General features: G+C 43.2%; 2 protein-coding genes across 24 annotated transcripts; one reads left to right on the top strand and one right to left on the bottom strand.

Annotated features, from left to right (window-relative positions):
* The first annotated feature begins 36706 nt into the window (after positions 1 to 36706).
* MAP4 (microtubule associated protein 4) lies at positions 36707 to 232118 on the top strand. 18 transcript variants are annotated; one of them, XM_030306584.2, is made up of 21 exons: positions 36746 to 36780; positions 37603 to 37638; positions 102134 to 102375; positions 124038 to 124106; positions 165217 to 165339; positions 171294 to 171407; positions 174007 to 174141; positions 174935 to 176095; positions 176778 to 176900; positions 178862 to 182233; positions 209709 to 209815; positions 210632 to 210847; positions 214749 to 214932; positions 215486 to 215545; positions 215662 to 215954; positions 217254 to 217367; positions 219322 to 219414; positions 225537 to 225618; positions 227477 to 227589; positions 229484 to 229673; positions 229800 to 232118. In XM_030306584.2, exons 3-21 carry the CDS (start codon positions 102153 to 102155, stop codon positions 229805 to 229807), a joined length of 6780 nt encoding a protein of 2259 aa, XP_030162444.1. In that variant the 5' UTR covers positions 36746 to 36780; positions 37603 to 37638; positions 102134 to 102152; the 3' UTR covers positions 229808 to 232118. The 18 variants fall into 18 exon arrangements, with proteins under 18 accessions (XP_030162373.1, XP_030162397.1, XP_030162423.1 ...); XM_030306522.2 differs by lacking the exon at positions 36746 to 36780 and adding an exon at positions 37169 to 37356; XM_030306513.2 differs by lacking the exon at positions 37603 to 37638 and having other exon boundaries at positions 36707 to 36780.
* DHX30 (DExH-box helicase 30) lies at positions 231273 to 262461 on the bottom strand. Of its 6 annotated transcripts, XM_030306625.1 has the most exons (24): positions 262361 to 262461; positions 260184 to 260278; positions 259410 to 259516; positions 258236 to 258290; positions 253264 to 253359; positions 252120 to 252148; positions 245928 to 246058; positions 245178 to 245288; positions 240679 to 240980; positions 240061 to 240181; positions 239226 to 239375; positions 237127 to 237279; positions 235977 to 236813; positions 235625 to 235700; positions 235434 to 235538; positions 235004 to 235179; positions 234546 to 234752; positions 234371 to 234452; positions 234101 to 234294; positions 233813 to 233972; positions 233526 to 233683; positions 233327 to 233430; positions 233107 to 233246; positions 231273 to 232998 (listed from the first exon to the last, which is right to left on the bottom strand). In XM_030306625.1, exons 3-24 carry the CDS (start codon positions 259432 to 259434, stop codon positions 232745 to 232747), a joined length of 3666 nt encoding a protein of 1221 aa, XP_030162485.1. In that variant the 5' UTR covers positions 259435 to 259516; positions 260184 to 260278; positions 262361 to 262461; the 3' UTR covers positions 231273 to 232744. The 6 variants fall into 6 exon arrangements, with proteins under 6 accessions (XP_030162485.1, XP_030162495.1, XP_030162490.1 ...); XM_030306635.1 differs by lacking the exon at positions 252120 to 252148 and having other exon boundaries at positions 262361 to 262460; XM_030306630.1 differs by lacking the exons at positions 252120 to 252148; positions 259410 to 259516 and having other exon boundaries at positions 262361 to 262460.
* Positions 262462 to 270247: the final 7786 nt, after the last annotated feature.

Below are 270247 nucleotides of genomic sequence, written 5' to 3'. Positions count from 1 at the left end.
CACGTATTACATGAATGTAGATGAGGTAGGGGACAAGCTTGGGAGGGTGGGGATGGTGGAGGGGGGAGGACACCAAAAATCTTGGATGTGAAGCTGATGAGTCTGTAAGTTTCAGGATCTCTGAGAGCAGGACTTTTCAGACTTAGCAAAAGAAAGACCTGGGAACTCATTAAAATGCAGATTCTGGTTCCATAGGCCTGGAATGGGCCTTGAGATCCTGTATTTTCTTTTTTAAGAATTTATGTTTTGGGGCACCCAGGTGGCTCTGTCGGTAGTGTCCAACTCTTGATATTGGCTCAGGTCAAGATCTCATGGTTCGTGGGTTCAGGCCCCGTGTCAGACTCTGTGCTGAGAATGTGGAGCCTGCTTGGGATTCTCTCTCTCCCTCTCTCTGTCGATGCCCCTCCCCTGCTCTCTCTCAAAAAATAAATAAGTTTTAAAAACATATTAAAAAATTATTTTTTAAGTAATCTCTCCACCCAGCATGGGGCTTGAAGTCACAACCTGGAGATCAAGAGTTGCATGCTCTTCCGACTGAGCCAGCCAGGCACCAAGAGACTGCATTTCTATCAAGTTCCTGATGCCACAGATCCTGGACCACACTTTGAGAAGGCAGCCTGTGTGAGGCAGTAGTGGCTGAGGCTGGCTGGTTGGTGAGGAATGACAGGGGCAGAAGCCGTGGGCATGGAAGACAAGGGTGCTGGGCACTAGGACCTGGTGGTGGCTGGATGATAGTAAGGGAGAAGGAGAGACCATGATGGTGTCTTGTCTCCTACCTGAGGAACTGGGTAGGCCACTGGCACTTAGAGCAAGAAATACAGGAGGAAAGGAAATATCTGCATTGGGGAACTTCATAAAGCTGCTGGCCTATATTCTTCATAAATGTCAGTGTCATATAGGACAGAGGGGCTGAGGAACTATTCCAGATTAAAGGAGACTCAAGAGACCTGACAACTAAATGAAGTATGGGATCCTGGACCAAAACAAAAAGAAAGTGCTGTAAAGGACATTTTTGGGACGATTGACAAAACTTCAATATGGACTGTTGATTAGGTTAAAATATTGCCTCAGTGTTGTTTCCTGAATTTGAGAATTATATAAAGATATCCTTATTCTCAGGGAATAACACTACAGTTAAGAAGTATGATGTAGGGGAGTCCCTGGCAGGCTTGACTGGTGGAGCCGACTCTTGATCTCAGGGTTATGAGTTCAAACCCACATTTGGGTGTGGAGCCTACTTAAAAAAAAAAAAAAAAAAGTAAAGGACTGATGTAATTTACTTCCATATGGAATAATAATAAAAATATGCAAACGTGTGTGTGTGTGTGTGTGTGTGTGTGTGTGTAAGAGAGATACAGAGAAGAGAAAGCAAATGGCATAAATGTGAAAAATCAATGACTTTTTTCTTCTTTTTGAGTAAACTCTATGCCCAAGGTGGGGCTTGAACTCACCACCAGGAGATCAAGAGTTGCATGCTCTAACAACTGAGCCAGCCAGATGCCCCCCAAATTAATGACTCTTGATAAAGGATATAAGGGAGTTCTTTGTACCATTTTTGCAACTTTTCTGTAAGTATAAAATTGTTTGAAAACAAAGATTTCAAGAGGCGAGGACTGCGGTGTTCAGCTCCTGTGTGAACAGGGCAGGTGTGGGCAGATGCTTGGGTGGTCAGGGAATGAACATGAGGGAAATGCGCTGGAGAAATATCCAGGCCGGTGACAGCAACATGTCTCAAACACCCTAATGGCACTGGACACTGACTTGAACAGGTGTAGGAGGGGTGGGTGGGTGCAGGTGGGGGTGAGCCTAGGGAAGCAGCCAGAGGTGGGAGGGCAGAAGTCAGCACCCCCGGGGCAGGGACAGGGACAGGGATGGGAACACGGATGGGGAAGGGGAGTGGAGCCATGCGCCGGGCCATAGGAGGGCCTGGGAGATAAGAGAAAGTTCTGCAGGCTGGAGCCAGCACGTGGCCAATGACCTTGGTGAACAAAGGCTGCCCACACTAGGGTGGGGGTGGAGGAGTGACAAGGAGGGAGGAAGAAACGTCAGAGGCGAACAGGGTGATCTCCGACAGTTCTCAGCCTCGATGTGACTGTGACCTGGAGGGAGGATTGGGAGTGGGGGATGACCTTGATGATTCTCAGATGTTAAGACCTTGGTTGGTCGTTCCGACTGCCAAATGGTGATGCCTGGAAGTCGTGTAAAAGTTCAGTCTAGGGCTCGCTGCTGCACACTCCCACGTCAGGGGATCTCGCTCTTTCCAGGAGGTAGCCCCTTGCAGTGATGGCCAGAGCGGGTCAGCTCTTTTTCTGGCAAAGGCAGATGACGCCTCCACCCACAGGCGTCCTTTGTTCTCGCATTTCCCCCAGCTGGGCTTGCAGCTGCGACCGCTGCCACAGGCGGGTACGCCACCAGATGGCGGTAGTGCCCCAGCTTAGCCTCCCGTGGCGGCTTCCAGCTTCTCTTCCCCAGAACCAGTAACTGGGAGGAGCTGGGGTCTCCGCAGGAGCTCCCCACCCCACCCTGGCTTCCAGCTGCATTTAAGGGCATTTCGCCTGCCCTGAGTGCAGGCAAAACTGTGGCTGTTCCTTGTTCAGGCTGCAGTTGCCAATGCCTAGTTCAAGCACAAGAGCACTGAAAGTGGAAACAAGAAGGAGGGGTGGGGCTGGATTATCAGTGTATATTTTTATTCTTTTAATAATTATTTCTTTAAGTAGTCTCCAGGCCCAACGTGAGGATTTAAATCACAACCCTGAGATTAAGAGTCATGGGCTGTACGGACTGAGCCAGCCAGGTGCCCCATCAGTGTATATATATATATATTTTTTTTTTTAATTTTTTTTTCAACGTTTATTTATTTTTGGGACAGAGAGAGACAGAGCATGAGCGGGGGAGGGGCAGAGAGACAGGGAGACACAGAATCGGAAACAGGCTCCAGGCTCTGAGCCATCAGCCCAGAGCCTGACGCGGGGCTCGAACTCACGGACCACAGATCGTGACCGACTGCGCCACCCAGGCGCCCCCAGTGTATATTTTTAATAAATACAGCAAAGTGGTCATTATGGAAGAAACGTCAGATCTTTGTTGGGTTTCTTTCTTTCTTTTTTAAGATTAAAAAAAAATTTTTAATGTTTATTTATCTATTTTGAGAGAGAGAGAGAGAGCCCGCATGAGCAGGGGAGGAGCAGAGAGACAGGGAGAGAAAGAATTCCAAGCAGGCTCCACATTGCCAGCCAGCACAGAGCCTGAAGTGGGTCTCGAACTCACAGACCATGAAATCATGACCTGAGCCAAAATCAAGAGCCGGACGCTTAACCAACTGAGCCACCCAGGCACCCCAAGACTTTATTATTTTTAAGTAATTTCTATACCCAACATGGGGTTTGAGCTCACTACCCTGAGATCAAGAATCCCTCATTCCACTGACTGAGCCAGCCAGGCGTCCTGTGTTTGGTTTCTTTATATTTCATTCATGGTTTATTTTGGATGACAGAGGGTGGGAATCATCTCGATCTTTTCAATGCCTAAACTCCCCCTTGGACGGTGCCAAGCAATTGCTAGGCCCTAATCAAGAAATAAGAAGGCCTACAGTCCAATTTTGGTTTTATTCCCAACTTGCTGTGTGACTCTGAGCAAAACACTTACCTTCTCTGGATTTTACAGGTCTTTTCTATACAGGATGAGCTTGGGCAATACCCCCAACCCTCCAACCCAGGCCTCCTGTGCCATTCCTGCACACATGTCCTCACCTTTGCTGACACTTCTAGGGAACGCCCTTCTTTGTACACAGAACTCATTATTCTTGTAAAAATGAATAATTATTGAAATCTAAAACTCAATTGATGGGTTAAGCTACAGATTAGACCCAACTGAAGAGAATCCACTGGAGAAATATGTTAAGAAATTATTTAGAACACAGCAGTGGGGCGCCTGGGTGGCTCAGTCGGTTAAGCGTCTGACTTCAGCTCAGGTCACGATCTCGCGGTCCGTGGGTTCAAGCCCCGCGTCGGGCTCTGGGCTGATGCCTTGGAGCCTGGAGCCTGCTTCCGATTCTGTGTCTCCCTCTCTCTCTGCCCCTCCCCCATTCATGCTCTGTCTCTCTCTGTCTCAAAAATAAATAAAAGTTAAAAAAAAATTTTTTTTTTTTTTAGAACACAGCAGTAAAGCATAGACTTATAATACATGTCAAGAGAGCCAAAAGAAGTGGAAAGAGAGAAACAGAGCATAATGAGAAGGTCCAACTGCATCAAATTTGAGTCCCAGGAGGAAACAGTAAGGGAATGGAGGGAAGACAAATTTTAAAGAAAGAATGCCTGCTGAAAAACTTGAATCCACAAAATTTGAGAAACTCATAACTCCTAAGCAGAGTAAATGAGAAATCTGCACCTGGGCCCATAACGTGGGCAGAGTAGCAAGGGCACGGGATCTTAAGCACTTGCTGAAGAGAAGGCCAGAGCACTTACACAGGGACAGCGTGGTGGCCGCTCACCAGCAGCAAGTCGGAGACTGAAGCCTTCAGAACACTACGCACAAAGTGCCGAAAGTCTGTCTGAACTAGAAGGATGCAGCCGGCAAAGCCACCTTATAAGAATGAGAGTAAAATAAAGAGAATCACAGATAAATGAGAAGAACGAGTTCTGCACCAAGAGAACTGAACTAGACGAACTTCTAAAGGCTACACTTTGGGGTGCCTGGGTGGCCCAGTCTGTTAAGCATCCAACTTTGGCTCAGGTCATGATATCACAGCTTGTGGGTTCCAGCCCCGCATCGGGCTCTGTGCTGACTGCTCAGAGCCTGGAGCCTGCTTCAGATTCTGTGTCTCCCTCTCTGCCCCTCCCCTGCTTGTGCTCTCTCTCAAAAATGAAAAAACATTAAAAAAAATTAAAAAATAAATGATATGCTTCCAAAGCACGGGGAAGAATCCAGAAAGAAGGTCAGTAATGCAAGAGGGGACAGGGAACAGGCACAGTGGTAAACCTAATACAGATGCAAGCTCAAACAGACCCTCACTTCACTCTGGTGAGAACAGGGTAGTGGGCAACCCTTGCTCACATGTCCCCTCTAGGCCGTGTGCTCCTGGAGACCCGGGACAATGAACGAATAACAGACAAAGTAACTCTGAGGGTGCCCCACAGCATCCTGATACTGCCATTCGAAATCCTTTCAAGCATTTTCCAAACCTATTTGCCCATGGAGAGTCTCATGGGACTTAGGTTCCTGAGAGCTGACTTGAGGGATGCTGGTTTTTCTTCTATGGGTCCATTCTCACTTGAGTCTCACAGAGTGGGATTTACTCCCATTTTCTGGCTGGGAACATTCTAGCTCAGGGAAGCGGGTGAGTTTCTTTTGGTTACTTGGCTAACAAACAGCAGATTCCAAGTCCAAGGACTTTCCTGACTTTCTCTTCATTCAAGCCGCATCCTAAGATGCACACTGCTGAACCCACTTGCAGAGGGTACACTGACTGGTACAGAGTTGGAAGCAAAGGTTTCCAGAGCCACCACCCCCGGAGGTGGGGGGTGAGCTTTGGAGTGAGTGATTGGGACAAAGCTTCGTATTGGATTTTGCAGGCTTCATCCAGGTAACTCCTGCTGCCACCCAAATGGGGAAGTGAGGGCTCAGCCTCCGAGGCCCTCTCACCTCTGCCGCTGGTCCCACACACCTCACTGTCAAGGCTTGGTCTCTGGCCACAGGAAGGTGAATGGGACATACAGGTTAGGTGACAGACTTCCACGAACACCAGGGTGAGAAAGCAGCTGGGGAGCCTGCACCCCGAGTGTGCAGGGGATCGTGAGGAAAGAGGCCCACAGAAGAGGACCTGGAAAAAAGTACCCTAAGGCCTGACTCATTGTCCCCTTCCTGCAAGGTGCTGCCCCCACCCCCCTCCAAGGAGCACAAGGCTCCTGGGATGAGTGGGAGATTGTTTTCAGGGTCCTTTGTAGCATTCTTCACCTATTTTTGTCTTCTTTTTCTGTTAGAGGTCCTTTCACATGGGACACTTCCTTCCTCCTACACAAAGCAACACAGGGTGCTGGGAAGGGCAGGGCTGGTGTTGGCCGGCTCGCTGAGGACGGGACGAGCCACCCCTCTTGGGCCTTCAGTTCTGTGTTGGGGCTTTGGCTTCTTTTTTAAAAATATTTTTTTTAGTATTTGTTTAGTTTTGAGAGAGAGAGAAACAAAGTATGAGCAGGGGAGGGGCAGAGAGAGAGGGAGACACAGAATCCGAAGCAGGCTCCAGGCTCTGAGCTGTCAGCACAGAGCCGGATGTGGGGCTCGAACTCATGGACTGTGAGATCATGACCTGAGCTGAAGTCAGATGCCCAACTGACTGAGCCACCCAGGAGTCCCTGGGCTTCAGCTTCTTGAGCTCAGAAGCCATCTCTGGGCAACAGCAATGTTGCTGAATTCCCATGAGTCTTAATTCCCTAATTTATGCTGGGAAGCTTGCTTTCCCCCTCTTCCCTGGGCTCACGATGGGTCCCGAATGGTTCAGAACAAGGGGAGAAGTTGGGGCACTTGAATCAAGTTTGAAGAACGAGATAAATTGTCCCCTGCACCTGGGTAGAGGACACCCCTCTGGGCTCAGCTTCAAGGATACCATGTCTCTCCCTGGATCCAGCTGGACACGCACAGGCTCTTGTTTTCTTCAGAGTTCCAGTTCTAGATGAGTTAACATCGTGATTCATTCAGCTGCCGTCCAGTCTCAGCAATCCTGAGCCCGGGAGACACCCTGTCTCTCCCCTGCTCCCTGCCCCACGCCTACCTTGAGGGCGAGGGCAGCCAGGCCGGCGGAGAGCTGCGGCTCCTCACCTGCCTGGCATTCGTCAGCACCCAAACAACAGGGGAAGAATGATGGGCCTTGGCAGCTGCCGGGCTATCCAGCAGGGCAGGGAAGGTGGCCAGGTGGGGCTGAAACAGGGCGCGGCAACAGGCCTGGGAGCTCCAAGGCCTGCCCAGACACCTGGCTGGCCCAAGAGGCCTGGGTGTGTTGACAAGTGTGGGCTGACCCAAAGCCAGGCTACTGAGCACCCGGTGAGCACAGTCCTTGGTGGGCAACTGAACAAATAAGGCAACGGGGGATGGAAGCCTCTGATTGGTTATTTACAAGATGCAGATAACAGCAGGGTGGTTTGGGAATGAAATGACTTGATACATAAAAGGAACTTAGAAGAGTTCTAGTAAGTGCTCAAAAATGCCAGCTATGAGTCTTATGGGCCCAACACATAGGGCACAGCAGGTTCAGTGTCGGTTCATCTCTTATCCTCCACATAACTAAAAAACAACAGATGAGATCAAGATAGCCACAAAAATCACTGCACACTGAGTCCTCACGAAACCCTATGAGGTAAATGTCATCATTGAGCCCACTTAGTCGATGGGTAAACAGTCATGGAGGGGCTGTGACTCACCACGAATCACCAGCTGAAGCTGACATATAGCAAGGAGGTATGGAGTGGCCGCCCAGTGGAGGACCTGGTCCAGCCCGGCTCAGGCAGGGCTGGTGTCTTTCCTTCCTCCGCCCTCTCCCGACACCCACTACCTAAGAAAAGCCTGCTGAGGCAGGTATGAGAATCTGCCTTTCACAGATGGGGAAACATGGCACCGAGAGGTGAGAAGCTGACATTCTTTCCTCAGGTGGCCTCCACCAGACTCTGTCCTCACTCCTGAGCCCATGCCCCACTCGCCCCAGGTCACTTAGGCCTCTCTCACTCCAGGAAACCTTCCCTCCCTGACTCACCTGACTGGGAAGGAACACTCTCACCCTGGGCGCCATTACAGAAGTGCATGGAGCCCCTTCCTTTCTGCGTGACTTTGGTGAACCAGAGAGACTGGGAGTTACTTCCGGAGGGTGTTGGCCAAAGCTAGGAGACTACCAAAAGAATTACTTACAGAAAACTTCATCCAACAGCTATTACTAAGCATCTGCCAAGCATCAGACACATGGGCCCCACCACGGAGAAGCCTCCGTCTGGGGGTTCCTTAACAGGTGGCTTGTTTCAGGTGTTGAGTGTTATGATTTCGGGTGGTGCTATGGTGGCCCAAAGAGGGGACCCAGGTTTTAGATCTTAAGATCAAAAGAGAGAAATTTTTTTTTCTTTTTAACGTTTATTTTATTTTTTTTAAAACTTGTTTTTAATGTTTATTTATTATTGAGAGACAGAGAGACACAGAGCATGAGCAGGGGAGGGGTAGAGAGAGGAGAAGGTGCAGAATCTGAAGTAGGCTCCAGGCTCTGAGCTGTCAGCACAGAGCCCGACGTGGGGTTCGAACTCACACACTGTGAGATCATGACCTGAGCTGAAGTTGGTCACCTAACCAACTGAGCCATCCAGGTGCCCCACGTTTATTTATTTTTGAGAGAGAGAGAGAGAGAGAGAGAGAGAGAGCACGCGCGCACGCGCATGCGGGAGGGGCAGAGAGAGAGGAGACAGAGGATCTGAAGCAGGCTCTGCACTGACAGCAGAGAGTCTGATGCAGGGTTCAAACCGACGAAACTCAAGATCACGACCTGAGCCAAAGTCAGATGCTTAACTGACTCAGCCACCCACACCCAGACACCCTGAGAGAATTCTTTAATAAACTCCAACTTGCTTCCTTCCATGTGAGAGGGTCTTCCCCTCAAGGGGGTGCTATGTCTCTGCCAAGGTCCCTTCAGTCCTGCTCTCTGCTCACGCAGGGCTACTAGTGTAGAAGAACCACGGCTGTGTCGTGTCTCCATCTGTAAAATGTGCACGCAGTGTGATGGAGAGAAAATGCTTATGAAGCCCCTGGGCACAGAGTTGGCACTCCAAACACAGCTTTATTTCTCAGCACAAATGTTAATTTCCTTTTCAAATGCAAACTGCTCAACCTCCCAAGCAGTTTGGTCTCTGTCTGAAGGTCACAGCCAGGTCCGGTTTTGCCCTGCTGGCCTTTCCAGCCTGTTTCCTGCCTCCCATGCAGCCAACTTGTCGGGCGTTCCTCTCAGCAATTTGCTCAAAGCTTTTTGTCCCTGAATATGCTGTTCCCTTGTGTGAAATGCCTTCCCTCTCCTGCTTTGCACAGCACACTCCTGCCGATCCTTTTCACTTGGTTCAGTTCTCCTCCTCCACAGCTTTCTCAGACTCCCCTGGGCAGCATCAATCACCTCTCCCTCTGCTCTCTCGCGATGGCTTGTCCATGCGATGATTTTGCTTATCCTAACTGCCATTTCTCTGATTCTTTTCCTATTTCTCTGGTTCCCCCTAGTCTTAATAGCTCACCTGAGAGAAACTGAGGTGGATAGAAGACTTGTGTACTTTTTAGGGTATCAGAGCGTGGGGATCAGGATGACCTTCTTGAACCCACAGCTCAGGCAGGGCCCTGTTTGTTGGAATGCTCAAGGTCAGACTTGATGACTCCTCCCAAAACTGGTGCCCCTGGAAGGGCCATATCCTGCCTCTAAGTATCGAGGCTCCCACTGCACTGGGGGTGACCAAGTCCCAGTGAATCCTGCCCATGCACTTGGACAAGGCAAGGCTGGAGGCTTGTGTCTCTATGCCTGGTGCAAAGTGAGGCCTCCTTGGCCAGAAATCCACCTGAATGCCTTTGGCCATCCGAAGTCTTGGATCCTGGCTTTGAGCCCCCATAGGGGCTCTGAGTCTTGGCTAGAAGGATTCTTAGCTCTTTAATTAGGGCTAAACATATATACAGGTCTCTCTACCCACCCAGATTCAGGGCAGGACACGGAACATCTGGCATCCTCTTTGGCTTCCAGAATCATTGAATACTCTCCTGCTCTGAATCCCACTCCTTCAGATAGAAGCTAGACCTTCACTTCCTCAGTCTCTTTATAGCTAGAGCACCGCAATGACCTGGGCTCTGCTCCATTATTGGCAACTAAGAATCCAGATGGACACAGGCATTGTCCAGATGCAATACCTTGTTCTGGGAAGGCTCCTAGAGTATGGAGATGAGTCAGAACAGACAATTCTAATAGGGCATCCAGGAAAAGACTACAATGAGGGGAGGCGTCCAGGGCTATGAGAGCATCAGTTTTGGAGACTTGCAGGGAGAGGTCCCGTCTTACTCACTTATTAATTGCCCTGTCCTTCTGGCAGTGAGGTGTCCTGTAAAATAAACTGGATTTACTATCTGAAGACTTGAGTTTAAGTCTGTTGTGGCACACTTTAGTTGGTATCTTGGGCAAACTGCCACATCCTCAGAACCTCTGTTTTCTTATCCTCACCTTGAAGGATGTGGGAAGGTTAAACAAGGCAATGTGTGCAAAAGAGCTTTGAAAGTGGTCCAGCACTGCATAAATTGTCACTTTTTCTTTTTTTATAGTGCATTTCATAGGTTCTGGCACACTGTTGGCACCTGAAAGTTTTTACTGAATGGACAAGTGAACAAACAAATAGATGATCAGATGGATAGCAGGCACGCAGGAAATGCTTAAAAATAAAACATAGGGCACCTGGGTGGCTCAGTCGGTTGAGTGTCCAACTTTGGATTTCAGCTCAGGCCATGATCTCATGGTTTGTGTGATTGAGCCCCACATCAGGCTCTGTGCTGACAACATAGAGCCTGCTTGGAGTCTCTCCCCTCCCCCCTCCACCACTCTCCCCTGCTCTCTCTCTCTTAAAATAAATAAACTTTAAAAATAAAAATAAAAGTAAAACGTGAACAAGAAAAGTGTCACTTTTGGCACACGTATTATCAGTTAAGGAGCCATGAACTTCACATACACTCTTTCACTTTTCATGGTAACCTTGGGAGATGATTATTACCAATTGATCGATGAGGAAACTGAGGCCCAGAGATGTTAAGTAACTTGCCTAAGGTCACACAGTGAGTAGATGGCAGAGCTGGGATTCATAGTCTAAGAACGTCCACTTGCTATAATCTTTTCCACACTACAGCAAATGCCCAGGCATTTCCCAACAGTTTAGCCTAAGTCCCCCAAACTTTCATTACTACATAAAAATGTAACTTTAGACCATCGCTTTGATGCACCTCTTTAACTCCTGGTGTGAGGCCACTGTTTGACTTGGCAGATCTGGGGAGCCAGTCAAAGATAGCAGTTCCTGAGAAGCTGTTTCCCTGAAAGGGTCCTTGTTTCCACCTTCACTGGGGCCAGGAGCAAAGTCTTTCCAGTTCTCTGAATCCCTCTGACCAGGGAGGGGTCCTTAGCACCAATGATTTTCACAGCAGGTACCCCCCCCCCCATGTCTTCCTATTATCCCTAGAGACTGGCAGAATGCAAAGCATCACCCCCACTGTAGGTAAAGGGCCTGAAGTCACAAGCCTACACAGGAGCACAAACCCAGATCTTTGGGCTCTGAGTTTAGAACCCTCTCTACCAAATGATTTGGCCTAAGATTTTTTTTTAATGTTTGTTTATTTATTTTTGTGGGGGGGGGAGGGGCAGACAGAGAGGGAGGGAGAGAGAATCACAAGCAGGCTCCACACTGTCAGCACAGAGCCCTGCACAGGGCTCGATTGCACGAATCATGAGATTATGACCTGAGCTGAAATCAAGACTCAGATGCTTCACCGACTGAGCCACCCAGGTGCCTATTGGCCTAAGATTTGAATCCAGAAGCTGGCTGGACACAGGAGAGGTTTACTGGAACTGGAGAGGGGAACTGGCTCGGGACAAAGGGCCCTCAACAGCCTTTGCTCTATCGATTCCTCTAGGGCCCTTGCAAGGGACAGTGTATGTGTGCAGGTTAACAGCTTTGGCGCCATGTGGTAGATGGAAGAGCTTGGAAGTGAAGCAGGAAGAATACTTTCCTGCACAGCAGCCGGGATGTCTCTGAGATATAAGGAACGGAGCCTAGGTGCTTTAGACGCGAAGACTTCCAAGCCAGGGGAGCTGACTGGCAGCAAAGAATCAGGGGGCTTTGGGGTAGAAAACCAGCGTCTGGGTCCTCAGTTTGTTCTAACTGCTGTGCACACCGAGGATGCTACTTTGGGACCAGACAGTGCGTCATCCACAGGGACACTGCAGGCCCAGTGATGCACAGGAGGGATGAGAAGCCCCAGGACTTTCAAGAGATCTGGGTCAATCCTGTTTTCATTCTCTTCCCAGCTGGCTGCTTTGAGCAATTTAATTTAACTGAAAGGCAAAAGCCTTTATTCCCCAACCCTCAATCCAGGCATAACTTTTGGGGTAACGAGGGGGAGGGCGATGACAGTGGGTAAGGTGAGGCCACAGGGTGGAGGGGCCCGGGGAGGGCTCTGAGTTTGGTCTCAACTGGTTAGCTTCTGGTAGGAGAGGCTGGGTTCTCCTGTTAGCCCTTTGGAATCAATCCCTTGCCTCATACCTCTAGTGGCATTGGCTACAGACACCCGGAGGAGTGGGGAAGAGTCTTGGTGAATTAGGGTTTATCTTTAAAAACAGCATTTGAAAACACATGTCCACACAAGGGCTTGCACATGAATGTTCACAGCAGCATTGTTCACAATACCAAAAACAACTTTAGCACTCATCACGGATGAGTGGATAAACCACCGTGATACACCCATAGGATGGAACACTACTCGTCAGTGAAGAGGGATGATTTCCTGACACGTGCTACAAACACGGATGAACCTCAAAACCATTATGCTGACTGAAAGAAGCCAAACACAAAAGACCACATACTGCATGAGTCCATGTGAATGACCTTTCTAGAAGAGGCAAAACTTAGATACAGAAAGCAGACCAGTGGTTGCCTGGAGCTTGGAGTGGGTTTGGGGCCTGACCACAGATGGGCCCCAGGGAACTTTCTGGGGTGGTGAGAATGTTCTAAAACTGTATTATGGAGATGGTTGCACAATTCTGTAAAGTTACTAAAACTCATCAAGCATTTAAAATGGGTGAATTAAAAAAAAAATGGGTGAATTTTGTGGCAGGTCAAGTATGCGTCAACAAATACCTGAAGTCTTTTGCTTCTGAAAAGTCTGTCCCAGAGCTTCCCTATGTGCCAGGCTGGGAGTAGAGGGCACAACCCCACCCCCTCCTCCTCACAAAGGAAATGAGGGCTGTGGAAACTTTGTCTCACACAGCGGTTCTCAAAGTGTGGCCTCTGGGCCGCCCGCAGCAGCAGCCCCTAAAGGCTTGTTAGAAATGCACATCTCAGGACCTGGCTCAGAACTGCTGAATCAGAGGCTCTGGTGATGAAGTCCAGCGACTGGGGCTTGAACAACCCTCCAGGGGAGTGAGGATCATGGTCTGATGGAAGGGGAATGGACAGCAGGAAGGTCATCTATGTTGAGCACTCACCGCGGGCAGCCAGCCGACCGACAAGCCCTGAGTCACACCATCCTCACAGCAACTGTGTGATGTCAGTGTTATTATCAACCATGTTCTATTTTGTGGATGAAGAAACCAAGCTTCAGACAGGCTGAGAGACTCGTCCGTTAATAAGGGGGCGGGGCTGGGATCTAACACTCAACTTTCTGACTTGAAACACGCCTGCTCCATCACCCCATAGACCTTGTGAATGTGAGCAAGATTCACGGTGTCTGAAAGCCCAGAGACGGGACAGGAGACTTACAATAAATACAGCCCCCTCAGGTTCTATCTTGGAACAAAGCGTGGGTACAAAGAAATAAACAAGAAGCGTAGCACTCAACATGCCGGGTATTTTTTCCTCAAGGCTGAGGCAGCCGGCTTTGTTTAAGGTTATATTGTTTACTCCCAGGGGACAAGAGGGTGGGGGAGTTTAGAATTAGCTGCTTGGACAGAAGCCCAGGAGGTCCTAGCTCAGTTCCTTGGGAGCCTGGAATGTAAAGGGCTGGGGATGCAGAGGGAGGGGAACCTAGGGATCTTGCTCAGAAAGTAGGAGAGCCACGGGGGACCCAGGAGGGTGGGTCTGTGGTTTCCAGATGCACGGATGACATAACGTCTGCCTGCCCTGCGTACACCAGTCCTGCTCAGAGTGGCCTTCCAACTGCATCGGGAACAGAGGCCCTTCCCCAGCTTTAGCCTGCTTCTTAGGGGTTAGGCTGTGTCCTGGAGCTGCTCAGGAAACTGAGACTGACCCATCTGGCCTCCCTGCTTAAACCCAGCACTGCCAGAAGCTAGGCTCGATGCCATATGTGTCGGGGAGGGGGTGGTGTCACTTTGTCACTTCTTTTGGTCATTCAGCACTGGCTGCTGCTGTCTGGTTGCCTTGCCTGGCCTTCCCACACAAGATTCACACTCACTGCTTTGCCCACCACGGTCACCATTGACCGTCAGCCTTGATCAAACAGAGAAGCTCTTCTAGCCCAACTGAGGGAAGGGACTTACCCTAAATAAAGGCAGAGCCAATACCGGAGTGCAGAACTCCTGGCTGTGGAGCTATTTCATACTAATAATCCCTATCATTCATGTAATTTCATCATATACCAAGTACTTTCATGTGGTATCTTCCTTGACTCTCTCACTAACCCTGTGAGATGGAGGGTTTATGACTGCTTGATTTATACATGAGCAGCTTAGGGTTTACAGAGTTTAACTGACTTGCTCCAGATCACCAACTGGTAAGTGACAAAGCCAGTGCTCATGCCAGATGCTTGGGCCCCAAGTTATTTGCTTAGCTCTTCATTCTTGATGATATGAGCAAGACTCCCCAGTGCCTAGGGCTCAGGGAGGAGCCAGAGGAATCATGTTAACCACAGGCCCATCAGGATCTATCTTGGAATGAAGTGTGGGTATTTGTCTTGCCTGTCGGCCGAACAGGATTCTCTAAATTAAGCAGCTGTGTGTGTGTGTGTGTGTGTGTGTGTGTGTGTGTGTGTGGTGGCGGGGAGGGGGGTAGTGCTGGCTAATTCAGTTGGTAGAGCATGCAACTCTTGATCTTGGGGTTGGGAGTTCAAGCCCCATGTTGGGCATAGAGCTTCCTTAAAAAAGTAAAATAAAATAAAATAAAATAAAATAAAATAAAATAAAATAAAACAAAAAGAGCAGGTATGTCCCCAGCTTGAGCAAGTGACCTGGGCAAGAGCTGCTTCTGATGGTTGAAAATAGGGCTAGTGACTGACCTGCCTCATAGGTCCATGGGCAGCCTGGAAACAGCTTTCTGCTCCTGCCCACTGTGTTCTTGCCATCAGTCTTTTCTGCATTTTGCATGTTGTGGATGACAGAACACACAAGCTGTCATGGTCAACCTACTCTCCCCTCCAATTGAGCTCAAATATGATGATGATGATGAGGATGATGATGATGATGATGATATGGCCCTTGATTCCATTTGCTAAGGGCGTACAAGGTTCTGCTACCTTTTATACATCTAGAGGCCTCACAGTTGAAGGAGGCACGACTAGAGCCCAAATACAGGGTGACTTTGGAGTGCAAAACATTATACTTCTCTCCCATGCTTTTAAGGAAGGATGTGGAGCACACCCGTGGGTCTCAGGTCTGGGACAGGAGGGTACAGAACCTGGTTGCTGCTTAATGCCTTGTGGGATCTCAGCCAAGTTCTGTGGGGCAGGGTCTTCCTTCCATACACAGGTTGTTAACTGTTCTCACCTGGATGCTCTGGAGAGCCAAACCAGGCTGCCATGTCCCTTTCTGCAGGCTAGATCCTGGACACGAGTGCCAATTGTCTGGGATTCCCCACTGACATCAGTGCCGATCTCTGGCTGCGTTCTGGGGTGATGTGCGCCAGGAGAAATGCCTGGAGGTGGCTTTCACCCAACCGGCTTGAGCAGGGAGGGGAGTGGCTAGTCATGATGAAAGAGTCAGATGTGTGTTTTGAGCTTGGTGTCAGACTTCCTCAGTTCATCTCCTCTGACTTAACTGCCCCTTATTTTAAATTAAATTAATTTCAATTAATTAGTTTATTTATTTGAGTAAATTTGATGTGTAACATTGTGTAAGTTGAAGGTGTGCAATGTGTTAGTTTGATACATTTATACATTGATACATTGATACATTTATATGTCATAATACAGGCCCATTGTAGAACAAGGCAAAAGGACCCACAGGGACCACCCAGCTGAATGCACACAGGCTCATTAAGGGACCTACCTCGAAATAGCCATAGACCCTAACTGACCAATTACAACCAGGCACAGTTCCTAAGATTACCAAAAAAACCGGAACCTTCCTCAGGTCCTCATACTTCCTCACTCTGCCCTATAACTGCGGCCCCTCATCACTGCCTCCTTGCAGACAGTCTCTCCTTTGCTGTCCTGCCCATCACTCCATTATGGTGTATTCAGTATACTTCTATCTCTTCTCTTCTGCCTTGGGTGAATTCTTTCACTGCCTGCACCACCGGCCTGGAGCATCCCACGTTTGGTAGCCCCCCACCATCCAATTCGGGACACCCTATATCCATGTCATGATATTTATCATATTACATAATTAAAGTACAATGTCATTGTCTATATCCATTGTACTGTGCTTACCTGCCCCTTGCAATGGACTTTCCAGGCCAAGAAAGGGTGCTGACCTAAAGCTATATCCCTTCTCTGTCTAGAGAACACACAATCCACCCATTCCTGCCCAACGGACAGATGGAGTCTGGGTCCAAGGCTTCAAAAAGGCAAAAGCTATGTCATAGCCATGTGGAAGACCCATGTGAGCCCTTTCATTTGTAGAGAGAAACTGAGCCACTGACAGAAGAAGGATTCAGAATGTGAATGTTGAAGCATTAAGAAAAGCTCCAGTTAGGGGCGCCTGGGTGGCTCAGTCGGTTAAGCGACCAACTTCAGCTCAGGTCACAATCTCGCGGTCTGTGAGTTCGAGCCCCGTGTCAGGCTCTGGGCTGATGGCTCAGAGCCTGGAGCCTGCTTCCAATTCTGTGTCTCCCTCTATCTCTGCCCCTCCCCTGTTCATGCTCTGTCTCTCTCTGTCTCAAAAATAAATAAAAACGTTAAAAAAATTAAAAAAAAAAAGAAAAGCTCCAGTTATGCTCAAGGCAAGAATGCTCATAAAATGTTTATTTTTATAAAAAGTGTTAAATACATTCTGATGTAATTGAATGGGGGTCAGGGGTTGGGGGTGGGGATTAGGCATTAAAGAATAAAAAAAAAAGAAAGTGTGAAATGGGGTATTACTCAGCCTTAAGAAGAAATGCAAGTCTGCAAGAAGACATGCTACAACATGGTTGAACCTTGAAGACATTAAGCTAAGTGAAATAAGCCAGTCACAAAAGGACAGAATGGACAAATTCACAGAGACAGAAAGAACACTGGTTACCAAGAGCTTGGGGACAGGGAGGAATGGGGAGCTAATGTTCAATGGGATGAGTTTGGGATGATGAAAAGTTCTAGAGATGGCTAGTGGTGTTGGTTGCACAAAAATGGGAATGTACTTAATGTCATTGAACTGTACACTTAACAAAAAAGATTAAAATGATAAATTTTATGTTATGTATATTTCACCACAACTTAAAGTGTTAAGAGAGCTTAATGCTTGAATCCAAACTCTACTACCAAGGATCCTTGGGAAAATAAACTGTTACTTCATCAGGTAAGTTTGTTAAGTAAAATGCTGCTCAGTACTTGTGTGAAATCCTACCTCTCATGAGACTTGGCACTGTAATATTGTGATTTATAATAAATATATGTTTGGTCTTCATCCCTGTTCCTGGCACAGAGCTCTTAAAACCCTTGGAATTTCCTAGGAGATAAGAATGTAAAGGTGACTTAGTATTCAAAATCTATAAAGAAGTTATCAAACTCAACACCCGAAAAACAAATAATCCAGTGAAGAAATGGGCAGAAGACATGAATACATACTTTTCCGAGGAAGACATCCAGATGGCTAACAGACACATGAAAAGATGCTCAACATCACTCATCATCAGGGAAATACAAATCAAAACCACAATGAGATACCACCTCACACCTGTCAGAATGGCTAAAATTGACAACTCAGGCAATGACAGATGTTGACAAGGACGAGGAGAAAGGAGAACCCTCTTCCACTATTGGTGGGAATGCAAACTGGTGTAGCTACTCTGGAAAACAGCATGGAGGTTCCTCACGAAACTAAAAATAGAACTACCCTACGACCCCAGAAATTGCACTACTAGGTATTTGCCCAAAGGATGCAGGAGTGCTGTTTTGAAGGGGCACATAGACCCCAATGTTTATAGCAGCATTATCAACAATAGCCAAAGTATGGAAAGAGCTCAAATGTCCACCAACATATGAATGGATAAAGAAGATATGGTATATATGTATATACACACAATGGAGTATTACTTGGTGATCAACAGGAATGAAATCTTGCCATTTGCAATAACATGGATGGAACTAGAGTGTATTATGCTTAGTAAAATTAGCCAGAGAAAGACAAATATCATATGACTTCACTCATATGTAGAATTTAAGATACAAAACAGATGAACATAAGGGAAGGGAAGCAAAGTAATATAAAAACAGGGAGGGGGACAAAACAGAAGAGACTCTTAAATACAGAGAACAAAATGAGGGTTGCTGGACAGGTTGTGGGTGGGGAGATGGGCTAAACGGGCAAGGGGCATTAAGGAAGACACTTGTTGGGATGAGCACTGGGTGTTATACATAGGGGATGAAACACTGGAATCTACTCCTGAAATAATTATTGCACTATATGCTAACTAACTTGGATGTAAATTAAAAAAAATAAAAAGAATGGAAAGGTGTCTTGATATTGATAACAAACTACAGTCAACCCTACCTGAGTTTATGTTAACAAAGTGCTTTTGGGGAGCACCTAAGAATGGGGGCTAGTTGCCAGGAAAATCAACCATGTGATTAAGTTGGAACTTTCAGGCCCACCTCCTGACATCTGGAAGGAGGAGAGGGGCTGGAGGTTGAATCAATGGCCAGCTGCCAATGATTTAATCCACAGTGCCTCTCCTCTGTCATGAAGCCTCCATAAAAACCCAAGAAAAGGATGGGGTTTGAAGAGCTTTTAGGCTGGTGAACACGTGGAGGTGGTGGGAAAGTGGTACCCTCAGAGAGAGCCTAGAGGCTCTGAGCCCCTTCCCTTATACCCTGTCTGATACATCCCCTCTGGGTGTTTGTAAGTTATATCCTTTTATGATAAACCAGTCATCTAGGAAGTAAAATGTTTCTTAGAGTTCTGTGAACTGCATTAGCAAAGTAATTACATCTAAGGAAGAGGTAGTTGGAACCTCCAATCTGTAGCTAGTCAGTTAGAAGAGCACGGATCACAATCTGGATGTGCAAATGGTGTCCAAAGAAGGTAAGGTGAATTGTAGGACACCCATCTGGTGTTGGGGAATTGCTTGATGGTATGGGGAGAAAATACATACTGCAACTCGTGTCAGAGTCAGAACACTAAAACAGGATGAGGTCTATTGACAGATATGATTTGACTAATTTACTCAGCATGTATGTATTGTGGGTGTATCCTGTGAGGAACACAGAGCTTGATGAAGGCTGTTTGGGGATGAGGACCCAGAGGGGGTCCCACTGGACCAGCCAAGAGGGTCCTTGGCTTTGCACAAGGTGGATATCAAAGAGCCGAGAGGAAGTTAGAGGAGAGTTTATTGAAGACATAGAGAATCTAGAAACAGAGCATCTGGGAGACTTGGAAAGAAAAGTGAGTCTTGGTTTTGCTTGGGGCCTGAGGGTTTTTTTTTTAATTTATTTTAGTTTTTTAGTAATCTGTACACCTAAGATGGGGCTCAAACTCAGAACCCCGAGATCAAGAATCTCAAGCTCAGGGCTCCTGGCTGGCTCAGCTGTGACTCTTGATCTCAGGGTTATAAATTTGAGCCCCATCTTGGGTGCAGAGATTATTTAAAAATAAAATATTAAAAGAGAAAAGAAAAGAGTCACATGCTCTTTCAGACTGAGCCAGCCAGGTGCCCTGGGCCTGGGGTTTTTATTGAGGATGATGGTCTTCTCAGTAATCCAGGAACAAAGACAAGTGTTTAGGTGTCTTCCATAAATCACTCATGCTCTGGACCAGGGGTCTTGATGAGTCAGTGGTTTTGGAAAATGGTTAGTGACAGGACCATTTCCAGGCACTCCTAAGATGTTATCTATTGTGCTGGAAGACTCCAATGAAATCACTAAATCCTTGACCTTTACAGAGAGGACAAACATTATCTGTTCTATAAGGTATGTGGAAGGTGGAGGTGTAAGTCCTAGTAAGAATGGAAGCAGAAAAAGGAGGGAATAAAGCAATTTTTCATGGGGTCCCTTTAGTTTCTCTGTTTCAGGCTGGGGGTTACTAACATTTTATTGGTTTTGTTTAATTAAGGATAGTTTACATACAGTAAAACACAATATGTATACAGGTCAATTAATTTTACCTACATATACATACAGTTAACCACTACTAAGATCAAAAAAAATTCTTACCACTAACCCAGATCAAGAAAGTTCACCACCCTAGAAAATTCCCTCAAGCATCTCCACCCTAGGCAATGATCTCCCCCAGAGGTGATTATTGTTCCAACTTCTATCACCATAGGTTAGTTCTGCCTGTTCTGAATGCTGTATAAATGGAATCACTTATTATTGTATTTATCAACTCCTCTGTGTCCACTTCTCTCATTCAATGTAATATTTTTGTGATTTACCTATGTTAGTGCACGTCCCAGTAGTGTTTGTTTGTTTGTTTAGAGAGAGTGTGTGTGTGTGTGAGTGGGGGAGGGGGGCAGAATGAGAGAGAGAGAGAGAGAGAGAGAGAGAGAGAGAGAGAGAGAGAATCCTAAGCGGGCTCTATGCTCAGCATGGAACCCAATGCAGGGCTCAATCCCACAACCCTGGGATCACAATCTAAGCTGAAATCAAGAGTTAAGACACTCAACCGACCGAGCCACCCAGGTGTTCTGTAAGTTATTTTTTAAATTGTTGTGCAGTGTTCTGTTTATAACTATATCTCAGTTTGTCTATCCATTCCTTTGTGGATTTTAGGTAAGTTCTAGTTTGGGTTTGTTATGCATGAAGATGCTCTGAACATTTTTTGTAAGTTTTTTTTTTTAGTAATCTCTATACCCAACGTGGGGCTCAAACTCACGACCCAGAGATTAAGAGTCTTGTGCTCTTCCGACTGAACCAGCCAGGCACCCCTCTGAACATTTTTGTACAAGTCTGTTTGGGGCACATGCATCTATTTCTCTGAAGTGTGTGCTTGGGAGAAGAATGGCTGGATCATAGAGGAGTTGTATGGTGGATATTATTAGAATCTAATAGAGTTTAGTTCACAGACACTTCCTGCTTTTTCTCCCAGTTGGTATGCACCTCCCTGCCAGCTCCTAGCATTGCATTTGTTTTTCTCTGCTGGCATTCAGTTTGTCTTTGTTATATTATGGACAAGCCATTCACATGTTCATTTGCATAATGTACATTTCTTGAATGCTAACTATGCACGTGGCACTTGGTACACTGGCTGTGTGAATACAGTCATGAATAAGACATCCATCCCAAGGAGTCTACAGCAGCTAATAGGGGAGGTTATAAAAATAAATAATCATAATACAAAGAAGATGTTAAGTGGCCAAACTAAGGTTGAGATAAAGCATTATAAGAGTTCAGAGATGAGAAACATAATGTCCAGTGGGCACTTAGGATAGCTTCACAGAGGAGACAACATTTGGGTTCAGTGCTGATGGAGAAAAGTCAACTAAAACATGTTCAGGAGGTGCCAGTGTGGCTCTGTCTATTGAGCATCCAACTCTTGGTTTTGTCTCCCGTCATGATCCCAGGGTCATGAGATGGAGCCCCACATCGGGGTCCACTCTGAGCGTGGTGCCTGCTTAAGATTCTCTCTCTCTCTCTCTCTCTCTCTCTCTCTCTCTCCCTGTCTCTCTTTCTCGGGGCGCCTGGGTGGCTTAGTCAGTTAAGCGTCTGACTCTTGATTTCGGCTCAGGTAATAATTGATGGAGTTTCTGGGTGTTGGTGGGGTTCGGAGCTGAAGGCCAAGAAAGAATTCTTGAAGATGTCTTTGGTGCAAAAAGATGATTTTATTAAAGCACAGGGACAGGGCCCGTGGGCAGGAAGAGCAGCACTGGGATTGTACAGTGATTGTTTATATACTGTGGAGTTGGGGGAGGTAAAGTCAAGAGAAGGTTTCTTAAAGGGATTTTCCTGTGCTAAAGAGGGTTTACAGATTACTGGAGGCCTAGCTATTGTCAAGCTAAGGTTGTTTTTCCTTCTAGCAAAGTATTATCAGTAAGATAGCAGGGAGTTCCTGGAGATTAGGCTATTGATAAGATTGCCTTTTTCTTGTAATATTACTAACATATTTGTAAACTGATGGAAACTCTATCAGTTTAACTGTTTGTTTTCTGTCCTTTCCTTTGTTCTTGGGCAGCCAGGAGTGTCTGAGGAATATCACACATGTCCCATCTTGTGTGTGTGTTGGGCGGGGTATGCTAGTTTGTGCCTGGCCCTCTGCTTGCCTTATGGTCCTTCACCAATGATCTCACCGTTCATGAGTTTGAGCCCCACATTGGGCTCTGCGCTGACAGCATGGAGCCTGCTTGGGATTTCTCTCTCTCTGTCTCTTCCCCTCCCTGGCTTGCTCTCTCTCTCTCTCTCTCTCTCTCGCTCTCGCTCTCTCAAAAAAAAATACCTCTCTCTGCCCCTCTCCCCTGCTCTCTCTCTTTCCAAAATTAAAAAACAAAAACGAAAACATAAAACATGTTCAGAATGTAGTATAAGGGGTGGGCAGGGTTGAGCTTTCTGGATAGAGGGCACAATGCAGGCCAAAGCAGGATCTGTCAACGTTTGGAGTGTGTGACCCCTTAAGCTCATGACGACAGAGCCCACGCTGGTCTAGCAGGCTCACTGCCGTATCCCTAGTGTCTGGCCAGGGCTGGCACACAGAAGGTACTCAATCAAAATGTATTTCTTTCAACAGTGAGTGGTTCAACTTGGCTGCAGCAGAGGGAGCTTGGAAAGAGTCAGTGGGGAGAAGGATAATGTCTTAGTTATCCACTGCTGTGCAACAAATTACCTCCAAACTCAGTGGCTTAATTCAACAAGAAATATTTATTATCTCTCACAGTTTCTGTGGATCAGGAATTCGAGAATGGTTTGGCCAGTCAGTTCTGGCCTGGGGTCTCAAGCCCTGCAAGCTTGTGTTGCCGGGGCCACAGTCATCTGTGGGCCTGACTGAGGCTGGGGGACCCCCGTGGGCCATGGCTCACTTGCACGCGTGGCAGGTTGGTGCTGGCTTTGAGAGCAGACCTCACTTCCTCCCTGCAGCGGCTTCTCCACAGCGCTGCTCAAGTGTCCTAAGGGTATGGTCACCAACGTCCCCCAGAGTGAGCCCTTCCAGAGGAAGGAGCCAGGAGGAAGCTGTAACCTTTTTATTGCTTGGCCTCCCAGTCAGAGCATCACTTCTGCCACATTCTATGCATTAGAAGCAAGTCACTAAGTCTGGCCCACATTCAAGGGGAGGGGAATTCGGCTCTACCTTTGAAAGGAAAACATCTCAAAGGAATTTTTGGATATATTGTACATCACCATGGTGATGGTGGGAAGATTTGTCTGCTCAGAACTCATGGGCTCTTAGGGCCGAGTGGGACCCTGAGGGACCCAGCCTCCTTGGGGGATCCAGTAGTCCTGCCCTGCTGTTATCTACCCATGGACCCTGAGCCCTGACAGCAGGTGAGGTAGTAAAATTAAAAAAAATGAACAAGAAGCAAGCACTGCGCACTGTGGAGAACTCAGAAGTGGCTCAGACCAGGGCAGGGAGCACTTAACTCTCTGGGAAGAAGATAACTGGAGGACACAAAAGCTCCTTCCCCAGGAGAGTCAGGGAAGGCCTCCCAGGGGTGGCCTCTGAGCTGTGTTCTTCCAAAGCTTCTACCCAGCTCACAAGTGTGGTGCTGGGTACACCCACGGAAGGTTAAACATGCACAGCCCGCCTGCTTAGAGAGTGTCAGAGGCCTGGAGGGGCCTCCACCGACCATGGCAACAGACACTGTCCCTGCCCCACATATGCCGAGACCTTCTGAGGCCACTCACTGTTGGCATCCAGCCTTTCAGATGGGTACAGATTTTCCCAAGAGAGAACCGTGAGCCCTTCTGGGCAGTAAGTACCCTGGAGGTTGTGTGTGTGCATCCTTTACCCATCTTCCCCTTTCAAAGGTCCTTCACCGTGGGGTGCCTGGGTGGCTCAGTTGGTTCAGCGCCAGACTCTTGATTTTGGCTGAGGTCATGATCTCACGGTTTGTGAGTTCCAGCCTCGAATCGATTGGTTGGGATTCTCTCTCTTTCTGCCCCTCCCCCTACCCATGTTCTCTCTTTCTCTCTCTCTCTAAAATAAATAAGCTTAAAAAAAAAAAAAAGGTCCTTCACTGTGTTGGAGTCCTCTCTCCCTCTCTGTTCCCGCTTCTCTGATGGTGCTTGCCCTGCATGCGCCTCGCCATTTCTTAGCTTCTTGACTCTGCATCTGAGAGAATCTGGAAGGCTCTCCCCGCCTATCTCTTTCTCCCCTCAGCAATTGACCCTCAAGGTAAGTTTCTGGATTTGCTCAGTGAAGGGGTGAGTCTGGGCAACTCCTGTTGTCTCTCAAGAAGCAACAAAGTCACCTCTGGGCCTTTTCCATTTGTTGCCCCAGACTGATGAGCAACCCCCCCCCCCCCCCCCCCCCCCCGCCGCCCCCGCATCTCCCTGTGTGTACTGGCCAGCCAGGACCCCTGGGCAGGCTCCTCAGGGCTGCTAGAGTCTATTTGTGGGGATAATAGTTAGTGCTGGGTGCATAGAACACAGTGAAACTGTTCCTTTTGATACATTGGTTGTAATTTTTTGGAAGTGGCTGTGTGACCTTGGGCAAGTTATTTAGCCTCTCTGAGCCTTAGATTCCTTATCTGTCAAGGAGGGAACATTGTGAGAATTAAAGTTGATGAGTGTAAAATTTCGGGCTATCTCTGAACTCTGTGAAGGTTGAGAAACTGGGGCATTTCTGTCCTGTCCTTCTTGCAGGGCTGGTGTGAGGACTGGAAACAGGGGCTGTGGCTGCTGGACAAAGGAAGGCTGTGACTATTCAGGTAGGTCACTACATGTCCTCTGTGAGCTTTAGGAAATAGAGGGAAGGTGTGGAGGAGAGAAGCTGGGCACCTGTGGTACCCGAGGCTCAGAGACTCCTGATTTGCCAGACTCCTGACTCTTTCAAGCCCAGCCTGGATCAGCCAGGAGCTGGAGCTGGACACTGCAGTGACAGTGACACTCCTGACTGGGAGGAAAGAGACAAGACTATGGGGCTGTGATCAGAAAGACACCTGCAAGTCAAGGGGAAAAGGCACATTTGAAAGCTCTAGAATCCTAGCCACTAGATCACCAGGGGGCTGGAAAATGAATGTTTGAGAGCCTGGAAAGGCTGAGGTCGTGATCTCATGTTCACGTGAGGCTGGTTGCAAGAAGACCAGAATAATGGGGCGACTGGGTGGCTCAGTCTGTTAAGTATCTGACTCTTGGTTTCGTCTCAGGTCATGATCTCTTCGTTTCATGGATTCAAGCCCCGCATCAGTCAGTGGGGAGCTGACTCCACACTGTCAGCATGGAGCCTGCTTAAGATTCTCTCTGTCTCTCTCTTTCTCTTTGCCCTGCCCCCACTCACACTGTCTCTGTCCCTCTCAAATAAATAAATAAACTTTAAAAAAAGAAAAAAAAAAAAAAGACCAGAATAGAGAAGTCTTGAAATTGGGAGGAAGCATGGAGGACAAGCAGGCCAACACAACAAATTTCTAAATGAGGAGTTCCGACTCCCAGTGTGTTCTTGCTGACGGGTGAGCTGCATCTTCTGGACTGTGGCTGAGGGTCAGAGGGCAGGTCAATGGACAGACTACAGCTTCAAAGGGAAAAGGAAGTCTTGAATCCACGAAACTGAGAGATCATGACCTATGTGGGGCTTGATCCCATGACCCTGGAATCATGACCTGAGCTGAAATAAAGAGCTGGATGCTCAACTGACTGAGGCACCCAGGTACCCCTGCCTTTAAAATCTTATCTTTCAGGCTGATTTCCTAAGATTCCTCCTCTAGGAGACTGCCCTTGACCCCTGCTACCATCCATCCCCAGCAGAAACAACTTCTCCATTACACCATTTATCAAAGTCTGACTTGAATTATACAGCCCTGTCTCCTCACTCACAACATTTTATTATGAAACATTTCAAATGTACAGCAAAACTGAAAGAATTTTACAGTTAACACCCATTTCTCTAGCATCTTGTTTCTACTCTTTAACTCTTTATCAAGCTTGTTTTTATTACGTATCTATTCATCTTTCCATGCTGCTATCCATCTATTATTAATCCATGTTTTTTGATACAAGTCAAAATAAATCTAGACATCAGTACACTTCTCTCTAAATAATTCTAGATGTAGGGTGCCTGGGTAGCTCAGTCGGTTAAGCATTCAACTCTTTTTATTTATGTATTTATGTATTTATTTATTTATTATTAAATTTTTAAAAATGTTTATTTCTGAGAGAGAGAGCGAGAGAGCGAGAGAGTGAGCATGAGTGGGGGAGGAGCAGAGAGAGGGAGACACAGAATCCAAAGCAGGCTCCAGGCTCTGAGTGCTCAGCATAGAGCCTGATGCACGGCTTGAACTCACAAACTGCGAGATCGTGACCTGAGCTGAAGTCGGACACTTAACCGACTGAGCCACCCAGGCACCCCTCTTTTTTTTCTTTTAATGTTTATTAAACATGAGAGAGAGACAGAGAGAGAGAGAGAGAGAGAGAGAGAGAGAGAGAGAGAGAGAGAGAATGCTAGTGTGCTAGTGGTGGTGGGGGGATGGGCAGAGAGAGGGAGATAGAGAATCCAAAGTGGGCTCTGTGCTCACAGCAGAGAGCCTGATGTGGACCTTGAACCCACCAGCTGTGAGATCATGACCTCAGCCCTAATCAGACACTTAAACTGTCTGAGCCACCCAGTGACCCCAAACATCCAACTTGTGATCTCAGCTCTGGTCTTGATCTCAAGGTTGTGAATTCAAGCCCCCCACTGAGCTCCATGCTGGGTGTGAAGACAAAAAAAAAAAAAAAAATTAAAAAAATAAATACTTCTAGAGGTATACTATTAATCAGAGCTCTTTTTTACAGTTTTTTTTTTCTATTTTGATGTGAAATCTGTATACAATGAAATACACAAATCTTAAGTGTACATTTGCTGAATTTGGACAAGTGGATACACCTGTGCAATCCACCCCCTATCAACATATGGAACATTATCATCATGCAGAAAGTTTCCCAGCAACCTCCTCCCTGCCTCCACCCTGGGCAACCACTCTTCTGATGGTTTTTCCTGTTTTAGAACTTCATATAAATGAAATCACAGTGTGTACTCTTATGCAAGGCTTCTTCCACTCAGCATATTTTAGACCTGTTACATAAAAGCAGTTGTTTGCTCTTTTTTATTGCTGAGTAGTATTCCATTGTATGGATGTACTATAATTTTTGTTTATCCATTCACCTGTTGATAGATGTTTGGGCTATTTCCTGTTTGGGGCTATTAAGAATGTTGTTGCCATTGTCAACTATAATTAAAAAAAAAGAATATTGTTGCAGTGAACATCCTTTTTTTTTTTTAAATGTATGCTTAGAGAGAGAAAGAGCAGGAGCATGAGTAGGGGAGGGACAGAGCGAGGGAGAGAGAGAGAATCTGAAGCGGGCTCCCAGTTCTCAGTGCAAAACCAATGTGGGGCTCAAACCCACGAACCGTGGGATCATGACCTGAGCCAAAGTTGGATGCTCAACCGACTGAGCCACCCAGATGCCCCTACTGTGAACATTCTTGAACGAAGCTTTGTATAGATGTATGTTTTAATTTTCTTGGCTAAACGTGGAATTAAGTTGGTCTTTTTCTTCCTCTGGATTGTGAACTTTTTGAGGGCTGATTTAGTCTCTAGCCCCAAGCACAATGCCTTGTTACATGGTAGGTTCTCAGTAGACATTTGTTGAAATGAAACATAATTCAAGCACTACATAATTTTCTTATATTCTATATAATATGCACCTCTCATTTACTATGAGCCCAGTAAGATATGAGCATTATTCCAATCTTCCATTGAGCCTCCGAGGTAGGAATTATCCCATATTCCAAGTTAGGAAACAGGCCAGGAGAATCTAGGTGAGGTGTTGGAAGTCACAAAGTAGGTGAGGGGAAGAGACAGGATTTGAAAGTGATACTGTTTGTGTGAAGCATATTCCTCTATGCTGCTTTGCTTCTCTGAAGGTCTCAGCTCCTTTAAGTGGAATCCTTGGAGTGACTGTCCCAGTTCACCCTTTATCTACTCTCAATGACTAGGCAAAGCAGGCTCTTTCCCTTCCCTCTATTCCCATTAGTCACGTGGAACTCCAGATCTCACATACCTTGACAGAGGCCAAAACTGCACCCCTCCGGATGGAAGGCATACAGTTTACCTCAAAATGCTGAGTGTCAACAGGTAAATGTGGACAGAGAAGTGGAATGGAAAGACCACCACTATGCAACCATCACAGTAGAGACTGGTTTAGGCAAGACTCATGAATGGATGTGAAATCTAGGGGATAATTTTGATGAGGAGCAGGATGTAAGCATGTCTTAAAGTGCCTCTCCACAGATTGCTTATTAGTTCCAAGGGGAAAATACAACAACAATACACTGGAAAAATCAGAAAACACCGTAACTTGATGATTGAAATTCATATCACTAGTGAGGGGCAGATGGACACCACATGCCTCCTGATACGATGCCCTGAGGAGGACATGGCATCATTTCTACTGTATTCTAGACTGAATCTAACCATGAGAAAACATCAGACACCCACATGAAGTACATTCTATTTTTTTTAATTTTTTAATGTTTATTTATTTATGAGCGTGAGAGAGACAGAGCATGAGTGGGGGAGGGGCAGAGAGAGAGGGAGACACAGATTCCGAAGCAGGCTCCAGGCTCTCAGCTGTCAGCACAGAGCCCGACGCGGGGCTTGAACTCACAAACTGCAAGATCATGACCTGTGCCCAAGTCAGATGCTCAACCCACTGAGCCACCCAGGTGACCCTAAATGAAGTACGTTCTAAAAGAGAGAGCGAGCAAGAGAGAGCACTATATTCTTCAAAAGTGTTAATTTCATAAAACGCACATACATACACATGCACATACATACAAACACTGTGAAAATGTTCCATATTAATGAAACCTACAGAGACGTAGCAACTGCATGTAATATTTAATCCTAGACTGGATCCTGTTTTGGAGGAGAAAAAAATTAGGGACACTACTGAGTCAAGTGACAAAACTGAAATACGGATGGTAGATTGGATCAAACTCCTGAGTCACTTTTAACTTACTGAGTTGATATCTGTATTGTGGTTATAAGATATATATTTATTATTAGAAATGCACACTGAAGTATTCAGGGGTTAAAAGCCATCATGTATGTGATCTACCCTCAAATGGCTCGAAAAATATGTTTTTGTTGTGTGTGTGTAGTACATAGAGCAAATGGGGAAAACGTTGAAAAGAAGTGAATTTTGGTAAAGGGTATATGAGAGTGCTATATACCATTTTTATCCTTGCAGCTTTTCAATGAGTTTGAAATGGTTTCTAAACAGAAAGTTTGGAAAATGCTCTACTGCAAGGTCCCTGGAATCCTAATTCAGTCAGTGAGGACTGTGCTGACAAGAACTCCATGGACATGAGCATGTCTTTTCTAAATACGTTAGTTTGTTCCAACCTGCCAAATGTGTGATCTCAAGCTAAGTGAAAAAGTGCCAAGGACCTACGGCGGGCATCTTCTAAAAGAATCCCTTCATCTTGGTCCCCTCTCAGAACATCTTTCCCAGAGCAGGCTCTCACTAGAGGCTTGTTAAATCAGCTGGGTTGCTTTCGGCTTGTGAGTGATGGTGGTGAGCTCTTAATGGGTCTGAGGGCTGGGTCCTGCCTCCTTCTCTCCTATTGATCTGCTGCATGATGTCAGTCTCCTTATCCATGGGTGATGGGTTTGGACCAGAGCAGAGGTTGTAAATTGACAACCTGAGAGCCGCCAGTCCACAGACATTTGTCCTACATGGTATTTAGTTTAATTATTATTACTATTATTTTTATTTAAGAGAGCGAGAGAGAGACAGAGAGAAGAAAGAGAATCCACACTTAGCGAGGAGCCCAATGTGGGGCTCGATTCCACGACCCTGGGACTGTGACCTGAGCTGAAATCAAGAGTTGGACATTCAACCAACTGAGGCACTCAGAAGCCCCTTTTTAATTAATCAATTAATTTTTATGTCCTACATGGTACTTGCTGACATTCAACAGCCAGAACACTGCACATAAAAGTTTCCTCCATCTTCTCCAACCACACAGGGCCCACATTTCCAGCAACTGGCAGCAACTGATTGGAGTTGGGGCATGTGCCCTGTGCTCTCCACAGTCTCCAACCCACTCTTTTTTTTTCTTAATTAAAAAAATTTTTTTAATGTTTATTTTATTTTTGAGAGAGAGCATGAGCAGGGGAGGGGTACAGAGACAGAGGGAGACACAGAATCTGAAGCAGGCTCCAGGCTCCGAGCTGGCAGCACAGAGCCCACTGTGGGGCTCGCCTCGAGCCCACAAACCGGGAGATCACGACCTGAGCCAAAATCGGAGGCTTAACCGACGGAGCCACCCACGCGCCACTCCAGACCACTCTTTTATAACTAATCAGCTTTCTCATTTACAGTTTCTGCTTGGTCTTTGGCCTGGAAGCCCTCAAAGGACCTTCCAGTTCCCATCTTCTCTGACCATATCTGATCTCTTTAGGGATTTCACATGATGAACAAGAGGTTGGATGGAGTGAACAGTGAGGTGAAGAAGAATAACAGAACCAAAATGAGAGTTGTGTCAAGTACAGCGGCTTACAAAGGGCCAGACCGTGGTTCCAGACATTGACATAACCACTGGAGTTCCAGATGGGATGGGATGCTTGGAGTCAGAGTTGGGAAGAAATTAGGAGGTTGTATTTAGGACTGAGGGTCAGGACAGAGGATGGAAGAAGAATTGAGGGAAAGCCAGGTTCCTGGGGAGAGTACCAAATACCTGGAACTGAGGGCATCACTGTGTGCAGTCTTGGGGTCACAGCTAAGAGCAGTTATGATTTGTAGCCAGGAAGTGGATCCTAGAGAGAAAAGGGAAAGGGAAGAAAATTTCAAAATCAAGGTACAGTGGCAAGGAATGAAATGACGTGGTGTTTAGTTCCAGATTTGCCACCTACTAATTGCGTGATCTTGGGCATATCACGCCTCATCCCTGAATCTGTTTCCTCAGCTTCAGAATAGGGATGACAATACAAGCCCTGCCTAACTCAGAATTATAGAAGGGCTAACCAGCAGTACCAGAGAGCAAAGCACTTAGTAACTGGGGAAGCACTATCCCAAAGTGAGATAAAATCTAGAAGGTGTAATTGAGCCTTAGAATTCTGGAGCTTGAAGCTATTAGAATTGAAAAGAGTTCAGCAAGGTTACTACATATAAAGTTAACATACAAAAAGGAATAGCATTTCTATATACCAGTAATCATTTACAAAATGTGATAGGAAAAAAATAAAATCATTGTGGTACCTAGGAATTAACCTCACAATAGGGTTGTAAGACTTCTACAGAAAAACATAAAACTTTACAATTTTTATTTTTTTAAATATTTATTTATTTTTGAAAGAGGGGGGGAAAAGAGTGCAAGCGGGGGAGGGGCAGAGAGAGGGAGACACAGAATCTGGAGCTTTCATTGTCTGCAACGCTCTCATTTAACGAACAGTGAATTTGAGGCCCCAAGAGGAGAAATTACATAGCAAGTTTAGGAGAGAGGGGGGCGCTGTGCTCCATTAGTTTTAGAGTAGAACCCCCTTCTGAGCTCCCTCTGGGAATAGGTGAATAAAACTAAGCAAAGGAAGAGGAAAAAGGGAGCTAGTTAGGGGGATTTGTGTAAGGGAATGCCCCCAAACTGTGTGTTTTATCACATTCGCTCGAAAGGGACAGGTCTTTGTAACTAGTCCTGTGGTTACAGGAACAAGGAAACAGTTAGGGAACCTTGAAAGAGGTAGTCTCATTTCGAGGGAAAGGAGGTCCCCCATTGCACATTACGTAGCATGCACAGTGAATGAAATCACAGAAGTGAGAGGTGAGAAGACCATCTTGTTCTACCTCCCGTGATAGACATGAGGAACCTGAGGCCCAGAGATGGGAAATGGCTTGCCCAAGGCCATACAGCTTGCTCCTGGAAGAGCTGGAACCGTAACAGGGTTTCTTAACTTGTAATGCAGGGGTTTTACTCCATGTGCCAGTTTGGATTGCGTATCCGGCAAATAAGAGACTGATGGTGGCTTATACCATTGGAGACTTATTGATGAACGATGGCTTTCAGAGATAGGGGTTACTTTCCTCACTTTACAAGAGGTCCAGAGGGGGACAGTCAGATAGGTGTAGCTGCCAGAGGATGCTAAGGACCTAGTCTTCTCCTATCTTCCCACTCCTCACCTTCAGCCCATGACTTTTGTCCTTACCATCGTAAGATGGCTGTATCACCTCTAGGCATTGTGTCTGTATTCCAGGCAGCTGAGTTTGTCTTTCTATAAAGACTTACCTGAAAGCTCTGCTCCATCCACTGAGGCACATAGCAATCCCAACTGCAAAAGGAGTCAGGATAAGTGTCCAGGCACTAAAGTAGGAGGTGGCAGGGGACTTTTGAGTAGTTAGTATCTAATGTTTGCTGCATCACTATGCTACACCATTTCATCTCTATCTATCTATTAAATATTTTACTTTTATTATCTTTTTGTTTAAAAAAATTTTTTTTGAATGTTTATTGATTTTTGATAGAGAGAGAAAGAGAGAGACAGAGCATGAGAGGGGGAGGGGAAGAGAGAGAGGGAGACACAGACTCCGAAGCAGGCTTCAGGCTCCGAGCTGTCAGCACAGACTTTATTTTATTTTTTTTAAGTAATTTCTACACCCAATGTGGGGCTCAAACTCACAACTCCCAGGATCAACAGTTGCTGACTGAGCCAGCCCGGCACCCCTATGCTACACCATTTTATTTTATTTTAAAATTTTTAATGTTTGTTTATTTTTGAAAGAGAGAGACACAGTGTGAGCAGGGGAAGGGCAGAGAGAGAGAGGGAGACACAGAATCTGAAGCAGGCTCTAGGCTCGGAGTTGTCAGCACAGAGCCTGACGTGGGGCTCGAACTCACAAACCGTGAGATCATGACTTGAGCTGAAGTCGGACGCTTAACTGACTGAGCCAGCCAGGCACCCCTTTGCTACAGCATCTTAAAGATGAAAGAAGGGGTGGGTGCAACAAACTCCTGCCTGAGAATCAGAAAATAGGTTCAAATTTGGATTCTGCCACTTATTTGTGGGTCTTTGACATGTATCAGTTACCTCACCTGAAAATGATTTGGGCTAAATGACCCCAAAAAACCCTTCTGGCTCTTAATTCTATGACTCTATCCTATTCAAATCCTAATCCATGTACTTTTATTTCCCTCTCCCTAGGGAATTCTAACATAAACATTGTAAATTATGATAATTGGTATGTAAATATTGCGTATTTATCTGATAAGTGTTTGTACCAGGAAATTTCAGCCAGAGGTCCCTACCTTGAGAGCATTAAGGTATCTCCATAAATGTATTTTCTTCTAAAAGTTGTAAAGTTTTGGGGCGCCTGAGTGGCTCAGTCGGTTAAGCACCTGACTTTTGATTTCATCTCAGGTCATGATCTCACGGTTGTGAGATTGAGCCCCATGTCAGGCTCCACGCTGAGCACGGGAGCCTGCTTGGGATTCTCTCTTTCTTTCCCTCCACCTCTCTCTCTGCTCCTCTCAAGAGCACATGCATGTGTGCGGGCTCTCTCTCTCTCTCAAAATAAATAAATAAACATTAAAAAAAAAGAAGTTTATGTTAAATCTGGAGGTGGGGAAACAGAATGAACCTGTACTTCGAGAAAAAAATCTACTAGGGCAGATGCATGTTTACACAAAAATTACCACATATGTGGTGAGTGCTGTGATAGGCAGAGAATGGGTGCAGGACGATGTGTATGAACTGGAGAGGGTGGTGCCTAAATTGTGTAACTTGGACTGAAGCAGGTGGGAGGGAGGGCTTGGAAGTAGCTGTGGCAGGAAAGAGAAAAGGGACTGAACCAGAACAGCATCAGTGTTGGTGGAGATGTTTCTGAGGCAGAAGGAGTATCTGGTAGGCCTGAGGTGGGGAGAAGGGAGGGAATAACTGAGAATGACTTTTGAGTGTCTAGCTTGGGATACATAAAACATGGTGACTTTATCACCTTAAAGAAGGAATGGAAGATTCCAACACTTTTGAATTTTCCCAGCCATCTGACTTCTCAACGTTTATTTATTTTTGGGACAGCGAGAGACAGAGCATGAATGGGGGAGGGGCAGAGAGAGAGGGAGACACAGAATCGGAAACAGGCTCCAGGCTCTGAGCCATCAGCCCAGAGCCCGACGCGGGGCTCGAACTCACGGACCGCGAGATCGTGACCTGGCTGAAGTCGGACGCTTAACCGACTGCGCCACCCAGGCGCCCCTACAGCCATCTGACTTCTAAGGAGCTCACAGCTTATTCTATTCTTGAAGCCCCAGGACTTCAGGCATTGGGGCTGGCTACTCCAGGCAGCAGGAAGGATCAGAGTAACTTTTGAAGCTCCCACCTGTGTGTTTTCCTTATAACAGTAAAGTGCATGCTTGGACAAAATCTGTGGGCTTTGGTATGAAATAATGCTAATTTCATCAGGACAGGAAACCTATTTTATTTACCTTTTTATAAATGCCCCTCACTGTGTGGCCTTTTCTGATGTGCAGATCATCATTCAGTATCTGTTGGATGAATGAATTCAGGCTTGCAATGGTAGTTCCCCTGCTTTGGAGTCTGGGTGTGAAAGAGGGGAAAAACTTTGAGTTTGGTCCCAGGACACCTGCCTTATTAATTAGTCATTTCAGTTCTCCGTGATTGGCCTAAAGTTCTTTCCAGGGCTCCAAATTCATAGTTCTATACATTTTCCACTTATCCTTTTATCCTTCATTCCTTCATATTTGTATAGGCTATAAATGCTTCTTTAAAATCATTCTGAGTAGTACTCTGTAAATGCTTGCCAAGTGCTAGGCACCAAGCTAAGTACTTTATTTATATCAACACATTTGATCTGCCTAACAACCCTAATAAGGTAGGTGTGACTATTATTCATTTTACAGTTAAGGAAACTGAGGTACAGAGAGATTAAAAATCTCCCACAAGCTCACATAACTTGTAGGTTGCAGTTCCCAGATTTGCACACAGGGACTCAGGGTCCAGAGTCCAAGTTTACCTCACTATGCTACCTCTAGGTCACCGTAACAGGGGCTATGACAGGCTGGTGACTTGCATTATCTCATTTTTTACTAAGGCAATTAAAGCTTAATTTCCCAAAGTTACACACAAAGTAGCAGGGCTGACCTTGAACCAGGGCTTTCAACCAAGTCCAGTGTTCTTTCTGGTAACCAGCCTGCTCTACAGGTTAAATGACTACATGTCCCAGTGCCTGGTTGCCTGAGTTAAAAGCACCACACTTGATTGCTGGCTTGTGGTCATTAGATAAATTACTAAACTTGTATTTGTTTCTCATCTGTAAAATGAGAATGGGACCATTGATACCAATTAGAAAGCATTGTTTTGGCAACTAAATGAGTTATTGGGTGTCACGTACCTACAAGAGTGCTTGGGACATAATAAGCACTCAAGAGGCGTTAGCTGTCCCTTTTCCTTCTGAACCACTGCTATCCAGCAGAAATATATCGCGAGCCAAATAGGGATTTTAAGTTTAGCGGCCATATTTTAAAAAGCAAACAAACAAACAAACAAAAATTATTTTTAAAAATGCTTATTTGTTTTTGAAAGAGAGGGAGAGAGAGCACAAGCGGGAGAGGGGCAGAGAGAAGGAGACAGAATCCCAAGCTGGCTCGGCGCTCAGCACAGAGCCCCACCTAAGGCTGATCCCCAAATCATTTTCCTGGTATCAAGGCTTGAACAGAAATCAAGAGGAGGCTGAACCGATTGAGCCACTCAGGTGCCCCATGAAATTATTCTAAATGTGTTTTATTTAACCAAATATATCTAAACTGTAACCAATTTTGTAATCAACTATCCAGTTTATAATCAATATAAAATTATGAGATTTTTATATATGTTTTCTACTAAGTCTCGGAAATTCGGTGTGTATTCTACACCTACAGCACATTTCAACTTGAACCAGCAACGTCACTTGTGGCTGGTGGCAACGCAGCCCTGGAGAGGCCCCACACCCGCGTCCCTGTCCCCCTACGGTTCCTTCCCGCGACCAGCTGGCCCGCGCCCTAGGCCCCGCCCCGCGCCCCTCCCAGGTTACATCACAGAGCCCGCAGGCCCCGCGGGCGGGGAGACCTGGGCCCGGCCGCGTGTGCCCGGCTGCTCGCATCCTCCCAGTTCCAGGTACCCAAGTTCTGAAAGAAAGCAACGTCCAGCACAGGACAGCGGCGGCGGTCGCTGTGCCCGCCGGCCGCCCGGGCCCTAGCGGGCGGGAGAGGGGAGTCTGAAGCCCCCATGCGTACCTCGCCCCAACGGCCCTTCGCTCGCGCCGCTACCACTGCGAGGTCGAGGCGGCGGGGCCGGCGCCCATTGGCTTGCCACAGCCCTCCGCCCGCCCCCTCACCGCGCTTATTGGTCGGAGCCGCGGCGCCCGCGGGATAGGCGGTGGCGGCGCCCCGCCCCCGCGCCGGCCCTCAAGAGAGCGACGAGGAAGCGGCCGCCTCCCTGCGCCCCGCCCCACGGGCTTGCTCGGTGGCTCCGGCTCCTCCCGACTTCTCCCGGCTCCTCCCGGCTCCTCCCGGCCCTCTCCCGGCTCCCTCCGGCTTCGGCTCCGACGCGGCGGCGGCGGGTAGGTGCGGCGACAGGCGGGGCCCGATCGGAGGGGCGGCCTCTTCATTCTCCCGGGGGCTGCCCGAGCAGCTCTCTGCGGCTGCCCCGGACCCCGCAAGGCCCGCCCGGGGCGGGGAAGGGCGGTGGCCGCGGGCCTGCGGGACGCGGGGGCGGGAGGGCAGGGGGCCTGAGGGCGTGATCTTTCTAGGCTTCGGGGCGCGATCCCGGGGCCCCTTGGGGCCGAGCGGGCTGAGAGGACCGGCTTCGGGCGTCTGGAGCGTGGGGGCTGAGCGGCACGCCTCGGGCTCGGGATGGGGCTGCGCTCGGGGAGCGAGGGTCGGCTGCGGTCTGGGGCCCTGGGTGGGGCTCGGGGACGTAGGAAAACTCAGAGGTCGTTCCGTGAGGCTTTGTGGGGGTCAGTTGAGGTGGAGCTGATGCGAGCTAGAGAGCGTGCCCAGTCCCGGGTTACGGGCGGGGCTGAGGGGCGGTCTGGAGAACCGGGCCCCAGCCTAGGCTCCCTGCGTGCGTCCTCTCCGGCACTGGGCAGACTAAGCGTTGGGTTGGGGGACTAAGTGTGTGGCTGCGAGACGGCGAAGTAAGTATGGGGATGGGAGGATTGGGACTGGGACCGGGAGGGGGCAGTTGGAAACGTTACCCCGAACCGAGATGGTGGTTTAGCACTTGGACCAGGTTCTCCGCTGGTGTGTTGCCTGAACTCTTTTTGGTGAAATTACCCCGTGGGGGAACGTTGGGGTTTTTGCTTCCACCCAGGAACGTGTAAATTAAATGCATTTACTTCTTTTCGGAGGAGGCAGTGATTACGCCTCGTTTTGTGTTTTAGGACCCAAACCTGGGGTGAAACGTGCTTCTCGGGAAGGTTAGTGTTACCCAGCTTTCTTCTGGAAACCCCCTTTCTCCTTTCCCTCCTCTGGTTCGGTTACAGTATTGCTCCCTAGGGCCTCTCGATTCCCTCTCCCTGGCTGCATAGCATTGCAGTGTTTCGTGTGTGTGTGTGTGTGTGTGTGTGTGTGTGTGTGTGTGTGTGTCTGTGTGTGTGTGTGTCTCCCGCCCGTTTCCCTGCTGCTGAGCTTTTGGCAACTGCCACTGCGCTTTCCCAGGGATGGTTGTGGCATTGCATCAGGGGATATTTGTGCTTGTAATTTGCTCACTCAGCCCAGGAAGAGGGAGAATAGTATGCTGCAGAGATGGGGGGGGGGGTGCCGTCAGCTCGGCTGGGTAGGCAGAGAAATGGGTGTGGTGAGGGAATACAGCTGCTCTAGGCCTATAGGGTAACACTGCCCAGTCATCAGCTCAAAGAGATTCAAAGAGCAGCAGCAACAGCTATTTTTATAAATCAGTCCTGAATCCAAGCTGAGCACATGGATTTAGAGTGAACAGTTGTCATGCTCTAACTATTACCGGCTGGGTGTTTGGTAGACAACATTGGAGTTGCTAAGCGAGAACTGTACAAGGCAGCCGGTACTTGCAACTTTTTAACTTTGCTCTTCTCACACCTCTCTGGGATGGCACATCCCCCCCCCCCCCCCCCCCCCCCCCGTGTCTTTCAAAACTTGAAGTGGTTTGATGGTTCAGGCTACTTTTCAACGTTTATTTATTTTTGGGACAGAGAGAGACAGAGCATGAACGGGGGAGGAGCAGAGAGAGAGGGAGACACAGAATCGGAAACAGGCTCCAGGCTCTGAGCCATCAGCCCAGAGCCCGACGCGGGGCTCGAACTCACAGACTGCGAGATCGTGACCTGGCTGAAGTCGGTCGCTTAACCGACTGCGCCACCCAGGCGCCCCCAGGCTACTTTTCAAATGAAATGTTTCTCTATCACTGGTAGTCTTCCTCTCACATTTGGCTTAAAAATAATAAAGCTGTCACCTTTTGAGTACTTGCTATCTTCCAGGCACTAGTAGGTATTTATTTACAGATGGGGAAATTGAGATTGACAGGAATAAGGAGTCACACAGATAGTTAAGTATCAGAAGTGGCATCCATATCAAGGTCTCTCTGATCCTCTCTGCCCTCCCCTCCCCCCAGTAGTTCAGAAACTTGAAATTTTTGATTCACACTGGGGTGACTCAAGTGCTTGAGAATTTATTCATGCAAAGTAATCTCGCTAGAGACTGATAAACTAGATACCAGTTTATTTACATGGAAAGTATAAAGTGCCATGTACACAATTGGAATTAATTATCCACTGGCACCTCCTTTGTTTCTGGGCAGCCAAATCAGTAATAAAAAGGCAGTTGATTATAGAATGGGAACTAAGGGCCCTGGATGTTTTTAGGCGGATTTTTTTTTTTTTTAATGTTTATTTATTTTTGAGACAGAGACAGAGCATGAATGGGGGAGGGTCAGAGAGAGGGAGACACAGAATCTGAAACAGGCTCCAGGCTCTGAGCTGTCAGCACAGAGCCTGACCCGGGGCTCAAACTCATGGACCTCGAGATCATGACCTGAGCCGTGGTCGGCCGCTTAACCTACTGAGCCATCCAGGTGCCCCTTTAGGCGGATGTTTTAATCAAGTTACTGAAACCTAGTGAGTCTTCCTTCTTCTCCCAATTGTGTGAACACATATATTGATGTTTGACAGTGCTGGGAAGATTCTAAAAACGTTTTCCCACTTTGTCTCAGTTGTGTGTGTGTGTGTGTTTAAGTTATTCTCTTCATATATTTGTCATCTCAGCATATATTTATCTGTGTTAAAATTCTCAAAATTACAAATAACCTTACATTACATGTTAACATCATTTTCCATTGTTTGCTTGACAGTGAAGGAAGCACCTGGATTTTATTATGTCTAGGTGGCTTAGCTCTATCTTTACTTTTTGTTTTTTTGAGGGCATGAAAACTTTTTTAATTACATACTCTGGCTTTCAGGGGAGAGTAGGACAGGTTTCCCAAGCTTGCTTGAAATGGTTTGAGAGCTGGGAAAGATACTGCCTTGTGATATTTATTTCGGTTATGGATTGGGGGTATGTATGGAAGTATGTGTTCCCCTGTGTGAAGGGGGACTTGTGTGGTTTGAACCTCTTTCTTACATCAGGTTAGGTGGGTTAGCTTTAGTCAGAGAGAGTGAGTTCTTTTTGATTTCAGTGTCTTGTTCTTTTTCCCAATTTTGTTTTTGAATTTGGCGATCCGTCTTTTATCTCTTTAAATTTGTGAGGTTGACACTTCAAATTTAGGCATTGCTTTTCTCCATTGTCCTCTTCCTCTTTCTCCTTCTCTTCCTTCTTCTCCTCCTCTTCTTTTTCCCCCCTTTTTTATTATTATTATTTTAAGTAATCTCTGCCCCCAACATGGGGCTCAAACTCATGACCCTGAGATCAAGAGTCATGTATATGCTCCACTGACTGAACCAACCAGGCACCCCCTTCTTCTTTTTTTTTTTCTATTATTTTTTAAAAAATGTTTGTTTATATTTGAGAGAGAGAAAGAGAGAGAGAGAGAGCGAGCCAGTGCTAGCAGGTGAGGGGCAGAGAGAGAGGGAGACACAGAATCTGAAGCAGGCTCCAGGCTCTGAGCTGTCAGCACAGAGCCCAGTGCAGGGATCATGACCTGAGCCAAAGTCAGACATTTAACTGAATGGGCCACCCAGGCACCCCTCCTTCTTTTTTTAAATATTAAGCATGGTTAGTTGATGTGCAGGTTTTATGTTTCCTTAAAATGTAAGAAAATCTTGAGAAGCATTTTGACCCAATGGAAGTCATCTTGGTGGTTCATTTGATTTGGTCCATTTGAGAAGGAAACTGAGGCAGGCCTGGGTGGCTCAGTGGATTAAGTGTTGACTGTTGATTTCAGCTCAGGTCATTTCATGGTTCTTGGGATTAATCCCCACATCAGGCTCTGTGATGACAGCACGGGGGCCTGTTTGGGATTCTCTCTCCCCTTCTCTCTGTTCCTCTGCTGCTCACATAGCATACACACTCTTTCTCTCTAAAAACTTAAACATTTAAAAAAATAAAAAATATTTTATTTTGAGTAACTTTAGGTTTACAGAAGAGTTGTAAAGATAGTACAAAACTGCATCTAGCTTTCCTTAATTTTAACATTTTTTGTAACCATGATACATTTATCAAAATTAAGAAACCAATATTAGTTGGGGTGCCTGGGTGGCTCATTTTTGTTAAGGGTCTGACTCTTGACTTCAGCTCAGGTCATGATCTCATGGTTCATGAGTTTGAGCCCCACCTTGGCCTCTGCACTGACAGCCTGCTTGGGATTTTGTCTCTCTCTCTCTGCCCCTCCCCCAGTTGCTCTCTATTTCTCTTTCAAAATAAATAAAAATAAACTTAAAAAAGAGAAATGAGTATTAGTTCCATATTATGAAGTAAATTATAGGCTTTTCTCTCATTTCCCTAGTTTTTCCAGAGTGATGCTCTTTTTCTATTATAGGATCTGATCCAGGATACCACATTGTATTTAGATGTCTTATTTCCCTAGTTTCTGACAATCTGTGACAGTTTCTTAGCTTCTCCTTGACACCTTTGAAGAGTAGCAGTTATTTGTAGAATGTTCCTGAATTGGGTTTTCAGGTATTTTCGCATGATTAGCCTGAAGTTGTGCATTTTGGGGAAGAATACCAGAGATGGTATGCCCTTCTTGTCACATCATATTGCATATCAGGGGATATCTGATATCAATGTGACTTATTACTGATGTTAACCTGATAATTTGATTAAGGTAGTATCTTCTTGGTTTCACTAAAGTGACTGTTTTTCCATTTCCTTACTTTATTTGTTAGAAGCTAGAAATGAGTCATCAAGTCAAGCCCATTTCTGGGGGAAGGAAATGAAGCTCTACCTCTTGAAGGAATGAGTGTCAAAGAATTTGTGTCTGAGTTCAAATCACCCACAGTGATTCATAACTATTTTGGGGGAGGTTCTGTGAGGCTATACAAAGATCTGAGTTTCATCCACTAATTTTAGCATTCATCAGGGAAATTTGCCTGCAGCAGCAATTAGTGTGTGATTGTAGTGGTGACTTTCTATTTCCCTCATTCCTTCTACATTTATTATTTGGAATTCTTCTGTAAGAAAGATTGTACACTCCCTTCTACCCCTGCCCCTGGTTTATTTAGTTACTCATTTATATCAGTATGGATTCACGAATATTTATTTTTTTCTTTGGGTTGTAATACTGTATGTTGTTGCTCACATTCTTCTGGCTTTGGCCATTTGACACTTAGGTGTTTTTGATATGTTCCTCTTTTCTTTTTTTTTGGAGCACTTTTTACTTCCTGATGCTGCAAGGTGCTCCAGTCTCATCTTGTATTTCCCTGCCCCAGCCCTAGAATCAGCCATGTCTCCAAGGAGCCCTGGTTTCTTTTATTGGAAGAAAATATTTAGAAACGAGGATCTGGTTTCTGAATGAACTAGGTGTACTCACTAATGCTGAGCTGTCACTGCTTCTAGGCCATCCTAGAGGGCAGAGCTAGGAAATACGTGTGTGTGTACTGGCCCAGGTGTACATACATATTTGTGTTTATTTCCATATCTGTCTGGATATGAATGTGAACATGCACTCATACTGGTCTCTCTGACTCTAGTCCAGTACCACAGGTTTATTCTAGCATTCCTCTCCTTGCCTCTTTGTAACTTCTTTCTCTGACAGTGAGAAACTTGGCTCTTGTTATTTATAATAGATTTATTTAACTATTCAGCCTTAGTGTATGTGTAAAGTAGGAAAATGCAGTTTTCGTTATCACATAAAGTAAATTTCCCAAGTATTTTGCAATCGTTAACTAATTCAAATTATACTCCTGTAATATTGGTATTTTAAATTATTGTTTTTTAGCTTAAGTGGAGAGGTGATGTCATTTGCCCTTGGCCAAACAGGAAGTGAGTGACGGCAGCTGGAATTGATGACCTAGTCTCACTCCTAGTGCTATGCTTGATCCCATGCAAAGCAGACTCTTCCTATCAAGTATCTTAACTACAGGTCCTCCTTTATCCCTTCTTGGTGGGATTGCTCCTTTTAATTAAAGAAGTTCCTGGTTTTTAGATTTTTTTTTTTTTAACTTTTGACAATGTTGACAGCAAATATAATTCCTTTTCTGGAATTATTTTGTCTCACTTAAGTTTTTTCCAGACTAAACAGTTTTTTCCCCTAGCCACCTCTTATGAAATGTGCTTTCTAAACCTTTTATTATGTTGGGCATCGACTTGTGGACATGCTACAGATCGTATGGTCTGATCCAGGTATTGTGTTAAGCCCTAGAAATGAAGTGATTAAGGAATTTAGAATGATCCCTTCCCTTGGGGAGCTTACCACTTTTTCATCATTGGTGCCTTAAAATAATTTTTTTCAGGGCATCTGAGTGGCTTAGTTGGTTAAGCATTGGACTTTGATTTTGGCTCAGGTCGTGATCGCACAGTTTGTGGGATTGAGCCCCACGTCACGCTCTGTGCTGACAGCACGGAGCCTGCTTGGGATTCTCTCTCTCTCCCTCTTTCTTTCTGCCCCCTCCCCCACTTGCACTCTCTCTTTCTCAAAATAAGTAAACGTTAAAAAAAAATAAGTAAAATAATTGTTTTCTTTCTTTCAATATCCACTTTTCAGTGTTAGCTTATACTTACCTGTCAGTAAACTCACCTCTAGGTCTTTTTCTCTAGAGCTGTGTTAACCCAAATCTTCATTCTTTTTTTTTTTTTTTAAATTTTTAAAAAATGTTTATTTAAAAAATTTTTTTTTAATGTTTATTTGTTTTTGAGACAGAGAGAGACAGAGCATGAACGGGGGAGGGTCAGAGAGAGAGGGAGACACAGAATCTGAAACAGACTCCAGGCTCTGAGCTGTCAGCACAGAGCCCGACGCAGGGCTTGAACTCATGGACCGCAAGATCATGACCTGAGCCGAAGTTGGACACTTACCAACTGAGCCACCCAGGCGCCCCTAAAAAATGTTTATTTTTGAGAGAGAGACAGAGTGTGAGCGGGGAAGGGGCAGAGAGAGGGAGACAAAGATCTGAAGCAGGCTCCAGGTTCTGAGCTCTCAGCACAGAGCCCGACACAGGGCTCCAACTCACCAGCCACAAAATCATGACCTCAGTTGAAGTGGGATGCTTAACCGACAGGCACCCAGGTGCCCCCCAAATCTTCATTCTTGATTGGTTGGCTTTCTGATTCTGTGTTGGACTTTTTTACACTTATTTTCTTTCTGTAAGTCCAATTTCTGTCTATTGTTCCAAAGGAGACTTTTTGAATCCTGATTCTATTATCCTGTGCCTTTGTTACCCTTCCTATATCTGTAATTTTGATATGTTCTTTCTATATTTTGATTTGAATAAGTTAAGAAAATGTTCACCTAGAGAGTGCCATGATCAGTTCCTAGTAGTATGTAATTAGAGACAAAACTTAACTTTATTTTTTTCTTGCTTCTGACTTTTATTACTTAAGTGTTTTCAAAGGTTTTGGTTCTCAGTTTCTACTCTAGTTTGTGTGCAAAATAATAATTAAAATATTTCACATCTTAAACTCTGAAGTCACAGCTAGTTATTTCTAATGGTAGTTATTGATTATTGATTGAAGTTAGGCTATATGATTGCTTATTATCACAAAGTATAGGTTCTGACTTATGATTCACATGTAAAATAGTTATGCCTTTTATCTCATTATCTCTCCCCTTCCCCCCATACATGTTGAAACTGTTGTGGAAAAACTTAAAGCTCTTAGGGAATATAATTTAAAGAATGAAACATTTAGGGAGATTGGGGATAGTGGTGAGTGGGAGTAGAGGTTAGAGACCCTTAAGAAAAATGTTGCTTCCTAAAGTGACTCCTCTCTCTGAGCTCTGTTTTTGTTAAACTGAAATTCTTATTCAGATGTTCATTTGGTTAACTCATTTTCTCTGTTAGGAATAGAAATACACTGGGACAATTCAAGAACCCTCGTTCATTTTTTTATAGGTAGAACATATTTTCATTGAAATAGTTTGTATTGGGCATATAAATGTTCCTTTGGATGATAGGTAAATGATTTCTGAATTTAAGGAGGAGTGGGAAAGGGAGAGGGTATGGGGTAAGACAGACTTACAGACTTTTTTCCATGGTATCAGCTCAGGTATCAGCTTTAGAAAGCCTTTCTGACCATTTTCTTAGTCTGGTCAAGTATTCCTCTTCGGTGTTTTCACCAATATATATCTTTGGGCATATGTTATTCTAGGTTAAAAAAAAAAGGTATAATTCACATCATAAAATTTACCATGTTAGAGTATACAAGTCACTTTGGTTTTTGGTGTATTCAGTGTTGTGCAGCCATCACCACTATATGATTCTAGAACATTTGCATCATCCCCAGAAGAGATCCCAAACCCATAAGCAGTAATTTCCCATCCTCCTCCCACTTCCATCCCTGGCAGTCACAAGTCTAATTTCTGTTGATGGATTTGCCCATTCTGGATGTAACCTATAAATGGAATCATACAATATATGGCCTTCTGTGTCTGGCTTTTTTCATTAGTGTGTTTTCAAGGTTCATCCTTCATTCATATTGTAGTACATATCAGTACGTCATTCCTTTTTATGGCTGAGTAATACACCATTGTATGGGTGTTTTGTTCTTTCATCAGTGGGTTGTTTCCACTTTTTAGCTGTTATGATAATGCCTCTATGAACATTTATGTACAAGTTTTTGTGTGGACATATGTTTTTATTTCTCTTGGGTATATACCTAGGAGTGGAATTACTGGGTCATATGGTAACTCTATATTTAACCTTTTGAGGAACTGCAGACTGCTTTCTATAGTGGCCATACCATTTTATGTTCCCATTAGCAATATATGAGGGGTCCAGTTTTTCTACATCCTCACAAATACTTGGCTATTATAGGTCTTTAAAAAATTAAAAACTTTTTTTTTTTATTACATACCGTATCCATTAATGTGTCTTTACGCTGAGACAGTTTAACCTATCCAGATTTAATCTGTCGATAGGAAAAAAAAGCCTATTTTAAAATGGCTATGACAGCCAATATCCTTGACTTGGTGCTGGGTAGTGTCTGAATTCTAATAGCTTACGGTTGTTCAAAATATTTCTCAGTTACTCTTTACTGCTTGCACTTGAAATGATTCCTCCAGATTTGTTAGTCACTTTTTGCTCGCTGGCCAGTCTTGTTCATTAGTGTCTCCCCTCTTCCTTCCTTCCTTCCTTCCTTCCTTCCTTCCTTCCTTCCTTCCTTCCTTCCTATCATCATCATCATCATCATCATCATCACCTTTTGACCCCCTTCACCTATTTTTCCCACCTACCACCCCTCTGCCTCTGGCAGCCACCAATTTGTTATATGTTTTTGATTCCATCGTAGTGAGTGTGAAGTGATACCTCATTGTGATTTTGATTTCCCTGATGACTGATGTACTTATTGCCTATTTGTAGATCTCCTTTAAGGAAGTAAGTATTAAGGTCCTTTGCCCATTTCGAGTTAGGGTCTTTGTTTTTATTTTGGAATTATAAGAATTCTTTATATTCTAGACACACGTACCTTATTAAATACATGATTTGCAAATATTTTCTCTATTCTGTGGGTTTTCTTCATTTTTTTATAGTATTCTTTGAAGCATAAAACTTTGTAGTTTTTTTTAATTTTTAGTTTTACTTATTTTTCAGAGAGGGAGAGAAAGAGAAACTTTCTAATTTTGATGAAGTCTATTTTATTTGTTTCTTTCATGGTTGCTTGTGCTTTAGGTGTCACAACTAAGGATCTCTTGCCTACTGTAAGATCACAAAGATTTCTGCCTATTTTTCTTTTATAGTTTTAGTTGATACATTTAGGTTTTTGGTGCATTTTGAGTTATTTTTTATATATGATGTAAGGGAGAGGTCCAAATTCTTAATTTTTTTGCATGTGGATATCCAGTTGTTCTTGTACTGTTTGTTGAAAAGACTTTTCTTTCTCATTGAATTGTCTTGGCACTCATTTTGAAAATCTCCTGACCTTAGATGTGGGGGGTTATTTCTGGACTCTGAATTCTGTTCCATTGACTTACATGTCTTATGCCAGTACCACACTGTCTTGATTACTGTAGACATTATAGTATGTTTTGAAATCAAGAGGTGTGAGTCTTCCAACTGTGTTCTTTTCAAGATTGTTTTGGGTATTCTGGATCCCATGCATTTCTGTATGAATTTTAGGATCGGCTTGTCGATTTCTGCATAAAAGACAGTTGGAATTTTGACAGGGACTGCATTAAATTTATAGATCACCTTAGAGTGAATTGCCATCTTAACAATGTTGTCTTCCAATCCATGGACATGGAATATCTTTCCATTTATTTACGTCTTCTTTAATTTCTCTCAGTAATGTTTTATAGATTTCAGTGGACAAGGCTTGCACTTTGGTTACATTTATTGCTAAGCATTTTATTCTTTTTGATGCTTGGTAAATGGAACTGTTTTCTTAATTTCATTTTTGGATTGCTAATTGCTAGTGCATAGAAATACAACTGATTTTTGTTTATTGATGTGGTGTTTTTCAAACCTTGCTGAATTTATTATCTTTAAGAGTTTTGTGTATGTGTGAATTCTTTGCATTTCCACATTATTTTTTTACTATATATGCTTTTCACTGGATCAAGATCCTCTTGAAGTCAGAGACTGTGACTTGTATTTCATTTTCTTCCCCCATTACCAAATGTATAGTCAGTTAACAACTCTGGGATAAAAATGCCATTGTAGTAGAGTTCATTGTAGCATAATGTCGCAAAATGGCACAGAAGAAAAGTGGGGTATTGTTAAGACTATTTTTACTTATTATAAAATGTTTCCTGAGGTTCAAGAAAGTTAATTCTTCTTACTTCTGTGTCTCCTGTGTACACTTGCCTCTAGTTACTCTTTGTTACTTTGTTAACTCAGAAGTTTTTTTGTTTTTTTTTTTTTAACTTAAATTTTAGCTAGTTAACATACAGTGCAGTATTGGTTTCGGAGTAAAATTCAGTGATTCATCACTTACATACAACACCCAGTGCTCATCATAGGTGCTCTCCTTAGTACCCATCACCCATCCATCCCAACTCCCACTCACTTCCCTCTGTCCACCCGTAGTTTGTTCTCTATCATTAAGAGTCTCTTGTGGTTTTTCCCCCCCTCTTTCCCATATGTTCATCTGTTTTGTTTCTTAAATTCCACATATGAGTGAAATTACACGGTATTTGTTTTCTCTGATGGACTTATCTAACTTACCAAATGCATTCTAGCTCCATCTATCTCATTGCAAATGACAAGATTTCATTCATTTTTTAAAAATTAAAAAAAAATTTTAACGTTTATTCATTTTTGAGAGAGAGCAAGAGAGCGAGTGCACAAGCAGGGCAGGGCCAGAGAGAGAGGGAGACACAGAATGTGAAGCAGGCTCCAGCCTCTGAGCTGTTAGCACAGAGCCTGACATGGGGCTCGAACTCATGAACTGCGAGATCATGACCTGAGCTGAAGTCAGATGCCCAACTGACTGAGCCACCCAGGTGCCCCTTAATTTTTTTAAATGTGTTTTTAAAAATTTTTTTTAATGTTTATTTATTTTTGACAGAGAGAGACCGAGAATGAGTGGGGGAGGGGCGGCAGAGAGAGAGGGAAATACAGAATCTGAAACAGGCTCCAGGCTCTGAGCTGTCAGCACAGAGCCCGACACAGGGCTCGAACTCATGAACTGTGAGATCATGACCTGAGCTGAAGTCGGACGCTCAACCAACTGAGCCACCCAGGCACCCCTTAATTTTTTTAAATGTTTATTTATTCTTGAGAGACAGAGTATGAATGTGGGAGGGGTGGAGAGAGGGAGACACAGATTCCAAAGCAGGCCCCAGGCTCTCTGATCTGTCAGCACATAGCCCAATGCTAGGCTTGAACTCATGAACTGTGAGATCATAACTTGAGCTGAAGTCAGACACTTAACCAACTGAGCCACCCAGGCACCCCAAGATTTCATTCTTTTTTTATTTAAAAAAATTTTTTAAAAAATGTTTTTATTTATTTTTGAGACAGAGAGAGACAGAGCATGAGCAGGGGAGGGGCAGAGAGAGAGGGAGACACAGAATCCAAAGCAGCCTCCAAGCTCTGAGCTGTCAGCACAGAGCCTGACGTGGGGCTCGAACCCACGGAGTGTGAGATCATGACCTGAGCTGAAGTTGGACGCTCAACCGACTGAGCCACACAGGCGCCCCAAGATTTCATTCTTTTTGATAGCTGAGTAATATTCCTGTGTGTGTGTGTGTGTGTGTGTGTGTGTGTGTGTGTGTGTTTATACTACGTCTTCTTTATCCATTCATTAGTTGATGGACTTTTGGGCTCTCCACAGTTTGGCTATTTTTGATAATGCTGCTATAAACATTGGGGTGCATGTACTCCTTTGGATCTGTATTTTTGTATCCTTTGGGTAAACACCTAATAGTGCCATTGCTGGATCATAGGGTAGCTCTATTTTTAGTTTTTTGAGGAACCTCCATACTGGTCTCCAGAGAGGCTGCACCAGTTTGCATTCCCACCAATAATGCAAGAGGATTCCCCTTTCTTTAATGAGGTTCCGCTTTCTCCGCATCCTTGCCAACATCTGTTGTTTCTTGTATTGTTAATTTTAGCCATTCTGACAGGTGTGAGGTGGTATCTCATTGTGGCTTTGATTTGTATATCCCTGATGATGAGTGATGTTGAGCATCTTTTCATGTGTCTGTTAGCCATCTGGATGTCTTCTTCGGAAAAATGTTTGTGTCTTCTGCCCATTTCTTAACTGGGTTACTTGTTTTTTGGGTGTTGAGTTTGATAAGTTCTTTATAGATTTTGGACAGTAACCCTTTACAGATATGTCATTTGCAAATATCTTCTCCCATTCTGTAGGCTGCCTTTTAGTTTTGTTGATTGTTTCCTCTGCTGTGCAGAAGCTTTTTATCTTGATGAAGTCTCAATAGTTCATGTTTGTTTTGTGTCTAGTAAGAAATTGCTCTGGCTGAGGTCAAAGAGGTTGCTGTTTTCTCCTTCAGGATTTTGATGGTTTCTTGTCTCACATTTAAGTCTTTCATTCATTTTGAATTTATTTTTGTTCATGGTGTAAGAAAGTGGTCCAGTTTAATTCTTCTGCATGTCGCTGTCCAGTTTTCCCATCACCGTTTGTTGGAGAGACCGTCTTTTTTTCATTGGCTATTCTTTCCTGCTTTGTTGAAGATTAGTTGGCCATATAGGTTTCAGTCTATTTCTGGGTTCTCCATTCTATTCCATTGATCTCTGTGTCTGTTTTTGTGCCAGTGTCCTACTGTCTTAGTGACTACAGCTTTGTAATATAGCTTGAAATCCAAAATTATGATGCCTCCAGTTTTGTTTTTCTTTTTCAGGATTGCTTTGGCTATTTGGGGTCTTTTGTGGTCACATACAAATTTTAGGATTGTTTGTTCTAGCTCTGTGAAAAATACTGGTGGTATTTCGATAGGGATTGCAGGTTTTTTGTTTTTTTTTTTAAGTTTTGCTAAGTAAAATTAAGTAATCTCTACACTCAGTGTGAGGCTCAAACTCATGATCCCAAGATCAAGAGTTGCATGCTCTTCCAGCTGAGCCAGTTAGGCACCCCCAGAATACTCTATATTATAAACTTCTGTGTGTTGGAATGGGAATCTTAATTTGGTTTTATGTATTCTCTATGGGATACATGTTCTGGAAATGTGTTCTGTCCTCATTCACAGAATTGTTCATTCATGAACCTAGGAGTATTTAAGATAATATGATTGGTTATGTTGGTAATTTTGTGTTTGCATTATTTCTTGGGTAAACTTAAGCTTGCTCATTTTCATTTTCCTTCTTATCACTAAATCACAGAGAGACAAGAAAGACAAAACATTGGTTGTCAAAGGGCAGGATCTGACCTGTTCTATTTTTATTGTTCTGTCTACCTTTCATTAGTAGATATGAAGAAATGCTTTTAAAAAGCATTCTCTTCTTCAAAAAAGGGAAGAGTAGCAAATTTATATTATTAAAGTGATTTCTTGAAGAATTGCAATGGTAGTGGTGAATAATATATGTAAATTATGGGGTTGCTGAGAATTACTGTATTCATTGTTAAAAATTTAGTGCTAAAATAAATTTAGTGCCAACAGCAATCAAGATAACTATGGTGGCTAGGCCAAATTAGAAATTTCTGAAAGTAGCCACAGGCTGCATGGTTATATGGATGAAGAAAGCAAGAGCATGTAATTGTTCCTTCTCTAATCCATTTCTCAGCACTAGTAGTGAAGTAAAGGGATATAGGATATACCTGTATTATTAAGTCTGCCCTATTTAATTAAGATGTGATCTATGGGGCCACCCAGGTGCCCCAAAGATTAAATAGCTTTTTTAAAAATACATTTTTTTAATGTTTGTTTATTTTTGCGAGAGAGAGAGAGAAAGGGAGAGGGAGAGAGGGAGAGACACATAGTGTGAGTGGGGAGGGGCAGAGAGAGACACACACAGAATTGAAGCAGGCACCAGTCTCTGAGCTGTCAGCACAGAGCCTGAGGTGGGGCTCGAACTCAGGAACCGTGAGATCATGACCTGAGCCAGAGTCCGATGCTTTACCGACTGAGACACCCAGGTGACCCAATAGCTTTTAATAAATATGGGTTTTGGCTCAGGTTGTAATCTGTTTCATGGGGTTGAGCCCCATATCAGGCTCTGTGCTGAGTGTGGAGCCTTCTTGGGATTCTCTGTCTCCCTTTCTCTCTGCCCCTTCCACACTCGTGTGCGCTCTCAAAGAAATAAACTTTTAAAAAAAACTTTAATCTTTAATGGTTGCATAATGTTGCATCATATTGACAGGTTCTGATTTACTTATTTTTTCCTTGTTATTGCATAAAGACATGTTTTTCATCTTGGGCTGTTTTATGCATAAGGATCTGTTTATATTTCAGATTTTATTATGATAGATTTTCTTTTTTAGAAACATTTATTGAGATGATTTACACAACACAAAATTTACACGTTCATTGGTTTTAGTATATTTACTAAGTCATTCTATCATCATTGGTATCTAATTTTTGAATATTTCATCACTCCAAAAGAAACTTAGTATGCATTAGCAATCACTTCCCTGCCTTCTCCCCCATAACCCCTGGCTACCACTAGTCTACTTTCTTTACAGATTTGCCTATTCTGGCCATTTCATGTAAATAGAATTATAATAGGTGGCCTTTTGTACCTACATCTTTCAGTTAGCATACTGTTTTCAAGGTCGATTCATCTTGTAGCATGTGTCAGTACTTCATTCCTTTTTATGGGCACATAATTTTCCATCGTCTGGATATCTACATTGTGTTTATCCATAAGTTGATTGATATTTGAATTGTTTCTATTTTTAGCTATGTGAATACTACTATAAACATTCATGTACAAGTTTTTGTGTGGATGTATGTTTTCATATCTCTTGGTTATATACTTAAGAATGGAATTGCTGGGGCGCCTGGGTGGCGCAGTTGGTTAAGCGTCCGACTTCAGCCAGGTCACGATCTCGCGGTCCCTGAGTTCGAGCCCCGCGTCAGGCTCTGGGCTGATGGCTCAGAGCCTGGAGCCTGTTTCCGATTCTGTGTCTCCCTCTCTCTCTGCCCCTCCCCCGTTCATGCTCTGTCTCTCTCTGTCCCAAAAATAAATAAACGTTGAAAAAAAAAAATTAAAAAAAAAAAAAAAAGAATGGAATTGCTGGATTATATGGTAATTAATGCTGTTTCATCTCTTCAGTAACTACCAGACTAAAAGTGTTTTTAAAAGTGGATGCACCAGGGACACCTGGATGGCTCAGTCAGTTGAGCATTCCAACTTCAGTTCAGGTCATGAGCTCATGGTTCATGAGTTCGAGTCCCACATTGACTTGCTGCTGTCAGCCAGCACAGAGCTCACTTTGGATCTTTTGTCCTCTGCTCTTGTTGCCCCTCCCCTGCTCATGCTTTTTCTCAAAAATAAACATTAAAAAATAAAATAAAGTAAGAAGTAAAATAAAATGGGATGCACCATTTGACCTTAACAGCAGTAATGTGTGACGGTCCCAATTAGATTCCAGTAAATCTCCATATTGTGATAGATTCTTAAATATATATTTAATTACTGGGTCAGAAGGTACGTAAGTGTAAAGCTTTTGGTGCATTTTGCAAAATTTCTTTCTGGAAGACTGCACATTCTTACTTAAAGACCATCTCATCAGACCCTTGTTAGCATTGAGAATTATAATTTAAAAAATTGCTCATAAAAAATTGCTATTTTGATGGAAAAAATTCACTTTAAAAATTTTTATTTATATTTATTAAAATTTTTTTCTTTCTTTTTCTTTATTTTTTTAATGTTTATTTTTGAGAGGGAGACAGAGTGTGAGCAGAGTATGGACGGAGAGAGAGGGAGACACAGAATCTGAAGCAGGCTTCAGGCTAGCTGTCAGCACAGAGTCTGACATGGGGCTCAAACCCACAGACTGGGGGCCAAAGTTGGACACCCAATTGATTGAGCTACCCAGGTGCCCCTACTTATTTATTTTTTAATAAATGTTTATTCATTTTTGAGAGTGTGAGTGGGGGAGGGGCAAAGCAACAGGGGACAGAGAATCCGAAGCTGGCTCTGCGCTGACAGCAGTGAGCCCGATGTGGGGCTCAAACTCACAAACCTGAGGTCATGACTTGAGCTGAAGTTGGACGCTCAACCGACTGAGCCACCCAGGCGCCCCAAAATTTCACTTTTAACAACATCTGCTTTTCACAATAATGACATCAGTATTGCATAGTCAGATACCTAATAGTTGAAGACAAGATTGGATCACTAAGAATGAGGTTCTCTGATACAGTCAGTTGCCTGATACTCTATCACTGTCTGTTTAGTGTAATTCTCTTGAGCTGTGTATAAGTTAGAAGTGCATGTCAGTAGGCTACTTAGGCATGTGTTCTTTAGCAAGCTAAAATGGGGGTGACAATAATAGGAACAAAAGAAATGATTGAAAGATATTGTGAACAGTTGTATATACTTAATATGGCTGAGGCTTGCTGAGGTCCCTTATGGGCAAACCAACCAGCTTATTAGTTCATTAGTTCAGGGATGGGGGCCACCTTTGAACAACAAATTGCTCTGGGTCTGAGGTAGACTTGTCACAATTAACAAACTGCAGTTACCGGTGGCAGACAGTTATATTATGGTATTAATGGTACTGGACCAGATGTCAAAGACCAGGATTTGGGTCTTCAGCTATCACATAATAGCTAAGAGGTCTGGGGCAAATCAGTGAATCTGTTTATGTATAAAATCAGAGTGCTCATCATACCTTCCTCACAGGTTGTTGTGAGAATTAAGAGATATGTGACGAGGATAAGTACCTTTTAAAATACTAATAAGGTATTGTCTAATAATCCAAGTCAAAGAATAGTTTTGGTGCATATGGATTTGATGGTATATCGGTGTTTTCAGTGGAAAATGCATTGCCTCTAGGTTTAATTGAATTATATCTATATCTATATCTATATCTATATCTATATCTATCTATCTATATCTATCTATCTATATCTAGATATATATCTATCTATATATCTATATATATATATATATATATACACACACACACACAGTAAATTGGCTATTGAAATTCATGGACTTAAGCAACCACTTTGAGGCCCAGAATAATTTTTTTCTTTTTGAGGTCACATCCCGAATTTGTAGCTGAATCAGGACTTGAACTTTAATCTTGAGTATTGTTTTTACTACATCCAGTTTCATACCACGGTTATTTATATATCTCCTAGGTGTATAGCAGATAAGCGCTGCAGATGATTTTAAAAAGTAAGTTGTAACATAGAAGAGAGGACACACACTGACTGTTTTAATAATGGTGTCATGATTAGACTGTAAATGTTCTACAAATTTGACTAAGTGGATTCATATGGATGCCTTATGTATTTCAGGGGTGCTTTGTTGAATTGACTCATAACCAAAGGTTCAGGTCCTTTCATTAAGTTTTAATTAGTAGAGCTGAATATTTATCATTAACTGTTCTTTAAAGTAGTTCTTCACATGCTTCTTTTTTTTTTTTTTTTTTTTTTTTTTTTTAATGTTTATTTATTTTTGAGAGAGAGAGACAGAGCATGAGCAGGGGAGGAGCAGAGAGAGAGGGAGACACAGAATCCGAAACAGGCTCCAGGCTCTGAGCTGTCAGCACAGAGCGCAACGCGGGGCTCGAACTCACAAACCGTGAGATCATGACCTGAGCCAAAGCCGGACGCTCAACTGACTGAGCCACCCAGGCGCCCCTTCACATGCTTCTTTGTTGACTTTTAAAAAAATACTTATTTAAGGAATCTCTACCCCCAGGGTGTGGCTTGAACTCGCAATCCCGAGATCAAGACTTGTATGCCCCTCTAACTGAGCCAGACATGCACCCCTGTGCCTTTGAGATTATTCAGTCAGGTAGAAGCATGAAGATTATAGATTCTTAGGATTAAAAATATAAGGACCCTTAGAGGGGAACATAATACTTCATACCTTTGGTATTGTGGTTATTTTTCAGAGCCACATTTTCAGAGACCTTGATAATCTAGAGCCTATCCAGAGGAAGACAGTCTGGCTTGTGATAAAAGTAGAAATTAAGTGACTTGAGGCCCTATTTAAGGAATTAAGATGTTTCACTTGGAGAAGAAGTATGTTGGCAGCTTTTTAAAAAATATATCAAGATCTGGCAAGTGGAAGAGGGATTAGTTTTAGTATTTTGTTTTTTTGGCAGAACTAGAACTATCAAGTAGAAGTTAAAGAGAAAAGCGGAATGGAACTTCCTTAGGTGGTAGTTTCCTGTGACTACTCATGTTAAAGCAGAGCCTGAGTGGTATTTTAGGGATACTGAGAAGCTGGTTAGGTTGAGTGATTCTCAAGATTTTGGTAAGTAAGTGGTTCTTAATTTTATTGGGTACAGATCCCTTCAAGAATTTAACCTACAGAGGTGCCTGGCTGGCTCACTGGTAGAGCATGCCCTCTTGATCTTGGGATTGTGAGTTGGAAGTCCCACACTGGGCATAGAAATTTCTTAAAAAACAACAACAAAAAAAAACCAATCTAACCCACAACAAAGACTTTGTCCACAAAAAAGCTTCTAAGTGTGCATATGTGTATTTTGCTGTCATTCTTGAAAAATACTTTTTCTGGGTATAGAATTGTAGGTTTTCTTTTATTTTTTTCCAGCATATTGAATTTATCCTTCCAGTATCTTCTGGCTTACATTGTTGCTATTTTGCAGTTAGCCTTGGTGTACATTTCTGTCAGGTATTCTGTAGCATTACTAGTTGGCGATTATCCCAAACTAGGTTTACAATTTGAGGGTCCTTGGCTTATCCAGATTTATGAGGGTGCCAACGCACATGAGGGGTATTCCATGGCCATAATTTCTTAGGAATTTTTGGTTCTTTTGCCACTAAGGCAGGCTTTTGTATTGTCTCCTGTGGTTGTGGGAAGTTTAGGCTTTGGTTTAGATCTGATTCACCTTCAGAGATATAGTGGGGTATCTCCTTATAGGAAAGACAACCTTGGGAGGGCCCTGATTTCTGTCCTGCCTGCCCTGTGTGGCCCCTGAACTGAAGCTCTAGATTAGGGCTTCTCAGATTTTAGTGTGCATATGAATCTCAGGATCTTGTTCTAATGGAGATTCTGAAGGTTCAGAGGGTGGACCAAGATTTTCCATTTTTGATAATCTATGAGGTGATGCTGGTCCTGCTGGTCTACAGATCACACTTTATATACCAAGTTAGATTGTGTTATAATTAGAAGTGTTAGTGGTATTAGTGAGACTAGTGGTGGTAGTGAGATGGTACAGTAATGTATAATCTATAATAACATGTAAGTAATAATGCAGAATGAAGAGTTTTCCAGTATGTGGAGGTGGTGGTGGTCGTGGGTTGTTTGTTTGCTTGTTTGTTTGTTTTGGTGGGGGGAGTTTTGGGTTTCCAGAAAAATGAGTGGGAAGTGTACAGTGTTTCCATATATACAGCCTCCTGCCTCCTCCTCTGATGACCACCCTCCCAACTCAGTTTCCCCTACTTAATCTTGCATTAGTGTGGTACAGTCATCAAAACTGATGAGCCATAGGGCACCTGACTGGCTTAAGTAGAGGATGCAACTCAAATCAGGGTCTTGAGTTTAAGCCCCATTTTGGGCTTGGAGCCTACCTAAAATAAATAAACAAACAAAATTGATGAGCCAGTATTGATACATTATTAGTTTTTTAAAAAATGTTTATTTATTTATTTTGAGAGAGAGAGAGAGAGAAGCAGAGAGAGAGAAGCAGAGAGAGAGGAGAGGGAGAATCCTAAGCAGGCTCCATGCTGACAGCACGAAGCTAGGGCTCAGTCTCACGAGCTGTGAGATCATGACCTGAGCCAATATTAAGAGTTGGATGCTTAACTGATTGAGGTACCCAGGTGCCTCAACTACTGAGCTTTTTACTGTCTCTGTAGTTTGTTTTGCCTTTTCAAGAATGTCATATAGTTAGAATCCTATAGTTTATAGTCTTTTCAAATTGGCCTCTTTAATTTAGCAATATTCATTTAAGGTTCCTTCACATCTTTTCATGGCTTGAAAGCTCATTTTAAATTTTATTTTATTGTAAGAACACTTAACATTAGAATTACATAACAATTCTTAGAATTAGAATTACAAAATTTTAAGTGTACAATACAGTATTGCTAACTATAGGCAAAGTGTTAAATAGCAAATCTCTGGTAGCTCATTTCTTTTTCTTGCTCAATAATACTCCATTGTCTGGGTGTACTATAGTTTATCCATCTACCTTTTGAAGGACATCTTGGTTGCTTCTAAGTTTTGACAGTTTTGAATAAAGCTGCTATAAACATTCATGTGTAGGTTTTTGCATGAGTGTTAGTTTTCAGCTCATTTAGGTAAATACCAAAGAGTACAATAGCTGGGTTGGATGGTAGTGGTATGTTTAGTTTTGTAAGAAGCTGCCAAACTGTCTTCCAAAGTGTCTGTGCCATTTAGCATTCCCACCAGCACTGAATGAGAACTCCTGGGGCATCACATCCTTGTCTGAGATTGGTGTTGTCAGTGTTCTGGATTTTGGCCTTTTTTTTTTTTTTTTTTTTTGAAGTGGGCTCCGCACCCAATGTGGAGCTCAGTGCAGGACTTGAACTCATGACTCTGAGATCAAGACATGAGCAGATATTGGGGTGCCTGGGTGGCTCAGTTGGTTAAGTGTCCGACTTGAGCTCAGGTCATTATCTTGCAGTTTGTGAGTTTGAGCCCTGCATCGGTCTCTGTGCTGACAGCTTGGAGCCTCAAACCTACTTCGGATTCTGTGTCTCCCTCTCTCTCTGCCCTTCCCCTGTTCGTGGTCTGTCTCTCTCTGTCTCTGTCTCTCTCTCAAAAGTAAATATTAAAAGAAAAAAAGACATGAGCGGATATCAAGAGTCAGATGCTTAACTGACTGAGCCACCCGAGTGCCCCAGGAGCATCTTTTCATACTCTTATTTGCCACTATATATTTTCTTTGGTGAGGTGTTTTTTGTTCACATCTTTTGCTCATTTAAAAAATCTGATTGTTCATTTTATTACTGTTGACTTTATTTAAAAAATTTTTTCTTGGGGCGCCTGGGTGGCTTAGTCAGTTGGGCATCCGACTTCGGCTCAGGTCATGATCTCGCGATCCGTGAGTTCAAGCCCCGCGTCGGGCTCTGTGCTGACAGTTCAGAGCCTGGAGCCTGTTTTAGATTCTGTGTCTCCCTCTCTCTGACCTTCCCCCGTTCATGCTCTGTCTCTCTCTGTCTCAAAAATAAGTAAACGTTAAAAAAAAAATTAAAAAAAATATTTTTTTTCTTAATGTTTGTTTATTTTTGAAAGAGAGAGAGGGGCGCCTGGGTGGCGCAGTCGGTTAAGCGTCCGACTTCAGCCAGGTCACGATCTCGCAGTCCGGGAGTTCGAGCCCCGCGTCAGGCTCTGGGCTGATGGCTCGGAGCCTGGAGCCTGTTTCCGATTCTGTGTCTCCCTCTCTCTCTGCCCCTCCCCTGTTCATGCTCTGTCTCTCTCTGTCCCAAAAATAAATAAACGTTGAAAAAAAAATTAAAAAAAAAAAAAGAAAGAGAGAGAAAGAGTTGGATGTTTAGCTGACTGAGCCACCCAGGTGCCGCTCTTTTTTTTTTTTTTTTTTTTGAGAACGAGAACGCATGTGCATGCACAAATGTTGGGGGGGGGGAGAGAGAGAGAGAGGGAGAGGGAATATCCTAAGTAGGCTCTATGCTGTCAGTACAGAGCCCAATGCAGGGCTTGATCCTTTGAACTGTGAGATCATGATCTTAGCTGAAACTGAGTCAGATGCCCAATTGACTGAACCACCCAAGTGCCCCTAAGTGTCTGACTCTTGATCTCAGGGTCGTGACTTGAAGCCCTGTGTTGGGCTCTGCACTGGGTGTGAAGCCTGCTTCCCATTCAGCCAGACCCAGTTAAAATCGAATACACTGATCAAAGTTAGGCAAGTAGAAGAAGAATTTCAGTCTGGAAAGCATTTGGAAGTGGATGGGTATACATAGTGTTTATGTGTGCTTTTTGGTTCTAAAGAAGCACTGCTTTATGCAGATTTTCACGTTACATACATAGTACTTGTAAGCTATACAAGCTTGCTTGCTTTTTAACAAGCCAGCGATAAATTGGCTGAAATGATGAGGTAATATCTTTCTAGCTCATTATAGTCTAAGAATGAGTCACTGTTCTCTGTGAAAAAACTCCAGGAAACCTCACTTTCTTGAAAGCAACTTTTTTGCACTTGAGTTTTAAGGTGTTCCTTGATTTAAAGCCAGTGAAATGGAACTGCTAGGTTTTTAAGCATCTTATATTTTTGAAGTGCTTATATTTTCAATCCAATTCAGTTAGTATTTGTTGACTGTCTAATATGTTCAAGGTTTTAACTTAGGTACTAAGTACATAAGGATAAGTAACTCATAGTCCTGCCTTTACATAAGGATAAGTAACTCATAGTCCTGCCTTAAGTCTAAATATTTAAAATGTCAGTTTTTAATGTAGTTTTTTTAAAATTTTAAAAAGATTTTATTCTTTTAAATTTATTTATTTTGAGAGAGAGGGAGAGCTCTAGTTGGGCAGGGGCAGAGAGAGAAAGGGAGAGAGAGAGAGAATTCGAAGTAGGCTCTGCCCTGCTGACACAGAGGCTCAAACCCATGAGCCATGAATCATGACCTGAGTCGAAGTCAGACGACTCTACCGACTGAGCCACCCAAGTGGCCTCCTAAAAGATTTTATTTTGAAGTGATCTCTACACCCAACATGGAGCTTGAATTTACAACCCTGAGATCAAGTCACATGCTGTACTGACTGAGCCAGCCAGGTGCTCCTCAATTCTGTTTATTAAATTCTGTGTGTTTTTTGTTTGTTTGTTTGTTTGTGTGTGTATGTTTTGCGTTTTGAGATAATTACAGATTCACATGCATGTATTAAAATTTTTTTTAAATGTTTATTTGTTTTTGAGAGAGAGAGAGAGAAAGGAGAGAGAGAGAGAGAGAGAGAGAGAGAGAGAGAGAGAGAGAAAGGCAGAGTGCAAGCAGGGGAGGAGCAGAAAGAGAGGGAGACACAGAAGCAGAAGCAGGCTCCAGGCTCTGAGCTATCAGCACAGAGCCTGATGTGTGGCTTGAACCCACAAACCATGAGATCATGATCTGAGCCAAAGTCGGGCACTCAACCGACTGAGCCACCCAGGTTCCCCATGTTTGTTTGTTTGTTTTTTACGTTTACTTATTTATTCTGATACAGCATGAGCGGGAGAGGGGCAAAGAGAGAGGGAGAGCAAGAGAATCCCAGGCAGCTCTGCACTGCAAGGTGCGGAGTCTGATGCAGGGCTTGAACTCATGAACCCCGAGATCATGACCTGAGTTCAAGCCAGTAGTCCTATGAACCCCGAGATCATGACCTGAGTTGAAGCCAATAGTCAGATGCTTAACTGACGGAGCCATCCAGGCACCCCCACATGCAGTTGTAAGAAAACGATATAGAGAGATCCTTTGGACCCTTTACCCAGTTTCCCCCTGTGGTAATATTTTGCAAAACAATATTACAACCAGAGTATTGACATTGAAACAGTTAATAGTAAATGGTACAGCCACTCTGGAAAACAGTTTGGCTCTTTGCCTAGGAGTGCAGTTGCTGGGGCATATGGAAGTTGCATGTTTAGTTTTTAAAGAGATGCCATGTATATTGATACAGTATGGTGGAAATCCAGGCTTTTCACTGACAATGCAGTTACCTTATTTTACATGTCTGCAGGGATGAAAGTCCTGGCTCCCTTCCTTGGCCTTCTCTGACTCTGCTCTGGAGGGGTTGTTGAGTGCCTCATTCCAGCATGGAGAGGATGGAAGTCGGCTCCCCACTCAGCCTTTGCCGTATGGGTGGTGTTGGGCCACCGTGTTTTGTATGGTGTTTGGCTGGAACACAGTGGCTGTTGTCTAAAAGTTTTGTCTTGCTTTGCTGGTGCTTTGGTTAAAGAGAGTAGGGTTTTGTTGGGGTTTTTCTTGTCTGCACTCAGGCATTTCTGGGTTGCCAGATTCGTCAGTTCCAATGATGAGATCTATAAGGAAAAAAAACAAACCTAAGGAACTTGTCACTGTATTATTCTTCCGTTCCTGAGGTCCCTAGCCATTCTGCCTTCTTCTCTCCACCTTTCTCCACCTTGTTTTATATGAAATGTTAGGTGTGGGAGGAATAGTGAAAAGTAGATCTCTATCTTCCCCAAAGCAGAAGAATTTTATATAGATGTCTTTTTTAAGATTTTGTTTTATTTAATTTATTTTTTATTTGTGTGTGTGTGTATCAGAGAGAGAGAGAGAGAGAGAGAGAGAGAGAAAGAAAGAGAGAGACATGTGGGGGGAGGGGTAGAGAGAGGGGGACAGAGGATTCAGTCTGCTCTGTGCTGACAGCAGAGAGCCCAGTGTGGGGCTTGAACTCACGAACCGTGAGATCATGACCTGAGCTGAAGTCGGACACTCATCCAAGCTGTCCAGACATCCCAAGATACTATTTTTAAGTAATCTCTACACATTACGTGGGGCTCAAACTCACAGCCCCGAGATCAAGAATTGCATGCTCCACTTAATGAGCCAGTACATATAAAAGTACATATTTAATGGAGAAGATTTAGAAAGTACAAAAAGTGCAGAAGAGAATACTTTTTTCTAGCTATATTCTGTGAATATGTATACATATTTTTCTTGCCAAAATAAGAACTATTTATACTATTTAAGAAATTTCCACTTAACTGTATTATAAGCATCATTTCTTGTCAATAAATACTTATGTATAATGCCTTTTTTTTTTTTTTGTAATACCAATTAAGTTGTAATGTGTACGTTCAGGAGATAATTAGTATCTGTTACTTTCTTAGGTTAAGTGCTTGAGAGTTCCTGCGCAAATAAAGAATATACTGTTTCACATGAGTCTTAGTGTTTAGGCATTGCTTTTTTTTACTGAAGAAGTCTGAAGTAGACCAGATTTAGCCATTAGTTTCAGAAATTCTGGGTGTTGGGTAGGTATTTATTTAAATTTTAAAGTTTAAAAATAAAAGTATCCACATGTCTTTAAAAATGCTATTTTCATAAGAATTCTTGTTCATATTTTCCATAATATCATGAGGGGTTATTACTTTGTAGGAGAAAATCAGAGATAATAATGGCTTTCTTGTTTGTTCTTGGAGGAAATAGGAGATGCTAGCAGTGTTTGTTTCAGTGAACCCTAGCATTAGTTTTCTGCTGGAACTGCAAAACATAAGCCAGGATGACTTAAATCTTTTTCCATAGTACAGCTTATTCTTTTTTTTTTTTTTTAATACTTATTTTGAGAGAGAGAGTGCAAGAGTGGGGGAGGTGCAAAGAGAGAGGGGGAGAGAGAATCCCGAGGAGGCTCTGCACTGTCAGTGTGTGTGTGTGTGGGGGGGGGGGGGGGGGGGAACGTGATCCCACGAACTGTGAGATCATGACCCGAGCTGGAATCAAGAGTTGATGCTTAACTAACTGAGCCACCCAGGTGCGCCCCATAGTACAGCTTACTCTAGTTGTTGTGCAGGAAACTTCCACATATTCAGATTTATTGGGGAGTTCAGATTTCATAGATTGGGATTTTTAGTATTAGTTATCCAGGTTCATGTAACAGGTCTAATAAAAAATTATTACTCTATTTCATTTTTTCTCACTTTGTGTATATTTTTTCTTAGTATGATGTGAATAGCTTCAGTGTAAATCAAATCGAAACCAATATATAAAAATATTATAAAATCACTTTACAAATGAACATAGATCTAAAAGTACGGTATATAATAACTTTTAGTTTGTACTTCTTGAAAGATGAAGGTGCATATGTTATTTGTTTAGATAGCTATCCTTTCAACTTAACGTGGAGCCACTGATTAAACATGAATTATGTTATTGATTATATTTTAAAAACTTACAACTATATTTACTGTTTCCTTTGCAGAAGTGAGAAGTTATGCTGTGAAAAAAATTTTCTTGTGAATATAGCATACTGTATAAACTTGTCAAGTCACTAAGTTGTACACTTGAAACTAATGTAATACTGTAAGTTAACCAAACTCAAAAAAAGTTAAATTTAGAAAAAGAGAGGGGTGCCTGGGTGGCTCAGTCAGTTGAGCATCCAACTCTTTTTCTTTTTTTAAATTTTTTTTTTAATGTTTATTTATTTTTGAGAGACACAGAGAGACAGAGAATGAGCAGGGGAGGGGTAGAGAGAGAGGGAGACACAGAATTTTAAGCAGGCTCCAGGCCCCGAGCTGTCAGCACAGAGCCTGATGCGGGGCTCGAACCCATGAACCGTGAGATTATGACCTGAGCCGAAGTCAGTTGCTTAACCAACTGAGCCACCCAGGCACCCTGAGCATCCAACTCTTCATTTCAGCTCAGGTCATGGTCTCAGGGTCATGAGATTGAGCCCCGGGTCAGTCTCCGTGCTGAGCGTGGAGCCTGCTCGGCATTCTCTCTCTCTTCCTCTGCCCCTCTACCCTACTCATGCTCTCCATCTCTTTCAAATAAATAAAAATGAAAAAAAATAAAAGAAATTTAGAAAAAGAGAAAAACCGAAATTACTAGTTTTCATATTCTTTTACAAGAGTTAACCATCAAAGAGATAACCATTGAAAATAAATAAATAAATAAACATTAAAAAAAAAAAAAAAGAAAAAGAGTTAACCATTGAGAAGTGCTCAGCAAGCCCTCTTTCCTTTTCACCAGTCTCTGCATCTTGTGGTTTGGGATGGTCATTGCTACCTGACATTGGACCCCAAATATCCCAGATCAGCTTCATCGAGATCATCTGGAAGGTCTTTTGTTTTAAAGTAGGCTCCATACTCAATGCAGGCTGACTTCAAGGCCCTGAGATCAAGACCTGAGCTGAGATTTAAGAGTCAGATGTTTAACTGACTGAGCCAGCCAGGCACCCCATCTGGGGGGTGGGTGATATTTAAAAATAATTTTGGCTTTCTAAATAAACTTAGAAATAAAAGGTGGCACCTGGCTGACTCAGTCCACAGAGCATGCAACTCTTGATCTCGGGGTTTGTGAATTTAAGTCCCATGTTGTGTGTAAAAATTACTTAAATAAATAAACTTAAAAAATTTTTTTGACTTTCTGCCTTTGATTCTGATTTATTATATCTGAGGTGGAGTCCAGAATCTGAGTTTTAGAAAAAGATTTATTGAAATATAATTCACATACTGTGGGGCACCTGAGTGGCTCAGTCGGTTAGGCCTCTGACTTTTGGTTTCGGCTCAGGTCATGACCTCATGGTTTGTGAGATTGAGCCCCACATTGGGCTCTGCACTGACAGTTTGGTGCCTGCTTGGGATTCTCTGTCTCCCTCTCTGCCCCTCCCTTGCTCTCTCTCTACCTCTCTCTCAAAATAAATAAATAAACATTAAAAAAAAAAATCATACTCTAACATTTCAACAGCCTAACTCTATAAAAAAAATAATTTACATACTGTACAATTCACCCATTTTAAAGTATACATTTTAGGGGTGCCTGGCTGGGTCAGTTGATAAAGCATGTATCTTTTGCAGGGCCATGAGTTCAAGCCCCACATTGAGGATAGAATTTACTTAAAAGCATTTCCCCCCTAAAAAACAGTATAGGAGCAGCTGGGTGGCTCAGTCAGTTAGGCATCCATCCGATTCTTGTTCTTGGCTTATGTCATGATCTCAAAGTTTGTGAGATCAAGCCCTGCATTGGGCTCTGCACTTACAGCGTGGAGCCTGCTTTGGATTCTCTCTCCCTGTCTCTCTGTCCCTCTTCTGCTAGTGTGTGTACTCTTTTTCTCTCTCAAAATAAATAAACATTAAAAAATGTTTTAAAAAGTATACATTTGGGGCGCCTGGGTGACTCGGTTGAGCGTCCAACTTAGGCTCAGGTCATAATTTAGCAGTTTCTGAGATTGAGCCCCACATCAGGCTCTGTGCTGACAGCTCAGAGCCTGGAGCCTGCTTTGGATTCTGTGTCTCCCTCTCTCTCTGTGCCTCCCCTGCTCGCCTCCTCTCTCTCTCTCTCTCTCTCAAAAATAAACATTAAAAAAAAAAAGTATACGAGGGCGCCTGGGTGGCTCAGTTGGTTAAGTGTCCAGTATCAGCTCAGGTCACGATCTTGCAGTTCATGAATTGGAGCCACCTTGTCAGGCTCTGTGCTGACAGGGTGGAGCCTGGAGCCTGCTTTGAGTTCTGTATCTCCCTCTCTCTTTCTGTCCCCCCCCCCCCAAAATAAGTAAACATTAAAAAAATTTTTTTAGAAGTATACATTTTAGTATTGTTTAGTATTTTCACAGGATTAAGCATCCAGCACCACAATTTTAAAAGCATTTGTCATTAGGCTACCCTCCCCAACCCTGCCGCCTTGGCAGTTCACTATTTCTTTCTTCCCCTTCCTTACCTCTAGGGAATTACTAATCTACCTTCTGTCTCTATAGATTTGCCCATTCTGGACATTTCATATAAATGGAATCATACAATGTGTAGTCTTTGTGACTGACCTTTTTAACTTAGCATGTTTTAAAGTTTCATTTGTGGGGTGCCTGGGTGGCTCAGTCGGTTAAACATCTGACTTCGGCTCAGGTTGTGATCTCGCGGTTCGTCGGTTCAAGCCCTGCATCGGGCTCTGTGCTGACAGCTCAGAGCCTGGAACCTGCTTCAGATTCTGTCTCCATCTCTCTCTGCTCCTTCCCTGCTTGCGCTCTGTCTCTCTCTTGAATATAAATAAAACATTAAAAAGTTAAAAATAAAGTTTCATTTGTGTTGACTACAGTATTTCATTACTTTTTATGGATACATCATCTTACAGATATCATCTTATGGATACCATGTTTTGTTTATCCATTCATAGGTTGATGGACATTTGGGTTGTTTCCACTTTTTTGGCTATTATGAATAATGCTGTTATGAACATTCTAGTATATGTTTTTAGGTGGATATTTGTTTTCATTTTTCTTGAGGGAATTTCTGGATCATATGGTAACTGTGTAAACTTTTGAGGAACTGCCATATTATTTTCCAAAGTGGCTGTACCATTTTCAGTCCCTATAACAGTATTTGAGGGTTTCAGTTTCTCCACATTTTATTGTCAACACTTATTATCTGTCTTTTGATTATATATTCATCCTAGTGGGTATGAAGTGGCAGAATCTGAATTTAGGAAAAAAAAGTTTCTCAAATGATTTTGATGGTCTGTAGTAGTAGTTCTCAGTAGTTCTCAGAGTTCTCAGTGATCTTGCCCTCTGGGGAACATTTGACATTGGAGACATTTTTCATTGTCACAGCAGGGAGAGTGGTATTGTCACCTGGTGTATGGCCAGGGATGCTGCTGAACATCTTATGACGCATAGGACAACACTCTACACAAAGAATTATCTGGTTCAATATGTCAACAGTACAGGGATTGAGAAACTCTGGTCTGGAAGAGAATTAGATTTAACAATTGAAAGATCAAATTTTTAGCCCTCACATTGGCAGTAGGATATTATCTTACATGATAGATTTATAATTTGTATCAAATCTTTGAATTTATTTAGGATATACAGATGAATAGAAAAGGGAACCTTTGGTACCTAAGAGACTTAATCTAGTTTAGTGTAATATAATATATACTCACTGAGAACAGTGGATCGTGGCCCAGAGTCTCATTTGGTACATATTTGTTGAATGAGCAAGATTCGCGGTGATAGTTTGAACTACAATGATTTAGTTATTCATAATTGATGAATGTCTAGATGGGCAGACTCCATCCACATAAGCTGTATTGACTGTTTCCTCCCTAGTCTCTCCACTTTGCCAAAAGCAGTAATCACATAAAAGAATGTACAAGGGAATCTGATTTTATTGTTTATTTCAAATAAGTTGTTTTAATGGAAATCACTTTAAAAGTCTCAGCAGCCCTGTAAGTGAAATTGGAGACTCTCTGTGGTATGACTCACTGACAGAGGATATGTGAATGTATTTGAAATCTTGTGCTTTTCAGAGGTGATAGTATTTAATCAGACCAAATATGGGTCCAAGATCTGTTGGTCTTCCTTCCCCTCATCCCTCCATTCTTTTCTCTATGTTTCTCAATTTTTGTATTATATCATGTATGGTGATGTGAGGGATTAAAGGAAATGCAGAAGTCATCTCTTAAATTTTACAACTTTATTGAGAAAAATCAGACATCTAATTTGTGAATACTATAACAACTTTTTTCTTGTAGGGAAGAGACAGTGATTTATTGAAGTGGATTTTACAGTTAAGCCCACATTTGTGTATGTATATGTGTATGTATGTGAGCTCTGCACCCAGCGTGGGGCTTTAACTCATAACCCTGAGATCAAGAGTCACATGCTCTACTGACTGAGCTAGCCAGGCACCCCCTAAACCCACTTTTAAAGATAGTTACAAAGGTGAAGTTTTCTAAATTTTCTAGAATTTTCTAGAATTTTGACACATGCTGAGTGTTTTTTAAAAAGTTTGTGATAAATTAAGACAAGCGATACTAAGACAGTAAAGCAGGACAGGAATATTAAATGCAAATGGAACCTTTCTAACTGATAAGTGAAAAATAGCATGTCACTATTTGTACTATTTTTTGTAAATGAGAGAGGTCAAATATCTCTTCATAAATTCATTAAACTTTTGAATTCCTTGAAGAGTTTGTGTCCTGGGCTCATTTGTTGGTTAGGTTTCTGTTGGGTTGTTATTTTTCTTATTTGTTATTTGTTTGTGAGAGCTCTTAGTATATTATAAAAATTAGCTCTTTAAGTATTATTTGTATTAAAACTATTTTCCCCTTTTTTGTTGTTTGCCTTTTGACTTTGTTATTTTTATTTATTTATTTATTTATTTATTTATTTATTTATTTATTTATTATCTTTATAGAGAGAGAGAGTAAGAGAGTGAGCAGGGGAGAGGAGGAGGAGGAAGGGGGGGGGGTGGATAGCTCAAGCAGGCTCCATGCTCAGTGCAGAGCCCGACATGGGGCTCAGTCCCATGACTCTGGGATCATGACCTGAGCTGAAATCAGGAGTCAGATACTGAACCGACTGAGCCACCCAGGGGCCCCATTATGTAATTTTTCTTTAATGAAAAAAAATTTTTTAAATTTTTGCCTGGCCAAATTTTTCAATATTTTGATTTTTTGGGCTTAAAAAGAAATGTGTTTATTTATTTAATTAAATTCTACACCCAATGTGGGGCTCAAACTCATGACCCTAAGATCAAGAGCTGCATGCTCTTCTGACTGAGCCAGCCAGGTGCCCCTCATTTGGGGCTCTTAAACTTTGATAAAGTATTTCTCCCATTAACACAAGGATAATATGTTTCTGAGAGCGTTCTTGATAGGAGAGTTTACAATTGAGGATTTAGTAAGACTTTAATGATTATCCTCTTTTTTACATATGAGGAGAATTTGCTCTGGGCCACCATGGTTCCCTCCCCACCCCAAAACAAGAACTGTGACTCTGCTTTGCCCTACCTCGTGGCTTTAGGCTGGATTGTTTGGCAAGGAAAAGGGGTTCAGATTTGATTTTTAGGGCGATGATTCTGGTGACTTTATGGAGAACTGGGTGAGAGACTGTCAGAGAGGTCTGTTTCAGAGGCTGGTGCAGAACCTGGAAAAGGGAGAGGGTTTAAACCAAGGCACATGGGGATCAATAAGGATTATCAAACACTCTATAGTTTATGATGGTGATATAATTAATTATAGAGGTCATCATTTACTGAACACTTGTATGTACTGGAAATAAAAAGTACTCTCTATGGACTCAACTCTTATAACAACTCCATGATTGCAGGCTTTAAATTTTTATTTTACAGATGAGGAAACTGAGTCATACATGGAGAGATTACATAATTTCCCAAGTTTACGTAGTTGCACAGAGAAGAAGCCAGGATGGGCCCGCAGTCGGATTCTGGAATCTGTATTCTTGACTATTATGTCAGTTTGGGGGTTTATTTTTCTAATCACTGGAGCTGTTCAGCAGTGAGAGAGATGCCCTGTGAAGCATCACTTGATGGTCCCCGGTTGTCTACACCAAGGGTCCACATATCCTCTATGGTTACATTAGATTACCTGAAGGAGTTGCTTAAAGTATTGAGATTCTTTGATTTGATATACAGTAGTCCTTGACTTGTGTGGTTGTGATACAAATTTCACTTACCGTGATTTAGTCAAATGACACTCGTTCCCAGATTGCACACTTCAAATTTTACATAGTGTATTAGCTGTAATTGCATAAACTTACAAAATTTACTTTTAGCTCTTTTATCTACAAATTACTACATAATTAACAGGTGTGCATCACCACTAGTGATCTGTCATCTCACTTATTTTTAAAAAATATTTATTTATCTATTTATCTATCTTTCTATTTATTTACTTATTTATTTATTTAGAGTCAGAGACAGCACTAGTGGGGAAGGGGTGGAGAGAGGGGGAGAGAGAATCCCAAACAGGCTCCATGCTGCCAGCACAGAGCCTGACGCAGGGCTCAAACCCACCAAACTGTGAGATCATGACCTGAGCTGAAATCAAGAGTTGGAGGCGCAACCGACTAAGCCACCCAGGAGCCCCAGTATTTTATTTAAAGTAGGCTCCACACCCAACATGGGGCTCAAACTCACGACCCCAAGATCTAGAGTCACCTGCTCTACCAACTGAGCCTGCCAGGCGCCCCTCACTTCTTTCAAAGCCTGTTGGTGACTGGTCACTGCAATTTGTTACTCATTTCATGCACAGACAGCCAAGTCTGCAGTTGTGTTGCCTCCACATCTCTCAGGGATGAACCATATAACACTTCACAAAAATGGATCATTAAAGAGGGGGCTGGCCAACAAAGACGAACGTGCAGAAAAGAACCAAAAAGTAGTAACACTGGAAGTCCAAATTGGTCAGAAATGGAGTTATGGAAAAAACAGTTTACTGTGGGAATGACGTTACTGCCATTCAAAGACTCTGGCTATGCAGCTGGAGGAGGTGAAGGTGAGCTTGTCTGAGTAAATGAGGAAGTGGTTTGGTGAAAAAGATGAAGATGAACCAGAGGAAGTGATGCTGGCATTTCAGATACTTTGTGGCACTAAATTAATGAAGGATAAAATGCTGGAAGCTGATCTAAACTTAGAAAGGAGTAGGACAGCTTGCCAAGGCATAGGAAAGATGCCCATTCCAGATCTTAGTTCTCTGATCAGAAGAAGAAGGCTGGCACTGTTCAAACTCCTCTTGGTAGTAGTAGACTTTTTTCAAAGTGATTATGCACTGTAATTTTCTGTGTGTCTGGTGTTTTACACTGTACTGGTTTTTTTCTTTCTTTGTTTTTTTTCTTTCTTTCTCATTTTCTTATACAGCTATAACTGACAGAATTTTTGATGTTCCAACAAAATTTTTAAAGATTACAGAACAATTATAATTTTACTTATTGATTATTCTGATCATTTTTCATGATTTCAGTCTGCACTTTCATTTTTCTGGTCTTGCACTACTGTGCAAAACGAAAACTGCCTATACTTAACTGTCAAAAGTTTTTTTTCTTCAGCTTCTAGTGGTACGCTCTAGCTTTTCCTTGCAGAAGTTTGTGTATGCATGCATCTGACAACAAAGCACGTTTTTTTTCAGCAGGCTTTGCTTTTGGGGGGAAAATTCTACTTAACATAAAGGAAATAAGATATCTGTCTTCTGATAATAGGAAGAAAGGAAATAGCATGAAGCTAGTATTCAGGATAATCTCATAGGAAGGAAGATGTTAGTTTCATGTGTGTGGTTCTCTCAGCAGTTTTATTGAGAAATTATTCACATTCCATACAGTTCACCCATTTAAAGTGTGGAATTCAATGGTTTTTAATTAATTAATTTTTAAAAGATTTTATTTTTAAAAGTAATCTCTATACCTAGTGTGGGGCTTGAACTTATAACCCCGAGATCAAAAGTTGTATAAGCGTAGAATTCAGTGGTTTTTAGTATATTCATAGATATGTGTAACCATTACCATGGTCAGATTTAGAACATTTTCATTACTCCCAAAAAAGAACTCCTATTCTTTAGCCATTATCCCCTAATTCTTTCACAGCCCCCACTACCCCCCAGCCTTTGTCAACCACTGATCTTTCTATCTCTATAGATTTGCCTATTCTGGGTATTTCATAAAAATGGAATGATAGTGTAAGTGGTGTTTTATGACTTGTCTTTTTCACCTAACATACTTTTAAAGTTCATCCATCTCGTAGTTTGTATTCGTACTTCGTTCCTTTTTATGGATACTTAATATTCTATTGTATGGATTTACCACAGTTTGTATATTTGTTTATCTGTTCAGACATTTGGGTTATTTCCACTTGTTTTTAAAGATTTTTTTTTTCTGAGTAATCTCTATACCCAGTGTGGGGCTGGAACTTAAACCCTGAGATCAAGAGTCACATGCTCTACTGACTGAGTCAGCCAGGCACCTCATGGTTGGTTTCCACTTTTTAGTTATGAATAATGCTGTTATGAACATTTGTGTTCAAGTTTTTGTGTGGACATATGTTTTTATTTCTCTTGGGTTTATATCTAGGAGTGGAATTACTGGGTCATATGGTAACTCTGTATTGAACCTATTGTGGAACTGCCAAAATGGCCACGCAATTTTACATTTCCATTAGCAGTATATGAGGGCTCCAGTTTCTCCACGCCTTTGTTGAAAATTAATTAACTGTAAATGTGAAGATTTATTTTTGAATTTTCCATCCTTTTCTATTGATCTTTATGTCTGTGCTTGCACTAGTACCACATTGTCTTGATTACTGTAGCTTTTAAAAAAAATTTTTTTTTAACGTTTTTTATTTATTTTTGAGACAGGGAGAGACAGAACATGAACAGGGGAGGGTCAGAGAGAGGGAGACATAGAATCTGAAACAGGCCCGACGCGGGGCTCGAACTCACGTTCCGCGAGATCATGACCTGAGCCGAAGTCGGCCGCTTAACCGACTGAGCCACCCAGGTGCCTGATTACTGTAGCTTTGTAGTAGATTTTGAAATCTGGAAGTGTGAGTCCTCCCCATGTATTCTTCTGATTTCTTTTTTTTTTTTTAATTTTTTTTTAACGTTTATTTTTGAGACAGAGAGAGAGCATGAACAGGGGAGGGGCAGAAAGAGAGGGAGACACAGAATCTGAAACAGGCTCCAGGCTCTGAGCTGTCAGCACAGAGCCCGACGCGGGGCTCGAACTCACGGACCGTGAGATCGTGACCTGAGCCGAAGTCGGATGCTTAACCGACCAAGCCACCCAGGCGCCCCTATTCTTCTGATTTCAAGATTGTTTTGGCTACTCTGGGTCCTTTGGATTTCCATACGAATTTTAGAATTTAGCTTGCCAGTTTCTGCAAAGAAGCCAGTGGGGATCCCCTATCAAAATAGGGATTGTGTTGACCCTGTAGATGAGTTTAGGTAATAATTGCCATTTTTAACAATGTTAATTAAGTCTTCTCATCCATAAACTTGAGATGTCTTTCCATTTGTTTAGATCTTTAATTTCTTTCACCAGTGTTTTGTATTTTTCAGAGTAAAAGTTTTACCTGTTTCATGGTAAATTATTTCTAAGTGTTATTTTTGATGCTGTTGTAAGGAGTTATTTTCTTAATTTCGTTTTTGGATTGTTCATTGCCAGTGTTTGGTGCTCTTTTGATATTGACTTTTTTGAATTTAAAATTTTCAGGAATCAAAGGTCTTCTTACTGGCTCGTAATTACAAGAAGTGGAGGCTTGTAGGGTGCTCTTAGAAAGCTTTTATTTTACCATTGGCTTTCAAACAGTTTGTGGTCAGACTTTGAGCTATTACTTGATTGCTTTTGAGTTATAGGCCAATTGTACTTAGGAGTTCCAAACTGATGACTACATATGCCAGTTGTATGGTCAGTGTGACTGTTTTTCAAAAGCCCTTTCAGTTATAAAGCAAATGACTTGGCAACAAAAATGCCTTTCATTCATATCATTCTTTTGTTTTCTTGGTGTGAAGAGCTGTAGTTAAGAGGAACAGTTTTAGATTTTGGTAGTTTACCAAGTTCCATGAGAGGAAGTCTATAAAAGCATTGTTGAGCCTGACAGCTTTCAGATTAAAAACCAATCCATTAGCAAGGCAGGAACCTCTTACTGATACTTCCAATAACCTGTAGCTGAGTGTGGCCATGTTTCTGATAAATACATCAGAACCATTGAGGGTAGTTTGAAATGCAGATTCCTGGGCCTCTATCTAGATTTTCCAAATCAGATTCTGGGATTAGGATGCTGTAATCTAATTAAAGCCATCTTCCCAATGATGTCTCCATTAAAATTTGGAAACTGTTTAAAAAAAATATTTTTTAATGTTTATTTTTGAGAGAAAGAGATAGAGTGTGAGCAGGGGAGGGGCAGAGAAAGAGGGAGACACAGAATCTGAAGCAGGCTCCATGCTCTGAGCTGTCAGCACAGAGCCTGACACGGGGCTCGAACTCACGAACTGGAAGATCATGACCTGAGCTTAACCAGCTAAGCCACTGAGGTGCCCCTGAAAACTACTTTTAATTGTGTATCTCCATTTCTTAAGAGATTGTTTTTTGCTAGAATTGAAATTTTGAGATTGTGGGTCACCGGCAGTTCTTAAAAAAGAAAAAAAAAAAGAACAGAAGACATTGGTGGGGTTTTGGGGTGATAGTGGGGTTTGGAACCAACGACTGGCCAAGAAAGAATTTTTGAAGACGTCTTTGGTGCAAAAAGGTGATTTTATTAAAGCACGGGGACAGGACCCTTGGGCAGAAAGAGCTGCACTGGGGTTGTACAGAGTAACTGCTTATATACTGTGGAGTTGGGGGAGATAAAGTCAAGAGAAAGTTTCTTAAAGGGATTTTCCTGTGCTGAAGAGGGTTTACAGATTACTGGAGGCCTAGGTATTGTTAAGCTAAGGTTGTTTTTACCTCTAGCAAAGCATTATTAAGATAGTAGGGAGTTCCTGGAGATTAGGCTATTGATGAGATACTTGTAAACTGAGGGAGACTATCAGTTTAACCATTTGTTTTCTGTCCTTTCCTTTGTTCTTGGGCAGCCTGGAGTGCCTGAGGAATATCAAACATATCCCACCTGGGAGGGGGGTGGTTTTCAGGGTATCAGCTTGCCTTATGCTCCCTCGTCAGACATCAGTACATTTTATATAGTAAAGATTAGTATTGATTCATGGAACTTCAGTTCCATTTATATGTGTATGTGTGTGAATTTAGGTCATTACATAAGATGAATTTTTTTTTACCTGTGGGTTGTGGTCAAAACAGAAAAATTGAAGACCTCAGAATTAGAAAAATGTACAACCTATTTTATTTTACATTGTTTTGTATCTGCCATGCCCCTGGATTGGGAAAAGTGCTGGTGAGCATGCAGAGATCACTGAAAATCCTTGCTCTTGAGCTCACAGTTTATAAAGAGTAATAGGCCCATAAATAATAGTTTGCCAGTGGTGGACTAGAAGCTCATAACATAAGGAGTGTTCTGGAAATCAGGAGGTTTTCACAGAGATGGAGCTAGTTGAGGTAGGTCTTGAAAAGGTGAAAAAAATTGAAGTTTTAGTTATTAAACAAGAGACAGTTATTTTAGGATTGAAGAGGAAGAATCGATACTAAAAATGACTTGTGATTCGGTGTACTGAGATACTTAACCCACTCTTACTCCTATGTTACCTGCACTAATCCTGGTGTAGCTCCTAAGTGCTCCAGAAATTGAAATGATGTTCTAGAACTCTTGTAACAGCCTTGCCTCTTCCTAAAGTCACTCTTTCCTTTCCTCAGAACTTTGTTTATTGGAGTTTACTTGTTTCCTTTTCAGATTTTTTTTTAAAAAAAGAATGCTCTGAAATTTGTTTGGTCACTGCATTTTTATTTTATTTTATTTTTTTATAAGTAGGTTCCATGCCCAGTTTGGGGCCCAAACTCATAACCCTGAGATCAAGAGTAGTATGCTCTACTGAGTGAGCCCACCAGGTGCCTCTCCTTTTAAGATTTTATTTCATGTTGGTGCTTATATTACTGTCTTCACTGAATATATTTGGAGCCACTAAGCATCCAAGACAGGGTGGGGACATGTACTTGAGGTGGGGGGCCAGGGAAGCTTTATGCAAACTATATCTGCTTTTGTCTTCAGAACACTTTTTTTAAAAAATTTAATTAATTTATTTTTTAAAATTTACATCCAAATTAGTTAGCATATAGTGCAACAATGATTTTAGGAGTAGATTCCTTAGTACCCCTTACCCATTTAGCCCATTCCCCCCCCCCCCCCACAATCCCTCCCATAGCCCTCAGTTTGTTCTCCATATTTATGAGTCTCTTCTGTTTTGTCCCCCTCCCTGTTTTTATATTATTTTTGTTTCCCTTCCCTTATGTTCATGTGTTTTGTCTCTTAAAGTCCTCATATGAGTGAAGTCATATGATTTTTGTCTTTCTCTAATTTCACTCAGCATAATACCCTCCACTTCCATCCACATAGTTGCAAATGGCAAGATTTCATTCTTTTTGATTGCTGAGTAATACTCCATTGTATATATATACCACATCTTCTTTATCCACTCATCCATTGAGGGACATTTGGGCTCTTTTCATGCTTTGGCTATTGTTGATAGTGCTGCTATAAACATGGGGGTGCATGTGTCCCTTTGAAACAGCACACCTGTATCCCGTGGATAAATGCCTAGTAGTGCAATTGCTGGGTCGTAAGATAGTTCTATTTTTAGTTTTTTGAGGAACCTCCATACTGTTTTCCAGAGTGGCTGCACCAGCTTGCATTCCCATCTTCAGAACTCTTCTCAGGCTACAGTTCAGTAATCTAATTTAGTCTATCTCTCTGTAGGACATATAGCCATCTTTTTGTTTCATCATATTGTAAGACATACATTCACCTTTAGATGTCAGAGAGCTGGTACATAAACCAGAAGAGATTACCTTACCTTTTGTTCCTTATCATTGTCTGCTGTAGATTCCTTTGTTTAAATCAATCATCTCTAGTCTTTTGATTCTCTGCATGCTTACTGACACATGGAAATTTAGGAAGATTTCACTCTAAACAGTGCTCTTGATCTATTTTGTGTTTCCTGACTGTTTTATTAAAAAAATTTTTTTTTAATGTTTGTTTATTTTTTGAGAGAGTGAGAGAGACACAGAGCATGAGTTGGGGAGGGGCAGGAAGAGAGAGGGAGACACAGAATCCGAAGCAGGCTCCAGGCTCTGCGCTGTCAGCACAGAGCCTGATGTGGGGCTCTAACTCACAAACCCGCGAGATTATGACCTGAACTGAAGTCGGATGCTTAACCAACTGAGCCACCCAGGCGCCCCGAAAATAAATAAACATTTAAAAAAAGAATTTAAAAAATAGGAATAAAGTTAATCGGCGGTGAATGCTAATGCATAACAATTGTATTTTTTTGGTGGATGTTGAGAGAAATTACATTTTGGGGGTCAGGTCAGTGGTGGTTTTGGTGAGAGGAGCTAACCGGTTACTGGCCTTCAGGATCTATGTTACAGTTTTTAACTTTAGGTACTGAATTTTCAAATGAGACTGACATTGTAGTGATTAGAATGCTCTATTTTCCTGTTGCTTTTCTCCTCCCTCCCAATAAATTGGACTAATCTAAAATAAGCCCAATCTTGGCTTATTTTAGATGGGAAAGATGCTGGGTGAGCATGGATTTAGAGCAAGGGAATGAATATAGTTTGGGCTTTTTCACCTAAACTTGAGGAGAGCTAGACAAAATGTCTGTTTTCACATAGCAGGGAATATTCTAAGTGACTGGATTGCTTATGCTCTCCAGATCCTTCGATACTAGTACAGCAATAGTAAGATTTTGCTTTTCTAAGCACTTCCTTTCCCCCTTATCTTTCCCCGTCTGGTACATCTAATGTCATAGGGCAAGAAGTCCTTATATTTGCCTAAATACTGGCCTGCTCATTTACCCATTCCTACTACTGCTCTCTATACTTCTCAGTTTTGGAGGTGTCTTTTTATCTGTTTTAGGGGCTGGTAGGTGGAGGTGCTGGAGACAGTACTTAAATTGCCTCTGCATTTTCAGAGTGTTTCATGATCTTTTAGCTCTGCCTAGAGCTTACTGTAAAAGTTGCTGGGAGAGGCAGTAGTTAAGAGTAGGGGTCTACCACTTTACTAGCTGAGTAACTTTAGGCAGGTTATATAACCTCTAAGTTCCTTGGTGTCCTCATTTTAAATAGGGATAATAATATACCTATGTACTAGAAGTGTTCACCGTAGTCATTGAATTAATATATATAAAGTAATTAGAATAGTATCTGGAATATAAATGGAGAGGATTTCTTATTTTTTATATAGATTGGACCCAAGGTAGGTTCATTATTTGGACCAGAATATGAAGTTTGCTTTTTAATTGCCACAATAATGACTTTTTTCCTGGCATTAAACAATTCTGAAAGTCTTTCTCTTTGTTCCTCTGTGGTCAGACACCAAAGAAAGGGGAAAATTCTGTAGAATCAGTGATTTTTTAAAATGGTCAGTATGTGAGCTGTTTTTTCCCTGTGATTTTTTTTTTTTTCCTTTTCCTTGCTCAAACAAAAATAGCTCTGGTTTCCTGGGTTATCACAGCTTGTAACAAAAAGCTTTTTGATAAAGTTGGCTGTTGGGTCAGTAGAATGAGATCATTCCTTCCTAAGTAGTTTGCAATGTCTCAAGTATTTGTTGAAACAAAAGCTGGCTGGGTAGGCTAACCACACAATAAGCCTGACTGTGGTTATGTTCAGGGCAGGAGTGTGGATTTTCTTTGTGACAAAATACTACTGACGTGTAGAAGGTTAAAGGTACTTGGCACAGTACCTGCTCACTCTGGCTGGCCACGTGTAGAAAGAGATTACAGTGGTAAAGAGGCTCAGGATACACTTATGATTGGAACCTGAGTTCGGGCCTTTTCTTAAGATGTGATAAATTACTTGAAAACACAGCAGCTCTTTTACGTTTGGTTTAGTGCCTCTCTAATTAAAAATATTAACCAGGGGCACCTGGGTGTCTCAGTTGGTTAAGCGTCCAGCTCTTGATTTCAGTTCAGTCATGATCTCATGGCTCATGGGTTTGGGCTCTGTATAAGGCTCTGTGCTGTGCTGACAGTGCAGAGCCTGCTTGGGATTCTCTATCTCTCTCTGCCTCTCTGCTTCTCCCCTACTCATGCATTCTCTCTCTCTCAAAATAATTAGATAAACTTAAAAAAATATTAAAGACATTTTGAAACTAGACCGAAGTGGATGCCACAGAATTGCACACTTTATTTATTTATTTATTTATTTATTTATTTATTTATTTATTTATTTATTTTTAAGTTTGTTTATTTTGAGAGAGAGAGAGCAAGTGAGCATGAACAGGGGAGGAGTAGTGAGAGAGAGAATCCCAAGCAGGTTCCGTGCTGTTAGCACAGAGTCTGATGTGGGGCTTGAATTCACAAACTGTGAGATTATGACTTGAGCTAAAATCAACAGTCGGACACTTAACCAACTGAGCCACCCAGGCTTCCCTAGAATGGCACACTTTAAAGTGGTTACTTGTGTGTTACGTAAATTTTACCTCAATAAAAAAAGAGAAAGACAAATTATTTAATTTTAAAAAAATGTTTATTTACTTTTGAGAGAAAGAGGGAAGAAGAGACAGAGGCGTGAGCAGGGGAGGGGCAGCGAGAGGGAGACAGAATCCGAAGCAGGCTCCAGGCTCCGAGCTGTCAGCACAGAGCCCAATGTGGGGCTTGAACTCACAGACCACGAGGTCATGACCCGAGCTGGTCGGTCGCCCAACTGACTGAGCCACTCAGGCACCCCAAGAAAGACAATTATTTTTTTTTTAATTTTTTTTTTTTCAACGTTTATTTGTTTTTGGGACAGAGAGAGACAGAGCATGAACGGGGGAGGGGCAGAGAGAGAGGGAGACACAGAATCGGAAACAGGCTCCAGGCTCTGAGCCATCAGCCCAGAGCCCGACGCGGGGCTTGAACTCCCGGACCGCGAGATCGTGACCTGGCTGAAGTCGGACGCTTAACCGACTGCGCCACCCAGGCGCCCCGAGAAAGACAATTATTAATGACAACTGGGAGGAAAGCTAATACAGTTGACCCTGGAACAACACAGGTTTGAATTGTGCTGGTCCAGTTATACGTGATTTTTATTTGATAAATAATAGTACAGTACTGTAAATGTATTTTCTGTTACTTACAATTTTTTTTTCTGTCTTTTTTTAATGTTTACTTATTTATTTTTGAGAGAGTGTGACTGAGGGAGGAGCAGAGAGGAGACAGAATCTGAAGCAGGCTCCATGCTGTTAGCGTAGTGCAGTCCCATGTGGGGCTCCAACTCATGAACCATGAGATCACGCCCTGAGCTGAAGTCGGATGCTTAACTGACTGAGCCACCCAGACGCCCCTACAATTTTTCTTAACGTTTTCTTTTTCTCTAGCTTACTTTATTGTAAGAATTGTATTGTAAGAATATAATGTATTATATAATGTAATATAATGTATATATCATACAAAATATGTGTTAATTGACTGTTTATGGTGTCAGTAAGGCTTCTGGGCAATAGTAGGCTATTAAATTTTGGGGGAGTCGTAAGTTATATACGGAATGTTGTCTGTGTGGGGATCAGCACTGCCAACTATAGTACTAACTTTTAAAATACCATGTAAAATGCCATTACACTAGTGGTCTGTAGCTATACTACATAGGATTTTAAACCATCGAGATTACCATTTTAGGAAATATGACTATGCATTCTTTTTTTTTTTCTTGAGTATGCATTCTTGCTCTTTAAAGCAGACATGTCAGAACACAGCTTTTCATGTCATTGACCACAACTCTTTTTTTTTTTTTTTACATGTTTATTTATTTTTGAAGGAAGGAGAAACAGAGTGTGAGTAGGGGAAAGGCAGAGAGAGAGAGGGAGACACAGAATCTGAAGCAGGTTTCAGGCTTTGAGGTGTCAGCACAGAGCCCAATGCGGGGCTTGAACTCATAAACTGCGAGATCATGATCTGAGCTGAAGTCGGTCGCTTAACCGACTGAGCCACCCAGGCACCCCTTGACTACAACTCTTGAAAGAAGAGTTAGTGATTATTGCTTTCTAGGAAAATAAAACGTTTTAGATGTGTGAATTGAGTTCTGATTGTGCTCATAGTATGGGTTTTTTGTTTTTGTTTTTAATTTTCTTTCCTTCTCCCATCTTTCCTGTCCAGTGACTTTGTGATTTAGTTAAACCCAGCCACTAAAACAGAGCCAAAATCCTACAACCATTAGGGACTGTTTAGAATTGATGATGACTTTAATAGCTCTAGTGCAGGAGTTTCTTACTTAAACTCCTACAGCATCCTGGCAGTTAAAGTGAATGAGTTGAAGCTGGCTTAGAATAAGACTATGCTGCATACACTGAGTGGGTGTCTACAGAAGGCATTTCTTTCTCAGCTCCAGTATATTATTGCTGAGTGGGAAGCAAGTTGGTTGTCTGATTGTATCATTTTTTGAATGTATATTTATTTTTGAGAGAGAGAGAGAGAACACCGGGAGAGAGCATGAGCAGAGAAGGGGCAGAGAGAGGGGGACAGAAGATCCAAAGCAGGCTCTGTGCTGACAGTAGTGAGCCCAGTGCGGGGCTCCCACTCATGAACCATGAGATCATGACCTGAGCCGAAGTCAGACACTCAACCGACTGAGCCCCACAGGCGTCCCACGATTGTATCATTTTTTGAAAGAAGCTATGAATTGGTACTTCATGCAAAAATTCCTGGTTTTTGAGACGTTGGCATAGTTTTCCCAAAGCAGTCAGCAAGCCAATATGTGGAGGGCCTTGTTTGATCTAGCATTGCTACTTTATGAACTCTGAATGAGTGCCTCTCTTGCAGGTTCAGCGAGTATTCACCCTGTAGAGCGAACTTTCGGCTGGGTGGGAGATGGAAGACTTTGGTTCTGATTTTAGCTTTGCCACTTATTAGCCGGATGTCTTCCCAAAGGGGAAACCTCTTTGTTTATTTTTAATTAATTAATTAACTTCAGAGGGAGGGAGAGAGAGTGCGGAGCCTGGAGTGGGGCTCGAGCTCACCTGATGTGGGACTCAAACTCCTGAAGTGAGATCATTACCTGAGCCGAAGTCAGATGCTTAACCAACTGGACCCCTCAGACCCCCCAGAAGAAACTGCTTTGGATCTCATTTGACTAGTTATGAAGTCTGAGAGTAAACTGGATAGTTTAAGTTTCCCTCTTATAAGTGAATAGTAAATTGTAATGTGATGAAAGCTGTATTGAAACATTAGAGCTGATAGTGGAGTATTTTCGTAGTTATGCAGGGCATATCATTTTTATAGTTTGATTTCTTTCCTTGTTTTTATTTTTTATTAAAAAAAATTTTTTAATGTTTATTTTTGAGAGAAAGAGAGAGAGAGAGAAGAGTGTGAGTTGGGGAGGGGCAGAGGGAGAGGGACACAGAATCCGAAGCAGGCTGCAGGCTCCAAACTGTCAGCACAGAGCTCGATGCAGGACTCAAACTCACGAACTGTGAGATCATGACCTGAGCTGAAGTTGGACACTTAACTGATGGAGCCACCCAGTTGCCCCTGTTTCCTTATTTTTAGTTTAAGCTAATCAGTCGATGGCCATTGTGTATGAGAGTAATGATGTGTCTAGTTTCATTGCTTAAAATCAACTGCATAAGATTGCGGGATGACTTATACCATGTACTCTGACAACAAAACTGGAATTTGAAAAACTACAGTTAGGAATTTATTTTTTTTTTTTTTCAACGTTTATTTTTTTGGGACAGAGAGAGACAGAGCATGAACGGGGGAGGGGCAGAGAGAGAGAGAGAGACACAGAATCGGAAACAGGCTCCAGGCTCTGAGCCATCAGCCCAGAGCCTGACGCGGGGCTCGAACTCACGGAGCGCGAGATCGTGACCTGGCTGAAGTCGGACGCTTAACCGACTGCGCCACCCAGGCGCCCCTACAGTTAGGAATTTAGAGAGAAGATGGTTATCTCTTCCTTTGACTTCAGACTGTTTTTTTATCCAGAAGGTGGTTTTGTTTGGAAGATTACGATTCTTCTAGTAAAATATTAAAGGCAAAGGAAATAAATTTTTATACTTGTTTTAATTTTTTAAAAATTCCAATTAGTTAATATACAGTGTGATATTAGTTTCAAGTGTACTGTATAGTAATTCAGCACTTCCATATATCACCCTCATTTTTCATACACTCTTGGGAATACAAGTTAATGATATTCATTTGACATACTTAGGTCTGGTGCAGTGATTTTGTAAAAAGTATGTTGATTTGGTTCTTAGCACTGTCTTTGGAAGAGTGTGTTGTTATAAGGGATTTAGTAAAAAACAGACCTCTATCATGAGGTCTAGTCTAAATTTCTGTTTTGTGTGGATGGGAAAAGTTTTTAGAAAAAATTGTTTGAATGGGATGTAATACGAGCATTCATGATTTAGTCTTTCATGGGAATGGCTATTTACAAGTAATGTAAATACTCTGTGAGCCCAAGGCACTTAATCCTAAATCTTTAAGCAGAAGTCTAAACTGACAGAATGATAGGTAGGATTTATGTTTACACAGCAACTGCAGCAGTTTTGGCCAAAATATTTGAATTAGTATTCTGATCTAATATTTTAATTAACTGAATTTGTGTAGTGTCTTTGTAAATAGCACATAGCTGCAAGTAGTCAGGAAAAGAGGATATGTAAAAAGTTTCTCTCTTCAGGGGCGCCTGAGTGTCCCAGTCGGTTAAGTGTCTGACTCTTGATTTTGGCTCAGGTCGTGATCTCACAGTTCATGGGATTGAGCCATGTGTCAGGCTCTGCACTGACAGTGCGTAGTCTGTTTGAGATTCTCTCTTTTCCTCTCTCTCTCCCCTCCCCTGCTCACACTTGCTGTCTTTCATAATAAATAAATAAAATTAAAAAAAGTTTTTCTCTTCAGATGTATAGATTTTGCTCTTTAGCTCTAATGACAACAGTTCAGGAACCCCTAAATCAGCATACTCATTTTTCTTCTAAAAAAAAAATGTGTATATACATGCCAAAATAATTCAGTACTTTTTTGAATGCGGCAAGTGGCACTTAGGATTAGATCAAGCTATATGAAAACGCGGTTTTTATAGGTAAAGAACAGTAAAATATCAACAATTTTATTTGGTTCTGCCTAATAAATATTTAGTACATTTTATTGACCTGACCAGAGTCCAATCATAGGACGGAAGGCTTACAAAAGGACTTCCTGGAGAATTCTTGTCTTTTTATAGAGCTGATTTGTCAAAGGCTTTATATCTAGTTTATGGCTGAGGTAAAGAGAGGCCAGATGATCTCCCAATGAGGAATTTAAATCTGACTTGAGTTATTGTTAAAAGCTTGGGGTTTTTTTTCCTTCTCTTGTATTAATAAAGGCCTAATCAGAAGCTTTATATTTGACCACAGGCCTAATGCCCAATACTCTTCATAGAAATACTCACAAATAACCAGTTTCACATGGTATACTTAGATAGACCGTTTAATACTTTTCAGATATTCCTTACAAAATGAGGGTGATAGAGTAACAAATTATAGCAAATTTTACGTAATTTATTGCTCTGTTGTTGGATGTAAAGTTTTTAATAATTCCAGCCAAATTTTACTGATATAAGTCAGAATGTGAGAGTTAGTGTCGGTTGTAATATTTGGGATGGATGCCTCTGAGATTTTCATAAGCATTTTTGTAGAAATTTAAGGTTCCTCATCTTTATGTGAGAAACTGTCTATCTTGCTGCCTTTTTGTGGCCTTCTAACAAATATTCAGATAATAATTTAAATTCTAAATTTAGCATGGAAATCTTTTACTAGGTAAAAGTTCCCTATGGAAAGTCAGGAGACATGGTATTCTAGCAACTAGTGTAATTTTTAGAAAGTCACTTTGTTCATCATTTTCTTTTTTTGTAAAATGTGGAGGTTAGATAGTAAGATCCTTGTATTAGGGTAATTAATGCTATCTGCTTTAACATATCTAGCATTTCAGTGGCTTAACACAGTAAAAGTTTATTTCTTGCCTCCTGTGATGTTTGAAGAATTCCATCTCCTTCCATCTGGTGTCTTGGAGTCTTCCAGTGGATCCTTTGTATTCATTTGCAAAGAGCAAATGAGCAAAGAGCAAAGAGCACAACAAGGAGCATCTCATTAATGTTTTGTGTTAAAGCATATTACTTTAGCTGTGAGTCCATTGACTGGAACCCAGTCTTATGGTCTCAACTTGTAACTGTAAGGGTGGTGGGAAATGTTGTGAGTACCTAGGAAGAAGAAACAGGATCTAAGAGCGCTGAGCACATCTCTGCCACACTCCTAGTTAGGTTGTACTTTCTTTAATTTTGTGTTTACCACCAAAATTTTTCTCCTATTGTATGTTACCTTTTGTACCTTTGATTACTCAGAATTTACCTCCCAATTTCTTGGAAGAAATATAGTTTGGAAGCCTTTGCAATTTTGTTTAAGAACTCTTCGGTGCTTGCTGTATTTAGGAGAGGTTTTTTCCCCGTCAGGATGGTTATATCTTGTTATTTTCTTTTGTAATTTCAACTGTGGTTTAAGCTTCTCTTACCTCATTCTGCCTTATTTTTGAAGGATTAAAAATGCATCTATGGCAAAAATCTTCCAGTGCTGTACAAGAAATACAGTAGAATATTGAATATAGCCAACATCAGAGCCACCAAGTCATGGTCCACCCATGTCCAGTCTATCAACCCACTGGTAGAAGGGAGAACAGACAAACCTTATACTGTCTTTTAAAGGTCAGCACATGCAGACTTGCAGACCAATAGAGAAGCACATTCCAGTGAGGAGGCAAAGTTCTTTTTGCCTTCTGCCCACTTCAGGTTAAATTTGGAGAGTCAGCAAAAGCCTTTCAGTTGATTTTGACTGCTGTTTTACAGTAATCTCTGTTCACTCTCCCTCCCTTTTTCTTTCTGTGATACGTAATATACACTCTTTTGTACCTAAGTATAAAACATATCATTCCTCATGGATCCATTCTGTGTTAGTAGATCCTAGCTGTTCCTAGGAATTTTTAAGAAAATAACCACTGTAAATGTTATATAAAAAATATTTTCCAGTTGTTTTTGCTAGTATGTAGAAATACAGTTGGGTTTCAATTTGCCTGGAGTTGAACAACCTTGCTAAATTCATTTACAAAATATAATAGTTTATTTCCTGTCTATATAGTTGTTTCCTACAAATAATGACAATGTTATTATGATTTTTTCCTTCATAATCCTTATGCTCTTAATTTTTTCTTTTCTTGTCTCATTGTACAATATTGATTAGCAGCAGCAATATTAGACGTTCTTATTTCTACCCCATCTCAAGAGAACGATGTTTGTGGCAGGTTTTGTTTTGTTTTTTGTTTGTTTTGTAAATACCTTTTGTCAGATACAGGATCCTCCCGTCCTAATTTATTGTCTTTTTTTCCAGAGGCTTGATTCTATTGAGAGATGAGCTTTTAGTTTCCTTACTTAATCCGTTGATATACTGAATACGTTGATAGATATCTTCTAAGATTTTATTAGCCAACTGAGTTCAAGATATATCTTTTATACATTACTTGCTTTGATTTGCTAATATTTATTTTAGGATTTTTTTCATTTAAGTCGGGTCAGCAAATTATGGCTCACAGATCAAATTCGGCCTACTGCCTGTTTTTGTATAATTTATGAGCTAAGAATGTTTGACACACTCATTCATATGTGTATTGTCTATGGAAGCTTTCACTCTATAATGGCAGTGTTGAGACCAGGAAGTTTTTACTTTGCACAGTAGTTTGGGACTGCAAAAAATGGCCGAGCAGGCTGAAACTGCAAAGCAAAGTTAATAATCAAAGGGGAAAATTATGATTGTGATCTTTAAAAAAATTTTAAAAGCTCTCTTGTCTTATATAAAACTTAGGGAAATGAAAAAATTGGAAAATTAATGTTTAGTACACTGTAATTCAAAACATTAAAAATGTTGAGAATTTAAATGTTTTTTCTTTGTAAAAAACTTACCAAGAATAGTTTGAACAGTGTCGGGGCTTCTTCTTATCATAATTTATGATATGGACCCAGATATCTGTCTCTTCTGTGCCCTACTCCTTTCTAGGTTTAGATCAGCTTCCAGCATTTGTCTTTTGTGCTTTTATTGCCACAGAGTATCTTCAAGAGTTCTTCTACTGTGAGATTTCTTGCCAGCGGCACTTCCTCTAAGGCCTTTTTATTTTTTTCAAGAAGCCATTATCCTCATTTATGGAGATGAGCTTACCTTCACTGAGTTCCTCTGGCAGCACGTCTTTTGAATGGTGGTAGTGTCAGCATTCCCACAGAGAGCTATTTTTTCTAGAACTACATTTACATTTGATGTAAATTTCACTTCCAGCGTTACTACTTTTTGATTCTTTGCTGCACATTTATTTTTGTTGACCAGTTCTCTCTTTTGGTTACTCGTTTTCATAAAATGCCACACGAATTTATCACTGGGAGATGAGGAGGTAGCACCACTGTTTATGCATGAACTGAATAACAGATGCTCAGCAACCAGTCACCAACAGACTTTGAAGAAGTGATGTGATAGGTCACTGATTTCCACGCACACTTGTTATTTACGTAGCAATTTGTATACTGAGGAGCTAGCAGCAAATTTTGTGCTTTATGCAATTATTCACAGTTAATATACCATGGGAGCTGAAACTTGAACCATGCTGTTGGGGGACTGGTGTTGCTTAACTAAACCATGGTCACTGAAATTTGTGTGTATTAGAACTATGCAAAGCCAGGACTGCCTGTATTTGTGATAGAGTATAGGTGCCACAAATTTTAAACAGTTTACTCTCTGGCTCTGTACAGAAAATGTTTGCTGACCCGATCTAAGTTCGTAAGTTTATTTTTGTTTATAATTTCCCATTATTGTATTCTTCTTGTCTGGGTTTGGTAGTAGATGTATATTATCAATAATCATATAATCAATAGCAAATACATAAAACACACACACTATTCCAGGAACTATTTTATATATTAACAGATACAGAAAGTAGATAATACTGTTAAACACCCAGTTTACATTTGGGGAAACTGAAGCAAAAGGGTGAAGAAACTTCCTCAAGGCCACAAAGATACTAAGTGGTAGAACCCAACTTTGAACCTCTGGCAGTCAGGTTGGAATATGGGCCTCTAATCACTACAGATTACTTCTGTTAGCCTCATAAAATGATTTGGTGAGAATTCTTCTTCTTCTTCTTCTTTTGAAGGTTTATTTATTTTTATTTAATTATTTTAACGTTTATTATTTATTTGAGACAGAGACAGAGCATGAACGGGGAGGGGCAGAGAGAGAGGGAGACACAGAATCCGAAGCAGGCTCCAGGCTCTGAGCTGTCAGCACAGAGCCCGACGCAGGGCTTGAACTCAAGGACCGCGAGATCATGACCTGAGCTGAAGTTGGACGCTTAACCGACTGAGCCACCCAGGTGCCCCAAAGGCTTATTTGTTTTTGAGACAGTGCAACAGGGAGGGGCAGAGAGAGGGGGACAGAAGATCCGAAGCGGGGTTCTTCGCTGACAGCAGAGAGCCTGATGCCGAACTCAAACTCACAAACGTGAGATCATGACCTGAGCCGAAGTTGTATGTTCAAATGACTGAGCCACCCAGGCGCCCTGAGAATTCTTCTGTTTTCTAAAGTTTGTGTTCGAGTTATCTTCACCTTGAATACTCAGTAGAACTCCTATAAAATCTTTGGGGTGTGTGTGTGTTGGGGGGAGGGAGACTTAAAAATATTGTTTCAATTTCTTTAATTGATTTGGGACTATTTAGGTTTTTAATTTATTATTGTATTTTGATTCAGTTATTGTATGCTCTTTCAGGAATTGTTTTTTTTTTTTTTTAAGTTTTTTTTTTTTTAGTAATCTCTACACCCAACGTGGGGCTTTGAACTCACGACCCCAACATCAAGAGTCCCATGTTCTTCCAACTGAACGAGCCAGGTGCCCTAGAATGGTCTTTTTCATCTGATTTTCATATTTGTTGGCATAGTTGTTTAAAATCTCTTTTTTCCTCTGCTGCATTTGTAGCGTTACAATTTTTCCTTCCTAAAATTGTTCACTTATGCCTTCTCTGCTGTTTGGGTCAGTCTTACCAAAGGTTTGTTAACTTTGTTACTCCTCAGAGAGAACTTTTGCTTTATTGATCTTCTCTTTTCTTTCTTTGTGCCTTATTCTCATTTAGGATTTTATTTCCTTCCTTTGGTTTTCTTCAAATTTATTTTTACCTAACTCTTTTTTTTTTTTTTTTAAATTTTTTTTTTTTTCAACGTTTATTTATTTTTGGGACAGAGAGAGACAGAGCATGAATGGGGGAGGGGCAGAGAGAGAGGGAGACACAGAATCAGAAACAGGCTCCAGGCTCTGAGCCATCAGCCCAGAGCCTGACACGGGGCTCGAACTCACGGACGGCGAGATCGTGACCTGGCTGAAGTCGGACGCTCAACCGACTGTGCCACCCAGGCGCCCCTATTTTTACCTAACTCTTAAGATGGATTTTAACTAATTTATTTATATCCTTCTTTTCTATTACAAGCACTTAAGGCTGGAGACTTCCTCAGAATCTCTTTTTAAGTATATTCCACAAACTTTGGAATGTAATATTTTTGTTATTATTCATTTCTGAGTATTTTTTCATGTCTATTATGATTTTAACTCATGGATTATTTGTAGTGAGTTTTAAAATTTTCAAATATTTGAAAAATTCAGGTTTTTATTTCTAACTTATTTATGATGTTTCTTAAATGTATATTGTACAATAATGATTTTTTAAAAGCGTTTTATTTAACATACAGTGTAATATTAGTTTCAGGGGTACTATATAGAGATTCAACACTTCCATGCAACACCTGATGCTCATCGTAAGTGCACTCCTTGATCCCCATCACCTGTTTTCACCCATTCCCCCCCCCCTTTGGTAACCATCAGTTTGTTCTCTTACAATAATGATTTTTAAGATTTGAGATTCATTTTACGTCTTAGTATACATTTATTTTCTCTCTCTTTTTTTTTTTTTTTTTTTGAGAGAGAATACATGTGAGTGTGTGTGCGGGAGAGGGGTGGAGAGAGAGGGAGAGAATCTTAAGCTCAATGTGGAGCCCTACTTGGGGATCAGTCTCATGACCCTGAGATCATGACCTGAGCAGAAATCAAGAGTTGGATGCTTAACTGACCAAGTCACCCGGGAGCCCCTAGTACACATTTATTAAAAAAAAATGAACTGTTCCATGTGTGCTAGAAAAGTGTCTTCCCAGTGTACTCTCTAGTCCATTAGCTGAAACTTGTAGGTTGAGTTGTTCAGAGCTTGTATATACTTACTGATTTTTGTCTACATGATGTGTCAGTTCCTGAAAGAAAGAGGTGTATTACAGTATCCCCCTGTGAAGGAGGACTCCTCTCTTTCTCCTCATTAAGGTTATTTTTATTTTTTGTTTTATTTTTATTGAAGTATAGTTGATGCACAATGTCACATTAGTTTTGGCTGTACAACTTAGTTTCATGTCATACTGTGCTCTCAAGTATAGTTACCCTCTGTCACCATACAGTGCTATTACAACATCATTGACTGTATTCCCTATGCTGTGTCTTTTATTCCTGTGACTTGTTCATTTCCTATCTGAAAGCCTGTATCACCCACTCCCATTCACCCATTTTACCTACCTCCATCCCACTTCCCTCTGGCAATCCAGTTTGTTCTCTGTATTTATAGGTTTCTTTTCTGCTTTTTGTTTTGTTTTTTAGATTCCACATATAAGTGAAATCATATGGTATTTGTCTTTGTCTGACTTATTTCACTTAGCATAATACCCTCTAGGTACATCCATGTTGTTGCAAATGGCAAGAGCTCATCCTTTTTTATGGCTGAGTAATATTAAAGTGTGTGTGTGTGTGTGTGTGTGTGTGTGTGTGTGTGTGTGTCTGTGTATCACATCTTTATCCATTTGTCTGTTGATGGACACTTGTGTTGCTTCCCTGTCTTGGCTGTTGCAAATAATGCTACAGTAAACATAGGGTTGCATATACCTTTTTGAATTCGTATTTTTGTTTTCTTTGGGTGAAGTTTTATGTCTTTTATTTTATTTTTAAAATTTTTTAAAATATTTTTGAGACACACACACACACACACACACACACACACACACACAGAGTGTTAATGGGGGAGGGGCAGAGAGAGAGGGAGACACAGAATCCAAAGCAGGCTCCAGGCTCTAAGCTGTCAATGCAAAGCCCAATGTAGGGCTCAAACCCACGAACCATGAGATCATCACCTGAGCTGAAGTTGGGCACTCAACTGACTGAGCCACCCAGGCGCATCTGTTTTTTAAATAGCTATGTTGGTAGGTACATACAAGCTTAATATTTAATATTGGTAAATCTTAGTGAATTAAACTTGTCATTTAATTTCTACTAATGGCCTTTTGCTTAGAGTCTGTCTCTCACACACATACGGCCCAATCCCCAGCTGTTGTGAGTGTTAGCAAGGGCTATACCATATAGGAGCCACCTCCCCCAGAGATGCCTAGGAAGTTATGTCCCTCCTCTTCACATGGTTCTTAGCCAGTGACTGCCTGATGAAGGTTACAAAAACGTGGCTCCCTTACCTCATGGTGGGACTGACTGGTGCGATTGTGTTTCATAGCTTCCCAGTCAGGAGGCATAGGCTAGACTTCAGCTGAAACCAGAATTTTGCTTCCTTTCTCTCCCTTACAGGTTTCTCCTGAAGGCACTCCCTCAATATTAACTTGTATAAGAATCCCTGTCAGACTTTACTTCTAATAAACATAATCTAAAGCACCTACCTTCCCAACAACGGAGAACTTGATCTCTTTCTAGTGTTAAGTTTTACAAATTCTGTCTTTAATGTAGTAAGTGGATTGTTGATTAGTAGCTCTCAATTGTGGGTGCCCTTCAGAATCATCGCTTAAAAACTGAAATTGCCCAGCTGTTTCTGAATGATTCTGATTCAGTGGCATTTTACTTTTAACTCTGATCTTTACTTCCATTTCAGGTAAAATGCTAAAAGTTAATAATAGTTTGAAAGATTCCTTTGACTTTTCACCTTGCTTGTTCAGTTTTCACTTAAAATTGTTTTTACTTCTAGACTTTTTTTTTTTAGTACTCCCCCCCCCCATTTGAAAGCATTTATAAGGCACTTTTATGTTAAAGGCAAGGCATTTACTACCACTAAGGTCTTTCTACAAAATGCCTGCTGAGTATTCCTATAGTTTATGCCTTCTTCTTTCCTGCTCAGAAGAGCTGGGCCAATGCACCCCAATTCTGATTCTGTGCCGAGGACCGACAAGGAAGAGCCAGGAGACTCCCTCCAGCTGGGCAGATGTCAGCCCTGGCAAGAGAAGGCTGTGTCATGATACGGAATAGAGCACATTCAGCAGGATGAATATACATTTGAGATCCTACCAGGTGTCACTTTATTGTACTAGATGCCCAGGATAAAAGGTGAAAAAGATGTTGTCCTTACCATCTAGGAACTCAGAGTCCACCGTGCGTTTTATTTTTTTAAGTTCTGTTAAACCCATTTATTTTCCCTTTTTAAAAAATGAGCCCTCTGCCCAAGGTGGAACTTGAAATCACAACCCTGTGGTTGAGAGTTGTGTGCGCTTCTGACTGAGCCAGCAGGGAACCCTTAGGAACTCAGCCCAGTGAGACACACATTGTGTGGAGGAGACACACATTGTGTGTCTATAATAAATAATTATGGAATTATCAGCACAAATCCCCATCTCCTCTTAGTTCAGCCTTTGATTTTACTTCACTTTCACTGACATCTTAGATAATAAAATTTGGCATATTGTGGCTCTGAACTTAGGAAAGAAACTTCACTTGGCTTGATGGAGAGGTTTTTCTTAAATAGTTCTCAAAAGCTAAGAGCTGATCAAGTGTGAATACTTTTTGCTTTCACCCAATTTCCCCAAAACTAAGTAATCTTGAAATTACATGGTATATTTACTACTACTACACAGAGATGTGTGAGCTGATGCTATGGAGATTTAACTTTTTAAAAATTAGAAAACTTTTAATATTTATACAATGATGTTAACATGATGGTGGTAGCTTATCTCTTCAGCAAAATGCTATTTGTTTCTGACATATTGCATCATGTTGTTGTGCTTTTCTAAAAGCAGAGGGCTATTTTTATTGCCCTGCCTAATAATGATAAGATGACCAGCATAGAGAGCTGGCTCGTATAGTTACTCCTTGTTGGCTTTCTTTCCATGATTGCAGACAACATGATTGCTCTGGCATAAGCTATGCTTGGAAAGTGGAAGAAATTAGGTGAATATTCTTAATTAATGATAAGCCTTCAACCTTGAGTATATTTATTCTTTTTTTCAGTTCTGAAGAGTTTTTGTAGTTTTAACACCTGATTTTTTTTTTTTTTAATTTGAGAGAGAGAGAGAGAGAGAGAGAGAGAGAGAGAGAGAGCGAGCGAGCAGGGAGGGATAGGGAGCGGGGAGAGAGAATCCCAAGCATGCTCTGCACTGACAGCAGAGAGCCCAGTGCGGGGCTTGAACTCATGAACTGTGAGATCATGACCGGGGCCGAAGTCAGAGGCTTAACTGACTGAGCCACCCAGGAGCCCCAACACCTGAGTAATTTCAAATTAGACATGCTTTTTATTAACTTCAATCATACCGTTTTAGGGGCACCTGGGTGGCTCATTCAGTTAAGCGGCTGACTTTTAGTTTTGGCTCAGGTCATGATCTCACAGTTCATGAGTTCAAGCCCAGCGTCAGACTCTGTGCTCACTGTGCAGAGCCTGCTGCAGATCCTGTCTCCTTTCTGGCCCTCTCCCGCTAGTGCTCTTTCTCTCTCTCTCAAAAATTAATAAAAATATTTAAAAATTTTTAAAATATTAACTTAGATCAATCATACCATTTTAGAATTCTGTTTAGCTAGCCCCTTTGTTGTTTTTTGTTGTTTTGGCCCATCTTCTATGTAAAGTAATCTGCTAGGGGAGGGTATATACATTGCTTAGACATGGTCCTTCCTCTTTGGGATCTAGCAATTATAGGAGCCACTAGTATATAAATGAACTGCAGTACAAATCAGACTGTACTGTTACAATAGAAGTACAGATGATGTGTTAGTTCTCAATGGCACTGGGAGAACAGATTTGAAAAAGAAACAGGAAAGGTGATAGTTGATGTGGACCTTGATTTCAAGACTTTGAAGTATGAAGAGCAAGATGAGCAAGGGTATTGGTGATAATGTCAATGATATGCCTATAAAAATGGCAGCTGGTCCCGTGGGACTAAAATATAGGGAGACCCTACATGGAAAACTGCTGTCGGTTGTGGTAGGTCATAGGGCTGGGCCCTGTAGGATTATGTGACCTTGATGTTACACTAAGGAGTTTGGGGGCTTTTTTTTCTTAATAGGGATTGGGGTCCTTTTAAGTCAGCTGAGATTTTTTTTTCCTGATGTTTAGGACTCTTCCTAATTTTGCTTTCATACTTTAAGAAGAAAAGGTACAGCAAAAAAAAAAAAAAGATTTTGAAGGATAGTGATGTCATTGTGTCAGATAAAAGCGGAAACCATAAAATTCCAATATTTTGTCCATTATATCATATGCTTCTTGTGCTTCTGGTGTTTGCTGACTCTCGCCTTAGTCTGATCCTCAGTCCAGCTTCATTTATAAGTGACTTGTTTTTTCTGGTTCTTTTCTTGTCAGTTGTTAAAATGAGGGAATTGGATCCTGGATTATTTGACCTGGTGTTTTTATAAAAGTCCTAAATGTTTAGGAATAATTTTTGGATAGGTGTAGGCAAACTCTGAATAGTTTTTGGTCTTAGACTGAGGAGGAATAAGTGGGATGGAGAGTAACGTTTTAAAAAATACTGTTTTTTTTTCCAAATTTGGAAGGATCAGGTATTGAGAATCATCCTAAGATTCACTTTTTTTTGTTTTTAATTGAGATAAAACTGAAGAGTCACTCTGAAGGATGGTTATAGCAGAAATGTAAGTGCTGTGTCATTGTCGTCTCTTGTTTTGGCGCACATAACCAGACTTCAGCACACATCATGCTGTCTGTATCACATGGCTCACAGTGGGAGGTATCTAGTGTAGATTATTCTTCTTGGGGAAATAGGTTTAAATTCACTTGGACATAAATGTGGCAGACAGGTGCCTGTTTAGAGGTTCAAAATACATTTGGTCAGGACTGAGCACAAGCTGCCTGGATAGTTCCTGTAAGTAAGCAAGCTGGGCTTTCAGCCTTGTGCTGCAAGGTTTTATGTATTTGAATATGTGTGTGCATATGTATGCAGTGTTTTTATATTTAGAGGTTAGGGCTCCCTAAAAAAGCAGTGGGAAAAGGAGCTCTTTGTTTTTTGGGACTGTATGGAAGTAAAATCCATGTGCTCTTTCATATAGGAATGTCACTGGGCAATAGCTTCTGCTATTCTAGTAATCAAGGGCTTTCTCCTGTCGCTAACCCTATGATGAACAGGACAAATGGTGGTTCTGAACAGAACCCTGCGGAGGCTGCAAATACCATCAGTTCATAATAGTACAGCTGTTGTCCTTGAAGTGTTTAGGGAGGTACCTGGGGGTAGAAACTTAATATATTCAACAGGGGGGTTGGAGTTTATTGCTAGGATAGTCAAGTTGTGGCTGAGTTGTGTGTTGCCATTTGCCAGTCTGGATCTGGGGAGGAGCAGGAGAAATTCAGGTTAGCTTTGGGGATCCCATGTGTCTATGAGCTGTGTAAGATGGTAGCTGATTCCCATACAGGTTGTTGGTTTTACTCTGAATGAAATACCATTTTGATTGAAAGTACAAATCAAACTACTTTTCTAGTTAATTACAAGCAGAACACAGACATCAGACAAATAAGGTTCAGCTTGATATGTAATAGGCCTCTGAAAACTTCATTAAAACCAATCTGAGAAGTAAAGTCCCCATGTAGTAACTGAAAGCTTGCTAGACAAACTCAAAAAATCTCATGTTGAATATGAAATCTTTATGGTACACGCTATACCACTAGCCATGTCAGGTTATAAATGGTCTCTGGAACTGGCTGGGACACTGGGTTTCTTCCAAACCTGAGGAACAAGCATTGCATTTTGGTCACAGCACTCTCACTAATGTCCTGGGATAGCAGCTTAGTTTTGGCCTCAGAATTCTCTGTCATTTAAATCAGTCTTGCCAAAAAAATTAAAAAAAGTATAGAAGAAAATATTAGTCCACATGTCTTTTTAGTTGTATGTCTTGTCCATCATTCACCCCTCTACTGCCATTCCCCCCCAAAACTGACAATATCAATCATGGAGAAAATTTAAGTGAGCATTATGAGTGGTCTTCTGCCTTCAAGAGCTATTATTATTATTATTATTATTATTATTATTATTTTTAATTTAATGTTTATTTTTGAGAGAGGGAGAGAGACAGAAACATGAGCAGTGGAGGGGCAGAGAGAGAGGGAGACACAGAATCCAAAGCAGGCTCCAGGCTCTGAGCTGTCAGCACAGAGCCCAACACGGGGCTTGAACTCATGAACTGCAAGATCATGACCTGAGCTGAAGTCAGATGCTTAACTGACTGAGCCACCAAGGCACCCCAAGAATTATTATTAAATGTTCATTTATTAAGTTGGTTATTTGGAACTCAGAAGCATTTCCTTTAGATAAACAATGTTAGGGGCGCCTGGCTGGAGCATATGACTTTTGATTCATTCACTTGGTGGAGCATATGACTTTAATCTCGAGATTGTGAGTTCAAGCCCCAAGTTGGGTGTAGAGATTATTTAAAAAATTTTAAAAGGTAGGGGCGCCTGGGTGGCTTAGTCGGTTAAGCGTCTGACTTCGGCTCAGGCCATGATCTCGCAGTTTGTGCGTTTGAGCCCCACGTCAGGCTCTGTGCTGACAGCTCAGAGCCTGGAGCCTGCTTCGGATTCTGTGTCTCCCCCTCTCTCTGCCCCTCCCCTACTCATGTTCTCTCTCCATCTCTTGATAATAAATAAAAAAACATTAAAAAATGTTTAAAAAAAAGGTAAACAATGTTATAAATGATAATTTTGTTTCCCAACTAGTCCAGGTGACTGAAGAAAGTTTCTTCCTTTCTTCTAAAACTGACAGGAGGTAATATTTTAAAAGATGTCAAGCTTGCCTTTGACATTGTATTACCTCTCTTTCTTTTACCTCCTAGGGCCTTGGGGCCCACATACCCTTTCCCTACTTTGATACCTTATACAGACCTATTTTGTTCCCTGAAATATTCTGTGTTGCTAAATTATTATTCTCCCTTTTCACACTGAAACCAAAAACTCACTTTCCATGGAATTGATCTCTGGGATTAAGAGGAAATTACTTCAGGGGCTCCTGGATGGTTCAGTCAGGTAAGTATCCAACTCTTAGTTTTGACTCAGGTCGTGATCTCACGGTTCGTGAGTTCAAGCCCCATGCGATCTCTGCAGCAAGCAGTGTGGAGCCTCCTTGGGATTCTCTCTCCCTCTCTCTCTGCTCGTCCTCTGCTTGCACTGTCTCTGTCTCTATCAAAATAAATAAGTAAACTTAAAAAAAAAAATAGGAGGGGTGCCTGGGTGGCTCAGTCTAAGCGTCTGACATCGGCTGAGGTCATGATCTCGCCGTTTGTGAGTTCGAGCCCGCGTCAGGCTCAGATGCTGGAGCCTGCTTCAGATTATGTGTCTCCCTCTCTCTCTGCCCTTCCCTTGCCCTCTCTCTCTCTCTCTCTCTCTCTCTCTCTCTCTCTCTCTCTCAAGAATAAATAAACATTAAAAAAATTTAAAAAAAGAGGAAAGCTACTTCATAAGAACCAAATTTACACTATTCACACTAAGGTGGAATTATAGACCTTCTGGGGTGCGTGTTCCCTTACCCTTTTGAAATTGTGAAATAGGATTCTACACTTTTTAAAAAGAGAATGCTGGCTACTGCAAAAGAATCTTGGTACAGATTTGGCTAATGTGACAGAATGAAGTGAAATTATGACAGTGGTTGTGAAAAGTGTTTCAGTATGTTGGTGGGAATTAGGCTTCTGTTCTTTTTCATGAGTTTTCTTCCTCCACTTTACCTCCCAAGCAGCACCTTTGGGAGACAGGGTATGTCTGGAGTGGGGAGGGGGTGGGGGACACAGGAGGACAAAGGCAGTAACAGACCATTTGCAAACTGGATTGCTAATTTCTCATCAGACAGAATGAGCACAGGTCTGGAGTGACTAACTATAGGTAAGACTGACCTGAAATTTTCAAGAGGAATTTTGAGAGCTTAAAAAGTTGGCCATACTTCTGTGTATTTAAGTTAGATACGAACACTAATCTGTATAGACCTATATATTTCAGTTTAGGAGCTAACTCCAGAATTTGTAATCTAAAGTAAACCATACAAGGGGCACCTGGGTGGCTCAGTCAGTTAAGCGTCTGATTCTGGATTTTGGCTCAGGTCATGATCTCATAGTTAATGGGTTCAAGCCCTGTGTCCGTCTCTGTGCTGTGTCAGCACGGAGCCTGCTTGGAATTCTCTCTCTCTGTCTCTCTACCCCTCCCCCAACTTGTACGTGCTCTCTCTCTCTCTCTTTCAAAATAAATAAATTAAAAAAAAAAAACCCATGTAACAGAAGCGGGTGCTTTGTGACCTCATCGTATCTTCTTATATACTTTTTATGAGCACATAGCTATTAATAGTAAGAGTGTAGTCAAGAGACCAAAATTCTTTTCTTTGCTTCATCATCTTGTCATGTCATTTCTTCTTATCTTTGTTCACCTATTTTCAAAACTCTTCTCACTTCAGTTTCACTTCAGGCATGTAGTCAGAATGAAAGATCAGATGTCCAAAGCACTATGCTTGAAAACTGTGTGTTGTCTTGGTGCCTGGTTAAATAATATGGGGCTTATTTTCTGGCAGAGTTGTGTAAGTCTCCTTTGATGTTAGCCAGAACTGGGTGGAGTTTCTTAAGCTCCAGTCAGATTTGCTCAAGCAGGGCCCTGTGCAGTGATGAATTTGTTTTTAGTCTCTTCCTTTGCCAAAAAACTTTTGCCTTTTAATAAACCTGAACCCAGTTATAATTGGGAGTACTTGGTATATAAAAGTCACACATGCACATTGAGGGTCTATATGCAATTTGTTTGTTTATTTCTAACTTAAGTGATGAATCTAAATTATTAGCACCTTGGGGCGCCTAGGTAGCCCAGTCGGTTAAGTGTCCGACTTTGGTTCAGGTCATGATCTTGCAGACTGTGGGTTCGAGCCCCGCATCAGGCTTTGTGCCGACAGCTCAGAGCCTGGAGCCTGCTTTGGATTCTGTGTCTCCTTCTCTCTCCACCCCTCCCCCCACCCATGCTCTGTCTGTCTGTCTGTGTCTCTCTCTCTCTCTCTAAAATAAACATTAAAAAAAAAATAAAAAGATTTTAAATTATTAACAGCTTCTGGAATAATCAACCTCAGGAATCATTTAACATACCACTCTCATTTTACAGATTAGGGAACTCAGCCCTGTAAGGTGACTCACTGAAAGCTATAGATTAAACTAGTGCTTCCGTGAAGCTTAGAAACTTCTGTATCCAGCTTTCTTTTCTTGCCCCCAGTAACAAATCCTTTTAAATTCAAACTTTGAACAAATAGGAAAGGAATAGTATAAATATTCAAGGAGAGATAATTTCTTTTAAGTACATAGTTCTCATTCACAAGAGTACATTTTTGGAACTTCCTGAATATCCATATTTGAGAATAACATTGTGTCATATCCTTTTGTCCATAAATTACATAACTAACCATTTTAAGGCATAACTGAGTATTAAGTGACCTTAAATGATTCTGTAAGTGTGGGATGAAGTTCTTTCGTGAATTCATTAAAATCAATTCTGGAATACTTGTAGAACCAGTTTAGCAAACCTGTAGAACACTTACAGAATTTATTATACTTGTATATTTTTTAGAATAGAATAACGATAAAATTGGGCAGTCTCTTTAATTTAATGAACACTGGGCTTTCTGGATAAAACCAGTACTTTCACTTCCAACACAACACTGGTATTGCCTTTACAGGATCATTTTCCATAAGTAGGGGTGTGTGTGTGTGTGTGTGTGTGTGTGTGTGTGTGTGTGTGTGTTTAAATCACACTTCTATTTATATGTAGTGACAAGAAAGGAATAGCTAAACTGTGTTGAGATACAGATGCTTGGGTGGTTGGCTAGATACACTCAGAGCCAAATGACCTTCCTGCTTTCCAGCTCTCTCATTTTCTGTCAGTTTTACCTTCTTAGGCTGAATTTAAGCTGCTCTTCGTATTCCATGAACCGCATGTCAGCCCAGGTAGTAGTTTGGGAGGTTGAGGGTGGGGGTGAACAGGGGAACATTACAGTGGATAAAGAGCTGCCCTTTGAGAATATGCACTCAGATAAATGACATTTAAAAGATACTGTTGATTTTGTCTCTATTTTTACCTGTGTCCTGAGTTAGGAAGTTTGAGTGGATTATATGAAAAAGGTATCATATGTGTATATTATGGAAACAAATAAAGCTATTGTTAAGGATGGTACAGATGTCCTTTCAAGTGCTGTTTGACCATGAAACTGTTTAATTACAGACATCCTTTATTATTTTTGGTTCATAATAGGTTTCAAATGCTAACTGGTAATAATAGTCATCATAGAAAAGGGAAAAACATTTACTTTTTATGGAATTTATTGACATTAAATTTGTCAGGCTTTTTAAAAGTTCTTTAATGAGTCATTTTTCTGCATTTTTCCTGGTGGCATCTGGAGTGACAATAATACTTTATATGTAAAGTAGCTGGGTGGCATAGAGAGTAGGACTGCCCGTCCATGTTCCTGTGTTGTAAATGGGTTATATGGGCGCTACTCCCTACTGATGACTATGATAGGAACTTGTGTGTAGAACACAAAGATGAAGATAGAATGACTGTACTTTTGGTGGGTATTTCTTTTTCCTTAGTGAATTTAGTTGGAGAGAGGAAGACAGTGGAGGACAGACAGTTTTAAAAGAGAGTCTTTAACAGTGGCTTAAATCGGGGTGCCTGGGTGGCTCAGTCAGTTAAGTGTCCAACTTCGGCTCAGGTCATGATCTCAGGGTTTGTGGGTTCGAGCCCCGCATCAGGCTTTGTCCTGACAGCTCAGCGCCTGGAGCCTGCTTTGGATTCTGTGTCTCCCTCTCTCTCTGCCTCTACCCCGCTCACTATCTGTCTTTCTCTTGTCTCTCAAAAATGAATAAACGGGGAAAAAAAGGTGGCTTAAATCATAGTAAAATTTGGCCTTTTAAAATTTGGGTTGAGGAAAGACTATATATATATATATATATATATATATATATATATATATATTAGTTGAGATTCTTTGGTTGCAAGCGATAGACTGACTAAATTAGATGAAAAAAAAATTGGAAGGTTGCTCACTCAGACTTAAGAAAGAAGACAACCAGGGCAACTGAACAGCTGCCACTTGGTGAATCTTCCATCCAAGATGTAGTCATGAAACATTCCTTTTACAACCATCCTCTGCCTGGTCATGTGCCCAACACCACTAGGGTGACCATTGGTGTATATGGGGGAAGATAAGGAAGAATAGATTTCTGGGCAGACAGAAGCAATAGCTATTATTTCTATTTGATTTACCTTTACCTGGTCACAAAAGCTCATATGTTCATTTATCTTCATGAGTCTCTTGGAGAGTCTGTTAAGTTAGACTTTTTTTTTTAAATGTTTATTTATTTTTGAGAGAGAGAGAAAGAGAAAGAAAGAAAACAGAGTTGGGGGGAGGACAGAGAGAGAAGGAGACATAGAATCCAAAGCAGGCTCCAGGCTCCGATATGTCAGCACAGAGCCTGATGTAGGGCTTGAATTGACCTGGGGCTTGAATTCACAAACCGTGAGATCATGACCTGAGCTGAAGTCCAACACTTAACCAATTGAGCCACCCAGGCACCCCAAAGTTAGGCTTTTTGAAGGACAGATAGTACCCTGCACATTTTTTTTTAATTTCCCACTGTGCTGTGTATGTACTAGGAACTCCATTTATTTTCAGGCCCTTTGGCACTTTTACTACACCATTTGTATTTTTTTAGCTCTTCACCTAACAGTTTTGCCTTTAGTAGGTTATACTTCTTAACGTCAGGTTACGTTTAAAAATTGAGAGCCTGATGTTCTGTAAAGGTGGTGATGTACATGGCCACAAAGAGGGACTGCGCCCCTAACTAATCAGGGAACAGGTCTGTATTTTTATGCCAGCAGGGCTAGGCATGGTTTTGGTGGATGGAGCTAGCCTAGCTACAAGAGATTCATGAAGAAACAGTATTTAACCTCAACAAGATAGGGCCCATACTCACAGTCTTTAGTCAGGAGAGGTGACTTCTTTTGCCTGATAGTAATGTAACTTTTTTCATGGGAATATAATGTAATCTGACCTCCTTTTGTATATTCATTTAAGAATTATTCTGGGACATGATTTGGAAATGAAGATATATAGAATAATTAAAAAGTTTATGAGACTTGAAATCAAAAGACCTGATTTGAACTTTGGATACATTGGTGTTTTTTGTTTGTTTGTTTGTTTTTTTACACTTTATTTTTTCTTATTAATGAAAAGGACAAAATGGCACTTGGCTCTGTTTACCTCCCAGCTATGTGAAAAGAGGGTGTTTACTTTGGGTAAGACTGTTGGTTAACTGAGCTTTAATTTTCTAATCTGTCAAATGAGGGAGTCTCTTTTAGCTCTAACATTTTGGATTTTAATTCTTTTTTTGTTTAGAACAACTGAGAAGAGTTTCTAGGGATGTTTTTTCCTTTGCACAGTGCTCATCTGATGAAACATTTTTCCCTCCTTTACCAGGCAGTTGCAGTGGTGCAGAATGGCTGACCTCAGTCTTGCAGATGCATTAACAGACCCACCTCCAGAAATTGAGGAAGAGATAAAACGGGACTTCATTGCCACACTGGAGGCAGAGGCCTTTGATGATGTTGTGGGAGAAACTGTTGGAAAAACAGACTATATTCCTCTACTGGATGTTGATGAGAAAACCGGCAATTCGGAGTCGAAGAAGAAACCATGCTCAGATACTAGCCAGGTTGAAGGTAAGTAATTAAACCAAGCTGCTCAGAAAGCAGATTAGGGATGACGCTGTAGGTCATAATCTTAGAAACCTTGAGGAAACTGAGCTGACTTTTTTAGTATAGGATAGTCACTTTTCTCCTTATCTAAATTTCTTTCATTAGAAACCAAAGACGTAGGTTCGTTACCTTTTAGTTGAGTGTGTGTTCATGAGACTGTAGATTACTTTTTTTTAATTTAAAAAAAAAAATTTTTTTTAACGTTTATTTTATTTTTGAGACAGGGAGAGACAGCATGAACAGGGGAGGGTCAGAGAGAGAGGGAGACACAGAATCCGAAACAGGCTCCAGGCTCTGAGCTGTCAGCACAGAGCCCGACGCGGGGCTCGACCTCGCAGACCACGAGATCATGACCTGAGCTGAAGTCAGATGCTTAACTGACTGAGCCACCCAGGCGCCCCGACTGTAGATTACTCTTAACCCAAAAGTTTCTTCTGTAAGGTCTCAGCTACTGTATAATCTGCCTACTTTCCTGAATTAAATGGTCTGCTGTGCCTTGACTTTGAAAGTAGCTTTGTAAAAAGTCAGATAAACAAAATTCTGTATTTACATCAAGACTAAATTTAGACTGAGAACAAACTGAGGGTTGATGGGGGGTGGGAGGGAGGGGAGGGTGGGTGATGGGTATTGAGGAGGGCACGTTTTGGGATGAGCACTGGGTGTTATATGGAAACCAATTTGTCAATAAATTTCATATATAAAAAAAAAAAGACTAAATTTAGAATGGAATCAAATACCACTTGTCTTTGGGTGTAATGCCAGGTAAGGATTAAACCATGGATTAAATCTTTTAAAAAGAGGTTTGCTGCTTTTATATATTGCTGGATCAGATTTGCTACTATCTGGTTGAGATTTTTTTTTTTGTTTGTTTGTTTTGTTTTTTGAGAGAGAGAGGCAGGGAGAGGGAGAGGGAGAGGGAGAATCCCAAGCAGGCTTCGTGTTGTTAGCATGGAACCTGACGTGTGGCTTGATCTCATGAACTGAACTGTGAGATCATGACATGAGCCCAAATCAAGGGTCGCACGTTTATTCAACTGAGCCACCCAGGTACCCTTTGGTTGAGGAGTTTTGCATTTTTGTTCATGTGGGATATTGGTCTGTAGTTTTTTTGTGATGCCTTTTTCTGATTTTAGAATTGAGGTCATTCTAGCATCATAAAATGAGTTGGGAAATGTTCCCTCCTGTTTTCTAGAGTTGTTCATGTAGAATTGATGTTTTTGTCTTTAATGTTGGATAGACTTGGTCAGTGAAGCCATCTGGACCTGGAGTTTTCTGGGTCAGGTTTTTGTTTTTGTTTTTTTTAATTAGGAATTCAGTTTCTTTAAGAGATCTAGAACTGTTCAGGTTATCTGTTTCTTCTCAAGCCAGCTTTGGTAGGTTGTATCTTTCAGGGAATTGGTATATTTCCTCTAAGTTGTCAGATTGTTGGAGATAGAATTGTACTATTACCTGATTCTCCTAATTTCGGTAGGATCTGTTGTCATACCCCTTCTTTCATTCATTATATTGGTAATTTGTGTCCTCTCTCTCTCTCTCTTTTTTTTTTTTAATTGAGTCTGGATAGAGGTTTATCAATTACTAATGTTTTTAAAGATGAAGCTTTTGGTGTTGTAGATTTTTTTTTCTATTTTTCTATTTTCAATTTCTGCTCATATCTCTAATATTTCCTTCCTTTTGCTTACTTTGAGTTGATTTGCTCATTTCCTGTTTTTTTTTTAATTTTTTTAAAATGTTTTTATTTATTTTTGAGAGAGAGACAGCAATGAGCAGGGGAGGGTCAGAGAGAGGGAGACACAGAATCTGAAGCAGGCTCCAGGCTCCGAGCTGTTAGCACAGAGCCTGACGTGGGGCTCGAACTCATGGACTGTGAGATCATGACCTGAGCTGAAGTCGGACGGACGCTTAACCGACTGAGCCACCCAGGTGCCCCTCATTTTCTGTTTTTTTAAGGTGGCAGCTTAGATCATTAATTTTAAACATTTCTTTTCATATTGACACAAAATATTATATTTAAGGTGTACAACATAATGATTTACTATTTGTGTATATTGTGAGATAACTACCAGAATACGTCTAATTAACATTCATCACCATACATAATTAACAATTTTTTTTCCTTGTGATGAGAACTTTTAAGATCCACTCTCATAGGAATGTTCAAGTATACAATACAGTATTATTAACTGTAGTTATTACCATGCTGTACATTATGTTCCCAGGACTTTCTTATTTTGTAACTAGAAGTTTGTACCTTTTATCTACCTTCACCCATTTTGCTCACCTCCACCTCCACCTCTGGCAACCACTTAAAATAAGCTTTTGAATGTTACAAATTTCCCTCTAATCATGGTTTTATATGTGCCTCATAGATGTTGGTGTGTTATTTAAGTTTATTTATTTTTGAGAGAGAGAGAGAGAGAGAGCACGTGCGCGCGTAGGACAGGGGCAGGGAGAGAGAGGGAGACACAGAATCCAAAGCAGGCTCCAAGCTCAGAGCTGTCAGTGCAGAGCCCGACACGGGGCTTGAACTCACTTAACCATGAGATCATGACTTGAGTTGAAGTCAGACGCTTAACCAACTGAACCATCCAGGTGCCTCTGGTGTGTTCTGTTTTTAATTTTTATTCATTTCAAAATATTTTCAGGGTACCTGCCTGGCGCAGTCATTTGAGTGTCCAACTCTTGATATCTGCTCAGGTCATGATCCCAGGGTCATGGGATCAAGCCCTGCATCGGACTCTGCTCTGTGCTGAGCATGGAGCCTGGTTGAGGTTCTCTCCCTCTGCTCCTCTTCCCTGTGTTCTCTCTCTCTCTCTCTCTTTCTTTTTTTTTTAAATTTTTTAAATTTATTTTTTAAAAATTTTATTTAAATGTGTTAGTTAACATGCAGTGTAGTATCGGTTTCAGGAGTAGAAACCCTGTGATTCATCACTTAATATATAACACCCAGTGCTCATCCCAACAGGTGCCCTCCTTAATGCCCATCACACATTTAGCCCATCCCCCCACCCACCTCCCCTCCAGCAGCAACCCTCAGTTTGTTCTCTGTATGTAAGCATCTCTCATGGTTTACCAGTCTCTGTTTTTATCTTATTTTTCCTTCCCTTTCCCTATGTTCATCTGTTTTGTTTAATTCCACATATGAGTAAAATCATATATTTGTCTTTCTCTGACTAGTGAATACACTCTAGTTCTATCCACTTTGTTGCAAATGGCAAGATTTCATTCTTTTTGATTACCATATCTATCTATCTATCTATCTATCTATCTATCTATCTATCTATCATCTATCTATCTATCTTTCAATCTATGGATCTCCACTCAGCACTCAGTGGACATTTGGACTTTTTCCATAATTTGGCTATTGTTGATAGCGCTGCAGTAAAATTGGGGTGCATGTGCCTATTCAAATCAGAATTTTTTTAAAGTTTATTTATTTTTGAGTGAGAGCACGAGTGAGGGAGGGGCAGAGAGAGAGGGAGACAGAAAATCCCAAGCGGGCTCCATACTGCCAGCACAGAAGTCGATGAGGGGCTGGAACCCACAAACTGAGATCATGACCTGAGCTTAAATCAAGAGTTAGACGTTTAACCAACTGAGCCACCCAGGTGCCCCCAAATCAAATTTTTGTATCGTTTTGATAAATACCTAGTAGTGCAATTGCTGAGTTGTAGGGTAATTCTGTTTTTTAATTTTTTGAGGAACCTCCCTACTGTTTTCCAGAGTGACTGCACCAGTTTGCATATCCACCAGCAGTGCAGAAGGGTTCCCCTTTCTCCGGATCCTTGCCAACATCTGTTGTTGTCTGAGTTGTTAATTTTAGTCATTCTGACAGGTGTGAGGTGGTATCTCATTGTGGTTTTGATTTGTATTCTCTGATGAGTGATATTGAGCATTTTTTCTTTTCTTTTTTTGTTTTTTTACTATTAAAAAATTTTTTTTTAATGTTCCTTTATTTTATTAAAAAAAATTTTTTTTAATGTTTATTTATGTTTGAGACAGAGAGACAGAGCATGAACGGGGGAGGGTCAGAGAGAGAGGGAGACACAGAATCTGAAACAGGCTTCAGGCTCTGAGCTGTCAGCACAGAGCCCGATGCAGGGCTCGAACTCACGGACCGCGAGATCATGACCTGAGCTGAAGTCGGACGTTTAACCGACTGAGCCACCCAGGTGCCCCAACGTTTATTTATTTTAGAGAGAGACAGAGTGGGAGCAGGGGAGGGGCAGAGAGACAGAGGGAGACACAGAATCCAAAGCAGGCTTCAGGCTCTGAGCTGTCGGTACAGAGCCCAATGTGGGGCTTGAATCCATGAATTGTGAGATCATGAGCTGAGCTGAAGTTGGACGATTAACCGACTGAGCCACCTAGGCGCCCCTCTTGAGCATTTTTTCATGTGTCTGTTATCCTTGTCTTCTTTGGAAAGGTGTCTGTCTATACATGTCTTCTGCCCATTTCTTCACTGGATTATTTGGTTTTTTTGGGTGTTAGGTTTGGTAAATTCTTTATAGATTTTGGATATTAACCCGCTATCCAGTATGTCATTTGCAAGTATCTTCTCCTGTTCTGTTGGTTGCCTTTTAGTTTTGTTGATTATTTCCTTCTCTGTGCAGAAGATTTTTATCTTGATGAGGTTCCAATAGTTGATTTTTCTTTTTATTTCCCTTGCCTCTGGAGACATGTCAAGTAAGAAGTTGCTGTGGCTGAGGTTAAAGAGGTTGCTTGCTTTTTTCTCCTCTAGGATTTTGATGGTTTCCTGTCTCACATTTAGGTCTTTCATCTATTTTGAATTTGTTTTTGTGTATGGTGTAAGAAAGTGGTCCAGTTTCATTCTTAACATTTGTCACTGTCCAGTTTTCCCATCACCATTTACTGAAGAGACTGTCTTTTTTCCATTGGATACTCTTTCCTGGTTTGTCAAAGATTAGTTGGCCATACATTTGTGGGTCCATTTCTGGGTTCTCTATTCTGTTTCAGTGATCTAAGTGTCTGTGTTTGTGCCAGTACCATACTGTCTTGATGATTACAGCTTTGTAATACAGCTTGAAGTCTGGAATTGTGATGCTTCCAGCTTTAGTTTTCTTTTTCAACATTACTTTGGCTATTCGGAGTCTTTTCTGGTTCCATACAAATTTTAGGATTGTTTGTTTTAGCTCTGTGAAGAATGTGGTTATTATTTTGGTAGAGATTGCATTGAGTATGTAGATTGCTTTGGGTAGTATAGACGTTTTAACAGTATTTTTGTTCTTCCAATCCATGAGCATGGAATGTTTTTCCATTTCTTTGTGTCTTCTTTAATTTCTTTCATAAGCTTTGTATAGTTTTCAGCATACAGATCTTTTATCTCTTTGGTTAGATTTATCCTAGGAATCTTAAGGGTTTGGGGGCAATTGTAAATGGGGTCTATTCCTTGATTTCTTTTTCTGCTGCTTCATTATTGATATATAGAAATGCAACTGATTTCTATGTTGATTTTATAACTTCGACTTTGCTGAATTCACATATCATTTTTTTGGTGAAGTCTTTCAGGTTTCCCATGTAGTGCCATGTTATCTGTGAAGAGTGGAAGTTTGACTTCGTTGCCAATTTGGATGCTTTTTATTTCTTTTTGTTGTCTGATTTCTGAGACCAGGACTTGCAATACTATGTTGAAGAGCAGTGGTGAGAGTGGACATCCCTGTCATGTTCTTGACCTTAGGGGAAAAGCTCTCAGTTTTTCCCCATTGAAGATGGTATTAGCTGTGGGCCTTTCCTATATATGGCCTTTAGGATGTTGAGGTATGTTCCTTCTGTCTCTACTTTCTTGAGGGTTTTTATCAAGAAAGGATGCTGTACTTTGTCAAATACTTTTTCTGTATTTATCGAAAGGATCATACAGTTCTAATCCTTTCTTTTATTAACGTGGTATATCACATTGATTTGCAAATAGATAAAATCTCTCTCTCTCTCTCTCTCTTAAAAAAAAAAATTTCTGGGGCTCCTGGGTGGCTCAGTCAGTTAAGTGTCTGACTTCGGCTCAGGTCATGATATCACAGTTTGTGAGTTTGAGCCCTGCGTCGGGCTCTGTGCTGACAGCTCAGAGCCTGGAGTATGCTTTGGATTTTGTGTCTTCCTCTTTCTGTCCCTCCCCCACTGGCACTGTCTCTCAAAAAATGAATAAATGTTAAGAAAATAAAAATAAAAAATTTCTAATTTCCCTTGTGGATTCCATTTGAGCCATGGGTTATTTAGAAATATGTTAATTTCTCAATATTTGGAGATTTTCCTGATATCTCACAATAATTGATTTTTAGTTTAATTCTGTTGTGGTCAGAAGACATCCTTTGAAATTTCAGTTCATTTCAGTTTGTCATGGTTTGTTTTATGGTCCACAATACGACCTGTCATGGTCAGTGTTCTGTGAGCACTTGAAATAATATGATGCTGTTACTGTGTGGAGTACTCTTTTTATGCCAATTAAGTCTAGTTGGTTGATAGGGTTGTTTAGGTTTTCTGTATCTTTACTGACTTTATATCTACTTGTAATGATCTCTGAGAGGGAGAGATGTTGAGGTCTTCACAGAGTTTTATGGATTTGTTTCTTTTTCCCTTCTATTCTGCCAGTTTTTATCTCATGTATTTTGAAGATCTGTTGTCATGTGCACATACAGTGTAGTTGACATACAGGGTTATATTTGTTTCAAATGTACAGTATAGTGATTCAGCACTTCCATATATCCTTTGACTTTCAGAGCATTCTTTAATATTTAATAAAAATGGGTTTCTTGTAGATGGAATATAGATGGATCTTGCTTTTCTAGCTGGTCTGAAGATCTCTGTCTTTTCATTGGTATTTTAGACTATATTTAATGTTATTATTGGTATGGTTGGATTTAAATCTGTCATTTTGATAGTTGCTTTCTATTTCTTCTATCTGTTCTTCTGTTTTTCTATCTGCTTTTGGATTAATTGAATGTTTTTTATGATTGTGATTTTAATTTTTTTTTAATGTTTTTATTTATTTTTGAGACAGAGAGAGACAGCATGAGCAGGGGAGGGGCAGAGAGAGAGGGAGACACAGAATCTGAAGCAGGCTCCAGGCTCTGAGCTGTCAGCACAGAGCCTGACGTGGGGCTCGAACTCACGGACTGTGAGATCATGACCTGAGCTGAAGTCAGACGCTTAACCGACTAAGCCACCCCGGCTCCCCATGATTATGTTTTTAACTTCAATATTGGCTTATTATGTATATTCCTTTTAAAATTTCTTTTATTTTTGACATACTGTTTACAGTGTATATCTTCAACTTCTTCTAATTTGCCTTCCAGTAATATTGAACCATTTCATATATAGAGTAAAATTCCATGCAAAACAGTAAATGTCCAATTCCTCTTTCATTTTTTTCTTTTACTGTCATATACCTAATTTTACATACGTTAATAACGTACTTTGTTACTCTTTTTGCTGTAGATTGTCAGTTATTTTTTAGATTAAAAATATGGGAGGGGTGCCTGGGTGGCTCAGTCGGTTGAGTGTCCAACTTCAGCTCAGGTCACGATCTCACAGTCTGTGAGTTTGAGCCCCGCCTTGGGCTCTGTGCTGACAGCTCAGAGCTTGGATCCAGCTTCAGATTCTGTGTCTCCCTCTTTCTCTGCCCCTCCCCTGCTCATGCTCTGTGTCTCTTTGTCTCAAAAATAAATAAAAACATTAAAAAAATATATGGGAAATAACCTTTTATAGTTACTCTAATTTTTACCATTTGGGGCATTCTTTATTTCTTTGTATAGATCCAGATTTCTATCTAACACCACACTTCCTGAAAGAATTCCATTAACATTTCTTTTTAACACAGGTCTTTTAGCAGTGAATTATTTCAGCCTTGGTTTACGAAAAACCAGCCTTCAATTTTGGAAGATATCTTTCCAAGGTATCATATTCTTTGTGACTTCTTTCTTTTATTTAGGAAAGTTAGTCTTCCCGCTTGGATAGTTTCTGAGAAATCTTTTTTAATCTTGATTTTGTTCCCCTTTTTCCCCTCTGGCTGCCTTCAAGATTTTATCTTTATCTTTGTTTTTTAGCAGTTGGAATATGTTGTATTTAGGTGCTATCTTGGTATTTGTTCTGCTTGGGGTTCTCTGAGCTTGATCTGTGCTTTGATGTGGCTCATGAAGTTTGGAAATTTTTTGAGTATTTATCTTTTAAATTACTTTGCCTCATTCTTTCTCTTTTCTCCTGGGATTCCAATGACATTTTTCTTAGATTTTTGGGTATTGCCTCACAGCTCTTGGATGCTCTTGTTTTTTTTTTTTTTCTCCTTTGTTTTCTCTTTGTGTCTCATTTGAGTACTTTCTTTTGACCTATTTTCAACTTTCCTGATTCCCCCACCCCTCCCACTGGCCCTGGTTGCATTGAATCTCATGATGAGCCCTCAGTGGCATTTTTTTTTTTTTTTAGTTTATTTATTTTTAAGAGGAACAGAGACAGCACAAGCTGAGGAGGGGCAGAGAGAGAGAGAGAGAGAGAGAGAGAGAGAGAGAATGAGAATGAATCTGAATTTAGGAAGCCGTGAGATCATGACCTGAGCCGAAACCAAGAGTCGGACCCTTAACCGACTGAGCCACCCAGGAGCCCAATCAGTGGCATTCTTTAATTTCTTTCTGGTTATAATTTTTAGCATTTCTTTTTGACTCTTTCTTATAGTTTCTATGTCTCTGCTGAAGTTCCCCATATGTTCATGCATATTTCTATCTTTTCCACTGTAGACCTTAACAGTATTCATTATTATTTTAAATCTCTTGTCTGATAGTTGGGGTCATCTGGGTCAACATCTGGGTCATTTCTCAGTCTGATTGTTTTGTCTCTTGACAATGTTTTGTTTTGTTTTGTTTTATTTTATTTTATTTTATTTTTTTGTGTTTTTTATGTGTCTCTTAATTTTTGAGTGAATGCTGGACTTCACATGTAAAACTGTAGTCACTGAGAGAAAACAATCTTTATGCCTGGAAGTGGGCATGTCTCTTCTTTCACTAGGTAATTAATACACAGCACTGAGTCCATTTAGGATAGAGTTGAACTAGGTTTGGGTTTTGTTGTTACTATGATTATCTTCAGTGTATTACTGGCTTGAGATTCCTCCATTCCTTGTGTTTAGAGTGGGGAGTGGGGTGCTGAAAGGTTTTTCTCAGTGTTCTTGTTCCACTCTTAGCTTTTGGTGTCCCTGTGACACCTGCGCCCCGAAAGGCTGGAAGGCTGTTTCTCCATGCGCTTGCCCCTCCCAGAAAAGTCCTAGCCTGGAAGTAGACAGGACTGTTGATATCTCTGGTTTTGGTCCTCGTTCAGGTGTGATCCTGTGTGCATGGTTGAGTCTTTCTCAGTAATACCCTCTTACAGGTGGTAGGGTCTTCTCACGATATCCTGCAGGGTCTTGGGTAGGACTTACTGCTCTCCTAGGGGAAGAAGGTATCTTCTTCTTAACTCTAATTCTTTCCCCAGCTACAGTTTGTCTTAGCCCAGGCCCTGGGACTGACTGGGTTTGACACACTTCTTCCCCCAAGCAGCTCAGCTTTTGTTTGCATGGGGTAGAAGGGCAGGGTAAGATTGGGGGTGATGGTCAGGACTTTACACTAGTTAAGTGGTGGCTTTCTCCCAGGTCTGCAGAAGGAGACTCTCCCACTTCGTCTCCAGTCTTACCAGCATCTGGGCAACATCTGTGCAGATGTTTGAACTTCCCTTGTGTCTGTGGATGCTAGGGACCCTAGACTGTCATACAGCCTTTCACTTAGCCTTTAGCCTATCATTAAACTTTTTAGTTGAATTCTTACCTGCTTGTTAAACCCAGCATCTCTCCCTCATATGCTCCGACATAGGAGAGCCGGTGCTTACCTCCCTGTCTCCTTGAGGGCCATGTCTTCCTTTGGATTTCATTTTTTCTTTTCCTTTGGTTGTGCGTTGTTTCCACCTCCTGGGCCTCAGCTTAGGTGGGTGAACATCGTGATGTGGCAGCAGTAGATTTTCTTGTGCTTCTTCATCTTCGGTGACTTGACCTGTGTTTCATTAACCCTAGAAGAGGAAAGTTTTTTAGAAACTATTTTGCTTATAAAAATTAAATTTCCCCTAATATTTTTAATATATGAATTAAAATTAATTTTATTCATATTTTAGTCTGGAAATTGGTAACAGTGTTTACTCCGGGAAGAAGTAGCTGGCTAGAGTGTAGAGGTGGGAGGGAGCCTTATTTTTACTGTATATCCCTTTGGACCACTTGGGTTTTGTACACATATATTTATCAACCTGTTCAAAAAGAATAATACAAAGTTTATAATTACATTAGAACTAAATTATAAGTTTCTAATTTTATTTTTATACCACCTTGTATGTAGAAGATTTGGCTAAGAATAAGTGGGAAAAGGAGAGGTGGCTGTTGGGAGACCTTGAAGAAGAAAGGAAAAGAATTTCTTTATTTCGTCTTGTAGAAATCTGGGACAGTGAGTGAGTTCTCAGTGAATGGGGGCTTCTTTACTGTGAGTCTAACTTTTATAGATTATTCCTCTCATGGGTTTTGCCCAAATGATAGGTTGGGTTCATGTTTGTGTTTTGCTTGGAGAAAATTCTAAATAACATGTTTTTTTCTTCTGAATACTTCTTCAGAAGTGATGGAAGGGTCCTAGACTTCATTATCTTCATGTTTTACTATATATCCAACTTTAAGTTTGATTTTGTTATTGGGTGAGATTCATGAAGTTATCACTGGCGGTCCAGGTGTGATTACCAGCAGGCTTACTTAGGCCAGTCAGTGGAAAGTTATCAACCAGTTTCCTGCGTCTAGAATAGAAAGGGCAGTTGAATAGGTTACAACATGTAATGGAATTCTTTGGACAGTGGTGTTTTTATTTCTTTTAATTCTCACATGCCTACCCTAATTGCCCACGACTTAAAAATGGGGGGTAAGCAACCAGGCTACCTTTATGACACTTAACACAGAGTAGGAAAAGTTGCCTTTTTTCTCCCGACATACATTTCCTGCCCCAGACCTGGAAACAGTAAGTTCTCAGAGCCTCCCTCCCCTTCACAACGTGGGTGGGTGCTAGGGGTGCTTGTTGCCACTGGATTTTTCATTGGTTTAGGCCTTTTTTGTGGATATACTGTAATCTTTTCTCTTTTCCATTTTACCGCTATTCAGTTTTGTTTCCATGAATATTTTTTTCTTCTTCTTATTACCCCATAAAACATCTAAAGAGCCAAATACCTGGAAATAAAACTGGTGTCATATTACTTCTGAAATGCCTGTCACCTTGCAAAACAGTTCTCAAAATACTTTTTCAGGATTTATGTATTACTTGTTTTTTTCTTCTTCAGAAATGTTATCCACTTAATCATTGCTCATTATCACCTCTGTATGGCTCTATTTTCTAGGCCAGGGAAACAAAAGACAGCTTTCTTTTACACGTGAATAACAAAACAATAATATTTCTGTGACTTTTGTTCATTCACAACATTGTCATAGATGTTTGAAAGAGCATCTAGCACATTGTTGATGCTTAGACACAAATAATTGGCAAATCTGTGCACAAGTCACTTAAGTTTTCTGTACTCTGTGCTTAATTGTACTTGTGAGATTGAGAGAATTCTAGGAGGTTTTGGGGGCTAAGAATTTTTTCTATTAAATGTTCTAACGTAGGACAGTGGTTTTCAAAGTGTGGTCCTTGGACCAGAAGTGATCCCATCATTTGGGAGCTTGTTAAGGTACAATTCTCAGGCCCACCCACCTGGAATCAGAAACTTTGGGTATGGAGCTCAGCAATCTGTGTTTTAACAGGCCCTTGCAGGTAACTTTGATGCACCCAAGATTGAGAAACATTGATCCAGGAGGGAGGGCCTAAGCCAAGTCCTGGAAAGAATGATAACTAGATACTGCAGATTCTTGTTTAGCTGACGGGCCTTCTCTTGCAGAGCCTCGCAACCAGCTTTATTGGCCACCAGAGGGCGATGTTGGAACAGGCCTGACTTTTGCGCTAGAAGGTGCCCTTGTGCCGAGATCATGCAAAATCTCCCCCCCCCCCCCCCCCCCCCCTTTTTGCCCAAAGCCGACTCACCGTGGCTGTCTTCCTCACAGCACACATGCCCTCTCAGGGTCTTGCCACTTCCCTTCTCTGCCTGATTTGCCAGCTGTGGGACTCTAAAATCACTTGTGAGAGAAGAGATTTAAAAACAAACAAGAAAACCCCAAAACACAAAAATAAACCCAGTGAATTTGAATGTCCTTATTTCTCAGGGCGCGTGATTATTTAAAAATTGTGTTGTTTTCAGTGCAATAGGTGTTTAGCTGAGAAAGATTTCATTTCATGAAATGGATGTTCCTCTGAGGGAATTAGTGAAAGAAGGCAGTGTAGCATCTTTTGAATTAGGATTTACCCAGTAATGCACAGTGAACCTCTTTCTTACTCTAAAGCCTACTTATTTATTTATTTTTAAAATATTTATTTATTTTTGAGAGAGAGAGAGAGAGCATGAGCAGGGAAGGGGCAGCGAGAGAGAGGGAGACACAGAATCTGAAGCAGGTTCCAGGCTCGAGCTGTCAGCAAAGAGCCCGACGGGGGGCTTAAACTCACAAACTGCGAGATCACGACCTGAGCCGTACTCAGACGCCCAACTGACTGAGCGACCCAAGTGCCCCAAAGCCTACTTATTTTTATGTTGTAATGTTTTTCTTCCTCCCTCCCTATGTTTCCTTCCTTCCTTCCTTCCTTCCTTCCTTCCTTCCTTCCTTCCTTCCTTCCTCCCTCCCTCCCTCCCTCCCTCCCTCCCTCCCTCCCTCTCTCCTTGGCTTGGATTCTTTTTAGACTGTTAGGTGTTATGTGTATGGTAGAATCTCAGTCTCTCTTTTATTTTCTTCTAACCTCCTTATTTTGCTTTTTTTTTTATTCTGGTAAGTTTCTTATTTCTTAGATGCACAATTATTAGTCTACTAATGTCACTTAAGCTAGATTTTTATATTTTTATGTTCTACCAAGGTTACTTTATAGTTTAGTGATCAGTCTGCAGTTAATCTACAGTTAGTGTACAGATTGATCAACTATAGATGATCATTGTTAATAACAATGGAAATAATAACATTTGTTAACATTTACATAACACTGTATAGTTGGCACAATACTTCCTCCAGTATTAGTAGATTTCGTCTTCTTGATAACCATGGGAGATAGATATTATCACATTTTTCAGGGGAGGCTGCTAAGGCTTAGAAAGCACAAGGGAGTTGGATTTGATCATTTGGTTAATAGTGACAGACCACAGCTGAACTCAGATCTTCTGATTTTCAACCTCATGTTCTTTCTATGAAACCACACCATCTTCACAGATGCATACTCTCTGCTTAATTTAATGTCTTATAGATGCTATTTTTCAAAACTAAACATTTACTTATTTAACTCAAAGACAAAATTATTAGACATATAAATATTATTTTCAGGAACTATAAATGAGTCTTACTTCATTTGTATAAAGAGCTTGAACTTTGAACCTGAGGACTCTGCTACTAATTCATATGAATTTGTAAAGTTTTCCACTTTCTTAGGTGACTGTTTCACATCATCTCCTTTCTGTTCAAACCTCCAGCACCTGCCCTCCTGTTCATATTCTCAGCCAATGACTTTTACAACAAAGGATCAATAGACTCAGTCAGAAGAGAACTTCTGCACAGTCCCCCTGCTGCAGGTCCTCACCTACCTCCCCCCTCTGCCCTTTCCTCTGCTCTTCCTCTTGTTATGGGCGAACTGCTTTCACTTAGGGCACTGCTAGAGCCATTTTCTCTTCTGTTGCCTACATCATCAGTTTCTCTGTTTCAACTGGGTCATTCATCAGCATCAAATAGACCATAATTTTTAACTTCCTTAAAAAAAAATCCTATCTCAGGGGCTCCTGGGTGGCTCACTCAGTTGAGTGTCCAACTTCAGCTCAGGTCATGATCTCACTGTTTATGAGTTAGAACCCTGCATCAGGCTGTGCACTGACAGTGTTGAGCCTGCTAGAGATTCTCTCTCTCTCTCTCTCTCTCTCTCTCTCTCTCTGCTCTTCCCCAGCTCATGCTTTCTCTCTCTCTCAAAATAAATAAATATACTTAAAAAAAAAAAAGTCCTTTCTCAACCCCATGCCCATCTCATTTACTTCTTTTTTTCCCTGTTCCTTTGAAAAAGATGTATCTACTACCTGTCTCCTTCTTTCTTGAACCCCTTCCCATCCTACAGTAGCCCATGCCATGCCACCCAAACCGCTCCTTTTACATTGCCAAGGATGAATCCCGGATAACCCCAAGGGTTTTAGCATGATTGACTAAAAAATGAATTGCCATCATCTGAGATTGGGAAAGCTCTAGAAAGAGTATTTTGAGGGGCACCTGGGTGGCTCAATCAGTTATGTGTCCAGCTCTAGATTTCGGCTCAGGTCATGATCTCATAGTTGTGAGATCAAGCCCAGTGATGGTCTCCTGTCCAGCGTGAAGCCTGCTTAAGAGTCTCTCTCTCTTTTTCCAAAGAAAAAGAAAAAAAAAAGGTAGATTTTTAGAGGAATATAAGAAATTTAAGTCGAGAGTTGCTGAGCGTGAGTTACATGATAGTAGAGAAGATACCCAAATGGAGAAGAGCAATAGACAGCTAGATAAGAGTCTGGAGTTCAGAGGAGAGTTCTGGGCTCGGGATACCAATCTGGAGGTTGTTGATATTTAAAGCTCTGGCTAAAGGAGGTAGTTGTAAAGCATGTCATTTTCAGAATGTTTTACTTTTGCCACATAAAAATAAGTTATGCTGCTCTTTTCAATGCATCCAAATGCTCCTAAATATATAGCATTTTGATTCTCCTCATCATGTATTTTAAAAATGTATGAGCAAGCTGTTCATTATCATTGGAAATGTAAATCCTTCTTTCGATTCCTTGAACTCTTATTTCTAGTCCATGTCTGTCATAGACTTTTATCTTAGAGTAATACATTTTTATACTGATAGGTTTTTCTTGATTGTTATTGTGTTTTTGTAACAAAATATGTATGTAAGCTTAAATTTTAATTTAAAAAGTTCCTGTAACCATAAGGCTTTAAATATTAACTTGATCCAGAAGAAAAGTTATTATCACAGTTACTAGTAGTAGTACACAGTTGATCGCATGTGTCATGATTTTTGGTAAATCGTTACTAACCATAAAAGTTGAATTTGGTTGGAAATGTTTTTGGGGGGTCTAATATTTTTCTCAATTAGGTCATGAATCTTTGGATAATTATTTTTTGCTAGGATGAAAGAGGGTGTAGTAATTTCTATTCCTATTGGTTTTTGTTTTTGTTTTTAGTTAGCTTCATGCCAGTTCAGAGCCCACCGCAGGGCTTGAACTCTTGACCCTGAGATCAGTCAGGTGCGTAACCTACTGAGCCACCCAGGCGCCCCTCTCTTCCTATTTTAATAGATTTTAAAGTGAAAAAACTTTATTCACATGGCTAAGTGTGTGGGAATAGAAGTCTCTACGGAAATGTCCTCAATTCTTTGAGTTATATGTTAAGGATTCTGTAAGTCATTATTATTAGAAATTATTTTCAATGTCGTATCAGAAGGCAACTACATTAAAACTTCTTTAAAGTTTGATGAAAGCAAAGAATTGGAAACTACCTAACCTGGAAGATGATTTGTTACTCAGTCATGAGAGAATTTACTTTTCAGGGGCTTGCTTTTGTTTCATGGATGTGTGATATTTTCTTTATACCTTCTGAGGGAAATGAGGTAGTTTTTAAAAAAAGTCTCCTGTTTGCGGGGCACCTGGGTGGCTCAGTCGGTTAAGCATCCGACTTCAGCTCAGGTCATGATCTCACAGTTTGTGGTTTTGAGCCCCATGTTGGGCTTTGTGCTGACAGCTCAGAGCCTGGAGCCTGCTTCAGATTCTGTGTCTCCTTCTCTCTGCCCCTCCCCAACTTGTGCTCTTATCTCTGTCCCTCAAAAATAAATAAATGTTAAAAAAAAAAAAGTCTCTTATTTGCTGTATCAACATTGCTTCCCTGAGTGATGTTTATTCTCTTTGAATGCGATGATGCCTTATTCTTTTGGTGATAGTTTCCCTCAGGTATGTGGCATTACTGTCTATTTGAGATTCCTCATGACTTTTTTTTTTTTACCACCTGCCTCTGACAGGGATATAGCTGTGCTGCCAGGTGGAGTGTGAGGGCTCCCCATTCGTTCTGGAGGTTGGCACAAGGCTGACTGTTGTTAGGTGAGGGAAGGAAAGTATGGGGGAAATGGGGACTGGCCTGGTAGCTTTTAATGGCGCTCCCATCATGCCTGCTGTCCGAGTGCAGAAGACCTTGCAGTCCTGCTTTCCTGGGCCGCCTTTGGCCTGTGGTTTCTCCTTCAGTGTGATCCCATTTGCTTCAGCTTCTTGGATATTCCTTGTAATTTCTGGTCCACTGAATGGTAACCTTCTTGATTTCTAGGTCTTTTCTTACTTTATTCTTTTGAGCCATCTTTCCTGCCATGTTTAAGTATTTGTGGTAGTATGTTGAGGATGACCTATGAACTTCAGTTGGCTCTCTCTATCCATTCTCTTTTTTAATTTTAAATATGTAATTTTATTTTTTACCAAAATGGGATTGTATTGTACAAAATAATTTTGTGTAGTACAAAATAATTTTATTATTTTGCACATGTAGATTGCTAATTTACAAGTATGTTAATAAATATACTTCTACAACTTCGTTTTTAATGGTTAAATAGTGTTCTATTATAGAATTCTGTAACTATTAGCTACTTAAAATTTTTTATTTTTTAATTTACATGCAAGTTAGTTAGCGTATTGTGCAATAATGATTTCAGGAGTAGAGTCCAGTGATTCATCTCCAGTCTATAACACCCAGTGCTCATCCCAACAAGTGTCTTCCTTAATGCTCCTTGCCCATTTAGCCCATCTCCCCCACCCACAACCCCATCAGCAACCCTCTGTTTGTTCTCCATATTTAAGAGTCTCTTATGTTTTGTCCCCCTCCCTGTTTGCTTCCCTTCCCTTATGTTCATCTGTTTAGTACCTTAAAGTCCTCATATGAGTGAAGTCATATATTTTTCTCTAATTTTGCTTAGCATAATACACTCTAGTTCTGTCTACATTGTTGAAAATGGCAAGATTTCATTCTTTTTGATTGCTGAGTAATAATGCTCCATTGTGTGTATGTATGTATGTGTGTGTGCGTGTGTGTGTGTGTATGTGTGTACACACAAACCACATCTTTATCCATTCATCTGTTGATGGACGTTTGGGCTCTTTTCCATACTTTGGCTATTTTTGATAGCGCTGCTATGGGCATTGGGGTGCATGTGCCCCTTTGAAACAGCACACCTGTGTCCTTTAGTTAATTACCTAGTAGTTAGTAGTGCAATTACTGGGTCATAGAGTAGTTCTGTTTTTAACTTTTTGAGGAATCTCTGTACTGTTTTCCAGAGTGGCTGCACCAGTTTATATTCCCACCAATAGTGCAAAAGAGATCCTCTTTCTCTGCATCCTCACGAACATTTGTTGTTGCCTGAGTTAATTTTAGCCATTCTGACAGGTGTGGGGTGCCATCTCATTGTGGTTTTGATTTGTATTTCCCTGATGATGAGTGATGTTGAGCATTTTTTCCTGTATTGGTTGGCCATCTGGATGTCTTCTTTGGAGAAGTGTCTGTTCATGTCTTTTGCCCATTTCTTCACTGGGTAAGAAATGTTTTTTGGGTGTTGAGTTTGATAAGTTCCTTATGGATTTTTGGATACTAACCCTTTATCTGATGTGTCATTTGCAAATATCTTCTCCCATTGTGTTGGTTTCCTTTTACTTTTGCTGATTGTTTCCTTTGCTGTACAGAAGCTTTTTATCTTGATGAGGTCCCAGTAGTTCATTTTTGCTTTTATTTCCCTTTCGTCTGGAGACATGTTGAGTAAGAAGTTGCTGCAGCTAAGGTCAAAGAGGTTTTTAAAACGTCTGCTTTCTCCTCGAGGATTTTGATGGCTTCCTGTCTTACATTTAGGTCTTTCATCGATTTTGTGTATTTTTGTGTATAGTGTAAGAAAGTGGGTCCAGATTCATTTTTCTACATATTGCTGTCCAGTTTTCCCAGCATCATTTGCTGAAGAGACTGTCTTTATTCTATTGGATATTCTTTCCTGGTTTGTCAAAAATTAGTTGGCCATACATTTGTGGGTCCATTTCTGGGCTCTCTGTTCTGGTCCATTGTCTATCCATTCTTTAAATGTCTATTGATTATTTTTTAAAAAGGTATAGTATTATTATTAGTAGTAGTATTACTATTTTATTAGGTAAACTGTATGCCTAATGTGGGGCTTACTTATGACTTTGAGATCAAGAGTTGCACACTCTACCAAGTGAGCCAGTCAGGCATCCCTACTCTTAAATTCTTTAATGTGCTCTGGGGCGCCAGGGTAGCTCATTCAGTTAAGTGTCCAACTCTTTGATTTTGGCTCAGGTCATGATCTCGTGGTTGGTGGATTCCAGCCCTGCATCAGGCTCCATGCTGGCTGTGCAGAACCTGCTTGGGATTCTTTCTCTCTCCCTCTCTCTCTGCCCCTCTATGCGCCTCTCTCTCTCTCTCTCTCTCTCTCTCTCTCTCAAAGTAAATAAACTTAAAATTTTTTTAAAGTATTATAAAATTCTTTAATGTGCTCAATTAAAACAGGACTTTGTGTCTGTTTAAGTCTTCCTTTTTTTCCTTATCTCTGGTTCCCCATCAGTGGTGTTTGGATATATTCTTTCATAATTTTTCTGATTATTTGTGTGCGCGTGTGTGTTATAATGCTATTATGCCATATTTGCTTTTCTTTTTTTCTTTTAAGTAGGCTTCATGCCCGTGATGATGCCCAATGTGGGGCTTGAACTCATGACTTCGAGTTCAAGACCTAAGCTGAGATCAAGAGTCGGATGCTTAACTGACTGAGCCACCCAGGCAACCCTGGTTTAATTTTTTTCTTAATATGGTCTGGCATTTTCCCATATCAGTACATGAAGAGTTACCTCATTTCTTTTAAAATTGCATATTATTTCATAATTTAGTGAATCTGTCAGTGGGCATTTGTAACTTTTTAAACAATGCCACAGTCAACATCTCATTAACATTCATATTTGTGCACTTTTATGTCTTTCTCTGAACTATGTACCTAAAATGGATTGTTGAGTTAAACAAGTATATCAAAATTTGATAGACTGCCAAGTTGTCTCATAAAAGGTTGTTCCGATTTATATTCGTTGAGTGGTGTATGAGATTACCTGTTTTCTTACACTGTGCCAACACTGGCTATTAAATTGTAAAAAGATTTTATCACTCTCATGACCAGAAGATGGTATTTTTTATAATTTGCATTTTCCTATAATCTGCATTTTATTTTATTTTTTACAATCTGTATTTTAAAATGAGGCAGATTTTTTAAAATATGTGTTCTTTCTTGAGCTAAGAAGAATAAATTTTATAAATGTACTTTGTGAGGGTAAAAGGAAATTTATGCTAAACATGTTCTATCCCATATTTGGCATAAATGTGGGATAGAACATAGTTGGTATCTCTCCGGATAAGTAAAACAGTATATAAAGCCCTAGTATGGTACCTAATGCATGGTGGATATTCAATAAAAGTCTGTTCTCTTTCATTCCTTTATTTTCTCTTTCCTCCAGTTAATTGATAATCTCTTTTTGGTCTGCCTTGTTCTTTAGGTTTTCTGTAGTTGTTCCTCTGTTCCTCTGTTATCTGAGATAACAGAATGAAAGATATTTTCAATGAGTTTATGTGAAAGATTTCTGCCTTGGATCTGTGGGAGTCAGAAGGTTGGACAGTACAGTTTCTTGTCTTTCAGAGTAAAATCTTGCATTTTATATTTTTGTAGCATACATTCCAGATTTTTACTTGTTTTATGAAAAATATCTCTAGGGGCACCTGGGTGGCTCAGTCGGTTGGGCGTCCGGCTTTGGCTCAGGTCACCATCCTGTGGTTCACGAGTTCGAGCCCCGTGTCGGGTTCTGTGCTGACAGCTTGGAGCCTGGAGCCTGCTTCAGGTTCTGTCTCTCTCTCTCTCTCTCTCTCTCTCTGTCTCTGTCTCTCTCTCTTCCTCCCTCTGCTCGCACTCTGTCTCTCTCTCTCTCTCTCCCCAAAATAAATAAAGATTAAAAAAAAAAAGAAAAAAAAAAGACAGATATCTCTGTTAAGTTCTTGAGAGGGACTCATGGGAAGCTCTTGGGTTGGCAAGCTGACCGCAGAGCTAGATGGGTTGCTGAAGTGTTAGATGTGGTCAAAGCCTTTAAGAAAAGGTTGTACATCCTTATATTCGTCTATGTAGTAACGCAATTTCATCCATGATATAGTAGAGCAAAGAAACTAGAATAACCAAAACAATTTTGGAAAAGACCCACTATAGAGGACTCACATGACCTTTTTGAAATACTGTACAGATTCAGTAATCAAGACAGTGTAGTATTGGAAAAATGGATAGACTTATAGGCCGGTGGAATAGAAGAGAGTCCAGAAATAGATCCACACATAGTATATGTAATTTTACTACAAAAATGCAATGGCAGTTCAGGGAATAAGGATAGTCTGTTCAACAAGTTATACAGGAATAATTAGATGTCCATAGGCAAAAAATACAGATCTAGACCTGTAGCTACTCTATATACAAAATTTATCATGTATCATTGGCCTTAATATGGAGCCTAAATTTGAAAACTAGAAGAGTTCTAGAGGAAAACGTAGGAGAAAATCCTGTGGCCTTGAGTTAGATAAAGATTTCTTAGATACCTCACTGAAAATATAAGAAAGTATGAGGGAAAAATGAAAAATTGAATTCATCAAAATTTAAAGCAAAAGACACAGTTAAGACAATGAAAATACGGGTAAGACACAGTTTGCAAAGCAAAAGACACAGTTAAGAGAATGAAAATTCAAGTTATAGACTGGGATAAAATATTTGCAGAATTCATCTGATAAAGGGTTGGTACTTAGAATGTATAAAGAATCCTCAAAACTAATAATAAGAAAACAACCCAAAGAAAAGTGGTCAAAAAATTTGACCATTCAATTCACTAAAGAAAGGGATGGCAAATAAACATGAAAAGATGCTCAATGTCTTTAGTTATTAGGGAATGTGACACAACTATACTCTATCAGAATAAGTAAGATTAAAAAAAAAGTTCTCTGCTTCCAGTAGTGCTACTGGTGACTGTGTAATCCTCACCCTCAGGAGCAACGATGATGCCCTGGACTCTTTGTGTGGGAGTTCCAAATGGCCCTGTGCCCTTGGAGCACTGGATTTGAATCACAGATACAGAATCTGTGGTGCTTAATAGTGGTCCTAATTGAATACAATGGTAATCTTTGACAATTTACAGAACAGAAAGGATTTCAGTTTGCTTATTAGGAAAGGCTCTTCTATAGTGTAGAGTCTGGGTCCCGTAAAAATGAATGACTCCGTTGTGTTCTATATTTCTGGGTTTTCTTTTATTGGATCTTTAAATTTTGGACATATATTTATCTGCTTTAAGCTCATGCTATGAAGAGTGACAAAATTCTACCTAGTTAGGTAGTGTGGAGTGTGTTTTTCATACTGCTGTCTGTCACAGCGGCTAATTATTCTTTGTGGTTGTTGCAGGTACGCCATCCTCTAAAGCAACAGGGCTAGCCAACGGTGATCATGGAATGGAAGGGAATGATACTGCGGGTAAGTGGTTCCCCGGATTCCCCAAATGTGGAGGTGAAACAGTCACAGTAAACACCTTGATGAGCTTCTTTGAGGAAGACTGTTAGGGAGGCATGTGAATTATCTCTAAGGGTTTTGTTGTTCTTGTTGGATGTACTCAAATCCAGGGCATCTGCCACATAACATCTCTAACAACAGAAGAAAGAGTGGTATTGAATATTTGTTGTAGTTGTGCCACACAAGAGCTGGATCAATCTTAAAACTATGATTATAGATGCAAACTAATCATCATCAAAATATGTTATATTGGAGGCCTTTGGCCACTACAGCTCTTTACACAGGCTTTTCCCCACTGCACTTAGCTTGCTTGCCATGACTTAATGTTAGGAAATCTGTGAGCCACAAATTAAAAGTTCTTTCCTTTCTATTTTGCCCTCGGTCTTTTTCTCCCCGCCCACCCCCCCCCCCCAACTGTTACTTTTGAAATCTGTCTCTAACTTTAGCTCCAGCCTATTAATTACTAAGGCTTTGATATTCTGTCAGCTGGCACTGAGTTCCTATGGGTTTCCACCTCATAAGTAGCACCAGCTGTCTGACCCCAGAGCAGAATTCTCGAAGAAGTAGCAGGATCCGTAGGGATGTACTGTGCAAACCTTCTCTTAGGTAGCCATTATGAGAGTCATGTTGTATTTTTATAAATAATTGCACTTTGCAGTTGTAATCAGGCTGACACTGTTGACCCAAATGAATAGACTTCTAATGGTCAAGCAAACTGTTCTTTGCAACAGAGCGTGCCCTTAACTGGGGCATAACATTCGATTCACATTGCTGCATTGGAGGTAAGCACTAGACACATACTGTGTCTGTGTTTCCCTTGTACGCATACCTCAGCCTTGAGAAGACTTTTCTTGAGCCGCCATACGATTTCTGTTTGTAAGGCTTCCAGAAAGCCTCCTCTTAGCAACAGCAATTATTCCAGGATTTATTTTTTATTCTGTGACCTTTCAAAATGTCCTCTCTATCTTTGTACCTCAGATTTATTGATGGCTGGTTTCCATTTGTTGTGAATGTTAGTTTTACCCACTGACATTAACATCCTTATTAGCAGCTCATTAACTTAGAAACTCTTTACTTTAAAAGCTAAAAACAACCAGAAGTGACACCTTATCTTCCAGTTTTGTGAACAGAAATTTTTGTATTTATTTGATAACCTTTGTTGTATTATTGACTGTTTCTGTGCCTGCTTTGAAAGCAGAGTCATCTATGTAGTATAGTTTTAAGGAAACACTTATGGAAATATACCTGTGATTAAAGGAGAAGCTTGAACATGAACTTTTAAAAAAATGTGTAAGTTCAGCTTTCTTTAACAAAGAGGCAGTGCCAGGGGAAGAAAAGGCTTGGAGGGGATTGATTTGATTAGCCAGTTGAAGGAGTGGATGCCATTTTCATCCAGAGAGGAAACAATTATCAAAACTAGAGTAGATTTCTTCCCCAGCAAGATGTCAAGTATGACCAGAAGAGACCCAAACTTTGGGTAGCAATTGCTTCTGATTGCCAACTCTTACTAGCACGGAAAAAATTGAACAGGAAAAACATGCAGCCTGGCCCTTACTGTTTCAAGACTTTTAGTTACCTGGTGGCAGAAAAGAACCCAGGGATTTATGAATTGCCCACTGACATGATGGCAGCCGGTAGAGTATGGTTTGCATACCTGGGAAGATGTGTGTGTTCTGAATTTGACCTTTTGAAAATATGCATGTTACACTGGGGGGTGGGAATGAGTAGGGAGGGGACAAAGAGTGCATGTTTTTGGAGCATGATGTGACCTCATTCTGATTTGGCCATTACTAACTAGAGCACATAGCTCAGTGCCATTTTGAAAAACTCCCATTTCTGTTTTATTCAGGATGTTGTCTCTAGTCCTAAGAGCAGACCAGCTCCGCTGATAGCATATAAAGGGTGTATGAGCATCTTGCTATGTTGAACTTGCTGTTTACTAATGACCTGTGCTTTTCTGCCCTTTCCTTCCCCTTCCTACTTCTTCCTCCCTTTCTATTTTTCTCCTCCTAGAAGCCTAGCGTGTCTCTCCACACTGGGGCTGCTGCAACACCAGACCAGTGATCTTTCCTAAGCACCGTTACACTTCTAAAACCTGCAGCATTTTGCAGAGCTTTGCTTTTCCTTCCTGGACACGATGTAGAAGAAGCAGAGGGTAGTTCTTCGGGGCCTTTTCTGCTGCTGCCTGAGCAAACCACCTGCTTCCTCTTGTGCTCTGCAGGGCTTGATGGAACCTCCTTTCCCTTTGTGAGCACAGAGTACAAGATGAATCCTTGGGCATCTAATGTCTTTTATTTCTTGTTCTTTTTGAAAACTCATTTTATCATTTCATTCAAATCTCACATTTTTCTTTTTTTTTAAACATTTTGAGTTGGCCTTTTCCATGTGTTTTTTTCAGCTCTTCAGAATGAATCAGGATATTGTAACACCAAATGAGAACGTGTGCTTTCATAAAGGGATTGAGTCCACCAGTACTGCAGTGACCCTCCCTTTTCCTCTCCCTCCCCTCTCCCTCTGTGAGCTTGCTTTTAGGGAAGGGCAGTCTTTCAGGCTTACCTCTAATTCTCTCCACCTTACTAAAATCTGAATAACGATAGCTATTTTAATTTAGAGTAGCTCTGACTAAACTTTGAAAAGTACTTCCTCAAATTAAATCATCTTTTGTTATTTGTAAGTTGGGCTGAAATTGTTTTTATTATGAAATGATGGTTTATTTGTCTAGAGGCTTAGATTCTCTTGAAAATCTGACAACCTTTTATTGTGTATGAAATTTTATAACCAAAGTTACTTTCATAACATGATCATGAACTATCAAAATAAGAATTGAGAAGTTTAAGAAAGTGGAATCCTGTATAGACTACTGGGATGTTGATACAGAAACAACTTTTTCTGTAAAAATATGAGAATGAAAGTATATCGCAATTCACTGAACAACTACAACCAACTTATCAGGTTTCTAATGACATGGTTTTCAGATTGGATGCAAACTCTGTTCAGGTAGTGTTTTGAATCCCTTTGGTCTCTGGAGAAGCCTTTTTGCAGCATTCCAGGGGGACTGGTGGATCACGTGGGAAGACCTTTACAAATTAGCGTTTATACTCAGTGCGTTCTGAGGATTGTCCCAATGAGACTTTTTTTTTTCCTTTTTAAGTTTATTTTACTTATTTTGAGAGAGAGGGAGAGGGAGAGAATCCCAAACAGGCTCTGCACTGCCAGCACAGAGCCCAGTGGGACTTTCTTAAACTTGTTCCTCGTTTTCCCACACTAATAGCTAAAAAATCTAGAAGAACTATTTGGGAAAAGTACTGTGGAGCTTTTCAGATAATAACCTTTGATTGGATTTTTAGCAGAGAGGTTTTTAGAGAATATAATACCTGGGCCATGGTTTGAAATCGTAGAGGAGTTCTGGCTTAAGAACCAGAATGTGAAACACTCCAGGTTTCTGTCCTCTAATTGATTATGCAGGTTGTCACAGTCAACCAAATTATTGATTGTTTTGGATTAAGATAAATAATTGGCACTAGATTCTAGGTAGGTTTTGAGATGTACGTTATTTTAGATCCTCTGACACAAAACTACTTTTGAGATGGAAAAACCAGAATATTATGAAAGTTTAAACCGAGTCCCTGCAATGACTTCTGGAATTCAGGAAGCATTCCCTCTTCTGCTCACAAGCAGGAGCTTGCTCCTCTGCCAGGAATTCCTTCTGTGAGTTCTTGGAGAAAAGACACTTAGAGGAAGTACATTTGAGGGAAGTTGCTTATGCTTACCTCTGAAGCAGTTGATAAAATATAAAACTCTTAACTGTAGGAGAGCACCCATCAGATAAAACCTAGCACTTGCCCTTTGGTGTGCATTTAGTTTTCAGTATGTGTTTTGGTTTTCTGTGTTTGTTTTGGTTTTGGTTTTTTGGCTAGGAACTTTGCAAAACTGGCAGTGCTAACTTTTAAGGATCAACTTTGACCTTTTCCTAACTGTTCTAACCAGTCTCTACAGCTTGTGCAAGTGACAGGTGGCTGGAGAAGCCCAGGGCCACCCTACTGTGGCAGTGGTTGAAGGGACACACTCACACTCCATTGCTGACACTGATTTATTCCATTTTGGTTTCCATTTTGCTTTTTTTGTTTGACTCTTTTTCCCCAAATATGTTTTTTTATTTATGGAATTGAAAATTTCCACTAATGACAGCTAAAATTCCATGTACATTGTTAGCTCTGTTTCTCTTGGATGTTTCATGTTGCTTCAGTGTAGCTTTGTACAAAGTAGCCAGTTCTGTAAGGATATGCTGTGTTGTCATCATGGGCGTACCTGAGTGTGAGGTTACCAGACTGGTCAGGTTGTTCTATTGAAATATGTTTCTTATTTGTAATCTTTCTCTCTCTTTCTCTCTCTCTCTCTTTTTTTTCTTCTTTCGCCCAATGTTGAAGATGTAGAACTTTGTTTATAAATAACATTTTATATAACCTCATTCATGCACCTGAGTTTATACTTTTTGTGACTTTAGACTATAACAGTTTGTATTTGGGGACATTTTAATGTGATCATTGTGCTAATAAATAAATTACACTAATAAACATCTTACATTAACACCTTACAGACTGGATTTGGTTGGAGTCTTAATTACTGAAGTATGATGTGACTAAGACATGAGTTTGGCAAATAAAGACTTGAGGAGTGAATTCTCAGTCTAAGCTTCTGATCCCATCCATAATAATTTCATAGTTGTATGGGCATTTTACTCTTTGCCAGACATTTTCATTTTCACTTACGTATCTTTGATTCTCAGAATAACTCCTTTTCATCCAGAATCTGTATTAGGTAAGCCCAAATGACTGATATTTTATGGTATCTGGTGAGAAAAACAGTTGGCAGAGTGGCAACATGCAGTTAATCCAAAAGAGTTACATGGCATATCAATTATTGTTCAATACCTTCTAAGACTACATGTGTGTGCTTAGTTTAGTCCAGTTAAAATTCAGGTTCACAGTCTTCCTAAAATGCCTTCTGAATTATCATTTGAAACTGTTACATTCAATGACATTTTAATTTTGTAACTTTATTATTTGATGATCTCTAGTATGCTGCTTCTGGGAAGAAGTCAACAGAATGCCCAATTCCCTACCCATTTCTGGGTTACTGTTTCTTTACAGTAGGTAGATTTGCAAATGCAATATGTTGACTGAACTAAGACATTGAAAAGATTCTATGCCAAAGGTAATTTGCATGGTATAAAGAACATTTTTCAGCTTGGCACATTGTTTACTAAGAAAGTTCAATTTAATGTCCTTAGGTTTCCCTGTGTGTGTGTGTGTGTGTGTGTGTGTGTGTGTGAGAGAGAGAGAGAGAGAGAGAGAGAGAGAGAGAGAGAGCACCTACATGAGCAAGTGGGGAGGGGGTCAGAGGATCTGAAGTGGGCTTTTTTGCTGACAGCAGATCGCCTGATACAGAATTCAAACTCACGAACCGTGAGATCATGACCTGAGCCAAAGTCGTATGCTTAACTAATTACCCCCCGACCCCGGTTTTTTAAGATTTTATTTTTAAGTGATCTCTACACTTAGCATAGGGTTTGAACTCACAACCCCAAGATCAGGAGCTCCACTGACTGAGCCAGCCAGGCTCCTGCTTAGATTTTCTTTTATTAAGAGGGCTTAACAATCTATTCTTATGTTTAAAGCACAAGAATTTAAACACTATAAATAGTAATTCATAGTCCTGACTAACTTCTTATGAGTATGCTAGGATTAAAGGTTTTGGTGATCAGGACAATTCTTAGATCTTACTAGTGTATTCATTTTGATGAAAGTGAGATGAAATCTGGCTACTGTTGGATTCTTCCCCCTTGTAGACCTGATAATACATTGGAGCTGGAAGCCTAGAGAGGGTTCTGGACAAAGACATAGAACTGGTGGGGCAGGCACAGAATGTCAGCTTCATTTCTAAGTCACATGTAAGAGTGGATTATCCTCAATTTTATATTGATGCTGTTTCTGTTACAGTGAAAGCTTAACAAGACTTAATCACAAATTATTTGTGGAATAAATGTCTGTGCTACCATGGAGGCTAAGCTAGATGCAGTACACTAAGTCCTCCACAAATGGCAGTGTTACTGGTGGTTTCCATTATGAACAGGCTAGGTGGCTTTTTATTGTGAGAACTGTTCTGAATGTGATGTGATATCCGGTCATATCAACAGGGGAAGATGAAACTGCTTTGTTGGAATGTCCTGGCACAAATGATGTCCTAGGGGTTTCATCACTGTCTCCTGTAGCATCAGATAGAATGCAAGGAATTTAGCATTAGAAAAATTCTCAGGAACCATAAAGGTGAAATCTTAGCAGAAAAATAAATCTGTAATGTTAGAATTTCTGAGCAGCTATTGTAACCAACCTCTAAGTTGGCATTATAACTTATAAATGAAGCCCAAACATAAAGCTGCACAATGTGTTCCTAGATATAGACATGGCAAGACCTCCTTTTCTCTGCCTCATCCCCAAATCCTGGAAACAAAAGTTTAATTACTTTCTTTCGTTTTCCAGATACAAATTGCATGTTGGAGACACATCAGTAAAATACAAACACCTAATGTTTCTTAAATTTTTTTTGCTTCATGGTTTTCTGATAAAGATGTAGAACTTCTCAGAAAACTCCACATATACCCATTAATACAACATGTTACATTCACTTTTAGGGTATTGAGGACTCCCTTGAAACCAGCTCATGCACTGAGCATTTCATTGTACAGTGAGCCATTCGATTTCAGTTTCTTTTGCAACTTGGTATTGAATAAGACCAAATAGCTTCTTCCTGAGGTTTTTGTGAATCCATTATTCTGATATGCTTTTTATAAAAAAAAAAATTTTTTTTAAGAAAATTTTACAAACCTTTGTGTCAAGGGCTGACTTTCAGTAGATCGCAGCGAGGGAGCTGCTCTGCTGCGTATACAACCCCGATCCAGAAGTAGGTCGTCTACTCTGACATACTTAAAAAAAAAAAATTTTTTTTTACATTTATTTATTTTTGAGAGACAGACAGAGAGAGAGAGAGAGAGAGAGAGCACAAGCGGGGGATGGGCAGAGAGGGAAGGAGACACAGAATGCAAAGCAGGCTCCAGGCTCTGAGCTGTCAGCACAGAGCCTGATGCGAGGCTCGAACCCACAAACCATGAGATCATGACCTGAACCGAGGTCGGAAGCTCAACTATCTGAGCCACCCAGGTGCCCCTCTGATATACTTTTTAAACCATAACTCTGTTTATATAATTTGCTTCTTTTTGTGGAATGAAACTCTACCTTATGACAACAGGCATATGTAGATATAGAATATTTTTCTTTTATTTGTAATTTCATAAGTAATATACAAGTACATTCTCCTTTCTTATAAAATGAAAGCATTATAGATACAGCCATACTGTATCAGAGACCAGAGGATTTTTGCTCAAAGAACTAATATTCACACACAGCTTCTGTAAATTGATCTTGTATTTTTACCTGAATGTAGACTTGAACAGATTTTTCTGATACATCTCATGAATGATAAGGATAACTGTCCTCTGTATAGCATATTGGAGTTTATTAACTCTTTCGAATGTATAACAGTATATCCATTTTTCATTTGAAGAAGTTGAAGTTAGGTTAATGATAGAACTCAAACTCAAACGTAGGCTGATGAGCCCTATGCTCTTTCTAACACAGCCTGACATATCACAGTGGGCCTTCTAAGTGCTAACAAAGTTCACAAAGGTAGTTGGAAGGAACGGACCTTTAAAGGCCTGTTTTTTTTTTTTTTTTTTTAAGTTTGTGTATGTATGTATGTATGTATGTATTTATTTATTTAGAGATGGTGAGGGAGGGAGGGACAGAGAGAGAGGAAGAGAGAGAAAGAGAAAGAGAAACAGAAATCCCAAGCAGGATCCTTACTGTCAGTGCAGAGCCCGATGTGGGCTCAAACCCACGAATTGTGAGATCATGACCTGAGCCGAAATCAAGAGCCAGGAACTTAACCGACTGAGCCACCCAGACGCCTCTAAAGGCCTGTTTTAAAGGCCTTTTTTAGTCTCTACTTTCTGGGAGAAAATCCAGGCTGAGGCAAGGGCTTTGTGTGTAGGTAGTTTATTTTGAGAAGTGATCCCATGGGAAAAAAAGAGGAGACCAGGAAAAGTGAAATTGGAAAGAGGACAAGCCGATATGAAGAAGTATCACTAACTTAGTCACTTCTGTGGACAAAGGGGCCTTAATCCTGTGCCATCTCTCAGTTAACTGTTGTACTTCTGGTTTGCACTTGTGCAGGGCCAGACTGCAGATGACTCGTCTCTGGCATCAAGATGATGTGAGGCAGAAAACTCTGGTTTGGTTGAAATAAAGTGCAGTCAAATCACACCTACATGCACCTGGATGCTGCAGTTATAGGTAGAGTGAAAGATGGACTTTTAAGGAGGATTGGGTACAAGAGGTGTCCAGTTAACCCAATAGATTAATTCAACAAAAGATTTATCTGCTTATGCCTTATTATAAGGAATAAGGTCCTTGAATTCTATAGAAGGAAATTTGAAGGAATTTCATCTATCATGGAACTAATTTCCCAAGCCTAATTGTTAGAAACTATATAACTAATTATATAAGTTACAAAAATTATTTCAGGAATTTCCAATCTTAGTGTTTTCTTCTTGAATCAGTTTCAGTAATAACTGCCTTTTAAGGAATTTGTCCATTTCATCTGTAGTTTGTTGTTGTGCCATTGTTTCTAATTTTTGCTTATAAACCCTTTTATTTCTGCAAGATTGGTGTTGATATCTCCTCTTTCATTTCCGAGTTTAGTAATTTGAGTCATATCTCTTTTACTGATCAGTCCAGTTACAAAAGTGTCAAATTTTGTTGATCTTTTCAAAGTATCAACTTTTGGTTTTGTTGTGTTTTCTGTGTACTTTCTTCTTTGTTTCATTTATTTCCAGTCTCGTTTGTATTATTTCCTTTCCTCTACTTGCTTTGCATTTAGTTTGCTTTTCTTCTAGCTTCTTAAGGTGTAAAGTTATGTTACTGATTTGTGATTTTTTTTTTTTACCCCTCTTTAATGTAAGTACTTATAGCTATAAATTTCCCTCTGAGCACTGCTTTAGCTGCATCTCCTAAGTTTTGATGTGTTATGTTTTCATTTTCATTGGTCTTATTTTCTAATTTCCTTTATGACTTCTTTGACCTATTGGTAATTTAAGAGTATGTTGTTAATTTCCACATGTCTATGAATTTCCCAAACTGCTTTCTGTTGTCATTTCCTAATTTCATTCCATTGTAGTTGGAGAACATATTTTGTATTATTTCAGTGCTTTTAAATATATTCAGGCTTGTTTTATGGCCTAACATATGGTCTGTCCTAGAAAATGTTCCATGTGTACTTGAGAAGAATGTATATTCTGCTGTTGTTGCATAGAGTGTTCTAAAAAATGTCTGTTAGATCTAGTTGGTTTATAGTGTTGTTCAGGTCCTCTATTCCTATTCTGTCTAGTTCCATTAATTATTGAAAGTGGGGTATAGTTCAATGGTTGAACTATCTTCTCAGTTTGGTTAGTTTTGACTCATATATCATCTATTCATATATATTCATATATGTAAAATATATATTCACATATTTTAGGACTCTTATCCTAATGTTTTAAAGGAGAAGTTTGATAATATAATTAACTCATATGATTTTTACATTGCTCACAGATTAATTCCTTTGAAAAATTCTATAGTGTGGATAAAAGGATGTATACAGATGATTACTACAACCATGAGCCTCTAGGAGCTTCTAAAGCAGCAGTGAAATGTCAGTCACTGGTAGGAAGATTTAAAGTGCTTTTTCAAAAGATGACTTTTTTTTCTTTCAAAATTCAACCACTTTTTTTTTTTTTTGGTAGAAATAGAAAAATCTGACCTAAAATTCATGTGGAATCTCAAAGGACCCTAAATAGCCAAAACAATCTTGAAAAAGATAAAGTTGGACGTTTCATACTTCTTGATTTCAGAACTTAATTGCAGTGTTACAGTAATCTAGGTCCTAGCCTAGACCAAAATAGACATATAGACCAAGGAATACAATAAAGAGCCCAGAAATAAATCCTTGCAAATATGGTCAAATGATTTTAAACAAGAATGCTAAGACCATTCAATGGGAAAAGATAGTCTTTTCAACAAATGGCATTAGGACAACTGGATACCTACACGCAAAAGAGTGACATTGGACTCTTACTTTATACCAAATGCAAAAATTAACTTAAAATGCATGAAAGACCTAAATATAAGAGCTGAAACTATAAAACTCTTAGAAGAAAACATGGGGCAGAAACTTGATGACATTGGATTTGGCAATGATTTCTTGGATGTGACACCAAAACATACCACAAAAGTAAAAATAGATAAGTTAGACCCCATAAAAATTAAAAACTATTGTGCATCAGAGGATTCTATCAGTAGAAGGCAGCCCATAGAATGGGAGAATGTATTCGCAAAACATATCTGAACAAGAGATTAATATCCAGAATGTATAAAACACTCCTACAGCTCAACAACATAAAAACAAGATTAAAATGCATAAGGGATGTGAATAGACAGTTCCCCAAAGAAAATCTACAAATAGCAATAAGCACATGAAGAGATGCTCAACATCACTAATCATTAGGAAAATGCAAATGAAAACCACAGTGAGATACCACTTCACACCCATTAGGATGGCTATTATCCAAAAAATCCAAACAAACAGAAAATAACAAGTGTTGGTAAGGATGTGGAAAAATGAACTCTTGTGCACGATTGGTAGGAATGTAAAATGGTGCGACCACAATGGGAAGTGGATTGGTAGTTTTATAAAAAATTAGAAATAGAATTACTGAATGATCTAGCAATCCCACTTCTGAGTCTATGCCCAAAAGGATTGAAAGCAGAGACTCAACATAGTAGCATTATTCACAATAGCCAAAAGGTAGAAGCAACCTGTATGCTCACTGATGGATAGATGGATAGTTGGATGGATGAATAAAATGCATTATATACATACAATGGAGTGATATTCAGCCTTAAAAAAGGAAGAAAAGTCTGATACATGCTCCAGCACAGATGCACCTTAAAGACATTGTACTAAGTGAAATAAGCCAGTTAAAAAAAAACAAATACTGATTCCACTTATATGATTACTCTTACATGAGGTTCCGTATATAAATAGTCAAATTCATAGAGGCAGAATTGGGTAGAGTTTCAGTTTTGCAAGATGAAAAAAGCTCTGAAGATGGATGGTGGTGATGTTTGCATAACATTATGAATGTACTTAATGCTACTGAACTGTATACTTAAAAATGGTAAAAAAAAAAAAAAAGGTAAAGATAAATAAGCTAGCTCAGTGAAAAAGATGATTTTCAAATTAACCATCATGTACACTACAGACCTCTCTAGAATTACAGTAATGCTTTATTATTAGCTGTCTTGTGGCTTTTTTTTTCATTTGTACAGTTGCAGAGAATAATACACAAATATGTAAACATTACTTAAATGTTAAAGAGTTACAAGGAACATTTGGTAAGAACAGATGTGTAATAATGGTTAAATACCATGAGGAGGTTGGATGAGAACTAGTAAAATTTGAAATTAGAGCTTAAAATCTCCATTTGGATATAAAGTTGCCACCTCATTTGAGGTGTGGTAAACTGAACTGATCCCCACTCCCCCACCCCCCCACCCCCACCCAAATCAAAACAAAAACCTGCTTCTCCATTCATTAAATGGAAATATAATGTTCTCTTAGTTGCCTAAACGTTTGCAACTCTTTATCTTGTACCCCACATCTAATTTGGCAGAAAAATGGACCCGTGAGGTGCCTGGGTGACTCCGTAGGTTAAGTGTCTGACTCTTGATCTTGGCTGAGGTCATGATCTCACAGTTTCATGAGTTTGAGCCCCATGTCAGGTTCTGCGCCGACAGCACAGAGCCTGCTTGGGATTCTCTCTCTTCGTCTCTGCCCCTCCCCACTCATGCTCTGTCTCCCTCAAAATAAGTGAATAAACTTTAAAAAAATTTTTTTTAAAAAGAAAAGAAAAATCTACCTGGAACCTGACTACTTCTCACCACCTCCACTGCATATTCCCTGATTGGAGCCACCCTCTCTCACCTTGACTACTGTAATAACCTCCCAAATTAGTCTTGCACCTTCCATTTGTTTGCTCCCTATAGTGTATTCTCTTGTTACTCTTTTGCTTAAAACCCTTCCAGTGGTTTCCCATCTCAAGGTAAAAGCCAGAGTCCTTACCAGTCACCGCAAGGCTTTACGATACCCCGCCAACCCTCCCCTTTGCTAACTTTGCTTCATCGCTGTTCTTAGTACTGTAACTGAAGAAACCAGGTAGGCCTTTATCTTGAGCTCTGAGCCCTGGCTGTTTTCTCTTGATTGTTCTTCCCTCAGATATACTCATAGTTCTCTGTATACCTTTTCAGTGAAGGCTTCTCTATTCTAAAATTGTACCTCTTCCATTTTTTTCTCCCGACTTCTCTGCTTTCATTTTTTTCATGGTACCTGTCACTTATAATTTGTACAGTTTAATTATTTATCTTGTTTATTCTCTGACTTTCCCCACTAGAAGATAAATATTATGACAGGGATAGGGTTTCTGTTTTGGTCATTGATGGGGCCCAGCACCTAGAACATGTCTGGCACATGGTACGTGCTCAGCAGTTATTGGATGAATCATCTTGTTGAATGTGTAATTAAACAAACAGACAAACAAACAAAAAGCAACTCTGAAGGAAAGAAACGTGATTCTGAGAAAGTCTGTCCCAAATTGGCAATCGTATTTGTACTGAGATGGAAAGGAAGTAAAGTAGGTGAAGGGGTGGAGGTTGGAAGGGTGCACTGATTGAGGCACTGATTAAAGCAGAGAGAAGAGCTAGCGTGCTCTCTCTCTCTCTCTGTCTGTCTTTAATGTTTATTTATTTTGAGAGAGAGAGAGCAGGGGAGGGGCAGAGAGAGGGAGAGAGAGAACCCAAAGCAGTCTCTGTACTGCCAGCTTGAACCCACAAACCATGAGATAATGACCTGAGCCGAAATCAAGAGTCGGACGGTCCCCCCAGAAGAGTTCTCTTTCTGGCAGTGGAGGGGTATTTCTGCCATTGCATACTTCCTGCTCGTTCTAAAGGATATCGGGACTTTCCCCTATAGATACTTTGCTGTGTTTCTGCAGCATGTAAGAAATGAAGCAGGCATTTTTTTTTTAATGTATCCAGGATACAGATATATCCTCTTCTGTCTTTGGAGGCAAAGCCCAAGTATGTGTTACTGGTGTTACTGTCATATCCCTGAGCATGTGAAGCTTACAATGACTTGCCATCTCCCTCTTTATCTAACACATTTTCATGTCTAAAACTTTGTCACTGAGGTTGAAAAGAATTTTTGTAGTTAATAATTAAGCCTTGTACTATGATCTTTCTATGCTACTGAAAAAATTACAAACTCCTGTCTAGACATAATGACCGTTGTGTTCAATGAGCTATGGACCACCTTGCTATTTTATGTGTAAACAGAAAAAGATGATCTGACTTGAATTTTGTATATTGTTGATGTAACATAAGTAGTTTGGTCATCTCCCTTCTTTTCTCTAAACCAGCATTTTTTCTCTGAGCATGTGGTTCTTTCTGTTGGTTACATGAGAAAAGAAAATGAAGAGCAAGGCCAATATAATTGCAGTCTAGTTATCACTACATGTCTTTTTGGAAACAAGTTCGTCTTAGTGATTTGTGTAGATTCAAGAACGCTGTGGGAGCAGGCATAGATCTTCCTCTGAGCTTGGCTCTCTTGGTCAAGTTATTTGCCCTCTTTGAGCTGAAGTTTCTTCCTCTATAAAAAGAGAACTAGTAATAGAAGAATTGTTTGGATTAAAGAAGAGAAAACAATTTCAGTGCTTTGTAACATGGATGAAGGAGTTAATAAATTTAAGATGATATTAGGATGATGATTAATGTCCACATTGAAAGCCTTTACAGGTTCAACCCAGGAACTGTTTTTGCCAATAAATCACTGTTTGGCCATCAGCCCCTTTTCCTATTTAGATGATTATATAACAGTATTTTAATTGGATGTAACTAGAACATGTCTGCTGTCCATTGTGTCTTTGGAGATGCTCTATTTCTAGAGGACAAAATTGAAGGTGGCTCTTTAAAAGAATTCCAGGCAAACTGAAGACTTTTGTTTCATGTGAGAAAATTAACTTAGGACTTCGTCACTGCAAAAACCCGGCATGGCTGGTTCTCCAGTAGGTTTTAAGCAATTTAAAATGAGATGAGAAGACATAAAGCTGTGCAAACTGTAAGTCTAAGTATTGACATAGATCCCCTGCAGGTCTTCATTGAGGAGTTCTGCTTTCTGCTTAATAGCAGTTAGTATTTCTGGTCTTCGGTTTTTCTGTGTAAAATAGACAGGTGTTCTGTTGTTGAAGCAGCTGCTGCTGTTATTGGTGCTGAGCAGCAAAGATACAGTATGTTCTTTTATGCATATGATAGCCTTTTAATTAGAAATTAACATGTGCCTTCTGATTTATTCTCTTTGGCTTAAATATCTTTCTTTTTCCCATTTAAGCTATCTCACAGTTCTTAACTCTTTCAGTATCCGTATCAGCTAGCGTCTGATCAGGAGACAGAAAAGACACAGTAATTTAAACAGGGAATTAAAGGGTATTTAAAGGGCAATTAGAAGGTATTTAAATTTAAACAGGAATTTAAAGGGTAAAGAAAACTCTAAGAGTACAAGAATAGCAGATATAGGGAACGGTTAACTACCTCCAGGACTCAGGCAGAATACACAAGGAAGGAAAAATGTGAAGAGTGCTCTTCTCACCCAAGGCTAGTTTCTTATCTTACATGTCTTCATTGGATGGTAAAGATGTTTGTTGAGGTGCTGTAAGCCAAGATTGGCAAACAGGAAACTGTACATGGAGGTACTGCTAAATCACCAGATAGCCGGCTTTGGGTCGCTGGTGGAACTTGCTTGGGAAGATGCTCATGTGAGTGCCCACTAAAACACCAGTAGAGCACCTTGGGAGCAAGAAGATAGAAAAGCACACAGGAAGCAAGAAGAGAAGCCCTTCCTCCAGCACCCTCTACTAAGCTGGTATACCAACTGATAAAGGAGAAACATTTACAGGGTCCAGCTCCATTATCACAAGCAAGGCAGTAAAGGGGAGATTTGAGTCTAAGAGGCAATACTTGGTAACTGGTACAGTCTACCCCTTTGGCTACTTAGCTTCCATATGCACTTTTCAACATACATATGAGTGCTCATGTATCAATGGAACAAGGCTTACATTTCCATTTAACAAGCTAGAACTATCTCTCATATGATGAAGAAGCTCTCATCCTTTTCCCAAATGACAAGATGCTTAGTCACTATAGTCATTATATCCATTGCTGGACATGTTATTCACTCCTCAAATCACAGCTCGCTGAATATTCTATTGTCAAGAGACTGATTGTGAAGTTAAGCTTTGGTAACTTATAATAATGGAAAGAAGGAAGAGAAGAAGAAAATGGTTATACTATACAAATAAACACAAAACATAACAAAGAGAAAATATGCCAAGCCATCAAAGTTCTCATTTCTGTAATTAGTAATGAGACCATAATTGATGTCTATGTCTTCTTTTACCATTTCCTTTGCCCTCAGCCAGAATCTCAGCTGATTGAAGTTCTTTATCTGGCAAGATGACCCAAACTTTCAAATTTTCATTTGTTTAGTAGTTTGGCCTTTTTTGGGCAGCTCTAGTTTTCCATTAACCTTATTATTAGTGTGGAAGTATTAGAGGTATCCCAATGAATCCCCTGGGTTCCAGACATAGTCTTCCTTCCTTTCATTGTGTAGCAGCAATCCAATTTCTCCTTGATAATCAGGCTCTCTCATTCCAGCCAGTAGAGTAACCCCCTTTTCTGCCTTTTGGTTCAGTGGAATAAAGAGTCCCAAATGGCCAGGTGGGAGTCTCATTTTGTAGTTCAATTGAACTGTTGTTGTGTATGCTGGTAGATACATTACTTCCTAAGGGACTAAGACCTTCAAACTAGGACATCTCAAAGTTGTCAGGAGTGGAAGCAAAAATTCTATGAGTGGGTTATTGGATAGAATAGTGACTCCCCTTGATTTCCAGACCCATATATTATCTGGCCTCTAAAGGTCTTTGATTCAAAGCATTCAAAGTAATATCCCATTTTTTTAGGATATGGTCTTTCAACTGAAAATGTAAGTGGGTCTTCACTAAGCAATTCCATCTTCTAATTAGGCCAAGCCATTCTGGGTGATGGAGTGTAGTAGTACCAGTTAATTCCATGGGCATGAGCCCATTTTTTCACCTCGCTGTGAAATGACTTTCTTGATCAGAGGCAGCCCTGTATAGAATGTCATGTTGGTGGAACGAGCATTTTGTGAGTCCATAGGTGGTGATGCTGGCAGAAACATTATAGGCAGAGAAGGTAAATTTATATTCAGAATACATGTGCATTCCAGTAAGGATAAATCTCTGCCCCTTCTACATAATGGGAGATGTTTAGTACAATCAGCTTGCCACCAGCTGGCAAATACTGGGAGGCTTAGTGTTGGTCTGTGCAATTGACAGATTAGACGCTTGGCAGTAGCTTTAGCCAGGTGAACCTTACTTAAGGGAAGACCTTGTTGTTAAGCTCCTGTGTAACTTCCATCCCTGCCACCATGACCACTTTTTCATGATCCACTGAGGAAGCACTTTAGTGGCTAGGGAAAGATCTAGACTAATCTACATAGGTATGTCATTTTGTTGACCTGGTTATGAAGAGCTTCCTTCACAGTGATGTGACTATTCTTTAATGATTATTCACATGGAGCACAAGTATCTTAGTCGGTGCTCATTTTGTCCACATGTATTTTTCCCAAATTTCCTTGTCACCATTTCCCTCCAAGTCCTTAACCAATCAACAAAATCCCTAATAATTGTCCATAATCAGCATAAATCTGTGCTCTGACCATTACTCCAGGCAGAGGGGACAGTGTATGTACTGCTCAAGTCCTGCCCCCTGGGAGGGTTGTTCTTTACCACTGTCCTTCAGGGTTACCTTTACGTGGGACTATATCTGTATTAGCATATTTTGCAGACCCATGTATAAATCAGGCTTTGGTTTTTCTTCTTTATTCAGCTGATCTTTTTTTTTTTATTATTATTTATTTTTTTTTTTAATTTTTTTTTTTTTTCAACGTTTATTTACTTTTGGGACAGAGAGAGACAGAGCATGAACGGGGGAGGGGCAGAGAGAGAGGGAGACACAGAATCGGAAACAGGCTCCAGGCTCTGAGCCATCAGCCCAGAGCCCGACGCGGGGCTCGAACTCCCGGACCGCGAGATCGTGACCTGGCCGAAGTCGGACGCTCAACCGACTGCGCCACCCAGGCGCCCCTATTATTATTTATTTTTAACAGAGAGTGTGTGTGCAGGAGGGGCAGAGAGAGAGAGAGGGAGACAGAGAACCCCAAGTAGGCTCTGCACTGTCAGCACAGAGCCCGATGTGGGGCTCGAACTCATGAACCGTGAGATCATGGCCTGAGCCAAAACCAAGAGTTGGTCGCTTAACCCACTGAGCCACCCATGTGCCCCTATTCAGCTGATCTTAATGGAACTCTTAGGAGGCTATTGGCATGGATTGAGGGAGAAGAGGCAGTGTGACAGGAGTCAGTTTAAAGGAGTGTGAGCTACCTGCTCATGTAGCTTACTCATATCTTCGGATCTGCTTGAATTTAGTCTCTTATGTATCTTGATGATAGATTGGTACTGGGTATGCCCAACTTTATGGCTAAGTGGGTTAGATAATATACAGTTTGTGATGAGAAGCTCAGGTCACATGGTCACAGTCTGCCCATGTTGAGGCATTTGCTGTCTACCAGCACCAAGTAGCAAGGCTGAAGCTATTTCTGAAGTTGTCTGAAGAAGATAACATAGGTTTTTCCAAAATTCTAGAAGTTTGGGCTGTGGTTTTCTCATTCTTGCTTGCTAGAGGCCCCATTCAGCATCCCTGTTTGCCATGGACACTTCAAGTATCATTGGATCTCCTGGATCATAAGGCCCAAATGGCAAAGCGGCTTGAACTGCAGTCCAGACTTGATGCAGAGACTTCTCTTGCTCCATCCTCCTCTAAACTGTCAACCTTTTAGCTAACTTTGTAGATGGATTAAAGAAGGACACTCACGTGTGGTATTTGTTGCCTACAAAATCCAAAAAAGGCCTACTAAACAGTGTACCTCTTTTTTCATTGTCAGTGATGTGAGTTGTTGCAACTCATCTTTTACCTTGGAAGGGAAATCTTGGGCCATTGGTTCCAAACACTTAATTGCTATGAAGGGCCCTTGAATTTTTGTGGTTTATCTCACATCCTTAGTTTGCATATGTCTTACTAAAGCATCTGTATTTACTGCTTCCTACTCATCAGATCCATTTAGCATAAAGTCAGTATAATGGGCTAGTGTGGTGTTTTTTGGAATGCCTTGAGGTTCAAGGTCTCTGGGGTATATTATGGAAGAATTGATGTAGTCCTGAGGCAAGACTCATAGGCCTGTGAGAGGCAGGTAAAAGCAAAGTGCTTCCAGTGGTCTTTGCAAATTGGTGTTGGAAAAAAGACATTAGCCAGGTCGATAGCTGTGTACCAAGCACAGGGACCATGTTGATTTGCTGCGGTAAAGATGCCCTCGGGAGCATCAGCTACCTGATGGAATAACCTCCTAATTAAGTTTAAGATAGAGTTCACAGTCATTCTCCAAGATCCATCTGACTTCTGCTTCTGCCCAGGCCAAATCGGTGAGTTAATTGGGGATGTGATAAATATTACCACCTTTGTTTGTTTGTTTTTCTTTCCCAAGTCTTTGATACTGGCACTTATGTCTTTATTTCTCCTGGGGGTATGGTATTACTTCTGGTTTAGTATTGTGGTAGGGAGGAGAAATTCTAGGGGATTCCCACTTAGCTCTTCCTATGATAATGACTCTTGACAGTTGAGTTAGCCAATTGGTAATGTGTGGGTGGAGGAAGCCAGTGTGGGGTTATACCAATTGCCAAGTATGTCTGTTCCCATTTATTCATCCAGGAGCTAAAGAAATAACCACAAAATGGGTCCATGGAATGTCTGGGTCCAGTATGAGTTGGACTTGAGCTAAATAAGCACTCCATCTATAACCTGACTACCAGAAGCTGTCACTTTGACTGGTAAATGGCGCTTTGGGTCTCCAGGAATTACCAATCCCTGAAAGGCCTGGGTATTTCCTTTTCTTTAATCCAGTCACTCTAGTAAATGGCCCTAGAGGAAGCTTGGAGGAGGATTCACAGTTTGTATTTGTGGAAACTGCAGGATTTTTCCTCAAGAGTTTCTGGGTTTGTGAATTGACTTGGGTCTGGAAACTGGACTTTTCAGAAGTGGTTTTTACTACCTGAAGTAGGATTTTTTTTTCCTATTATATAGATAAATCCATGAATGTTGTGATCAATTAACTACCACTAAAGATCCCCAAGGCATTCTGATTACTGATACAACCCTGCCGCCTTTTATGGTAGGTGTACCCACCTTGTCTCTGGCTAGTAAGACCTGCCACTTGGCCTCTGCTATTCTAAGATCCCATACTCCCTAATGAAATCAGGAAACCCGCTTCCATGATGACAACCCCCATGGTTATACCTAAGGATTGTGACAGAAAGGGTGTAGCCTGCAAAGCATAAAATACTTGCATCTGATGCTTTACAGATAAAATTTGTCAACCCAGGTCTAGGGGGACAGGTACATACTACAAAGGAGAATAACCACAGAGCTTTTCAAGGATGCAGGTGCTCCCTCACTAATGTATTTCTTAATTCCTTAAAGGACTGCCTTCTGGGGCTTCTTGTGCATCTTAGGTCACACATGAAAAATCTGTTCTAACGTTTCTATTTCCCTAAGCCTTTGGATTCCCTCCTTTACATCTTGCCAGGGAAGCTTTGGCATCTCTCCCTCATTAAATGGAGTTCACTTTTGAGTCCAAATTTCAGTTGATTGAGTGAGCTGCTTAGAGCTACTTTGAGCTGCATAAGCTAACACATTAAATTTGGAATCTCTAGTGAGTGAAACTGTATCAATGTATTAGGCCCAGTATAGAATTATATCCTACTTTCTGTGGTCAAACATTCTTAGAATCTATTTTTACATATGTTACCCTGGTTTTATTACCAGCATCTTACTTTTTTTTTTTTTTTTTTTTTTGGTGCACAAGCTGTTTTCCTCGGGATCATATTGTATACCTGTCCTCCTATCCCCCTAGATCTGGGTTGGTAAACATTTATCTGCTGCAAAGGGCCAGATTTAAATATTTTAGCTATGCAGGCCATGCAGTCTCTGTCACAGATAGTCAGCTCTGCCATTGTAACACAAAAGCAGCCATAGATAATAATATATATAACAAGTGAGCAGGCTATGTTCCAGTAAAACTTTTATTTATGGACACTGAACTGTGAATTTCACATAATTTTCACATGTCTTTTAATTTTTTAAAACCATTTAAAAATGTAAAAACCCCTATGGACTTTGGGTGATAATGATGTGTCAGTGTATGTTCCTTGATTGTAGCAAATGTACCATGCTGAGCAGGATGTTGATAGTTGGGGAGGCTCTTTGTGGGAGGGGCAGAGGGTTTATAGGAAATCTGTATTTCCTGTTCAGTTTTGCTGGGAAACTAAAACTAGTCTTAAAATAAAGTTCAATTTTTTAAAAATGTAAAAGTCATTCTTAGGCCATGTACAGAAACAGATAGCAGGGCAGATTTGGCCCATGGACTGTAGCTTACCAAACCCTACCCTAGAGCATGCTGAGATTTCACCATAGTAATGGGCCTGGGACAACAGACTGTAGTTGTGTAGGCTGTGAGGAAAATGAGCATCTGCCCCACGTGAAATTTTCTCAGGGTTTTGAATCAGGGAGGCTAGTTAGTATCCTCAAGCACTAAAGGGCAAGCTCCTTCACTAGTAAGCAAGGCTCAGAGTGACTTGGGGTTTCAGGCTGGTCACTGTCACCTGCATGTAACCAGATGTCTCCATTCCAAGTGTCATTATTCTGTTCTTTCCCAGTCAGTGTCCTGACTTCACATGAGACAGTTGGTGAGACTGTGAGTTCAACAGACTTTGTATTGAACCTTTTTGTTTGATTTTTCTCAACATTTGCCTTGGGATTCTTTGAGTCTGTGATGTGAACTCTCTGCTCGGGTTCTCAAAGTGACTCTCAGAGCTTGAGAGACCAGAGTTTGCCATTTTCTTCCAGTAAGCACTCAGTGTGTTCAGTAGAACCGATTTCTACTGCAGTTGTAGTCATTATTGCCTTAACATTCAACTACAACAGTGACTTGGGCTCCCAGGGCACTTGCCTCAGTTTGCACTTCAGTCACAGATAGCTCAATTAATTGTGTTACTGCTGCATGCCATGTATCACTAGCATCCGATTTCCCATCGACAGGGTTCTCATTAGCATTGCACTTAAACCCAAAGGCCTGACCAAACCAGTCGCCATATCCCATGTTTGTAAGTTTATGTTCTGGGAGTGCCTGACTTTTGGTACTAATTCTATGTCAGGGTCCAGTCAAGAAACAGAAACATGGTAATTTGAATAAGGGAGAGTTAAAATAAACAACTAATTACTAATTGTAAGAAATTTAAGGGGTAGAAAGAGCTCTGAAGAATCTAGAAATAGCAAATATAGGGAATAGTTACTCCTTCTTGTGCCCAAGAGAGAGTATACAAAAAAGGGATGAATTTGGAAGAGAGTCCACCCAAGGTTGAGATTCAGACCCCTTTGAAGAAGATAAAGCTGTGGTGTACTAGAGTGTGGAGAAGGTCCTGCGACGCCACAGGCTGGGGCTGGCAGGTAAGAATACCACTTTTTGGGCAACCAGCAAAACTCCAGGAAGCTGCCCTGGGTGGTGATGAAACTCACTAGGAAGCTAGCTGGGATGACAGCAGAACTCACATAAAGCCACGTGTGGAGTGCCACTGAAATTTATGGGGGTGAGCACCATTGTGTGTCTCACATACCAATTAAAGCACCACAGGAGCAAGTAGAGAAGAAAATAACTGGAACTGGACACATAGTATAGGTACTTAAGTGACTATTTGAATAAGTGAGTCCAGCTCAAGATAAAATTATCAGTATCCTATGGTTGATTCATTCAACTTAGTTAAAGAAAAACTGCAGTTTGACCTGGTCAACCAACTGAAATGGATAAATGTGAAATTCTCAATGGTTGAGTTAAAAGGATACCTTACTTCATTTAGTTTAAAGAAAATTGGTCACCTTTTAGGGCACCAGTGGACCCCTCTTCTGAAGACTTGGTAAATGTTTGCATGCACTGTTAACACATTCTTGTAAGTAGTGGGCCATGGTTATACCCAGTGACCACAAAGGACAACGCTTGTGTTTTTATTGCATTTTTGGGGTGAAGAGAAAGCTATGGCATCAAGTTCCTGCAGTGATACCCTTTTAGGAGGCATTAGTAAACCAAGGAAGTAGAGGTTCATCTGATCTTGGAGGATTCTGGCAGATCATTTGGTCTGGCCTCCCTTGTATGGTAACAGGATGTGAGGCAGAGTAGGAAGGAAATGTGCCTACGGTTGTGTTGAGTGAGAGGACCAGGGATTGAAACCTAAACTTCTACCTGAGTGGATGGTTCTCTCTGTGCTGCCTCAGGGTGGAAGATCTGGCCACCTGTCTGACTGTGCGCCAGGATAAGGAATGGATGCAAAAGTAATGGGAAACCAAACTCTCCCAAGGACCTTCTCTGCTGACAAACTTACCAGAGTGTGAAAAAATCATTCAGAATCTGAGGGAACAAGAAACAGGAAGAGAATAATATGTTTGGACATTGATTTCCTTTTTTTTTTTTTAATTAAAAAATTTTTTTAACATTTATTTTTGAGAGAGCACAAGCAGAGGAGGGACACAGAGAGAGGGAGACACAGAATCTGAAGCAGGCTCCAGGCTCTGAGCTGTCAGCACAGAGCCCGACGTGGGGCTCAAACCCATGAACCGTGAAATCATGACCTGAGCTGAAGTTGGACGTTCAACTGACTGAGCCACCCTTGATGGCAGGCGCCCCTTGATTTCCTTTTTTGATTCATTTGTGTTTTCATGTTCCAAATAATATTCTGTAATGAAAAGAGTAAGTATCCATGAATAATTTGCCCTACTTGGTAAAGTAGTTTTCATCCTTAGTTTAGAGCTGGATGTCAGTTATCCAGAGCTGTTTGGAAGAAATGGGCAGAATGAGTAGAAGTCATTGCATTATGGGTGTGGACATAAATGTGGTGTAATGTTCATGTGTGATGTCTACCACAGTTGAATTTTGTATGTGGCTGCTTGTAAATCGTTGTTGTTGTTGTTGTTGTTTTGCTTTAAACCAAAATCTTGTTAATATCTGCCATAATTTAAATATTTACATATTTCCAACTCGTTTAACAATGTGAAAATAGAGATGGAGTTCATTGTGAGTTACTGACATTTTATTTTTTTTTAATATTTATTTTTGAGAGAGAGAGAGGGAGGGAGGGAACAAGTGGGGGAGGGGCAGAGAGAGAGAGAGAGAGAGAGAGAGAGAGAGACACACACACAGAATGTGAAGCAGGCTCCAGGCTCTGAGCTGTCAGCCCAGAGCCCAACACAGGGCTCAAACTCACGAACTATGAGATCATGACCTGAGCTGAAGTTGGATGCTTAACCGACTGAGCCACCCAGGTGCCCTGGGTGCAAATATTTTAATTCCTATTTTGTCTGAAGAGCCTAGTTTTTATATACCTCTAATTAGGGTTGCTATATATCATGTCATAGGTATATGACAGTCGTTGTTAATTGTTAATTGTTGTTCTGACCTAATTATTAATAGTTGTTCCTTTTACTCTCAAGTGTCTTTGCCTACTCTGACCAGGCAGATTGAAGTCTTTGAATGAGCTGATTTAGTTTAATGTTAATTTCTACTGTTTAATGGCCCTGAACATTTAGAAAAAGGAAATTATACACTGATTATAATATTTTAATATTCAGCAAAGATATAATGTGAATAAAATTAAGTGGAACAAAGGTATTGCAAAAAGTAGAATTTAATTTGTAGGTTGTATCTTTAAGAAAAACCCAGCAGGGTACCAGTATTTGTATCTCCAGATAGATTTCTTTCCCTCCAAATTGCCGTCATTTGTTCATTCAACAAAACCATTTTGGGGGCACCATGTAGGTGTCAAGCACAGTATATAGTGCTGGGAATATGGACTCGGGAGGCACAGTCCTTATTCTCATGTGACTAACCATGGAGTGAACGAACCAAATTTGTACTCAGGCATTTAAGAGTGTGCATGCGCTGCCATTGAGAGAGGGCCTTGAATTTATAAGAGACGGTGGTACATGGAGATACTTCCTAGAGGGGGGATCCTAAAAGGAGGGATGAGTAAACCTTGGGCAGTCCGACTATGAGAGGAGCTAAGGAAAATCTTCTAGATAGATAGAATAGCTTATGTAAAATGATAGAGGGGTGTGAGGAAGGAATAGTGTGGTTAGCTGGGGGGGGGAGCGGTGCATGAAGGTGGACTGGATGATTAATGATGTTGAAACATTAATTGAGACTGACTTGTACAGAATGTTGTGTGAGACAGATTTATCCTGTAATCTGTAGGTTACAGGGAAACATTGAAGAATTTTAAACCAGGGAATAATATAAACAAGTTCTTTATTTAAGAAGAGGGTCAGATTGGAGGCAGAGACTCTTCATTGGATTTTTCCCTGGGCAGTTTTACTTCATCTATTCCCATACTCCCTCCGCCCAACTCTAGATATTGTTTTGAAGCAAATCTCAGACATCTCTAAAAAATGATTCCTTTTAAAAACATAATTATAGTACCATTCACACACACACCAATTCATAATATCAAATGTCCAGTCAGTATTCCATTCACCAATATTTTCCCCAGTTGTCTCATTTTTTTAAAAAATTTTTTTGATGTTTATTTATTTTTGAGAGACAGACGCACACGTGAGCAGAAGAGGAGCAGAGAGGGAGGGAGACACAGGCTCTGAGCTGTCACCACAGAGCCCAATGTGGGGCTCAAATTCACAAACTGTGAGATCATGACCTGAGCTGAAGTCAGATGCTCAACCAACTGAGCCACCCAGGTGCCTCTCACTTGTTTGTTTTTTAATAACTAGTTATTTGAAATTAGAATGTAAATTTGTTTTAATCCATAGATTCTTCTATGGGAGATTTTTTTTTTCTTTAATACAATTTGGGTTTTGTTTGTGTTTTAAAGATGCTAGAGATTTAATTATGCTTATAGTCAGAGGAGGAAAAGTAAAGAGAGAAGGGATAAAAAAAAAGCCAGTCACAGAGGTTGGAAGACTGGATGGCAAGGGAGAAGGAAAGGACACACTTGCATAAGTGGTATCCTTGGAAAAGAGAATGACCTGTATTTCTCATATTCTCTGGTTTAGCTTTTTTTTTTTCAAATAAAAAAAATAAAAGTGGAGGATTATACTTATAAATAGGTAAGAAAAAAGTAATGAGGAACTCATGTAGGTAAGTTTGTGGTAGAGGAAAGGGCAGTTGAAGAATATTCTTTTCTGTAAAGTAAGAGCTTATATGTTGGCATGGAGGCTGCTGGAGAGGAGAGTATGTAACAACCTCTTTGGAGACTAAGAAAGGAAGTATAGAGACGCGTGCTTTTTAGGAACAGTGTACATTCGGTATAGTAGTAAATTCAGTGTCACAGGAGGTAAAAGGAACAACTAAAAACAGTGTAGTGTTTATAGCTAAAAGACTGCTCACCTAGGATGTACTCTGGCCTCACAGTGGCATCCTTCACCTGTGCCCACTGTGGGAAGCACCTGGCAGGATTTATAGTTGAAGCACAAAAGAAGCATATCATGTGATCTCTTAGGACATTTCTAAGACCAGTGTGCTGGTTTGTTTTACAGTGAACCAGGGGCGCCTGGGTGGCACAGTCGGTTAAGCGTCCGACTTCAGCCAGGTCACGATCTCGCGGTCCGTGAGTTCGAGCCCCGCGTCGGGCTCTGGGCTGATGGCTCAGAGCCTGGAGCCTATTTCCGATTCTGTGTCTCCCTCTCTCTCTGCCCCTCCCCCGTTCATGCTCTGTCTCTCTCTGTCCCAAAAATAAATAAACGTTGAGAAAAAAAAAGAAGAAAAAAAAATACAGTGAACCAGAAAGAAACTTAACACATAGTCATAATTTCCTTCCCACTCGAGACCTGCAATGCTTCATGTTTTCAAATATTATTAGAACTATGAACTCCTAAAAAAAAGTCTCCCATCCATTTTAGGTATGTCAAAGATTGTTTAGTTTCAGATTAGGAAGGTTGGTGGGCTTTTATTGTCTATTTAGTACAAAGACATCCTAATATAGCTGGATATGAATATTTAAATCTATTTTATTATAAAAATTGGAGTTGGCTGAAAGCCTGAGGAGTTGGCTTTCTTCTGTTGCTTTTTTCTATTTATAGAAAATAGAACTACTGAAATTTTTATTTTGAAATAATTTCAAAGATACAAAAATGTTGAGAGAATAGAACAAATAAGGAACTTATGTATGTTTTTCCAGATTCACCAATGAATAACATTTTGCCACAATTATTTTACTATTCTATAATATATGGGTATATATGTGCTATTTGCCTGTTCAATTTTGTTTTATCTTTGTAATAATAATCTAAGACTTTCTCAAATGTGTTATTTACATTGTTAACAGTAATTGAAAATACCATATTCAGAGAGGGTTGCCTGGGTGGCTCAGTTGATTAAGTGACCGACTTTGGCTCAGATCATGATCTTGGGGTTCTTAGTTTGAGCCCCATATCAGACTCTCTGCTATCAGTGCAGAGCCTGCTTCAAATCCTCTGTCTCCCTCTGTCTACCCCCCTTTCTCTCTCAAAAATACATAAACATTAAAAATTTTTTTTCACTTAAAAAAAAAACCATATTCAGAGATTGCCCCCTGTCTTTTCTGTGAAGCCCTCTTGCCAGCATTAATTTTCTTACTTCTCTTTTCATGAATTTTAAACACCTTCATGGTACAGTTTAGCTCTTTGTAAGATGTTGTATTATGTATTTCCTCATTTCGGAGATGGCTAAGTTTGTATCATAGAAGCATTATGAAGCTTGAACTTTATTTTGGACTTCTTGATGCTTGGAGGTAGGGGAGTTGGGGGAGTTGTAGAAAGGAGCTAGAAGAGTGATCATGCTTGGAGGTGGCATTGGGAGAAAGAGCTAGAAGAGCGATTGTTAGCTTTACACATGAGTCTACAGTGTGTGTGTAGGGATGTGGGCTAATGGCCTTTTAGAACTGAAGGGAGCTAAGAGAGCAGATAGATACTAGTACAGTCCTTTCATTGATATAAGTGAGATATTGAGGTTCAGAGGAATTAACTGAGTTAATCCAAAGAGCTGAGTTTTTCTGCTCCAATCAGTGCTTCTTCTTTATCTTTTTTCTTTGTCTTTCCAAATAAATAGCAGTATTCTGTAGAGGGAGAATGTCTCCAATATGTCATCAGTTCTCAAACCTATTGATACCAAGACAACTTCATGGCTTAAAAAGTAGGAAACTATGAGGCGCCTGGGTGGCTTAGTTGGGTAAGCGTCCAACTCTCCATCTTGGCTCAGGTCATGATCTCAGGGTTGTGCAAGTCCCACATTGGGGCTCCATACTGGGCTTGGAACCTACTTAGGAAAAGGAACAAAAGTAGGAAACTTTTCAGGGTGATGAATATGTTCACTCTCTTGTTATAGGATACATATGTTGAAATTTACCAGACTGTATACTTTAAGTCTGTGCAGCTCATTGTCAGTTGTATGTTTACAAAATTATTAAGGACCCCAAAGAGCTTTTGTTGATATGGGTTATCTCTGCCAGTATTTATCAAATTAGATATTAAAACTGAGAGACTGTTAAAAAGATTTATTAGTTTAAAATAACTAATAATCATTACATGTTAACTTTAAGAATTTTAATAAGTAAAAAAAAATTAGTATAGTTTCAAAAAAGAGTTTAGTTGGAAGGACTGTGTTGTTTTACGTTTTTCTAAATGTCTTCCATGTCTGGTTTAATAGAAGACAACTGGATTCTCAAAGTTGCCTCTGCATTCAGTGTGTCACAATATGTTGTTTGAGTTGAAGAATATGAAGAAAATCTGTCTCATATATATAGTTAAGAGGAGTATTTTGACAGTTCCTTTTCAGGTAACTGGATATTCTTTGATTTGACATTAAACTTGACAAGTAGGGACATCTGGGTGGCTCAGTTGGTTAGGCATCCAGCTCTTGATTTCGACTCAGGTCATGATCTCATGGTTCCTGGAATCGAGCCCCATGTCGGGATCCGTGCTAACAGCACGGAGCCTGCTTGGGATTCTCTCTCTCCCTTTCTCTGCTCCTCCCCGCCTCAAAATAAATTTTAAAAAAGTTACAGGGGTGCCTGGGTGGCTCAGTCGGTTAAATGTACGACTTCGGCTCGGATCATCATCTCATGGCTTGTGAGTTTGAGCTCTTCTTCAGGCTCTGACAGCTCAGAGCCTGGAGCCTGTTTTGGATTCTGTGTCTCCCTCTCTCTCTCTCTGCCCCTCCCTGCTAGTGCTCGGTCTCTCTCTCTCTCTCTCTCTCTCTCTCTCTCTCTCTCAAAAATAATAAATAAAAACTTTTTAAAGAAGTTATAGGGGCGCCTGGGTGGCGCAGTCGGTTAAGCATCCGACTTCAGCCAGGTCACGATCTCGCAGTGCGTGAGTTCGAGCCCCGCGTCGGGCTCTGGGCTGATGGCTCAGAGCCTGGAGCCTGTTTCCGATTCTGTGTCTCCCTCTCTCTCTGCCCCTCGCCCGTTCATGCTCTGTCTCTCTCTGTCCCAAAAATAAATAAACGTTGAAAAAAAAAATTAAAAAAAAAAAGAAGTTATAAAAAATCGACAAGTGGTAGTTTCTTAAAAACCTTATCAGTGAATGTTTTGTATTCTGTTATATTAAAATCTATTGGTCTTTCACTTGGAATGGATCTTATCTGATAGAATTGTTCTGGCTTTGATATATAGATATTACTGCTTGATTAGTTGGCACTTTTAGTATATAACCAGTTGCCTTTACTATTAAATGATCTAATTTCACAGTAGAAACTGGCCTGTATTTTTTCCCATTCTTGAATCGTTTATAGGAGACCCAAGGTATCTAGTGTTATTTCCATTGCTTTATGTAAATTGATTCTTATTTAGAATTTCATCTTTCATTTTTTTACTGAAATCAGTGTCTGAGTAGATTGCAGTTATGCTGGAAAAAAATTTGTTTTATTCTAACGGTTCCTGCAAGGGAGTTTGCCTGCTTTTGCTGTGGAGTTTTAAGAAGGAAATCTAGGTCAGTAGCATTGAATGAAGATGTGGGAGTGAGCCTCTGTTAGATTTGCTCATTAATAATACTGTTGGCTGGAGGCTGGCTCTTCTCAACATAGCTCCCCAGAGAGCCACTTTAGGCTGTGCTGCCCCATCACTATGGGGGGAAGATAACCAGTGCCTTCTGCATCTTAAAATGAGAGATGCATGTTTCTTCCCTAGAATGTCTGAAGAAAATGTATTCACATCTCTGATTGAAAATTGTGGGTTTTAGGGGTGCCTGGCTGGCTTAGTAGAGCATGTGACTCTTGATAGCCCAGTAGTGAGTTCAAGCCCCAAATTGAGTGTAGAGATTACTTAAAAATAGAATCTTAAAAAAAAATTTTTGAGATGTTTTTGTTTTTACCACAGTGAAGTATCACTTCATACCAGTTAGAATGACTAGAATTAAAAACATGGGGGGTTCCGATCAGATGAGGGGCCACCAAATGTGGGGTGTCCCAGTTGGTTGGGGGCTGGCCGTGTGGGCGGTGAAAGAATTCACCTAAAGCGATACAAAAGAGATAGAAGTTTAAAGAATACATTGTCCTGTGGGCAGGACAGCAAAGGAGAGAGACTGCAAGGAGGTGGTGGTGAGGGGCCACAGTTATAGGGTGGAGTGAGGAAGTATGGAGACCTCAGGAATTTTCCCTTTTTTGGTAATCTTAGGAATTGTGCCTGGTCGTAATTGGTCAGTTAGGGCCTATGGCTATTTTGAGGTAGGTTGCTTGAAGAGCCTGTTTGCAGTTAGCCTAGTGGTTGCCGCCTTGGGTCTTTTTGCCTTGCTCAAGTTTCCATTGCTCAAGTCTGTTGCCTAAAAGCAGTCTCTACAAAAAAGACAGGGAACAAGTGTAGGCTAGGATGTGGAAGAAAAGGAACCCTTGTGTAGCCACTGTGGAAAACAGTATGGAAGTTCCTCAGAAGATTAAAAATAGAAATAGATTCAGTTATTCCGCTACTGGGTACTTACCCAAAGAAAAGAAAAACACTCATTTGAAAAGATATATGCATCTCTATGTTTATTGCAACATTATTTATGATAGCCAAGATATGTAAGTAACCCAGGCATCCACTGATAGATGAATGGATAAAGAAGATGTGGTGTGTGTGTGTGTGTGTGTGTGTGTGTGTGTGTGTGTGTGTAAAACAGTACTACTCAGCCATAAAAAAGAACAACAACAACAAAAAAGTTCCTCTGCTGTCCTGCCCACCACTCCCCTGCTGTGTATTCGGTAAACTTCTATCTCTTTTGTTCTACCTCAGGGGAATTCTTTCACCTCCCATGCTGTTGGCTTCCACCTAATCCTCACCCTGCATTTGGGGGCACCCATCAGATCGAGAGACCCCCCCCCCCCATCTAGACACCATGCTTGCCAGTTGTGACAACATGGTTGGATCTAGAGGGTATTATACTAAGTGAAGTAAGTCAGAAATACAAATTACCATATGATTCCACTTGCATGTGGAATCTAAAAAACAAAATAAACATCAAGCAAACTCTTAAATACAGAGAACAAACTGGTGGTTGCCAGAGGGTAGGTGGGTTGGGGGGAAGGACAAAATAGGTGAATGGGATTAAGAGGTACAAATTTCCAGGTATATTGGGGCTCCTGGGTGACTCAGTTGGTTGAGCATCCTACTTTGGGTCGGGTCATGATCTCCCTGTTCACCGGTTCAAGCCCCATGTCAGGCTCTGTGCTGACAGCTCAGAGCCTGGAGCCTGCTTCAGGTTCTGTGTCTCTGTCTCTCTCTGTTCCCCCCATACTCACTCTCTGTCTCTCTCTCAAAAATAAATAAAAATGTTAAAAAATAAATAAGTCACAGAGATGAAAAGTACAGCGGAGGGAATATAGTCAACAATAATTGTAATAACATATGACAATAGGCAGTGACTACACCTACCATAATGAGCAGTGAGTAATGTATGGAATTGTCAAATCAGTATGTGTACACCTGAAACTAGTAAACATTGATGTCACCTATACTGCAATAAAACAACAACAGCAACAACAACAACAACAAAACCCCCTGAAATTATGGGTTTCTTTTTAACCAAAGGGTAAGCAGAATCACTGGTCTTCTAAAATTTATTTTAGACACGATAGGCTCTTGTGTAAAATCTCCTGGGGTTCCTTATGCTTTCTCATACTAAATGTAAATCACTTTCCAAGCAATTTTATATATAGTGTGAATTTATTAACTTAAATAATCCAGTCCAGAATAAGGACCTTGTGATAATTTTGATAACAGCTTATTTATCAAATGCTGTTCTGTGTCATGCAGTGAGCTAGGCCTTTTGAAGAAATAAAGTGATAGAAACATAGTCTTTATTTTTCAAAGAAACATATTAATGGATTGGAGCAACAAGATTAATACATGTTAAGTAATGAATTATTTAAGTGATGAACATACTTAAAGGTTTAACTATTTAAAAAGTAAAAAAAAAAAAAAAATTAGACTAATAAGGAAATATGTGTTCAGGGACTAAATTGTTTCCTAGGAACAATGAAGGTCGAAATTGCTAAGAGGAGGAGACTAAGCATTAAAGTTATGACAGAAGCTGTGTGGAAACGGACACCTGAGTCATGGCTCTGGGATGTGAGTCCAGCAGTGTGCAGAGGTTCATCTGATGAGCACAGGCACTGGGAGGGGTAGGAGAAGCATGGGCTTCGGCAGTGGCTGCGAGGGTCTGGCCTGTCTGGAGTGTGACTTTCCTGTTGAAGTAGTGGGGAATAGCCCTGCCATCGGTTCATTTCAGCGGATGAGGAAGAGTGTTAGATTAGCATCCAACATTTACGTTATTCTGGGAGAAGCATTTGTCATGTTGAAGCCCTAAACAAATTGCCTTTATGAGCTTTGAAACAGTAGATGGTGGGTGCATCTTCTCTAATTCAGGAAGCAAGCCAAAGATAGAAGTTCTATGGAATATAAAAATATTAATAACATGCTTTTTATTGTAATAAATATTGTAATAAAGAATAAATATCCTTTAGAGGTCATTACTAAGACCAAGAGAGACAAAAAAGCCGTCCCAAATTTCTACATTTAAGCTTTTGATCAGAGCAGGGTCATCCCTTTGTTTGCTTGCTTACTTGTTTGTTCTATTTTCCTCCCTCCTGCCTTCCCTTTCTGTTGTTTAAACTCTGCTATAGATTTATTAAAAGATTTAATAATAAATAAGGGGGGGGGAGGAAAAATTATTCTGGAAAGTAGCCAAAGACCAGGGTTTGAGACTGTTGCTTATAGTACTATGGAGTCAGTAACAGATTGATTCTTAGCTTCAACTTCAGAGCATCAGAAAACTGTCTTCTCCTATCATTTTCTGGTTAATTTCTTTTTAATAATCCAGAGTGGAACTCTGTTGTTATATTTGTGCTTTTGTGATGTGAGAGGTAAGATAATGTATTATTTATATTTTTATTGATTTTAAGAAGTGTTTATCCAAATATTTGCCACCTTATCTTCTTCCCTCCTCCATATGCTACTTGTGAACCCCAAGGACATTGTGGGTTTTTTTTTTTTATTTATTATAATCTTTTTGGCTTAACAAATGTCCAAGTACTTCCATTTAACCAGTAACTTCTGAGTACTTGTATGTAAATTATATTTTACTAGATTTTTGAGGCATATAAAGATGAATGGATGTTAGAGGTCTCACAATTTAGAGTTAAAATGCATTTTAAAAATTGTGTATCACAACCTTTTTTTTCTTTTTTAAATTCTAAGTTAGTATAGTAGTCTGTGGCTCTACAAGTCTTGAAGTCATGCCCGGAGTTAAGTGGCAGCCAGAGTTAGAGCCTGGATCTCCTCATTTCCAGTCCAGTTTTCTTTCTTTCTACTTTCGGTTTCGATTTCTTTTCTGTCCTTTGAAGAAACCTTCAGACTGTTATAGACAAATTATAGATTTCTTAAGTTTTTGGACATTTCCTCAATTTGTCTCCTATTCTAAGAACTAGGGACTGTACATTTATGTGTCTGTTGGCTGCCTACAGCTAGATTTTTTTTTTTTTTTTTTAACACCTAAAGGCTTTTAGAATCCTACTTGGCTCATAAGTCCCTCTCTTGCTTTTCTGTCCTCCCCTTGTTCTATCTCTGCTTCACTCACTCACTCACTTACACTCTGCCTTTCTCCTTTGCCCTCTCTTTGGCTTCATTCTCAGGCAGGCTCTTTCAAAGTGGCAAAGAGGGCCACTGGCGGCCCAGTATGTCATTGTGGCTCAAGATCCAAAATGTCAGGTCTGTGTATCAGATTTCTCCAGAGGACTTTTGGCCTGAATGAATGAGTCCCAAGTGTACCCCTTTGGTCAGTGAAGCAAAAACTCCATGATAGACCACTGCACCAGGCCCATCTGGAAGGGAATAGAGTGGTTCCCCTTTAGGAGGGATATAGGCAGATAAACCTTGGGGTCTACTTTTTTGGCCTTTGATGTCCTAGCTATTCTCTAGCAGTCCTTTGTGAAGAACTGTAGTCCTCCACAAGGTTTTTCTATTCAAATTGGTGTGCTCCTTATTTACCCATTCTTACCCATGGCCTCAACTCATATTTGGCTCTGCTGAATGTTTTCTCCACTTCTCCAGCATTGTGTAAAAACAAGTATGTGGTCTCTATAAAATTGGGCCTATAAGTCTGCTGAAATAGTGATGAATACATATTAAGTATTACAGGAAATTATAGAAAATTAAACCCCACAACTAATGCAGTTTGACTATAGTCAGCTCTGCAGAACTTCCTTGTGTTGAAATGCCATTTAAAGTTGGCTCTCTTAAAGCTAAAGGGTGGCAGAAAAGAGAAAGCATACGGGGTGGGGGGGGTGGGGAGAGACCAAAAGGAGGAGGAGGTGCTTGGAGGAAATGGAGGTGATGCATTCAAACCTCTGGAGATGCTTAGACATGAATTTACAGGACCACATTACAGTACCGGGTGTTCTTGTCCCTGCTGCTTGTAGACTCCGTATCTGAACTGTATTGCTAAAATTTTTTCTTCTCCCTGGCCCCAAATTGTACCACAACAGGAGGCATTTACTTTTGTCATTTAGTGAGAGTTGACCTTGGGAATAGCTATGTGTGGAATATCTATATTGTCCATTGTAAACATCACTGATGAAAGACGATTATGACAATCAGTTCCCATGTGAAAAAGGCACTGTGACAAACATTGCTTAAATTTTGGAAAAAATCTGTTTTGAAGAAGTGATGTTTCCTTTTCTTATAAGTTAGAGCAGAAGTTTCTTAGCTGCATGCAGGTCAGTGCCCATAACCACCAGAGAGAAACCACTCCTGCTAAAGGCTCTGGTTAACACACAGAACCCGGGAGCGTTAGCCGTTTACTGTGTTAACTCTCCATCCAGCAGATGAGTTTCTTAGGGATTATGTGTTTTATTTATGTAAGAAGAGTTTTAGTTAGAAAGTGATAATTAAATATCTTATTTAAAATTCTAGTATATTATCCACCTCCCATTCTTGTAGGCATGGGAAATCACTTAAAGTCCACATATTTATTATGTGTGAGTAAAAACATTTATAGAAAAAAAATCTTCAGATAGCCAAGATCCTCCCAGGAGATGTTCCTAAAGGACCATTTTAGAAAATGCAAATTGAGGCATGCCTGGGTGGCTCAGTTGGTTAAGTGTCCTACTCTTGATTTTGGCTCAGGTCTTGATCTCAAAGTCTGTGAGATCGGCCCTGCATCAGGCTCTGCCCTGACAGTGCGGAGTTTGCTTGGGATTCTTTCTCTCCCTCTCTCTCTCTCTCCCTCTTCCCCCCCCCCCAAATAAATTAGCTTAAAAAAAAAGAAAATGCAAATTTAGGTTAAGTGTGTTTGTTTTATTCTTCTTCTCTCCTTTTCCCCCCAAAGCACTTCATGTAGGTGAAATCAGATTTAAATGATTATATGAAACATGAAGATAAAGGGCAACCTTGAAGGGGAACATTTACACCTAGAGGCAGCCTAATGAGTTGGCTACTAATTAAAGAGGCATCGTGCCACTTCCACCCCCTGTTCGCCTTGAGGTTAGCAGTTGGTGTGTTAGCAGCCATAGAAATGTTTATAAGTACCTTGTAGCGGAGCCTTCTCCTTGCAGCCATGTCTTCCTTAGGTCTTAGTCTGTTTTCCAGAAGGAAGACAGTAGGGAAACTTTAAACTTTGGTACTGTGGCTACTCAGCCTTCCAAAACTTCTTTCTCATTGACTTTTATGCCCCTCTCAACAAAAGTTCATACCCCTAACAAGGAAGTATATACTAAAGTCACCCTAATCCATTTTTAGAATATTTTTATCACCCTCAGAATTCCCTTGGGCCCATTTATGCTCAATTCCCATTCCTACCTACAGTCTAGGCAACCACTATTCTATTTCCTGTCTTTATAGTTGTGCCTTTTCTAGAAAACTCATGTGAACAGAATCATAAAACATGCAGTCTTTTGTGTCTTGCTTTTTCTCACAGATCACAATGCTTTTAAGGCTCATCTGTATTGTAGTGTTTATCAGTAGTTCATTCCCATTTATATAGCCAGCTGCATATTATTCCACTGTATGTATGCACCGTATTTTGTTTATCCATTCACTAGTTGATGAACATTGGGTTTCTGATTTTTAGCTATTATGAATAATGCAGCTGTCAACATTAATATACTGGTTTTTATATAGATATATGGTTTCATTTCTCTTTCAACCCAGGGTTGAAATTATTGGGTCATGTGGTAAGTGTGTGTTTAACATTTTAAGAAACATTTTAAGAAACTGTCAAAGTCTAGAAATAAACTCTTACATTTTCCAACAAGGGTGCTAAATAAATCAAGGGAGAAGAACACAGCAGTACCCCCTCATCCGTGGTTTTGCTTTCCATGGTTTCAGTTATCTATGGCTAGCGGCTTTATGGAAGCAGATGGTTCTCCTTCTGACAGATCAGGTCAGCAGTAGCCTAACATTGTGTTACAGTGTCTATGTCGTTCACCTTATTTCATTTCATCACAGGCATTTTGTCATCTTATATCATCACAGGAAGGGTGAACATAGTACACCAAAATATTTTGATAGACCACATTCCTATAACTTTTGTTTATAGTATATTGCTATAATTATTCTATTTCATTATTAGTTATTGTTAACCTCTTGGTGTGCCTGATTTACACATTACACTTTGTCATAGGGTATGTATGAATAGGAAAAATAGTAGTATATGGAGGGGTCAGTACTGTTTGCAGTTTCGGGAGTCCATTGGGGTGTCTTGGAACATATCCTCCACCAATAAGGGGGGACTGCTATAGTCTTTTCAGCAAACGGGGCCAGGACAACTGAATATCTATGTGCAAAAGAATGAAGTTGGCACCCCTACCTCTATTACCACATAAAAAAAAAAAAACAAACAAACTCAAAGTGGATCATAGACCTAAATATAAGAGGTAAAACTATAAATCTCCTACAAGAAAACCTAGGCATAGATCTTTATGACCTTGGATTAGTCAGTGGTTTCTTAGGGCTCCAAAGCACAAGTGACAAAAGAAAACCAGATAAATTGGACTTTGTCCAGGCACTTGGCTGGTTCAGTCGGAGTGGCACGTGACTCTTGATCTTGGTGTTGTAAATTCAAGTCCTATGTTGGGTGTAGAGATTACTTACAAATGAAATCTTCAAAAAGAAAAATTGGATTTTATCTAAATTAAAATTTTTTTGTGCTAAGGATATCCTCAAGAAAATAAATCTTGGATGGATCTCAAGGGTGGAATGCTAAATGCGATAAATCAGAGAAAGACAAATACAATATGATTTCACTCATATGTGGAATTTAGGAAACAAAAGAACAAAGTAAAAAAGCAAAAAGCACACTCTTAAATACAGAGAACAGACTGGTGGTTGCCAGAGGAAAGGTGGGTGGGGAGATGGGTGAAATAGGTGAAGGCAATTAAAAGTACATTTACTTTGTTCCTCAAAAAACTAAAAGTAGAACTACCCTATGACCCAGCAATTGCACTACTAGGCATTTATTCACAGGATACAGGTGTGCTGTTTCGAAGGGACACCTGCACCCCCAGGTTTATATAGCAGCACAATCAACAATCGCCAAAGTATGGAAAGAGCCCAAATGTCCATTGATGGATGAATGGATAAAGAAGATGTGGTATATATATACAATGGAGTATTACTTGGCAATCAAAAAGAATGAAATCTAGCCATTTGCAACTATGTGGATGGAACTGGAGGGTATTATGCTGAGTGAAATTAGTCAGAGAAAGACAAAAATCATATGACTTCACTCATATGAGGACTTTAAGAGACGAAACAGATGAACATAAGGGAAGGGAAACAAAAATAATATAAAAACAGGGAGGGGGACAAAACAGAAGAGACTCATAAATATGGAGAACAAACAGAGGGTTACTGGAGGGTTTGTGGGAGGGGAGGATGGGCTAAATGGGTAAAGGGCATTGAGTCTACTCCTGAAATCATTGTTGCAATATATGCTAACTAATTTGGATGTAAATTAAAAAAAATTTTTTTTAAAGTACATTTACTGTGATGAGCACTGAGTAATGTATAGAATTGTTGAATCATTGTATTGTACACCTGAAGCTAATAAAACGTATGTTAACTATGCTTGAATTTAAAAAAGAAAGTGAATCTTGCATCTCAGTAATAATTTAAAAAACCCAAATAGCTCAATTAAAAAATGGGTAAATGGTTTGAATAGACATTTCTTTTTTTTATGTTTATTTTTGAGAGAGATTTGCAAAATGTTAAGCATAAGAGTTGCTGTATGACCCAGAAATTCTGTAGAATTGGAAACGTATGCAAAAACCTGTACCTAAATGTATATAGCAACGTTGTTTACAATAGCCAAAAAATGGAAACAATCAAATGTCAACAGATGAATTGATAAACTATGGTATATTCATACAATGGAGTATTATTTGGCCGTACAAAGCTGTAAAGTTCTGACACACGCCACAACGAGGATGAACCTTGGAAACAGTGTGCTTAGTGAAATAAGCCAGTCACAAAAGGCTGCATGTTGTATGATTACATTTATGTGATATATCTAGAATAGGAAAATTCACAGAAACAGAAAGTAGATTCATGATTGCTAGGGGCTGGGGGAAAGTGGGAAAGGGGAATGGGTATAGGATTTTGGAGTTAATAAAAATGTTAAGTTAGTGGTGGTAGTTATATAACTCAGTGAATATAGTAAAACCCACTGGATTCTACACTTTAAAAGGGTAAATTTAGGGGCTCCTGGGTGGCTTAGTCAGTTAAGCATCCGACTCGATTTCTGCTCAGGTCATGATCTCACGGTTTGTGAGTTCAAGCCATGCGTCTGCCTCTGCGTGGATAGTGTGGAGCCTGCTTGGAATTCTCTCTCTGTCCTTCTCTCTGTTCCTCCCCTACTTATGCTCTCTTTCTCTCAAAATAAATAAATAAAGCTTAAAAAACAATTTAGGGTAAATTTATTATCTTGGTTAAGCTGTTAATAAGAAAAGGAAGCCATCAGACTATTTTCTTTAAAAAAGTTTTTTTTTTTTTTTAATGTTTATTCATTTCTGAGAGACAGAATGTGAGCAGGGAAGGGGCAGAGAGAGAGGAGACACAGAATCTGAAACAAGCTCCAGGCTCTGAGCTGTCAGCACAGAGCCCGAGGCAGGACTCGAACTCACAAACAGCTAGATCATGTCATGACCTGAGCCGAAGTCGGACGCCTAAATGACTGAACCACCCAGGTGCCCCAGACTATTTTCTAAAGTATTTATTTAGTATTTACTTAAAGAATTTAACATTCCCTCCAGGAATGAAAGAAGCTTCCTTTTTCTCTATATCCTCACAAACTCCTGGTATCATCAGTCTTTTGGTTTAGCAGTTCTGTAGTGTAGTGGCATCTCATAGTGATGGCAGTTTGCATTTCCTTATTGACTAATGATGATGAGCTTTTTCTCGTGTGCAAATTACCCATTTGTGTATTTTTCTTGATGAAAATGTCTGTTGAAATCTTTTCCCCATTTAAAATTGAGTTGCTTGTGTTATAACTGTGTTGGAAGAGATTTTTTCCAAGTCTTAATTTTTTATCATTAGACTTAACAGACAAAGAATAACATCTTAATAAATATGATCAGAGCAAACAAAGTATAAGGGAAATTAAAGAAAAGTTTACACATTGTTCACAGCAAGTATAAACAAAACTAAGCAAAGAGTGAAGTCGCTTTTCCTCCATATTAAATGCTTAAACACAGTTTTGAATCCACAGTATGTACCAATATTTAAGTTACTTATAAATATATTAAGTTTTTAATGTGATAAGTGAACTGTTTCTCTCTTATTAAAACTTAGCTAATGTAGATTATGTTGTAACAGATTTTGATCTCTTCTGAATACAGGTCCTTTATCAGATTCATCCATTTGCAAATATTTTCTCTCAGTTGGGGTCTTCTCTTTTCATATTCTTAATGGTATCTTTGAAAAGCAAAAGTTTTACATTACCATGATGTACAGTTCATCAGTATTTTTTTCTTTTTTGGATCCTACCTTTGATGACATGTCTAAGAAGTCTTTGTCTAATCCAGGGTCACAGAGATTTTTCTCCTAGTTTTCTTCTACAAGTTTTTAGTTTTACATGTTTATATTTAGGTCTTTAATCTATTTGGAGTTAGATTTTGCATGTGGTGTGAGGTAAGTGACCAACTGTTTCTGTATCACTGGTTGAAAAAAATTATCCTTTCCGCATTGAATTCCCTTGGCACCTCTGTTAAAAACCAGTCATCCACAACTTAGGTTTCTTTCTGAACTCCGTTCTGCTCCATTTATCTAATGTGTGGTCCGTACAACACTGACTTGGTTATTGTACATTTGTAAAAGTAACTTTTGAAATCAAGTAATGTAAGTCCTCCAATGTGCTTTTCTTCAAAATTGTTTTGGCTGTTTTGTGTTTTTATGCATTTCCATTCTGACATCTTCAAAAAATTTTGCTGACACTTTTAATTGCCTTGAATATAGTGGTCAGTTTGAGAATTACCATCTTAACAATATTGAGTTTTGCATTAATGAACGTAGTATGTCTCCGCATTTATTTAGATCTGACTTTTTTTTTTTTTTAATTTTGGTGACTTGAAATGATTGCTGTTGACAGTCTTGTCCCAGTTGGTTTTTAAAGTTTATTTATTTTGAGAGAGAGAGAGAGAGAGAGAGAGCGCGCGCACGCGCGCGCGCATGAGTGGAGGAGGGGCAGAGAGAAAAAGGGAGAGGGAGAATCCCAAGCAGGCTCTCCATTGTCAGCACAAAGCCTGATGCAGGGGTCAAACCCACAAACTGTGGGATCATGACCTGAGCCGAAATCAAGAGTTGGATGCTTAACCGATTGAGCCACCCAAGCCTCCCAGTTTTGTCCCAATTTTATACTTGTTCCTTTGTGGATGAAAATTACTAACCTTTTCATGTATCATAACCAGAAGTCATCCTATGATGTTTTTAACCTTATATAACAACCTGTGCTTCCAGCATCTTGATTGTTTTTCTGTCTTAATAAAGGGAGAAAAAATGGTCTTCAAATGCACTAGCTAGGTATGATTTTGTCCTATGGTACTAGCTCTAATGCTTGTAGAAACTCAATTCTAGTGGAAGGGAAGACAGTAGTGTTTTATAACTTTTGTTTTGTGTTTCTGTTTGAAGGGTCTCCAACTCCATTCCTTGACGAGAAAATGACCTTCCAAGGATATCAGAACATCCAGAACTGGCCAGAAAATACAAACTTCTGCTTCGAACCTGAACAGTTGGTGAATCCTACCCAGACTGGTAAGTGCAGGCTTGCCTGTGGCTGCTCAGTGTGAGTGGTGACATAAACATGAATAATTTACAGCCACTGCTCACATAGAACCCTTTAGCCTAAGTATAGCTTGTCAGGTACAATCAAAGTGTACTCATTTACCCTGAAAATTTAGTTGACCCTTTCTCCTCTTGATCCCTTCATCTGAGGCACACACCCCTCTAGATTTAAAGCCTGTTCTGAGTAACTTAACTGAAATTCATACTCATTGAAGACTAATGGTCAGTAGTACCTTAGAACCTAATTCTTCCAAAAGGAATTACTACAGTAATAATAGCACCATTTGTTGAATATCTGTGTTGTGCCTGGCACAGTGCTAGAGCCTTTCTATACATATTTTCTGTGTTTCTTACCTAACTCTGCCAAGTACATATGATCCTCATTTGACAGAAGGGAAAACTAGGACTCATACCCCATTTCTTTTTTTTTCTTCACCTTTTTAAAAAAAATTTATTTATTTATTTTGAGAGAGGAGGGGAGAGAGCACGTGAACAGGGGAGGGACAGAGAGAGAGAGAGAGGGAGAGAGAGAGAATCTCAAGCAGGCTCCACACTGTCAGTGCAGAGCTCAATGCGGAGCTAGAACTCACAAACCATGAGGTTATGACCTGAGCCAAAATTAGGAGTCGGACGCTTAACAAACTGAGCCACCCAGACGCCCTTCATACTTCATTTCTATAAAATCAAACTAATCTATAGAGACAGAAAGCATATGTGTAGTTGGCTAGAGCTGGAAATGGTGGCAGGAATGGATTGCAGAAGGACCTCAAAGTGATAGCATCATTGCCGCCACGCCAGGTTGAGAGCTGTTGTCTTGTTTGCACTTATATATGGCTTCTTTTTTGCCATCCAATTAATAAGGAGCTTATAACTGGTTCCAAATAATCTAGTACTTGATGTTCTATCCATTTTCCAATTATTGGCTAGGCTAGATATATAATTTTTCAAAACAGCTTTTTTTATTGAGATATAATTCACATACCATACAATTCACCCATTTAAAATGTATAGTTCAGTGGATTTTTAGTATTACCTCAAAAATAAACCCTGTGTTCTTTAAATATCACTGCCTATCTCCTTATCCACCCTGGCCCTAAGCAACCACTAATCTCTTTCTGTCTCTCTAAATTTATCTATTCTGGACATTTTATGGAAATGGAATAATATATGGTCTTTTGTGACTAGCTTTCTCACTTAGCAAGTGTTCAAGGACTCGTGGTTTGTGGCATGGATCAGTACTCCATTCTTTCAGAGGACCTCATAATACTGCATTGTATGGATATACTACATTTTGTTTATCTGTTCATCAGTTGATAAACATATAGGCAGTTTCCTTTTTTTTTCTTTACTGTTGTCAGTAATGCTGTTTTAAAAAGGGTTTTGTGTAGTAGACATACACTTAAATTTCTCTTGAGAGAAATACCTAGACTGGAATTGCTGATCATATGAGGAATGCCCAACTGTTTTCCAAAGCACCTGTACCATTTTATATTCCCACCAGTAGTGGATTAGGTTTGTAATTCCTCCACATCCTTAAAAATGCTTGTTTTTCTTTTTCAAAAATTAGAGCTAACCTAGTTGGTATGAAATGGTATCTTGTTATGATTTTTGTTTGCATTTTTGTATGGGCTAATGGTGTTGATTATCTTTTTCACTTTTCGTGTGTTTGTTGGCTATTTATATATCTTCCTCAGAGAAATCCTCTGTCCCATTTTTAATTGGTTTGTCTTTTGGTTGTGTCCTGTACGAGTTCTTTATAAACTAGACCCTTATCAGATTTATGATTTGCAAATGCTTTCTCCCATTTTGTGGGTTGTCTTCTAATTTTCTTGATAGTGTCCTTTGATGCATAAAAGTTTTTGATTTTGAAGACCAGTTTATCTTGTTTTTCCTTTGTTGCTCATACTTTGATGTCATACCTAAGAGCCCATTGCCAAACTGAGGTCATGAACATTTACCCTTATGTTTTTCTCTAAAATTTTTATAATTTTAGCTCTTGCATTAAGGTCTTCGGTCCACTGTAAATTGGTTTTTCTATATGGTGAGAGGTAGAGGTCCAAATTCATTATTTGTCATGTGGATATCCAGTTGTCCCGTCTCCAGTCTTTGGAAAGACTATTCTTTCCCCATTGAATGGTCTTGGTATCCTTGTTGAAATCTGTTAACCATAGATACATAGTTTTGTTTATCAACTCTTAGTTCTGTTCTATTGATCTATATGTGTGTCCTTAAGCCAGCACTATACTGTCATGATTACTGTTGCTTTGTGGTAAGTTTTGCAGTTGGGAAGTGTAGATTTTCCTACTTTGTTTTTTCTGATGATTATTTTGGTTGTTCTGGGTCCTTTGCATTTCATATGAATTTTAGAATCAGCTTGTCAATTTCTATAAAGAAATCAGCTGGGATTCTGTTAGGAATTGCATTAAATCTATAGATCAAATTGAGGAGTTTTGCCATCTTAACAATATTATCTTCAAATCCATAAACATAGAATGTTTTTCCGTTTATTTATATCTTATTCCTTCACCAATATTTTGTAGTTTTTAGAGCGTAAATTTTATACTCCCTTTTGTAAAATTTATTCCTAGTATTTTATTCTTTTTAATGCTGTGAATGGAATTGTTTTCTTAATTTCATTTTCAGATTGTTCATTGGAAGGATGTAGATACACGAGTGATTTTTGTATATTGATCTTGTATCTTCCAGCCTTGCTGAACTCATTAGTTCTAATAGTTTTTTAGTGGATTCCTTAGGATTTTCCATATGTAAGATCATGTCATTTACAAGTACAGTTTTAGTTCCTCATTTCCAATCTGGATGGCTTTTATTTTTTTTTTGGCTTAATTTTCCTGGCCAGAGTCTTTAATACAATGATAACTAGAAGTAGTGAGAGCAGACATCCTTATTTTGTTACTAGTCTTAGAGGGAAAGCATCTAGTCTTTTGCCATTTTTTAAGTATGGTGTCAGTGGTGGGTGTTTTATAGATGCCATTTATTAGATTAAGGAAAATGCCTTCTATTCCTAATTTGTCAAGTGTTTGATTTATCATGAAAGGGTGTTGGGTTTTGTCAAGTGATTTTTCTACACCTATTGAAATGATTGTGTGGTTTTATTATTACTTTAAGTTTATTTATTTATCTATTTATTTTTTTTGAGAGAGAGAGTGGGAGTAAGCAGGGGAGGGGCAGAGAGAGAGGGAGAGAGAGAATCTCAGGCAGGCTCTGCATTGTCAGCGCATTGCCCAACGTGGGTCTCAATCCCACAAACTGAGATCATGACCTGAGCTGAAACCAAGAGTCAGACGTTTAACCTGACTGAGCCATCCAGGTGCTCCCATGTGATTTCATTTTTTATTCTACTGATATGTATGTATTACATTAATTGATTTTGGGGTGTTAAACTAATCTTGCATTCCTGGGATTAATCTCATTTGGTCATGGTGTATAACTCATGTTATTTGCTGGCACATTCATAAACGTATTGAACATTTTGGAATCCGTGTTTAGAAGAGATATTGATCTGTAGTTTCCTTCTGATGTCTTTGTCTAGTTTTGGTATCAGAGTAATATCAGAGTTATACCATTCTATGGTGATACCAACCATAGAATGAGTTAGGAAGTGTTCTCCCCTCTTGAGTTTTAGTTTTGGAAGAGTTTATGAAGAATTGGTTTTAATTTTTCATTAAATGTTTGGTAGAATTCAATAGCGAAGCCAACTTAGGAATTTTCTTGTGAGTAGTTTTTAATTACTAATTCAAGTCAGGAAGGAGAGGAACCAGCAAGGGTAGCTTCAAAGGAATTGCTGGTTTTGATGTTGGGGAAAAGCCAGAAAAATATAATGTCTTGAAAGTCAAGTGTGGTAGTCCACCCCCAAGATGGTTCCAATGAACCCCACCTCCTGGTATTCACAACTTTAAGTAGTAACTTCCCATTGTAGCAGGGTTGGTCTGTGTGACCAGTAGAATAGATGACAGAAATAATGGTATATCATTTCTAAGATTAGGTTATAAAGGACACTGTGGCTTCCATCTTGGTCATTCTGGGTTTACTCATCCTGGGGATAGCCAGATGCTATGGAGAGGCCCACATAGGGGAGGAACAGAGGCTTCTAGTCAATATCCATGTAAGTAAATCATTGTATAGGCAGGTTCTCCAGCCCCAGTCAAGTCTTCTGATCATCACAGTCTTGGCCAATACTTTGACTACAACCTGTGAGACACCCTAATCATTGAAGGTGGGGAAAAAAAACAGGTTCTGGGAGACATTTTGAAGGTCAGATCAGTTGAATTTTCTTATGAATCAAATTTGTATGAAAGAGAGAAGTCAAGGATGACTCCAGTGTTTTTGACCAAAAAGATAGAATGCCACTAGAGATGGGAAGATTTCACGAGGGGTAGTTTGGGAAACATACTACATTTTAGCTTTATTTTATACATTAAGAGTTGGCAATTTGATATGAAAGTCAAGAAATAAGGGGTGATATCTAGATGGCTCGAGGTACAAATTTGAGTGTCATTAATTTATACACAGAATTTTAAACTGTGAGATTAGATGAGATCACTGAGGGAAGGAATGCAGATAGAGAAAAGGTCTTCCTTTCTCTAACCACTTAATTAGTTCTTTAGTTCTCAGCTTAAATATTTATCAAGGGAAGATCATCCTTGACTTGAACTAAAACATCCCTCTGCTAAATGTTCTCAACCCTGATCTTACACATCTCTGGGTTTTTAGAGCTCACAGAGTCTGCCATATTAGAGGCACCCACTAAAAAAGTAATAAGAAAATGACAGAACTTTGTAGAAACCACTCATTTTTACATGCAAGTTAGCAGTTTCCCATCCTAATGTGCAAACCATACAGCAGTTACTCTCATTGATGGTTTAAGCTTCCTGTTTTCCTTCAGTGGAAGCCTGAGGAGCAGAGCAAGCGGCAGCATTTCAAACGAAGTGATCCTGGGGAGAGTGAATGGTTAGAATCTCTCTCCTCTCCCAGCTCCCCCACTCTTCTGGAGAAGCAGCACTAGGGCCTCCTCTGTCTCCAGCAGCTTCTCAGTTTGCTTTCTGCTTGTTCATACTTCCCAGTGCCATGGTCTCCCCTGCTTCTGACATCCCTTACTAGAACAGGGTGGTCCAGCTGCCTCAGAGCCACAGGAATGAACATTCTCCCAAGGCCTAGGTTTTTATGCAGCTGCCTCTGACAAATGAAGCACCTTACGAATCTACCAAGGAACTAGTGAGAAATGCAGATTCTTAGCGCCCAGCAATCAGTGTTTCTTTAAGCCTGCAGGGTGATTCAGATGTGTGCTAAATTTTGAGAAGGCCTTCTTAGAACCAAATTCTTGCTCGATCTGACTGGCTTTGCTCTTTTTTTCATCTAAGAAGGCACAGAGTTTCCCTGATGTTTTGAGTGACTTTATTTATGGCAACTCCTGATTCTGGAGCTCATTTCTCTTCTTCAGACGCCAGCTGTTTACCTTGTCTCATTCAGACAGGTTTTGAAAAGTAGTTTTCTTCATGATGCCCACATGAGGTGAAAATGTCTTTTTTACTTGCCTGGCTATCTTTTTTTTTTTTTCCCTTAATAACCTGAAGTGAATGTCTAAATATATATTGAAAGTTTAATCAAATCTGTACTTTCACCTCTTAGCATGTTATAGAATTGACCATTAGTTGTGTTTTTAGTTTGTTATTTGTTGACTGATTCAGATAATCAAATCGTAGGAAATATGAGATTACATACTCTTAACTTTTAACAAAGGAATTCGTGATTCTCTACCATTTTCAGTCACATATTATCTCAACTTATTTCACTTATATTGACAACACACATGTAACCAATCAATATTCATCATAGGCTAATAAGGAATGCTAATCATTTTAGTTGTATTCACTGGGAATGAATTTTAAATTCCTTCTTTATTCCAGATCCCTTTAAGATGCATCATGATGATGGCCTGGAAGATTTTCTCTTTCTCCCCAGTGGAACAACCAATGCTTCAGCATTTACAGAACAAAATGATCCCCTGCAAGACAGTTACGGTATGACTTCTTCAACTGGATTTATTGCTTAACTCCAAACAATTAATGTGGCCTTTAACCCATCACCTTTGAAGTTAACCACTAGGCAGTCATGTTTATTGGCTCTGGCTGTAACAAGTCTCTTTCTAGATTGGTCACAGGAGAGAGTTCACAGTTGGGCTGCTCAGAGTCTGATCATATCCTCTCGGGATCTTGAATACACTATCATAGGGCCAGATTCTCTTTCCACATTTTACCAATTCATTGCCTTGGGCAAGTTATGTCCTCTGTAAACTTTGATTTCTTTACCTATAAAGTGGGGCCAGCACTAGTTCCTTCCTTAAAGATGGGGTGATAATTAAGTAAAATTTTGTAGAAGCACTTCTTACAGCATCCGATACGTGGTAAACATTAAACAGATCTTAGATCTCAATTAGTAGTGTCCTTATTCCTGGTTTTGTTGTATCACTTGTAACATGAATGTGGCCAGGGTACTGTGGGGGAGGTGAAACTTTACTTCTTCCCATCTTAGGTTTTCTGCTGGGACTTGTTAACGACAAGATTAACAGGAGACAAACAGTTTGTCAACATGCAGCATCCATCACATGGGAGAAAAGTAATTCAAAATGGTAGCTTAGAAGTTTGGTTTATATAGCATCTTCAATGAAGAACCATAAATTGGTAGAAAAATGACAGGAAAAGGAAAGCAGTTTTAGGCTTCCAGGAGTGGCTAACTGTGGGAAGAAAATGCATGGGAGGAACTAATGGAGTAAGGTTTGCTTGCCGATCCCTCTGGCGCCCTCTCTGGGATGACAAGAGTCTGCCTCCAGGAAGAGGAGAATTTATATCCCGCCTTTAGGCAGAAAGGGGGAAGTTTTTTCTCGGGTTGCTACTCCCACATTACCTTCAGCTCAAAATAATTTTTATGTCAAAGAGGCATATTTTGGGGTGACATTCTGGTTTCCTTCAGTAAGTCCCTTCAGTGAAGTTCCTTCACCAATAAGTCCCACTTCAGCAATGCTTATAATTTTGTGTTTGTTAAGATCCTGGCTAATAATATGTTGCATTTATGCTTTTGTTTGGACTGAATATCTCTAGGAGGAAGGATGTTAAGTGATGCTATCCATGTCGTCTCTTAATACTTTGATTGTGGCTTTGACTTCTGTTCTGTCAGCTCACCAGCTAGTGAGTCATTTAGTCTCATTGGCTTCTTTCTTTCTTTCTTTCTTTCTTTCTTTCTTTCTTTCTTTCTTTCTTTCTTTCTTTCTTCCTTTTTTTAAATTAAAAAAATTTTTTTTTTTGTTTAAGTTTATCCATTCATTTGGAGAGAGAGCGCACAAGCAGGGGAGGGGCAGAGAGAGAATCCTGGGCAGGCTTCGTGCTGTTGGTACAGAGCCCGATGCAGGGCTTGATCTCATAAACTGTGAAATGATGACCTGAGCCAAAATCAAGAGTCAGACGTTCAACCAACTGAGCCACCCAGGCTCCCTTAGCTTCTTTTTTTTTTTTTTTTTTAACAGCATCTTTCTTCTGTTTCTTTATGTTCCCACTACTCCCCTGCCACAAAACACACCCCCCTGCCTGGGCCACCCCATGTAAGCCCCTGTCACTACACTAGACACCTAGACCACCTCGGTAGGACTCCTGCTCCCTTTTAAATTCATTCCAAATATGCCTGCTGCATTTGCCACCAAGGCCCTATTCTGTATTCATCATGTCATTTTCATTAAGACCTTAACACACCCACACCCTTTCTCTCTCTCTCTCTCTCTCTCTCTCTCTCTCTCTCTCTCTCTCTCTTCAAATCTAAATTTCTCTGGCTTTCCAGATCCTTCTTCCATTGTTGGTCTTAATTCTGTTTTCCCTCTCTGGTACGCAAAATCCACTTGAATCCAACTAACTTCATAGTTGCAGAAACATTCTTGTCCTGTTGGCATCTTCATACTTTGCTCACGGTTCTCCATCTTTGAAATTGACTGCTCTGTCCTCTCTTTCTGCTCTTGCTTCTCCTCTGAAGCCTTCTGTGGCTATTCTGGTCCTCATAATTGTTTTTAAACTCTTAGCCCACTTAGTACATACTATAGACTATTTGGTACATGTCTGTCTTGCCTTTCTAGCTAAATCATAATACTCCTGATGGCAAGGACCACGTGATATTAAATCCCCTATTATCTGATGATGGACAGCATAGTAATAATCCTTTACATCTGTCCTAGTTCTTAATAATTTACAAAACATTTTCACAAAACTGTCTTGTTACGTTGCAGAGTGAAATATTGATCTCATTTTACAGATGAGGAAATCAAGACTCACAATCCCTTATTATACTTCAGTTGCGATATTGGTGCTTGCGTTCAGTCTTTGGTATTTTGGCTCTTTGCAGTGCACTGTAGGAGGCTGCCAACCAATGCTGATTATAATGACATGACAGCCATTTAAAAAATTTGCCCAAACATAAAGAACATTAACAGTTTTTCTTTATACTTCCTTTGTTTTTCACTGGTGCTTAGGTTCGTGTCATTATGGCAGTGTATAAAGCTGATTTTAAATGTCAGATGCCTTTTTTTTCCCCATTGTTGACCCAGTTTCAACAATCTGTGTGTTTGTGTTTCAATATTAGGTCTGTTTCCCTGTGACACATTTGCTCCTGCAAATGTTGTGCCTCAGGGGTGGCCTGTGGAAGCCCCAAACTCTCCACACCCGGAATCCTTCATTTCCCCAATGGCTGTGACACAGCCTCTGCAGCCCACGGCAGGTAAATGATTAGAACCCGTCTTCACTTAACGGTTACGGTATCATAGTCCGTTTAAATCATCAGACTTTTTGATTAGCAGTGGACAGCAGTATAGATAAAGTTTCAGAACTATCACAAATGCCTTTATTACTTCAGTTACTGGTTTCACAGCTGGAGAAATGAAGGCAAAATTGAAATACAGCACTTGGGGTTCGTGGGCAGAGAACATCCCTTTTCAGTTCAGTGCAGACTTGGAACTCTAAGGTTTTTTTTCTGGATGTCCCACAAGTTCCCATTCTCTCTCTTTTTTTTTTTTTTTAATATTTTTATTTTTATTTTTGAGACAGGGAGAGACAGAGCATGAACAGGGGAGGGTCAGAGAGAGGGCGAAACAGAATCTGAAACAGGCTTCAGGCTCTGAGCTGTCAGACAGAGCCCGACGCGGGGCTCGAACTCACGGACCGCGAGATCATGACCTGAGCCAAAGTTGGCCACTCAACCAACTGAGCCACGCAGGTGCCCCTCCCATTCTTAAAATAACTGTGTACCCGTGTTGTTGTTATTTTTAAACCTGTGTTTTAACTCTTCTTTTCCTTTCCTCCTCCACGATTTATTCTCTTAGTATCCTATTCTTCGAAGTATTGGGACTATCAAAGAGTGGGCACAAATACATTAATTAGACAGCTTCTTAGTTATGTTTAGGGTGTTGTGGTCACAAAATCTAGATACTCTTATGCTCTCAGAAAGTAAGTTTTGAATGTAGACCTATGAGCAGACGATGATGGGTTCTAAATTTCCAACTTATTTCCCTTAGAGCCAGCTGAAGAAGTAGAAGTGAAGAAGGGAGCAGAAGAGAGGGCACCAACAGAAGCATTGGAAATCATGATGGGACTGAAGGCTGATGACATGGCACCATCTAGAGAAACAGAGATGTCTCCAGCCAAGGACATGGCACCAGCCACAGAAACAGAGCTGGCATTGGCTAAAGACATGGAACCTTCTATCAAATCAGATGTGACACTGGCTAAGAACATGGAATCATCTATGGAATCAGATATGGTCCTAGTCAAGGACATGGTACTACCCAAAGAAACAGAAGAAGCCCCGGTGAAGGATGCTGTTTTGTCCACAGAAACAGATGTATCTTTAGCCAAGGATATGGTATTGCCCACAGACACAGAGGTAGCCCCAGCTAAGGATGCGATACCATTCAAAGAAACGGAGAGGGCACCACCTATAAAAATGGATTTGTCCCCAGATGAGGGCATGGTAGCACCCACAGACAGACAGATGACCCCAGCCAAGGGTGTGGAATCACTCTCAGATATAGAAATGGCACTGGCTAAGGACGTTGTGTCACCCACAGAAATATCCTCAGCCAAAGAGGCAGCCTTGTCCTCAGAAACAGAGGTGGCCCTGACTGGGGATATGGCACTGCCCCCAGAAACCAAGATTTTCTTGACCAAGGATGAGGCACTGCCCCCAGAAATGGAAGTGGCCCCAGTCAAGGATATGGCTTCACATCCAGATACAGAAAAGGGCCCAGTGAAAGACATGGCTCCGTCCCCAGAAACAGAGGTACCCCTGGGCAAGGATGTGCTTCTACCCCAAGAAACAGATGTGGCCCTGGGGAAGGACCTGGCTTCACCTGTAGAAACAGAGATGGCCCTGGGCAAGAATGTGGCTATGCCCCCAGAAACAGAAGTAACCCTGATCAAGAATGTGCCTCAGCCTCCAGAAACAGAGATCACTCTGGCTAAGGATATGGCTCTGCCCCCTGGGACAGAGGTCACCCTGGCCAACAATGTGAGTCCAGCCAAGGATGTTGCACCACCCTCAGAAACGGAGGTGGCAGCTGTTCCAGCTAAGGACATGGAAATTGCGCAGACACAGGAAGAAGTACGTGAGGAGGCCCAGTTAAAATCTCTCCGGGATGAGGGGCCATCAGCTGCATCTACTTTTATCATTTCACCAGGTATGAGTTTAAGTTTACTCCTTATTTCTGTCTACCAGCGTGTAGTCTCCAGAAAGGTGAGGGACACATGTTGTGCCAGATAAAATACAGACACTTACACTGTATTTTACAAGTCTACACACATTCCTGCTCTTCTAGACAGTTCTTTCTCACCTTCTCTCCCTCCTCCAGTTTCTAACACCTTCCTCCTTATTTCTCTGCTGGTCTGTTTTCCTTGTTGATAACTTAAGCCACAAAAGAGCACCTTCACAAACTTGTGCTACCTCATCTGCCTACTTGTGTGCTGTCTCCATAGTCTCTGCCTCCCTCCTGTTGCTGTAGGTGAACTGTCCCTGCTCCTAGGTGTGGCCAGTCTCTCCAGGTTGCACTAGCTCCCATCTCCTCTCGCCTACTTAGGCATGCTGCCCTAGCCATTCTTTCCTTTCTTGCCTCTCACTAATCTTTGTCCCTCTCCACTGGCTCATTCCCACCAATGTACAAATATCTGTTATTTTTCCCCATCTGAAACAAAACAAAAACTTTCCCAACTTCACTGTCTAGCTACCACTCCATTTCTCTGCTGCTCTCTGAGGACCATCGCTCATTCCTCAAAAACCATTCCTGAATCAAGTTTCTGAAAGGTGGAAAAACAGCTGAAATCTTGCTGCTCTAAAACTTGTGTGGTTTTTACTGTTACATCCAGAACCAGTGACAGCTGTGGGTCAGAAGTACAACGTGCCAACAGATGAGGATTCTGTGTTAGAGAAACAAGACCAGAAGAAACCTGTCAGTAGTCAGCCTTCTGAACTTTCTTCAGAGAGCTCAGGTAAGTTAGGGTAACAAAGTGGACTCTTTGAAACCACTTCAACTGGGAGCAATGGGGTGATGGTGGATGTTGTCCCTGATTTCTGGTGATCAGTAGTATTGTTTAGGAAGTCTGTTCTCTGTCTTGGACAGATTTGGTCTTGTTTAGGCAGAAAGTCAGCTTACATATTTTCAAATTACTGCTACATCGACTCAAGACACCTAAATTTTAACCCAGTTCAGCTGTCCACTATGCTATCTTGTGTAATCTCAGGCAGGTTATTTAACTTTCCTGTGTCGCTGTTTATTCAGCTATAAGAGGAATGCACTGGTCAAATGTTATGGAAATCTTTACTAGTAAGCCCTTGCTAGTTAGTGTTTTTCATGGCCCAACAGCATCTGCATTGCTTGGGAGCCTATTAGAAATGCATCATCTTGGCTTCCACTTCAAACCTTCAGAATCATAATATGCATTTTAACAGGTTCTCCAGATAATTCTTATGTACAGTAAACTTTGAGAGGCACTACTCCAAGATACTTTCTGACTTGGAGTTTGATCATTCAGCGAACTTTAAGGTTACAGGTTTTTGATGTAAGCCAAAAGCATGTGTATATGATTAACCACTTAATGATTCTCTGCTTACTTTTCTGTGACTGTGATTAGAAGGGGAGCTTGAGGGCAGGGACCCTGACTTATTTCACTGAGAATCTCTAGTGCTTGCATACTGTCTAGCCCCAAGAAGGAGCTAAATAAAGTTTGGTTTTTTAAAATGTTGTTTTAGTGACTCAACATAGCAATAAAGATTTATCAAGTCCTTATTGTGTATGAAATATGCCATGCTAAGGCACACAGATATTTAAGTCTGGGCCATTGCCTTTGTGTTGTTATATCATAGCCTGGATGGTGAGGAAAGTTCCCAGGCGCATGAACTCTGAAACCAAAGTTTTATATAATAATTGAATAAAATAGCACCAAATAGCTGCTGGTTAATTGCCAAATGAAATGTTATAGGTGTTGTGGGGGTACTAAAGCCTTGCAGTTTTTGAGAGAAGCAGTAATTGACCTGAGGTGTTAAATATAGGGTAGCATTTGGAGGGTAAAAAAGAGCAAAAGTGCTACTTAAGTATATTTTAATGTCCTCCGAAGTCATTTCATTGGGTTGTCTTAGACCTGCTCTTAGTGACACTTTTCCCAGGATCTTGAATCCATACTGCATCGACATAGAGACAGGAGGTTGGACCAGTTGATTTCCTGAAACTTTTCCAAGGGTGCTTATCCTAGTTGTTTTAATTTATAACCCTACTGGGCATTATGTTTATCTTTCTCTTTCAGGAAGAACATTTAGGAACAGAACATTGAAATCTAACACATTTGTCTTTCAAAGTAGAAGGTTTTGGTTCCGGAATGATGAGGATTTTTCTTTGGCCAAATTACTAATTCAGTATCTTTTATCTTCTTCCTTTTTATTCTCCCCAGTAGCATAAGTCTGGCCTTCTGGTCTGTTTCCCAGAGTCGATCTGGTTAGCTTGACAAGTAATTAGGATAATATTGGTGACAGACTCTTAGAATTATAAATTCTGTCCAAAATCATATGTATTTCACTCAGTTAATTAACAAATGTCACCAAAGAGATAGGAGCTTATCATCTTGTAGAATCATCATGTTGTAGAATTGGGATTTATGTACCTATTAAAAATAATGACAAACATAAATAAGGATCTGATGAGATTTACAGGCAGTACTTATTACAGAAGGTTAGAAGATCTCTGAATTTTTTTTTTTCTTTGCCTGAGATGATGATCTTTGCTAAGTATTTGCTGATCCCAGCTGAGGGTGAGAAATGTTTTGGAAAAAAACTGTAAATAGTATGTAGGTTGGTGAAAATAGACTTAACTGAGTCAGTAAATGGACTTTTTTTTAAAAAAAGAAACAATAACAAGGAGTTTTCTGTTTGGAATTTTGGCCAACTTCATGTATTGCAGGTACCCCTCCCATACAAGGCAAACAAGTGTGCAGACCCAGTGACCGCAGGTCTACTCGGCCCAGGCCTGCCAGGGTCCCTCCTGAGCTGCTGGGAGTCTCTTCTCCACGGAAGACTCTTGATCCTGGGCTGGGACCCTGCTCTCTGTCTGAGTTGGGTTGGGTCTCTGGTTCATCTCCCTGTGGTGATCCTGGGAACCAAAGGAAAACTGTTCATGTTGACTTCCTTGAACCCAAGAGAGATCTTGGCAGGGAGGCCTGGGATATAGAAAGCCCACCGATGATGATGAAGAAAAAAAAGAAGAAACCAAAGCAAAAGAGATATTCTCAACCCCGGGCTGGGGGACCTTGGGATAATGACAGTGTAGACGACCATAAAGGTCATCCCTTTGCAGCTGACACGCAGCAATCAGGTGTTTTCCCCGGCTTATCTACCACTATGGGCATGGAAGGTGGACTGGCATCCAGAGAAACCTTAAAAAAGGACGGTGAAATGGATTCCACAGCCGCCAAACTGGTAGCTGAGACCTTCATCTCAGAAAGTCTCAGTGTTCCTTTGTGTCCTTTGGAAGACACAAAGTCTTCCCCCACAACTGCAGGAAGTTCTCAGCCCAAGCCAAGAATAGAAGCAGAGGTCAAAGATAACAAGTCAGTACCACTGGGCCAGGACCAGAAATCACTGCAACAAGAGGAATGCAAACCACAGCGTGCACCCCACCCGAAGACCCCTGTGGATAAAAGCCAGACAGTAGGGTCGCCCGATCTAAAAGGACCCCTGACAGAATGTTCTGCACGCAGAGTAGAAATTCCTTTGGAGATCAGACCCAAAGAGAGTTGCTCTCCTGCCTTGGACCAAGAGTCTGTGGATGGGGGTTCCAAACCCATAGCAGGAAAAGTAGTGCCTACTCTCGTGCCCACTTTGCCAGCTGGTGCCTCGTTAGGAAGTAGTCTAAAAGAAGGGAATGATAAAAGTAAGGTGACTGAATTGCAGAAAGACAGACAGAAAGGGTTTTTGGAAGGAGCTGAAGAGATTAAAGAACTAACAAAGGAAGCTTTTCCCAAGCAAAGACAAGAGATGAGCATCTTGGCTTCCAGGCAGCCGCAGGACGAGGTGTTAGTTCAGGTACCTGGGTTAGGGAATGAGCCATCTCAGAGAATGGCAGGGGACGGCAGAAACAGGAAGGGAAGGGCAGGTTCTGGGAAGGTAAGAGCCAGTTCTGGGAAGGGTAGAGCAAGGTCTGAGCCACCGTTTCTTCTGGACAGCTGGAAGGATGGCCCAGCTGTTCTTGCACCAAGCGAGTCGACCCCTAGAACTGAAAGAATGACTGCTGGGCTGAAGTGTGAGGAGCTGGGTTCTTCAAAGCCACCAGGGACCGCAGCGGATCTCCCTGAGGCAGTGGTAACGGGGAAGCCTATGGAGACAGCCGACCCTAGGGGGGCAGGCACCTCGCATACATTAGTTCATTTGGGAAATGGGGCAGGCGTTACTCAGACTTCCAGAGCTAGAGCAGAACAAGGAGCCACAGCTGTAGATATGGGTGTCAGTAACCAGAGCAAGGAAGGAAAGTGTCCTTGGATGGATGGTGAGGCAGCTCCCTGGATTTCTGAAAAGCCTAAGAAAAGGAGTAGTGAGGGAAAAACCAAAAAGTTCAAAAATAATTATCCCACACAGCCTGCTCGAATGGAGAGCAAGGAAGAAATCCCCAGCCCATCTTTTGTAGGGAAAGATGGAGATACTGGTAGCACTCCTCATCAGAACAAGGATTTAGGACTCCCTTTCCCCTTAACTCATGGTCCTCTGTTCTCACATGCATTAGCTATTCCCACAGTGGAAGTAGGTGACCGAAAGGGGAGAAACGTTGAGGTTAATTCTTTTGAGCTTGGGAACAAAGCTCTTGGTGGGAACAAAACAAACACAGTCAAGGACTCTGCTGTTATTGAATCAGCTACCAAGGTGACAGATGTGAGCTGCCAAGACCAAATCCAGGGGGCAGGATTTGTTCCTTCAGTAGTGTCTGAGGAGAATAAGACAGATGCAGCCAAGGGACACACTGCAGTGGCTGACAAACCAAATAAAAGGAGCAATGATGGAAAAAGTAAAAAGGTTAAAAATAGTTTTCCCGAGAAGCATCTTCTGGAGAATAAGATAGATGCAACAAAAATACATGTTCCCATGGAAACCACAGGGGACCACAGAATTGAAGGAATGGGCTACGTGGATGAAAATAGAAATATTACGTTTACCTGCCCCAGAACACCACCAGGGTTGATGAATAAGTCAGCCTCTCCAGAGGCTCGGGAGTCAGCAGCCTGTGAAGGACCACCCACTCCTGCTTCTCAAGTAGTAAAGGAGGGTGTTTCTTTTCCAAACTCCTTGGCAGAAAGTGGGCAAGAGACAACTCCAGCCCAGACATCCACATCATTAGTGGTGGATAACCGCAGCAAAGATGGAGTCCCAGATCAAGAAAGACCCAAGGCCCCCTCCGTTGTTATGCCTTCTACAAGCACAGGAGGAGTTACCCTAACTTCTACAGCAGCCACAGAAACAGTTAACCGTCAGGGGGGTAGCTGTCTTAAGAATAAAGGTGAGCTTGCCGATCCCGTGAAAACTGAAGCAGGGATAGAGGGAGGACATGTGATAGGAGAATCTGAGTCAGTGCCCAGTGGTGCATCTAAGCATTCAATAGAAAAAATCACAGAGCTTGCAAAGGAACACTTTCTTTCCAGAGTGCCAGTAGAAGACCAAAGCCTAACAGGTGAGGTCAGAGTCCTAGAAACGTGTGCGGAGAGTAATAATTTTCCAACACACCCAGTTACTAAAAAGAAAGAGTCTGAGGGAGGTGCTGCTCCAGTTCAAATCCCTGACTTATTAGGAGACAAAGCACAAAAGCCCAATTTGTGTGAGGACCAAAATGCTGACAGTAGCGATTCCAAGGACCCAGATGGTTTGAATAAGGAGGTAGATAGGGCTCTTTTGCCTCCGAAAAGTGAAGAAAATAAAGTGGAAGAAGTTAGCCTGGCTTCTCCAATCACTGAATCAGAATCGATTTCCTTGGCAACACCAGAATTCCAGTCCGATTCCTTGGATGGCAAAGCTGCGACTACCCCGTTGCAGGTGGTAGATCAGTTAATAGTGACTGCTTCCGAGGATCTTGAACTCCCAGAGCCCAAAGATAAGATCTTGGAGGCACCTGACACAATGACTGAAAAGTCTGAACCCAAGGCACCCGGAGAAGGGAAGAAGGAAGATAAAAGCAGAGTGGCAGAACCGATGAAAGGCTACATGAGACCTACCAAGTCCCGAGGCCTGACTCCACTTTTGCCAAAGTCTCCCGTCCAGGAGCGAGAGAGATCCAAGCAACTAAAGTCCAGCGGTATGACCCTGCCATGGGGCGATGTGTGTGCTTGTGGCTTTGAGTCAGCATCCAAAAGGCACAGAGCTCGTGCTTCGGTTCCGTCCAGATTCTAATCATCCTTGTTAATCATTGGTTTGTTGGCATGAAAATGTGTAATTGCTAATGACGTGTTTTCTGCAGCCAGGGCATGCCTTGTGTCCAGCTTGAGGAGGCTGGTGACTTGGTTGCATGCCTTTTTTACCCAGCACTGAACCTTGAGCTTTAGAGGAAGTAGAATTTCAAACAATAAATTGTTTAGCAGAAGGCCTGTCACCATCCACTATTCTTCATTAAAAAAAAATTTTTTTTTTTTTGCCTCCTGTGTGTAAAGCTTACAGCCAGATTTAATCATTATTTTGTATAAGGATTCACAGGAGGAAAGAAAACATTTCAAGTTCAGCTGTATGCGTGGGATTTTTTTTTTTTTTTTTTGTCTGTATATATTTGTAGCTTGTGCTGGTGGGACTGAATATCCAAATTGCTTTTAGAATCCGTGAAAATGGTCTTCCCCATACGAGGACCAGCATTGGTAGGCACAGACTTTGTGTTTCTGAGTAGCGGGAAATGATCTGTCAGTGTCGCACCACATCTTTTACCACTTTGATGCTCACAGCCATTGACTCCAGGTGCATGTTGGGCAGAGCTTGGGGCATCAGTTGTTGTCCGTAAAACATACTCTACATCTACGGACAACTCATAAAACTTGCCAGTGTGCGATTCCTCATAATTTTGCCCTTTTTGGATCTCATCAGTCAAGTTATTGGAATGAGATTGAGCAAGATGATTCCTTTGAGATTTAGAAATGTTTTCTTTTCTTTCTTTCTTTTTTTTTTCCCTGAAAAGTATACATCTAATCATAGCTTCCCGGAGCCTAACATTCGAAAAGATGTTTCCTGGCGTTTGAGTTTTTTCAGCCTACAGATGATGCTGTTTCCCACCTCGCATGATGCAGCTACTAACTCCAGAAATTAAAATAACACCAGTTGGCCCTGGGGTTTTGGAGAGGCTTCGTCAGGGGATGATGTGCTGCATGGTGTGGACTTGTTGTTTGAGGTCAAGCTTGTGATTTGCATGGATTTGTACCCAGTGAGGAACACGTGCTGTGTGTGTAGAGAATACTAAAGGTCATTTATCTGCGTAAGACATTCTCGTCTTTTCTGTTCTTATGTTTCTTCTGTTAGCTACCCTATTACCGAGGCAGGAAATGAAGTCATATGTAGAGGGCTTTCCAGCCTTCATTAACACTTCCGGTTCTTTACTAGAGTTTGTCTAGAGTTTGTAGACTCTTTAGTTTCAAGGGTAATGTTTTCCTGAACTCTAGCCATTTCTTTTTGCTCAGTATTTCTAAAGAAATGTAGCGAGAGGATTTGTTTTGATTCTTGAGCAAGCAAAGCAGAAGTTTGAGAACTGTTAGGGCCCAGCCTTGGCCAGGCCAGGACCAGAGACTTGGGTTAAGGGTGGCCTTGCAAAGGGGCTGAGGAGAGAATGGTGGGTTTCAGGCAAAATTTGGTGTTTCTGCTAGATTTCGATCACACCTTTTCCCTAAGGACAACCTGTACTTTTTTAATGGATAATTTTTTTAACTAATTTTTGAATGTTAGTACATTCCCATGGTACAAAGGGGTATACACTTAAATGTAAGTCTGCCTCCCTCCATCAGTCCCCATTCAAGTTTCCCTCTCCAGAGACACCCAGTGTTAACAGTGTCTTACACATCCTTCCAGAGAAAATTTACACATAAAGAAGCAATAGCATATATATTTGCAGATTTTATACAGATGAGACATATAATACATACTGATGTGTGCCTTGGTTTATAAACTTAACAGTTATTGTAAAAATCTTTATAAATCAGTACAAAGAAGGGGACCTCATTCTTATTTAACAGCTGTATAGTATTGCATCATGTGGATATACCCTAATGTATTTTATCACTTCTTTATTGATAGACATCTAAGCGTTTCCTAGTTTTTCTTTTCTTTTTTGTCTTTTCAAGTTTATTTATTTGTGAGAGAGGGAGAGAGAGAATCCTAAGCAGGCTCCGTGCTGTCAGCACAGAGCCCAGTGTGGGGCTCAAATTCAAGAACCATGAGGTCGCGACCTGAGCCTGAATCGAGTCAGGCACTTAACTAACTGAGCCACCCAGGCACCCCTCCTGGTTTTTCTTTATTAGAAACAAGGTGCATAGACTGTCCCTGTACATACAGAATGTCATACTTGCATACTTGTGCAAGTACATCTGTGTAATAAAAGGGACCTCTGGAGTAGACTCTCTGGTTTGAAGAATGTGTTCGTAATTTTGACAGGTGTTGCCACATTGTTCCCCACAGGGCCACAGAGATGTACTCACCCTCAGTGTATACCAGTACCTGCTCTTCTGGCCTTCCTCCACTAGTGCACATTTTTTGTTTGTGTGCTGATCTAACAGGTGAACAGTGATTTATTGGCGTGGATTTATTTTGGGTTTTACTTATTTAGGGGCTTCCTTGTGTATTACTGAGTTTATAAAAACCATCCCTACTCTGAGATTATAAAAATAATTTCTGTTTCTAGTTTTTCACATTTTGAATCTTTGATCAATCTAGAATTTCCTGGCATGTGTGTGTGTGTGTGTGTGTATTTATGAGATGTGATATAGAATTACTCGGTTGTCCACCAACATGTGTCTTAATCTGTCTCCCACTGAAGTGCTGCCTTTGTCATGCTCTAAATTCCTGTACATAGTTGGTCTATTTCTGGATTTTCTTTTCTGATTCATTGGTCTTCTCGTTGAAAAGTATATTTTCATATTTCATAGTATATTTTAATATCTAATAGGTCTAGTCCAGTCCCACTCCTCACCCTGTTAGTGTTTCTTAGAGTTTTCCTGACTCTCCTTGCTTATTACTACATAAAAATTTGAGAATTGACTTGTATAGTTTTGTAAAAACACAAAACAAAACAAAAATCCAGTCACTGTTTTTCTTTGAATCACATTAAATGTATCGGTTATCGGGGGAGAGTTGTTGTCTTGTATGGTGAGGTTTTCTATCCAACGACACAGTAACATGCCATGTTCAGTAACTTCACATGTTCAGGTTTACATGTCCTTGTCCCTCACTGGTATTTTGATGTTTTCTTCTTGCAGATCTTGTATCTTTCTAGTAAGGCTTATTCTTTTTTTTTTTTTTTTTTAAATGTTTGTTTATTTATTTATTTTAAGAGTGAGAGAGTGTGCAAGAGGGTGAGGAGCAGAGAGAGAGAATCCCAAGCAGGGTCCCTGCTGTCAGCACAGAACCTGATGTAGGGCTTGATCCCACGAATCATGAGATCATGACCTGAACCAAAATTAAGAGTCAGACACTTAACCAACTCAACCGACTGAGCCTCCCAGCGCCCTTAGTGACGCTTATTCTAAGGTGTCCAAGAAGGAGGAGAATGTGCAGATACAGAGCTTCAAGTAAGCCTGGAGTCTGAGGCAGGAAACTGAGTGGAACAGGGAGTATAGTGATTTGTGATAGGGGACGGGGCAGGGTAGGCCCTCATACCCAACTACCACTGTTCCGTGTAGGCTGTGATGTTTCATCCACAACTGGTTGTAGGCCTGGCCTTATTATATTTTTTCTTTGTTTTTCACTTCAGATCATTCGTGTTAACTGCCTACTCCTAGATTGCTAGCAATTAATAGTAACTACCATCTGTTAATATCATGTGCCTAATTATCTATAGGTAGGTAGGTAGGTAGGTAGGTAAGTAGACACACACACACGTACACACACACAAAACAATACTACGTAGTATTCTCTCCATTTTATAGATGAGAAAAATGGAGACTCTCCACATTAAGGTCATACAGATAGTATAGTGGCAGAGGCAGAATTTGAACTGAAGTCTTTCCAACTCTAGGGCCCGTCATTTTCTCATTCTTTTCTCAGAGGAACCTTCCAGAAGTTTTAGGTTCTTAAAAAGAAAAAGGTGGAAAATTAGTCATTATATTTTCTTAATGTCTAAGCACTAAGTAAGTACTTTTTTAGGTAGAGAAGTGGAAACACCTCATGAGGACATACATTTTGAATCAGAGGCTAATTTGGGATTGGGATCTAGGTCTTTTGACTCGGTCTAGCATTTTATTCTCCAGGCAGAATAAAATGTGTCTGACTTATTCATGTGTTTTCCCTAACACATAGTATTGAGCTTTACATACATATGATGCCTGATGACATATTAAAAATTATAAATGAATTATCTTTTGTGAGTCTTAACCCTCTTTGGAAGTAGGGAGAGTGAATAGACTGCTAATGTCTCTTTTGGCTTAGTGTTCCCTCGCCTTTTATCTTTTCATGCCACTTTCAAGTTTAGGGAAACTTTACCAGAGGGCTTCTTCACATATATTGCATGTTGTTCTAGGCAGGGAGGATTGTGATACTTCAGGTAATCTGAGCTCACCTTGGCAGAAAAGGACTTCCTTTGGGACTTTTTTGTGAATGGAAGAGCCAGTTTGAAAGAGCCTCCCTCTACTGGACTCTAGTCAATGCTGTCACTTCACCGGCAGCCAGGTAGAGCTGTGAGTGACTGTGCACTTGGCATGTTGTTCCCTGAGTACGATAGTTATCACGGATCCCTGTAGACAGGCCCTTCCCTTTGCCAAAGTTAGAACCTAGCCTCCTTTTTTCTGGCTTCATTTTCTTTAGTTTGCCTGAGCCCATCATCCAACAGCTGGGAAACGTCGGTTTATGGTGGGAAGTTCTCTTGGCATGAAACTTGAAGTAATTTATAAACCCCAAATCCTAACAGTTTTACAAATAAAATATGCTCGGCAGATGAGAAGATTACATTTGTAATCTTAAAACTTGCTACAGTTTTACAACTGGTAAAGTATCGATTAAGTAATATTTCTTCTTAACTATAGTGCCCTTCCTATAGTTCCTTTCCTTACCGCTTTCTTCCCATTTACCTGCTTATTCTCTGTTGTTGGTTTTTTAAATGCTGTTTGTTAAAGAAATGTAGTGGAAAATTGTATATGTCATACAACTAAAAATAGCTACCATTTTAAAAAAATGTTTATTTAGAGAAAGAGAGAGAGCAAGCACAAGCAGGGAAGGGGCAGAGAGACAGGGAGAGAGAGAATCCCAAGAAAGGTCTGCACTGTCAGTGTAGAGCCTGAGGTGTGGGGCTCAATCCCACAAACCAGTGAGATCATGACCTGAGCTGAAATCAACAGTCAGACTTTTTTTTTTTTTTAAGTTTATTCATTTTTGAGAGAGAGAGAGAGACAGCGTGAGCAGGGGAGGGCCAGAGAGAGAGAGGGAGACACAGAATCCAAAGCAGGCTCCAAGCTCTGAGCTGTCAGCACAGAGCCCCTGACGCGGGGCTCGAACTCACTAACCCCAAGATCATGACCTGAGCCGAAGTCATACGCTTAACCGACTGAGCCACCCAGGTGCCCCAAATAGCTATCTTTTTTTTTTTTTTTTTGAAATTTACTATATGTTCAGCACTCTTAAACTCTCTCAACCCTCAAAGAACCTGTGCTAATGTTTGCCTCATTTGACCCAGTGCATGTAAATATTCTTTGAAATGAGTCCAGCAGATATTAATTTTTCTACTTTAAAATGAGGTTGGTGGGGCACCTCGGTGGCTCCTTTGCTTAAGCGTCTGACTTCGGCTCAGGCCATGATCTCACAATTTGTGGGTTCAAGTCCTGCGTCAAGCTCTCTGCTGATAGTTTGGAGCCTGGAGCCTGCTTCAGATTCTGTGTGTCCCTCTCTGTCTGCCCCTCACCTGCTTGCTCTCCCTCTCTCTCTCTCAAAAAGAAATAAACACTAAATTTTTTTGTTTTTCTTGATGAGGTTGGTTCTTCCGCTCACACTCCCTTCACTGGTCACTTTTGTCCTCTGGTGACAATAGCATTGGCAGATTCAGAAAAAAAAATGATAAAACAATTTAGCTTCTGATTTTTGGTGTTGCAGATATATCTATTTCTTTAAAATATGAGTGGACAGGTGTGCCTGGCTGGCTCAGTCAGTAGAGCATGTAACTCTTGATCTTGGGGTGGTAAGTTCGAGCCCCACATTGGGTATAGAGATTACTTGAAAATAAAATCTTAAAAAAGAATAGTAATAAAATAAAGTAAAATATAAAGTGGACAATAAAGAGATCTTCCCTTTATTCCCCTTACCTCTTATTTTTTTATTATTAAAAAAATTTACACTTAATTTAACATTAATTTTAATGTTTATTATTTTGAGGGAGGGAGAGACCGAGTGCAAGCAGGGGAGGGGCAGAGAGAGAGAGAGAGAGAGAGAGACAGACAGACAGACAGACAGAATCCGAAGAAGACTCCAGGCTCCAGGCTCCAGGCTCCAAGCTGTCAGCACAGAGCCCAAAGCGGGGCTCAAAATCACGAACCCACAAGATCATGACCTGAGGTGAAGTTAGATGCTTCACTGCCTGAGCCCCGCCCTGTCCCCCCCTCCCCCACAGCGCCCCATCCCTTACCTCTTCTTTTTTTTTTTAAATTTTTTTTTCAACGTTTTTTTATTTATTTTTGGGACAGAGAGAGACAGAGCATGAACGGGGGAGGGGCAGAGAGAGAGGGAGACACAGAATCGGAAACAGGCTCCAGGCTCTGAGCCATCAGCCCAGAGCCCGACGCGGGGCTCGAACCCACGGACCGTGAGATCGTGACCTGGCTGAAGTCGGACGCTTAACCGACTGCGCCACCCAGGCGCCCCTTACCTCTTCTTTTTAACCTAAAATGTTAATGCAGGCCATCTCAGCTGTGAGCAGGTTGAAATTGGTAATTTTTAAACTGTTTAGCAATGATAACTTGTATAAGTTTAAATTTTTTCTTTAATGTTTATTTATTTTTGACAGAGAGAGACAGAGCATGAGTGGGGGAGGGGCAGAGAGAGAGACACACAGAATTCGAAGCAGGCTCCAGGCTCTGAGCTGTCAGCACAGAGCCCGACGCAGGGCTCAAACTCATGGACCGTGAGATCATGACCTGAGCCGAAGTCAGATGCTTAACCGACTGAGCCACCCAGGCGCCCCGATAATTTGTATAAGTTAAACAAAAATCTAATTATCATACAATGTTCCTGTTACACTGTGAATGGTGGACACTCAAAATGATTTGGACTTTTTAGTAATTTAATTCATTCATTCATTCATTCATTCAACAGACACCAGGTAACATTACTCCCACATTCTAAGGGTAGATTAATGACACATTCTCCAGGATTCTAGAGTGGGGAGATAAACACAAACATAATTTTACTCTAATGAGAGAAGTTTTATAATACAGTGTGAGCTAAGAGTTTATAGAGCTAGGTCAGGTAAAACATTCTAGGGGATAGACTGCGTAAAGGCATAGTGAAGTACAAATGCCTGGAATATTTGAGGAGTAGCAAACATTTTGGAGTGACTGGCATATAAGTCAAGTTTGGGGAGCAGGGAGATGTGTGAAACATTTTGAGATGAGATTGAGAGAAGGAATACAAGCTCTCAAAGGGTCCTGGGAGTTGTCTGTTGCCTCCGTAAGCAGAGGATATTAGACTTTATGCTGGAAGTGATGTGGGATGTTTACCTATTTTTTTAGTGATGTTTACCTATTTTAATTGGATGATTCTCTTTTCTTTCTTGAGGCCATGGGAAGGTCAATACTATGCTAAAAGAACAAAGGGTTAGAATTTCCAAGTCATACTTCTTGGGGGACTTTTCATCTATAAACATTTTAATGCTTAAGGGTGTCAAATGACAAAAATAATCCAGTTTAGATAGGAGTTTGATGTCCTTTATTCAAAGGAAAACAATCCATGGATTGGGGGAGTACAGTGCCTAACAAGCAGAGGTGCACTTTTCCCGAGGAATTTGGGGCAAGAGCGAGTTTTATAGAGCATTAGAAGAGGCACTGCATGACAGCATGAGTGACTAAGAGGTTGGGGATTTCCTTATAAGACTAGCAGGTCCTATTTTCTAGGGTAAGGTAAGCTAACTAAAGCAGAGTTGGAGGTTTGTGATTGGTATATATTAGGTTACCTTGACAGGCATTTCCCAAAAGTGCAGGCTGTCTTGGCTCTAGATTTGTGATAGGAGCCAGACCTCCATTTTTTGGGTCCCAGTAGGTGAATTACTTTTATCAGGAGTCACATAAGTTAGATTGCTGGTTTCATTTTTTTTAAATCCTATCTATTTCCCAATCTTTGAAACTCAATTAGGGAGAATCACAGTTTTCTTGAGTTAAATATGTACTAAGAAACATTTCTGAAATTCAGTAGAATATGGCTTTGAGATGGTTGTGCGTATATATATATATATATATATATATATATATATATGTATATAAACACAAACATTATTTACTTTCAGGTAAGAAACTTAGATTGCAACTTTGTAACCTTCAGGTTTTATTAGTAAAGAGTATCAGTCATTGTAATCAGTGGAATTACTGACTGTCATTGTAATGATAATTTATTAGAAATTGTTTTCTGGAGACAATATCAGGGAACATTTGGTCAATCTGGAAAGTAGTTTTGTTGCCTTGGTAATGACTAGGAGAGATGCAGAGGAACCAGTTGTGGAACATATCAAAACCAAGGCCCTGAACAGGTTGGGTACTAGCTGAAGGTACAGACGAAAACAGAAACATCTGCCGGTACGTCTGCTAAGATCAGAGACCTTCAGAGACCTGCAAGTTGTGCCAGCACCCTTGGAGGCTAGACATGTCGTTATATGGTCTCATAAAAGAGCCTTAGAGGGGCACCTGGGTGGCTCAGTGTGTTGGGCATCCGACTTCAGCTCAGGTCATGATCTCACAGTTCGTGAGTTCAAGACCCACGTCAATCTCTGTGCTGACAGCTCAGAGCCTGGAGCCTGCTTCAGATTCTGTGTCTCCCTCTCTCTCCCTTTCCCTCGTTCACACTGTCTTTCTCAAAAAAGGACTAAGTGTCAAAAATTAAATAATAAATAAATAAAGCCTTAGAAACCACCACTGACCAGACACATGGGTGTATCTATGTACTTTCCTTAGACTCAGAGTGGAACTTAAAAATCTTTAACCCAAAGGACCTTCCAAATTGGAACCTCTCTAGATGAGTTTAATGATGGGAAGGGTCAAGTCAAATTATAGAGTCTGTATTCAAGGAATCCATTCATCCTTCCGCTAAGCAGAACTTTTCTGAGAGCCTACGTACTGTATCAGATTGCTGGTCACCACCATGGCAAAGATGGACTCATCATTTTCTTGCCTTCCGGTAGCTCCCAGGAAAGGCACATAAGTAAACGATTATGGTGTAGTTTCCAAATAGAGTGTGAGCAAGTATGATATTGTAAAAACATGAATGAGCCGGTTTGGGGGTGGGGGTCTGGGAGACTTCACAGAGGTGACATTTAAGTGGGTTCTGAAGGAGTAGGAGTGGAACCAAGAGGAAGGAATTCCAGTGGCAGCTGAGTCTAGAATTGAAGCCTTCTGGTTCTTAAGTAGATTTAATTTCTTTTTGCCTGGATGTGCTCAACCTTTTAAGGTATCATGTAAGTTTGTCATCTAAGAGCCTGATAAAGTATCACAGAAGCTGGGGAGATTTGAGTTCCTTGCCACAGCTGTCTCCTGTGGGGGAATGTGCATTCCTGAGTGAAACTCTGTCTATAATTCTGAATTGGACCAGAGCACTGACAGAGCCTCAGTTTTTACTAATTAGTCTGTCCTAGATTTTCCCCATTTTTCACAAGCCAGATAGCATTCACCTCATTTGGCAATCTTTAAACCCATTAATTCTTGTTCCCTGTGATTTCTTCCTTGGTATGTGTTACAAAAGCAATAGTGTAGTCAAACTATAATCCACTCTGTCCCCTTCCCTATGTAAAAACCTCTAGATCTCTACTTTTTCCTATGGAAGCAGGACCTGCCTGCCTATGCAGAAGCACCATGAAGGGGAAGCTCACAGTGTTGAGCTGTGAAAAACCATTAATGTAAATTTAAGTTCTCTCAGAATGGAAACTAATAACCAGAGATCACTAAGGAAGAAGTTGCTCACACCTTCCTCATTCTTTGTACAATGAAAACAATACCATGATAAAGGTATAAGATGGACACTAAATCTTAATGCAGTTGCTTCTTTGTCTCCTTTATTTCAAGCTTGTTTTGCCCCCCAAACACACATACACGTATACCACACGTGTACACATTGTATACTAGTTTTGGAAGCTTTGAATTAATCACAAAAATTGTAAATTAAAGTCTGTAGTACTTTACTGAGCAAAAAAGAAACAATGAAAAGGAGAGGCAACCAGTGACTAAGATGTAGTTTTGCTCAGTTGTGTGGGAAGCCTGTCAGTCAAAGACCAAGCATCTTCCACATGGCTCTTCCATTAGCTCACCATTTGATCTTAGGCAAACCATTTCATTTTCCCCCCTCTGGACCCTGTTTCCTCTTCTGTAAATTGAGAAGATTAAGTTAGAGGAGTTCCAGCGTTCGGATCCTGTACCGTAGCACATACGTCATTGTCCTTGCAGCACTGTTGTTATAAAATGACCCTTGTCCACTTAAGAAACAAAACAAATGAGCAAAGGAGAAAAAAAGAGAGAGACGAGCCAAGAAACAGACTGTTAACTACAGAGAACACACTGACGGTTACCAGAGAGGAGGGGTTGGGGGGGATGGGGAAAATAGGTGATGGGGATTAAGAGGGCACTTGTGATGAGCACCGGTAATGCAAATTAAAACTTAAAAAGACGATAATAAAAACTTCAAAACAGAATAAAATGCTTTTGTCCTAAAAGAGACTTGGAGAATAGGATATTATTTTCTTTAGGCAGTTTCTCCGATTTTGAGAGCCAGCTTTTCTTTTTCTCTTGTGTGTTATTGAAATTAGCGTTTGTATGGTGTTTCTTGGTGGTGGTGGTTTGTTTATTTTTGCCTACCTTTATCAGAAGGATTGTCATGCAGTAATTCTCCAGTCCAGGGACTTAATACTTTATCGTTTCACATCAAATTCCCTGCTGGAAGCGGTAAAACCTACTTCATACGTGAATACGTTTTCTTAGTTTTTTTTTTTTTTTTTTTTAAGCTAGCATCAGCGGGTACATTATGTTAGCTACCTTGTTAGATGGTTTTTATCTTCTGTTGCTTCACACCTACACAAGAGATGGATTCTGTGGGTGTCCCCATATTATGCCTTATGTTCTCCTGTTGTACTCAAACCCAGACCCCTAGGTGACACCAGGCTTATGTGCAAGCTTGAGCATCTAGCTGACGTGATGTCTTGGGCACTCGCCTGTACTCTGGGCTTCCTCTCTGGGCTTATACTTCTTGGCCACTGACCTCTCCGATTTCTTCTTCAACTCTCTGACTCTTGAGCCCTCGAACACTGAGGCCTCTGCTTGGCACAGTAACTGAACATTGTCTTCTTGCAGGCTGACCACATTTCTGATGTGTAGTAGGAACCACAGTCTAGAATATGTGCTTCTTTGTGACCAGCCAGCTTCATTCTCCTGGTTCCTGCTCCTGGTCTTTGGCTGACTCACAGTTTGCAGTTTGCTATTTATAGATAGAGTTGTTGAGACAAGATACACGGGATTTGAAGATACCAGGGACTTAACAACTATAGTTACTGCCTTAGCTTCATTTGTTTGTTTCATTTGTTGTTGGTACCAGTGGGAGGCTCTGGATAGGCTGGCTAGAACTAAAAATCATTGGACTCTAGGGGCGCAAATTTAAAAATCATTTGACTCAGAGGAACAAGTGTCCATGCTTGTTCTTCACCTAGGCTGTCTCTGCCCTTTCAGAATATGGCAGCCAACTCAGCCCCTCTTGTCAGACTTGGAGCTACATACATCCCCTAGGTAGTCCTCTACCATCAGGAGCCCCAAGTTAAAATCAAACCACTCTGAGTTGGACGTAGCAACAGACCTGTGAGTCCTTGATGCATGTTTCAGCCTTTTCATTGAGTCGTAAAAGTGTTAAAACTGTGACACTGGAAGGCACCTTAAAGGCCCCCCTCATTTTACGGAGGAACAAACCAAAGCCAGGAACAGTTAAGTGTGTTGCTCAGAGTCATAACTAGTAAGTGACACAGAGAAATTTTAAAACCTGGTCTTTTGACTCCAAACCAAATTATTTTTTTCCCCACAAACCAAAGATAGAAGGTGTCAGTAAATTGGGGCGCCTGGGTGGCTCAGTCGGTTAAGCGCCAACTTCAGCTCAGGTCATGATCTCGTGGTTCGTGAGTTTGAGCCCTGCGTCGGGCTCTGTGCTGACAGCTCGGGGCCTGGAGCCTGCTTCGGATTCTGTGTCTCCCTCTCTCTCCACTCCTTCCCCACTTGTGCTCTTTCTCTGTGTCTCAAAAATAAATAAACATTAAAATTTTTTTAAAAAGTGTCAATAAATTGAGGCTGTGTGTGTGTGTGTATTAGGGGTGGGGAGTGACTAGTTTCTCAGTGGATGGGGTTGTTGAGGCATACCTAATTTCTAAGGCATTTTCTAAGATTTGCATCTGGCATGTTTGGACTGCATTACAACAGCCTCCTGCAGGCGTTCATAATTTTCATCCTATATTATGCATACATAATTGTATTATTCACTTATAATGTATGTATAAAAAGATAAGAAAGCCAGAATTCAGCTATATTTTATCACTAAGCCTTTCCGTACCCAAGACTCTCCATCTTTCTTTTTCCCTAATTACTTAGTAGAATCATGACCTTTGTGGTAGAGTAAGGTGACACTGGTTCCTTGCCAAGGAACCTTTGTTGGCTTTGACATGTATTGCTATTAAACTACTTAAGGTCAAGAGGAAGGAGAGGCTCAGTTTATGTTCAGGACAAAGGTTAAATGGAAAAGCACATTTTTTGAGGCTTTCAACCCTGCCACTCTTGACCATCAACATAGCCCAGTGTTACGTACTGAAGTTAATGCAGAAAGCGTATACAGTTGGCTTCTGCACTATGGTTGGGGACTTGAGAGAAGTGACGTGAGTAATGTGAATAGTAGAGAAAGGGTACTTGGCGACAGAGGCTCCAGTTAAGGAAACTTTCCTGGGGTGGGCTTTGGTAATCTCATCACATTTTATAGATCAAAGAGAGCAATCTTAACTTGAACTTTTTTCTTTTTTTTTTTTTTTAATTCAGGTTAGTTAGGGGCACCTGGGTGGCTCAGTTGGTTAAGTGTCCGACTCCGGCTCAGGTCACGATCTCCCAGTTTATCGGTTCGAGCCCCCTCTTGAGCTCTGTGCCGACAGCAAGGGAGCCTGGAGCCTGCTTCAAGTTCTGTGTCTCCCTGTCTCTCTGCCCCTTCCCCGCTTACTCTCTCTCTCAAAAATAAAATAAAATAAATAAAATAAAATATAAAATAAAATAATAAAATAGGGGCGCCTGGGTGGCTCAGTCGGTTAAGCGGCCAACTTCGGCTCAGGTCATGATCTCACGGTCTGTGAGTTCGAGCCCTACATCGGGCTCTGTGCTGACAGCTCAGAGCCTGGAGCCCGTTTCAGATTCTGTGTCTCCCTCTCTCTCTGCCCCTCCCCTGTTCGTGCTCTGTCTCTCTCTGTCTCAAAAATAAATAAACGTTAAAAAAAATTTTTTTAATAAAATAAAACATTAAATTTTTTTTTTAATTCAAGTTAGTTAACATACAGTGTGTCTTGGTTTTAGGAGTCGAACCCAGTGATTCATCTCTTACATGTGACACCCAGTGCCCATGCCAACATATGCCCTCCCTAATGCCCATCACCCATTTAACCCATCCCCCCCACCCACAGCCCCTCCAGCAGCTCTCAGTTTGTTCTTCATATTTAAGAATCCCTTATGATTTGCCTCCCTCTGCCCTTTTTTCTAAAAGAATTATTAAAAAATTGTAGCCAGATCAGTGTAGTTGATAGCAGATGGCTTTAAAACAATCCAGCCTGAATTTTCTTCATCTTGGAAAAAGGCATCTGGTGTATTCCTCCCTGATAGAATATTTTGGAGTATCCTATGTTAGCCCATAATAGTGACTTACAGGTGAAGCAACAAAACTCACCTTAATTTAAGGTAGAATACGGCCTGTCTTCTCAGTGTAACTTTTTTTTCCCAAGAATTTTCTTTTCTGGATATTTCAGTCCTGAATGTACAGTTAACAAGCTCAGAGGCCAGCACAGCAAAGGACTGTGCTGGATTAAACAGGGGCAGGGGGCTGTGTCACAGATTGCCAGAGTCCCTGTGTTCCAGAGGTCAGTGTGTTCACATGGCAACTAAGTGATCGGCTGGCTAGAAAGAGCAGGGCTGGTGCAGTGGAGAGGTGGGGGAGCACCCGGCTTGTCCAGGGAACTGGTGGGGAGCAGGGTCAGGAGTAAAAGTGCAAGGGGTATATTGTCACTCAAATGTCTTGTAACTAGAATACATGTCTCCAAAGCCCTGATTGCTGAGATCCTGGGAGGAACCCTTTATTAAACTCTTCCATAGTACAGAACTACAGGTGAAGCTCTCACTGAGATTTGGGGACTCCACTCAAATCAGTTTTCAAGTCAATTTGGTGAGTTGCTGTGACAGCAAACCCACTCATGCTCTGAGAAATGAATGCCTCCAATTTTGACACTATAGTAAGGTCTTTTTTTTAAGTGAAATTTTGAGCCATTTTCTGAAATCATTGTTCTTTAAGGGTTATGACTGGGGATTGGCAAATGAGTCTTGACTATTTTTAAAACAGTATTTTGAGTGGGTGAATGAGGAAGTGTGGGCATAGTGTCAGATAAGTGAACGTGTGGGTATACATGTATCTATATCAGTAAAAGCGGGAGTAATTACTATCCTCAGTACCCAGATTGGCACCATACCGTGTTATAAACTGCAGATCTAAACAGAGTGCTAGCTAACAGGAAATTACACTTCCAGTTTAACAGTGGCATTTGTGCAGAAAGTAGCAGGTTCTTTCCTTTCTCTTTCTTTTTCGTTCTTTTCTTTCACACTAGTAAATACATTTAGCACCCAGCTGCTAGAGGAGAGAGGATCTTTGGGGGGAAGACAGGTTTGTCATGAATACTGGGGACTTGGTGTGATGTCACTGCCAGCTCTGTGTGATCGTAGGTGGTGTTAGAGCTCCAGGAGCGAGGGGGGAGAGCAGTCGAAGAGACGATGTCGCTCTCAGACAAGCAGCCTGCCTCTCGCACTGCCGCTTACAGCCAGCTCTGTAAGGGCAAGCCTGCAGAGTGCCGAATGGACCCCCCAAAAGAAATCAACCAAGCTGGATTTGAGTGGCAGAGGACAGAGGGCAAACTGAATGAAATCGGACTGAACGTCAGCATGGACGGGCAGCTGAAAGACGGGCTTGTGAAGAATGCCAGCTTCCTGGAGCAGAAAAAGCTCTGCTTCTTTGAGGGGAAGCTAGACAAAGAGCTCAGCATTGAGGTGCAGGACGAGGAGTGTCAGGCAACCTCGGGTCACCTTGAGAGCAGGTATGTGATTTCAGAAACCTGCCATTCCTTGGAGGGAAACTCGGTACACCAGAAGACAGCTGAGTTCCGTGTGGGACCCGGAGAGGGGCCAGATGAGAACAAAGCCTCTACAGTTCAGGGGAAGGTGGCAGGGAAGAATGGGCCAGAGACCAAGAGCCAGCCAGATCTGGATTTCCCTGGGGCTGCTGACATCCCCACCCGGGATGTTGAGCAAGAAACCAGTGTTTGGAACCCCAACTTTCATCCAGTGGCTCAGGGCTTGAGGGAAGCAACTCCGGGAAAGGAGAATGGCATCACTGCTGCCTGCCGGGTGCCTGGGGTGGTGAATGATCACTCTGGGCTGCTCGAATGTAAGCCCTCACTATCTGAGGCTATAGCGCGCCCAGCCCCCACTATTGAGCATTCACCCACTGCCATTCCACCGATCACTATGGTGGAGTTCACCCAGGAATACGTAAATGACAGCTCTCATGACAGAGACCACGAGAAGGAGCTGGAGAAATTGAATTCTCCCGAAGAGGGGGCTTTGCTCAACCAAGTACCCCAGCAGAAAAAAGCAATGCGCCGGGCCCTGTCTGAATGTTCTCACCTCTCGGTTCCCCCAGCTGTCAACCTTGCAGAGAAATATCCTGAACTCCCTGCCCGAGAAGAGCTTTCTTCTGGCCTGCTGCCTCTTACCAGCAGCCCAATGCCAAGTCCTACGCCCAGGAAACTGGGGGCTCCTGCCATAAAGCGCTCCATGACGGTGGCTGAGGAACAGACAGCTAGCTACAAATTGATCCCTGGGGAGTTGCCCATCCCATCTACTGAAGAGGTACCTCCTTTCATCTGTGAGGAACCTGTGGCCAAGAAGAGAGAAGAACTGACCCCCGTCAGCAACAGCAGCGGCAGCAGCTCTGGGAAGAAGGAACTGGGCACCGCTGGATTGCATCTCCATGGTAAGCTGGAGCAGATTCCTGAAGTAAGCAGCAAGGAAAAAGGACATGAAGATGTTAGTGAAACCAGAACGGATTCATGCTCCCCAGTCTGCCAAGGAGGTGAGAAACAGCCAGGACAGACGGCTCTGGCAGGGAAGAAAGAAATTGAGGTCACTGCAACCCAGAGCACTCCAGCGTTCCTGTGTGAAGAGACCCCACGTGATGGTATGTTTCTAAATTTTGCCTCCATGGGGAACAAGCAGACAGCAAGGAGGGAACCAAAGTGACAGATTACCGGCAGGAGCGTTAGGCGGCTTTATTACCGCTGGAGTCTGTGTGCCGGGGAAAGCAGAATTCTTTGCATTGGAAGGTTGCCGGGAGTGAGGCGAGAAAGTAGACAAAGTGAATCCAGCTAGGTCAGCCTGAATGTCTGCTGGCATGATGGATAGTGGGGACTGAGGACGTGGGCTGATGGGGTCAGAGGGTGGTGGACATAAGAAATAGACCCCTTGCTTGACCTCATGTCACCCTACCCACCCCATCCCCCATCCTGCCACCCCCTCAGCTCCCTGTTGGCTTGAACCAGATGATTCCTGAGCCCCAAATCATCCAATCACAACTGATTGATTTCCTTGCTTGAAAATCCGCCACTGTGTGGACTCACAATGGGCGTATCAGCACTAAACCTCCTCTCGTTAAGTAGCACAGCCTGGGTGCAAGCTCTGTTTTCCATTTCGCTTGTGAGAACATTTTACTTTTGTTCAAGTGGAAAAAGAGCCTTTTAAAGCTGGCTATTTAATATTCTCTTCCTGTTCTTCATGTTTGACCCAGTCTTGCTTCTAGTCTTCTCTTTCTGCATGCAGGTGGGGAGAATTTGTGGGGAGAAGGGAAAGGAGAGAGAAGGAGAGACTTGCACTTAATAAACCACTAAATGTCACAGGCTTTGTGGCTGCCTCCTGTGTCTTTCTTCCTGGCCCTCCTCTTCCCCACCCCCCAGCCCCCCATGGAGCTTATTGTTGGTGGTCTACAAAAGCTGGTTTTCCTCCCAGTCCAGTTTGAGCACAAAGGACTCTGATTCACAAGCTGGTTCATGGGGATTTAAACCATGTGTTTTGTTTGTAAAAAATCGCCTCTTCTCCTAATATTTATTCCTCTCTGTACGTTTTCATGAAGTTTTTTTACTCATTTTCAAGTATTTTCTAGGGGAAGGGTAAGTGGAAAAGCCCTAGAAGACCAACGGGGTTTTTTTGGGTTTTTTGGGGGGGGGGGTTTGCTTTTTTTTTTTAATGGAGGTGGACAAAGAAGCTTCCTATAAGCTTCCTATTTCCTCTGTGATGTATGTCTCCAGGATGACAGGCACGCAGATACTCTGTGTCGTTGCTCACTTCTAGCTGTGGCAGAACTGTAAGCCCCTTGTGAATAGGGTTCTGTCGTCTTCCTGTTGATGGGCTGGTTCCCGGTTTGGTGCCCTATACCTTCTAGGTGGTAATGAGTGCAGATTTTTGTTTATTTCAAAGCAAGTTTATCCTAGTTCACACTAACAGAAGTTCATGGTGGCAGGAAAAAATTTCAAGTAACCTGCAAACCTCACTAATGTGTGCACCTAATAAAATGTTTAAGTGTCAACTCTGCTAAGCGCTGTGTAGTTAAAAACAGATAAAGATTCATGCTTACGATATGTCAGTCACTGTCTAGGCACTGGATATTGCCCACATTCTCAAGCAAGTTATGATCAAATTGGGGTGGGGGAATGGAGCAGTGAGAGAGTCGTGAATCATGGAAACTACCTGGAGGAGGTGGTTCGGAAGCCCTGGTGCCTAACTTTGCAAGGGAAAGCCTTCCAGGCAAAGGGACTCACGTAAGGGAGCCTAGATAGCTCATTGTTAGGTAAAAGAACAATGACCAGTATTCATAGGGTACTCTTGTAAGGATTATTTAATTTCAAAGAACGGAAACACACTCAGAGGAACTCAAATTTATAAAAAGGTGTTTATTGACAGGGAGTCTCAGGGAATCCAATTGCAGGAAGTGTAGTCGGGCTGCAGCCATTATGTGCCTCTTAGGACATTTGCTTCACCCTAAACATTGTGTTCCATTCCCTTCCCTGCTGGAAACTGCTTTCTCTGCCATCTCATACATTTTCTTTCCTTGGTGACTCTGGTCCACACAGACACTGGGTTGCCATGGTTTGGGCTCTGTGCCCCACTTTATGCTACCTTACATCCCTTATATCTGATCACCTCATTCACCTGGAGACTTCTTGGGAAAAGAATGTGGGTTGAGCAAACATGTCAAAGCCATCCATACATATGTGGCCGGAAATAATGGGAGAACACCTCTAGAAAATTATTTGGAACCCAAACTTCAAATGCCCCTTAAGATGTTTTAAAAATCTGCTGGCTGCCTATAACAATGAAGTGGCCCAAAGTCAGCTTTGGGATGACTCAGTAGACAGGATGAACTGGAAAACAGAGGATTGAAAGCAGAAATCCTTGTGACAATAATAGCTTGTCTCATGTAGTCGTTGCAAGTGAAATACTGATGACATGAATGGGGAAATAGAACAGGTGAAATCAACTTGAAAACTGAATGTGGAAGGTGTGTGTGTGTGTGTGTGTGTGTGTGTGTGTGTGTGAGAGAGAGAGAGAGAGAGAGAGAGAGAGAGAAAGGAGTCGAAGCTAGTGCTATTATACTGAGCCTGGGTTTCCCAGCAGGTAGTAACGCAGATACTGGAAAGATCCAACAGAAGGAAGTAGTTTTGTGGAGCAGTTACAAGTTCTGTTTTGAGCATTATTTTTCAAAACTGTAGGGACATTTGGGTAGTGGTCTCTAGCAATTGGCTGGCATAGACCCCTGAGCCAAAGGTGGAGGGTCATGGTGAGAAGCACCGTCTGGGAGGGAGGTAGCAGTTTCTGCTTCTGTGTACGTCAGGTGTTTTCCACTGGGTGGCAGCGATGTAGGTTGAGGTGTTGCATGCTTATGTCATAGGCAGTGGGACTTTGTGTAGATGTTTACTGAACAATCCTGGGCCTGCTGAAAAATGTGCATAGTGATCTGGGGCTAATGGCAACATATCACACATTTGGTAAGATGTTCTTTCAGCTTGCTATAGAAAAAAAGACATTCACCAACCTTGTGTGTTTTTCTTTTCTTTCTTCATATTTTTAAAACTAAGCAAATTCAGTTTTGACTCATAATACATAGAGTTTCAAACATCAAAAAGTACAAACTGCTATAAATTAGAAAATCTCCTACCAAGACAAGACCACTTGATTCACTTTTTCTTGCTTCTTTCCTCTAAGTACAGCTAAATACTCTGAAAAGAATTCAGCAGACAGTTATAAAAGGAATCTGAAAGGTGGAAAGGGGAGGACGGACTGGGTAGGGAACTCAGGGCTTAAGGAAGGACAGTGTACATTGAGACCCCTGGGTTTTCTTTCTAATCTCCCCTGTACCCAGGGCTGGGCCCTGGAGAGTGCCTGCAACCCAGAAGTGCCAACAAGCATAGATGCCTCCCCGCTCCCAAGCCTCCCCCACCAAAAAAAAAAAAAAGAAGAAGAAGAAGAAGAAGAAGAAGAAGAAGAAGAAGGAAAAGAAAGAGAAAAGAAAGGCGAAGAGAAGGGAAAAAAGAAAGAATAAAAAGCCTACTTTCTCTTGCCAAAAGACTAGGAAAGGGAAGCCATATTCCCCTACTCATATCCAGCAGCAGTAGTGGGCTCAGTCCTGCTGAGCAGTGCTCATGAGGGCCCACCTGTCACCTGTTCCACACCTGACAGCAAAATACAATCCATCCACACTGGCAGGAGAATCTATCCCTAGTCCCCCACAGGTGACAGCACCAGTGACACCTATAGGCCTGATGTCTTCTAGCCTTCTATCCAGGAACAGAAGGGGACCTTGGGAGGTTTCCTCCTATACACCCTTCCCTCCAGCAGCAAAAGGCCAGGTGGGTGCCTCCTGCTCCCAGTGGCACCTGCAGAGATCGAACAAGAAGTATGCCAGCACCAGGCAGCCAGAGAACAGGCCAGGAGAAACTCTCTGCATTCTGTGGGTCTGGCATCACTCAACCCTCACCTAGTGAAACCATCTGGCCCAGGGAGGTGGCTTCATCCCTTGCTGGAACTACCAGCCGGGACTGAGTGACATTCTCATGAAGCCAGAAGAACACAGCAGTCCACAGTTGCATTACAAGGGCTCTGGAGACTAAATTGTTATTGAAACTACAGCCAGAACATGCACACTAAATTTAAACAATGATTACCTGATACCATACAAAATTAGGATTGTAAAGCAGCCATTATAAAATTGCTTCAACAAGCAATAATGGATTTTCTTGAAACAATGGAAAAACTAGAAAATCTCAGCAAAGAAATAGAAGTTATTAAAAAGTAGGAGATGGAAATTATGGATAGGAAAAATACAACAATCATATAAAAAAACATGTCTGATGGGCTCAATAGTACACTGGAAATGTCAGAGAATAGAATCAGTGAACTTGAACACAGATCAATAGAATATAGTCCATCTGAACAAAAGAGAGAAAATAGAAAAAATTACAGCTCCTCAGAGCCTTCTATAACAATAACAAAAGATCTAACATTTGTATCACTGGAATCCCAGGAGAGGAGAAAAAATGTGAGGCTGAACAATTATTTGAAGAAATAATGACTGAAAGCACCTCAAATTTGTCAAAAGATACAAACCTAAAGATTGGAGAAACTGAATGAACCTCCAAGAGAAAAAACCCAAAGAAATCTACACCAAGACATATTATAATTAAATTCTGCCAACTGAAGACAAAGAAAAAAGATCTTGAAAACAACTGTAGAGAACTAACATATCTGTATTGGGGAATAGCAGTTCAAATGGCGTTGTGATTCTTACCGGAAACCATGAGGGCAGAAGGAAGTAGCACAACGTTTTTCAAGTGTTAAAAGAATAGTCAACTGCAAATTGTATATCTGGCAAAACCATCCTTCAGGAAAAAAGGGCAAGTAATGGCATTCTAAGAGGAAAACTAAGAGGATTTTTGCTTGCTGACATCCCTTTAGAGAGTGGCTAAAGGAAGCTTTCCAAAAAAATAAGATATCATCACAGAAGGAGGCTTGGAATTTCAGAAATGAAAAAGCAATTAGAACAATGGAATGAGTAAAAATAGGAGTAAATATAAATAGACTGTCCTCATGAAGTTTAAAAATCTTATTTGATGATCGAAGCAAAAATTGTACCATCTGATGTGGTGCTCAATGTCTGAGAAGGAAATACCTAAGAAATTACATTTAAAAAGCAGGGAGAATAAAGGTCCTAAATAGAAATAAGTAAAATGGTACACTCAAAAACATTAAAAAATAAAAGTGGAATTTTAAAAAATGTTCCAGTAGCCCACAGGAAGGCAAAAGAAACAGAGGGAACAAATAATAAAAAACAGAGCCGCCCTCTGTGCCCTCCTCATTGACACCATGCTCCAGTTGCTGCTTGGAATTACGTGTGGCCCCCTAGTTGGAATGTATCTGGTCCAGAACCATGACATAGCAAACCTGGTTTAAAAACTTGAAGGAATTAAAAAGGACTTGGATACAAGAAGAAGCCCCCTGCTTTATGAGGCGGACTCCAGCACTGCCTTCTGGATTTGCTGATTCTGCTGTTCTGGAGGGCCTCCTTACCATCTGAGCTGAAAGCTTTCGTTTTAAATTCCGGCCTCAGAGATTTTCCTCTCTGCTCGAACCTGCGCTGCCTCTGAGCACAGATGGGGCCACAAGTTAACATCCTCCTTTTCCAACATCCTCACTTCTTCCCTTCCTCCTTTCCAGCCGCTTGAGATGGACTAAGACTGGAATTATGGTGCTAGATGAGTAAAGGTGACCTTTAACTAGTTCTTTGGGATTTCTGCCACCTTTTTTCTAAAGAAAAGATTGATGAGTTTTGTATAGCTGATCAGATTTGAATAATGCCGATTACACTGTTTAGCAATTATAATGGATGCTTAAACATTTGGTACTAAATTATGTTGTTTCCACGTAATTAAAATTAAAGTCTAGAGGGGGGAAAACACCCAAACACCAAAATGACAATGTAAACCCTAACTGATCAGTAATTACTTTAAATGCAAATAGTCTAAATACTACAATTGAAGACAGAGATTAGAAGAGTAGATTTTTAAAAAATGACCCAAGTACACGCAGTGTACAAGAAATGCATATCAGGGATGCCTGGGTGGCTCAGTCAGTCAAGCATCTGACTCTTGATTTTGGCTCAGGTTATGATCCCAGGGTCGTGGGATCGAGCTGGGCCTGGAGCCTGTATAAGATTCTCTCTCTCTCTCCCTATCTCCCTCTGCCCCTCTCCCCACTAGCGTGTGCACTCTTTCTAAAATTAAAAAAATAAAGAAAGAAATGTATGTCAGTCCTAAGGAAGGTAGATTGAAAGTTAAAGATGGAAAAAGATATATCATGTTAACATTAATTTTTTTAAGTGGCTATATTCTTTTCAAGCACCTATGGAACATTTGCCAAGATGGATCCTAGGCCATAAAATGAACTTCAGTACTTTATTAAGAGGTTAAAATCATACAGAATATTTTGTCTGGCTATAATGGAATCAAATTAGAAACCAATAATAGGCCACAGGAAAATCTTCAGTCATTTGGAAATTAGAGTACACATCTTTTTTTTTTTTTTCAACGTTTATTTATTTTTGGGACAGAGAGACAGAGCATGAACGGGGGAGGGGGAGGGGCAGAGAGAGAGGGAGACACAGAATCGGAAACAGGCTCCAGGCTCTGAGCCATCAGCCCAGAGCCCGACACGGGGCTCGAACTCACGGACCGCGAGATCGTGACCTGGCTGAAGCCGGACGCTTAACCGACTGCGCCACCCAGGCGCCCCTAGAGTACACATCTTAATAGTCCATGGTTGAAGAGGAAGTTATCACAGGAAAAATTAAAAATAAAATGAGGGGGTCTGGCTGGCTTGGTCGGTGGAGCATGCAACTCTTGATCTCAGGGTTGTAAGTTTCAGCCCCATGTTGGGTGTGGAGATTACTTAAAAATCTTGGGGCTCCTGGGTGGCTCAGTCAGTTAACGTCCCACTTCGGCTCAGGTCACGATCTCATGGTTTGAGCCCCACATTGGGCTCGCTGCCATCAGCACAGAACCCGCTTCAAATCCTCTGTCCCCCACCCACTCTTCCCCTCCCCTTCTCGCACTCTCTCAAAAAATAAACATTTAGGAAAAAATTTTTTAAAAACAAATAGAATGAACTTTGTGATGAGCACAGGGTGTTGTATGGAAATGTTTAATTGTACACCTGCAACTAATATTACTCGGTATGTTAACAAACTAGAACTAAAATAAAAACTTAAAGGGCACCTGGGTGGCTCAGCTGGTTAGACATCTGACTCTTGATTTCATCTCAGGTCATAATCTCATGGTTTGTGAGTTCTAGCCCCACGTCGGTTCCACACTGATAGTGCAGAGCCTGCTTGAGATTCTTCCCCACCGCCCGCCCTCCCTGCCCCCCCCCCCACCTCCTGGCCTCTCTCTCCCTGCCCCAAATAAATAAATGTTAAATAAATAAAAATTTAAATTAAAAATAAAATGAACTGAATAAAAATGAACATAGAACATCTCAAAATCTGTAGAATGCAGCTGTAGCAGTGCTGGGAGGGATATTTATAGCCCTATGTGCTTACCTTAGAAAAAAGATCTCAAATCAATAACCTAAGTTACTACATCAAGAAACTAGAAAAGGAAGAACAAATAAGTCCGAAGCAAGCAGAAATCAGTGAAATTGTAAACAAGAAAACAACAAAGGAAATTTATTAAGCCAAAAGCTGGTTCTTAAAAAATACCAATACAATTGGTAAATCTTCAACAAAATTGACAAAGATAAAAAGAGGACACAAACCACTAACCTCAGGAATAGGGGACATCACTATGGCAATTAAAAGGATAACAAGTGAGCACTGGAAGCACCTTTACACTCCCAATTCAACAGCTCAGAGGAAATTCCTTGAAAACCACAAATTACCAAAACTCAACCAAGATGAAATAGATAACCTGAATAACCATTAATAAAATTGGATTCTTAATTAAAAAGTTGCTGAGGGATTCACTGTAGGGGTTCATCCTACATTTAAAGAATAATTAACACCAATTTTACACATTCTCTTCCAGAAAATACGAGAGGAGGCAATATTTCTGATTCATTTTATGAGGTCTGTATTTATCTGATACCAAAACCAAAGACAGTATACAACAAACTACAGACCAATATCTCTCATGAATGTAGATGCAAAATATTAACATGTCCAGCAATATATAAAATTACCTATACACAACAGCCCAGTGGAATTTATTCCAGATCTACATGGCTAGTCCTGTAATCAAAAACCAATCAAGGTTATCCATATCAACAGTCTGAAGAAGAAAATTCATATAAGTGCAGAAATGCATTCAACAAAACTCATGACCCATTTATTAAAAAACACTCATCAAAGATAAGAGGGAGAACTTTCTCAACTTGATCAACTTCCTCACCTACAGAAAACCTACCGTAACATCATACTTAGTAGTGAAATACTGAGTGCTTTCCCTGTTAAGACTAGGAGCAGGGCAAGGATGCCTGCTCTCATCACTCCTACTTAACCCAATACCGGAAGTTCTGTTTAGCACAATAAAGTAAAAGGAAATAAAAGGGCATGTAGATTAGAAAGGAAGAAAGAAATCTGGCTCTCTTTGCAGATGACATGATTGTCTATATAGAAAATTCCGAGGAATCTACCAAGAAAAAAAAAAAAAAAAAAACCCTTCCTGGAAGTAATAAGTAATTTCAGCAAAGTCACAGGATGGAGTTAACTGCATGTCCATACACTAACAGTGACACTATTTTAATAAAAGTCCTGTACATAAATGTTTGTAACTGTAGCAGGTGAATGGTTAAACTGTGGTTAGAGCTGTACCATGGAATATCTGGCATATCATCAGCAGTCAAAAGGAACTAACTACGGATGCATACAACAACACCAGTTGTTGTAACATCTCAAAAGCATTATGCTGGGTGAAAGAAGCCAGACAGAAAAGGTAACATACTGTATGATCCATTTACGTAATAGTCTTGAAATAATATCATAGGGATGGAGAGCAGATTAGTGGTTGCCAGAGATTTAGGGATTAGGAAAGGAAGGAAAGGAGGGTGGGGTGGCTATAAAAGGGTAACAGGAGGGAGCCTGTGTTAATGGAACATTGATCTGTCCTGATTGCTAGTAGTGGTTACATAAAGTTCCACGTGCGAAAATTGCATGGCACCGCATATGTGCGCACGTGCACACACACACACTCTCACACAAATGAGTGCTGCATGTACAACTGGAAACGTCTGAGCAAGCTCTGTGGGTTGTACCAATATCAGTTTCCTGGTTTTGATAGAGTAATGTGCTAATGCAGGGTGTCAGCGCTGGGAGAAGCTGGAGGAAGTGTACACAGGACCTCCCTGTACATTTCTTTGCAACTTTTAATCAATATAATTTCTTCAAAATGATGTTTTAAAATGTTTAAAATAAAGCCTCCTGCCCTCTTAATTCTGTGCCCCATTCCCCCTTCCCCAAATTAAGGTGTTTTTAGAGTGCATGCACAAGTGTATTTCCATTAGAAATCTATTTTGCCCTGTTCCTTTCTCTAGACAGATGGTTTCATGTTGCCTTCCTATTCTGCACCTTCCTTTTTTCTTCATTTAATAGAGATGATTCCGTATCGGTCATGCTTTATGTTTTCAGATGCTGAGATTATCTGATACTTTGCCGTGATGCTTTGACCACTTTTCTATTAACAGACTTTGGCTGTTTCCATTTTGTGCTGTTAGGAACAATGCTCTGATGAAAGGCCTTATACATTTGCCATTTTGCTGCTGTGTGAATATATCTCTAAGATAAATTTCTGGAAATTGAATTTCTGGATTAGAATTTACAGTACAGTTTTCAGAGACACTGGTAGATTGCCCTGCATAGGAACTGTACCATTCCACACGTTCACCAGCCCCAAGTATCCTCATATTATCCCCATTGGCTGTCTTCACATTTTAGGACTTTTGACAATATGTTAGGTTGAAAATGACATCTCAGTGTGGTTTTAATTTTCATTTCTCTGAAAAATTGGGCATCTTTTATTTTCAATTTGTATTTCAGTTTGTATTTCTTTTTCTGTAAACTGTGTTCATATCCTTTGGGCCATTTTTCCAGTGGGTTATTGGCTTTTGTAGAAGTTAGCGATTTGTAGGAGTATTTTATATATAATAAGCTCATTGTCTTTGATGTGAGGTTCAAAATTTTTTTCCTGTTTATCATTTGCCTTTTGGCTTTTCTTCTTTTCTTTCTTTCTTTTTTGTGGTCGTTGAAGTTTTTGAAACTTTTTCCTTAGACTGATCTTCTTTGGCTTCTGGATTTTGTGCCAGTTAGAAAGGTCTTTCCCACACCCAGGTTATAAATTTCATGGTATTTTAATGCTTTCAGGTGTAGCCCTATTGAAATCTGGAATTACGTCCCCACAGTGGTGCTGCTGGGCATATAGCCTTAGGTGGTAGACTATTTCTGGCCTTGGGTCTGATTTCATGGGTCTCCTCGGCCTTATTGGAAATCTGGGTCACTGCTAGAACCAGATCAAGTTAATCTCACATCCTCCATAAAGTGGTGCTTTACAGGGAAAGGAAATAAGGGGAGGACATTGGGTGATCTTCTGGCTCTTATCCCATCTTTCAGCAACCTTTATTCCAAGAGATAAACTCTAGTAGAAGAGGGTTTTGTCCCCTGTGTGCTCCGGGAGTTAGTGGTTGGGTGACAGAGCCCCTTTGCTGGTCTCCAGGGAAGGGAAACCAAACTTCAAGGGCCATTTCCTTCCATTGGTCATCTGTGCAAATCCCACTTAGGTTGCTTCTCCACAGGGACAGGCTGCCTGAATCTGTGGAATCTGAAACGGTCCTGACACAATGAGAGGAACTCGGGAGTCTTATCCACATTTCAGAGCACAGCCCTGTGGATTTTGTTCAGATTGAAGTGCTAGTCAGTGTCTGTCTCCACTAAGACTTGCATTTTCGAAATGGGTATGAAAAACATTTGCTTAGCATAACTGTTCCCCCTCTTAGGAATAAGTAAGCCTGAAGAAGGACGGCCTGCTGGGAGTGTGACCGGAAATGACATCACCGCCCCTCCAAACAAGGAGCTCCCACCAAGCCCAGAGAAGAAAACAAAGGTAGGTGCCGGAATGCTGGGTTCTCTTCTACCAATATCATTTTTTAAAACCATACCTTCTGCTACTGTTGCTTGGATTGTGAATGGAATTTCTTTTTTCTGAGCTATTAGTAGGTCCTTCCCCAGTTTTGGACCTTCTTAGAAAATATTTTATATTCCTATTTTACCATAGTAGCCTAACTCAACCCTTAAAATCTCTTCCCTTGACCCCATTATCTTGAATATGTGTAGAAATATTCTGTAGAGGGTGTTTCTGCTTCCCTTAACAACAACAATAAAGGGATTTGCAAAACTATTTGGAAATAAATTCTGCAATCTGCATTCATGAAAAGGGAAAACAGATTTTTAAGGTGGATCAAGGCTTCAAACACTTACTGGTACTTACTGCAGAGTAGAAATGCCACACTTCAGTGTGGTCCTAAAACGATGCTGATGTTGCCTCATCAAGGTACAAATAATAACAGCTTAATCACCTGCTGGTGGCTTTTCCTCCTAAAACTATTATAGCAGCCACCAAAAGCTACTTAATTGTTTAAAGCTGTCACTGAATTTAAGTCTTCAGGTGCCAAACTGCTAGAATTTGTGAGACAGTAAGAATGAATTCCCAGTTTTCTTTCTCTCATGGTTTCTTTCCACTATTTACCAAGCTCAGAAGAACGGAATGCTGCTTTTCAGTTGCATAGATCCTCATTGCTTATAATTTTACTTTGAATTGTGCAATTTATACTTTTTTTTTTAATTTGTTTTTATTTTTGTTTGTGTGTTTGATGTTGACCTTTAAAAAAAAAAAAACCACCACCAACAAATCAACTTAAAGCCTTTGGCCACCACTCAACCTGCAAAGACTTCAACATCGAAAGCCAAAACTCAGCCCACTCCTCTCCCCAAGCAGCCGGCTCCCGCCACCTTTGGTGGGTCGAATAAAAAACCCATGAGCCTCGCTGCGGGCTTAGTGCCGGCTGCCCCGCCCAAACGCCCTGCCGCCACCACTGCCAGGCCTTCCACCTTACCTTCAAAAGACGCAAAACCTAAGGTAAGTGGCCACCTAAGCACTCTGCCAGGGAAAAGTTCTCCCCTCTGAGTGTCCGATCGGCTCTCATTGCTCCCAGACAGCGGAATCAAGCTGCTGGAATTGGGGGAAGTGGGGAAAGGCAACTTGAAAATCATTTGGGGCCCAGGATGCAGCCATAACATCTGAAGGCCTTTCGGACCTTGTACCTTCCCCTGCCCCTGCCTGGAGGCAATACTGCATCTGCTTGGGTTTCTTTTCCTTTCTCCCAGACCCTCCTGCTCTTCACGGTTTGAACACTTGTTAGCCAGTTTGCCCCACTCCACACCCCGTTAGATTAACCCCTTTTTGGTAGAATTCTCCCATCAAATTCCTAAAATTTGGTTTCTTGTCTCTCTCTTTAATCCTCCTACAGAAATGATTTTTACCCATTACTTTTTTGGATAAAGCTCTTCTGACTGATCTCTGTAGGTTCCAACATCATGTGACAATTTCCTTTGCTTTTGACATTGGGCCCCCTCTCTCCCTCTGCAGTTTTCCAGTTTTTCAGGTCACCCACATTATTGCCTAGAAATCAGTCAATTTGGGCAGCAGTGGCTTCACAGGATTGTCCTAGAAGGGCAGATAGTGTCTGTGGCTTTCTTCCTTAACATTTTGTTTTATTTGAGAAGGGCCTTTAGGTCAGCTTGGTGTTATTCTTTAAATTCATGGTGGGAAATAGTTTCCCATGTTAAAATGGTAGTGTACCAATCTAATCTTGTAAAGAAAATTGGTGGAACCTAGGAATTGTAGAATAGGCTGGAACCTTGGCCAAGAAATTGCTATGGCCAAGAATTTCTATGAGAAATCCTATCATAGATTAAGAATGATAAAATCTCATGAAGCTTTCTGACCCTGATTTAGCCAGTTGACTGCTTTTCTTAACTGTTAGAAGACAATTTATTTGCATAAGAGGGCAGAGGGAAAGGCACCTGGGTGGCTCAGTTGGTTAAGTGTCTGACTTCGGCTCAGGTCATGATCTCCCGGTTCATGAGTGAGTTCAAGCCCCACATCAGGCTCACTGCTGTCAGTGCAGAGCCTGCTTCAGATACTCTGTCCCCCTCTCTCTGCCCCTCCCCCACTGCGCTCTCTCAAAAATAAACATTAGGGGCGCTTGGGTGGCTTAGTCGGTTAAGCGTCCGGTTCTTGATTTTGGCTCAGATCATGATCTCACGGTTCATGGGTTTGAGCCTGGCATCGGACTCTGCACTGACAGTGGGGGAGCCTGCTTGGGATTCTCTCTCCCTCTCTCTGCCCCTCCCATGCTTGCACTCTCTCGCAAAATAAATTTTTAAAGTTGAAAAAATAAATAAAAAATAAAATAAACATTAAAAAGAGAGAGCGAGTAGAGGGAAAGTGACTAGAGCTATGGTACAACAAATCCTGGGGCTGACAGGACAGTGGCAGGGGCGCAGTGTATAGTGAACTTTTACTCTGCAGTAATAATAAAAACGAAGTGCAGTTTACTGGTATCTTTATGCCTGTTAATTCCTTCACTCCTCTCTCTCAGCAACCCATGATGTGGATAATCATCTTCTCATTTCATGGCTCAATGAAATAACCTTCCTAAGGTCCAGTGCCAGTAAGTCACAGAGCTAGTATTTGAACTTGGGTCTGACTCCAACACTGATACTTGGGCCTCCGTCAGCACTGTTCTTTCTTGTCCATGCAGCTTTTATTTTTATTTTTTATTTATTGACTTATTTTTAAAGTTTGCTTATTTTGAGAGAGAAAGAGAGAGAGAGAGGGTGCAAGCAGTGGAGGGGCAGAGAGAGAGAGAGAGAGAGAGAGAGAGAGAGAGAATCTCAAGCTGGCTCCACACTGTCAGCACAGAGCCTGACGTGGGGCTCGATCTCACCAACTGTGAAATCATGACCTGAGTTGAAACCAAGGGTTGGTTGCTTAACTAACTGAGCCACCCAGGTGCCCCTCATGGCCATGCAGCTTTTAGACAGCATTTTGAGACACAGCTGATCTGAAAAGGTGATCTGCATTACAATTACAAACTTGTTTTTTAGACAAGAAACAGATAAAAATATTTAGAGAGATTGATAGAAATAAAGCCTTAAGAAATTTATTTTTATCTTTATTTTGGTAGAAAGATTGTAGAAGCAGACAAAGGAGGAAAAACTTACTCAGAAAAAATAAGCAGATCTAGGACTCTGGTAGAGAAGAAAATATGAATTGAGAAACAGCAGAGTAAGGGCAGTTACCAAAGCAGGCTGGTTCTGTAGCTTGCTGAAACCAAGAGACTGGCAGCTAAAGAGTGTCACATTTTTAAGAGCCTTCTATCCTTTTTTTTTTTTTAATTTTTTTTTTCAACGTTTATTTATTTTTGGGACAGAGAGAGACAGAGCATGAACGGGGGAGGGGCAGAGAGAGAGGGAGACACAGAATCGGAAACAGGCTCCAGGCTCTGAGCCATCAGCCCAGAGCCCGACGCGGGGCTCGAACTCACGGACCGCGAGATCGTGACCTGGCTGAAGTCGGACGCTTAACCGACTGCGCCACCCAGGCACCCCAAGAGCCTTCTATCCTTAATAACCTTTTTTTCCAACTTATTTTATCACCATTACTTCCACTAGCAAAAGAAGACCCTACTAGATTATTCTGAATCACAGTCAGAATACTGAGAATTTGAAGGAGACCTCAGAGTATCTGGTTTAGTACTCAGAGTTTTGAGCAGACAGGAGGGAGCCCCTCTGCACAAAATCCTACGATGTATTCCGAACAGAGCTGGTAGCTGAACAGTTCCTCTTATTCCAGTGTGAGGGTTCTTCGTACCATACTTCAGGGACTTCATTTGTAGAAGTGTCCATTACCCTGCATTTTCAGTTAGACTTTAACTGGATGCCAGCCCTTAATTTCTGAGCTCCTCCTAAGCTGATTTTCCATTTAAGCAGTGTCCTGCTGGTCTCTGCCAACACACTGCCCTGTGTGGCCATTTCTCTTGGAGCAAAAGAGCTGGATCCACTCTGTCTGTGTTTTGGCTTCCTCTCTTGAGGAAGGCTTATCAAAGAGTGTGTCCTTCTCCTATTCCTGTAGAAACCAGGCTAAATTGATCCCTTCCCTTCCTTACTAGTAAGGCCATGCCCCGCCTCCACGGAAGAGGAACGACCGGGGCCCAGGTGCCAAGCACCTACACTTGAGAGAATTTTCCCTTTTGCTGTCACATTTTCCCTTTTGATGTCACAGCTGACATCGGTGCTTCTCATTCTCTCTGGTCGTCAGGCCTGCACCCTCCACCTGCCCCCTTCTCGTCGTCTCTGTGCTCTGGTCCCCACAGATCCTCTGGTCCTGACCTCCTTTATCCAGATGAGGAAATAAAGCCCATAGAGGTTCTGTGATTTTCCCAGAAACACACTGTGAGTTGGGGGCCTGACTGGGGTTGGAGCTCAGGCTTCGGATCTAACTGGTTAGGCCAGTGTTCCCTCCATCTGCAGCCCTATTCTGCTCAGCACTCACTGGGTGTATCTTAGCCAAAAGAATGACTGAATTTGCTTAAACATAATTTTTAATTTTTTTGTGGTGTTTATGTATATTTGTCTTTCATCAGGTCGTTAAATACTGATGTATTTAATGTATTAAATACATTCGATCCTGCGGCAAACTTCGTTTGTGATGTGGTATACTTGACTGGTTTGTTCATTCTCACCGGTTCAGGTTGGATTGAGATAGTTAGACTCCCCCATCTCCTGACTCCAGCTGGCCCAGCACCCTACATGGCCAGCTTCTCACTTTGTCTGAAGGACTTCGATCTCAGCAGTATAAATTTTCCTACCAAGAAGTACCAAATCGTAGTTCCCCTGTTTTCTACTGTCCTTTAACATGACTTCCTGGGGCTCTTGCTGACCTGCTGCTCTTATTCCCACTTCCCTGTTACCAGCCTGTTGCAGAGGCGAAGATTCCTGAGAAGCGGGCCTCCCCATCCAAGCCGGCCTCTGCCCCAGCGCTCAGGCCTGGCGCCAAGAGCACCCAGACTGTTCCAAAAGCCACAGCAGCTGCAACTCCTGCCTCAGCTGGGCCAAGCAGCAGGAGCCCCCCCACACCTGTGCCCAAGAGGCCCACCAGTGAGTACTGTCACCCTTCCTTCCCACGGGAACCAGCGGGGAGACAGGAGAGATCTGTCTCTGTGCACCAGACCTTAATGGGGAACACTGATCTTCTTCACATGCAGTTAGCCAGTATGTCTGTTCAGAAAACTCTTGAGTGAAAGGGATTCTCGTGAATTCCCAGGTAGGATTACTATTCCCTTCTTAGTAACTTCACATTACTCAGCACACTGTGGTCATGGGCTTACATGATAGGAAGTCAGTTGTTCGGTTCCGCAGGCCTGTACTGGTAACCCACTTCCAAGGCCGTGTGGAAGGCACTGTTAAGATTGTAGAAAAGAGTAAGGATACAGTGCGTGGCCTTTTGTACTCCATAAGGGCCCAGTCTTTACCTGGCTGTCTATTCACTCTTAATCTATTCCAGAGACGAGCACAGCCCATGGCCCAAAGGGGACATTCAGTAATTGTTGAATGAATGAATGAATGAATGAATGAATCTCAGTATTGGATGAGCCATTCACTAGGTCACTTTGTTAAACATTAAATAGTAAAAAGTGTTATGTTTGTGCAGCCATCAAGACTGAGGGAAAGCCTGCAGACATGAAGAAGACGGCCACGAAGTCTGCACCAGGTGACACCCGTCCCCCACCTCCTGGGACCCTAATTTAAACCCCTACCTCTTTGCAGCTTCCAGGCTCCCTTCTGCTGTCTCCCGCTGAACACCTGTCATCTCTTACTTCTTTGCAGCTGACCTGAGTCGCCCCAAGAGCACCTCCACCACTTCAGTGAAGAAGAACACCACTGTCCCCGGGGCAGCCCCCGCAGCAGGGGTGGCCCCCGGCCGAGCCAAGCCCACACCCACCCCTCCTCGGCCCTCTGGGACTCCTTCCTCGGACAAGAAGCCCACGTCAGCCAAGCCCGGCTCCTCTGCACCGAAGCCGAGCCGCTTGTCTACCAACGCTTCCACCCCTGATCTGAAGAACGTCCGCTCCAAGGTTGGCTCCACGGAAAACATCAAGCATCAGCCTGGAGGAGGCCGGGTGAGTCCTGGAGCTCGTGGTCCTTGGCATGCTAGCCCTTGCTTCCCTCCCTGCCACGCCACACCCCTGGGCCCACCGAAGCAGAAGGGTTGTCATGACGTCGGATTCAGTGTCACAGACTTGCAGCCTGGGCTCCACGTCCATCCGGCAGCAGACTGTCTCCTCCCGTCTCTATCAGGGGGGCTCCTGGTGTGGATTTTGGGCTTTAGGCTTACATTTTGGTTTGGAGGCAAAAGGGTTCTTGTACTTAACAAAACAAACAGGGAAGCCCTGGCCTGTGAGACCTGCTGGCTGTGCTCCCCACCTCTGTGCTGTGAGCATCAGGACCTGACCCGCAGGAGGGGAAACCTGGGCTTGGGAGAGGCACGTCTGCCTGAAAGAAGTTAGGGTGCCCCCTTGTGGCCGGGGTGACTGCCCGCTGCAGGGAAGAAGGGCTGTCAGAAGGGCTGTGGTGGGGAGTGCTGTTGAGGGCCAGGTGCTTCACTCTTAAGGATTTTCTGTTTACATCCACCGCAGAATTATCAGCTGTTAGCAGGGATGGGACCTGGTGTAGCAAACGGTGGTGGCGAAAGTCCCAGTTTGGGTCCATGGAGCAGTAACCTCATTTCCTGTGTGATTCTCTAGCACTTAAGACACCACACCTCCCATTCAGGGTAGGATCCTTAAATTGCTTCAACCCCAGAGCCTTTAAAACATTGAACAGGGCCCAGAATGAGGCAGAATCCTGGTACTGTTGGAAGACACTGATGGCAAACTGGGATTAGTCTGGAATAAGGGCCTAAGAGTTACTTTTGCTAAGAGGCTGTGGCTCTGGTGTACCCAGATGGTGTGACCATCCCCCCCCTTCCTGTGCTCTTCTTACGCTTTCGTTGGGCAAAAATTGCAGGAGGTCTTGGTGAGGAGTTGGGTGACTTGGCCTGGTGAGTGGTGTGACACTTCCCGTCATCAATAGTGGCTCCTGTGACTACAGCAGCTTGCTTGGGGTGAGGACATTTGAGTGGGGGAGCATTGTGACTGGAAAACACACTCTCGGAAGAGAATCCCTAACTTAGCCCTCCTTCCCTCCTTCTCTCCGGGAATGGTGTCTCGATCTTGTCCTCGTGTCTCCAGACTATGGTCTGCAGCTCCTCCTTCTGGCTGGTTTGTCCCGGGAAACGGTTTGTTCCTAGGAGCAAGGGTGACCTGCTTCTGCTTGGTGGCCTGGCCTGGATTCGAGTCCCCTACAGCTTTCTTCCCTTCTTGGCATTTGGGCTCTTACCCTCTTGGTTTGAAATTTGCCCTCCGTTTATCTCCATCCAGGCCAAAATAGAGAAAAAAACAGAGGCAGCTGCTACAGCTCGAAAGCCTGAACCTAATGCAGTCACTAAAACAGCCGGTCCAATTGCGAGTGCGCAGAAACCACCTGCTGGGAAAGTGAGTTTTATTTAGACTTTTACCTCTTGAAGGTGAAAGATGATAAACTGTTTCTTCCAGCCTGAGTCACTTTCCCTTCTATCGCACTTTTTTCCTATCCTTAACCAGTTTCTACTTCGCCCCCGCACTCCCTCCTCTCTGTTTGATGACTCAGCCATCAGAAAAAAGTTTTGTATTAACCCTGACAGTTAACAGATTTGGGAGCCCATTACCCTTTGGGGAATATTTATTCAGCTGGACAAAATGGATCCAAAAATTTTCAGCCACTTCCTTCACACTGACCTTGATGTGAAACCTACCCATTTTGTGTGCAAACACACACACAGCACCCATGTTCTTCCTCAGCAAAACGTGGGATTGGTTACTCTGCTGCGCCTGGAACCCTGGAGCCCTGGTGCTTGTAATTGAACTAGAAGGCCCCTTTCGTAACCTGCTGGTTATGGAGATAGCTTTATTTGCCCTGGTTCCCCATGTCACCTCCTCACTGAAAGTTTAGGTGCTCGTTCCCACTGGAAGCCCGCTCAGCCTAGGGATTGCATACCACCGGCAGGGCACAGGTAAACAGAAACTCTAGGTTCTTTCCTCTTGCCTCCACACCCTGGAAGCAGGCCCCTCCTGCTTGCTGTGAGAACCTTCTTTTAGCTGTGGCAGGTAGGTCATCTGTCCATCCAGGGACTGCCAGAGAAGCCGTAACCTCCAGCCCTTAGGGACCAGGATGGACAGTCTCAGTGCAAGGAATTTGTACCTTTGGTGAGGCTTCTGGGTGACTCCTAGAGGCCCTGGAGGTCTCTGGTTCAGAGCAGGGTTTCACTGGGTAGTGGTTTGCTGACCAGTTATTCATCACTGACATTATAAAGAAGGCACGAATCAGTGAGGTATTTGGGCTGGAATCTCTCAGGGTGGATTTCTCTGTTCAGTAGAAAACTCTTCAGCTTGGGGCCTGCTTCATTTGTGAAGGGCTCTGAAGCAAAGGAAGGAAGGAAGCTGGCAACTGTTTCTCCTTGGGAAGGCTCAGAAAGAATTCTTTGTTCCAGCCCTTAGAGCCTGGGCCTTTGTGTGGCCGCATTCCAGGGAGAGCCATTCATAAACACGACAGTGTGCTTGTGCATCATTGCAGCCCTGCTTGGAGCCGGTTCTCTCTGCGCATGAAACTCACAGGGCACAGGACTGGGCATCTGGAGGATGGAAGAGGTGTTTTACTGTCGAGTTGAAAAAAAAGTCTAGACCAGAAGCTCACTCTGGTCCTGTGCTTTCTCGAGCCCCCAGACGCACGGGCTGCTACTTGTGGAGTGTGGAGCTGCTGAGGCTGTGGCCCGCGCTCCCCCTGGTGTCCGGATTCTGCATGGTGGCTCCAGCGGCCTCTGGCCCATCTGCATTTATAACTGAGCTATGCTGTCCCTTCCTTCCTGTAGCATCAGATCTGTGCCCTGTGAGCCAGCTGCCCAGCACTTCTCTGAGCAGCCGTTGCCTCCCCGAGTGGGTCTGGCTGCTGCAGTTCCCAGCCTCAGATTTAAGGGAAGTGCCAAGCTTCAGCGAAGACCAGTCCAGATAAGCAGGATCCTTGCAGAGAGCAGTCCCAGGACACTGTGTCTCAGCTCTCAGGGAGAGCAGGCGGGAGCGGGGCCATGCCTGAGCGCGCATCCGGGGCCTGCAGCTGGCTGGGCCTTGTGCACCACGGCCCAGCCCCAAGGAGCAGTGATGAGGACCGTGGAGCCCTTTTGCGATATGTGCTTCTGTGCTCGTGTTGTTCGTTCACGTCTTCGCTCCCTGTCCTGCCACTTCAGATTCCTTCCCCTGTGCTTTTCCACAGCTGCTCTCCTGCAGGCGGGGGCGGAGTTGTAACGGCACCCTGTGTCAGTCATTGTGATCACGTGTGGACTCACTGCCTGCCCTGTGTTGGTTCTAACCAGCCCTCTCCCTTTGTGTTGTTTTTTTCTGTTCTCTAACACTCCAGGTCCAGATAGTCTCCAAAAAAGTGAGCTACAGCCATATTCAGTCCAAGTGTGGTTCCAAGGACAATATTAAGCATGTCCCTGGAGGTGGTAATGTAAGTATGAGCTCTGGACAGCTGGTGTCTGAGCCGTAGCCCCGTGGGGCACCGGGGAGAGGGCCGCTTGCGCTCCCAGGACCACAGCAGCCTGGCTCGGGGCTTTCTTCCAGACACAGGCCAGCAAAGTGAGAGGAGGCTCAGTGCTCCTGTGTGTTAGGACCAGCTGTTTCTGGGGAACCCCTGACCAACACCCTGGTGATGCCCATTTGGCATCTTTTCTCATCTTCTCTTTCCCTTCTGCTCTCTTTCACCCACTTTCCCCTGTTCTGAGTCCTTCTTCCTCTTACTCCCTCAGCCCCTCCTTTTCTTTTTGTCCCCTTCCTCCTTCCATCCAGACAACCTTTTATCACGCTGCCCTTCTGTGCCAGCCCTACGCTCTGTGTTGGGTGCACAGTGACTCCAGCTAACAGGCCCTGGTCTAATGTTAGAGAACACCCTGTTCACCTTCCACGTGTCCTCGTGACAGTACTCAGGCAGGCGGGACCCCAGCATGCACCAGAGGTGTGTTATGGAGAGGCCACATGCAGCCTCTGCCTTCGTGGCTTCTCCCCTGCTTCTCTCCCCATCCCACAGTCAGGGAGCTCATCCTGCTCTGTCTCTCTAGGTTTCATTCAGTTCCTTCTCCTTACTGTCTTGAACTGGACTGAGTTCTGCTCTGCTCACCCTTTTCATTTTCGGCCTCTGTCCCTCCTGTCCCCTCAGTGGCCATGCCATCCTGCCTGTGGCTTACAAACACTCCCCAGCCCGGTGGTCGTATTGTGAGGAATCAGCCTCAGGTTAGCCCTGTCTTGCCCCACACAAGGCCCCTTCTTGCACCTCCTTCCCAGTCACTTCGCACCAGTGGCTCTTCTAACGTGGGTAGAAAGCGCACTCTTGACGTGGAGGTGGGGCGTACTCGGCCGGCCTGGTAGCTGGCCAGACGTTAGCCAGCCTGGTGTGCGATGAGCTGAAGTGGGTGAAGCGTTTAAAGACAGTATCTGGTTAAGGTGATAAAGATCCAGCTTATGAGGGCCCGAGGTAGGCACCGGCCTCAGCTTTTCCTTTCAGGCTTTTGACCTAGGTGAGAACAGGAGGTGAGCAGAGATTATGAAGGAACTGGTCATTGTGTGTGTGACACAGAAATACATTTGTGTATAGTGTGCAGTTGTATGTACAAGCTAGGAAAATAGACATGTATTTTTTTTTCAAAGTTTGTTTTGAGAGAATGCGGTAGAGAGCACACATGCACAAGTGGGGGAGGGGCAGAAAGAGAGGGAGAAAGAGGATCCCAAGCAGGCTTTGCACTGTCTGCACCGAGCCCAACTCAGGGCTCGATCTCCCGAACCATGAGATCACGACCTGAGCCAAAACCAAGAGTTGGACGCTTAACAGACTGAGCCCCTGGGCGCCCCAAAATAGACATCATTTATCTATCACTTACTGTGGTCTTGGCACATTGCCTACATGTGACTTCCAAGATTTTTTTTTAAGCATTGTATTGTAGGAGGCTTCCTTAAGCAGCCTCTCATTCGGAAACCTGCCTGTGAGCAGTGTTTCCAGGTGGGGAGATGAAGGTAGACGGCCTTGACTGAGGGGCCATACTTGTTTCCCTCAGCCCCTCCATAAAGCCACTACAGATAGACACGCAGCTGAGAAAGAGTGGGCCCGCTGGCACAGGTAGAACAGCGTCACACGTCACCCGCAGACCCCATCCCCTCCTGTATAGAAATTCTGAAGTTAGCACCCGGATGAGAGGCTGGAGCAGGGTCCCGGTTAGTGCTGCGCGGCACCCCCGTGTACATACAAATGTCCCCTTTTTTGAGAGCCAGGAGGACATCAGGGCAGGGCACGTAGCAGATTTCCCCCCAGTTTAAAACTTTGTGACAGTTTTTCTTCCATTCCACCCCCGTGAGGGGGGATATGTGCGCGTCATGGGTTCTGAGGCCTGGGGGCACTGCCACCTCAACAGCCCGTACTGCTGTCCACAGCAGCCCGCGGGTCCTCACAGGCCAGTGGGGCAGATTGCGGAAACGGCTGCAGCGAGGTTGAGGTACCGTGCTTGCCGGGGTTGGTGTGTGGGAAGAGGACCACGGAGACAGGCATGGCTTCTGCTAGCTGCCGGGCTTTGCCGGGGAGAGGACCTTTGAGAAACACGTCATAGGCCAGAGAAGCAGCACGTGGCTCCCTAAAGCTTTGAGTGGAGGCGAGTGGCCAGGGGAGGGAAGGAGGGGAGGATTGTTTGGCAGTTACTATGGATTCCCTACATACCAGCCCAAGGAGGCAGAGTGACCTCTCAGAGGTGGTGGGTTAAGTGAGGGGGACACAGTTCAGCTTTTTAAAACGTTTAATCATAGGCATTTTTCAAATACATGCAAAAGTAGAAAAGAATCCTACAATGTACCCAGCTTCATTTATTATCCTTGTGGCCAATCATTTGTTTGTTTTAAATTTTATTTATTTATTCTGAGTGATTTCTACACCCAACTCACAACCCTGAGATCAAGAGTCACAGGCTCCACTGACTGAGCCAGCCAGGCGCCCCTCCTTGTAGCCAATCTTATCTTCTGTGTGTTCCCACCCTGATTATTTTGAAGCCAGTCCCAGATACATCATTCATCTGTAAATATTCCATTCATAACTTTAAGATAACTCTTTAATGTACGTGTGTAAAACCCCTACTGACACTCAGGATACAAGTAGGGACCATAAATTGTGGTTGGTTGATGCGTCTCTTGTCTCTTATAACCTTAGGTTTCTTTTACTCTACAGGCACCCTTCAGTTTTTGTTTGTAGCAGCATTTTATAAATGAGTAAACTAAGTGGTTTATCCTAGAATCTGGCTTCTGCTGCATATCCCCGTATTTTGATTTAATATACTCCTTTGTCTCTCCATATCTTTAAATTGATTCAGGTTTGATTTTTTTTCTCCCCCAGCTCTTTGCAAGACTTTTATAGGTAGTGGTGGTGTTTCTGTCAGGAGGCATATTGTGTTTCACTGTCTGGTCCCCCCACCCGCCCCCACTCTCTGATGGCCGGTACCTAAACCCACGTGTTGAGTAGGGGTATACTATGGTGAGGCTCGAGTTCTCCCATTCCTTCTTCATTTATTGGCTGGGATACATCCGCAAAGCAGAATTTCCCCTGATCAACTATTCTTTACCTGAGAACCAGGCAGGAGGTAGAGAAGCAGTGGCTTCGGTCGCAGAACAGTCTCAGGAAATGTGCAGGCCCCAGGCCTTGGAGGGTGACCCCTGGAACTCCTCCCAGGTGTCTCAAGGGTGGCACAAGATGAGCCTGCCACCATTGCTGCAGGACACATGTTGTCTTGGTCTCAGTAGCTGGCAGATGTTTGGTTGGGAATAGTACTTCCCTGTGTCCCTGTTGGGAGAATTGTGGCCTTGTTGGAAATGTGAGGCAAAGTGGAGGCTGTTGTGTTGAGATGGTAATTGTACTTTGTAAATGATTACTGAACGTGGAAGCAGTCAGTGTCCTGCTGAATCTGATGTCCCTCCAAAGGGTGGAGTGAAGAAGAGGTGGAGTGAAGCCAGAGCCTTTGAAGAAGGTGACCTTTGAAGGGCTTTGAAGGATGGGGAGGAGAATGCAGTGGGCTTGCTTGGCTAGGGAATAGTATGAGCAGAGTTCTGGAAACAGTGAGGATGGCTCAGGCAAGCTGATGATTATGGGAAGTTACTCTGTGCCAGGCCTTGGGCTGCGAGTGGACGTAGAACGATGCAGTAGACATCACATGTATCCTTTTGCAATACGATGGAAACCGTATTTCCTGACACTGGAGAAAGGAAGACGGGGTCCTAGAAGGTAGCCATTGAACGGCACTGTGATGAAACCCCACCAGAAGGGCATGACACCTGCCGGCAGGGCCCCGTGGGCCACCACATGAAGGACTTGATTGTGGCGGAAAGCCAGGCTCTTCCACAGAACCAAGGAGCGGCTGGGCCACTCACGGGAACTGTGGTATTTTCATCCCAGAACCCAGTGCCCCTCTATAGATGACGTCCTTTCCTAATTTAAACACATGTCATCAGTCGTGGTAGCAAGATGTTTTTCCAGGGCTCCTGGGGGGCAGACCTAGATGAAAGTCCGTTGGCCACCTCAAAAGTAGGGGCAAGTGTAGAGGACACCCAGACAAGTCTCCATCCCCAACGGGATTCATTTGTATAAAAGGCCATTCATCCTCTTGATTGCTCACCAAATGTGGACAGGATGGCAAATCTGTGAAAGGCCTCGTGCAGCCTATAGCCGTGCACAGTCGCGGCAGATGTGGAGCTCCAGGCCACCGTGCTGGGCCCATCGTGCAAATGCTTAGTATCCTTAATAATGAGCAGAGCAGGGGCGCCTGGGTGGCGCAGTCGGTTAAGCGTCCGACTTCAGCCAGGTCACGATCTCGCGGTCCGTGAGTTCGAGCCCCGCGTCGGGCTCTGGGCTGATGGCTCGGAGCCTGGAGCCTGTTTCCGACTCTGTGTCTCCCTCTCTCTCTGCCCCTCCCCCGTTCATGCTCTGTCTCTCTCTGTCCCAAAAATAAATAAACGTTGAAAAAAAAAATTTAAAATAATGAGCAGAACAGCCAAGACTGGGCCTCTTTCACGTATAAATCAGCAGAATTTTGTTGGCGGTGGGGTTTCTTGTTTTCACTTTTATTTGCATTTATTTTATGCAGAATTTACTCCCGGGCCGTAAGTTTTTGTTCCTTCAGTCTCTTCTGGGGCATTTTTTTTTTTTTTTTTTTTTTTTTTTTCTGTGCAACTTCCTCTTCTGGTTTAGGAATAATCTGCTCTTTTCTAGTAAGGATCGTCTCTCACTGTGGCAATCTGACCATGAGCCCTGTTAAGTTCTACGCCACATCTTGGGGGCTTTGTCCACTTGGATGTGCAGTGACCAGAGGATCTACATCTAAACCCCTAAGTTCAGCAGTACTCTCTGCATTTTTAAGCGTGTGCAGTAAAATTACACACTCTCTTTGGGCCACTGACGCTGTGTCCAGCCCCGCTGTTAGGCCTGGGCACACCACTGTCTCCACCATTGTAGCAACAGAATGGCACACGTTGCTTTTGCAAAGTGACATCATTCAGTTACTTTGTGGCATTTCAGATACATGCATTCTTGATGGCCTGGGCAGTGTTTCACGTGTGTTCTTAAATTGAACATGAAGAGTTGAACCTCTTGTGTGATTTTGTAGGGTTTTCTGGGTCAAGTAAATAGCGAACTGTTTTCAGAAATCACCTTCAGCCACTCACGGGAAGAGCGTTGTTGTTGTTTTTAATGGGAATAGCCAGGGCTGGGAGGATATGGAGACAAACCACGTAAGCTCTCTGGTGGGGGTCCGTTGTCACATTCCTGGAAACCCGGCCTCGTGCTTCAGGAACCTTAAAACAGTCCCAACCTTTGACCGGGTAACTGAAGGTCTGGGCATTTTGCTTGAGAGGTCATCAGAATTGCCATGACTTCTGTTCACAAAGATATTTATTGCTGCCAGAGTTTTAATGGTGAAAAATTAGAAAAAAAACAAAACAAAACAAAAAAAAAACCTTAAATGGTCCCTATCTGGCGTAGGTTAGGTTTATATAAGATCTTACAGAATGGATTATGTGGCCCCTTCTTAACATTTCCCAACTTTTATGGGGAAAATGCTTATAACATGAATTAAACAGGAATACAAAATCATAGACACATACGTAGAAATCTGTGCTGTCAGCCATGAGGGGAAAATGCACTGAAACGAACTAAGAGGAAAACACCAAAACATCATTCCAGGTTATCTCTGGGCCAGTAGTTGATGGGTGAGATTTCAGGTGGAAGAAGAGGACATTTCAGGAGATGGGGGTCCAGAAAAACCGGAGAAGAGCTGCCTGGCAGGTGCCCGGACAGGGTGGGAACATTGTGGAGCGTGTGGGAACGTTGGTTCAGTCTGGCAGGAGGTGAGTTCAGAAGCTGCCGGGGCGGCAGGATGGATGAAGCGTTCGTTTAAGCACTTGGGGAGGTGAGCCTGACCTTGAGCAGACTGAGGTAGGGCCTTACACAGGGAGAGAAGAAACTTGAACGTGGAGATTGTCAAGGGAACACAGGTTTGGCCCTGAAATATATCCCCTCTCTGAGGCAATAATATTTTGTGGTTTATTTCTCAGGTTCAGATTCAGAATAAGAAGGTGGACATCTCTAAGGTCTCCTCCAAGTGTGGGTCCAAGGCTAACATCAAGCACAAACCTGGTGAGTGCAGTCCCCTGCTTCCCCCAGGGTGCCTGGGCCTCGCCTGGGCTGGGTCTCCCCGCTGTGCTTTTGTCATTCCATAAAGATTCCTGGAGGCCGCCCCCCCATCCCCCCACCCGCCCCAGCTGGCGGAGGGGACAGTTCAGTGCAGTTCAGTGCCAGTCGGGAGGGGCGCCCCAGGCGCTAACCTCTTAGGCGCATCCGGAGGAGCGCATCCCATCCGGAGGAGCGGGTGGTAAAGGCCGCTGTCCCCACGGGCATCACCGCACCCCTATTAGCGCGCCGGGAGCCAGTGCTGGGGGCGCCGTTCGACTGCGGGCGGCGGATATTCCCAGGCAGTGACGCACCAGCTGTGAGCTCCCGCAGGACAGAGTCGTTGGGTAGCGCTGCCCAGGCCGCGGGTGAGGGTCTTGCTGCTGGGGCGGTGTGACTTCCTCCTGGCGGCGTGCTCCCGCCTCCACTGTCATCCCCTACAGCCGCGTGTTCTGGTTCTGGGTGACAGTAGACCAGGGCTAGGGCACTTCCCCTGCAGCGGCAGGCACGTGGCTGGCAGATCTGGCTCCTTGGAGGTCAGGCGCCAGGGGCCACTTAAGGTGAAGGCAAGGAACTCTCGGCAGAATGTGTTCTGTTTAAAAGGGTCAGAACAGGGCGCCTGGGTGGCGCAGTCGGTTAAGCGTCCGACTTCAGCCAGGTCACGATCTCGCGGTCCGTGAGTTCGAGCCCCGCGTCGGGCTCTGGGCTGATGGCTCAGAGCCTGGAGCCTGTTTCCGATTCTGTGTCTCCCTCTCTCTCTGCCCCTCCCCCGTTCATGCTCTGTCTCTCTCTGTCCCAAAAATAAATAAATAAATAAATAAAAAATACTTTAAAAAAAAAATAAATAAATAAAAGGGTCAGAACAGTTTGGCCCTTAACTCACCTCATCTCCCCCCTTTAATCTGGAAAATCCACTCTTGCGCGATGCCACCTTCCCCGGTGCCGCTGACTGACCCCGAGGCTGGGTGTTTCGGCGGTGGGGAGGGGTGGGCAGGAGTGTAGGACAGCTGGCCAACTTGGCACAAAGCCGGGTGCTCTGGTTTGTGACGCGGGCTGAGGAGACGGGCCTCCAGAGGGGTGGGCCTGGGAGAGCAGGGCAGCCCCACACCCTGTGGCCACACTGTGGCCGTGAGTCCTGAACCTCGCCCTTGTGCACTGGCCGCCCGAGCGCGCTGGGCCCCGGGGCTGGTCCGGTCCGTGCCTGTCCTTTCTCAGCTCGGTGCCGGGACTACTCCCACCTCTCCTCCTTTTCCTCCACGACAGAGAAGCCTCTTTCCATTTGCCTTCTCTTCACTACAGTGTGGCTCATGCAGCAGCACACAGACCCCGCTGCCACCCTACCTCTGGCCATCGCCAGCCTGGCGGTGACTTTGGGCAAGTCACTCCTCTTGTCCAGCACCCGCTCTGGCGGCTGTAACACAAGGGTCCTGACCCTGCCGGACAGGGCGTTCCTGCACTGCACGGAAGCGGGCGCCCTGTGCCACCCAGTCAGGGGGTCGTGACGTTGGCTAGAGAACCCGAAGCAGACACCATCTCGGCGCCTTTAGAGGCTTGGCTGGAGGCTGTGCTGCGGGCCTGCGGTGGTGCTGAGGGTGCCTTTCTTCTCTGTGGAGGTGTTGCCGCTGGCCGGATGCAGACTGTCAGCCCAACTTTGAGAAGACTAGCCCTGTTTGACAAACATGCCCACTGTCCTTTCCTCCTCCTCTGTGCTCAGAGCCACGTTCCCCATTTCTGTATTGGGCACATAGCCAGTCCTCGGCCCAGCTAGGATTCCTGGTCCCACCGCCTGGCTTTGCCTATGTGACCGGTTGTATTTTGGTACCAGGTGGAGGAGATGTCAAGATTGAAAGTCAAAAGTTGAACTTCAAGGAGAAGGCCCAGGCGAAGGTGGGATCCCTCGATAATGTGGGACACCTGCCTGCAGGAGGTGCCGTGAAGGTAGTGAGTGGGTCACCAGGGGGACACGGCTTGGGCCGGGTGGGAGGGGTTATGCAGCCGGAGTCTGGGTCCCAGGTACTGGGCGCCTGTCACCGCCCCTCAGTATCTTCAGGAGTCTTGTGTCACCCACACCATTGTGTTTTCCCAGTGTCCTTCATCAGTCCTGAGTGAAGCAGGAGAGGTAAAGAGGCCCCAACCCAGCTGCCTCTCACCTGTCCAGCTGGAGACAGAACCTCTCCTAACAGCCATGGCCCTCCTTACTTTTTGAGCCCATCTCAGCCATTTCCAAGGGGACTGTGGGCTGGGGCACAGACTCCCACAAAGCACGGTTCTCCCCAGCTACCTCATGAGGGGGTCCAGGCTCCATGCCGGGCTCCATTCTGGGCCTGCTGGGAGCAGGATGCCACATTTGCAACTCCTGGTGACACCTGCCTCTAGAGGGACTGCCATGGCCAGGGCTCAGGTGGGCAGGACTTCCCATCCTCTGGACTGGCTGGGCCTCTCCTCCCTTCCCTCCCTGTCTCCTTCCCTCCCTCCTTCCTTCCACGGCACTGTGAGACCTTTGTGTGCCAAGATGTTGTCTGTCCTTCGTTCTGTGTTGGGCGGTTGGGGGGGGGACACAGGGGGCGGCACCTTGCAGGCTTCTGTGCATGACCACAGCTGCAGCTGCTCAGGGGAAGGTGAGCCAGGGAGAGGGACACAAGAGCAGCGGCTGGGGCCTTCGCCTCTACATCTGATGCCTAGCCCAGCCTCTGTCCCCTCTTCCCTCCTTCCCTCGGTGCTCCGGTTCAAGGCCTGACTGGCTTCTGTGAATGTGTGGGGTCCTGGCTCTGTCACAGGCTCCCAGTCCACGCCTCCATACCTTTGAGGAGCCACTCCCCAGTCTGTCCTCCGGGGGCCCTAACTCGGATGTAGTCGCTAGTCCAAAGCCACATGGCAAGTACATGTAGACCAGGGTTTACACCTGCACCTTTCTGACCCCACATCTTAAGTTCTTTTTTTTATTCACATCATCTCCCTTAATTATTTCTGGAATTGTCTTTCTGATACAGAGGCCCGTCTCCTTCACTGTTCTGATTAGAAACCACTGTAGAGTCTTCCATTGCCACCTTTTGGGTGTTCCGGGGCACGGGTGGCCTCCCACTGGCCTCCCCTCTTCTGTCCACCCCATCCTCCTCCCGCAAAGCCCTGCAGGCCCCGAAGTCTCCCTGGTCCCCCCTCCCTGGACCCCTTCCTCCCTCCTCTGTGTCCCCAGGCTCCGGAAGGGTGCCCCGCACAGAAGAGGTCTCGGTGTCTGGGGAGGGGTAGATGAGCAGGCAGGGCTCATGAGTTCCCAAGAGAGCCCCTTTAGCACCCGCTCTCTGGTGGGTGTGGTCTGGGACTCATCAGTCCGGTCCGAGGTGGTGAGCTGCACCCCTTGGGAACTGACTCCCAGCTCCCAGAGCTCCTTAACTGGCCTGCAGCACCCCCGCTTCCTGACCGATTCCAGACCCGCTGTCTAGAGAGCGTTCCCAGGGTTTTTTGCCAGTGATCAGATGTCACGGCTGTTTGGTGTCGGCCTTGCTGAGAAGCCCGCACCTCTCCCCTCAGAAAGACCGCATGAAACCGTGCACTCCACAGAGGAGCCCCCCAGGGTGTGTCACTAGCCAGGCTGCATGCTGGGCCCGAGGCTGTGTTCTTGCCCTACACTGGACGCCCAAGCCAGGGGTCCTCTCACAGGCAGAGTAGGGATGGGGAGTACCTGGTTTAGAGTCTCCAGATGACTGTGCCTAAATCCAGTGGCCGGGGAGGGGTGGCGGGTGGGCAAGGAGGGGCTGTGTGTAAAACCCACCATCACCCATCCCACCTCCTCCCCGACTGACCCTACACTGTCTCCCCCACTGTTTCATTGTAGACTGAGGGCGGTGGCAGCGAGGCCCCTCCGTGTCCGGGCCCCCCCGCTGGGGAGGAGCTGGCCAGCCCTGAGGCAGCGCCCGAAGCTGGCGCCCCCACTTCAGCCAGTGGCCTCAGTGGCCACCCCACCCTGGCAGGTGGTGGTGACCAAAGGGAGGCCCAGACCTTGGACAGCCAGATCCAGGAGACAAGTAAGTGGCTGGGCTTGGCCTGAGGGCCAGCCGGGGGCCCTGCCACTGTTTGCAAATTGAAACTCCTTTTTTTTTTTTGACTAGAGTATGGCCTAAATTTTAACCAAGCAACCTTTTATTTTCCAGGCATCTAATGATGACATTCTGGTCTCGTCTTCCGTCCCCTGTGTTCCTCCTCTTGTGTCCCTTGTTCCCCCCTCCCTTCCCTCCTCCCGTGTCACTGCAGATTGAGACCTACAGGCTGACGTTCCGGGCAAACGCCAGGGCCCGCACCGACCATGGGGCTGACATTGTCTCCCGCCCCCCCCACTTCCCTGGCGGCCCCAGCTCAGGCACCCGGGCCCTTGGCTCCCTCACCCGGGCTGCTCTATAGACCCCACACGGCTTGGGTGCTGGGCAGTCCTCTGGGCCCCCGCCCCATCCCCCTGCCTTGCTTGCCCATGGCAGTAGGCCCGCCCCCAGACCTCCTCCAGTCCCTGCCCTGGGCCCAGCTCCTTGCTTCCTTCCTGTCCCATCATTGCTCACTGCTCCGTAGACGAGGTTGGGAGGTGAATGGGGTGGGGAGGCCAACTTGGGATCTTGTGGGATCTAGGAGGGGGGGATCCAGATTCCAACCTCGTCTTTGGGTTTTTCGGACCAAACCCAAGAGAAACTGACATACGCGCCCTCCTCGCCGGGTCCACCTGGAGGGAAGAGTCGAAGTGGATGGCCACGTGGTGGCAGGGTGCTGCCCACATCCCCTGGAGCCCACTAAGCCACCGCCTCTCTCCTTGACCCCACAGTGGTGCCCACCACGCAGGTGGGGCCAGGTGCCTCTTGCTGCCCTGCCCCAAGTTAGTTAGGGGTTGGTTCTGCCTGTCCCCGCTGCTTCCTGTACCTGCCTAGCTGCTGCCACACTTCCCTTTCTCTTGTTTTATCCTTTTTTTTTTTTAGTAACCTAAAAACTGGTAGAGGAGTTTTGCAGGTTGAAGCCATGTCTAAATGAAAGTTCTCAGTAGGTGTTAAAGGAAATGGGGAGGGGACATCCTTAAGCCTCCAGCCGGGAGGTCAGGCATCGGGGGCTGCCTTGGCCTGGGCAGCTTGGGGCCCCAGAGTGTGTGGGCAGGGCGGGTGAGATGCAGGGGCTGTGGCCTGGTGAGCATAGGGCACACTAGGGGCTGGTCAGAGCGTGGACTGGTTGTTCTGGTATTTTGTGTGTATGCTGCTTTTCTTTTCTAACCAAGAGGCTGGTTTTGGTATCTCTATCTGTCTCATTCCTTGGGATCTAGTGGGAGATATAAGCTCGGGGCCGGAGAAATAGGGAAGGGCTGTGGAGGTCAAAGTTCTCCAGGCTTGCAGGCCTAGGACACTAGAGCCCTCAGTGACTGGGGTGCCCCAGATGTCCAGAACTCATGTGGATGATGGGGAATCACGTATGGAAATTTAAAAATAAAAGCATGAGACAGGCCACCTCCCTTCCCTTACAGCCTGACTGGAGAGTGGGGAGAGGCAAGGCCAGCCTGTGGAGGGGTGTCCCAGCCAGGGCCGGTCTTGGGATGGCTGCAATGATGAGAAATCCCGGGAATTGTATTGACACGGAAGATTCTTATTGCACTTGTATTTTTTTTTTTTTTTTTTGTATTAAAGTTTGCATGGTTTCTAATAAAGGATTAAAATGTAACAGTTTGTAGTGAAATGGCCGGGGAGTCTCCCAGGGCTTCTCCTCCGGAAGAGCATTTTCTGCAGTGCAGACTTGCCCCGAGGAGGTGGCCACAGACTCGGCCCCTCGTCTTCCCCGCCGCTGCTCCCGGTGACCCTTGGAGCTGAGAAGGTAGGGGCTTTTGACTTAGGTTCAGATTTGATCTCCGTGTAGAGGGAGGGCATCTGGGCCAGCAGGTTCTCCCACTTCTGAGGTAGCATTTTCCTTGGGGAGGTTTGACGCCACATCCCCAGCTCCCCAAGCACATACCGTGGGGGGGCCTGTGGAGAAAGTGTTCCCCGAGCCAAAGACAAGAATGCTTTGTGCCAAGGACATTGGGGCACCCGTGTTTTGTCAGCAGGAGGAAGCGGCAGAATGAAGTAGTAGTGCAGGGCCCGAAGGTACCTGTGCCCTTTGTGTTAGTTCCAGGCCCACACGGATGCTGAGGTTGACAACTGGCTCTGGGTCCACAGGTAGGAGTAGGAGAGGTGACCCTAGTAGAGCGCTCTCTAGGTGGGCTGGAGTGGTCGTTTTTCTGAGGGGTGGTCTTGTCCCAGCTCCCTTGAAGTGTCCCCCAAGCCAGAGAAGCGGAGAAGGCTGCCCTGACAGCTGGGGACCAGAGGCCCCTGTGAGCTGTTACTACCTGCAGCCGTTTGGGGGTGTGACATTTCTGTACTTCCGGTTTGCTTATGGCTCAGCTATTGCCTGTGTCAATCTGTGATTCCGTTGTACCGATTTCAAGAGTAAATAAAGCTCGTGATGTCCCACCACGCAGGCCCCGTATCTTCTGTGTGTCCTCGTTGGTCTCCGCTAGCCCGTCGCCTTGTATCGGGAGACTGATGTGTGCACCGTGCAGTCTTGACGACCGTAGCCTCTCATCTGTGAATTTGTGGATGCAACCAAGGGGAAGTCCCAGCTTGTGGCAGGGCTGCCACACAACCCAAGGCCCCTTGAGGGTTAAGGTTCAGGTGCCCTTAGCTGCCTGAGGAACTTCTCTCCCAATTCTGCTTGGGGCTGGGAGGTGGCAGCCAGATTCCACGAGGACACGCGCTGTGCACGTACCACTGGCCCGGAGAGGGAGACGTGAGTGAGTGCATGCTCAACACCTGCTGTCCCAACCAGCAAAGGCAGGGATGGTGCAAACAGGCTGCCTGCCACGTGGGCGCGGAAGCAGCTGTAGGACAAGGCAGGCCCCCGGGACGCAGGCCCCACACCAGCTAAGCCCCTCCCTCCCATGACCTCAGGCTCGCAATAAGCGGGAGTTTGGGAAGCGGGGGATGCTGGGGCCCTGAGAGAGGAGCCCCCAGCGGAGAGCAATGCTCACAAGGGATAAATAGAACTTTATTTTAAATAAACATTTGCACTCTGTACACAGCCCCACCAGACACGGGGCTCAGTCATCGGCTGTCTTGCGCACGTCAAAGCTGCCACAGGGCCCACGCAACAGCTCCGCCAGCAGGGCGAGCAGCTGCCCGTGCTCCTGCTGCACGCCAGGCGGGAGTGCGGCCAGCTCACTGCGCAGGCTCCGCTCCACCATGCGGCCCAGGGCCCGGCGCAGCTCCCTCAGCAGCCGCACGGTGCGGGAATCCCCCTCCAGCCTCAGCAGGTCACTGTCACTCAGGGAGATGGTGGCCCGGCGCCCATCATCTGGGGGAGGGAGGAGGCGGCAGAGGGCTAGGGTGAGGCCAGGCCCCGGTGGATATAGACCGGCCCGAGCCGCAACGGGGGTGGGGGTGGGGGTGTGCCGGCACCCACCACGTATGTGGACGTCCCCGTCTGTCAGCAGCAGCACGGCCAGCGGGTGCACCTGGGAGGAGTCCCGGACGAAGACGCTGCCATTGGACTTGACGGCCATGAAGTACGTCAGCCATCGGCTCCGGAGCCGCGTGGCCTCCCTGAGGAACACAGGGCTGGGTGAGGCTGCCCTCCTAGGGAGCACGCCCACTGCTCCTCCCCTGCCCTGCCTGCCTCCCACCTGTTGATGGTCGACTTATGCAGCAAGATGTTGCCTGATTTGGTCCTGTATGTGACGCTGTTGGGCTTGAACTTGCCCTGCCGGGTCACCTTGCCCTGCCTCACCTGCAAGGATGAAAGAAAAGACAGACCGGCTGAGCAAGAAGCCGCGGATGAATCCGCGGAGGCCGAGGCCCCCCGGGCCCGCCCCGAGGCAGCACCTGGATGAGGTTGGGGTAGAGGCCGGCCATCAGTACGCCCTTCACCAGCTCCTCCTCCTCACTGTACTCGTTGCACTGGGCAGAAGCCAGGGTGCAGTCCGAGGGCTTTCCCACCAGGAAAGCCTCATAAATGTTCTCTGAGAACTGCTTGATGAGTCCTGGGGAGTTGGGGGCGGGTGAGCCTGCGGCCCCCGAAGCCACGAGGCTGGGGGACGACACGCTCCGTGGTGCCTCAGCCAGGGGGGTGTGGGCCGGGAGGGGCTAGAGACGGGGTGAAGCCCACTGACCGTGGATGAAGCGCAGGCTGGGTGCGTACAGCAGGTTCTCCTCCAGGTAGTTCTCCCGGGAGCTGCGGTCCTGCCAGCGCAGCACCTCCTCCCAGCCGGCCACGGCCCGCACGAAGGCCAGGTGGTCGCTGCCACTGTCGTGGCTCAACAGCGCCTTCACCTGGGAGGCAGTGGGAGGGCGTGCCGGGGTCACAGGGGGAGGGCTGGCGGTGGCCGCCTCGGGACAGAAGGTGGGGGTGGGCCGAGAGGAGGAGCAAAGGGCCACCACGGGACGGGGCTGGGTCTGACCTTGTCCACCTCCGCCCGGTTCTGCAGGCTACTGCTGAAGGGGTCCCGGGTGAGGCAGGAAACGACCACCAGCAGCGGGTGCAGGCAGCGGAAGATGGCAGCCAGCACTATGGCCTTGGCCAGCCGGGGGTCGGTGGAGATATGGGCCAGGCGCTGCCCCAGGGTGGTCAGGTACTCCCGCTGGTCCAGCACTCCTGCAACAGTTCGGCATCAGGATCGCCCGTGAGAGCCATGCCGTGACCCCCGCCGGGCTGGCCCCGCCACACTCACCGATCTCCTGGAGCAAGATCACGGCCTCATCCACTGCCTTAATGTTCGGACTGTCCACAGCCTTGGAAAGGAATTCCACTGCCTGCAGCAAGAACCGGCCAGAGCCTGCCATGAGCCCGAGTCCCGCCCACGCCTGACCACGTACAGCCCATGCCCAGCCCCGCCTCCGGCGCACCGTCTTCTCGGGCATGTGGATTTTGGCTTGTAGCACCAGGTTCTCAAGGGGCGTGCGCAGAATCTCCGGCACTTGGAAAGGGACCATTTTCTCCAGCCGGCTCCGTGGGAATAGGTGGTAGGCAAAGCCTGACTGGCAGCGGCCTGCCCGGCCCCGGCGCTGGATCACATTGGCTCGTGACACCCACACAGTCTCCAGGCAGGACACCTGGGGGAGGGGGTGGGTGAGCGGCGACACAGATGCCAACGCGCCTTCCTCAGTGCTCCCCCACGTCTGGCCTTCACCTCACTTAACCCCTCAATGGCCCCCCCCCCCCCACAACAGGGACACCGAGAGCCCATGAGTGTGGCTTCTTCCAGACACACAGGGCAGCTCCAAGGCCCATCTGGGCTGGGGGCCACCTCGGAACTTGTCGTTCTTCCCCCAGGGGCTGGCTAGGCCCAGGAGATGGGTGCCACCTTGGTCTTCAGGTCATAGCGTTCCTCCTTGTGCAGACCGCTGTCCACCACGTGCACAATGTCATTGACTGTAATTGAGGTCTCCGCGATATTGGTGGCCAAGACGATCTTGCGCACCCCAACTGGCGGCTGCTGAAATATGGCCTTCTGGTCCATCATGGGGATGTTGGAGTGCACTGGTGGGCAGCAAGAACACGCTGGTTATGGGCACTGCTCCTGCTCCCTGTGATGAGGGCACAGGGCAAGGATTTTGACCCCATTTTGATGAAACTGAGGCCCAGATCAAGAATATGCCCAGTAAAAGTAGAAAAACAAAATTAGGGCAGCCTGGTCAGAAACCCAGGCCCCTCGAGTCCCAGTTGGGTCAGTCCCCAGGACAGAGGGCAAGACTGGTGTGTGAGGGCAGAAGGCCTCACGTGCATGCTCTCACCTGGCAGGATCAGGTACTTGCTCTCGTGCATGCCCAGGGCCTCCTGGAGGCGTTGCTGCACTCCTTTGATCTCCTGCCACCCAGGCAGGAAGCAGAGGATCCCACCTGTAAAGGGGCCCTGCAGGCATGAGCTGTCACTCTCCGGCAGGTGGAGGTCAGGGTGGGGCCGGGGCAGAGGGGAAAGCACCCACCTGGTTCCCCTCGGGCATCAATGTGCAGAACCAGGTCCGTCACGAGGTCCAAGTCAAGTGCACATTCATCCTCAGACTAGGTTGGGGGAAGACAGGCCACAGTCACAGCCCCAGGGAAGGACACAGTCACTCTGTGACTCAGTGAGGCCCAGGCACTCAACCTGTCACCTCCAACCCTCACCACACCCTTGCCCAGAAGCCCCCCTCCTGCCGCCCCCCCAATCATTTCATTTCTATCAAGGAAACAAGCTCGGGAGCATTAACTCACCCTAGGCCACCAAGCCACAGGGACAGGGAGGAGGGGAATCCAGAGGGAAGGCCGGGGAGGGCTGGGGCAGGCACGTCCCCTCACCTCATGGTGCCGGTGCCGGTGCGGGTACTGGTGCTTGCCCAGCTTGGCCAGAATGTCCTCCAGGTAGTGCTCCTTGACGGGGTACATGAAGCCTGGCACCTTGATGACAGGGCAGCCACCAAAGTAGCGGGAGAAGCGCTCGTTATCGCCCGTGGCGCTCATGAGCACCAGCCGCAGGGCCGGGTTGAGCCGCTGCAGGCCCTTGAGCAAAATAAGCAGGAAGTCTGTATTCACGTCCCGCTCATGGACCTCGTCCACGATGACATGGCTCACGCCTTCCAGGCTGGGGTTGCTCTGCAGCTTCCGCAGCAGGATGCCCACGGTGCAGAAGAGCAAGGCCCCGCCTCGGGCCGGGGGCTTGCTTTCCAACCGCACCTGGAAGCCCACGTTCCGGCGCAGAGAGGGGCCCAGTTCGTGGCTGACCCGCTGTGCCACCGACACAGCGGAGATGCGGCGCGGCTGGGTGATGATCACATTGCAGCGGGCACCACGGCCCTCGGTCACATAGCGCTCTAGCAGCAGCTGGGGGATGCGTGTGGTCTTTCCACAGCCCGTGTCCCCAGAGATGACCACCACCGGGTGCTGCTCAATGGCATTGAGGATTGTGTCCCGATGCGGGTCCACAGGGAGCTGGGGGGCCTCCTGCCAGACTGGCCCTCGCCGCCGCCACAGCTCCAGCAAGTTCTGGCTCAGACGGACCTCCTCTGCTTCTGACAGGGGCACGTAGGGCTTGCCTGTGATAGGGTCACTCAGGGGCCCCGAGTCCTTGCCCAAGGGCAAGACGTCATCACTCTGCAGCCGGAGTTCTGGGGTGATCCATGAACTATCCACAGGGTACTGCAGGATGGGAGAAGCAAGCAAAATGGTGAGACAGATACCTTCTTCCTCCTTCACTCACAAGCCCTGCCACACAATTCACCTGGGCCAGATGCCATGGCCCAGCCCGCTGGCCGGCGAACTCAGTACACGACTGCCCAAGGACTCTCGTGGGCAGGAATGGGCTACTCAGGGCATGGGTGCTCCCACACTCCAACCTCCTCAGGGAAAACGGGGAGTCACTCCTGCCGGTTGCAGGTAGAGACCCAGTGCAGGCAAGACTGAGGTGGGGGTGGGGGGCGGGTTGCAGAAGGGGTTCTCCTGGTTCTCTTACATGGTTCAGGAAGGTTTCTATCTTGCGGAGGATGGGCTCAGGCACCTGGATGGTACACGGCCGGCGCTGGGTCTCACCCAGCTCACGCAAGGAGGCCAGGTTATACATGGCGTGGGTGAGCGGCTCGTTGTTGCGGTCCACCAGGCCCAGGCTCTGCAGAGGGGGAAGGGGGGACACTACAGGTTGATCTACGCCTCTGCCTCTCCAGAACGGGCCCAGACAGGCTCAGAAGCTTGAGAGAAATTGTGCAGAGCAACCTCTTTCCTAAGAGATTTTGCTTTTAAGTGGATGTTGTGCAGAAAAGAGGAATTCCAGGAAAATGTAACTCTTCACCCCTGCCCCAAAACTAGTAAAAATCAATTCAAGAAAAGTAAGACTGGACCTGCCCGAGAGGAATACCCCTCAGAAAGTTCTCCTTGAGCAGCCAGGGGCCCCACAACAGCCCAATCTCACCTCTATAAATTCCCAACATGGACATCTCAGCCAGGCAGGCCAGGCCCTTAATGACCCCATCACGACCTCACGAGCACCCTCTGTGTTCACTGCCTCCAAAGCACACCCCACACCCCCGCGACCTTTCCACTCCAGCTGCCGCCCCACCCCGTCTCCACAACACCCTTTCTATCTGTGACCCCTTTACATGAATGTACACAGAATTTCTTGGAAATGTCTACTCATACAATTCAATAAACACTACATCTTATTTTCCTACATGTCTAAACCCACCTCATCAGACATAAAACAAGGCATCCCAACACTTCAGGCAAGTGTGCAAAACCAGTCTTTTTCCCTAGTCTCGTGTTCCTGTCACCTGTAACACCAGGATTCTACTCGCCCTCTGAAGCTCAGATCAAATACTCCCTCCTTCAAGCCTGCCCCCACAGGGCCTGATCCCTTTCCTCTGGCCTCCCATCAGGTCTCAAAAACAAGGATCTAGTCCCTGGACCAACTCGGCCACCTCACTCCAGGAAAGGCCTGAGAGTTTACCTGTGGCCTCTGACAAGCGGCCAGCAGCGGGAGCACCGCTGCCAACCGGGAGCCGGCTCCTTTCCGAGACAGGGCTGTCCCATGCCGAGAGCCTCCCGATCCTCAGTACCTGTGTCTGTCAAGTTAAAATTCAGACCTCTGCAAAGTTCTACCGATTAGCCCCGGTTTGGTCTCCTGAGCCACAGGCATTTGTATCTCTCCCTCTCCTATTCTCTGGGCTCTCGTTCGAAAACGTGGTTCCCAGAGCCGAACACACACCAACGGTATATCTGACCAGAGCAAAGCAGGCCCTCCTTGCTCTCTTCCTCTGCAAACTAAACCTGTACTGGGGTACCTGGTGGCTCAGTCCGTTAAGCGTCCAAATGCAGCTCAAGTCATGATCTCGCGGTTCGGGAGTTCAAGCCCCATGTCAGGCTCTGTGCTGACAGCTCAGAGCCTGGAGCCTGCTTCAGATTCTGTGTCTCCCACTCTTTCTGCCCCTCCCCCACTCATGCTCTGTCTCTCTCAAAAATAAACATTTTTTAAAAATTAAAAACAAAAACAAAAAAACCTAAACCTGTACTGATGTGGGTTCAGATCCCCCACTTCTCCAGCAGGCACGGTAGCGATGGCTCCCACTGCTGGGCACAGCTGGCCTCCGAGGCCTCTCCAAGGGAACTTCCCACTGGAGGCCCCACTGTGCACACCTTGGGGTTAAATGAATCTCCAATCTCCATCCCACATAAACATCTTATTACTCATTTCGCCCACAAAGCCCAGATAACTAAGATCTCTCTAGACGCCAAGCCTGCTGCTCGGCACAGCACCATTCCTCCTGCTTTTTGCTGTTCACAGCAACAGGCATGTCCCCTCCCGGCTTCACCCGGCTTTGGGCAACAACACCAAAAAGGCTGAGCTCGCAGGCAAAGCACCTTCTGAGAGAGTGAGGGATTCCTAGAAACAGCAGTCATGTGGTCAGAGAAGCAAGGCTCGGACACCAGATGCTATTGTGCTCAGGCTTTCAAAGGCCTAGTGTGGTGGGTTTCATTTCCTGGAGACTTGGGCCAATTTGCCAAGGGTAGGGGAGCTCTAAGATCTCCCATGCCTCACACCACGGACCCGCCTGGACTCACCTTCAGTTTCTTGCAGGCCAGGGCTGCTGCCTTATTCTCAGCCTCCGCTTTGCGGCGCCCTTTGGCGACAAAGGTCATAGGACAGGGCCAAAGCAGAGTGAGGGTAGACAGCTTGGTCTTGGTGCCCACGGTATGAAACTGCATGAGGTTCTACGCGGAAGGCAAGAGAGATGATTATGGAAAGACAGAGAATGCATCCTCAGAATGCCAAGGAACCCAGTCATGGAATTAACCCCCATCTTAGCAGGTGCCAAACATCAGCCACGTGAGATGGGCCAACGTACAGGCAGAAGGAAGCCCCTCTAGGGCTGCAGATCCCTAGGCCTGGGCTGGCTTCTCTGGCCATCCTATGGTTTCAGAGAAGAAGACAGCCTCTGGACAATGCCGCCACCCACCCTCCTAGCCTAGTGTGCTCTCAGCACCTTTGAAGACAACAGGGAGGGTGGCAGCTGTGGGGTGAGCAGTCGGCATGAGCCAGAACCAGGCACATCCTGGGGGTGCGTGAAGGCCTTACCCCTGGAGAGAAGCTGTGCTTACTGAAGCCCTGAGCCCGGCCACAGAGATGAAATTCATGCCTCGGCAAGACAGCGCCACACACACCCCACTCCTCCCAGCCACCCTGGACCAAGCTTGGGTCTCCGGCTCCCGAGGCACCAGCCCACCCGGAGCTCCTACACCGATGTCTATTCCGTCCTGGCTGCTTCACACTCCTCACAGGCCAAGAACCCCAGACCCCTGACTGGCCTAGGTACGGGCTGAAGGTACAGGTATCCTCCACCATCATACATAACCAAGCCAGCTCCCCACCCCACACACTCCAGGATACCCAACTCACCTTAGCTGTGGAGGACGATGTTGCTATCTGAATCACTTTGGCCAGAAGGTTCTTGGGAAGTGGAAACTGGGTCAGAGCCCTAATAGCACTGTCGTCGTCTGTCATTTCAAAGGAACCCCCCCTGGGAGGACCAAAAGTTTAGGTGAAAAAGCTCTATCTCTTCCCAGGCCAATTTCCCCTCAGGCTCTGAGGCCCACGGGGGTAGGACACTGCAGTGGTGCAACAGACAGCAAGGAGGCATGGAAAAGATGGCAGGCCAGGCATCTTCGCTCAGCATGTGATCCTCTCAGAAACACAGCATGACTGACGCTCCCTCAGTTTCCCCAAACGGATAATTGAGGACAGGGGGCAGGGGCCCAGGGGCAGAGTAGTGGCTGGGACTTGGAGGGACCCAAGTGTGAGCTGGACGGAGGGTCCACGCTGCCGTTTTGCATGAGCCCAGCCACGCCGTACAAGACCACTTTCCCCAGGAACGGCAGATGTACCAATGAACAATGGGACTCACAGGCTGAGGTGTAGCGGGGGCCCTCACATCTCCGAGAAGGCTCCCAGGGAACATCTCCCATCCCCACGTCAAGGCGCAACCAGCTTCCCTGCATCCCCCACGTCCAGCTCTACCTCGAGTCCCTGAGTGGGGTGTGGGAGTCCTGCTGGGCCATGGACAGGAAGTCGGTGACATCAATGGTCCCCTCTTCTAGCTCTTCCTCCTCATCCTCCTCTTCCTCCCGGCCCAAGGAGCGGGACAGGCCCCCAGGTCCCCCTGGCCGGATGCTCTCGGGATTCAGCTGCCGCCAGGAAGTAGGTGGCATGGTGGGTTCTGGGCGCCACCAGCTGTCAGCCGGAGAGCCAAAGCGATCGGCTAGCACACGATATTTGGCTGCATCAAACAGCTCGTTTCGGGGACCCAGCAGGCCCCAGCCCTGGGGGGGTGGGGGCAAAAGGCATGTCGTGAGGGTCCATTCTCACACCTCAGTCCGCCCAGAACCTGCTCCCTTACACTAAAAGTCCCCTATGCAGGAGCCAAGCCCCTTTGTACCTGTCTGCCTGCTTCAGCCCCAGGTCCAGGACTAGACATCAAGAGAGCCCTTAACATGTCCAGCACTGAGGGTGCCTGGGTGGCTCAGTCAGTTAAGCGTCTGACTCTTGGTTTCAGCTCAGGTCATGATCTCATAGTTCATGTGTTTGAGCCCCCATGCCGGGCTCTGTGCCAACAGTGCAGAACCTGCTTGAAATTCTCTCTCTCCCTCTCTGACTATCCTCCACTTGTTCTCTCAAAATAAATAAATACACTTAAAAAAAAAAAAAAAAAAGTCTAGCTCTGAAGGGGTGCCTGAGTGGCTTAGCTGATTCAGCATCCAATGACTTGATTTTGGCTCAGGTCAAATCAAAATCTCATGGTTTGGGAATCCGAGCCTTGAGTCAAACTCTATGCTATCAGAGCCGAGCCTGTTTGGGATTCTGTCTCTCCCTCTCTCTGCACCCCCCTCCCCTTAAGATAAACAAACAAGTCTAGCTCTGACACATGAAAAAGACAAAGTAAGCTCTTACACCTATTAAACAAAAAACTGAAGGGAGAAAAAACCCCCAGGGAATGGGGAAGCAGATGCATTCACAAAGTGATCCAAAAAGCTTCAGTGAATATAGCAGTTAGGGAAAATGGAGCCCACACCAGAAAACAGATCTATCCCTGACATAAGAATCCTACGCTAAGAATGTATTCTAGAAATAACCTGGGATGCTTTATTCTTTTCTAGACAGAGTACCAAATGAAACATGCTGACTCTCTAGCACATACGAAGCAACACGCTGGTTACCCTGAGCACCATTAGAAGAGATGGAACCTGGTCCCTGCCCCCAAGAAACAGAATCCACGAGGCAGAACAGAAATGCAGATGACCAGGGTCTAAGGAACCACAAAGTGAGAAGCTAGATGAAGACAGGTAACAGAATTCCAATCAAAGTCTGGATAAGCTTCTTGCACGCGTGCCAAGCACACACTCAGTCACCTCTGTGTTGCTGGCAACTGGCACCGAGCACAAGAGCAATGCTCGATGATCTGGTTTGGGGGGGAAGGAAAGAGCCAAGGGACGTGAGTATAGATACTGGGGAACGAAAAGGCTGGGTGCCGCAGAGCACATAAAGGACTCCTATAACAACAAAAACACTCCGATTAAACAACAGGCAAAGAACTTCAACAGGCATTTCTCCAGAAAAGGTAGACAAACGGTCAACAGCACAAGCAAAGCATTCTCAAAAACTACAGCTCTCTGCAGCATGGCATAAAATGATACCTACAGGCACAAATCCTCAAAATGTGCTCCCTCCTGATCAAGGTACATTTGGGGGAAGAATTCCCCCAGAGAAGCAATCACTATATTTTTGACTGTGGAACTTAGTTTTCCACAAACTCCTCGTCAGCGTGGTTTCATATTGCTCTAGGGCATTTGCAAACATTTTTAACTTCATCCGGTCAAAAAGAGTGTATGAAAGCAGTCCCTTCCCTTCCCCCAGGAACGTCTCAGAAGGAGGCCCCACTTGGCCCAAGTGCAGCTCCCTGTAATTTGTAGCTGTGCATTTCTCAAGGGGAAGACATACAAAGGATACGGTGAGAGAATATGCTTATGGCAGCTGTGAAGAGCCGACATACCGCTCTTCTGACAGGGACAACAACTGGAGACGGAAAAGCAAGCACTGCCTTTTGCTGCATTCTGTCCTTTTTAGCTAACCTATACGATGTTTTACATACTGGGAAAACAGTGTGCGGTTAACACAAATTTAGGAATTTACCTTAAAAAAAAAAGAGAGACGGAGAGAAAAGGTGATTAACATCAGTACTCATTAGGGAAATGCAAACCAAAACCATGAGATACCACCTTGCACCCATTAGGGAAAACAACAGACAGTGCTGGTAAAGATGAGGAGAGACTGGAGTCCTCGTGCGCCGCTGGTGGGAATGTGACATGTTACGGCTACCGTGAAGACAGTATGGCACTTCCTCCACCTGGACTACCATACTACACAGCATGCCATGCTACATGCTACACACATACCATATTACCATACCACCGTACGATCCAGCAACTGAAAGCCACGTCCCGAAGAGATTATTTGGACACTCATGTTCACAGAAGCATTATTCACAATAACCAAAAGGTGGAAACAACCAGAGAGGCCCTTTGATGGATAAATGAATACACAGAGTCTGGTGTATCCCTCTGATGGAGTATTATGCAGCCTTAAACAGGAGGGGATTCTGACACAGGCTGCACGGACGGGCCTTGAGCTCACTATGCGAACTACGATAAGCCAGTCACAGAGACAAATACCGTACAATTCCACTGGTGTGAGGATATGAAGTCTCTGATGGAGTCACATTCACAGAAACAGGCAGTAGAATGGTGGCTGACAGGGGCTGAGGGGGCAGGGAACAGGTGTTTATTGTTTAATGAGTATGGAGTTTCAGTTTTACAAGGCGACAAAGTTCTGGAGATTGGCTGCATGAGGTTTAATACTACCGGAGTGTTCACTAAAAAACGGTCCAGACAGTACATTTTATATTTTGTGTAACTTACCACAATTCAACAAACGTATATGCAAAAAAGAGGCTATGAGCTGAGCGTAGATCGGGAACAGAGAAAGGGCTGGGAGGAGAGAAACGTGACCATGACTTGCTGCATATAGGCTGCCTTCAACATCCAGAGAAGGATTTCTCACCCTCAGCATTACTGACATCTGGGGCCAGGTAATTCTGTTGTGGGGGCCATGCTGTGCATCCCCGGCTTCATGCCAGTAGCACTCCTCTGGTTGTGGCCACCAAAAATGTCTCCACACATTCCCAAATGTCCACGGCAGTCAAAATCACCCTCCCCGCAGGAGAGATTCCTGGAGGTAGAGCTGCTTGGAGAGATGGAGGTGTCTGAGAAATTCGGCAATGAGGCTGGCTGAACCTCTAAGAGACAAGCTTTCCCCCAGGAAGAAGGGACAGAGAAAGAAGAAATGTTCACAGAGGGTAGGAAAGGAAGGGGAGCCTGTAGTGACCCAGAGAGGAGGAGAGGGAGAAGTAATCCAGGGGCTGAGGAAGCTATGCCCGAAACATTCAAGCAAAGCGAGAACTGTGAAAGGCTGGCCTGGCAGAGCACTGTTCCAGTCCATCAACAATCGCCTGGTGACCACTGCTATTTGTCACGCACTATGGGGAAAAGGCAACCAGCAAACAGGACAAGGGCCACAACAATGCAGTGGAAAAAATGCAAGCCATGGGCACAGAAAGCTGTGTGCTTTCTGGAAACCATGGGAGCAGGGCCGACGGGAGGGATCAGGACACTGAAGTATGCGTGAAGCCCACTGAAAAGACTCAAGAGGAAGGATCCAAAAATTAAATGAAAGGACAGGAGAGGGGATGGAGAAGACACAGAAAGGGGATAGAGAAAAGAGAAGGGTGGTGTGGGGGGCCAAGGCTGGGAAGAGGGCCTTTCCTCCTCAGATGCAGGAAGGAAGGAGGGATGGCAAAGGCCTAGGGATTCAGTGGGAGAGAATCTGAAGGAATATGCATCCTACAGCTTTGTCCTCACTGGAGCAGAAATGAAGACTGAGGAGCCTAAGGAAGAGCAATGGTTGGCGCAGCCACAGAGGAAGCCAAGTAGGGATGGACAGAAAGGCTGGCAGGCAACACTGAAAGTCTAGTTAAATACCAGGTAATCGAGAACCTAAAAGCGGCCCATGCCCGACCACCAGGAAGTGAGGGTAGCAACAACCATGCTTCCATTACAAGTAAGAGAGAATTGTGTGGGTGCAGCGAAAACACACACAAAATAACGCAAAGTATAGCTCTGGTGCTGTACAACGGGAGTATTTTTCATAAAGAGTTCTCCTGTGTTTTCTGAAACTACAGGAGGTAGGTAACCACAGAGGCAAAAAAAACAAACCAAACCAGCAAATATTCCCTTGCTGGCTGCACAGCAAGGAAAGAACCACAAGGTGGGAAGGACGGGTGAGTGAGTGGACACCGTCAGCTTCCACCTACATGCACGTGGCACCAGAAAGACCATCAGAGCCAGGGGCAAGGAATTTCCCAGGGTGGATGGAGGTCTGCCTGGCTTTTGCTAGGGAAGGGTCACCTTGAACAGCTGGCAGGCCGCGGCCGCAGCCTGTCGCTCAGCGTCGATCTTCTTGCTGCCATAGCCTTCTACCTCCACGCTCTTGGGCCACTTTATGTGGAGGGTGACTTTCTGGGAAAGAGAAGAGAGAATGAGGATGGTCGCCTTTCCAGACTGCAGAGCTGCTGTAAATCACACGGAGTGCGAACGGCACAGCTGTGGGCCTGCGGGCAGCAGAGCCGAGTGCAGGCAGCACCCCACGCCCATGGCTAACCCCCGTGAGGCTCTAACCTTCCCGTCCTCAAGCCGTTCATCCCACCTCAAGATGTTTGGCTTCTTCAAAGTGCCATGTTCTAGCCAGAGAGCAAGGTGGGACCCATCTTTATTGTTAAAAATCTTCATTCAGAATGGTTTGCCTGCATGCTTCTGTGGGTCCCAGGACCTACAAGACTCTAGGAACAGGAATTTTTATCAACTCTAACCCTCTGCAGTCCCAGTTAGTCAACAGGGGACCAAAACCAGGGATCAGTACAGAGGCCTGACACACACAAGATGAGAACAGACTCCTCGCCTCACCTGCCCTGAGTTCCCCCTTCTCTAAACCAGGCTCTTTTTCAAACCTAGCTTTGCTTTGAGATTCTCTGCTGACCATGTACAATTCGCAAAACCCACTCTATGGCCTCGTTGACAAAGAAACCTGAGGGAGAAGACGGCAGCCAGCCTCCTTCCTGATAGTCAGACCAACACGTCTCCCAACCACCAGTGAGTTACCTTTTTCTTCGGTCCATTCGTGTGCACGTAGACCAATTTGTCTTTTGCATGTGAGATGCCGAGGGCTCTTCCAATTACACTGTTGAGAAGGTTTTTGGGCTGTGGGAACTCTTTTAATAGGTCCCTAGAAGCTAAGAAAATAAGAACAAAAGCATTATAGTTTTTTTTCTTTTAAAAAACCCATGGGGTATGTATCAGGACAACCCTGGGCTGGATACTGAGGATGTTGGCTTGTGACCCCAAACCACCCGGGAGCATCTTGGAGAAGGAGGAACGGCTTCATGGTTTTCAGGGACAGCGCGTGACCAGACCCACTTGCACAACCGTTTCCAGAAGAAAGACCAGTGAGCCACACACCACAGAGGAGAACCAGCCAGCATCCTCTTCCCCACAAGCTCCTGATTTAACATATCAGCTACAGAAGCCTAGGTGGCAACACATCCCCCTCGTCTGATGTCTCAAAGAAGGTACCGAACAAAAAACAAAACAAAAATCCACCACACACACAAACTGGAGATAAGACAATGCGAGGCCCCTCCTAAAACAAAAGACACACAAAGTCTGAACACCAGGCCCCAGCCCTCAACTGTACCTCGGCACCCTGCGAAAGGCCTCTGAGAGCCAGATTATGTGTAGGGATATTGATCAGAGGTCTCCACAACCAAGACCTCTGCATAAGCTATTCCTCCCCCAAGTTCACTGGAGTCAAGTGGAGGCAGGATGCAGCAGGCATCATGAGAAGTACCTCGCTTGTTTTTCACTTGTACTTTGGATCAATCCCAGAGCGCAAATGGGTGAGATGTCCAACTAGAAGCAGCTTGTGCCAGACACCAGGCTTAGCTGGGAGTGGCTAAAATCAGAAGTAAGGGCCCCAAAGCACCAAAGTGGCCCTTCGAGAGATGCAGGGTCAGAGACTGGCAGAGGTGACAGGAAGCCTTCTCATTCTCCACCCACAGTCTCTGGTGTTATATTCAGCTTTAAACCAGCCCCCAAAAGAAACTTTGTTCATGTGCACCTGCATGCATCAGTCATAAATCACCTAGGGACAGTTTTCAGAGCAAGTGGCCACCCTGATCCTCATCAGACACTTAGGAATGGTGGTGATGTTGGGGAAGCCACTGTATTTTGACAAAGCTCCTCCAGGAGTTCTGACGTAATTCTATTCCTGAGCTGAGACTGTTTCCTTGCAGCAGATGACTGTGACAACTGGCCATGAGGGAGAATTCCACCTGACCCTGCATCCCTCTAAAGAACTTATAAAGCAACTGAGATTCAAGCGTTCAGACCGCTATTTAAATAGGCTCAAAGGGGTTCCCACAGAGGGACCCAAAGTTAAGAGGCCCGCCAGACCCCCAGGCACAACAGATGCGCACTGGTGCCCCCTCCAGCTCTACAGGGCCGGAGGAGGCTGGCTCTCTCTATCCATCGCTGCTAGGCAGGGATGCTCTCACCAGTCTCATTCCTGGGCTATTCAGGAGACACAGCGATGGGAATCGTTCGGTCTCTACCTCAGGTCCTCAAGTACCAAGTGTATTTTGGGTTCTTTCTCACATTGGTGAGCGTGTGCTTACCCTCGATGTTCTAACCCTTGACCACCCATTCGGGCGAGAGACGGACGTTCTCCTGTTTTTCCCCGCGCCCTCGAGGTACCGCGCCTCTCACCTATTCTTGCCAGGTGCAGGCGCTCCAATCCCCGAACCTCCGCGCCGGGGGTCCGTTTGGGCCTGTGCCACACTGAGCTTTACAACAGCAGCACTGCGGCCCGCCGGCGGCCGGCGGTCTCGGCCCCTAGCAGAGAGGGGCCCCGGCCCGCCAAGCCCGACCCCGGCCCGCGCCCCCAGCTCTGCAAGCCCCGGGAGCCAAGGGCGTCGCGGCCCGACCGCCCCCGCCCTCACCGTTCACCATGCTTCCGTCGCCTTCCCCGGGCCCGCTGGGGGCCACCCCTGCCTCGGCCTCGGCGGCCTCCTTCGTGTGATCGGGGCGGGCGCAGCCTGACGACAGGCCGCGTGAGCGTCCCTGTCGCCCGGCGGCGCGGGGACCCGGCGGTCGCAGGCGCGGAGCGACGCCGGCAGCCAGCGCCATGAACCTCCTGGCGGCCGCCATCGCGCTCCCGCCGGCCCCCGCGGGCGCGGAGCCCTGCAGGGATGGGGCGGGAGGGTGGGAGCAGCGACCCGAACGCCCCCTGGCGGCCGGGAGGACCGGCGGTGGGGGCCGGCGGAGGCGTTCTCGGAGCCCGCGCTCCCCGCCCACTCAGCCGGAGCCTCCCGCGCCCCCCGGGCTCATCACCTCGTGGGCAGCCTGGGACCGCTGGCACCCAGGTGAATTCACTCTCCCGGCAAACGCAAACGCGCAGGCTCGTTGTCTGAATCGGGGGCAGGGAGACGTAAGGGGGCTTTTTGGGAAAAGTTCAGGCCTTAGCTCACCGTCCATCCAAGGAGATGAACTCCCAAGTTCCTTCTAGGTCCCGCCCACTGCTCATAAATACCTCTCACGTGCCCTGACAAACTGGCTTGCACTCCAGACCTAAGAGTGAGGATAACTGCGAAACCAGGGCACCCCCATCTCATTTAATGGCTTACAAAGTAACCCTGATGGAGAATCTGCATCCAGGACAGGCAAGACCTCTTGAACATAAGACCAGTTTTAATCCCAGGGCTGGAGTCAAAGTGAAAAATACCAGACTTGGAAAACGTGGCCAAGAACTGAGATGGTCCAGTAGTGCGAGTCTGAGGCTGCTGTTTTTTTACTTGTTTGAAAGCCAAATGGAATTCTGTTTCCAAACTACAATGCCTGGGTTCTAGCCAGGCTCGTTCCCCTTCTGCCTCGTATGGCACTGAGGAACAGAGATTTGGCTCGGCTAGGAATGACACAGAATCTGCATGTTGGGGCAGTGACAGTGACAGGGAGGGGCTTAGTTAGAGGTTGGCAGTGCAGCTGGGGATAAGCTGCGAGGGCTGGGTTTGTTTGTTTGTTTGTTTGTTTTATAATTCTAGATCTGACTCTGATGACTCCTGGAGAGCTTGTGAAAACATTACTGGAAGCCACCCCCCCCCCCACAAGGTTTCTTATTCATTAGGTCTGTAGTGTGGCCCAAGAATCTGCATTTTTAACAAGTTCCCAGATGATAATGAGACTACAGGTCTGAGACCACACTTGGAATTGCGGCCTGTGTCAAGAACATGGGATTTAAGTCTTAATATTTGTGCTTAGTCCAACCTCTGCCACTTGCCAGCTGTGAACCTTGGGCAATTTCATCAGTTGGGAAAATGAGGACATAGTTGCTCTACTCATTTGGTATGGCTCTGGTCAGGATGAAATGGGAATGTCTAGAAGGCGGCTCTGCACAGCGCTCTAGAGAAGTCCCTCCACTGAGGTCTGAGACAAGAGAGGACAGATCCCTTAAAGACAGACCCAGGGCAGGGTGGGGCAGCTTCAACTCCAGTTCCTCCCTTCCCTCCTCAGAGAGCTTCTAGCAGCAAAGGGGCAAAGGGGAAGGTGGCCTTGGCAGCAGTGGGCTGACCTCACAAGGGGATACCACCATCTGTAACAAACACCCCTATCTAGATCATCCACATTGAGGTGGCAAGACCGTTGGGGCAGAATACAGTTCTACAATTGCTTTGAATTTGGACAAGTGGCACTCTAATTTGCCAAAAGCCAAGGCATCCACCCAGCTTCAGGATAGTTTTCAAGGACTGTTATCAGCCCAAATTCCCTCAAAAGAATCGAGAGGCTTACCAAGACTGGTCATGGCATTAGGGGCTGAGGCCAAATTTTGAAAAGTGTGGTTTCTGAAAGCTGAAGGAAACAAAAGTCTAGACAGAAAGACATTCCCTGACCCCCCGCCCCGCCCCCCCCCCCCCACACACACCTGAAAGCAGACCCTGGGCCCATCATGGTGCTTCATTCAGCAGGCCCTCAGTATAGCACTCTGACAGCCACTTAGGCTGAGGTGAGAATGCTATGATTTCTTGGATCTGCTCCCAAAGGGGCCAAAGTGGAGGGAGAGACACCCTGTTCAACCAGGGTGATAAGTGCATGGGTGGGCCAAGGGGGTGTTACTATGCTATTTTATCTATTTCAAAAAACATATTTCAAACAGATGTTTGAAATTTTATGTTTAAAAAAAGCATCACGTGATACCAACCAACTAGTTGGTCCTCAGGGACCTTGTCCCCCTTTTCTATTTCACTTACTGCATCTGGGCTCTAATAGCTGGTATCACCTAGAGCAAATATTTCACTTCCACAAACCTCACTGCCTTTTGTAAAATGAGGGTAACCCTTATACTAGCTCTTGAAAACCTTCTGGTTTTGTGATCTTCTCCCCTTTGGTCTAAAGCAGAGGCTGCAAAACTATAGTCTGCAGATCAAATCCACCCACTGCCTATTTTTATAAATAAAGTTTTATTGGAACATAGCCATGCTCATTTGTTTATGTATTATCTATCACTGCTTTTGCATTATAACAGCCGAGTTGAGGAGCTGCAAGAGAAACCATATGACCCACAAAGCCTCGAATATGTGTTTTCCAACCCTTAAAGAAAGTTTGCCGACTCCTGCCTTAGAGAATCTTGAAGAAAGTTAGAAGGGCTCAGGTATGCCCTCTTGCTTTCCACCAAAATTAAAGACTTCTCCTCCACTCTCCATTCTTTGGGGAGTGACTCCTTTGCCTGTGAAAAGGAAGAAACTTTTGAAAAAAGACGTTTCACTGGCTCAGGGATCTCGCTGTTCATTTCTGAATCAAGCATGACATCTGGTACTAAATATGCTAAACAACATCTGGCAGTGTGGAATTAAAGTGTAAAGGATCTGCTGAATACACAGGAGGATGTTTTAGGAACCTAAACTTCAGAAGCCCCAGGAAAAAGCAATTACGAGGAAGCCCAAGGGGCACCTCGGTGGCTCAGTCAGTTAAGCGTCTGACTTCAGCTCAGGTCGTGATCTCACTGTCTGTGGGTTCGAGCCCCGCGTTGGGCTCTGTGCTGACAGCACAGAGCCTGGAGCCTGCTTCGGATTCTGTGTCTCCCTCTCTCTCTGCCCCTCCCCAGCTCATGCTCTGTCTCTCTCTCTCAAAAATAAACATTAAAAAAAAAAAAAAAAAAGAGGAAGCCCAAGATAGTCCAGACTTCGGGCAGACCGGAGAACTTCTGGAGAGAAAGTGAGAAGGAGCGTCTCAGCCAACATTTCGTCAATGGACTCAACCACAGATTTTGTGGATGATCAAAATGGCAAGAAATGGTCCCTTTGGCTGGCAACAAGAAAGGCAAAGGTAGATACAGGAGCCAGGTGGCCACCCTGACCACACTACCCATCCTCACAGCTTTTCTGTCCATATATGTAAAGCCACAGCAGGGTCCCCAAGGTAAATCTATCGCACCAAGAAGAGGGGACACATTTGAATGAGGGAATGAACAGGAAGGACTAGTCCTGTGGCCCCAGGATCCTGCCAGAAGGGGTGTTATCCCTTGTTACTTTCCAGTGCTCTATGTCTCACAGCCGGGTAGGTGGGAAAGACTGGCAGAAGAGGCTCTTAAGTTCTTCCCCCTTTACGAAAGAGGCCTTGGTAAGAGGTTGGCAGTAGAGTGGGGGTAGACCGCGAAAGGAGGTGATAGCTCTTTCCAATTCCAAATTTGACCTTGATGGGACCAAACCTATTCAAGTGGCCACCATTTCTGAGTGCTGTTTTCCTATCTGAACACCAGAGAGACCATTTCTGCCACACACTTCCTTCTTAAAGGCAGAGGCACCAGTGAGGCCTCCAGGGTATCAGAAAGCATGGCAGAAAGGTCCAACAGTCAGGGGTGGACTAAGAGGTCTGTTGCCTCTGGGATGAAGAAATGGAGGCAAGAAACTTTTTTAGGGAGAGAGGAAAAGAAACAGAGAGACAGAGAGAGAGAGAGAGAGAGAGAGAGAGAAGGGAGGCAAAGATACATACACCCACAGATGCCTTCTGGAGGCACAGCTGTGAGGAGACAATCGGGCTCAGGGGGTCTGTGTTCCTCCAGGGAAGACAGTGCAGGGACTGTCCCCCACCAGGAGCAGCTGCCTCCCTTTCCCCACCCCCACCAAGCACAGCAGCCTTCTCTGCATGTGCTCAAGGAGGCACTGCCTAGTCATGCGGCCTGGTTCATCCCACCTAACCATCTTTAAGCTTAGCCACAGCACATCTGACACTCTCAAAGCCACTCACCTGCCATGTTGGAAATGTTAACGTTCAGCCTTTTCGAGTTACAGGGCATTTTAAGAAAGAAAAAAAAAAGGGCAATCAACTCTTGTTTTGATAATGGTAGGGGGGTGGCATTTCTCTAATATCTAAGTCAAATGGCCAAGGGGGCTGGAAATATTTATTTCTATGCTGCTGTGTGGAGTCAGGGCCACTGCAGCAGGAGGGCATCACATGTGGAAACTGCATGGGAATAGGGCAGCAGCATGTGCTGTGCAAACTGAGGTGCCCTGTGTTCCCCGACCCTTCCTGAGCTCCTGACCTTCAAAGCACTTTACAGACAGAACCTAAAGTGGAATGCTGTCTCCACATGAGGCAAAGACTCTGTGATCTAAATTAGCGTTCTTCCACTAGGCAGCTGGGGTAGGGGTGTGAACAGGCAGCCAATGGGGCAGAGAAGGGCAGCTGTCAGGACAAGCAAGAAGCCACCAAGAGCACTGGTCTTAGCAGACCTGGAAAAGAGCTAAGTCTGAGGGAAGAGAGGAGACGCTCACAGGCAGAGATGCTTCCCTGGGTCCTATTCCTGGCCCATCCCTGGGTTCCAGTGGAACCTGAGGTGAGTTATCACCTGTCTGGGTGCTCTGACATTCTCCCCAATCAAAGGGAGAGCCTACCCTGCCACACAGACTAAAAAAACATTTTAACGTCAGTAAAGTGCTTTGAGGAATGGGGGGTGATAGAAGGGGATCTTCCAGGCATCCCCAAAGCCTCCAAGATGGAGGACACTGGGCCTGGCTAGGGCTTTCTGTTCTGGCCCTGCTACCAGCACCCTGCCCTTTCTAAACCACCTTAGCCAGGAACTGCCTAGAAGATCCAAGCCCTGCAGATTCTCCACACGAGTGCTGAACACCCAGACTGAGCCTAGGCTTTATGCCTGGTCACACAAGGAGGCCTGATGAGACCATAGGGTCTAAGCCACGTGGCCAAGGATCATGAAATAACCCAGACCTCTCCAAATGATCTCTCCCCTGAGGGTTCCAACAGCTCCACTAGCCCCACTTCTCACTTGGTCTCCAGAGGACCATGACCCTGGTACCTGGGCTCCCACTACCACCCACCTCCCCACAGACCCTGGACCAAGTTGATGCTGGAGGCAAGGCTCCTCCCTTACCTCGAGAGATGGTCCCTCCAGGGGCAGGGTTGACACACATGGGTGGAAGGCGGGGTGGGGGAAGTTTGCACTGACGCTGCCTGTGCTGGGCCCGATCTGGGGAAAGAGAGAGGGCATCAGGGTGACATGTTCTCACCCCTCCCAGTTACAGACCCCTGAACAGACTCACTCCAGAGCATCTGTGAGGAGCTCTGGGCAGCAGGGCTGCTGGACGGTTTGTTGAGCCAGTCACAGGTTCTGAGAAACAGTGCCACCAATTCCACACAGAAAGAAGGCAATTGTTTTATATGGATGTGATATAGTATAGCTTTGTAGAGATCCCTTCCTGACTCTCAAAAGAGCCCTCAACTCTCCCTGTTTGCAAAGCCACCTTATATGACTTCAATACCCATCCCACATCGTCCTCTATAGTCTTGAATTATGAGGATGAGACAGGAAAACAATTAAAAACTGAAAAATCATGGTACCGTGTAAATCCCCTTATCTGTCATCCACTTACGGTAGCTCTCCCTGTATCTGCTGTGGGTTCCCAGATGACCACATTAGCTACCAGATCTCAAATTATTCTTTCCCTCTAAGAAATGGGCAAGAGAAGGACCAACTGACTGCTGGGGTCCTCCCTGAAAGCCAAGACCAGACCCACACTTACCAGTCTTCTCCCTCTTTCTAAAAGTTAATGACTTGCCACTCCAAACACTTTCATTCATTTGCAGATTAAATACTACTTGTAGGTCAGTGGCCTACAAAGCACATTTTTAAGTTCCAAAACTTTGATATACATGAACATCACTGTCCCGTGGGAAGGTGGGCATGTATGGGTAAGTAAGGCTCCATGTGTTTAACATCACCTACATGGTGACAACACCAGAGAATCACTGGGTCTGGGGGAAAGGGTGCATGAGTTCTCTGCTTTCTTTGCCCCACTAATTTCAGTACACTAAATGGAGCAGGAAAGGAGCAGAGAGAGACAGCCACACACACTACATGCTTAAGCAGCAGTCTGTTCTGCTACCGTGATACCCATTTCCATAATGCAAATTGGCTTGTACACAGTTGGTACATAGGGGAATGATAACAGTAAAACAGAACACTTGGTTCGAATGTTGAGTTTCCTAAGGCAAGGGGACTGAAATAGCAGAGGTAGAATTATAATTTAGAGCAGGAAAACAAAAGACCCTTCCAACTGTATTTTTTAAAAATTAAAATGGAGTGCCTATAGGGAATCGAGGTGATGGACAGATGGGTGTTCACTATACAATAACTTCAACATTTCAGTAGTTTTGAAAATTTCCATAATAAAATGTTGGAGGGAAAAGCAAGTACCTGCACTGAGGTCCTCCTCCCCCACACTGCCAGCTGCACACACTCCTTAGTGGCAGCCCCACGGGCTCACAGCTCCACTGCCACCTGCACGGCCTCAGCATCTGCCAGCTCTTCCCGTTAGAACGCACTTTGCACATTTTTAGCATCACGTTGAGCTGCCTGCCTCGGCAGTCCAAAGCATCTTCCCAGGTGCCAGGGACTGCTGCTTTCACACTCTGGCCATAAACGTGCAGCTGTATTATTGTCTCAACTCTGTCTTTCCCACAAGCCCTCTTAGAGTATCAGAGGTGCGTGATTTTGCAGAAAACACACACCCAGGGTTACAGCAGAAATGCCTGTAGGGTATTCTGGAACAAAGTATCTAGGATCAAGGTTTATCTTGAAACTAAGGTGGAAAATGACCAGCTCAACCTCTCCAGTCCTGTTTGAGCAGGATTCTCATTCATATCCAGGGAGGCTGGATTGAAAACAAACAAACAAAAAGAATAAATGATTTGATGATTATTTGTTTCATTAAGCATTTTCAGTAATGGGGGGGGTGTTATAATCCTACAACATCACTGGGCCCTCTTCTGACCGTGGAGCTGGAGGAAAATTGCACATTCTTGCTGTTGATCTAGTGTTTTTCAAAGGTTTGTGCCGCCTGTAAAAGACTCAGCTTGTTCTTTGAGGCCTGATTCTGATGGCATTACTGCTGACAGACAAGAAACTTGTGTTGGGATGTTGGCAAAGACAGTAATAGGCCACTTACCAGGCACACACGCACACTAGTTGGGAGGCATTGGCAGATCTGTTGAATTACGTAAGAGAAAAGACGGTAACCACAGACCCAGGGGGCCACTGTCCACAGTGCTGCAGGGAACTGCTATGGCTACTGCCTTCGGATCCATCAAATGACCTATCCCACTGAGACTGTAAGCTCCCGAGTACAAGAAAACATCATTGACACATAGCTGTCTCCGCTCTAGCGTCTCGTACATAGGTGATCAATCGTGCAGCCACACAGCACACCACATGCTGAGGCCAGGCTGTCACTCTCCTGCAAAACACCGGCTACAGGGACGCCTGGGTGGTTCCCTCAGTTAAGTATCCGACTTCAGCTCAGGTCATGATCTCATGGTTTGTGAGCTCGAGCCCCGTGTCAGACTCTGTGCTGACAGCTCAGAGCCTGGAGCCTGCTTCGGATTCTGTGTCTCCTTCTTTCTCTGCCCCTCCCCCACTCACACAGTGTCTCTCTGTCTCTCTCTCAAAAATAAACATAGAAAAAATTAAATAAAAATTAAACAAACAAACAAAAAATACCGGCTACAGAGCTGTACCTCAAATAGATCAATCTATTCACATGTATCAAGGGCCTGCCAACTCAAGACTGAGGGCTAGGGACAGATCACACCCAAGTGCTTTTCTTATATTATCCCTAATCTTCATTATACCTCTGAAGATAGAGGCTGAGAAACAGGATCAGGGAGTTTCCACCTTGCTAGTGTGAGTGGGGACCAGATGCGAACCCCAGCCAGTCTGACTCAAGCTTTCCACTATGTGACGTTTCCCTTCAAGATTCGTGACACCTTATGGAGCTAATAATCTCATCATGAGGAGCAAAGAAACATAAAAACTCCGTGAGAGATAAAGAACAGTCCTACACAACAAGAAAAATGTCACAAGGCCACACATGACCAGTTGTCAAGGTTATGGTGCAAACCACAAGTGATACCAGCCTTCAGAAGACAGGAAAGAGCAGTCAGCCTTATAGTCAGAAAAGAAAAGGTACGTTTGCCTGAAGGAAAATATTCAAGGCAGTAAACTTTCTGATTAATGGTTTACCCTGAGACCTTCAAGCATAAAATGGTTGTTGTTAAGAATATAACACTTACCTGTGTGGAAAGTAAGGTTCTAAATCAGACTATGTCTGATTATTACATCCTGAAGCTACTTAGTACCATGGCTTGTGAACTTACCAGGTGTCAGGCCCTGTTCTAAGCTCTTTACACGTATTAACTCATCTGATCCTTAAAACAACCCGACGAGGCAGGTACTATGATCCAACCCACTTACATCGTGAGGAAACGGAGCCATAGAGGCTCAAACACCTGCCTCCAGCCTTGGCCACCAAGGGTGTAGAAGTGTGACATGAACCAGGCATCTGGCTCCAGAACTTTTGCTCAGTGAGGCTGTTGTCTCCCATGAAACTGAATGCTAACCGTGTCACCCCTGATGAAAAGCCTCTTGAACAAATCAATCCCCAGCCTAGAAAGAAAAATCACAAATGCTATACAGGAATTTTGCCCCCAAACTCTCTCACTCTCACCATCTCCCTATCATGGGGGAGTTAAGTAATGCAGAAAAAAGAAGGATTATGATTCCATGGGGCTCCTACCTCTTTACAAAATCAGTGCTGTCCATTCAGGCACTCCCACCATAAGAGAACTTATTTGCATCCAACTTTCACAAGTGGGTGGAAAACGAAGCCCACTGATTAACCAGTAAACACAAGGCAATTGAGTGTACTTAATTTTCAGCTCAAAATGTGCTGTGCACACTAATCTCAAACCCAATGTTTCCCTTTTCAGATAGTTAACCAGCAAAACCAAGATGACAGAGATGAATTTTTTCATGCAATATGAAAACAGACAAGGTGGCTAAAAACAAACAGGGAGGCAAGAAGAGGCTGCTCTGAGCTCCGGTATATCCAGCCCTCCTTCTGACCCCATTCAACAGGCAGCACTAGGGCAAGGTTTTCCAGGCCCGTAGGAACATAAGTGGGAGAGGAGACACAATGGGGAGGACCTTTTTAATCAGCAGTTATGGAAGGCCTGTATGGTGTTCATTGATTTGTAAAATATGCTAGACAGGTGCCTGGTAGTCAGCTTCAATAGAGACGAAGGACTTTTACTCACTGTTCCCTTAAAGAAGAAAAGTCATGCTCCTAAGATATGCAAAGCTCCCTGGGGTACGGCCCTTGAAGACTTCACCAGCTACAGCACTTCCTGAAAGCAGGAATGAATGCTACCCTTCGGCCCAGCCATGGCTCAGTCCTGACACTGCTTATGCAACCCTTTTACCCAATCTGCTGGAGAGCACTGATTCCAAAACTTGCCAGCTTCTACAACCACTAATATAAAAATGACTCAATCCGCTTCCACCAGCATTTATTGACACCTACCCTGTGCACAATGCTGTGCCAGGTACAACGGACGATGAAGGAGCCCAACAGGCCCTGGCTACAGGGAGCTTCTAATCTAGGGATGCAAAGATTAATTCAGAATAGACTAAGCACAAGAAAGTACAGATCTGGTGCTGAGGAAATCAGACAGAGGAGAGGTTGCATTTGGTTGACAGAATCAAGAATGGTTCACAGAGGAAATGGTGTAAAACGCTGGCTTAGAAAAAGAGACGGGATTTCAAAAAGCAGTGAGTGTGTCTGAGAGGATATTTGGGGGGAGGGGCGGCAAATGAACACAGGTACTCTGACAAGGACTCAGACACAAGTTATAAGCCCCGTGCGAGAGGAAGGCAGAGAAAGGACTTTGGAAAGTCATACAAAAAAGGGGTCTAAGGACTACACACTGGTGAGGGATCTTCATAGCCCTCACAGCTGCCCGTCACAGGGAGGAAGAGCATGAGGTCACCAGCACAGCTACATTCTTACCTTTTCTGAATGAGTCCAGGCTGAACATTTCTGGCCAGGAGGGAAAGCTGGAATCCTAAGAAGGAGGGCAGAGAGGCAATGGTTACTATTCTTGGTCCAGGATCCCACAGAGAAGACTTCAATAACACAGAGAGCACTTTCCAGAAGGTGAGAAAAATGAAGCTCTTCACTGTTGAGTCCCAACTGCTGCTCCCACTCTTAAGGATGGAAGGACCATCTCCACTCTAGAGTAATTACATGTCTTTGTTTCTTACTCATTAAGAGCTTTCTTCGTTTCTCTGTCCTAAACTCCCTGAACCCTGCTAAACAGAACGAGAGGTATTTTATCCTGAGAGACATATTTCCACTTCATCACAGTACTTGCAGCTTTCCTGGGACTTCTGGGAAGAAAGGAAATTCTACACGGACCCCTTTCCTCATGTGGTATCAGCAAATGGGACTAACGAGTGCCTTATAGACAAACTGGTTTACTGGGCTTTCACACAACTAGGTCAAGCCCCTAGGGGTGGGACCGGACAGCAATATCAAGAGTAACTACCGTGATTCAAGATACAAAGCTTTTCTTCACGGTAGAGTCTATGAGATAACAAATACTAAGTTGAAGTTCAACTCTTGAGCAAAACTTTTGGTGCATTTTGATCATTTAACTGAAGAGTACACCTAGAGACTTAAATCATACACGCATACAAATAAATAACACCTCCAGTTTATTGATTTTGTTTAAAAAATACTCAAACTCACTTATAGATGTTCTTAATAATGTAGTACTCCTGGGCTGGTGCATAACCTTATGTGGCCTTAGTTTAAAAATATCTACACAAGGCTCCTGGGTGGCTCAGTCGGTTAAGTATCTGACTTCAGCTCAGGTCATGATCTCACGGTTCATGGGTTCAAGCCCCACATTGAACTCTGTACTGACAGCTCAGAGCATGGAGCCTGCTTTGGATTCTGTATCTCCCACTCTCTCTGCGCTCTCCCACTTGTGCTCTGTGTCTGTCTCTCTCTCAAAAATGAATAAACATTTTAAAAAATTAAAAAAAAAAATCTACACACTGTTTTAGCAAATCAGGATAATGTCCAATATTGCAAGGAGTCTAATGGGGCCTACACTTCTGCTCCTGACTGCCTTCCCATCTCATTCTCAAATCGTGGGGGATAGGGGTGGAGGGCTGACCTGGGGCCGAATCTTTCAGGTCCATAGCAGGTCTGCCCTGATGGCCTCCTCTCCCCCAGGGATGCTGGAAATTTCAGCCGATAGGATATGGTAGCTCAGAGAGGAAACTTCAATACAATATCAACAAGGACACAATTCATTTTAAGAAGTTACATTCTATAGACTCCTTCTACCCAAATTAAAAGAAAAAGGGTGTAATTTGAGATTCTAATCTTAAAGAAAACCTGAGTACTATAAAAATCCAAAACATGTAAATGATTATTATTTGAGACAATACTTTCTTGCGAAGAAAGAGTAAATCAATTTGCTTGTAAACAGACTCTTAGTTTTGCTTTTAAAAAGTCCCTGACCCTCTCCAAGGCTCACATAATACTATCTTTACCTGTATTGGCCTAAAAAATACATATGATATTCAAGATAGGATGTTTCAGAGATATTTTACTGAACTCTAGAACATTTCATAGAGATTAAAAAAAAAAAAAAAGCTGTGTTCCTTGAAATATAATTATATTGGAAACTTTTATGATGCAGAGTTTCTGTTAAATAATTCAGAGATAAGTAAAATAATGTTATGTCAAGATTTCTTGCATAATGAAACACTGCTTAATTCCAGGTAGAGTCACTGTGGGATGATTCAAGGACAGAAAGATTCCATAACGACTAACTAATGTCTTCCAAGATAGTCACAAGTGGATTTAATGCATGCCTTTGCTTTACAGTGTGGCTGAGCATGAGATCCACCACTGCTATGTGTGCATGGCTAAATCAACTTACCTTACAAGAGCAGTGACAGTCTCAGATTTTGTAGGCTTTTGAACTGGAGCTGAATTCTCTCCTTGCTATTCCTCATCACGAGGCTGGGCCTCCTCCTAGAAAATAGAAGCCTGGGTCACTAGAGTGATGGGACCCACAGGGAAAATAAAGTTGCTGCAGACCAATGAAATTCATTACTAACTCTAACAACAAGGACACATTTTGTTAATAGCGTGAAACACACACTGGACACACTGGTCTCACTTCAGGACCTGCCATGACCCACTCACGACCCATCAAATCGTGAGCTACCCTACACCAGCACCTGCAAAGATACCAAGAAAGAGATGTCATGGTAAAGAGGGGTTTGTAGTCCTGAAAATATTTTCTCTGAGCCCAGAGCAAAACCTGCTTCAGTTTTTTTTTTTAATTTTTTAATGTTTATTTATTCTTTGAAAGAGAGAGCGAGAGCATGAACAGAGGGGCAGAGAGAGGGAGACACAGAATCTGAAGAGGCTCCAGGCTCCGAGCTGTCAGCACAGAGCCCGACACAGGGCTTGAACTCACGAACCGCAAGACCATGACCTGAGCTGAAGTCGGACGTTTAACTGATTGAGCCACCCAGGGACCCCAACCTGCTTCAGTTTTGAGTTCTAATCCTATATTGACTCTAACACAACCCTATCTAAGGTAGATCAAGCTCTTCCAGATGAAGAAAATAACAACTAGACATTGAATATCATTTTTATAGTTCACAAAGTACTTCCATAGATTTTATAGCAGTTAATCTATGTAACTACCCAGGGAGGCAGAAATGATCTTTCCCAGAGAAGGAAATAGAGGCAGATTTTCCCAGAGAAAGTCACACAACTTGCCCAAGATCCCATAGCTGCCTCAGGGCAAAATGGAAACCTGCAGTTGGGTACTGGACTCCAAAGCTTCACACGCTTAATACTGCAGTATTTTTATTATTTCCGTGATATTATGCTGTTGCCTAGATGTCCCATGGTTCATTCTTGGAAATAATATTTCATAGTGACACAAAGGTTGAAAGGGGAAAGAAGGGTCCAACTGATAAACTTTGGACCATGGCTACATAAGCTAAAACGCTTGGGAGAATAAACATCTTTTGGAGGCAAAGGGACAACCTAACACAGATAAAAAATACAGTGAAGGATGTGTTTCCCGCATCTTAAACAGTTATACAAATAAAGAGCACTCCCATAAACTCCATCAAGAAAAGAGGCCTCCCTCCTGGAAACTCCAAAACTCCAAGATTTAATTGTAAGATGTAGTCAAGACCCACAATGACAGTGGCTTTATTGCCTTCAAAGAAACACCAAGGGAAACCATCAATGTCTCCTTTCCCTGTGGCCAGTAAGTTGCAACCAAAAACAGTTTGAGAGTCTGCACCTGGCCATCTGCAGTCCACCTGCCACAGTGTACGGCAAGCCCCTGTGGACTGGGGTTGCAAAGTGGGACAATCTCTGCCTTGCAACATCACAATTACGGTGACCAATGTTGCTACCCGAGGATTAGCTGGACAGCATGCTGACGCCATACTCGGGGCTTGGGGGTTCTGAGGACCCCTGGGACTCCAGTTCAGTGCAAACAAAGGACCCAACATGCATTAGGTCTTCCCCTGCGAAATGGGGCAAGTCACCACCAGCAAACAAAGAACACCTCACCCCTTGGCCTCCCCCAGTGACAAGGTGGGTGCAAAAAGGGGCAAACGAGGGGGACCAGAATGCACCAGGCCTCCCTTTGGACGAACGGTCCAGGCGGCACGGGGTACAGACAAAGGTCCCGGGGCACTCCGGGGGCTTCCTCCAGGCCCTGCCTCGGGGAACAGAGCATCCCCTGAGGCGGAGGCGTCGTTGCGCCAATGAAGCGGCCTCTCCCGCGGTCCCCGCGGAGCCCCTGGCTACCAGGCCCGCCCCGGCGGACCGGCCTGGCCCCCGCCCCCGCCCAGGCTCCATGGCAACGGCAGGCCGAGGCCTGGCTGCCCACGGCTCGGCTGGGCCGGCTTCGCGGGCAGGCCTAGGATGCCCGGCCTGCTCCTCGGGCCCGCCCGCTTCTCCGCCCCACTCTCCGCCAAGCCGGCGATCGGACCCGGGCCCCTCCTCGCGCCGACCACCCCCGGCCACGGCAAGCTCCTCAAGGGGACACGAAAGGGGAGAATAAAAAGCCCAATTCACCTGTTGTTACAGATGTGAAACAAGCCTCGGTGCACCGCGCATGAGCCGCGGGCCCCCCCAACCACGGCCGGACTACAACTCCCACCAGCGGCGGCGCGGCCCCTTCCGGGTCCCGTGGCGGAAGTCCCGCCGGTAGCCCCGACGCTCCCCGCTCCGCCTCCCGCGGCAACCCCGCTTCTGAGCGGGTCTCCAGAGGGTCCCCCAGCAGGGGCTCGCAGAGGCCTCCCAGGGCTCACGCCGCCGGACGGCCAACCCGCGGCGAGACCCCGGCGCCGGGCCCAATGGGGGGCGGCCGCGGCGGGCGCAGGCGGGACTTCCGGCAGAGCCGCCGAAGGGGTGGGCGCGCGGGTAGCGGTGGGGCCGCTGAGGGAGCGGGCTTGGGCGACCGGGGTCTCGCACGGCGCCCCTCTCGCCGCGCCTCAGCCCCTCGCAGTGTGAGAGCTGGAGGGCTCTCGCGTCCTCTGCGCGCCCGCCCCACGGCCCCCGGCCGGCAAGGGCTGAGCCAGGAACGAAATCCAGCTCGGGCTCCGGACCTCCACTCGCCTTCCCCGCCACAGCTCGTTGCCACGCCTCTTCTCCTCTCCATCTCCCCTCCGATCTTCTGTTTCTTTAGGGAGGTGAGAATTTCTGCCTCACGACATTGTTAGGAGGAGACCAACGCGATGGCACGTTGTAAACTGTGCGACGCTGGGAAAAGGACAAGGTAGCCCTTGCTGGTCCGAGTGCCGTCGGGTCTGGAGGTCTCGCCCCGGCCCCTGGCCTCGCCTAAGTGAGCAAGGGCATTGTCCCAGACACATGCTGCGGTCCTCTAGATGAGGCTCCGTGGGAGTTCAGTGGACTTCCAACTAAATAAACGAGAGAACTCAGTTGGGGTAGCTCTGAGGCTGGGTCAAGACTTTATAGCTGGAAAGACCTAGAAAATGCTTTTAAGACGTGGCCTTTTGGAATAAGTGAAGAATTAGTGACATATCCCGTCATTTTTACCCGAGCAATTAAATGTAACAAGTATTATTTTCTTTCTCTCTACATTGGACAGAAGGGCGGGGGTGGTGGGTGTGGAGCATCGTGCATTCATGCAAATACTTGACACCTTTTCTGAGCAGGGCATGGTGCTGTGCTATGCTCTATGGGAAATGATCCGTGTGCACATATTTGAGTCAAGTGTATAACAATTGTTGTAAGCAGGTTTGAAGACACAACGACCTGTCCTCAAGGGGCTTAGGGCCTGATAAACAAGATGAAAACATTGTGTGAGGCAGAGAGAAAGTGATAAATGCTGGAGAGGAAGTATGAAGGGTTGAGAGGGAGGAATAGTTACTCAATGCCAAAATCAAGGAGAAGGAACCACAGAAGCGAAGACAGCCAGTGGAACAAAAGGCAAATTCTAAAAATATAAGGTAATGCAGTATGACCAGAGGGTTGGATATGTGTACAGGTTTTAGAGGCGATGGAACAAAAAAGTATAGTTATGAATGCTGTGCTGAGGGATATTGACCTTATTTGTATGCAATTATTCTTGCATGCAAATTTGTATGCATTAGTTTTATAATTCTAAGTAGGAAAGTAAAATAACTGACCGATTTTAAGAAGATTATTCTGGAAGTGTGAGGGTAAGATTGGCAGGAAAAATAGGAGTTAGGGTACTAATGAGAAGAGGGGTACTGAGGGATTCAGCTATGCTCAGCAGCAAAAAGGGCAAGAAAGGAATGACAGGGTGATGGCAGAGCACCTTGCTTGTCCCTGGCCACAGGTGTGTGGAGAGGTGACTGAGATCTGTGCCCAGGGGCTGGAAAAATTGCACACTGTTAACATAATTAAGGGACAAGGAAGTTGTAAAAGAGGCATACAGATTATGTTTAAAATGCAGTTGTGAGGGCACCTGGGTGGCTCGGTCAGTTAAGTGTCTGACTCTTGGTTTTGGTTCAGGTCATGATCTCACAATTTGTGAGTTGGAGCCCATGTCAGGCTTTGTGCTGTCAGTAGGAAGCCTACTTGGGATTCTCTCTCTCCCTCTCCCCTGCTTGCTCGCTCGCTCGCTCTCAAAATAAATAAACATTAAAAAAAAAAAAAAAGAAATGCCGTTGTGAATGTTAAGTCTGAAGATGTGGTCCCTACTGTAAAAGACGTTCTGACAGAATGAGAAAAGCGTGTAAGCGAGTCTTGAAACCTAGAGGAAGCACTGCGAAAGAGACACAAGTGAAGTATTCTAAGTAGTTTTACTTCCTGCAGATTTTCTGTTTTTAGTTTTCTTTCTAAAGGTCCTTTCCTTTTTCTTGAGCCTTTAACTATTCTTAATGAATGGTTGTATCTGGTGAAAGTTGATAAAGTGATGCACTTTATAATAGGATGAGTGCCAGTTAGTGTCTTTTTTGCTTTCTCCCACATCTTTCATCTCTTGTTTGCTGTTCATTTCCTTATCACTACCTTATTTTCCTGGGTCCGGTCCTTAGACCTCATTCTTTGCTAACATCTCTGTCTAGAAACTTCACTTCAGACCGTTGAATGCCTTTGAATTTCTATGGCAGTTTATTTTTCTCCGTGGGGCAGCACTCCAAGGTATTTCTTTGCTCCATCTTCCCCAACTAGAACACCAGCTTCTTTGTGTTATATTTGAGTCCCCAATACCATGTTTGGATAATTACCTCCCATCAGATTATTGTCCTGTGGATTCATGCCACTCAGGTTACTTTTCTTCAGTTTCTTAAAGTTGAAGTGTTGGTAGAACCAATTTTATTTTATATATTGAAGTGGAATTTGTGGCTCAAGGCCATTGAGCCACAGGAAATAGGGTAGAAGAACATAATTTTTGTCATGGGATCTACGGCCATGAGGAGTGAGATCTAGGACCTCTGTTACACCTCCAAGCTAATGTCACTGTGTGCCTGTGGGAGATTCTGTGTTGCTAGCCCTGCAGTATTTCTTGGATTCGTTTAAACCTGCCCACAATTTGTGTCAATAGCCTCATTTGTAAACTCTCTTCAGTTGCCTAGTTTGAGTGGCATTTTCCCCCCTTATGTTTACTACTCCAGACTGAGGTAATTTTGTGGGTACTTCAAAGTAGGTTTTCAAAAAAGGCTAAACACTCCCTTTCTGTGCTTTGTCAAAGTCAAAGGGGACATTTAGCAAGATATACTGTAGAATTAGAAGATTCTTAAGTCAGAACAAAGTTGAATGAGATGACTTTTAAGGCCATTTCAATTCTGAAATTCCATTACTCTAAACAATTCCATTTACAGTGAACTGGTACTTTTTCAGATCTCTATGTAAATATGGAAAATTCCATAAACTGGTTTTCATTAAGGTAGGGAATTAATTTCCTTAATATGCTGAGTTCAAAGATTAATTTTTTTTCAGTTTATTTATTTTAAGAGAGCGAGAACACAAGTGGGAAAGGGGAAGAGAGAGGGGGGGGAGGGAGAGAGAGATCCCAAGCAGGCTCTGCACCACCAGTGCAAAGCCTGATGTGGGGCTTGAAACTCAAGAACTTCGAGATCATGACCTGAGCCAAAGTTGGACGCTTAGCTAACTGAGCCACCCAGATATTTCCACAGATTAATTTTTTAACATCCATAATTCAACAGAAAATGGGTATTGATGGGGTCCCTGGGTGTGCCTGGTTAAGCATCCGACTCTTGGGTTTCGGCTCAGGTCATGATCTCACAGTTCACGAGTTTGAGCCCCATGTCAGGCTCTGTGCTGACAGCTTGGAGCCTGAAGCCCACTTCAGATGCTGTGTCTCCCTCTGTCTCTGCCCTTCCCCTGTTTGCATTCTGTCTCTATCTCTCAAAAATAAACATTAAAATTTTCTTTTAAATGGGTATTGGGCATGAATAGGAAGTGAACAAAAATACATTGCATAATGACCATTAGGTCTAGGAAGAGAAAGTTCAACTTTACTTTTTTTAATGTTTATTTATTTTTGAGGTGGGGGGCAGAGAGGGACAGAGGATCTGTGCTGACAGCATAGAGCTTGATGGGGGCTCGAACCCACAAGCCATGAGATCATGACCTGAACCAAAATTGGACGCTTAACTGATTGAGCCACCCAGGTGCCCCTACCTTGCTTTTTTTTTTTTTTAAATGTGTTATCTTTTATTGTAGCAAAATATGCATGACGTAAAATTCAACATTTTAACCATTTTCAAGTGTACATTTCAGTGGCATTTGGTACATGTACATGTTGTTCAACCATAACTACTCTCTAGTTCCAGAACATTTTCATTACCCCAAAAGGAAGTCCCATATGTACCTGCTAAGCAGTTTCTCCCCATCCTCCTCCTCCCATCCTCCCCAGCAACAGCCCCTGGCAACCACTAAACTGCTGTTTCCATGGATTTTCTCATTCCAGATATTTCATATAAATGAAATCATGTCATGTGGCCTTTTATATCTGGCTTTTTTTCAGTTAGCATAATGTTTTAAGATTTATCTGTTTTGTAGCATATGTCATTGCTTCATTTTTTTTATAGTTGAATAACGTTTCATTTTGTTCTATTCATATGTTGTTGGGCATATGGGTTATTTCCACCTTTTGGCTATCAGGAATAGCACTGCTGTGAACATTGATGTACGCATTTTTGTCTGAATACCTGTTTGTATTTCTTTTGGGTACTTAGCTAGGAATAGAATTGCAACTTTGCTTATTTTTTAAAGATACTTGGAACTATGAAACACACTTAGCATTCTTTCTTCAAGTACTGGTAAGATTTGTTTCCTCTCTTCATCTGGGTCTCTGCTCAGATGTTATCTCAAAGACAACTTCTCAGACCACCTTGTGTATTTATTTGTGGAATCCTTATTTATTGCTGGTTTCTCCCCTAGAATAAAGATCTTGAGGGCAGGGACTTAATTGTCATCACTGTCTCATTAGCACCTTGTACAATGTCTGGCACTGTCAGAAGTAGGTGCTGAATACATGTTGAATGAGCACTTGCACATGGGAGACAAGCATTCACACACTATTGTGGGAACTGTAAATTGGTAGTATTTATTTAGAAGTCAGTTTGGCAGTATCATATTTAAAATGTGCATGCCCTGGGGTGCCTGGGTGGCTCAGTCCATTGAGCATCCAACTCTTGATCTTGCCTCATGTCAGGATCTTGCGGTTTGTAGGTTCAAGCCCCACATCTGGCTCTGTGCTGACAGTGTGGAGCCTGCTTGGGATTCTCTCTCTGCCCCCCCCCACCTGTACACATGTGTGTGCACATGCTCTTTCTCAAAATAAATACATAAACTTAAAAAAAATAAAATATGCATGCCCTTTGACCCATTTCACTTCTAGGAGTTTATCTCACCATACCCCCATATGTGAAAGAAAATTCACTGCTGATTATTCATAATGTTTAAAAAAAGAAAACCTCCTAGGCACCTGGGTGGCTCAGTCATTAAGCATTACTTTGACTCAGGTCATGATCTCATGGTTTGTGAGTTCGGGTCCCACATCAAGTAAGCTTGAGCCCTGCTTCAGGTGAGCCCTGCTTCTCTCTCTCTCTGTCTCTCTCTCTCTCTGCCCCCCTGTGGAATTTTCTCTCTCTCCCTCTGTCCCTCGATCACTTGCACTGTCTCTCTCTCCCTCAAAAAATAAAAATAAATACATAAGTAAACCTACCTATTCCTTATTATGGGGCTAGTTGAATTAAATAGAATATATCTGTATTGGGGTGCCTAGGTGACTCAATCGGTTGAGTGTCTGACTCTTGATCTCTGCTCAGGTCATGATCTCACAGTTTGTGGGATTAAGCCCCACATCAGGCTCTGCACTGATAGCCCAGAGCCTGCTTGGGATTCTCTCTCTCTGCCCCTCCCCCATGTTCTCTCTCTGTCTAAATAAACTTAAAAACAAAAGGAATATATCTGTATTAGTCTCCAGATGTCATTATGAAATGCCACAATCTGGGTGGCTTAAACAACAGAAATTTACCTTTTCATAGTTCTGTGGCCAGAAGTCCAAGATCAAGGTGCCATCAGAGTTGCTTTCTGCTGAGGCCCTTATCCCTGGCTTGCAGATGGTTGCTGTCTTGCTATGCCCTCACATAGCCTTTCCTCTGTGCTTGTGTGGAGAGAGAGAGGTCTCTGGTGCCTGTTCTTTTAAGGACACTAATCCTATCAGATTAGAGTCTCACTCATGACCTCAATTAACCTTAATTAACTCCCTAAAGACCCTATTTAAATACAGTCATGTTGGGGGCTAGGGATTCAACATGAGTTTGGAGGAGACACAAATCAGTCCATGATAACATCAATTAAATGAAGTAGTATGCAGCAATTTAAAAGAATGAGTTATGGGGCGCCTGGGTGGCTCAGTCAGTTAAGCATCCAACTCGATCTCAGCTCAGGTCTTGATCTCAGGGTTGTGAGTTGAGGCCCTGCATTGGGCTCCAATAAGTAAATTAATTAATTAACTAATTAATTAATGAGTTAGATCTAGTGTGAAAACACTGAAAAATATCCAGGAAATGTTGAGCATAAAAAGGCATGTTTTGTGATAGTATGTTTATGATTCCAACTATGTTTTTAAAAAGACCATGTTTATACATATGCTTATGTAAGCATAGAACATCTCTGCAAGAATATATCAGAACTGTTGTTTTTTGTTTTGTTTTTTACAGTAAGCTCTACAGCCAATATGGGGCCTGAACTCACAACCCACGGATCAAGGGGTTTCATACTCTACTGATCAAGCCAGCCTGGTGCTCCTATATTAGAATTATTACCTGTGCAGCTAAATTAGAGTCTTTTAGTTTCCACTTTATACTCTTCTACATTGTTGGATTTTGGGTGACCAAAAGTATGTATTCCTTTTATGATAATAAAAAAACAAAGTATCTGGAATGTGTAGGGTTCCTGAGAAAGAAATTTATAGTGTTATATTTTATAACGGTAGCCATTCATGCATTTTCAAATATATTAGACTCAGATGTATGTTTCTTTTTAAAACATTTAGAAGTTTATTATTTTGAGAGAGTACACACAAACAGGGGAGGACAGAGAGAGGGAGAGAGAGAGAAACCCAAGCAGATTCCACACTGTTAGTGCAAAGCCTGATGTGGGGCTTGAACTCATGAACCACGAGGTCATGGCCTGAGCTGAAGTCAGACGCTTAATCGACTGATCCATTACTTTCTATTATAATTAGATAAGTTTATAGTAATTTCAAAATACACAAAAGTGATGAGGTAGTATATGTTATGTCATGGACCTTAAACATCCCTGCAAGTTCACGTTGGATATACCAAGAATGCATGGCCCTACCTGCTCTTTACCTAGACTGTTTTTCAGGGCTGTGTTTTCAGCAGAAACCTGGAGAGATGAAGTATTGTCTCCCCCAGGACAAAGAGCAGATTTAACTTCCACTTGCTATAAAAACAATCTCCCAAATTCAGTGTATCTCTCTGATAATGAAACACTATGTGAGCAGACAACTATGGTCAACATTTTCATATTATACCCAGGAAACTTGGGGGGCATAGGAACTGTTATGAAGCTCGGCTACTCATGAGGCTCAGCTACTGCTTTTGCTGTGACTGAAGTCCTTTGTGTCTGATCCAGGAGTCTTGTGTCTTCTGTCAACACCTACCAGGTAGTAACAGGGTAACTACCAGTTTAGCTTGTAAGTGGGGTAAAATTCCAGACCTGCACCTGCATAGTTCCTGACAGTGATCCAATGTCCACCACCCTGGATTTTAAAAATCAGATTATAGCATTTCATTTGTAATTATACCAAAGTGCATCTCTATAAGATTTCTTTTACTCAAACTTATCCCTGTCCTTTGCACCAGTATTTTAAGCTTTGTATCATTGCAACATTGAAACATGAATATATTTCATTTATATATGTACTTCTTTCAAAGCCTTGAGTTCATTTTTGTCCCCAAACTGCAGAAATAC

The sequence above is a fragment of the Lynx canadensis genome, chromosome A2 (genome assembly GCF_007474595.2).
Source record: "Lynx canadensis isolate LIC74 chromosome A2, mLynCan4.pri.v2, whole genome shotgun sequence".
Classification (NCBI taxonomy): Eukaryota; Metazoa; Chordata; class Mammalia; order Carnivora; family Felidae; genus Lynx; species Lynx canadensis.
The sequence above is the reverse complement of the archived record's forward strand: the minus strand, read 5'-3'. Positions and strand labels throughout refer to the sequence as shown.

Bases quoted from the DNA above. Each gene is read 5' to 3' on its own strand.
- MAP4 (XM_030306513.2), top strand. From the start codon at position 102,153: ATGGCTGACCTCAGTCTTGCAGATGCATTAACAGACCCACCTCCAGAA. The intron at 210,848-214,748 runs GTAAGTGGCCAC...CCCTGTTACCAG, and splicing joins CAAAAGACGCAAAACCTAAG to CCTGTTGCAGAGGCGAAGAT. The intron at 215,546-215,661 runs GTGACACCCGTC...ACTTCTTTGCAG, and splicing joins GGCCACGAAGTCTGCACCAG to CTGACCTGAGTCGCCCCAAG.
- DHX30 (XM_030306623.1), bottom strand. From the start codon at position 248,030: ATGGCGGCCGCCAGGAGGTTCATGGCGCTGGCTGCCGGCGTCGCTCCG. The intron at 236,814-237,126 runs GTAAGAGAACCA...CCCATCCTGCAG, and splicing joins TAGAAACCTTCCTGAACCAT to TACCCTGTGGATAGTTCATG. The intron at 232,999-233,106 runs GTGGGTGCCGGC...TCCCTCCCCCAG, and splicing joins CGGGGACGTCCACATACGTG to ATGATGGGCGCCGGGCCACC.